Raw genomic sequence first — 214,278 nt, 5'->3', positions numbered from 1 at the left:
AGTTATTCCAGCACTATTTGTTGAAGATGCTTTCTTTTTTCAATTGTATAGTTTTAGCTTCTTTGTCAAAGATCAGGTGTTCAAAGGTGTGTGGGTTGATATCAGGATCTTCGATTTGATTCCATTGGTCCACATGTCTATTTTTGTGCCAATACCAAGTTGTTTTCAGGACTACAGCTCTATAATCGAGCTTGAAGTCAGGGATGGTGATAAGTCCAGAAGTTCCTTTATTGTACAAGCTTGTTTTGGCTATCCTGTATCTTTTTTTTTCCATATAAAGTTGAGGATTGTCCTTTTGAGGTCATGAAAAATTGTGATGGTATTTTGTTAGGGATTGCATTGAATCCGTATATTGTTTTTGTTAAGATTGCCATCTTTACTATGTTGATCCTACCTATCCAAGAGCATTAGAGATCTTTCCATTTTCTAGTGTCTTCTTTAATTTCTTTATTTAAAGACTCAAAGTTCTTGTTATGTGGGTCTTTCACCTGTTTTATTAGAGTTACTCCAAGATATTTTATGTTGTTTGTTGCTATTGTAAATGGTGTTGTTTCTCTGATTTCTTTCTCATCTCCTTTATTGTCTACATATTGGTTTTTTTTAGTTAATTTTATATCCTGCCACTTTCCTGAAGGTGTTTATCAGCAGTAGGAGTTCCCTGGTAGAATTCTTTGAGTCGCATATGTAGACCATCATATCGTCTGCAAATAGTGAAATTTTGACTTCTTCATTTCCAATTTGTATCCCCTTGATCTCCTTTGGTTGTCTTATTGCTCTAGCAAGAACTTCAAGTACGATATTGAAGAGATATGGAGAGAGTGGACATCCTTGTAATGTTCCTGATTTTAGAGGAATCGCCTTGAGTTTCTCTCCATTTAGTTTGATGTTGGCTGTTGGTTTGCTGTATATAGTTTTTATTATGTTTACATATGTTCCTGTTATCCCTGATCTTTCTAAGGCCTTTATCATGAAGGGGTGTTGGATTTTGTCAAAGGCTTTTTCAGCATCTAGTGAGATGATGATGTGTCTTCTCTTTTCCAGTATATGATGGATTACATTGATGGATTTTTGTATGTTGAATCATCCTTGCATCCCTGGAATGAAGCCTACTTGATCATGGTGTACGATTTTTCTAATGTGTTCTTGGATTCGATTTGCCAGAACTTTATTATTTTCACATCAATGTCATGAGGGAGATTAGTCTCTAATTCCCTATCTTAGTTGCGTCTTTGTATGGTTTGGGTACTAAGGTAATTGTAGCCTCATACAAAAGAGTTTGGCAGTGATCCTTCTGCTTCTATTGTGTGGAACAATTTGAAGAGTATTGGTGTTAGCTCTTCCTTGAATTTTTGGTAGAATTTTGCACTGAAGCCATCTGACCCTGGGCCTTTTTTGGTTGGAAGATTTTTTATGGCTGCTTCTATTTCTTTAGGGGTTATAGATCTGTTTAAATTGTTTATCGGTTCTTGATTTAATTTTGGTAAGTAATATCTATCCAGAAAATCATCCATTTCCTTTAGATTTTCCAATTTAGTGGAGAGGTTTTCAATGTATGGCCTGATGATTCTTTGGACTTCCCCAGTGTCTGTTTTTATGCCCCCTTTTTCATTTCTGATTTTGTTAATTAGTATGTTCTCTCTCTGTCTTTTGGTTAGATTTGATAAAGGTTTGTCTATCTTGTTAATTTTCCCAAAGAATCAAGTCTTTGTTTCATTGATTATTTGTAATGTTTTCTTTGTTTCTACTTTATTGATTTCTGCTCTCAATTTGATTATTTCTTGGGGTCTACTCCTCCTGGATGAGTTTGCTTCTTTTTGTTCTGGAGTTTTCAGGTGTTCTGTTAATTCTCTAGTGTGGTAATTCTCCAGTTTCTTCATGTGGGCACTTAGTGCTATGAATTTTCCTCTTAAAACTGCTTTCAAAGTATCCCAAAGGTTTGGGAATGTTATGCATTCATTTTCATTGAATTCTAGGAAGTCTTTTATTTCTTCCTTTACCCAGGAGTGATGCAACTGAGCATTTCAATTTCCATGAGTTTGTATGGTTTCTGCAATTTGTGTTGATGTTGAATTCTAATTTTAAGCCACGGTGGTTTGATAAGATACAGGGGGTTATTCGAATTTTTTTGTATCTGTTGAGACTTGCTTTATTGCCAAGTATGTGATCAATTTTAGAGAAGGTTCCATGTGTTGCTGAGAAGAAAGTATATTCTTTTTTATTTGGATGGAATGCTCTATAGATGCCTGTTAATCCCAATTGGGTCATAACTTCTATTAGTCCCTTTGCATCTTTGTTAAGTTTCTGTCTGGTATTCCTGGCTAGTGGTGAGAGTGGGGTGTTAAAGTCTCCCACTATAAGTGTGTGGGGCTTTATATGTAATTTGAGGTTTAGTAATGTTTCTTTTATGAACATGGATGCCTTTGTATTTGGGGCATAGATGCTCAGAATTGAGACTTCTTCCTGATGGATTTTTCCTATGAAGAATATGAAATGACCTTCTTCATCTCTTTTGATTAATTTTAGTTTAAAGTCTATTTTGTTAGATATTAGGATAGCTACACCCACTTGCTTCTTATGTCCCTTTGATTGGAAAGTCTTTTCCCAACCCTTAACCTTGAAGTAGTATCTGTCTTTGAAATTGAGGTGTGTTTCTTGTATGCAGCAGAAGAATGGATTCTGTCTTTGTGTCCATTCTGTTAGCCTGTGTCTTTTCATAGGTGAGTTAAGACCATTGATATTCAGGGATATTAATGACCTTCGATTGTTGATTCTTGTTTGCTTTGGATCAGTTTTTGGTTGTGGTTTTTTTTTGTGTGTGAGTTTTTCTCCTATTTCTGACTTCTGGTAAAGTAAGATTATCTATTGCCCATGTTATTTTGGGTGTAGTTCACTTCTTTGGGTTGGAGTTTTCCTTCTAGATCTTTCTGTAGGGCTGGATTTATGGATATGTATTGCAGAAATCTGGTTTTGTTATGGAATATCTTGTTTTCTCCATCTGTAGTGATTGAGAGTTTTGCTGGCAATAGTAGAATGTGCTGGAATCTGTGGTCTCTTAGTGTTTGTAGGGCATCTATCTAGGACCTTCTGGCTTTCATAGTTTCCATGGAGAAGTCAGATGTAATTCTGATAGGTTTGCCTTTGTATGTTACTTGGCCTTTTTCCTTTGCTGCTTTTGATATTCTTTATTTATTCTGTATGTTTGGTGTTTTGATTATTATGTGGCAAGGGGGCCTTTTTTTTGGTCTAGTCTATTTGGTGTTCTGTAAGCTTTTTGTAGTTTCATAGGCATCTCGTTCTTCAGGTTGGGAAAGTTTTATTCTATGATTTTGTTGAATATGTTTTCTGCACCATTGAGCTGAGCTTCTTCACCTTTTTCTATACCTATTATTCTTAGGTTTGGTCTTTTCACAGTGCCCCATATTTCCTGGATATTTTGTGTTAAGGATTTGTTAGATTTAAGACTTTCTTTTGTCGATGAATCTATTTCCTCTAGTTTACATCAATGTATGAGATTCTGTCTTCCATCTCTTGTATTCTGTTAGTTATGCTTCTGTAGTTCCTTATTGTTTATTCAGCCTTTTTATTTACAGCATTACCTCAGTTTATGAGTTTTTTTATTGTCTCCATTTTGGTTTTCTGGTCTAGGACTGTTTGAATTGTTTCCTTCATCTGTTTGGTTGTTTTTTTTTTCTTGGCTTTCCTTGCTTTCTTTAAGAAATTTGTTGATTTCTTTCATGTTTTGGTTTGTGTTTTCTTCCATTTCTTTAAGGAATTTTCTCATATGCTCTTTAAGGGCCTCTATCATTTTCAGGAGGTTGTTTTGAAGGTCATTCTTTTCTGTTTCATCTGTGTTGGTATGTTCAGGTCTTGCTGGTATAGAGTTTCTAGACTCTGATGGTGTCATACTGGTTCTTCTGTTGTTGGCTGTGTTTTTATATTGCCTTCTTCCCCGTCCCTTCTTTCAGTGGGAGCTCGTGGGGTCTCTTCCTCTCCTGGTTGGTTTGGGTCTAAGTATGCTCAAGCAGGTCCAATACTCCCATGGGTGCAGGTGGGTCTGAGATACTCTCAAGCACAGGGCAGAGACCAGAGGGGACTGACAACTCAAGCCCAGTGCAGAAGCTCAAGCACAGGGCAGAGAATGGAGGGCACTGAAGACTGAGGTGTGGCCAGACTCAAGATGATCCGTCTAGATGGGGCAGTTCCTCTCTCAGGTAAGAAAACACCCAGGGAGATAGAAGCAGGGGGATGTAGGAAGTTGGGGCTCAGAGCAGGGCCCCCACTCACCTCAAGCATGAGGCAGGGACCAGAGGGCACTGAGCTTGACTCAATTGTTAAAGACAGACAAGTACCCAGAGGCATACATGGTAGCCACAGAAGTGTATACAGAACCTCTCACACCTATTGTAATGAGTCTGAAAGATGTCTTGCCAGTGAGGCATCTTGTGCATTGGAATGAAGCCTGGATAGCTGTGGGGGTAATAAATTGCTCTTTGTGTTCTTTGTCACTAACACAGGACCTAGAAGGAATGTTTTTTGATTATCACATACTAGGTATGTTGATACATGGAACCAAAACTGAATTGTATTTTGATTGATATTGGCAAAAAGATGCTTTTAAAATGAAATAAAAATGTTTCTTGGAATCAACCTATGAGATTAAAGAAATAATTTGTATTGTAATATAAAGAAATGTATCTTGTTTTATTAAAAAAAACTGCTATTTTCCATATCATCTCTCAAATTTCCCTTAAGTGCAGCTATCTCTTCTCACATTCTGTAATGTAAAGAAATATATATCGTTCCATCAAAATAAAGAAGTAATGCATGTGGCCACAACTCATTTAGCCTAAGTTCTGTAAACTAAAAGCAAGACAATTTTTCCAGCCATCTCTCTTCATTTTTTTTTGTATTCGGAGGGGCAGTTACCAGCAGCTTATTAATATACTGTAAGCATGTGACATGGGCAAATTTGTAATCAAATGCAATCCACATAAAAAATAAATTCCTTCTATCTTCTTTCTCCATGAAGATAGAAGGTCTGAGCCATGAGAGAAATCCCTTAAAGCAAGTCCAAGATGCCTCTTCTATTGTTTTACATAGTGTTTTCATGTAAAGCTTTTATTCCTTGAAATTTTTGAATATCTGCCAGAGTAGACAGAGTGTAATAAGGTTCATGTTCTTCCAAAGAGCTTTAGCGTTATCAATGCTTGAACAATACGTTTTCTCATAGCCACTTATTATTTTATTTGGGGAAAAAAAATCTAAAGCCATAGCATCAGCTGTAATAAATTTAACAGAAGAAGGAAGGTACCTGGGCGGGTTGTAGCCAAGGTGCACCACAAAGTTGCACCATGCAATAGAGCCCACAGGAGGTTTATCGGTGGGTGGTGCTGAGGCAGCCTCTGAGCTAGTGTGGAAAGAAGAGAGAGCATGCCCCGGGAGAGTGCTGTACTCAATGCGGCCATATGGCTGCTGCTGCTGACTTGCCCTGTTATGTCCCCAGGGCAGTGTAAATGCCTGGATGATAACATTAGCATGTGTTTCAAGGCATTCTTTCTGACTTTTAGAAAGCATAGCCACATCAGCACCACCAAGAAACAAAAGTCTTTAATATTCTTAAATACTCACACACTGTATAAATGTCAGAGTATGGGGAATTTTCACTTTTCACAGGACTTATAAAAGTGAGTGTGCAAGATAAATAATTGGTGAGAAAATTTATTGCTGTTCTATGATCTTTGAAACTGTTAGGCATTTGCTTAACATTGCTGCTTTATTCATTATAGCAAAAAATTGGAATCAACCTAGTTGCCCATCAACAGATGAGCAGATAATTAAAGCTTGGTGTATACACACACACACACACACACACACACACACACACGCATAATGGAATACTACTCACCTCTAAAGAGCTATTCAACTAAAAGTGTTGTGAGAAAATGGATAGGTCTGGAATGTAAAATGTTAAATGAGTTCACATAGTCTCAGAAAAAAATGCATGCTCTCTTGTATCTAGTCAATAATGTACACATTTACACACACACACACACACGCACATATATATATATATATATATATATATATATAACTGTAGTTACATTAGTTAGATTTTTTTCTTACTCTTTGTTCTTTGGGACCTGCCTCCCAGCCCTCAAATAAATACACAAAACTTATTCTGGCTTAAGAATGCCTGGCCTTAGCTTGACTTGTTTCTAGCCAGAAATTCTAACTTAAATTATCCCATCTATCTTTTGCCTCTGGGCTTATACCTTTCTCTTTCTATATACCCTTCTTTCCTTCCTACTCCATTGCTGGTTGTGTGGCTAGGTAGTGGACTCCTGGCATCCTCCTCTCCTCCTTTTCTCATTCTTATTTATTCTTTCTGCCTGGCAGTCCCGCCTAGCTATTGGCAGCCCAGCTCTTTATTAGACCAGGTGTTTTAGACAGGCAGCACAACATAGCCTCACAGAGTTAAACAAATGTAACATAGAAGAATGCGTTAATCTCTGCATCATTAAGCAAATATTCCACAGCATAAAAGAATGTAATACAACTTTAACAATATTCCACTATAGTAAAAAAAAAAGTACATGTGAATATAACATGAGAAAAAGAGAGCAAGAAAGGCTAAATTTAAGGGGACTGGGGATGGCCATAGGTAGAGAAAATGATTTCTAATTCAGTGTAGCCAATAACAGTCCTAAGGCACATGAAATTTCTCCACAGACACTACCAACTGAACAGAACTAAAAAGATAGTTCTGAGAGTGGCCTTAGGCCCTTGACATCAGGCAGCACCTGTGAACTTGTTAGAAATTTGTGGTCTCCTTTTCTCTCCCACCAAGTTAATTGGAATCTCTGGATTTATGCTCAGGAATCTTGTTCTGAAAAATTCTCCAGGTGATTTTCTTCAGGTGCTTAGGATCAAGCCCAGGACCTCATTCATGCTAGACTAGATCTCTGTGAGGAAGCTACACCCTGGCCCTCCAGGCACTTCTAAAATTTAAAACCCGTTGAACTAGACTGTGGGATATTCCTTTACAATGTATGATTATATGCCACTGTGATTGTTTAGAAAAAACTGGCCAGTAGGTAGTCAGGATTTTCAGGGTAGAGAGAATGCTGGGAAGGAGGAAGGTGGAGTCTGAGGAGACATTAGCCAGCTGCAGAGGAAACAACCTGTAGAAAATGAGGTAACAAGCTACAAGGCACGGGGCAGCAAGTGAAACAATAGAAATGGGTTGATTTAAAATGTAAAAGCTAGTTAGTAACAAGCCTAAACTTTCAGCTGAGCATTTACAATTAATAAAATGTCTCTGTGTGGTTACTTGGGAGCTGGCAGCCCTAACGAAAAACTCCACTTATACTAGACTGTTGTTCTGAAGCTGAGGAGATAATGCCCAAAGCAGTGTTTCTAAAGCCTGGAAGAATTTTTAGGAAAACCTGGACATGTTGAGCAAGTGCTGATGTAAGACCCCACTCAAAACCAGTTAAGGAATTCTTTGGTGGATGGACTTGATGTGACTGAGCTACTTACTGACTGAAGAAAACCCTCCCAGGAGAGTCTAAAAGTCATGTGAGAAGCCTGGTCTTGCCAGTGGCTGGGTTACAGTGGAGATGGCCTGAAAGAGCTATGGTGCTCCCCAGTCCATGGTTTTGCTGGAGAGAATGGAGCTGGGGAGCCAGACACTGACAATGAAGGTATGCTGGTTCCTTGTTGTGGAAGGTGCTTCAAGGATGTCCCTTTAGTAGGTGGTGGTGATTTGAAGTAGGAATCATGAGCCAAACAGTGAATAATGGTTGCCATCTCTGTCACTAGGTGTTGGAATGGAGTAGCAAGATGAAAAGGCTGAGTCCTTGAGTTTAAGGAGCTCACATTCCAGTGGGTGGAGGAAAAAGTATATGTTCTGTAGCACAGCAGAGGAAAAGAAAGTGAGGCAACTGAATTATTTGACACAAGTCAGTCAAACTACGCTTATTGATGATTGAAGTCAGTCAAGTGTTGGATGCTGAGTAGAGGGAGTGTCATGAAGAATGCCCCATACAAAGGCTGGGTATAGTAAGGAGTAGCAAGGAGGTGCCATAGCCAGATCAGAAGGTAAACAGCGTGGGAGGACATGGCCTTCTGTAAGAGCACTAGCTTTACTCTGGAGCAACTTGAGTGGAGAGTGAAGACATCGGGGCACATTTAGCTGCCCCATTCCGAAGATGAGAGCAAGCTGACACCGGTGGAGTATGGAAGCAGGGAGAACACTTAGGAGTCTGCTGTAGTACTGCAGAGACAGCAGTCTCCAGCCATAGCATTGAAATAACCCTATCTCAGCTAAGCAGGGAAACTAAGCAGGGCCTGGCCATTCTTGGGTCTGATGGAACACAGGAGCTAGCACCAAAATAACAGCAAGGATAAAACAACAAAATCTGCCAATGGGTTATAGTGTAGAAAGGAAAGGGCATAAGGATGATGCTGAAGATTCTGGTCTGAAGTTATAAGGGTGGAATATTTTCAGATTGTGAAGAATAGAGAAAATAGTGCTGGAGTTCAAGGTTCTGGGATGTTTTAAACATATTAGGTTTGAGAGTTCAAAGTAGAATGACAGACAGTTGATATATGAACCTGAAGTTGAGAGAAATTCGGAGAGGACAGAAGCACCAATCATGAAAATACAGGTCTACAGATTGTGTTTGACGCCAGAGTCGTGGAACAGATTCCTGTCATTTTTGCCATTATCATCACCTGGAAGCTATGAGAGCTGTAGAAACTCAGGTGCTTGTTCTTGAATATTGACTCGATACTGACAGTTTTGTTTCTCAGTTTTTGAGACTTCTCTCTCTGCAGCTCAGGTTGACCTGGCAAAACCAGCTGTGGGTGCATGGATACACAGGTATGGGGTGCTGAGGGTTGAACCTGATAACTCATGTACACTAGAAAGTGCTTTTCCATTGGTCTACAGCCCCAGCCCTCAGCACCGATATTTTTATCATGATCCTGGAGCCATCTGTAGGCTCCTAACATTTCTAGATAGCCTAGCTAGATTAGACAATGAAGGCTTTGAGTAAATGTGGTGGGGAAGGTGGGAAACAGTGTAGCTTGCAAAGGAATGGAATCTGAGGTGATGTGGAAAGGAGAACTCAGAAGGTGTTCAAACCAGGTAGGGATGTGTTTTAAGAAGGGAGAAGGGATCAATTTAAATGTTGTAGGTCAATTAAATGAACTGAGAAGTGTTGACTGCACCTAGCAATATGAGAGACATCCCTTATTCTATAAGAACATCTTAATGAGATTCAAGATACTTAGGGAAAATACCCTAAAGACTATAAAAACAGGTGTTCATAAATTTTGTCTGGAAGAAAGGAGAGAAACAGGTGGAATGACTTATTTGTTTTAAGGTGGGATAAATAGCATTGTAGTTGTCTAATGGGTACGAGAACAGTCAAATACAGGAAGAAAGAGCTGATGTAGTTGGAGAGACTAAAAATGGTTCAGAATAACTGTAATAGGTTATTCTGTGAATATAATTGATTTTTATTAGTGAAACAAGTAAATGTCATCAGTTGAGAATGAGAATGGAAAGAAAGAAGAGAAATTAAAAAGAAGGAAATAGGATCTGCTATGTATAATAGTTTCTCCCAACCTTTGAGAACCATTAATAACACACACACACAAAATGATTCATTGACAGTTATAAGGGAGCTTGTAGCTGGGTATAAGAGTGCATGACTTTAATACTAGCACTGAAAAGCAGAGGCAGACAGATCTCTGTAAATTCAAGCCCAGCCTGATCTACATAGTGAGTTCCAGGGCAGCCAGAGCTACACAGAGAGTTTCTGTCTCAAAAAGATGTGTGTGTGTGTGTGTGTGTGTGTGTGTGTGATGTATGTATGTATGTATGTATGTATGTATATATGTATGTATATGTAGGGGAGCTGCTATTGTACTGGCAACTGGCACAGGGTGGTAGTTGACATAGGCCCTGTCTATGTGCATTTGGAGATGAAGAAAGCAGTATCATCTGGCATCCTAGTTCTGCCTGGCACATGATTTAGGGAAATTTGGAATAAGAAATACCCTGAATGAAGCAGAGATAGGCAGACAGAGAAAAGGACCCATGCCCATAGAGCTAATATAACTAAGATGAGATTGGACAGAATGGTTGGTTGTTTAACTATTATAGTTATTTAAGAAGTACAGTGGGTTTGACTGGGTTTGGTGCTGTGCTTAGAAACTGTAACAGGAAGAAAGGTAGGGTGATGAAGTTAAAGATGCCTAGAAGCCTATCATTTTGACCATTCACTACTTGTTTGTTTAATGGGCTTCTTTTCCACTGAGAGTATCAGAATGAGATGATCAGAGAATAAAATGCTTCACATGAAGGTTATGGATAGGATGCAGGCACTAGGAATAGCAAACTCAACAGATTGTGACATGGGAATCTAGGTTATCACAAACAGGTTGATGAGAGAAGAAGGAAGTTTATTGAAGGCATTATTATCATTCATTTTAACATCACCAAAAATAATATTATTGAAGGGTTGTCCATGAACTTTGGAAGTGAAAATTTTAACACATGAATGGGAATGGATGACCTTGCAAATCTGTAGAGTACATGGCTACGGAAAGGAGTAGGTGCCAGCAGAATGTGAGGATAGAGTGTGATGTAAGAACTTTGAAGGGCATTTTTGAGGGAGCTTGAATTTGTGGAAATGATGCTGAGGAGCATGGAAACTGTTTTCCTCCACCTCCAGGTTTCGGTGGTTCAGGATGTGTGGGAAGGAAGCAGCCCACTTGAGAAGGCCCCAGGAAGAAAATGTCCTCATGGGAGTAAGATTTCATTAGCAGGATGTAACAGAGGAAGGAGTCAGCCTTTATTGATGTTCTTACAGTTAATGGTGCATGCATAACTCCAGACAAACCTGGGGGCTACCAGACACCAGTTTTCAAGGAACCCATTTCTCTGGAAAAAAGTACTTTCTCAATAATCTAGCCAAGAAACTTCTCAATGTCTCCTTATCTATTTTTTAAAACTTTCTACAAAACAATCACATCAAGAAATGAAATGAGAGACTCTGGTTTTAATCCTCTGGGTTGAGAAACTTTATTTTAGTGAAATGATTGATTTTTTCCTGCAAGACATTCCCATCAAAAGCAGTCCATCAAAGATCATTCTGATCATAACATTGATCTAAATAACAAACAGCCCTCATTTCATCTTAATCTTTCATGTCAGGACATGAGCTTTAGGTATGGGTATAGGTATTTTCAACTGCATATGTGTGAGGGAAGGGGCTGGCTGCCTCCTAAGTGCTCTTTCAATGTCTTTGGCTTTTTTTTTCTTTTTAAATTTAAATTAGAAACAAGGTTGCTTCATATGTCAATCCCAGGTCCTTCTCCCTTCCCCTCCCCTCCTCCCAAACCCTCCCACCACCATCCCCAGTTCCCCCTTCTCCAATCCCCACTCCTTTCCCCAGGGAGGGTGAGGTGAGGCCCTCCATGGGGGTTTCCATAGTCTGTCATTTCATCCAGGGCAGGGCCTAGACCCTCCCCTAAGAGTCCAGGGTGAGACTGAATCTCTCATTGTGGGATGGGCACCCAAAGTCCATTTATATGCCAGAGATAAATACTGATCTACTACCCAAGGCCCAATAGATTGCCTAGGCCTCCTCACTGATGCCCACATTCAGGGGGTCTTGATCAGTCCCATGCTGGATTCCCAGCCATCAGTCTGGGATTCAAGAGCTAACCCTAGTCAGGTCAGCTGTTTCTGGGGGTTAAACCAGCACAGTCTTACCCCTTTGCTCATCAGCCCTCCCTCTCTGTCACTGGATTTCTTGAGTTCAGTTCAGTGTTTGTCTGTGGGTGTCTGCCTCTGCTTCCATCAGTCATTGGATGAAGGTTCTGTTTCGCATACTCTCTGGCCATGGGATTGTAGGCTGGCACTCCCCAGATCTATGTCTAAAATACATATGTGAGTGAGAACATACCATGTTTGTCTTTTTGTGACTGGGTTAACTCACTCAGGATGACTTCTTCTAGTGCCATCCATTTGCCTGCAAATTTCAGGATTCCATTGTTTTTTTTTTTCCTGTGCGTAGTACTCTATTGTGTAAATGTACCACATTTTCTCTATCCACTCTTCAGTTGAGGGGCATTTAGGTTGCTTCCAAGTTCTGACTATTACAAATAATGCTGCTATGAACATAGTGGAACAGATGTCCTTGTTGTATGAATGTGCATCTTTTGGACATATGCCTAAGAGTGGAATTGCTGGGTCTTGTGGTAGACTGGTTCCCATTTTTCTGAGGAATCTCCATACTGATTTCCAAAGTGGCTGTACGAGTTACCACTCACGATTTCATTTGTAATTCCTCTTGACAATTTTTTTTACAAAAACACTGAGGGCCATAGAACAGCTAAAAATGTTCAGGATTCTACCAAAGTTCTACTTGAGGTCAGATTTTAATGATCTCTATTAGTGTTATGTCTTGTTTTTTAGTGTCTCATGTATCTAAGGCCTGCCTCATCCTATTTACCCAACAATTACCTTCATCCTTTTATCTCCTCCCAAATGGTAGAATTACAAGCATTCACCATCATGCCTGGTATATGTGATACTTGGGACTTCATGTATACTAGGCAAGTACTCTGTCAACATAGATGAATTCCATTCCCTTCACCAGGTTTCTCATTGCTCCCAAGGGTTCTAATCAACAGCAGAATTACAAAGGAACACCAACTCTGATAAGATTTCCATTCTCTAAAGTAAAATAGGGGACATGAATGTATTTTACTTATTAAAAGTTAATCTAAATCAAACCCCTGGCTTTTCTAAATATATCAATGCCCTTCATAACTCGAGGGATACCTGGGTCTTAAGTTGCTGAGCTAGAGAAAACAATGGAGGTTGATGGGCTGTTTGTAATATGAGTTCAAATTGAACCCGATGCTACTAATGGTGTAATGGAACTAAATGCAATACAATACACAAATCAACAGGTAGGGAAATAGCTTTTATTATTTAGTTAACAAAGAGAAGCTTCAGGGACACTTTGATGAACATATATTATAAGAGACTTTTAAGAACAGAGATGATCATTGTTCAAGTCCATTGGAATCTAGAGCTATTTCTAATATTCCTAGATCCTAGCTCATGCTAAGAGCAATGTGATTTGTAAGACACTATCTGATTCCTCTAGAAAGCCAAACTCTTTAAAAATTTTTTATTCTTTTCTCTTTAAACTGAGAAGGCCTATAGGATATTTATTTGCATTGTCGGCATTTCTAGGATCCAAATCTTATAATACAAATTTTTTAATCCTTTGAAGTTAAAAGAAGTAAATATCCTATAACATGCTGATATAAATCTTAACATTCTCATATAAACATGGACTAGAATTCAGTAAAGGCACATAATGCCTGGTGATTACACTTCACTGTGGGGTTGGAAGAGGCTCGAATGATGTGTAAATTGAAACAAGATGAGATGAATGGTATGAAGGGAGTTAGTCAAACACAACTAGCTGGCATAACAACTTTTAAAGAGACTCTGGCTCTTCTTTAGGTCTTGCCTTTTAGATTGCTATCCATTTTGTTCTCAGAGAGACTTGGCTCTGCTATTTTATTTGAATATACATCCTATATTGATTAAAGAGTTTCCATTAAATTGTTTTGTTACAACTTATGTTGTTTTTCTGCGGCTCTTGATTCATGAAAGATCATTACCCTGGGTAGAGTGAATCTTTGCCTTAGGAAAGACCTTATCAAAGAGTAGACCGATTGGCCCATGTAAGGTCCTTCAGAATGACTTGTATTTTCTTTAGAGGACAGTGGACAGTAGCTCAAGGTTTGGGAAATATTAGGTTAAGGAGTCACCAGAGTATCATTAACAAATGTGAATGAGAAAACCACCTCTGCTGTGTGGCTGTTTCCCAGATGTTTGTTATCCGTATGGTTGTCATCCACACATCCCTGTGGGATGTGGGAAGTTGCCTTCTTTCTCCCTTGCATCAAATAGGTCACTGCTATCAATACTTCTTGGATATGTAGACAAGAGTGAATCACAACAACAAAAGCTATGTCAGCCACATATTATTTCCACATCAAGTTTTCACTCTTCTAGTGAACATAACCAATGCGACTTTGCCTTGCTAGATGAGGGAAGTGTGGGTTAACTAGATGTATGAAACAATGGGATTTCTTATGTAAGCTGTCCACCTATGAAGCACTGGGCCAGGTAGATGGGGGCATCTGTTTGTATTTACTTTAGTGGAAGAAGAGTTTGAGGAGAAAAAAACTATTATGCTCCTAAGATTGCAAATGCCATCTTAATAAAAATGATACAGTAAACTAACAATTGCATTAAAAACAAAATCATAGGGGACTGGAGTGGTGACTCAGTGATTAAGAGCACTGGCTGCTATACCTTTCCAACATCCATTCCCAATGTCCACTTGTCAGCTCATAGTCATGTGTTGCTCCAGTTCAAGGTGACCGCATGCATTCTCCACAGGTACTGTGTGCTTGTGGTGCACAGGCATATATGCAGACAAAACACACGCATAAAATAAAAATAAAGACTTAAAGCACCTTCCAAGAAAGACAAAGTCATATAACCTGTTATGTTAACACCCTTTTGACACTGTATCTGATATAACCTAAGGTAGGAGGACTCTGCATTGGTCCATGGCTCTAGAACTTTCAGTCCATAGTACTCTATTGTGCTGATGCTAGTTTTTAGTAAGCGAGGCAGAATATCCTGGCAGTGGGAGCATGTAACAGAGGTCACTTACCTTATGTCAGAGAGGGAGCTGTGTGTGTGTGTGTGTGTGTGTGTCTGTCTGTCTGTCTGTCTGTCTGTGTGTCTGTGTGTGTAGCTAGATATAGATCACAAAGGCATGTTTACAGTGACCTGCTTTCTTCAGTGAGGCTCACCTTCCAAAGTTTCCAGAACTTCTAAAAGTAGTGCCATCATTTTGGAGGGATGCATCATATCAACTGTAATATGAGTTAGAGAAAACAAATGTAGTTACACCTTAGTTTGGTGTAACTGTTACCTAGTCACACTAATATGCCCCTGACCAAGGACACTATGGAAAGGGGCAAGGGTTAACCCCATTCGAAAACTAAGGCTCTTATTAAATAGTGCTTAGCATACTAAGAAAACCCTCCTCTTGTGTTTAATATGGAAGTTAGTTCTTCTGTCAGAAAAGGAACACAGAAGAAAGCCACTTCCTCCAAAATTTCAAGAAGACTGTGTAACGCTGAATACAACACTGATAATTGAGCATTGTTGCTAGACAAAGACATTTATTTCATTCTACATGTGTAAACCAATTTTTCACAGTCTTGAGGTAGTTAATTCTCGATTCTTTACTTACAGTGCCTTGAACTGAAGAACTCCTTCAGGTATTTTAGTGATACCTATGTTTTCAGCTGATTATTGCAGTGAAGATTTGGCAATGGGTGTGAGCCAAGTAAGCATCCTCTCTCAGAGAAAGCTATGTATGTGTTAATAAGCATCCTCTCTCAGAGAAAGCTATGTATGTGTTAATAAACATCCTCTCTCAGAGAAAGCTATGTATGTGTTATGCCTGTGTGGGTATGTTTTGTGTCACCCTAACATAAATGCTGACTCTTAAAGCCTGCCTCTCAGTATGTAGCTCAACTGCTTGCAGACAATTGGGTTCCTGTCAGTTGAGGTAATAACAGGATGCTTTCTCACTTATTTACTCTTAAAATAACCTCTTACTCCTTGAAGTGGGAAATGACGTCTAATTTCTTCAGGCAAAAGCCCAAGAAGCCAGACCAGGTCAGGTTAGTTCCTTACCCTGAACCATCTTGTCTCTTATGAAATCCCCAACATTCCCAATGGAGGATGAATTTTCAGATCACATTGATATGCTTTTAATGTCTTTTTTTACAGTGATACAATTGTATCTTTGTGTGCAACTATACATGTATGTTTGTGTGTAGGTGCTTATTGGTGTAGGTGCACCTATGTGTGTATGTGTGTATGTGTGTAAGCCTAGTGGTGTTTCTTAGGAGCCTTGAATTTTGACACAGGGTTTCTTGATGCCCTGTGTGTGGGCTAGGCTGACTGGCCAGCAAGCTCCAGGTAATGGGCCTGTCTCCATCTCACCAGCACTGGGCTTACAAAGTTGTGTAACTATACCCATATTTCCCCCCCCCCCGTGGGTTCTTAAGAGTAAATTCTGGTCCCTATGCTTGCCCAATGTAGGTACTTCATTCCTGAACTGTTTTCCTAGCGTTAACCAATCAAGAGAAGTTTTTAGTTTTCTAGTGTTAGTAATATTAGAAGCATAGTACACCACTTGAGAAACATGCCCAAGGTCATGGGGTTAGTCCTCAGGTTAAAAATGACTTGTTGTTGTTGTTGTTGTTTAAGATTGTCAGCATAGTGCCTCACACATTCTAAATATTTGTCCTTATACACACATAGCCCTCACCCTCCTCAAGAAAACTTCCCTTTGCCACAGAGAGAGACACTTCCAGAAAACCATGACCAATCAAAATGCAGAGTTGTGGATCGCAGTTCCAACTGATACATCTATGGCATGACTCCTGCTCAGGGATCATTTCAGAAAAGGGGGATGGAATGTTGTAAGGGCCAGAGGAATAGGGAAGCTGCTGGGATTGGGTCTGCTACTAATGATAGAAGCTATATTCAAAAAGTCTCTCTTGACTGCCTAAACATGAGCTGAACAAAAAGGACACCAATGGGCATGCTAAGACCGATGGGGGAAAGGCCATAAAAGAATGGTGTGCTTCTTTCCTAGGGGTCGTTCTCAACCTTCCTAATGCTGTGACCGTTTAGTACAATTCCTCATGTTGTGGGGATCCCCAACCTTAAAATTGCTATAGTTATTCATCATAATGCAGATATTGCTATGCAGGATATCTGCTATGTGACCCCAATGAAAGGGTCAATTTACCCCCCAAAGGGGGTCACAGCCCACAGGTTGAAAATCCCCGATCTAGAAAATGATCTATAATAGCTAATATTTTTGCTTGATTTTGTGTGTTTATTAAGTATATAGCACACAAAAGTAAAAGCCGAAGTGACTAGATAGCCTGAGAGCAGAAAAAAAATGAGTGCTTACAAGCGTCTTACAGGAACTGCCTGGGGATGCTTTGCTGGACTTCCTGGCATAAGAAAATAAGCCTCTCAAGACTTAACTTCTAGCTAACTCTCCTTTCCTATTGCATGCAGGCATTTTTTTTTTTTTGGTTTTATGAGACAGGGCTTCTCTGTATTGTTTTGGAGGCTGTTGGACCAGCCGAGCCTTGAACTCATAGAGATCTGCCTGCCTCTGCCTCCCGAGTGCTGGGATTAAAGGCGTGCACCACCACCGCCCGGCTACTGCAGGCATTTTTATGTCATAAACAACAGTAAGGTCTGTGGGAAATGGCCTACTGTCTAACTGTCCTCAAGGTCACTGTGCTTTTACTATTAACTGTGCTTCTCCCTCCCAGTCACTGAGTTTCAGGCTTGTGCCTCCCCCAAAGAATCCTGGAGGACGCTTTGAGACAAGTATGTTTGGAGAGGGCGTCACCCTACTTTCTGTGGCAGCTCCATAGTGAGTTCAGATAGCACATGGCAGCTTTTCACTCCTATGCACCCTACAGGCTGCTCCAACAAAGTACCACAAACTGAGTGAGTCAAAGTATCAGAAATGTGTTCCCTCGTAGATCTGAAAGTTCAAAACTAAATCAGGTACAAGCAGGACTATACATCCTTCCGTCATCACAAGGTGTTTGCATTGTGCCCTGCTCTAGGTCAAAGTTTTCCTGCTCATCTTTTGGGACTTTTGCATTTTTATCCCAAAGTACCTTCAGTGACTAACAGAAAAGCACAGTGTGCTTATTTTCAAGACTCGCCTAGTTCCCCAGCTAAACGATGTGGCATATCCACTATTCAACATTGTTGTGATTTGATAAACTTTCAAGTATTGAATCTGTTAATGACTTCAGCACACTGTCTCCAGTATCCTAGTGGAATCGCCATGTGTGATCGGATTGTGTACAATTCTTTGAGCTTTGTAAAGCCAAGTTAAAGCAGCAAGCGAGCCCTGGACCAGCAATGAAGTAGATCTTGTGTAGAAACTCATAAATGCTTGTGAATATTAGGGAGATGAGTCACCACAAATGGCCTGCCACACTGGAGACAGTGGAGTCGGTTTTCTCGGGAGACAACATTCTTTCAGGTGATGAGTGGAAAGGTTAAGTTACACTTTGACGTGTTTATGCAGATGTTGTGTTGTCACGAAACATTGAGGTGGGTCCTGTGAGAGCTGCATGGAGTGAGAAGGAGCTCTTTAAATCGTCAGTGTCCTACTGTTGCAGGCTAACCCTCATAGCAAGACATGAGCTCCCTGGCATTTACTCGCTCTCTGTGTAGCAGCCCTATTTTCCCTTCCAAACAGAGTTGTTTGGCAGCCGTGAATTAACCACTGTGGGTGGAAGCTATGGGACTCTAAATTGCAGATAAAGATACTATTTCTACACTACCCAGAGGTGAAAGAGGGCCTAGATTGCACTCCTACCTTTAAGTTTAAGCTGTGTGGAGCACATCTATGCCCTTTATTTGCCAATAGTGTACCCAAAGTACACTTCATTAATGAAGTAATAAAGGAGAGGAATAAATGACTATATGAAGTGACATGGTAAGAAACACCCTTCATAGAAGCTTGGGATCCTTTTAATTTTGTTTTCATAGAGACTTTATAAGCTTACATGAAGGCTTAATGTAAAGAATTAAAGTGAAGGGCTGAGATAGGGAAAAGTCCTACAGCAATTAAACAGATGAAAGAGAAAGTCAGATCTGTGATGATAAAGAAGGGTTTGTGCGGTTGAAACAGTATTTAGTTTTTCAAACAAGATATTTCTGTAGAGTTGACAGTGGACTGGAGTTTGATGGTGTAACCCAGCCTGACCTTGAACTCTCGATCTCTCTGTCTCATGCTCATGAAGGGATTATTAGTTGGTGCCATCAAGTCTGGCAAGTATTGAAATCTGTGAGTCTAGACACAAGATCTGACTGGATGTGTTAGAGATTTCTTGGGGAAGAGCACTTGTGAAGGACAAGGAGGAATAACAAGAGACGGTGATGATAGTGGTGTGGACCCTTTAGACCTCAGCAGAAGATAGAAACCTGTGAAGGAAACAGGGACTAAGGAAGGCTAGATACATTGTATTTGGAGGATTAATGCAGTTATAAGGAAGTTTTGGCCTGGCCCATGGGATGCTGAAGTCTGGTTAACGATGTCTCATGTGTTACTCACAGTCTGTGTAAATGTCACAATCCATGCTCAGTCACTGGCTGGTAACAGGAAGTTGAGAATCAAAGCTGACCCAGCAGGAGCAGCCAGAGTCATCAACCATGTTTGTCACATCAGGAAATTGAGTGGTACTTTTCCCCAAAATGCTCATCTAACTATAACTATATTTTGAAACCAAGGAAGAAACAGAAAGGAAAGTAAGTGTGTCTAGGGTACAGCTACCTTTATCTTGGAACTAAGAAGCACGATGGTTTAGTCTGGGTAGTGTAAGAGGACAAAAAAGACAACATAAAACAGAATAAGGAAGGACTTGATTGATGAAAGGCTAGAATGGCAAAGGCTTTGTGTTGCACTAAGTGTCCTTGAGAATAGAGGCTGTGATGGAATATAATGCGTGGTGGCAAGAGAATAATATGTTATGGCTGTCCTCCAGATGCATAATCCTAAAAGCTTCAATAAGTTGCCCTTCTTTTAATTAAACATACCTGCAGAAGACCTTTAGAGAATGTATAAAAAGAGTCACAAGGATGAGTGTCTGAGATATACCTATGCTGTAAGGGAAACTGATAGGCAGTATCAGAGATGCCTATAGGACCTCAAAGAAAGTATAGAGCACCCAAGTAGATGGAAGAGGAGACAGCCACTGAGGTCAGTGCCTTACAGGGAGGGGGTGACTGTGGCAGGTCTGATACCTCCCCTGTATAATAGACTACCAGGCAAGGCTGCTTCGTTTCCCTCTTTGTTCTCCTTGTCAAGGGTCTTCCTCTGAGCTGGATGGTGAAAACTTCTTCCCTACATTGTTAACGAGCTGATTATTTGCTTTCTGAATCTGTGTTGTCACATGCTTGATAATAAACACAGCTGAGTAAATCTCAATGTGCATAGGAGACACTTGCAGGAATCTCTCTGCTGAAGTATAACCAATACTATTGCGTTTGTTCTTTTGGTATCTCCCCAAAGTGAACACACTGGCATAACACCTACTGCAATAAGGATTTCCTTCTGATAGACTGTGCTGTCCTTATCCAGTTGTAATCTTGAGCAGAAATGTACACTTGCCTGTGCATAGCAGTGTTGGTTTATGGTGGTATTAGAGCCCTGCTGTGCTAATTAATTCTCTTTCACCAGTAAGTGATCAATCCTGAATACTGATTCTTCACTTTAAGGCCTGTATTGCTTTCCATGGAGTTATTTGAATACTTTTTTTTTTTGGTTTTATGAGACAGGGTTTCTCTGTATTGTTTTGGAGGCTGTCAGTCTAGCCCAGCCTCGAACTCACAGAGATCTGCCTCCCGAGCTGGAATTAAAGGCATGTGCCACCACCGCCCGGCTATTTGAATACTTTTACCTCTCAGTAACCTGTAATGAATTCATCTTCTATCATTGCAATAATAGGTAAAGAAAATATTCTTGGAAATATAAGGCAAACTGCATAGTCAGGGCCTCATCTCATAAAATAAAATGATTTGCTCTGTGTGTGTGTGTGTGTGTGTGTGTGTGTGTGTGTGTACATAGTATACAGATATATGTTTATGTAGAGGTCAGAGGCTCATGTCAGGTGTTTTCTATTACTGGTTTCAGCTTAATTTTTAATATTGTTTTTATATGTGTATGTGTGTATGTGTGCCTACTTGTGTGCATGTTCACCACATATATGGAGATTTCTGGGAGGCCAGAAGAAGGCCTCAGAAACCTGGAACTAGAGTTGAAGGTGGTGGTGAATTATCCAATGTGGGCACTTGGAGCAAAACTTAGGTCCTCTGCAAGAGCAAGTTCTCTTAACCACTGAGCCATCTCTCCAGTCCTCCCTTTTGTATCTAGAGCTGCTTTACAGGATCTGGAAGTTACAGACTGCCTGGACAGGCTGGCCAGTAAGTTGTAGAGACCTGCCTGTGTCTGTACCTTCAGTGCTGTAATAACAGATCTATGGGGCCATGCCCTGTTGTTTTGTTTTATGAGTGCAGAGGCTTCTAACTCACTTCTTCATGTTTACACAGTGAGTACTTTCTCTGATTTCTTACTCTAGGAAATGTGCCTATTGTGTTGTATAATGAGGTTATTCCAACAAGTCATAAGTTCTTTAGATAAATTCTACGTAGTCCATTATTTAACTGTTCCTAGTGTTGTCGTCATTGACAGTTAACAGCAAATGTCAGTCTAGATAAGGCATGTAAAACCTTCCATGGTCAACTGATTTACTTCAGGAGTTCAATGTTCTGTTCAAGATACCAATAAATGTGTGAATGAGAAGTCAAAGAACCCTTATCCAACAGTAGTAAGTGTTGCTGGGCGACCTTTATGATAAGATTTCCTCAGCCACTACTTAGATATTTTGTAATTAATGATTTTCCTTCTTTTCTGGTTTCTATCTAGAAGTAATTTGGGGTAACAGGAACACCAACACCAACCCTTGCTTGAGGCTCTTATATTGGTCTATTAAGGGAACTCTTTTAAAGGAGAAGGTATCGTCTTTTAGGAAACCTTCTCAAGGTGAATAGAATGGGACAGATTTACTTTAGTGTAATCCTTTTGTATTAATAATATTTATCTTTAGGATTATGAAGATGTATCTATCCTTAGCAGGTTAGAATGTTGCCACTTGAAAAACAAGTACATGGTGTGTTAGGGTTGTCATAAAGGAAGATTTGCAAGGACATGAAGGTGCTGAGGGAGGTGTTTTTTTTTTTAATGTTGTGGAAACTTCCAGGTGAGAATACCCATGAGAAAACTCTATTCTCCTAAGATCAAACTCAGAACATTTATTTGCTTGTCAGTTTCTCCCTGGGGGCTGGTGAAGGGAGCTTTCTGTAGAGTTAAGGCTTCAGGTTTTAAGTTTAAAATTCCCAGTCTCTGGCCATTGAATCTGTAGGTAGTAACAACTTAGACACCTATTTCATCAAGCAATTACACTTTTTATCCAATAATCCTCTAGAATGCAGATTTGGCAGTCCTTTCAAAATATTTTCCAATCAGTGCTTACAACTCTTAGGTAAGTGCCAGATGAATACACAGAAGCAGGTGCTTATCATCTGCCTTGGCAGGGAAACATTCATGACTGGAGTAATTGAATGCTCTCATGATTTAGGAGGTTCACATTGCAATCATCTCATAGGTTTGCTTGTGATCGCCAAATCAGTTGTGACATTGAGATGATGTTTTACTTTCAGGTGTAGGCTTCCATCTCAGCTACAAAAGATAGAAGGACCACTTGACTGGTGACTTGAACTCATCTGTCTGAGTCACTGAAGCATACTAGCTGCTTCATCTCCTGATTTAATTATGATCTTTCTCAAGACAAGTTCTTGGTAACTTAATTCTCCCTTCCCCTTCAATTCTGGGGAGACATTTGTAATTAAATAAATAGTTCAGTGCCCAGAGTTAGGAACCTGTCAAAGGAATTTACCATGAATCTCACATAGTTAGATAATTTAGTTCTTTTGACTCTTCTCTCAAAGGCTGTAAGAGGAGGTAGTAGTCACAGCAATATGCTAGAGAGATAGAACATCTCTCTCCATGCCCTGATGCACTGGGGTTCAGTCTTGCTCATAAAGATTTCAACTTGACCCTGGTATACCTCATATAGAATCAAGCTGTGTCTTCTAACCCAGAGAGTAAAACCTGAATGAATTAGAGTTTATGTCCACATCAAAACTACGTGATGGCTCCACCATCATGGCCAGCTGGGCTTCTTAGTCAATACCCAGAAGTACTGTGTTAGATAGACGTTTGATGATGAAATGTTAACAAAGAAGCTAAAAACATCTTTTCATTATGATCGGTAATCAAAATTTAAATACTCCTGTCAAAGGTAAGATTGTAAAATCCTGTTTACTATGAAACATTTTATCATCACCATGGTGAAAATAAAATTACTGCATAGGGTTTATTTAGAAGATACTAAGTATCTAGGTTGACTTTTTTTTATTAGTGGGTTTAGTTTTATTTTTTAAAGTAACTTATTAAAATGGTTTATTTTCATATGGGAAGAATATTTTTGAATTTGGTCAATAGTTTTTTAGTATAGTTAGAGTAATACAGCTATTTCCACAATTTTTCATTTTAATTTTAAATTGCTTGTTTTACATGTCAATCCCAGTTCCCTCTCCCTCCCCTCCTCACGCACCCCCCCACGATCTCCCCCATCCTCCCACCTATTGCCAATTCCTTCCACATAGGGGATATCTAGAGTCTATCATTTCACTCAGGGTAGGGTCCAGGAACTCCCCTAAGAGTCCAGGCTGAGAGAGCATCCCTCTTTGTGTTATGGACACACAATGTCTGTTAGTATTCGAGGGATAAACACTGATCCACTGCTCAGGACCCCATAGGTTGCCCAGGCCTCCTCACTGACTCTCACATTCAGGGGATCTGGATCAGACCCATTCTGGCCTCCCAGCTCTCAGTCTGGGGTCCAAGAGCTCTCCCCCTGTTTGGATCAGCTGTCTCTGCTGGTTTTGCCAGCCCATTCTTTTGGAGAGTATCATTTATTAAGCTGTGTTAATTTCAAACAAAATACTAGGTTTTATTATTGTATATATGTATATATATCATTATAATTTGTCCATATTTACTCCATTACTTTCTCATTTCCATTCTCCCTTCATTTTGATTCTCTTCCTATCTCCAAATAGTCCCTTCTTCTATTTTCATGTCATGTATGCAGTTAGTTTACCTATATACATACATATTCTTACCTACATATGATGTGTTATGGAATTTTGTATTCAGTGGGAAGTTTTTAAAATATTTTTTTCTAGCTTAGATTTTTCTCCTTCCTAATTCCATGGTGTGAGGAAACAGATATGGGCTTTTGTCCTCTGATTTTCATGTGAGTAAAATATCTATAATTAAACACAACTTAGGTAAAACAAACCAGAATGTCTAAAGCATTATCACATATCAAAGTACACCACAGAGAAGGAAAGTAGATTCCACCTGCAGTGTGGTTAGTGGACTTCTCTGGGCTTAAGACAGACTTTATTTTTTTCAAATCTAAGACAAATATGTCATAGGGTGATAGAGCTGTTTTCTCATTACTTCTGTTACAAGAGACAAAAGACCAACCAAATTAAAGCAAAGAGAATAGTCTGGCTCATGTGATGATCTTACAGTCTCCTTGGCACCGTTCTGTCTCAGTACTGGAATTAATAATGGTGACATTCTTCTCAGTCAGTAAGGTTACATCTTCATATTGATTTGCTTTTCCTTGTGAAACTCCATTTAAGACAGGCTTTCCCTTGAGATGACAAGATACATCAGGTTTATCAGTTATCCATTTGACATCAGCAACTGAGAAGATGCCTCTAACTGAATTAAAACTTTGTCCTAGAATTTTTTATCTTTGGCTCTAGCTGACCTGACTACATGAGCTCTTTGTATTCAGGAAATCATTGACTCTATCTGGGCCAGTTGAAGGAAAATGAAAGGAATCATTTCCTACAGGAAATCTTCATATGTTTCCAGAAGCAATTTAAAGAGTAGATGAGGAACAGGTAAAAGCACTATGTGATTTAAGAGTGGTTTGGGGGTGCTGGAGAGATGGCTCAGCATTTAAGAGCACTGACTGTTCTTCCAGAGGTCCTGAGTTCAGTTCCCATCAACCACATGGTGGCTCACAATCACCTTGAATGATATCTGGTATCCTCTGCTGGCCTGCAGGCAGAAGGCTATATGCACAATTAACAAATAAAGTATTTAAAAAAGAGTGGTTTGGTATGATATGAGCAAGGGTTTAGTTTAGTGTTGCCACCAATCAGTTTTATTACTTTAATCAAATCACTTAATCTTATTAGGTCTTAATTACTAATGTAGTGCAGTGATAGAATTGCAGATTAAGTCCTGAAAGACCTCTAGTTTAAAAGTCTAATCCATTGATGAGTTAGTTGGACATTTTGTATTAAGGAGACATTAGCATACTTTTCACCAAAGAAAACTGTCTCCTCCAGCACAATAATCTTCTTTGGAGTCTGTGAATTTGTACACTGTCTTTTAGTGAATGTTACCAACCACATAAAGGCAAGTTTTTTAATTCATTCTTGAACAACCCTAACTATACACAGATGTTTAAAGGTTTTTAATTTTTAACTTATTTTTTACAAAAATTCTGTGCTAGATATCAAGATGTTTCCAAACTTTCTTAATGCTTAATCTTGGAAACTGTCAGAGAAGCAATGGATTACTAGAATTACCAAGGACCAACAGAAAATGAGTTAGAACAACTGGCCCCTTTGACACCCTCTAAGAAAGTTATGGGGGCACACTATCATCTTGAGTTAGGAACTGCAGACTTGAACGGGAAATGAGTGAGTCCCAAATACAGGATCTGAAGGTACTTGGTTCCTGTCCTCACTAATTAACTTGCAGCTTGGTTAGCTCATGCTATTATTAAAATGACAGGGATTAACCAAGCATTTTCTAGTTTTTATGCCACATGAGCTGCTTTGGGTACAGTTGTATGCTTTGGTCACTAAAAGCCTTTGGTCTTCTAAGTTTGCAATAAAAATTCAAATACATGAGTGCCTCACAAATTATGGAGACAAATAGTCATCTGAAATCAAGAGTTTCAACTGCTTTATAAATCCCACCCAAACTCATATTTAAGATTTTGGCAACACAAACTAGACTTTTGATTTGGAGCTTTCTTTGATGTAGGTGAATCACTCATGTAGGGGTTTAAAACCATGTCTCTTAAATTTATGGCATGCTCTATCAGTTTGGATTTGAATTACAGATACCTTGGGAAGGCAGGAGTTTTTACCCAACACAAAGCAAATACCAGTCATGTCCAATTCTGTGTAAGTGGTGACTCTTGAAGCATACACCTGTCAATATCTATTCAAAAAAAAGCTGCTGTTTATACTCTACTATACATTACTGTGCTAATTCTCAATGGAAGGTGTATCTTGATTAAAAATTAGATGGTAGACAGTCAAATTACTAATTGCAGGCCTTCTCTCAAAGATCTAAAAGAGGTGATGAAGTGTATCTGTCAAGTTAAGCATGAGAAACAACAGGATAATAATGGATCTCGGTCACCAAAGTTCTGATAGATAGGGGAGCTGGTGGATTTGAGTTGAGCAGGGAGTAGGCTTATCCAGAAATAAATAACACAAACCACAAGACTTCTGTGACTGACTTGACTTTCCAGTCATGAACATTGAGAAAAAATTAGTTGGTACAGCAATGCTCAAGTACCTTGGGGAAATAATTAAGTTTAAAGACAAAGATACTTAATAAGTGTTTGTAGGATTAAGTGAGATATAGATTAATATTTAGCACCTCAGATTATGGAAAAGGAGATAGCATTGTAATTTCACAGAGGAGCCTAGAACTTTTCACCCAAAATTCAGTTCAGATATCAAAACTGATGAACATAGACACATATACCAAGAAGGTATGAAAAAGGTTTACTTAAGTTTTATAAGGTCTTCTGAGGGGAACAGGACAGAATCCAAATGTAGAATGGAATAACACAGATGGAAATTGTGGTTTTAGGTTTCTAATTCCTCTTTTTTTTTTTGTTTTACGAGACAGGGTTTCTCTGTATTGTTTTGGAGGCTGTTGGTCCAGCATGGCCTCGAGATCCGCCTGCCTCTGCCTCCCGAGTGCTGGGATTAAAGGCGTGTGCCACCACCACCCAGCCTGGTTTCTAATTCCTAAATGTGGGTTTGGGTCTCATAACCTATATGACTATTCACAACACTTGTAACTCCAGTCCTAGGGGATCTGATGCCATCTTTTGAACTCTGTAGGTACTACATGCATGTATGTGGCACACATAAACACAGATAAAAACACACATTAAAAAATAGAGTTATGTTTTCTGGACCATATATGCTCTTTCCTTTTAAATTAATACAAGGGTTTTGATTCTGTCCCCTAATACTTTAAGAAAGGAAAAAAGAAATGTTGTCTACTTGAGGTATCTGGTGAAAAGATAGACACAAAGATCATATTAAAAACCTAAGCCCAAGAAGGTTAAGTGTCTGTCACATGATCAATGACAGAACACTGAAGGGGAAGCAAGGAGTTTAGTTACACCAGTTGCTACGCTCTATTTACTGTATCACAGAATACCACAACATATCACATTTTATTAAGATGATTCAGAAATAAGGAAGAGAAAGACACTGGGGCCAGAACATCTCACTTCTCAAGTTACACCACACAGGTGCTACGGTATGCTCATTCCTGTTTCATTACTTACAAGGTCAGTCTTGAAAATTCCAGAAGAAGTTGTCAGAAGCACAGTTTAGATCTGAACAGCAAACTGGCTTGACCAGTGCACACTACTTTCACATAAAAAGTATTTAGTGAGAATGGTAATGTATTTGCACTTAAGCACCCAAAGAAGATTTGTCATCGAGAAAATGTCTCAGTCCTGCCTCAGACAGCTAAGAATTAAATGAAGTTAGTCTGTATTCTCGAAAGAGGAGGAGGGGAGGAAGAGGAGGAGGAGAAGAGGAAGGAGAAGCAGAAGCAGAAGCAGTAAAAACCCATTGAAAGTACAGAAATCAGTGGAAGATAAGGACAGAAATAAAAATTCAATTCTAAATAAAAGAGGAGCGCCTGCTGTCTCTAGTTCATGGTCAAGCAGATGCTCCATTGTTTCCCACTTAAAGAGAGAAATCATGTGTTTGTGAAGTTGTTGGTTTCTTTTTTTTTAAGAATGTGATTTGACTTAGATTTTGGCTAGGACTTCTTTAAATTCAAGATCTGAGGATTTTTCAGTAATAGAATTCATTAGTACTACCTACTGACACCATGTTATACAAAAAGTCTCCTGAACTAACTCTTCCTAACTGAAATGTTTCAACCCTTCAACCAGCCTCTTCCCATAAAAGCCTCTCTACTTTTATGAGCCCCCTTATTTGTTTTATAACATTCCAGTCCACATAGAGCTGTGCACATATAATGCATTTATCTTCTTGGGTTTGGCTTTGTTCCACTTAACATAATGTCCTCTAGGTTTGTCCACATTGTTACCAGTGACAAGATCTCCTTTTCTTTAAAGACTGGCTCAGCTGCCATTGTATAATTGTACCATGTTTTCTTTATCCACTTATTAGTTGATTTCAGATTTTATTTAATAACAAGTAATGCTACAGTGAGCAAATTGTTTCTTCAGAAGATGTATGCCATTTCCTTGGAGTAGCATTAATGGATAATGTGTGATCTGTATTTTCAAATTTTGTGGGATGCCTGTGTGCACATGCAGAGGTCAAAAGACTACACCAAGTATCTTCCTCTATCACTATCTTAGTTTTGGAGGCTCTCACTGAACCTGGTTTTCAGTGGAATGCACCTTCAACAGTGTGCAAGAATTCTTCCCTGTGATCTTTCTCTTCAATATTTGATATTGTTTGCCTTCTTGATAACAGCTGTTCTAAACAGTGTAAGTTAATATTTCATTGTGGTTTTATTTGCGTTTCACTAAAGAGTAGTGGTACTGAGTACTTTCCCCCATATGTACACTTTCTTTTTGAAAACCCTTATTTGGGCCCTTTCCCACATTTTTAATTTGGCTACTTCTTTTCTTCCTATTGAGTTCCTAATGTATTTTGGATATCATTAAATATATGATTCGTGAAAATTCTCTTCCAGTCCACAAGTTATGTCTTCACTCTGTTGATTTAGTCTTTTGCTATGAAGTAGCTTTTAAATTTAATGGAAGCTCATTTGTCTTTGCATATGAACAACAGTTGATATTGTAACTTCTGTTACCACAAATGTGCCTTGATATATTGCATCCTCCAGATGTCAGAATAAGTGTCAGGTCCCTGGAGACATTCCTACCCTAAATTCCCTCTCCATGATCTTTACTGTGCTCCATTACATAGCTCTGATTTCCTCATATATAATGAGAAATAATCTTTACTCACTGCTCTGCTCTAGTAGGCTGTAAAGTCAAGATTGGAGGAGACTGATGAGTCTTAATGTTTGTTCTCAGCTCCAGGTACAATAGTGCTTTAATGCGTGAACAATAAGGCTTGAAGCCACTTGGCATAGATGTAAGCATCTGAATTACCTCAAGAGAAATACATTCTTGATTACTCTTAAATACAACCTAAATAAACTTTTCTGTTTGTCTAGGTGATTGCCTTCATATCACTAGGATTAAGGAATAGAGCAACTGCCAGAGTTTTCTTCTGTTAGCCCAGGAGAACCGTGAGTTGTTAGAAGTCATTGTGTTAGATTAGTGGTAAGAGTCTGAATTCACAATTTCTCATCATTAAAAGCAGGTTACATATGTCATGTAGCTGAAGATTCCCTCTCTGCATTCTGTACGAAGTCTTCTCAGAATTCAGCAAGCATCTTGTGCCCATAGCTCACATTTATTTGATTTAATCAAAATTAGATTATCAGAGAGTATCTATTCACTAATTAAGTCTTTTGGAACCAGTCAGATATTTTTTTATTTTTTGAGGAAAAACTGACCTTGCAGTGGAATACAAATCACAAATGACTGTGTGACTTCAAGTCGCACTTTTCTGTGACTGATCATTGTCCTAAAGAATAAATGACTAAATAAAGACTAGGGCTAGTCAACTGAATTTGGTTTCCTCACGGATCAACTTCAGAGAAATTTGTGTAAAACTGACCATCCAAATTAGCAACTTTCACTAGTAAACAGGTATGGTAAAATCTATTTCCTTATTTACATAACCAACTACAAAATGTATTGACCTATTCTGGAGAAACTTGTCTTTAAGTTAAAATGAAAGTGAAAAATCGCAAGTGTGTTTTGTAGTCACTGATTTCTGGTTGTCCCAGAGAACTGAAGTTTAAAGATGTAAGACTTGCAATGTAGCTGTCAGTACTTATATCTGAATTGTTACAGTTGGGGAAAATGTAGGAACTCTGTGAAGTTGCTTTTTAAGTACCTGCTCTGATCATTATTGTGTTTTCTTCATTCTGTCCTACTAAATCTGGATTTAAGTTTGTGGAAAACTTGTTCTACTGTCTTTCTGAATGGTTTCATTGTTTCCCACATCTTGATATATTGTTTTTATTGTCATTTGTCTCATATTTTCCCACTTCTCTTTTTAGTTTCATTAGTCCATTGATTGTTCCGGGATGTTAATTAGTATGGATTTCTGAGGCTTGTTCTTTTTAATTTTCTTCTGTTACTGATTTCTCATTTCATTTCATTTGGGTTGCAACAATATTTGAGATATTTAAACTTTTTCCCATAATGACTTGTGATCCATCCTTGAGAATGTTTTGTTAGGTGGGATATTCACTTTATGTATATTTGGCCTAAAGAAGAGCTTTAGTCTGGTGTCTTTGTGCATTTTCTGTCTTGATGATCTGTCCATTATTGAAAATGAGACAGAGCTCCCCAATTTCAATATCCAGCCTTCCCTTTTCCTTCATATTGTTTGCTTTGTACATATATATAATGCCACAAACAGTTCTGAAGAAAAATTTGAGATCATCACTCTGTAGCCCAAACTGCCCTCAAATTCATTATCTGTCTTAGCCTCCACTGTGCTGAAATTCTGTAAACAGTAGTTACAAAATCCAACTAAGTCCCAAGAACATTGACTCAATTTGTTTTATGAATGAGGCCACAAAAAATGCTTTACTGTGCTTTGATGTAATGTTCACACATAATCTTTATGGGTGTTGTGATCCTCATTTTGCTATAGGTTATACAACTTGTTGCCTACTACAGCAGCAGCTTTTAATGAACTGCAGTGCTGAATTCAGCCATAAGGTCATAAGTCTGTAAGCCGATTACAGACACTCCCTTAAATATAGGTTACACCTTGTTCCATTATATCCTGTTAACATTTAAAGATTTAGGACCATGACCCACAGTTATAATTTAATTAAGATGGATATGCATTCATAATCCATGTACTGGAGAAATGCTTCACAGTTCTTTTATTGTGATGACCTTGACATTTTCAATTCCATCATGTTCTGTTTTTTTAATGAGTTATGATTTATTAAATATCATGACCTATCAGTAGGTTTCTACTTGTACTTTGAAAGCACTTGATTTCAATGCTCTTTTTAGACATTATGCTGTAAGCTATGCAATTACAAAAAGCAAACCCTGAATTTGACAAAACAAAGCATCATGGATCAGTTGCTCCAGGTCACCTCAGTGTTTCTCAAATTTGATTTTGTTTTCTCACCTTTGGTCTTTGATTATGTTCTCTTCCACCTTTTTATGAAAACACTTGTGAGTATCAAATACTACCTGGCATGCAGAGCTTAAGTCCGGTTCAACATAGTTATTCTGTTCAAGTCTAGGCTACTTTCCAGTCTCTTTCCTCCAAGTTTTTGATCGTTACTCTAATTCTCTCAGTACACTGCACCTTTTTAGGTACTCAAGATTGACACTGTATACCCCCAAAATTGCCTGGTGGAGAGAAAGTCCAAAAATAATACTGACACTCATTGAACTCTAATTTCTAATGAAAGGTCTTCTACTTCACCCATGTGATGCAACTGTCACAACATTGTCTGCTATCATTTGTAGATATTTTTGTAAAGTTCAAAAAACTATCCACATATGTGTGTTTAATATAAATACCTACCCTGACCCCTCAAAGGCCTTTCAATACCCACAGATGAATAAATGATGCTGCATTTGAAAATTGTACTTTTTTGATAGTTGGAGCTCTAGGATAAGCTACTGTGCAGATATGTAGTGAAATAGCAGCATGAAGGATAAATTTTATGGATATTCCTAACAGGAACACAAACCTGTTGTATAAGTAAGTAACCAAGTACAGCTACAGATAGGAAAATACAACAAAATAGTTTCACTAATTCAAAGTTTTATTTGGTGTCAAAGTATCTTATTGTAAATTGGATAATTAATTTCATCATTATTTTTAGAAGACACACTTCTACAAAATATTAGTATTTTTTAATCAGTGTGCTATTAGAAATATATTGAAGAAGTTAACTCCAAATTCATTTATTGACATCTTTATGCATGTAAGTTTTATATCCACTTAGGTACAAAAGTTTTGTAAGAAAGATAACACTTTTATTGCATCATAATTTCATATTTTACAAGTAATAATGCAAACTCAGAAGCATAAATATATATACATGATGCAACCAGATGGCAATGTAACCACTAAAAGACCCAAAATGTAAAACTAGAATTTTAACAGGCAAAATACGTCATATGGCTTTTAATGGAAAATAACTTTAGAAATGTTTCGTTATTGCCCCATTTGAGTCATTCCTATCAGGTGAACATAAAATTACCATCTCCATTCAAAATGGTACATTTTATCTAAGCCAATCTTGCACATGTGTATGTAACTTCTATAAATACACATATATGTACATATGTACAAATAGCAATATACATTACACAGACATTTCTGTTTTAATACCCCTGAACATCTTCATTACAACAAAAGCAATGTTTCTATTATAAAACTACTTGGAAAGTTACTATAACTTCATGGTATTGAAGTTTGGTCCTACAGAATTAACAGAAAAATGTTAGGTTATAAATACATTCTTTACAAAAAATTGAATAGTGGTCCCGCACTCATCCTTTATATTACAGGAAAATGTTTTTGTTCGTTGGAAGGTATTTACATTTTCTTATCCTTGGTTTCTGCATGAAATATACAAAAGAAGTTAAGGTGATCATGTTGTAGGCAGGCCTATTGGTTAGGTTTTTCTACTTGTTTGTGTTTGTCTAAGTTCCAATTCTCTTCTTTGGAGTTGTTATTGATTTCTAGTTGCCTTGTATTACTGCTGCTGCTGCTTCTCTTGGTGTTCTGGGAACACTGGGCGACTTTACTTCTAGGAACAGGAAGAAAAGATTTAACTCTTGAGACACCCAACTCAGTCTTTGATTTACTGTTGCTGCATTCGGTGCTTTGATGGCTGCTGAGAGGACTGGCTTCCTGCAAGAGAGGAGAAACCAACGGGTTTAGCAGCATTGTCCACTTGAGGTGTTAGTCCCTAATTCCTCTCCCAGCTTCTCCCAGTGTGGGCAGAAGCTACCAACTGCCTGGTGTAGACTTCCTGCTTCATTTTCATGGAACTCGCTTCTTAGTATCACTGCACTCTTGACTAAATGCAGGCATCGGGGAGGCAAGTGCTGAAGAATCTAAGTGTCATTCATACCAATAGAAATTGCATAGAACTTTAGGACTGAGAACGTCAAACTGGACAAGCTCAATTGTCATAGTCTAGATATTATAGTTTCCCCTCCAAAGTCTCATGTGTTGAAGGCTTCGTTCCCAGCGGATGGAGCCAATCACTGATGGGCACTGAATCACAAGCATTCTGACTTAATCAGTACACTGGGTTTTGCAGTTTGGTGGAATTATTAGGAAGTGATACGAACTGTCAGTGGAGCCTCACTGGAGGAAGTAGGCAGTTGAATGTGTGTCTTTAATATTTTTATTTATATGTGTGTGTGTATGTGCGTATACCATAGCATGTGAGTGGAGATCAGAGGACAACTTGTTTTCTTTTACCATGTAGGTTCTAGGTATATTAGGACCCGTCTCTTCCTCTACTTCTTGACTACCATTGTGTTATGATTCACCACAGGTCCAGAAACAACAGAACCAGCTAACCCCTGGACTATACACACTGAAATCATAAGCCAAAATATATCTTTCACCATTTTCAATAATTTCTCTTAATTATCTGTCATAGTAACAAAAAGCTAACACACTAACTACGCACTCTCTAGGCAGATCTTCATATTATGTTAGCTTGGCTAAGTCATGTTTTTTATATTAAAAAAATAGGATTTAACCCTTTACTAGAAGATACATTGTCCTAGTTTGTCACATAACAAAGAACATAAGAAAACCACCCTGCTCTACTGGTGTGTACATTCTATTAAAGTAAAGCTCCTGCTTTGCATTTCTGTGACCAGGTCACTCAAAATCTACACATGGTCACACTCTGTTCTAATTTGTTAGTGCTGCTGAGCCACTGTAATCACCTGGCTAACATTTCCCACTTTCCCCATAAGGAATATGACAGCTAGATGGCTGAGAGTATCTGTATAGTCAGCACAAGGAAGTTGGAAATTCCCCAATGTTTCCCCACTTTTACCCAAGGTCCTTTGGCCCATATTATATGAAATTGTGCAAAGCTCTGAGACGATGAATATCATTTTGCTAGTAATAACAGCACTGCAATCACTGAAAGATTTAAAACTAGGATTTAACAGGATGACTTGGAATGGAAAGTGACAATTTGTCTTTAACCGGTCTGAAGTCAGAGGTTCTTCATGTTGGCCATAATGCTGCAATTGGCTGGGCGGTGCTGACAGGCTGATTGCCCAAAAGTCAGATTTGATTTGACTTGGGTGGGGCATGGTACATGGCTTTGAAACATCCCCTACATGCGTAAAGTGCATTCAAAGTTAAACACATCAACTCTTCAAGATCCTTTTTCTGCATTGAGCTACTCAGTGGTGGCACTGAGCTGAGCCTTCTCTGTTCACACAGTTGGTGATCCCTTCTTACTGCCCATTCTGTTTGCATTGTCGCTAATTAGTTAGCTCCCACCTATGCTTTGAGGACTGCATTTCCACACAACAAGTCAATATAACTAACCTTGCTCTTTAATCTTCATTTTTAATTTAATCTTTCTAAGGTTTCTCCTACAACAGATCCATACTGTTCTTTAAGCTGGGTAGGAGTCAGTTATCAGTTATTTTTTTGTATCTGCTTTTCTGTCTTCTACCTAATGCAAGGTTTCCTGCAAAATCAGTAAATAATTATTATGGCAGTGTTGGTGGAGAAAAAACATGTGTGTCCTGTGTGTGTGTGGGGGGCGACTGATTAAATTCTTAGGTATGTCACTAAAGGCCCTTTCTTGAGTCCATCTCTAATCTCCCTTTCCTACCATTTTGGCTCTATTACACAGTCCTAATAATTCCCCCTATATGACCAGAACCACTTCTAAATCACTGAAGTGAAATCTACTTGTGCCAGAATTTCAGAGACAGCTAACTGTTGAAAGCTCTGACATACCTTTGTCTGGAGCTTTCAACACTTTGCTAATGAATGAAAAGCAGCGAGGGAGCCCTATGAGGTCTAAAGCATATGAATCTTTAGGGGAAAGAAGGCTAGGCTGCATGTGGCCTGGGAAAGAAAGATTTATTTCAGACATAGTTGCTCTTTAGGAGATCATTAAACATTTGCATTATGTTGTTTTAGGACTAATGGCCTGGGAAGAAGAATGGTCACACACACACTCCAATCTGTGCTCTCGTGCAGCTAATGATATGCTAACAGTACAACAGAAAACGGAAGACAACCACCATTTTTTTAGCATGGTTGGTTTTCTTTGAAAAACTGTTAATGCTGATATAAGAATTTATATTATTGTTTTAATATGAGGCATCTTTCCATAAGCTTATGAGTTTAATGCTTGGTTATGTACTGTTTGGGAAACTCATAGGAACTTCAAGATGTAGGATTTGGGCAGCAAAACTTAGGTAATTAGGAGTGAATCCTTAGAGTTTCTTGTCTTTGGCAACCTTCTGTTTCCATCTTTCCTTCCTGTTTACAAAGGAAGTAAATATTTCTCCTTAGCCACACACTTCCCCAAACATGATGCTCTGCTTAAGTGAACTTGAACTAAAACCACTCAAGCCATGAGACAAATAATTTCCTCCCTTTCATTATTCTGGTTAGAGATTTGGTCAGAGTTATGAAAAAAAGAACTAATACAGCTCAGCTTGGGTATTGGATGGTGAGAATCATGTGCTGAGACATGACTGTAAGATCACAGTAAAGACACAATAACTTCATGGGGCTCTTAATCATTGTCCTAGTAAGGTGCATTGCTAGGATAAATTCCAAGCAAATTTGTTGTGGGATCTCATTCCACCAATAGCCTTTGGGTACCAGGCTTAGGGAGTGGCTTCTGGTTTGTGGATAAGTGACTGCTTAAGAGTAGAGAGAGACAGAGGCCATGGCACTATTTTGGGTTGTGAAGACTGGGTCAGGCAGTATCAAGTGACATGTGGTCATTTCCCAGCTTCCTTGGGAAAAGCAGAAGGACTGCAGCAGGATATATCTTGTCCTGTATCTCTGAGTCTGCTGCCCCTAACCACCCCCCTTAATAAACTGGTGTGTGTGTATAACCATACACACCTTTGTGGTTTGCATTATTGGTGGCGCCCAATGAGACCCTGAGTTGAAGAGATGTAGGGTCAGGATGTAGAGAGAGGTGAATATAGTTCTGTACTCACCCTCTATATTTTATTCAGGCCAGATCCTCAGTCTGCTGGATGGTAATTATCCCCTCCTATGTGTGTCTTCACACAGATAAACCTCCTAGAACACCCTCACAGACACAACAGAGGAGTGTCTCCATGTTGATGCTAAACTCAGTGAAGACAAGAAGATTATAAGTTGGGGACTAGATTTATGTGATAATTTGGCCTAAAACACAGTAGACTACTTACGCTACTTAGTGGTACACCACTGTCTAGCATGGTGGAGGGTTGGGATTCCCTCCCTGACATAACGAAAAGAGCAGACTATGATAGCATCTAGCTATAATACAGAATGAAGCCTGTAATCTCACCATTTTGCTGATTTATCTCTGGTGAAACACTGAGTTAATACCAAGACCCAAAACAGGAAAGGAGACAATGTGGTGTGTTTTTAAGTCTGCCCTTTGGTCTGCATCATGAAGACAAGCAGAATGGCTACACAAATTACTAAAAATTCTCCCAGTAACAGCTAAAATATATGTTTGGGGTGTTCAGGCTGAGTCAGTTTCTGGAGGTATGAGGCTCACTTAGCCTTAGTGTGGGTCATAGAAATTCATGATTGAAGTGTGCAAAACAGAAAGCATGCCTATGGACAGTAAAGGATGATGTTCCCAACACCCTCCCAGCCAAGCATAGGTTTTAAGGTATTTTTCTCAAAGATCTTCAAGCAGGAGCCTTAAGAACTGTTCAATCCCTCTTGACCTAAAACTTTGAAATTCCCTCATTTAGCCCTCTAACAAAAACTCTATTTCCTATACTTGTTTTAAACATTTAACCCTAGCAAACTATTTTTAAATCAGAGCAAGCTATTCATCCAATACTAAGCATTTTCTACACACTAAGAAGATATGGTGATCTCTCTAGACATCACAGGTGGGAAGAAGAGGAAACTGTGGGAAGATGTGTTGCCTCCAGCATACAGGACTGTATCCAGGGTAAGGGGAAGAAGGAAGAGGGAAAGGCCATCAGGGAGGGGAATACAATTCATATGTATAAAAGTTGTATGAAGGTATATTAGCCTCTCAAAAAATCTATTTGGGAATAAAGAGAGTAGACAGTAAAGACAGAAGAGAGCTACATTTCAGATCACTGGATGTTATGCCTGGCTACACATGAGAATCCAGGATCTCATTTATTATTCAGTTTAGTCACATGTAGAGGGCAGAGTTCCGGAAGTAAAAATTAATCAAAACCATCAAGTAGATGTCATTATGCCAACAAAGACTTTTGCGTTGGAAAGGTTAGTCTGCATTTACATCATTTAGGTATGAGGAAAGCATTTACTATATTTGTCTTTTCTGTTGATGATTGACTTGCTTTTCTGTTTCGATTAAGAAACAGTTACAGTCCCTCACTGTCAGGGCAGAAAGGAGTTACACTAGGGCAAGAGAAGGTTCTTGACGGAGTATGCCTTCTGGCCATGAAGGAGAAAGTAATTTCAGTTAATCCAGAACCCTCTCACCTCTCAAGGGAGTTATTTCCTGATAAGAGGAGAAACTGGGCACGGAACCAAGAAATGCTAGGTGAGTTGTAATTATGATAGAACAGGAAGGACTCTGCCAGCTTGCAGACAGCTGTGGTGCTTTGCCCTCTGCTGGCAGCTGCTGAGAAAAGCATCTTCTATACCGGGAGAGTCCCTCCAAGTGCTTACATACATACACACCAAGCAAAACAAAGAGACCCAATGCAGCTACCCTAACACCCACAGCCAAGGCACATTTAAGCCATCATCTAGCTCTGAAGAGGTCAGGCAGGATAAAGGACACCTTTGTCTCTTAAGGCTCCCTTCTAACACAAAGCTGTCCTGTCTGCCTGTGGTTTAGATCATTCTTAGTACGGTTCTCTTAAGGGCTTATTGGGAATAGCACAGTATTATTGTCTAATAAAAAATAATGGTTCTCTATCAAAGATTTAAACAAAAACATTCTCTGGCAAATAATTTGTTTCAGTGCAGAATTTTGAATCGAAAGACTTAAATGTGCTAGAAAAGGATTCTACCACTGAGCTATAACCCCAACTATCAGATAATAATAATTTCATACAAAAATGACCTGGTACCAGGGGGAAATTTCTCATTCTACTTCAAGATCTTTACAGCCCCTTCCTCTATGCCACTCAAGGAATCCTAAGGGATGGTTCTAGGGGATCAACCAAAGCTCAGAGAAGCCATCACACATAGACAGTGAGTTAAGGATTTCAAGGCGGCAGAAGGACAACCTATGAACAATATGCTTTCAAACTCCAATGGCCAGTAATGACACAAGGACTGTGCCACACATCTAGACTGCTCCTAGTAGCATGCTATGCATTTTGGCTTCTTTAACTACTTTCAATACAGACACCACACTAGCCAGAACTAGAATCCAATGAAACAATGGAGGCAGAAGAAGCTGTGAACCCAGGTCTGCCAGGTAAATAGTTAAAGAGCAGTTATTTAATACTTGCGCCACGGAAACTTTGCAATTCTGCTCTCTATACTCCACCTATCCTCACATACACAGGTCTTTGTAAGCCATTGTGAGAGTAGATGTGGACAGAATGGGAATGGCAATTAGACAGGGCTTGTTGAACAAACCACATGTTACTAAGCACTTCTAGGTCCTATGCATGCTCACAAAGTAATGGATGGGCGGGACTGAACCCTTTGTTCCTGTTCCCCAGAAGACCAAGCTGTACTGTCTCTTGCATGGGTTAAAAGAATCTGTATGAAGCTTGGTTCTTCTGTTTGCCTTTGTGACTTGCTTTTGAATGACTATCTCTCACTAGAACTCAAAAGAAATGAGTCACTTTTAAGTGCCTAGATCTTTTAGGTTATCATTCAGCCCTTGCTATATTTAACTCAAGGTTCACCAAATGCAAGGAATCTTATGCCATGTGTCGAACAAAAAAGAAAACAGAGACCTTAAAAGAAGAACTATTTTGAAATATCAAATAGAAAGAAAAACACTTAGGTCAGTGCGTGACACGGACATTTTAAAATCTTAATTGATTTGTGTATATTTCTTCCCACCTCTCCTTTCAAAATTAACTCCAGAGTTGAGTTGAGAAACAGGTTCTACAATAAGCGCTTTCCCCTCTCATTTTGGGGGGAAAAACATTTACCTTCTGTGGCACTGGCATTCTCAGCTCCACAGGCGCTGAAGATCCAGGGTTGGTTCTTGAACTATCAAACTTCCTTAAATCATCCCCGGAGTCAGCAATCTGCAAAACACACAAAGTAGCACATCAGATCCCCACTGTCCCATCACAGCTCACCAGCAGCACAGCTCCATGCCACCACAGAAAAGCCACCCAGTCCCCTCACCTTGAAAAGATGCCTCCAAGCTTTGTCCTGCTCAAAGGACAGACTTTATATCACAAACCTACTAAAAACATCTCTTACATGAAGAGAACAACAACTTTCTCGAAAAAAAATAGTCACTTGGCAAGTTTTTTAAAAGGGAAGAAAAATTTAATATTTGAACCATTACCTCATTTTTCCAGTAGATAAGAATTTCAGTTCATTTCCAGCAAGGTCAAAAAGGGCAGTGGCTTCTCCTTTTTCCTAGAGAGTTTAACTGTTCAACTAAATAGTTCAGTCTTTCACTGGATCCTGGGCATGTTGTGACTATCTTTGCTCCCTTCCAAGTAAACGTGTTAATAGAGGAGGCATGTTCAAATGCACTGCAGATACTTGAGTGCCAAAACTGGTTCAACTTGATGCTATTAATGTTTTCCTTGACATTTCGGGAAACTGGTTTCTATAGCTGGTTCTCAAGTTTCACAGCTTAAAGACCATGACAATGCATATTATACAGGACCATTCCTTTACTTATTTGAAAAGAATGTTGTAACTATGTCTGTAACCCAAATCTGCTAAGAAGCTTGTCTCTTCCCAGTAGCCTCTGTGCAAAAATTGGCAATAATAATCTCTTAGAAATTTAAATTCAGTTTTTTTTGTATAAAGCTACTTACAGTGAGACAGACACTGAGTTCAAGGGTACCCTAAGCTACCATAGCCACAGGCAATCTGCATCAAAAAATCAGGGCAGGGGTGTATCTCAGTGGTAAGACACTTATCCAGCATGCAAAGCCATAGGTTTCATCCCCAATATCAAACACAAACCCTCCCCAAATCAAAATACTGGTCAAATATTTATGTGTCATATATGTATGTGTGTGTGTGTGTGTGGCTTGATTTGTGCTGATATGATTAACATACAATTTTAAGTCCAGGTGTTTCAGAGGAGAACAACAACCCCTACTACCCAATGGCTTGGGGACAATAGATTTTCTGATCAAAGGATGACTTGATTTTTCAGCATCAGCCATGACACACAACATGAAATTTCACCAAGGGGACGAGTTTCAGGATGTGGCTCCCAGATTCTGTTGTAAAGGTGGGTTTACTGGACAGAGGCAAGGATCTAGCCCTGGGGACCACTTACCTTGCTTATATCAGACTCAGATTTGCTGGAGCACATACTCTGGAGTTCTTTGACAAGATCTGCTTCATCATCTGAACCCAAAGAGAGTCTGTGGTCCAAAGTCAATGTCAGTGAGAGATCGTTCTCTAAGGGCCTGTTACAAAGACCAGAGAAGAGTTTTTCAGAATGAGAACAAACCAGCTACCAAATATGGAAATCTAGACACTATACCTTCTAAACTTTCTTTGAGATGGAGAAGAGTTTTCCATATCCTTCCAAGTATTTCATAAATGTTATCCAAAGCAACAACAACTCCATACCAAGAGACAATATGTCATTAACTTACAGTCAAGTAACTTTGTAGAATAACATTTGGTTTTCACAAAGAGAGCTACATAGGTGCAAACTATTCTAATCTCCTTTCTCTCACCCTTTCTTTCAGGCCAGACAAAATCTTTAAAGGTTCACCAACATGACTGCCCAAATGTGAGCTGAACAAAGACGATACCAACAGACATGCCAAAGTGCACAGAGAAAGCCCCTCCTACAGTAAGAACTGCAGGCACCTAACAATGTCCCCAGGAAAGAAAGCACCAATTGGTCATCCAATACCAGTGTCACCCATGAAACACACATATGAGTAACATTATACAGACTTAGCAGGTTATATTTAGGAATATTTTAAATTTGAAGGACAGTGGTAAAGGAGTATATGGGAAAGTTTACAACAGTGACTCTCAACCTTCCTAATGCTGTGACCCTTTAATACAGTTCCTCATGTTGTGGTGACCTCCAACCAGAAAATCATTTGTTACTTCATAACTGTAATTTTGCTACAGTTACGAATTGTAATGTAAATATCTGATATGCACTCTCCAAAAGGGCCATGACCAACATGTTGAGAACCACTGGTTTAGAGGGAAGGGAAGGGAGGAATGACATATTGTATGAATCTCCAAAAATTATAAAATTTTTAAAAAGCAGGATTTTGTTTGGTGGGTTTGGCACACATGTCCGTATGATACACTGGCATAAAAATTCATTTCAATCTGCCCTGCACTAGCAATGCAGCCAAGGCCAGCCAGATTATTTCCGCCTATGAGCTCAGACCCTGAATTCTCTTTGAAAAACAATCCTTAGAACTCCTCTTTAGGGATACAGGGCAAGTTATACAAGCTTTGGTATTTGCGTGGAAAGACAAAGATGCAGTTTCCCTACTTCTCCTCTGTAGAGAGTATCAAGAGAGTACATGATATATTTTATTTCAAACTGCCCAAATATTCCTATCCCATGACTAGCTAAATCTTTATAGTTCAAAATATGTGTAGCTGAAATAATCAACAATATCATAAGGGCAATATAGTGAAATGATCACTATAAATACAGTAGTGTATACAGGTCATGCTGTTTGCATCAAAAAGTCATCCACAGATTGTCTAAACCTTCACAAATATAAGACTTGCCTATAGATTTGATAAATGACCAAGTTTGATTTTTAGAAGTGAAACCTATTTCTCTAGCTTTATTCAACAAACTAAAAGCAAAATGGGTTTTATTATAAGCTTATGGAACTGAATGCAAATTTTCATTTAAAGGTTTTATTAACACACTGTCTTCAGTTAATATCTATTACTCCAAAATCAAACTAATGGTATAACAGCTGCACAATATAATGTTAACAGTATATGGAATACTTTAAAATAATTAAAGTTAATTATTAAACTTGTTTTCTTTGATGCAAGTGAAACTTAAAAGGGAACTTACTGTTGCTTTGACAGTGAGGTGTTCCTGCTACAATTCAAATGTGGTATAGTCTTATTTTTCAGACCTGTGAAAAACAGTCATTTTCAATAGAGTGCATCATTATCCTGTGCATTAAGAACTTAGTGTTTAAAAAAAATAAACAGGTTCTGGACTCTGTGGCAGGGGGCATGGATTAGCATCCACCTTGAGTGGGAATATTCTTGGGACAGTGATGCTGGTGTTGTTTCTAACACAGGGGTGGTTGGAAGGTTGGGGAATAACTGATTTCCTTATGGAAGTACATGCTGGGGTCAATTAAATTAAAACAACCTGAAGCTCAGCTTAGGAAACTTGACATTTGTTTTTATCTATGGCTCTTCTACTCAGTAGCTGGCATATTGATTTATTTAGGTTTGTGCTCCCAAAGTACCAAAAGAGGGTCTCAGTACCTGCCATTTCATGATGCTAATCTATAACCACATGCAGATTTTGTTGCATTAAAATGTCAATATGACATCAGCAATACACTTGTAAAATATTAATTTTTAGTAACTTATGCATCATTCAGAAATTAGGAATAACATATAAAGAGGCATGGCAATCAAACAAACATTTTCCAATTTGTAAATCATGGTCCACTCAAGAAAAAAATATCAGACTGGATGTATTCTTACATAAGAATTATTTGTATGAGGTATACATTGGGTATATAATGGTTATGATGTGAGGTATTTCCTACTAGAAATGTCCAAAAAACACCACTAAGCCTTTTCCTACAACTTTTATAAACACACTAAAATGCTTAGCTACTTCTGAGTGAAATCTAAAATTGTGTGAATGTTGCAGACCCAAATTTTCTATTAAAAAATGGTTTTAGGCTGGATTGTAACTTAATGATATAGTGCTTGCCTAGGATGCTCTGAACCCCGGGTCTGAATGCTACAGTAACAAGGAAAACGATAAACTAAATTGAAAGTAGTAGGTCGCCAAAGGTCACTGCACTAGTTTTCATTCATCTTGTTCTCTGACTGGTGGCAGCTTCTATTGGCATTGCCCTGGTCACTGCCTAAGTACAATGGTGGGCACTGTTGAATGGAAGCCTGCGATCACTGATCTTCCTGTTAGATCTAGAGAGAAATGGACAGTCTTTACGTATCTTATGAACTTCCATAGTGATCTGGGAGGTCCTTTTATTTTTCTTTCTGTTATGGGCCACTTGTACACAGTAGGCAAGATCTTTCCCAACACGTACCATGTTTGTCAAAAATCAAGATCAATTACAATTGGATCATTGTAATTATCCAATGTAATTACTTGAGAAAAATCATTGTTATAAAAATAAAATATCCAAAGTACTTATCAATGAGTTATGTGCTTTGCAAAATTTGTTTTTAGATACTGTGCTGAAATCAGTGCAAATACAATATTAAAACACTGTTTATTAATCTTTCACAAAAATGTTCATGTTTTGAAGTATACATTTGATATCACAAAGCATTCTAAATCAACAAAATTATCCAATTGACATTTTTAATTGGCTTAAAAATTTTGGAGATGGGGTCTTACTGTGCATCTGGCTGGCCTGGAGCTCACTATGTACACCAGGTTGGACTCAGAGTCACAGAGCTGCTGGGCTCTGACCCACGGCATTGGAATTGAAGACAGATGCCACTACACATGGTTTAATGTCCTAACAGCAGAGCTGAGCTTTCTGTGTTGCTTATTTCCTCAGTGTTGCTTCCCTATTTCTTGTGCTGATTCTGGTTGTCAACACTACAGCACATGGTGACAATGCTTATGGTTCAGGTAATTATTTACTTCAAGCTATTAATTTCTTTTAAAGTCTGTGAGGAGTTTCTGGCTGTTTTCCCGCTCCATACCCAGTACCTAAAATTTCACATGGCCCTGTACACACTGCCATGCAGGAAACCAATACTTACTAGAACTGATTCACTCATAAATGCCTTACATTGACATCAAAGATACCTAATGTATTCTTTTAAGGTAAGATCAACTAAGGAATGGCATATAGTAAGGCTGATGAATTTAATTTTGGACACCAAGGAAACAAATTAACTTTTAAAATGTCACTTAGCAAACTGAAGATGGATTTTCTGTTTCTAGTATGAATGTGGTATTTTTCAGATAGAAGGCTCCCAGTTATGTTTGGAAAACTACTACATGGTTCACGGCATGCAAGTGAACTGAACACCTCAGAGCTTTGGCAGAATTCAGTTTGAAGGACGAACGCCCACTTGCATTCAGGAACTGGGTCATACACACCGCCCACCTCCTACCTTCTTGCTTTCGGTCTGGCTTGCTCCACGTGGGTGAGGAAAAGTGGCCAGGCTTCTTGCGAGGACTGGTGTTCACCTTTCTCCAGGCCCCACTGTCTCCTTTCTTCTTGCTGTAGCTTGAAACTATGGACAAAGGAAAACTTCCCCCTTTGAAGTCTGCTATATGCTGGTCTAGCTCTGAAACAACACAAACCACAGGGTTTTTTTTTTCCTAAGAAGAAGGGGAGATAGCACTGTTTCATAATGTAACCTGAATTACCTGGCCACCTCTTAAATCATAAGCTTGTAAACAGTAACCACGCTGGAATTGTCTGGACCAGCACAAACTCTACTTGGAGGTCTAGCATTCAAATACGTGCTAGTAATTAATAACAGAAAGAGTTCTGGTACAATACTATGAGCAGTACATTCATTTCCCTAGTTACAAGAAGACAAAAGAATACTCCATAAAAACAAATTCCAAACAGTGACAGCCCTATATACCTGCCCTGGGAAGGGGACAGCCATGCAGAACGGCTTTATTGAGCAGGATGCTGAGAGCAGCCTTCACCACAGCCTGCTGTCCTTGGCTAGGGTGCTTCTTCGAAGCTGTCTGCCCAACACCAGGCTGTCTGTTCATGGAGGCTCTTGACAATATTGCTTCTTGAACTCTGGGAGCGATGACGGCATTCCACAGCTTAGACATCCACCTTACAAGAGAGGGAGAAGGGGCCCTTTATGCAAGTTCACAAAAAACTTGAGCAAAATTAAATGGCATGATTTTGTTGGTTGGCTACTTTTGGGGGGGTACTTGTATAATATAATTATCCAATACCAAATAATCTAATACCAAAACAGTTTGAATTTTTCTGAAGAACAATGTATTTCAAATGAAACTGATTATTTAAATGCCTGCCTTAATCCTAGAATCAGTAGTATCTACACAATTAATTAATGCATGATAAAGATGTAAAGATGAAGGCAAACTAGAAGGCATTTATCCAAAAATCATATTTCTATAAAACCGTGTCTCGATATCTTACATTTGTTTGACACATTTCATTAATAAGACACAAATATATTTTAATATTTGAGTTGGGCTATATCACTGACCAATTAAATGTCTGCCCCAATGCAGGGCCTCCTCACTACCCATGTACACATACATGGCTCAGCCCTGCAGAGAACTTGGCCATTCAGCTGTAGCTTCAGGCACGCCTCTTATACTTTAGCTGTAAACTCTGGGGACTGTGGCTGAAATTGGAGCGATCAGTGCTAGTGACAACGTTTTTTGCAGCACTAAAAGCTACAAGTGCAGGAAAACTTGCCTAGAATGTTTGAATATCTAGTTTGATATCTAGTATCAAAAGGAACAAAAACCAGTTAAGACATTTTTTAGTATGTAGAAGCAAAACAATGTCTCTAAGACTAGAGACATTTTCAAAGCTATCAGATATTGGCATAAAATTTCAGATATTCTTAAAAGCTGTTAAAACTCTGGTTTATTGCAAGAATCTGCTAGTGCTTAGTTACAGATAATTCAGGAAAAATAATGAAACAATAGAGCATACAGACAAACCCTAGGTTTTCTAGGCAAGCATTCCCTTCTCAGACTCTGAGCCTTGAATACGCTAGGCAAATATCCTACCTAAACAGCACCCTCAGCCTCTACAATTCTATAATTCCAAATTATAGCTGTTTTCAAGAGTGCTGAATATATAAAGAAAGGTTTGAAGACAGGCAGGCTGACAATCATTTTAGGCCTTTCTGTACATCTCATATCATCTTTAGTTCTGTACTGTCCCCCATGACTTGAAAAATCTAGATAATGTCTCTTTCAGAGCAGCAGGCAAGAGCAGGAGAGATTGTAATGTTTGCTTTCCAAGAAAAAGAGTGGACATATTGCCCAGCATTGCTCTTTGGAAGAGGAATGTTCAAAGCTATAAAGCATGGTTTCGGTTACCACTACATGACACTCAGGGGACTGGAGGGAAATCTATGTAGTCATATAGCCCACTCTGCATACTGGCTGTGGGTGACAACATCCCTCTCACCTAATATCCTAACCATAGTGAGCTGACATAGTGTCAGATGGCTAAGGAGATGAGATTTCCATGTCTACACAGTTCTTGTGCAAAGACTACACTCCACATGGCCAAATTGGTTGCTAAGAATCCTGAGGCTCTAGATGTCAACACAAAATAAAACAACAAAAAACCCAGCTGTGTTTAACTGTGATGATGGAATGATTTTCACCTATATAAACATAGGTTTAATCAAAAGAATACTGTGTCTGTTTTAATATCTCCCTCCTTCCCCTCAACTACTCATTTCATTGGTGGCTTTTTCTATAACAGGGTTTTTCCATGTAGACCTCGCTGTCCTAGAACTTCCTCTGAGGTAGGCCAAGCTGGCCTGGAACTTAGATATCCACCTGCCTTTGCCTCCTGAGTACTGGGATTAAAGGCATGTGCCATGACTGCTTGGCCGATATTTTATTTGTATCTTATGCTTTTCAAAACAGATTTTTTTTGCTCAGCACGCTAGACTACTCAGCCTATTCAGAAGCAAACACACTACCAAGCTGAGCTGAATAGTGACCATTTACTTCCTCTTTTCCATCTCTTCTTTTTCTAATTCATTAGGCTTATTTATTTATTTATTTATTTGTTTGTTTGTTTGTTTTTGAGACAGGGTTTCTCTGTATTGTTTTGGAGGCTGTCCTGGAACTCACTCTGTAGACTAGGCTGGCCTCGAACTCAGAGATCTGCCTGCCTCTGCCTCCCGAGTGCTGGGATTAAAGGCATGTGCCACCAACGCCCGGCAAGGCTTATTTTATACATGTATAGCTCTTGTATGTTCTATGTTAATGGAAGACACAGAAAATGCCAATCAATGAAAGAGGGAGTTTGTCAATGCCTCCTCTAATTGCTGGTTTGGGGGATGCTGAGATGACCCAGGGATTACAAGCACTGTCTATTCTTCCAGAGGTCCTGAGTTCAATTCCTATCAACCACATGGTAGCTAAGTCTGTTGCCCTTTTCTGGCCTGGAGGTATACATGCAGGAATAACAGTACACTAAATAAATCAATCAGTCTTTAAAAAGAAAACAAAATGTTGGTTTTGCTTGCTTGATGGAAAGGGATGCTTAAAGTATTTGAGGTTTCTTATATGAGACTTCACCATAAGGATAAATAGCAAGCTATACATGTAAGCATGTGTTGTGTATCAGTAAATACTCACAGAGAATAGCTGCTGTTATCTTAGCAAAAACTATGTAACAGACAAGTTATAGTCACTCTGTGACAGGAAATAGCCAAAGCAGTCTTGTCAATGGTCTCTGTCTAAAGCACGCTAAATTTGCCACATGTCCTACTTTTTCCCATTGCTAGGATAAACACCATGAACAAAGCAACTTAGGAGAGAAAAGGGTTTACTTAAACTTCTAGGTCACATCATTAAGTGAAGTCAGGGCAGGAAACTGAAGCAGGAACTACAGAGAAATGCTGCTTGCCCACTGTCTCCTCCTCAGCTACCTTTCTTAAGATTTATTTTATTTTTATGTATGTGGGTGTTATGCTTGCATGTATCTCTGTGTATCATGTGTGCATCATGCCCTTGGAGACCAGGCATTGGGTCCCTGGGAATTCAGAATTACTGATCGCTGGAGTTGCCATGTGGGTGCTGGGAATCAAACACAGGTCTGGAAGACCAGTCAATGCTCTTAACTGCTGAGCTGCCTCTTCACCCCCTCTTAGCTAGTTTTCTTATACTGGTCAAGACCACGTGCCTAGGGATGGTAACACCCATAGTGAATTGGGTACTCATCCTCCTGCAATGGTTAATAATCAAGATAATCCCACAAACATGCCCACAGGCCTATCTAATCTAGGCAATTCTTCCATCATGGGTTTCGTCAGATGACCCTAGGCTGTGTCAAGTTGACTTAACAAGCATTGTATGTAAATAAAAATTGGCACTTACTTCACTGTTGCTTGGGCGTGTCCTGGAACTACTGGACAAGACAGGAAATACTTGGGTCCAAGAAGTGCTTCTGGTGTACCCAAGCGGGACAGGCAGGAGTTGAGCTGCCTCCAGACAGACAGAGCCCAGCCCACGATCTTACACACAGGATCACAAGGCGAGGGCGGCTGACCCCTGAACTAGAGACAGGGGGAACACAGAGTTGTGGCTTAGAAAAACAGTGCTTTTATTTTGAATTTAAAGTTCAAAATTAAAATATAAACCATAAAATCCAAATTTAGTGGAGTCTGACTTTGCCTTTGCTTGGGGTAGACGGATGTTACAAAAGCAAATATTGTCCATTATGTAACTAACATGTTCACCCTACATGTGTTCACATACCAGTATCTTAAGTGTTTTTACAAGATTTTCCACTACATGCCTTATTAATCAGGAGAATGAAGCACAAAGACCTAATACCTTACACAAGTTACAGAGCTACCAGGGGGCAAAGCCAAGGCTAAGGCTTATTTACAATTTTATGTTAAGACATAATTGAAAAATAATTCTACTTATGCTATAATGTGATGTTTTGAACATGTATGCATTGTGAGATGAATAGTTCAGACTGTTTACAATATGCACTATCTCATGTACATGAAATACTTTTAATGGTGAATACATTAATGATGTAGTCTTAGCAAATTTCAAGTATATATTAACTATACATGTCTATTCCTAATAAAGAGGAAAATGGTATTAGGACACAATATTTAGTAATATGTAATATTAAAAGGGTATATCATACTTAAAAGATGTTGTGCTGGAGAGAAGGCTCAATGGTTATGAGCACTGACTGTTCTCACAGAAGACCTGGGTTTCATTGCTGGCACCCACATGGCCAACTCACAATTGTCTGTAATTTCAGTCTCAGGGGATCCCTCTTTGGGCCTCCTCAGGCACTGCATTCATGTGGTACATTAACATATATGCAGCCAAAACACCCACACACAGAAGATTTTTGTTTTACGAGACAGGGTTTCTCTGTATTGTTTTGGAGGCTCACAGAGATCCGCCTGCCTCTGCCTCCCGAGTGCTGGGATTAAATGGGATTAAAGGCGTGCACCACCACTGCCCAGAAGATATTTTTTTTTTTGGTTTTTCGAGACAGGGTTTCTCTGTAGCTTTGGAGGCTGTCCTGGCTCTCACTCTGTAGACCAGGCTGGCCTCGAACTCACAGAGATCCGCCTGCCTCTGCCTCCCGAGTGCTGGGATTAAAGGCGTGCGCCACCAACGCCCGGCTCAGAAGATATTTTTAATGTTACTGATAATCATTAAAGTACAGGCAGACCTTTTTCCTCCCAAAGTTAGCACTGATGCTGACCTCTGCTCAAGCTATGCTCCCTGTGTTCAACCATGGGAAAGCAATAAGGGACCAGACTTAGCTGTGTGAGAGGAGGAGGGGAACCAGCAGCTAGCAAGTGAAAGGGTCCCTTAGCAGCCTCCTCAGGACCACACGCCAGCAAGAGGGAGGAGGGCAGAGTCTCTGTGGCAACACACTCCACCATCACTCACACAGGGAGAATGAATTTTTGTTTGTGTTAATATCTTTTCAATGAACTGCTTCCCGAGATCCCACTGTTATACCTCTCATAAAGAAGCATCATTTCCAAAACGAGAATGGAATTTGCCGACTCCTAAGAGCTGAGTAAACAGGTGTGCACCTCTTTCTCCAAAGTATAGATGTTGCTTATAAAAATGTTTCACTTTGCAAAAATAACTGTTATGGGAACAGATTATCACTTGATAGTACATTAAAGTCTGGTGTCTCCTTCAGTCGTCTTTCTGATAAACTGGTCTTACAGTTATTATATATTTTATTTCCTTAATGCATATTCATTTAGCATAAATACAACTTTGTAGGGATGCTTAGGAACTTAGATGTCATAATATGGTATGCCTTCTGTTTATAAGTACTAATTACCAACTCTAAGGAAAACAAAGCATTATAAAGTTAGGTTTCATTGCTTTTGGTGCTAGGAACCCAAGCCTCTACACACACACAAACTACACACTTTCCCACTGAGCTACACCTAGTGTACCTTGCTGGGAACATCAGAGCAGAACAAAGAAAAGGCTGTCCTGGGCTAATGGGGAGTCAGCCCTCAGTTCCAAGGACTGGGAGGTCTGAGGATAGCTAGCCACACAGCACACTCCAAATACCTTCCCTCATCTGGGACAGGCTCATTAACCCAAGCCCCTTCCTGACTGCAATCTTTAAGTACAGATTCAAGCTTCATGTATTGTTATTCAACAGAATCGCTGCAGAATGGCGCAGTTAGGAAACCTAGGAAATGGGTGGAACTTAATTCAATCTCTCACAAGACACAGAGGATATGTGTTAGCTAGGAGAGGCCGAATTAATATTCTATAGGGAACAGAGATGTGGGAGAATGATTACTGATATTCGCAAACAGCAAGACGGATGAAGGGCCTGGGTGATGCCAGTAAAGTGCTTTCCATGCAAGCAGGAAGACCTCAGTTCAATCCCCAGACCCACATAAACAGGCCAAGTGTGGTGGTGTGTCCTCATAATCCCAGCACTGGCGAGCTGTGGCCAGATGGCTTCCTGGGGCTTGCTGTCCAGATAGCTTAACTTACTGGGAGGGCTCAGGTCACTAAGGCCTCTAGATCTGTCTCAAAAAATGAAGTGAACACAGACCCGTAGAACACTAGCAAGTTTGATTTCTGGTTTTCACATGTGCACATGCACATGTATGCGCACACAAATGGGTGAAAAAGTGATGATCTTTCACAATCTACCTGTTTGTTATTAATTCAAGCTGGCAGATCTGATGCGTCTACCCAGCATGTCGCCAAGGAAACTCTCTTCTGTTATAGTTGCTTCAAGCCCCCACCACATCAGTTCGTCCTTGTGTTCAAGATCTGCTGCAACTACTGTTCCTTTGTCTGAAGCCCTGCCTCTCTAGTCTTAGCTGTGGCTTCCTTGGTTACAGCACAGATTAGAATATCCCAAAAACCTTACATGTGACCAGAGAGAGGACTTACCATGCTAGTACCTCTTATGTTTCTACAACCACCTGTTTGCTGTGATGGATATCTTAGCGCTGTGCCCACCGGTCACGGAAAATCAGAACTGAGCCCAAAGTCTTACATAGTACTGTTCATCAGATTCATAGCCCTGCCTTTCAGGAAGTGTGACATCTTCATCTGCTGGCCGAGTTCAGGGTGAAGTGCCAAGAGTCAGGGTTATACACCCAGATTGAATATGACAGTCAGGTAAGCTCACTTCACACGAATATGTTTAGAAAAGCTATGCACACAGCCACACCTGAAGGGGCTCTCCTGGTTCCCATTTTATCTAGGAAAATTTGCGTTCAGATCATAGACCCTCACCATGCTCTCTGACTGAAATGCAGGCTGCCAATTTGCAGTAGCAACTTTAGCTTTTGGTGTGTGGCTAAAATAGAACTTTACTGCCTATTAAGATAAAGAGGTAGAGTACAAGAATTGGGAAAACATTGGAATCACAGGATTTGTGATCTTAATTTTCTGCTTTTTAAAATAAGACTTACTTGAGTATTTAGGAAGATTGATTTGCAAGGTAGCAAAAGTTCTTAAAGTTTTAAAGGCCAACTAAATTATTTAAGAAAATTTAATTAATTTATAAAACATCCTTTAAAACAACTGTGAAATCTTGCTTCCCTTATACACAGAAAGACAGAGTTTGGTCAGTTAGACCCAAAGCCATCTTGGTAGGTGGGGATCCCATGCACTGAGTATGTTTTTAAATATATTATTTGATATTTACATTTAAAATATATTTAAAAATCTCTCTTGAATAAAAACTACCCATCATAGTTCCATCACCTGGTGAGGGTGGTGACTTGGTAAGGCCCTTCTTAGGGTAGTTGAAGGAGTGTCACTCTGCTTTGGGAAGGTGGCTACTGGTAATTGTCCCTGCCCAAGTGGATGGTCCTCCCCCCAACCCCCGAACATGTGGACAGCACTGATTGTGTTATTAACAATAAAAGGGAGGACTTCAAGTTGGGAAGGGAGGCATGGTGGGAAATATTAGAGGGAGTGGTGGATGGATAAGGTCAAAATACATTGCTTAAATGTATAATTTTTAAGAACAAACAAATATTATTTACAAAAGGATAAGTGCAAACATTAGTACATGTTTGTATGGGCTACACGAAGGGGATGATTTGATCAAGGAAAAAAAAAAACTAAAAAACCCTCAAAAACCCTCTCATTTTCTCTAATATTCTTCCAGCAAGAACTCTCATAGCAGTGTTATAATTAGAGCTAAATGTTGCTTTCTCTCTAAAATATAATTATTTGTTTAGCATCTTTAAAGATATATTTCACAGCATCGCTGAAAGATTTGTGAGAAGAGGTTATTACCAAGCACAAACATGCCTCTAAATGCCTATAAGAGTTCAGCTTCCTGTGCTACAAGATTCCTGGTGTTTTGTAGTGATCACTTGCTCCCATTGTGTGCTCACTCCAGGGAGCCTATTTTATTAGCTTTGGAAGTGATTCCTGGGAAATGAGAGGCATCAATCTGCTGCCTCCATCCTCTGTGTGCCAGATCCCAGGCTCAAATGCTAGGAACCAGAGCAGCAAGAGCTCCTTTGCTGCCATGTTTACAGGAGAGCTGCTGGGGGCGGGGGTCAAGTCTGGAGAATTAAAGCACTTATTAAAACTAACTTTAGTAGTTATTAATCATAAACATTAGCCAAATTAATTATTTTAATTAATAGCGTATGCAAATATTAATATAGCTAAAAATTAATGGAAGGATTAGTAACTTGAAAAAGTTCTGATTGACATTTTTTTACCTCACATTTCTTTCGTCTTCCTGAGGTCACATAATAACTTTGCTTTGGTTAAGAGAATGTATTTATGCCTGGGCAGTAGATAGCTCTAACTAGGATTTTCAGATGCTAATTCTAATCGCTGGTGACAGACTACCTACTGAATTATGACAGGCAATTCTTATCCACATTGCTCTTCTCATCTGCCCGTCCACCCAGTCACTCACGCTCCACACATAGACAGCATTGTGCTAAGTGCTTGACAGAGAGTCTTGGTCTTGCACAGGTGCTCTAGTTATGGTCTAGCACTATGGGGTAGACAGTTATTCTCACTGGAATATTAAGAAGAAACTTATTATGATTCTGCAAGTCTCTAGAAAAGAAGCTTTTTTTCTCCATGGTAATCAAAGGTTGACACTACATGTTACTATCTCCTAGTATCTTCCTCTATATGCCTTGAAGTAAGGGCATGGTGTCAAGCATTTTCTGTAGTTGTGAATGGACAGCCAAAAGTCCACCAGGATAAGGAGAGCTGTTTGGTTATCAGTGGGTTTGAATATGATATTGTTAAAATGATGCTGTTCTCTAAACGCTGCCTGTGCACAGGACTGAGACAACTTTACCAAAGTTCTGTTGTACTAAATCTACTCTGATGCTCAGACTAATCAGCCTAATCCCAGACTACTAAATAATAATAATCTTACATTTGGTCAACACAGCATTATTCTCCTAAATTAGAGACTACAAAATAAATATTGTTATTCTTTAAATGAGCACACTAAACCATTTCCCTTCATAGTGTAAAAGGTGTCTATTAAGATGGCATAAACAGTAGGGTGATATCCTCAGGCTCTAAGACATTACTGAGTTTCCCTTAACAACAGTGATTAAATTTCAAATCCAACTTTTTACAACTTTTAGAGCTTGGTGAGATTCCTTGAGGACCATTGATAACGCCAGTAGAATCTGCTAACATTTTCTTGTTCATAATATTATCCCAAAACAGTTACGACTTCTACATGCATTCTCTCATAATGAAACTGTAAAACCCATCCCCATGTTCTTGTCCTTGCTTCCGTGCAGAAGGTGTTGAGAGTCCCACATCCTCCGCTCTTATTCAGCTCTGGGATGCTCACAGATTATCCTAGCCCGGGGTCACATGGTAAGTGGCACTCAAGCCCAGGTAGAAGCTCCCCGTCCCAGCTTCTTCTTGTTACCTTGTTTACTACTTTCCTTCTCAAGAACCTCTGCAGCAGTCCCTGAATGGGCTCGCAATCCCACCGCAGCTGAACCCAGCGGAAGTGCTGCTGCACCAGCAGGTCAGAACCCTGGAGACATGCCTTGGCAATGGTTCCCACCAGAAAGCAGTTCTCGTGGAAGTAATAGCATTCGGACGTTCCATTTCCTAAAACAAAGCAAGCCATGATTCAGGCTCCGCTATTTGTGTTTGGTGTAAATGCAAATTAAGAACATGGGGTATATAGCTTGTGCTTTGAGGACACAAAGACTAGAAGCATACCAAGACATGTATGCATAAGGACACTTAGCAGCCTGGGACTCCCTTTGGCTTGGGCTAGATACACAATTCTCTGTGAGCAATGTGTCTGGCAACCTAGAACTCACACCTGCCTTGAGCTGTATACCTGCTTTAAACAGTGGAAACAACTTAGTCTGCTTAGCAACACCCTTTATAAGGCTCCTTTTCTATTCAAAAGCATCCTAGAACACAACCTGAGAACTGTGAGCAATGCCAGATTCAGCCTAGACTGGTTTTGAGTGTTTGTACAGTATGAAAAAATGTGTCAGGTGAACTTTGAGGGAAAATCCCCTATTTACTCTTTTGCACCTATGCATAATTGGACCTGTAGTAAAACCAGATCTTTGGGACGAAGAGGCAGGCAGATCCCAGTGAGTTTGAGGTCAGCCTGGTCTACAAAGTGAGTTCCAGGATAACCAAGACTGTTACGCAGAGAAACCCTGTCTCAAAAAAACAAAAGCAAACAAACAAAAAAAATTAAATGCATTGTGGGAAGGTGCCTGCAGAATGAGAAAAGGCTTATATAATCCAAAACTTTTCATCAAAGTAGAGAACTACCCATGCTACCCCTCTTAGCAACCGAACTCATTCTTCCTTTGGACTTTGTAAAAATAAATCTCAAACAAGAATCAGAACCCCTGAGCTTCACTCATGTGGCCCACCAGAAACCTTGAAAATGCATCCTTTCTAATCTGTACTACTTCTCCTGAGTAAAGTTTCCTTGCAATTCTGTGAGCCATGTGGGCTTTTGTTCCATTCCTGAACAATGAGCTAAGAACCTCCAAAGGAAGCCTAGTCCCAACTGCTGGCGACAACACCCCAGCTGGCTTATTAGCGTGTTCTCTCTATCCTTTACCTTTTTGGAAAGTGCACGGGCTTTCAGTGCTGCGATTTTCCAAAGGTGCCAAAAAGTCCCCCAGTAACTCAGACAGTGAAGACTTTTCCAAGTTTTCTAAGATGACGATTATTTTCTTCTTAATAGGGGACTGTTTCACTGGGATCAGACAAGCTGTGGTCAGAAACAATAAGAGAGGTTAGTACTTGTGCACAGCCTACACCAACTGGCCCAACATGCAAAACTAAGGCGACAAAGTATTCACGAAAAAAGTTGTGTGGTGGGCATACTCTGAAAATACATCTATCGGCAAGAACTCAGGCAACAATAAATAAATAAATATAAATTAGTCTATTTCCACACCGGAAATGACAACACTGAGACCATAGGAAGCTCTCACAGATAATACATTAAGCAAGTTACCAAGGAATATGTACAATATGATTCCATCTTATATAAAACATGAAAAAATGATAATATTTAATCTGTGAATTTATAAACAGGTAACCATAGAAACACATTAAGAGCTCGAGAGGGGCTCTACAGTCAAATGCTTGCCTGGTGAATGTGAGGCCGTTGATTCATCCCATAACACCTCCAAAAAACACTTAGAAATTATTATTACAAATGATAGAGTTGTGGCTGCAAGAAAGGTTTTCTGAGCAAGAGGAGGCATGTGGGTAGATTCTGGAAGCTGAAGACACTTAAATTCTTGACTTGCTCAGTGGTTAAATGGCAAATTTAGTTAAAAAACATTCTTTGATATGCATGTGGTATTTTATGTATGTTTCATAATATGAGAGGTTAAGAGCATTAAATGACCTTTAAATCACACAAGCATAAGATGCTCAAAGCATTAATAGACAAGGCATTGAGAAATGTAAGCACATCCTGGCCCTGAGAAGTGATTGGATTAAGTTTTCAGAAACAGCGAGGAAGGAGTCAAATCCAGTGTCCCCATTCTTACCATTCCTCCCACTCTGGGTGGGCAGAAATGACTGCATATCAACACAAACAAAAAGATGTGAGCTAAATGGGAAATTTCTACCAACAGTGAACAAATAAGCCAGTGTATAAAACATGCTCAATACAATGAATGCATGGCAACTACCAGGCACTCACTTGCCATTACTGCTTTAGTTAAAACATGAACATAGCAATTCCTATATGGCAATTAATAAGGAATTATTGTGTTAACTTCTTAGAAGACTGCAGAAGTTTCAGTCATAGTCAAATTAACCCTCAATGAAGAACAATCAATTAAAAGTACTCATGGAAAACTTGTATAGATACTCATGAGAGAAATGCCTGTATTTTCTTCTCATTGCTATAGATACATTGGATTTTCAATCTCAAAGGATGTCTTGAACAATGTAAGTGAACCTCTTCAGCTAACATCCTTAAAAACTAGGACAGAAATAAGAGCTATCTTTCAATTTCCTGGTACTAGGGGCGGGTCATTACACTATCGTCTGATGTGACCCTCTGTACAGCAATCTGGTAACAGTGAGAACTTACGCTTCTCTTAGTAAGCAAAGTCTCAGAAATACATGTATGTGACCAGCACAGGAGGCCCAGGCAGAGTTTGAAGCAAGCCAGAGGGCTGCACAGTGAGAGCCTTTCTTAGATAAATAAATATATAATACATGTACACATATACATGTATATAATATAGAAGTATAAGAAACTGTAATTGGGCTGGGTGGTGGTGGCCCATGCCTAATCCCAGCTCCTGGGCGGCAGAGGCAGGAGGATCTCTGTGAGTTTGAGGACAATCTGATCTACAGGGGAGAGCCCAGGATTCACAAAGAAACTCTGTCTCAAAAATCAAAAAGAAGAAGAAATTATAATTGGTTAAAATAGTGACAACAAATAAGCCTCTTCTATTTAGTGATAAAAACCAAAAACAGCACAACCTATCTATCCAGTGGTTTACATTTCTTTCCTGTAACTTAGGACTGAAGAAGTCCAGATTTTCTCTGATTTGTGTTAGGTATATGGCTAGGTCAAGTGGCTGTGCTAAGAAAACTGAACTGCATTTCAACAAATGTTTATCCAAGTGTTGCCTTGCTATGGGTGCTATGTGCCTAATGCTGCTTATGTCTTGGGGGAGGGGAAGAAGGAAGGCATTCCGGATGAGGGCTAGTGTAAGGAGTGGCGTTTTCCCAGATGCAAGAAGGCCATCTAAATTTAAGAAAGGGCAGACATAGAACTATGGAGGCTGGTTACCACTGGGTCCCAGAAGGGACCGGTGCGCTGCATCAACATTGGGAGGCTGTAAGAGAAAGTAGCTGGGTGGTGAATTCAGAGCTAATGGTGTCACTAATTCAATGGGCTAAAGCAGTCCTTCACCCCCATGCTGAGCAGCCACAGGGCAGCAGCTGTATCTCCATTTCATGCTCAGGGTAAAATCACCTGTGCTCCATCCCTTATATTATCTGTGATTTTGATGATTAGACATGTACTCAGCACTGGCACTTCCTAAAAATTCCCTGCCAGGGTGCAGATCTGCTGCACTGCCCACCAGGGACAGAAATGAGACACGGAAGGCAGAGACTGTGAGGAAATCCATCCCCACTGCTGATGAAGAATGGAAATTTCTAAGAATGGGGATAATGAAATGCTTCATATGGGAGTAAAGAGGATTTTACTCCTGCTCTCAGGTCTCATTCAGAGTAAGGAGATTTGCAGGAAAAAAATGAAGAGAAAAGAAACAGGAGGTCTCACTGCTTTGCTGCAGTCAAGAGGTGAGGGGGGCCTCTACCAAGGTCCCCAAAAGGAGACTGGCATCATGAGACAAACAGTAAGTCTACATGCCACCTGCAGAGATGGGGCAGAGGGAAAAAAAAACAGCCAAAGGTAACCTTGAACTTCCCACTAAAGAAGAGGCTGCAAAGTTAATGGAAGCAGTGAGCATGTGACCACCCTGTGATGATGGTGTGTAAGGCCTGATGCTTCCCGAACGGGGGGATCAGAGTCGTGTAAGGGAGATAAAGAGGGGATAAGGAGGTGGGATTCCACTGATGATAAGATGAACTGAACTGATGGATGAGCAAGACCACAGGACGACTCATGGGAGCAGATGGGCTCATTTTCTCGATCCACTGGAAGAGATTGCATTTTGATTTAGTTTACAGCAGACTCTGAGTGTTGCTGTCCATAGGTGTCTTCCTCATCTGTGCTCATCTTGGTTTGTCATGAGGTACCAATGAAGGGAGTGTGGATATCATTGGTGAAAAGTCTCTTTATCACTGCTGGCCTGACAGCCTCCATCTTTCTTTCAGTATCACTCACTGTTCTCTGCGACCACGTTCCTTAGTCCAGTGTGTGCAAAGGTTAAGTTGGTCTCTTGGAGAGACAGCGTGTGTCTAGTTCAGGTTATCTGGAGCAGTATCATATCTAAATGTTAATAAATCACAGAAGTGAGTGAAAACTCATCACCAAATTTTGAGTTTTTCCAGTGAGGCAGATTTCTGGACATATGAATGAAAGCCACTCACCCATTTTATTTCTGTCTGTGGACTCCTTTTATCCTGTAGCTTGAAACTCGACCCTATGAGACCCCTTCGCTCTATGCTACTTCAAAGCTCATTTCTGAAACTATTCTTTATTTCTTCCAAATGCAGAGTGCACTGGCCTTGTTCCTCTCCTGCAGAGATTGGCAATCTTAATTGGACACCGGGTTTAGATATAAATCTCCGCTCTGGATAGCCTTCATTTAAAATCCTACATGGTTGATTCAACAGCAACAATCCTTGGTCTGAAAATAGTTAACATACCACAATTGAAACTCAACCCCAAGTTTATAATCACCCCTTTGGGGACTGAAAAGAATCCCGTATTAACTGCCTAACTGTCTATAGGGGCAATGCTCTGGACGTGACAAAATGGTGACTTCAGGGAAGGCATTCAAAAAGTCTTCAGTGACGCAGGGCCCAACGAGGTAAATTCATTTATGGAGACTCTCATTAGCATATTCATCTATCATTACTACATTAATTTTTTATTTCTAAACTGGAAAGTTCTCCAGGGAATTAAAAGTGTTATTTGAAAATATTGATCTAGTGTTTCAATTTTTCTTTTTTTCTCCACATTGTGTCACATGTAATTTAAAATACCATCTGTCTCGATGATCCAGCTTCATACCTTGTATTGCAGAGGAACTTGAGCCAATTGCAATGTGTATTCAAACCCTCCTAGCCAAACAAGAGTCCTGTAGTGTGACTCTCCCAAACGGTAAAATGAGAAGGAAAAGGTCATCTTGAACCACACGAATACAAAGTGATTTATGCTACTCTACAATTCCCTCCATGCTTCCTGGAGTTCTTTGTTCTTACTCCTTTTTTCAATGACTCCATTTTATTCTCCATGTAAGCTTTGGATTCTTAAAGCCCAGTGTAGTCAGCTTCTGTCCCTCTTCCTTAATGTGCCGTTTTGCTCTTTTATTCGTTCTCTGTGGCTCTCTTCACATCTTTGCCCCCTCAGACGTGTAGACAAGAACAACCAGTGTGCATTGCTTGGTGGAAGACAGCTAAAAGTCACCATTCCAATGCTGGTCAAAGCCAAGGGACAGGTTACGACCCATTAACACCCAGAACGCCTGTGTGGAATCAGCGTGCCCCTCCATACTGCCATCTGCTCATAACCACTTCATTGTAAGAAGACAATAGTTCAGTTGACAGCCTTAGACCTCATTATTCTGAAAGCTACAGTACAACAAGGCTAGGGAGCCTTTTTGACTGCAGGGATCTGCCCTCCCTTCCCCTGAGGCTCTCTATCACCTCTTCACCAAAGGATGGTTCCCGACTATCTCCTTCTGCATGAAGAAAGCAGATACCCACAGACCCACGTTGTCCCTTCGTTGGGGCTCAGTGGACATGCCTTGCAGTGCTCACAAGCCATGGTATCCTCTGAGGTACTATCCATACCAGCTCTTTACTGGCTACTAGTCAAAAATCAGTGGGTCCTACTGAAAGGATGAGATGGGGAAGAGAATTGAGGCATCTAAAGTAGTAGGCCCAAGACGACAAGGTAGACCACCATGTTCTTGCCATAGCATTCTAAGAACTTCTGGAGCCTTCAGAGTGTAACACCAGGGACACCTTGTGAAATCTTTTGTCTCCTAGAGTGATCCTTCAAGAATCACTGAGGAGGACTGGCTAAAGAAGCAACAGCAGGGAAAATAAGGAGGGTTGATGGGGCCTCAGAGCCACTTGAACAAGAGATGATGGAGAAGAGAGGAGCACGTATAGAGCAGCAGCAGCAGCAGCAGCAGGGAGCAGATTCAGCAGAACTTAGAGCCACTGAGGGAACCAAAGCGCTCAGGCTGCTGACAGGTCTCTAGTCAAGGGCAGCACACAAACGCTATTAAAAACTGAAGGAAACGGTTGATCCTTATAAATCACTAAGCCAAATACAGATTTCCTTCTGTATTTAGCAATGACACAACCTTTCCTACTTTTTCCTCTTTGAATTAAGAGTGCAGATTTCTCTCTCTCCTTATTGATTTACTCAAGTATATTGTTCAAAGTCTTCACCTTGGCCCGTGGCAGAGCTCTTACCTAGCAGTACAAGGCACTAGGTTTGATCCCAAATGCTACAAAACAAACAAAAACCTCTAAGCACTGCACTTTCCAAAGTCAAGTTACTCTCTCTCTAGTGGCTTATCACTTCCTCTCCAATCTGGTCTTAGATCTACCTCTATTCAAGCAAATACTCCTGAATAGGAAAACCAATTACTTTCTATACTTCCTTTTTTTCTTACCAGTGCTACATCCTGCAAGAGGATATCTATTCAGTCAATCAAGTAAATAAAAGAGTAGAAGCAGCAGGGTGGTGGTCATGTACATCACTAGTCCCAGTACTCTAGAGATAGAGGCAGGTGGATCTCTGAGATTGAGGCCAGCATGGTTTACAAGAGTGAGTTTTGGGGAAGCAAGTACTACCCAGGGAAGCCATGTTTTAGGAAAATAAACAGAGAAAGAAAGAAAAAGAAAAAAGAATAGAATCCACAGAAGTAGCTTCCAAGATGCTCATGAACTGTCATGGAATGGCACTCAAGGCCTAAGTCTCCAGAATTCTCCTACTGCTTACTCTATAGTTAAGCGAGACCTCGAGCTAAAAATAAACTCTGTGGATGTTTCCTACCAGAGCATCTCACCTTAGAAAGGTCAGAGAAGCCCTCCAGGGGGGGCTGAGTGTTAAGACAAGGGGCCCCCTCCATGTTCCAAGCTTAGAGAGTTCTAGAATGTAAGAAACCGTCAGGCATCAGCTCTTCAGTGCTGGGCTGGTCCCCTTTGGGCCCTCCATGCCTTACTTCACCGCTTCCCAGCTTTCATAGGCGTCGACATTTACAGCAGAGTTCAGTCTGTACTTGACCATCTAGCAGAGTTCAGTCTGTACTTGACCATCTACCCCGACAGGTCAAGAATACCACTTTTTACATTCTTAACCTTGAGATGGCACGACCCTGAAAGCTGAAGAATTATAGGGGGCCTTTGTTACATCATGAAGAGAAAAATAACCACTAAGCACAGGGACATTTTCAAGAGCCATGGTTGAGACTGGTGGAGGCCCAGCTCCTGACAGACTGCTTGGGCAGGAGTGAGTCCTAGTCTATGTTCTTGTTGTGGTATTCCTGGGTAGAACCTGCAACATTACCTCAGGTGCTTTCAAGATTATCAACGAGGGACACTGAATGGTCTGTCACAGAGCTGTCAGTTACAAAGACAGCTTAAGAATGGGGCATGCAAGAGAAGACACTAACAAATGTTATCTATGATTGAAACTGCATGAAAGAAAATAGTGTTCTGCATCTATTTCCTGGCTTCTGGTCAAAGACTAGCCCGTGCAGCAGCCAGACACTAAGATTCTAGGAGATTTTTCTACTTCCAAAGGGTACTTCAAGGCTCAAAGAATCCTCAATTGTTCTCCAAACTTAATTTACATTTATTTATGACTTAAAAATCGAAGGTGATTGAAGCAGAAGCAGAGATCCACAGCTAAGTACTGAGCTGCACTCCTGAAGTCCAGTTGTAGAGAGGGAGGAGTGATGAGCAAGGGGGTCAAGATCATGCTGGGGAAACCCACAGAAACAGCTGACCTGAGCAAGTGGGAGTTCACTGACCCAAGACTGACTGGTGGGGAACCAGCATAAGACTCAACTAGGCCCTCTAAACATGGGTGTCAATTGGGGGACTTGGGCAGTCTATGGGGCCTCTGGCAATGGAACTAGTATTTATCCTTAGTGCATGAGCTGGCTTTTGGAGCCAATTTCCTATGGAGAGTTACCTTGCTCAGCCTAGGCACTGGGAGGAGGGCCTCACTCCTGTCCCAAATGATGTGACAGACTTGAATGATTCTCCATGTGAGGCCTCACCCTCTCTGAGGAGTGGATGGGGGATAGGATGGGAGGTAAAGGGAACTAGGATTGGTATGTAAAGTAAGATTGTTTTTAATTTAAAAACTTTATAATAAAAAAGAAGGTGATTTTTATGTCCTAGACTAAGTTAGTCTATAACTGAGCCTGGAGTCACAAGGTAAACTCATCACAGCTCCAAAGACAAGGTATACCCCTCTCTATTCATAGGCAGTATGTCTCAACTCATCCTCTTTGAATCTATCTGTGGCTAGACCCTCTTGGCACTAAAGTTGAACCCCTTTCAGCTTTGTGTCACAGCTGTGCCATGCAGGGTTATGTCGATTGCATCTGTGGTGAAACTTAGGGTGTCAAGCTGTAAAAGGCCTCATGAGCAATTTATGTTTATAAATGTTTACATGTGGTTCTGCTACCCTATTTGTGGGAAGAGATCCAACAACAGCCACTTGCTGAGGACTGTAGTAGAGATCATATGAGCTAATGGGTGCATGGAACGCATTTGCCAAAATGCTAACCAATGGCACACTAATGGTCACCTGAAGACAGAAGTTTGCTCCAGGTACAGGAATAATGACAGCATCATTACAGGAAAGTGTGGATGGCAAAATTTACTACACATCAATCTGTTTACCTTTATCACCATGCAGTAGCAATTCTAGGCATGTCAAAAATGCAATATGTAGTCCTACTAAGAAGAGCTGCTTCTATTACCTCTTCTCTTGCTATCCTACTGTGGACAGTCAAATTGTATGCCAGAACAATGAGTGGTTCACAAAAAAAAAAGAAAAGAAAACTCAAGATGACCAAATAACACAGTGGCATTGACAGAACTGTTGTTTAAGTGTTTACTTAGACTTCCAATTTTCAGTTTCATCAATGGGAAGAAAAGCTACATAGCTATAAAGATTTCCCTGGAATGGCCTCAGTGAAGAACACGCCTTTGAGTTATCAAAAGCCGGTTCTCTGACAGGTCTTACCGCTACTGATGAACATGTCTACTAGCTGCTCCTTGGAGAAACCTGTATCCACCTCAGCTCTCACTATTTCGCAGGGGAATCCTGCAGCCATCTGTCTGTGCTGTGATAACAAAACAGGGACATTAGCTTTACCGTCTTCCCAGTTTTCAAGTCAAATGAAAATGCTGTGAAAATACACAATACCTTCATGCAGAGGGCAAGCTGGTGTGCTATATAGTCTTGCAAGCTTCCATCTGGGCCATGGAAAATGACATTATGGTATTGCTCAACCTGTGCAAACCAAGAACAAGCCTGGGTGAAGATGCTAGTTTGACGAGGGAAAGGTGGTGTCGAAGGACAGAATTCCCAATTATCCTCGGGAACCCGAAAGAATAAAGCTATTTGAGATTAGCAGCATTTACTAGACATGTGAAGTCTTCAGAAACTTGAACTATGCCTCCCCTCCCCCAGGAAACTGGGGTATGTTTAACAGAGGCTAAGGAAGATGTTTAGGATAGAGGGATGTACAAGGGTTTCCCGTCAGCTGTTACACTATGAGCTAGAGGGTCATTCTTTAGGGGGTCCATTGAGGGTAAGCTTGGGACTGTGTGTCAGGGTATGAAAGACAATGTTTCTGAGAGTCATGAGTGAATTTTCTCAGAAGTTAAATACTATTCTGTTATTGGTAAGCCTTCAGTAAGAACTCACTAATGCCTACATAAGGTACAATAATGGCTATAGCTGCTGAGGGAAGGTGAGGATCTAAAAACCACAGGATGAACATAGCAGTGGCAAGGCTGATTTCCATGGTACTGGTGGCCAATCAAGCCAACGGCAGATGTGCAGGCAAAGACCAAGACTGAAGCAGAGACTTCTCCAGAAACACAAGAGAATATGCTGGAAAGTACGGGTGAGGTTCATTTTTCAGACTGAGGTGTTACAGTGTCATAAGAATCCTGTGAAAAGCTATAATCAAAGAATATTACTGAGGTATAATTGTTCTGACTTGCATTATGAATAGGAATCCTGAAGAATATATGGGATTATATTTAGAATGGTGATAAGATTTGCTTAGTTATGACTCTCTTTTCCTCAGTCTTAAATAGAATCTATGCCATTTGAACCTTTTTATTTTTTGGCTGGCTTAGGAAAATTTTCTTCCATTATGTTTTTGGTAATATCTACTGGTTTTCTATATTCCTAAGGAAAACCTACAACACTTGTCTCTGTTGTTTGTGAGGAAATCTGCCATCATGTCCCGTCACATACCTCTAACCTTTTGGTTGACATATTGAGAGCGCTCCTTGAGTTAGTCTCTATAACACTGTATATTCACTATCTCAGTCTCGCTCTTTGCTGGCTTGAGCACAGCCTTACTACACAACAGCATTTCTCTCACTTGTCCAGTCCCTTACTCCTTTCCAACACTCTTCTTTTTCATCCTACGTCAGATTTCACTGCAGCTTTCTTGAGCCGATTTCACAGTTTGATTCTCTTTGCATTCTAGAGAACTGGCCATATTTTTGGACTGATTTTTCTGTTGCTACGATCTTGTACTCTCATATTCCTATGTAGAAATGCTAACTGGACCGAAGGTGATAGAATTAGGAAGGGGTGCCTTTAAGAGGTGGGCTAGTTAATTTTTATGTCAATTTGACACAAGCTAGAGTCATCTGAGGGGAGGAAACTTCAATTGAGAAAATGCCTCCTATAGGCAACCCTATAGGGCATTTTCTTAATAATTGAATAATTGTGGGTGGTACTATCCCTGGGCTGGTTGTCTTGGGTTTTATAAGAAAGCAGAGTGAAAAAGCCATAATGAACAAGCCAGTAAGCAGCATTCTTCCATGGCCTCTGCATCAACACCTGGCTCTAGGTTCCTGCCCTGTGTTAGGTTTTCCCCTGACTTCTTTCAGTGATGAACAGGGTCATGAAGTGTAAGCAAAATAAACCCTATCCTCCTAAATTTGTTTCAGTCATGACTTCATCAGAGCAATAGTCACCCTGACTAAGACGAGAGGTATCAGTGCTGTTGTGAAAGCAGCAAAGCAAACCCCCTGCCCCTTCTGCCATATTAGGACACAGTAAGAAGACACTATCAGGGACCAGGAAACAGACTCTCACCCACTGTATCTGCTGGTGTCCTAGTCTTGAACATTCTGGCCTCCAGAGTGTGACTATCAACCTCTATTTTAAGTCACCAAGTCTATGACATTTGTCAAAGCAGCATATCCCGAATGATAGCCTCCTAATACAGATATAGCATTAACATTTTAGTGTTGTCTGAATGCTGTAAAACCACGGGGAAAATTGTTACAATAAGGCAAGAAGTGGGCACCACTACTGGCTTCACTTTCCTAGCTGAAGCCCCTTAAATAACTGGGTGGATGACAATCTTGTAGCTCTAAGTCACTGATTAAACTATAGGAAGCAACAAGGGTGGCAGGATCTGCTGCCTAACAAGACAGACACGCACATGAGGACCAACCGCAGCCCGTGCTATACATCTCCAGCTCAACAAAAGTGCTCCCGAGTGGCACACCTCTCAGGACTCAGCACAGTCTCACCAATCTTCATCAACATGTTCTTCAGGTGTCTCCACGTTTTCTAATTGCTATGAAAGGATTCACACTGCATCATGTATCAAAGGCTGAGACTAACTGCTCAGTTTTTCACTGGTGCCAATCTTGTAGTTTTATATCACTGGGAGCATGGCAAGGAAGGGATGACAGTTTTTCCTGATTTCAGGGATGCGTCAAATAGCAAGGCTAATACTCTAAAGGCAGTAAGGAAGTCTCAGGTGCGTGTTAATGACATATTGTGCAATATTTATGTAAAGATGTGTTACATTTGTTTATGCTGCAGAGAATTACTTTAGCTGTGAAATCGTGTGTTAGGCTTTACACATAAAGGTTTTTGTTTATGCTGCATTTGTTTAATTATGTTAAGATGTGTTGTATTTGCTCCTCCTTACCTACTTAAGGTACTTGATTGGTCTAAAGGCTAAAACCAAACCAAACAAACAAACAAAAAATAAGAGAAAAGCTGAGAAGAGGGAGAAGAAAGGCTTGCCCGGGGCCAGAAGCCAGGTAACCTACTAGTCAGACTGACAAGAGAAACAGTGAAAGTAAGATGCACAGAAATCAAGAAAAGTACAAAGGCAGATAAAGAGAAACAGGTTAATTTAAGTTAAAACGGTTAGCCAAAACAAGCCTAATCTAAGCTGAACATTCATAACTAATAAGAAGTCTCTATGTCATGATTTGGGAACTGGTTGGTCCAGAAGAAAGAGAAAGCCTGGTATAATAGACATCAGCTCTGTTTTTGTGATGTTTTGTCACTTTTCAAAAAGCACCTTGGTGAAAAACTGTGGACTAGATATTGCTAGCCAGGTGCAATTCTAAACCAGATTTCTCCAGCTCTCCAAATTAATCCCAAACTGCAATGCATTGCTGAACAGCAATTCGTTCACAAAGAATGGATTGTTTCCCACAATTGAAATGGGATACAGATTTCTAGGATTTGCTGAACATTCTATCCCTGAGATTTTCAACTGGCCTTGCAATTTAATCTTGTTTTAACTTCTGAAAACAAGAATGCTCTATTCATTACAACTCTCCCATCAAGCTGTCTACATTTCCTGAAGGCGGATTCTGAAATCATATAACAGCAAAAGATCCAGCTTCAGAGATAAGCTATCTTCAACATCAGCACCTCATCTGTTCTCACACATTCATTTCTAGGGAGCAACGGGACAGGAAACACTTTAAAACATACTGAATGTGCCTTTTACTTGCAACGAACTCCTATGTTTAACCTTGATAACATCCCCCTTGAAGCACAACAGAATATAAACAAACACGTTTACTGTGTAGGTAAAGAGAAAACACACACACACAATTCCCAAGTGTCAGTATTTTAACACACACACTCCAGTGATAATCTCGTCTCATTTCAGGTTTTATCAGTTCTTTTGCTGATTCTTTTCTTTGATCCAATGATGTATAGGTAGATTATCATTTACAATCTTAACCAGAAATCAATTACTGAAGCAAACTATAGCAAGACAGTTGAGACTGCTATACATATGAGAAGCTTGATCAAAGGAAAAAAACTATTCATCCATTTTAATTACCATATCTAGTTTCTCCAAATGTCAATCTCTGAGGTATAATGGAAGTCATGTCTCATGCTCCCTGTTTCCAGCAGAGGGCTCTGCAGCTAGGAAGACTGAGAGTAAGCTAATACTGCTTTGGATGGGACTGGTGGGAGAAAGGTTTTTGTGCTGACAGGAAATCTGTTTGAAAATGCAATAAAATTCAACTTGTAAAATTATAGCCTGAGCCACAGTCACTAGAAGTATTCTGATACAGTGTGACACTTTTGCTTATTAGTAAAGGGACACTGGCCTCATTGTAACAATTGCTAGTTAACCCATTTTATTCTTGTTTTATCTTCATATCCTGTTGGAGTAGCACTTAACACGTCAGTCAGTCAGGGCTCTGTTTCAGTGAGGCACATTGATTCTAGAAACAAGCAATCTCCGCAATGGTTCATCCATTCTGTCATTTTTCCTCCCTGTACAATGTTTTTCCACAGAATGGAGGTTAATTCAAGAGCTGTGGTCTCTATTACTGTCTCTGTGGTAACTGAGATGTGTCTTCAGATTTGTGGTATTTTAAAGCAATAAAACCACAACTTTTGTTCGGTGTTCCACTTGTTATACTTATTCAGAGTCAGAATTGCTGCCCAGTGGCAGTTTCAGGCCAGCTATGTTGAGACATTAAACACACAAAAAAGAAGAGGAGAATAAAAGGACTTTACTGTGCCAATAAAATTGGGATAGCTGTCACTTAAAGTTACCTGTTTTACAGCTAGAAATTTCAGTTTGACCTTTCCTGACACACAACTTCTAAGGCATTATTTACTGCTTTACAGGCACAAATGGCTGTTACTGTCAACTTAGTCACATAAATGTCCCCTGAACTTCTACCACAGGCATCAGAAGTCACTCTCAGGTATGTGGTGCGCAGATTTGAAACAGTAGGCATGCAATGATACATTATTTGATGAAAAAGTTTAAAAACTAGTGATAATAATTGGTAAGAATTGAAATGTGAGAAGACCTACCAAAGGGGTTAGAATGTATGGAATGATCTAGAAGTCTGTACAACTGGCATTTGGGATATTAAAGAGAAAAACAAAGTTGAATTTCTTTGTGTTTTATGACCATTTGCTGCTGTCCCATTTTATAGAATAGATACAAAGATGTAAAAGGAACACAAGAGAAATTATAGTTTATATATGCAAAGTATATATATATATATATATTTACTATGTATGTATGTATGCATTTACTGAAACTACAAAAACCAGTATTATATTTGGTCAGAAAGATCAAATAAAAATTGGCCTTCCGTTTTTGTGTTTTGTTTTTTTGCGGTTTTGAAAGAGGGCCTCACTTTTGTACCAAGGCTGCCCTTGAATTTACAGCAATCTGCTTGCAAAGCTGTACTCTCCTATCATCTCCCTGGGGTGTTTATCTATTTGATGGATTGAAGTATGCTGGCTAGTTTTATGACAATGTAACACAAGCTAGAGTAGTCATTTGAGAGGAGGGAACCTCAATTAAGAAAATGTTCCCATGATAAGAGAGGTTTGTAGGCAAGTCTGTAGGACATTTTCTTAATTAGTGATTCTTGGGGAAGGGCCCAGCCTATTGTGGGTGGGGCCATTCCTGGGCTGATATCTGGGGTTCTAAAGGAAAGCAGGCTGAGCAAGCCAGTCAGCAGCATCCTCCATGGCCTCTGCACGGCTCCTACGTTCAGGTTTCTGCTTTTGATGATGAACTGTTATATGAAACTGTGAGCAAAATAAACCCTTTCCTCCCTAAACTGTTCCTGGTCACAGTTTTCATCACAGTAACAGTAGCCCTAAACTTGTCAGAGTTTTAGATGAAACCAACCGGCCTTGGTCAAAACTGTGCTTAATATAGAGATGTTGGAAGGGGGGAAGGAAGTGGCTATACTCATAGCCTGAGACTCATATTCCTAACATCAGGGGTCTACACCCTCATCTTTCTTTTAAGAAAAGGAATAAGCTGGAGTTCTTCCTCTTGGGTATACTTCATGCTTTTTTTGGGGGGGGGAGGGAAACAAAAGCAGAGAGAGAAAAATAAGTGTCCCCCGACAGGAGTGTTTAAACCTGCTGGTACAAGGTAGGTCCAGACTCTGAGGCCAGCTTTATTAGTGTACGGCTTTTCAAAAGCAGACTTACATCCGATGGAAACAATTAGTATAAAGAGTACAGTGAGACTATTTTTAAGTAGTGGAGCTTTTGTTACAGTCTTATGCTATTCATATTCGTTTTAGTAGACCTCACTCAGACACAGGGTACCTCAGGCATCCATAATTTGGGTTCTGTCATTGACTGCATGTATTGCTTTGATCATAAGATCTGTTTAACCTCTCTTTGTCATACTCCTTTAAAAGAGAGGTAACATTATCAATCTTGTAGGGATATTATGAATAAATAAGTAAAAACATTTGGCGTACTACCTATATCTGTGAAGTATGTAATAGATGCAACATGCTTGTCTGTTTTCCTTGATGATCATATTGCCCTTCCTCCTGTTAGTAACACACTGCCTACTTGTGGCAGGGAACAAGATTACACACAACAGGACACATTTGCCAGCTTAATAAGTCATGACCTAAAATTCTGGTAACCTGAGGACACGAAGCTTGAACCCTGGAGCTGTTATCTTGAATGTTCTGCCTCCCTAGGCCTCTCACCTGTGTGGCAAGTTAGTTATGTGAAAAAAAAATTAAACTTCAGTCTTGTCTGAAACCAGTCTAGTCTGGAAACCAATTGTTTGGTTTCCAGAAAAGAGGTAAAATCAATATTCTTACTGATGTGAACTTATTTATTCAATGTTAAATTATAAAAGCTCACAGTAAGCCATCTTGATATACGTGTTTACTCCTTTCTATGTCTATGGTTGGTGGCACATCCTCGTTAAGGGGTATGTAATATGTGTAATATGTTCCCACCCAAGTTAGTAATCATTCATAGTCTCTCTGGGTCAGAGAAATGGACACCTGTATCATAGTGGCAGTTATGGACAGCCTACTGGGGAAAACAACACCATAACCCAGAATGCAGGGTGGGCGGGTCCACATGGACCACCTGATGGATGCTGCAATAGTGATGATGGCAGTGCCAACCTACCAGTCTGAGGTAGTTCTGCAGCATCTGGAGTGGGATCATGGATGCATAAGTCACACTACTGAGACAGCCTTCTTGAGGACCTGTGAGAAATATACACAGAGAAGGGAAATTCGCCTTTCCTTGTCAAATAGGAAGATAAACATATCACACAAGCTACCGTGACAGAAACAGGACACTTGTGGACTTATAGGAGCTGACATTTGGTCAAGAAGCATCAGAGTGACTTTGATACCTGTTAACTGGTTACTAAACAGCTAGTGCTCCTGGAAGCCTGAAAGCTCCTCAGTTGATTCTTGTCTCTCCCAAGAAAGCCCACTGACCATTTTAGCAATTATAGCCAGGACTTCGAGAGTCCAGGTGCAATCCAGGAGCTGTGCCTGCTGGCTCCTGGGTTGTGTGTTTCACTGCTTATTAACAATAGTTGTCACAGATAGCCAGTCTTTGGAAATCTTCAGCCTTGCCTAATATTAATGTACAAGGCCAGGGTCTCCCTTTAGGTTTTGTTCCCATGCCAGCTTCTGCCACTCTCTCAACACACTGGGTGAATGGAAATAAGTTTTTTAGAGTGGACACGCGACTCTTAAAAATTGTCATAAATATAACTCATACAACAACACTTTAAGTCAACACTTATTGTTTGAAAGTTCATCCTACATGTGGAAAATACGTGAAGAAATCAGCAGCCTTTTAGAATCCAGGGCTGAGAAACAGTAAATACACTACATACCAATAACGAGAAGTCATATAAGAAAATCAGTCTGACTATGGACTCCCCCATGGAGGGCCTCACCCTCCCTGGGGAAATGAGGGGATAATGGGGGGGTTTGGGGGAGGGCACGGGAGGAGAGGCGGGAAAGGGAGAGGGACCTGGAACTGACTTGTGAAGCAACCTTGTTTCTTATCTAAATTTAAACTGAAAAATAAAAAAATAATAAAAAAATAAAATACCAAAAAAAAAAAAAAAGAAAATCAGTCTGAGACTTAGTACTGTATATAAATTAGAAGTAAGCAGAAATGCCACTTAGTGGACTGCTAGGACCATTAGTGACATTATACCTGTAACATGTCATAAATACAAACACAGCTTAAGAATAGTAGATACTTTCTCAATATTAATGTATACCATTATAATACTCAGACCAGACATACACCATAGTTGATGGTAACAACAGACATTTCTCTTTTTTAACCTAGTCTGTCACTCCTAGCCGCATGCCAGTTTGCCTGTAGGCTGTTTCTAATGAGGGACACAATGAGAGCAGCAGGAATCTACGAGCTGGGCAGACATAACTGAGGGTGACAGAAACATGACTTCTAAGTCCCCCCTTCCCTTATGCAGAGACTGCTAGAAGCAAGAGGACAGCATCACCGAGGACTGGAAACCGGCCTCCCGAGAGGACAGCATCACTGAGGACTGGAAACCAGCCTCCCGAGAGCCAGTTGGGAGGCCCACACTCCTTAAGCATCACCCTGGTGTGCAATCTCATTTATTACCTGACAAAAGCACGGTGACCTGATCTACCTTCTTCTTCTTCATGAAGTCCCACGGGGACTGGGGGAAGCTCTGGCCAGCTGACCATGGCATAGTTCCTAGTTGAATAAAGGGAAATAGAATGTCAAGGAGAGCCCAGATGATGCTTTCATAAGGGCAAATACATTCTCCTCTGTGAGATGCTAAAGAATCTAGTGCTTCTGAGGTCAAAGGTGATCCAAAGGGCAATTAACTCCCCAAGGACATTTTTGTTGAAGGCCAAAGGGAAAGATGTTAACTCTATAGACTTCTCAAAAAAAAAAACAATATTTCATGGAAAATCTGAAGAACAAAAATATATCCAGATTATTTCCAAGGTTAAGTTCTCAAAAACCTCATATCCTAAACCTACCTCTTGCTTCGCTAAGTCCCAACACTTTGGAGAACATCTGACTTGTCACCATCTGGTCTCCAGAGAATGTGACCCAGTCACTTTCCAGCAAAATTTCCAGAACTGTTTTGGAAGTTTCAAAGTCTCAGACAATTTATTTCAGATTCTCTACCTCAGCGTGACCCCAACAGTTGTACTGACTTGTCTCCTAACCCCTGCATCTCAGTTGACCTGAAGTTCCTTGAATCATGGACTCTGAAAATTCACATGTCAACATTAAAAATAATATCATACCCTCAATTATTAACTGGCTAAGAAAGGCACTAATCTAAGCCCTTTGGCCACAGAACTTGATGACTTTTAGACTAAAAGTCTGCTTGGGTATACTACAGCTATGATAAGGGTGAATCTTCAGCCCCCTGGTATCCACTGTTCAGAGGCACGCTCATTGGCTGTTGGGAGTATCCATTCACTGCCACCAGGTTCCAGATTAGCTGGAGACAGCAGGTACAGGGCTACTTCTTTCAGAACGCCTCTTTCTTGTCTTCATCTACAAGACTTGAGCACAGACTCAGGATCTGCACAACACTGTACTAGGTGGGCGAAATGTGTCCCTGACAATCGCTCATGCTTACTTTCTTCATTCAGTTTTTAAATTTTATAATGATGGCTCCATAACAACATTTTAACTATCATGCCAAAGTTGTCATAAATAACTTTCTCTCAAGCTAGTGGGAATATATTTTAATGTAAACCTACATTTATGAGCAAGCTTCAAAAATAACACCATGTTTTAAATGAATACATAAAAGCAACAGTAAAAATATGCCCTTCCTTCACCTTGACCATTCTTTTTAAACGTGGTACTGTTGGATGTGTGTTTGTTCCCCTCAGAGAGCCTGCGATCTGAATTCTGGCTGCTTTGCTCATTAGTCTTGTACCTTTGGGCAAGTCCTCTCATACCTAGTGAGTTGTACAGTGTGGACTTTGGTGTGGACTCTTCATAAAGTACTGAGCACAAATCTTGCAAGAGAGGATTTCTCACAGATGTTAATTTGGATCTAAGAAGAAAGAAGCCAGCCAGAGGCAGGAAATATTTGTGAGCACTAACTGTGCACACCAGACAACCGACCTCATCTCTTTACGTTCTTTGATCTGTCAAGAAGGAATAACTAGTTAACACTCTGACCCATCCCATGTGGGAGCTTTGAAAATATCTTCATTAAAAGATCTTTCAGTTCTAGACTGCACTGGACCCCCGTCATGTGGTAAGGCATTAATATAGCATAACACATCTGCCACAGTCTGAGAACAAATCTGGAGTTATGTTCAGAAACTATTCAAAAGCAAGCATCTGTAGTGTGCTTAGTTTCTTGCATTTACCTCAAACACAAGGGTAATAACAAGACCTCATCAAAGGCTTTCAAGTTATTTACTCTCTAACATTACTTGAGGCATAAAAGCATTTTTATATCAACAGGCTACATTATGTAATGGCTCACTGTAGGCTCAAGGCTTCCAGTACTGGCAGCTGCCACAAGTCAAGCCTTGAATGTATTTCATCAGTGAACTATCAGGCTATGAAGCCCACAAGCATAAATAAACCCAGACGTTTAACTTTCTTTTCACTTCAAGGCTGCTTATACCTAGCATGATGGATTGTATATTGCTGGTGCCGAGACCGATGCAGGAGTCGGTAACGTTATTAAATGTCCCATCTTCCAGACTCCACCATCCATCAGAAGAGATGGCTTGGAAATGATTTGTCAGAGCTTGACTCACTGCTTTTGAAAAATCATCCCATGATGTCTGTTTGCGGATATTTAAAACACATATTGTGTGTTCACATTCAAAGTCGTCGGAACAATTGTTGCTTGGTGGAATTTCACCCACGGAAATCCTTAAGGGTATTTTAAGAGCATCTATTAGAAGAACAAAGAGATAGAAGTTTAGAAACAGCCTTGGTAGAAAAATAAACAAGCCAGCTATTAAATCAAATAAGCAGATATGAAGGTTTTAAAGGTAAATCAAAGGATAGCAGCTATCTTAGTCAACATTAAACTGAGCCTTCTTGTACTGGAGCAAATGCTGGTTTCCCAGACTCACCACAGTTTCTTTGGGAGCATACAGGGTGAACTATTTATCATTTCTTGTATCTCAGCCTTTTCTAATTTGTTGATTTTTTTTCTCTTCAGAAAGAGTCTCAGGCTGTTTAAAAAAAAAAAAACGTAGGGAAGACCAGAGACCTTTCATTGAAAGTTCTCTAATTTTCCTTATCTTCATGAACAAGTTAGGGTACAGCTCCAAAGGTTAGTATGGCTAGAAGAGTTCCCTAAGAGCTACACAGACCTGGGTCTGAGCCTCAGAGTCAGCTTTCTCCTATATGTGAACTTGGTACATGATCCTGGTTCTTGCTGTCTCTCAATTTCTTCCACAAAAATGCTGAAATTATACAAAGAATCAGCATGGGGAGTAAATTAATTTTTTTAGTAAGGGATGTGATAAATTCAACCCGGTAGGTATTACATGACAAGTACTAGTGAGTGTTTGGTAAGGGTTCAGGGTTGCAGCAGGAACTCTGACTCAGTGCTCAGTTCTACTCTAGCCTCAACGGCAGAAGCTTCACATGACCTTCCTTCCAGTCTATATAATCCCAAATGCCTGGAGTTGGCACCCATGCACTTCTGTTCTCAAGAACTCAATTACATTTACTAGAAAATAACTAGTGTTTGTTCCTGAATCTTCTATAGCTGATAAAAAATGTTTACCTACTATGGGACAAATATAACAATTGTATAAAATTATATAAATGTAATAGTGTTTCCACAGACACTACTTTGAGTTCACTTCCTTAGTATGCTCAGCTGCTCAGGTAGTAAAGTCATAGAAGATATGGCAAAGCTGTATTTTGTTTTATTAGGAATTCATGCAATTCAACGAGCAGAAGCTTATTAAAGACTTTCTCACATGGTGAAAGAACTATGTAGCATGCTGGAGTAGTAAAATAAAATGCTTTTATGGAATGACCAAATACCCATGTCTATATGGTCAGTACTTACTAGATTCAGTGTGTTACCCCCCCCCAAAAGAGGAAATGAAGTTGGGAGGGGAACAGGAGAAAGGTTACCCAGCATGAGTCTGGAGTGGTGGTGAGTATGATCAGAATACATTGTAGGCATGTGTGAAACTCTCAATAAGAAATTAAAACTTATCTAACAAGAAAAAATGTAATTTTAATAACTAAAATATAAAATCAAATGTGTCATTTGAGGAAATGGCTTTTCCACTCATTTATCATTACTTTATTTTTCAGTTGTCAGCTGTGTGACCTTGTTACCAGCTTATTAATGTTACCATTTCTAACGTTAGTGGCCTCTGTTCCCTCCATGCCCCTCTGCCCTTCTCCCTTCAATATTCTTCCTCTGTCCCTGTGCTTTGTCAAGACTTTTTAATGACAGACTGTCTCAGAACTGTCTTCTGTTTTTAGTGTCATTCCTGCAGTGACCTCCACTCATTTCAGTCCGGTAACTTTAAATGAGTCTGACAGACTGCTGACTGCCAAACTTACATATCCAGTTCATACTTATCCCAAGAGAGAGTTCTGCTGACTTGACAGAGATATCTCAAATTCATGCATCCAAACAACTCCTGGCCTTTACTAGCTAAGCCTGCTTCACCCTTGATAGCCTTCCCTGAAATGGGTGGTGACAACTGCATCCTGGCAGATCCTGGCAGATCCTGGCAGATCTGAGCAACAGGCAGATCCCTGCGAATGAGTCTCGATTTCCCTCTTTTGTACTCTACATTTTGTTCATCATGGAGTTCTGCCCCTTCATTCTGTAACTTTGGGACCCATGTTCTTTCTCATGGGCCATCTGTTGTAATCCTCAATACGACCCACCATTTTTACCATTCTCCTGGAAGATTTATGTTTTCACAGCTGTCCTTGATTTTGTACATGACTTTTTCCAATCTATTCTCAACAAGGTAGCTGGTGAAAGCTAAAATTCACATCATCTGCTATTGTCTAGCTACACTAAGTCCTTATGATGAGTGTCTAGTTTCATTTCTGTTGCTGTCATAAGACAGGGGAGGAAGGTTTTTGTGGCTTACAATTCCATATTACAGTTCTTCATTTCTGCTAAGTCAAGGCAGGAGATTATACACTAATATTCACAGTCAAGAGCAAAAAGTAAAGAATAAATTCACAGATCCTTACTTGTTTTCTTCTTTGCTCTAGCTAGAGTTTTCTTTTCTTATATTGTGCAGGGCCTTCTATTTAGGGAATAATGATGCCTACAGTGGGCTGGGTCATCTTAGATCAATTAACAGTTAAGACAATCTCTCACAGGTATGCACATAGGTCAACTTGAGCTAGATAATTCCTCATATAGACTCTTTTCTGAAATTTGCTAGCTACAATCATGACCAAAATGAGAAGATAGGCTTATTGAGTACAAACAATAGAGGCAATGATTGATTTGAATGCACTAGTGAATTCAGTCACTGTGGTTGTCTAGGTAAGACCTTCACAAGAGCAAGCCAGACAATAGTCCATCATCTATGGAGGAAGGGTTTTATGGGCACTTACCTCTAGCTGAGGAGCTTTGGTATCAAATTACTTTGTGACATAAAGCCCACTCCACAGGAGAAAATACATGGTTGGTGCTGTAAATCTGACCAAGAATTCTTATGAAACTCATAGGCTCCAGGAGTGAACCTATTATTTTGCTAAATGGGCCTTGAAATTATTATCTCCATACTCACAAATTAGTGTGTATCTCAGACCACACTGGAGAATTTTCTTCTTGCGGAGGTCAGCACCAGTAAGTGCAGAACTCACTACTAGTCAAAGTTAAAAGAACGACTGTCTATTCAGTGCTTAGTCATAAATGGGGCATTTTCTGTCACACTCCTTTCCAGAACTATAGACTCAGGAAACATCATGGAATAAAGAAGTAAAATATAAGATCCAGAGGCCAAGGAGGACCAAGGCCAAACAGTCTTCTGGACATGACAGGATTACTGTACTCATGAATTCATAGTCACTGTGGTTGCTTAGGTAAGACCTGCATAAGAGCAAGCCAGTTAACAGTCTGTTGTCTATGGAGGAGGGGCTCATGGACACCTACCCCCTAGCTGAGGAGTTTTGGACAGTTGAAGATTGCTCAAGGAGGGAAAGTCAGTTTTCTTTAAGGATGAGGTTGGTCTTTGATAGGTCAAACATGGCCCAGTCACATGCCCATGCATATACAGGCAGCACAAATTGCAAATTACACCACCCAGGTTATTAAGTTGGGAGAAGGGTTTGGGAGTAGGGAGTGGATCTGGGATATATGTCTAACATAGCTCCGGTGGCTCACACCTATTGTCACTCTGGAGGTTGTGGCAGGAAGATCAATGAGTTTAAAGGCAGTCTGTTATACATACTGAGTTTCAGGTGATGAAATGCTACAGAGAGAAGTTCTGGAATGAAAGAAGAAAAGAAGGAAGGAAGAGCAGGAGGGATGGATGGAAGGAGGGACAGAGGAAGAGCAGAAAAGCCAGGGAGGGAATGGATTCATATTTGAGTGTATAATTAGAGGTTAAAGCATTATGTTAGGTGTTAAAATTTTGCTTATCCTATAGAGCATTTATTCAATGCGCATTATTCAATGTCATATCATTTTTTATGATCTTGCATGCTGTATTCATAAGCCTACAAGGGAACTTTCCATAAAATATACTTGGGAGTATGTACTTGTGGAGCTGGAGGGGACCCATGAGATCATCAATTAACTGCAAAGACTGGTAGGTAACCAAGTGTTAGGAGGCAACCCTCTTGCCAGGCCCACAGGACCAGCTGATGTAGAGCACACAGCTGGGATTTCCCCCCTGGCAGTCTAATGTCTCCAGAGAAAGGTAGGGGTGGGGTGGGGTGGGGTGGGGTGGGGGTAGGGGCAATCATTTAGATTGTTCTCTTGGGTTAGTCAGTAAAATCTAAGAAAGAGCAAACACTATTTGTATGGCAAAGGACTTCTGCAAACTCATTTTACTTGGGGAAAAGTGATGACATAATCAAAAGTATTTTTGCTATAACTAAGGCTGAAAAGAAATTAAGAGGGTGAGTCCATGAGGGCTGCACTGATATCGTTCCCAGTGCTCCGGAGGTCCCAGTGGTGAGGAAGGATGAGTAGGCTGAAACGTCACTCACTCAGATTCTCCAGCAAATGCTTGCAGTCATCAGTGGCAACATCATGCACAGTCCGATTGCACTTGTCTCTCCTCTCCGGCTCCAGCCCTCCATGCCTACACAAGATTTCTAGGCAATTCTGTAAAGACAAGAGCACTATTATATCCATGTCCAAATCAACAAACTTGAGTGCAAAGCCCAAGAAAGAAAGTCAGTTATCTGTGACTAGCTGATCAAGAACTCATAGTCAGAGACTGGGCATGGTGGCACATCCCTATAATACCCACACTTTGGAGGCAAAGGCAGGAACACTAGGAGTTTGTGGCCTGTCTGGAATATATATGGCTTGACATGGTCTTACCCTTACCTATCATGACAGAATCCATCCTCAGCTATACAGAGAGACAGTCAGAGAGAATAGAAGAAAAAAAAACAAACAAAGCAAAAATGGAAGATGGCTCAGCCAGCTGAGGCGTCAGTTGCTAAGCCTGATGACATGAGTTTTGTCCTTGAGACTTAAATTGTGGAAGCAGAGAACCAAGTCCCAAAAGCTATCCTCTGACCTCCACTTACATATGTGCACACACCATATAGTTGTTTCACAGAGCAAAATAAAGAATGAAATGAGTTCAGCAGACTATATTCCTTTCATGTTACCTTGACAATACAAACCAGGAAGACTTTTGTTTAACTGGCTGCTTCTTGTTGCCTCCTGGTAAGTACTTTTTTTTTTTCAAGAATAATGGGAACATTGAATAGGCCAGAAACAATAAAAGGTACTGGATGTCAAACTAGGCATTGTCCTTCCTAGTATTCTCGCCAAACACAGGCAGACAGAAAAGTCAACACACACACACGCACGCACGCACGCACGCACGCACGCACACACACACACACACATTCATTTAGATCTACCTGGGATGAATCTGTATATTTGAGTTGCTGGAACTGAAATACCTGTACCCATGAAATCTTTCCTTCTTTCTGTTCCTTCTGTAGTCCTGAGGATGGAACTCTTGGGGTTTGTGTATGCCAGCTAGTGTCTTCATGAGCCCCTACCCCTGCTACTCCCTGCCCTTGGATTTCATAGACAGGCAGGCAGTGTGCATCCAGGCACTCTGCAGCATAGTCAAGCATACATTCAGCAAAGCCTTCTCTACTCTTGGTGTAGAACCTAATTTTTTGTTTTATAAAAACATTTTCCCTTCCTAATAGTAGTAAAATAGTCTACGTGCAGTGTGTATAATATCCCCATGAAGAACACGCTGCTTTGCATCATGGAAACATGGCCAAAAGGTAAATCTAATTTGAAAGGAACCTTTTGCTCCCAACCTTTACCAGCCCCCGCCTCCATAACTATTTTCTGATTTTCAACATTAGTGATGGCTCCAGCTTATCTTTAAACTTGGCATAAATGGAAGTATACTGCAGGTTTCAACTCACACTCCCAGGAGAAGCATTCGTGAGTTCCAGCTGCTTCCTATTGCCTCCAAAATTTACTTTTAAATATAACAATGAGTTCACAAGTTCAGGGGATTTTTAGGAACCAGAAAGAAAAGCAAAAACGAAGTTGGAACTACCAATTAAAATGAAATGTGACAAGAAGTCTTGCTGATCTGAGGGCATAGGTGATATGGAGGGCTCTTTTGAGTATTCACGGGATGCAAGACTAGATGTACAAACTGGGGGAACTCTGTTAGGAGACCTCTAACTGAAGAAATTCTACTTGCCTTCAAAGAAACACACTGGGAATATTGTTTCTCTCTGCTGGCTTTTGCTTAGGTTGGAGGGGGCATGTCATCAAAGGTCTGTGGTCTGTGGCTCAGACTTAGAAAATCTCTAAGCTAAAGAGTTAACTGAAGGCAACACCTATTTTATAAACTAGTTATCGAGCTGTTATTTCTGAAATTACTATAGCGCCAATTAAGTGACTACGATAGCCAATAAGAAACTTGGATAATATGAACTGACACAGTACTCAAATAGGCTTCAATAGAATACAATATGGGAACAACATTTTGCAAATTCCAGGATCACAATAGGATTCTTAAAAGTCACAATGATTTTTTTTATTAGTACTTGTGGCAAAGATCATAAAAGTTGAAGCAGGCCTGAATTCAAATCATGTTAGTGGATACAGTCATATTTAAAGATATGGCATGGCTCTTTATAACATTTCTGCTTTAGTTTCTTTCTATGTGTTTCAAATAATGTCTCTCATAGGACTGCCATGTGACTTAAAAGCTTCAGAGTTCTTTGATGCTTGGCATGAACTAAACTCCCAGTATTTATCAGCAGCAGCATTTTATTATAACCAAGTCATTGCCCATTAGAAAACATCCTAGTTAGTTAACTGATAAGGTATCAGTGCACACAGCAAATACTTGTCTTAAGATAATTTATATGATGTAGCTTTTAATTACTTTTTTGGGATAGAAAGGTACAACACAAATTTTCAAGTCTCTCAAATTAAGATTCTTTGATTCTTGACCTTCAAAGTGGTTGCTTCTAGGTAGGGCAGTGGGACCTAATATGACAAGTACTGCCTTTTTCTTGAAGGAAGCATGGGAGATGTGTTCACATGGATAATGGCATTCAAAGACTGCTACAAGTCCAATGCTATGGTGTTGTGCAGATCTCATGGGAAACACAAACTACATGAAGACTCTGACTCAGAAGGTTCTTCCTGACAACTACAGCTACTACATAACATTTGAATACACGCTGATGTCCAGGCACAATTTCTGACACTTTTCAAGAATCATGAATCATGTAATTTTCTGAGAAATGTATTTTTAGGCCGTTCATGCTACTTAAACATCACAGACTGCATTTCCACATACTGAGATGGCTGACTGTCACTAGGCAGTATAATCTTATTGCCATCAATGAACCATTGACTGAAATACTGTCACGTGGTACAAGACTGACATAGTACTATCAGAACACACACATGTAAAGTGCTATACCCGGGCACTATGTTAAGGCTGCAGGTTCTAAGGATAAATAAGGGACCACTTCCATGTATCATGGAGAAGGGTAAAGAGCCATGAAGAGTTTGATATGTGTCTGGGAAATAGCTCAGCAATAAAGGGCTTGCCTAGCAAGTGTGACGACCTAAGGTTAGATCTCTAAGGCCCATCTGAAACTGGACATGGAAGTATGCATCCCAGCACCCCTTAACAAGAACAGAGGCAGAGCCAGGTACTCACTGGCATCTCAGTCAAACTCGTGTAGGTAGTGACTAATAAGAGTATCTCTAAGAAGGTAAAAGGCTAGGCCCAACACCTGAAGTTGTCCTTTGATGCCTACATGCATGAATGACACGTATGGATCCACACTCATACACATGAACATACACGTACACATAATACACATACACAGAAAATGTCTTCTATGCTCCATATGAGGGAAAGTATGAAGAAGAGAGGGCTGGCATGCTAGGTTACTGTAATGAGCAGCCAACATAAACACTTAAAAAGACAAAAGGTTATTTGCAGGCAGTTTCAGATTCCCATTCTTAGTTGCTTGTGTCGCCGTGGGCTTTACATTAGTGACAGATAATGGCAGGGGCATAGGGAAGAGCAAAGCAGAGAACCTTTTGGTCATTGGGAAGGAAGGGAAAGAAACACGAGGGTCAGGGTCCCAATGTCCCCTTCAAAATAATGATCCTAGATGACCAGAAGATTCCTAACTAGGTTCCACTTCCTAAAGCTTCCACCGCCTTTGGGAAACATTTCTTTAAACCATGGCAAGAGAGCTATAGATGCAACAGCAGGGAATTTTTGCTTTACAGAAATGTAGGAAGAAAGAAAACTACAACTACCTTTTCCACCTTCCATGAGGACATGGTGACAAGTGTATGTGGAAGAGAGAGTGAGCCTGAGTGAGCAGCGTGTCCTACAGGTACCCAGATGGATGGTCCAAGTCTTATGGGGATACATCTGCTAACACGGAGACCTAAAACCTGGTGTCTTGGGTTTCACTTTTCACTCACATTCGTTTTGTCAGAATGCAATCTTCTTTTCTGACCACGAGCCCAGAGCAAAATGTAGGGACTCATGATCACAGAGAGAGAACAGAAGAGATATTGCGGGAAGATGAGAAGTCTCCTCCGCCATTGCCATCACTTAGTCAGGGAGAGCTCAGAATCAAGAAACCAGGGCCAAGGAGATAAGAGTACAAACATCCCAAGTTCAAAGTGCTAGAGATAATATCAAATTCCAGGCAGAGAGGCGGAACTTGCGATTGGCCAGAGGGTGAGAAAGAAAGAAAACCCCAAGTTTGAAAATGCACATAAAATGTCCAGCTGAGAACTGAGAACAGCCTCTGGGTGTGGGTGTGCCCACTGCCCTGCAGGCAGGGGAGGCAGAACCTATTAAGACAGACACACTGCCATAAGCAAGTGGGTAGACTGGGTAGACGTAGTTGTGAATTGGTCCAAACAGAATTGTCAGAGGGCAGCTGTAACGGTGCACGCTGAGCAGCGTGGGTGCTCTGCTGTAGACAATGAGGCTGTGTGCAGGAAGGAAAACACTATCATCAGCTCTGTTTTAGAAGCTGACGGATGCATTGGAAACATATACCGGAAAGGAAGAGAGTGAGGAAACAGCGCTCTGAAAGGACCATACTGTCCATTCACCCATTGGTTCGAGAGACTACTTCTGAACCAGGGTCTCTGCTCGGAACAGAAGTGGGGACGTACATGCCAACAATTACAGTAAAGTACAAGCTATGTAAGTGAAGTGTGGAGAGGTGCCCTGGAAACACGCAACTCGTACCCAGAAACGTCTACCAAGATATTTTCTAGGCAAACAGGGTCAGGGCAGGCTAAGAAGCTATTTGAGACTTTGGGGACGGTAGATGTGAAGCCAGGGGGAGGTCAGTCCGGCATGTGGGTTACACACAGCACACCCTAGGAAAGGTGACATATGCTTGTTGTCTGAGGCCATCGAGGAGGGTCTTGACCATTATATCCAGCAAACCCTATTCTGAGGGTGAGAGGGTCATAAAAGGATATGAAATAGCTAAGTTATATTTAACTGTTAGATAGGTCCCACCCAGGGCTGCACCAACAAAATAAAACAAAGGGATGGAAAAAAAACTGAATAAACAAGATATGTCTGGGAACATAAGCTCAAATTCAATTTCCTCATTTCTTTGGCAAGACCTCAACTTCTCACAACAGGAGCAAGAGCTTAGTAAGGTTCTTTTATTGGGCTCCATATCCCCTGTTACTAGGAGTCAATCCCAGTGTCATCTCCATAGATTCCTGACTTTCCATTGTACTAGGTTTCCATCTCATCCCTGAGATGCCCCCCAATTCAGAGCCTGAACCATCTATCTCCTGTAACCAGGCAAGACTTTGAGAGGAAGGGGCTGTGACACCAACCCAGTCACATCACCTTCGACCTATAATTTGTCCTGCCTACAAGATGTGCTGTGTTAAAGATGGCACAGAAATTCTAGGGGGCAACCAATGACTGGTTCAGCTTGAAACCCATGCCATGAGAAGGAGCCCATCCCTGACACTGGCTAGGGTGTCAGGACCCAGAGGATGGAAGACCCAGAAACCTAGGATAGAACCAAACATGATTGACATAAAAAATAGTCAATGAAATGACTCCTGATGATATTCACCTAGCCCAGTTGTTATCAGAGAGACTTCATCCAGCAACTGATAGAATAAGATGGAGAGACCAACAGCCAAATATTAGGCAGAGCTGGAAGCAGGCAATCCTGAGGAAGGAGGAGGGGGAAAGGTTGTAGGGGCCAGGGGGTCAAGGACACAAGGAAACCCACAGAACCAACTAATCTGGGCTCAGAGAAGCTCACAAAGACTGAACCAACACCAGGGAGTCTACATGGGACTGACGACCTAGGTCCTCTGCATATATATTACAGTTGTGTAGCTTTATGCTCTTATGGGACTCCTAACATTGGGAACAGGGTCTGTCTTTGACTCTTTTGCTGGCTTTTTGGACCCTTTCCCATATACTAGGTAACTCTGTCCAGCCTTAATATGAGGGGAGGTGCCTAGTTTTACCATAACTTGATGTTCCATGGTTGGTAGATATCCATGGGAAGTCTATACTTTTCTGTAGATAATGTGGAAATATTAAGCTACAAAAATAGGGATGTCCTATGATATTTTATTGAGGAAGAAATCACTTATACCAAAAACCAAAAGTTTGTACGCTGCCCTCCAGGCCAAAACCGGAACCCAAAGAGAAAGCCTCTCCTCCCCCTAGCTTCCCCCCCCCCATGTTCTATGTAACTGTGAACACACCCAAATGGGCGTGGTCAGCGCTATGGGTACACAGTTCTCTTTCTACATGAAGAGAACTGGAGGAGTGAATAGGGGCAGGGGGGAGGTGCGGATAGCTACTAGGAGGAGGGGAGACTAAGAACAGGATATAAATAATAGTAATAAGGGATACATGCAAAAAGAAGTTTCTAAAATCTATTTTCAGGAAGCAAGGAAGACAAAGTTTGACCTTCTCTGTGGCGCATTCAGAAGCCAGTCTGGAAGATCTCCTGTGATAAGGCAGTAGTGCCTATCTGAACGAGCTCACCCACGGGAAAAAATCCAGAACTGTGAAGATGCAAGCACTGATGTAACGGGCTCTCTATGAGCCTCCTTTGAAAAAAAGTAACTTCACCGTTTCCCAAGACTTCATTTCTTCATATACAATGCACAGGGGCTGGAATGAGTTAACTCTATCCCTTCAAGCTCTAAAGTCCCATAATTCTCCATCGAAATCTGAGCAAAGTTTCATTATGGTGTTTTCACGTATACGTTGTTTTATTGATCTTCACTACCCTACCCAATTTTTTTGCTTTTAATTCCTCTCAGCTTAAGTTCCCACTTTCCCCTCTTACTCTAGTTTGATATTCTGTTGATGTGATAAAACATCATGACAAAAAGCAGCATGGGGAAGAAAGGTTTATTTAAGCTAACAAGCTGCAATCTATTAAGGAGGAAAATTGGGAAGGAACTCCAGGCAAGAACCTGGAGGCAGACGAGAGGCTGTGGAAGAAATTGATTTACTGGCTTGATCTTCAGGGCTTGCTCAACTTGTTTTCTTATAAAAATCCAGGACCATTTGCCAAGGGGTGGAATGGGGGATGGGAGTAGGTAACCACCCACAGTGGGTGGGTATTCCTATATCAATCATAAATCAAGACAATGCCCTACAGTTACTCCACAGGTTCATAGCCCAATCTGGTGGAAGCAATTTCTCAGTTAAGATTCCCTCTTCCTAGGTGACTAATTCCTGTGTTGACAAAACTAACCTGTTTCCTAATCTAGTAGTTCCCTCTGGTGTTTGATTCCATGCTGGCTTCACACTAGTAATTCCCAGGCTCCGTTGTCTCCTGTTTTTAAAAAGCTCTTCAAGTTTTCAGCTTTAACTGTGGCTTCTGAAGTGACAAGCCCCAAATGCATAGCCTCACATCTGCCTTTTGAACCTGCCTTTTGTAGAGTTGTGTTTCCAACTGCATAACCTATACCCACATTCACATTGATATTCACATATCAATAGGAATCTAGGATCTGTAAGAGAAAATGTGGCATGCATGTTTGAGTTTCGTGGGCAACATCACCAGCTTTATACAGACTAAAAAAGCATATGTGACCAACTGAGTTCATTTTTAAGGTCCTGTTGTGGATAGAGTAGAATGACTCTCTGATGGCTGTGATTTACTGTTTCTGAAAACTGGCCTCAGCAGTTTGTTATAAATGAATAATCTGGGAAAGATATTTTAGACAGAATGGACACGCTGTTTCAGGCAAGCGATACAGATAGTTTTGACTAGAAAGGAAGGATGTAGAGTGAAAAAGAATAACAGAATCAGGAAATCTGGGCTTCATTCCCAATGGCTATTAAACCCTCTCAGGCTTAGATGTCCTAATCATAAAATAAAGAGGTCAAAATGGAAGATTAAATGCCCACTCCAGAGCTAAAAAAAAAAAATCTATTATTTAAACAGCTTAGCAGTGTGTGTTGTCAATCATTCCCTAAAATCTCACATCAAAAATTGATCTTATGCTTTTAAAACTAAGAGGATACAGAAGAGTCCTATTCTGAGATAAGGAGGTCATATTGTCTGTTACACAACAATGAAGGAGTGTTTACTGCTGTCAGGGTCGAGGGGATCAATGGGAAACAGCATCATCAAAACTCTGGGACTAAGAAGAGTGCGTATTGAAGAGGCCACACAGCAGTCCCATCCTTCACTGAAGGCTAGCTTCTCAGGGGAGGAGGTTCCTTTTGGCCCAGTAAAAGAGGTGCAGAGGTATGGTAGGCAAACATCTTAGGACAGAGATGATCTGTTTTTCCCTGTATTGTACCTGCAGGCTGAATATATTCATTAGCCACATCTCCCATTACAGAGTTTTGTTGTTGTTGTTGAAGGGTTGTGAGCAACAAACTGACTTTCCATGAACCTTCTGTCAATGAAACTGCCAGTCTTTGAGTAGCTGCATTTTCAAATTTAAATGACTTACACTTCCCACTTATGTCTCCTAAAATCTTTTATGCTATATACATTCTGTTAAAATGAAACATACATATTGAGCTCTTGGAATTTTTATTTCTTTTGTGTCAAGGAGTAAAGTGGGGGAAACCATAAGGCTAACAAGCACTGAACACAATCATGCTTTTTTCTTTCCCTACTCATTTTAGAAATCAAACTGTGAAGTACATGGTGTCTGCAGTATATTTAACAGTCCCACACAGGTATTTCCTTTGGTCTGAGGTAGAGGGAAGGCTAGTAGCTGGCTGATTTGCTTCTCTGATCTTCAGCTTTAACACTAACATCTGCCTCTGAGTTTTTATTATTAAGACCAACTAGAATTGGTGTGACAGGTGTACATATGTGTGCATACACTCTTCGTGTGTGTGTGTGTGCATGTGAAGGTCAAAAATTGACTTTGGGGGCAGTGGTGGCGTACGCCTTTAATCCCAGCACTCGGGAGGCAGAGGAAGGCAGATCTCGGTGAGTTTGAGGCCGGGCTGGACTGATAGCCTCCCTATACAATACAGAGAAACCCTGTCTCGTAAAAACAAAAACAAAACAACAAAACAAAACAAAACAAAAAACCAAAACAAAATGGAAAAAAAACAACAAAAAATTGACTTTGGGTGTCTTCTTCTGTTTTTCTCCAACTTACTTTTTGAGGCAGAATCTCTCTGTGAGCATGACAGTCAATGTTTCGACTAGCCTGACTGATCAGAAAGTCCCTGGGATGTGTCTGTTTCCACACCCTCAGTACTGGAGTTGCAAAAGCACGCTGCCACACCCAGCTTTCATGTAGGTGCTGTTCATCCAAGATCAGTTCCTCATGTTTGTGCAAAAAGCACTTTACCCAATAAGCCGTCTTCAGTCTCATCCTTGAACACTGCTATCTGTAATAATTCTCATTATTACCATTGTTCTCGCCACCTTCTTTCTGCTACCATTTTGTTCAATATCCCAAATGGTCTAAGTAGTATTGCTAAATTAAATAATTTATACTGGGTAACCACTTATCTTATTTTTCTAAAGCCTTCCGCTGTAGTGAGCGATCCACCCAGCCTCAACCGCGGCGCTGACCAAGCCAGTTTGGGCGTGGTCACAGGTGTGGGTGTGAGTGTATGGTATTTGGTCTGGGTCTGGGACTGGCTTGCTTGCTCCTGGTTCTGGTTGGGTCACTGAGAGCAGCCTGGGTGTGGTTCCTTGGAGCTGGAACTTGAGGGTCATTAGTTCCTTATGTAAGTGACTTCTTCCCTAATACAATTAACCTATATTTAACGAAGTTCCATGTATCTTAATCTGTGCAGGCTGGGTAGATCTCTCACTACAATCCACTGCTGTGTATTCATCGGTAATTTCAGGTCAAGCCCATTACTCAATGTTCCTACAGGCCCGCATGCCAACAATGTCACTCCTAGTGTCACTTTATTTCTATTTCACCTTAGCACAGTTGGGATTGTTAGCCGCTGCTTCTATGTCTATTCTATTTCTCCCTTCATTTGAATACTTCTCTCCAGTGGTCTTCAGGATCTCCCACGTAATTTCTGCCTCCTTTAGAACGAACAGACCCTGAAGCGAATATTCCTAAAATCCCTACTCTTTGAAGTGCATAATCTCTGTTTTCCCGTATCACTGATTGAGGGGCTGACCTGATGACTATTCATCACTCTGAACTTGACTTTGTCTCCTTTCCCTACATTATAACTTGTACCCGTGCCACTGGTCTAAGAGCAAATTGTTTCTTCAGATATCAGCACACATAGTGCTCTGCACTGGAGAGTCCTAATACTTTATTATTGGCAAAGCCTACTGTTACTAACGGAAAGAGCCCAAGAAAATAGCCTACAATCTGAGACTCCCTCTAGATATTGGAGCTTTAGCTGGTATGTGGCCTTTGTTTGTAAACTACCTGTGAATTACATTAATACTAATCTTTCCTTTCTACCACAGATGGAGTAAAACATTTGCAATTACTCTCGTGTTTCTTGCGGAAAGACTCCAAATAAGAGAGTGTTTTTTTACAAAATGAAAATTCTCCTATTCCCTAACCATAAACATCTGCTGGAGAGAAATGAATGTCAATTCGTACCAGCAGCAGCCCATCATCTTCTGCAATGATATTGCTCCGTGTCCAATTACTCAGTCTAAACACACCAGATCAATTGCAGATGGCTACGCCACTCATCAAATTTACAACTGGGCGATGAGGCCAGCTGCTAGCAGACACACCTTGAAGCCTTTGGAGGCAGCGATATGTGCAGCAGTCCAGCCTTCTTTGTCAGCGTGGTTAATGAGTTCTGCAGGAACCACTGGCTTGGATGTACCTGTAGGGCTCTCTTCTCCATTCAAGGTGAACAAGCCTGACTTGGGCTCTTCTGCACTCAAAGAGTTTCCAGGAGCTGGCACTCTATGGTACATTAGGAGCTTGAGGCTGTCCACATTACCAGTGTCCACAGCTGCGTGAATTGGTGTCCAGCCATCCTGAAAATAAAATGACCAGGGGGGAATTGATAACAGCATTAATGATAGAACAGTGCTGTTTTAAAGTTCACCTCTAAATATTCTTCGTCACGAATCACTGTACCAAAGAATGGAGGTGGTCCCCCCCTGAAAATTCCTGATGAACATAAGTCCTCTTGCCTTTTACTGGTCCTTATTTTCCACAACTGTGATTCATGTTTGCTGTTAAATCACCATTTCCACCTAACATCCACCATCTGGAATGAGTATTATGCTTGACCAACCAGAATCTCAATTCAGTATTAAAACATGGAGTGAACTTTATCCTAATGAGATTTTTAAAATTATATGCAATAACAGTGGTGTTAGTAAATTAGTCACACACAGAAGGAGACTGCTGCAAATGACTTCTACTTCAAGGCCAGTGACCTAACTCGAGGGATCTGAACATTTTTCTGCCAACTATTCCAGAAGGAAAGATTCTAGTAACAGGGAAAAGGTAGCAATGTAGAAAAAAACAAAAACAAAAAACCAAAGCCAGATTGTTTCCCTGGACCTCCATACTTCCTTAGAAAACGTTGCACCTAGATACTCATTTCCTGGAATGAATTTTTTTTGTTTGTTTGTTTTTCGAGACAGGGTTTCTCTGTATTGTTTTGGAGGCTGTCGGTCCAGTCCGGCCTTGAACTCACAGAGGTCTGCCTGCCTCTGCCTCCTGAGGGCTGGGATTAAAGGCGTGCACCACCACCGCCCAGCTTCCTGGAATGAATATTGCTGTCCCCGCCCTTCCCTGTCCTACCCCGCCACTTAGCTGGTTTTGAGTATACTCAGTCTCAGGGCAGGGGTCCTCAGTCCCACAGCCTCAGTATCCTCTGGGACATTGTTAAAAATGGAGGTCTCCAAGCCTCTCTCCAGACAAGCGGATCCTAGCAGGAAAAGTCCATGAGTTTATCAGGCATGTCCAGGAGTGAATGGGAAGCATTTAAACGAGTGCTGTTTTAGGGTGAGTCTCTGTTAGCCTCCCATCCTGACACACAGCAGGACTGCCCACTGACTACACAGGAATTCTTGTCTGTCTTCAGAGATTTTGTCAAAGAATTGACTTGCTTTGGGGCTTTATTTTTTTCTACCTGAAAAAATTCCATATGAAATTTGTACCATCATTTTCTACCTGAAAAATGTAACATCATTTTCATATAGAATTCCATATTGGTAGGATTTGATGAAGGAGGTGGAGGCAGGAAGATCATTATTTTGAGGCCAGCCTGGGCTACATATTTAAAAAAATTAAAAAAAGAATTCCATATTGTTATATTAAATGTTTGAATAAGCTACAATACTTTCTGTTTTTTTTTTTTTTAATGTGTGTTTTGAGAAAGGTTCTCACTAGGCAGCCCTTGCTGGCCTGAAAGTTGATATAGTCCCCTTGCCTCTGACTCCTGAGTGCAATAAATATGCACCACAATAGTACAATTTTTTTAAACTAATGATGTAGAAGCTTAGAAAATTAGCCAGTAAGTAGGAACCACCTCAATGTACACTAAGTATTGCAATCCTTTCCCAAAGCTCACTCTTGAGGACGTGCCCTTTTCTGTTTCTGACTCTCATGACAGTAAATTCAGTTGACTCAGATAAGACCACACAGGTAGTAACTAGAGCTGGGTATGGTCTGCATTCCAGTCAGGTAAACCAGATCCCTGCTTTCTTCTGCAGTGTTAGAACACCAACCTTATGCAGGCCACAGAGGGCAAGTGCTGATTACCTTCCTATTTAACTGAGTCCAAACAGGCCTTCTAGGAAAAAAACAAGACAAGGCAAAAACCTTTCAACTTTCCACTTTCTCTTGCTACTTTACCGTTAAAAGGCATAAGACATCATTATTCCCTCGACCACCTATGAATTACACTGTGTACTTCTGTGTTTAAAAAGGTTCTGTTTTGACCAACAAATCTAGCTAGAGAGCATGGATCTTTATTCTCACCAGGATGTGGCTTAACCTTCCCTGTTGCACTTCTTACTCAGCTGGATGATGCAAAATTCATTTCTCTTACATCAATAAGGGAGGATTTTGTAGTGAAGATGTACAACCACCATCTATTTCTTGGGTGAAATACATAAAATAACAAGGAAATGTGAAACTAAACTACTTCTTTCAGATTAAAAACAAACAGGATCTGGAAAGATAGCCCCATGGCCAAGAACACTGACTGCTCTTTTAGAGGACCTGGGTTTAATGTCCAGAACCCACATGCCCCCTCACAACCATCTGTAACTCAAGTTCCATGGGGCCTGCTGATTTCTTCTGGACTCTATGGGAACTAGGCATGTAAGTAGTTCAGACATACCTGCATTTTTTTCTTTGCTTATACTGGCAGTTAATGATTGGTTCTTGTCAGTGAAATTAAGTAATAACATCAAAGGTCCAAGAAAAGTATTTGTTCAATGACTAAAACTTACACTTTCACTGTTTCTAATCCTGAAATACTAATAGCACTAGTATTCTTTTTTTGCCATTGTTGGTTCTAGTCTCAGAATTTGAATGACTGATGAGGTAAAGTGGACATAAGTTTTAATTGGCAAGTTAGAGACTCAAAGTTTCCAATTCAATATCCTTAAAGTAGAGCACAGTTAAGGAGTCTGTTTCAGTGTGCAGTTGTCCTTTAGCATTTATAGGAAAATAGTTTCATTGCTACATCCTACCCCAGCCTGTCCTCTGCATTCCTAGAGATGCACAAATCCCTCATGAAAAATACTGTAGCTTTTTTTTTTTTTTTTTTTTTTTTTTTTTGGTTTTTACGAGACAGGGTTTCTCTGTATTGTTTTGGAGGCTGTCGGTGTAGCCCAGCCTCGAACTCACAGAGATATGCCTGCCTCTGCCTCCCGAGTGCTGGGATTAAAGGCGTGCACCACCACCGCCAGGCTAAAATACTGTAGCATTAACATAGCGCTTACACACATCTTTCCACATTCTTAAGTCCTCTCCACATTACTTACAATGTCATCCAATGTGCAAATACTATGTAGCCAGCTGTTATACTGCCTTATTTAGGGAATAATGACAAAGAAAAATGTCTGCACATGTCATATATGCACACCCATATTAGAAAAGCACGAGTACATGATTTTTGAACCTATACAACTAGTTTTCAGACACAGTGTGTCTGTGAGAACCATCCCAAATGGGTACTTACTCTAGTTTGTATACTCCGGTCAGTGCCAGCTTCCAGCAGGAGTTTGATACAGTCTTTATTTCCATTTTTACAGGCCAGGTACAGAGGTGTCTGTCCTCCAGCAGCAGCATGATTAATGTTGGCATCGTATGCAGTTAGTAATTCTATACATCTGCACATAGGATTGTGATTAGTTACACAGAAATGAGACGTCAGCTTTGAAATGCTCCCTGGTCAGTTCCAAATCTAGATGACATGCCTCAGCAAGCCCATACTGACATGTATCATTTATCTTTATTTACACCAAATCGGTTATTATGAACCTTATTGCATTGCTACCACTTTCATAAGACTAAAAACAACACTTTGGTCGCAAAAATTATGAAAATTAAGCAAATCATTCTTTTACGGATGCTCACACATAGTTCATGATACACATTACCAACTTTTATAGGCATTGTCCTTGGAACAGGTTTTAGTTATTAGGTTAGATGATTTAATCGCGCTTGGTATACATATTATTTGCAATTCAAAATAGTTTGGGCCTCGAAACAAACATGGGGCTGCTGATTCATTCTGTGATTTTTCTTTCACTCCAGAAACTGATTATAAATAGCATAGACAGCCGGGCACCATGTGTCTCCGCTATAAAAAGTAGCAGGGGGCTGGGGAAAGGGCGGCCTTGGGAGAAAGATGGACGAGGCTGTCTCTTTGGGTGATAGCTGGCTTCTGAGGACACAGAGCTGCACAGAAAAAGGAAAGGAGGGAAGACAAGACTGTGACTTAGTGACTAGCTCAACACATAGAGATAGAATTTGAATTAGGGAAAGTCAGGTTTTGTTTTGTTTTTTTCCAGTATTTGGCTTACATACGTTTTAAAATAAGTCACATGTTGACATATTTGTGTAACAATGTTCTTTACATTGACCGATTCCTGAATTTCCACAGGGTTTCTCCTTCAAAAGCTATCCACGCTTCTGATCTGTGACAGTTATATCCTTCACATATGGCCTAGTAACATGGAGCAGACAAAGGCAGAAGGAGACCAGGAGGACAGATGTGCTTTGTAGGGCATAGAACACAACCGAAAGAAACAGCAGAAGCAGCGCCTGTGGTTTCCAAAACTCATCAGGCTGATGAGACGCACGTTAGATACGCAAGGGAAAATGACACTAGGCACAGAAGGCCGCGTTTGGAATATTATAGAATACATTTGTAATTAATAACACTGATGTGAATTCTAAAACAACTTATTTTAAGAACTGTATAGTTTGAGTTGGAAAAAAACAGCTCAGCTGTTGAAGACTTGGGCTCAAAACCAAAATGCCAAGGATTCTGTAATTTGTTCAAGGATATTTCTCTCAGGACAGATGGGTTTCAGAGGTGGCAGTGGTATATATTCCTCACAATCTGCCAGCTCAGCACAGGCAGCACAGCAATCGGGCTACATTCTATTATTAACATACGACTTTCCGTTGTGAAAAGTAATCCCTATATTTAATGACGTCCAACTGCTGTCGAAATCATCGTTACGGCCAATTGCATATTAATTGACCTCTTCCTTTTGCATTTGAATGACTTTCAGTCTGCAAAAGCCCTGCTTTGATCTTTCTCTTAATTGTGAATGAAGCAAGATGAGGATGTGGGCCTAACTGTCACATAACTTAATAGTAGGACAATGGGATTATGATAACTAGTATAACCCTCTGTCTTAATTTCAATGGTAGCACCAACAAAAGCTTTTGTAGGGAAGAGGAAACAATGATGTGCTCTGCATTCCTTACTTCATCCGGTAGCATGCTGTAGTTGACCATCTCCAGAGAAGTTCACTGATGTGCGGTGCAGACATGGACGTATGCACACTTGCTTCAGATCCAACACTTAACCTTTGTTACGAAGAACAAATCTAGGGTCCTGCTTTGCATTTGAGCCTTCAAATGTGTTTGGTGAGTTACTTTGTCAATGAAGGTTAAGCTCTCGTTTACATACTTAGCAGGAGTGAAATATGTGCAGGAATATAAAAAGGGGTCATTTTTACAGGAAAACAAAAACCAAGGAAGTGCATCACTTACTCAAAATGTCCCTGAGCAGCTGCGGCGCACAAGGGTGTGAAGCCATTTTTATCAGCAGCATCGACTCTGGCTTCTGCATTCAGCAGCAATCGCACACAGTCTACGGGTTTTAAAGAGAGTCACTTTAATTCCCCACTTAGTGCTATGATGAACCAAGTTCCCTAGAAGCTGTGGAGAGATTCTAACGGCTCAAGGCCCTTCCCACTACGCAGATGGTCTGACAGCTCTGTTCTCCTGGATGTGACCTGTCATGGACTTTCAGATGGAAAGCCATCTCTTTTCCTGGAGACACGCTACCTTCAAAGCCACCTAGGCATGATTTAAAAAAAATATTTCCAGTAGAGTTGTTGGTAGCTAAAAAGGAATACCATATACCAGAAAAGTACTTTGCTAGACTCTCCACCAGATTTTCCAAAAATAATGTTTTGCGGCGGAAAGCTGGATCCATTTACCAAATTTTATCATCAAAGTGCCTCTTTGTGCATCATTGTACACCCCTGAAGATCAAGTAAAACCCACAGAAAGTCACCCGAGACGTAAGCATCACTAACAGAAAAGTATCATAAATAATATTGTATGGTCTAAATCTAAATTCTCTACAATAAAGAAAATTCCCCAGTGTTTCTGAATTCTGAAGTGCAACCTACAGCATCTATCTGAACCGACCAGTAGTGTGTGGCTCACATACACTGTTAACTTAGGACTTACAGTGAAGCCACTGCAAGCTATCACTATTCCTGTGCTACCACACGTTTTAGTATATTTAGCTACAGGATTTGCATTTTAAAGAGTAAAAAGAATTTAGCTTCCGCTGACAGATCTTTTATAGTGCCATAACTTCCCAGTTCTCAAAAAAAAATCCTAAATAACAGTAAATTATTCCAAGACCATCCTTCCTAACTAGTAAAACTTACTTGTACCCTAGTCCTAACAGCCCGGATGCTCTGCTCTTTTTCCATAGCATAAATCAGGTTTATTCTGCCCTAACAAGAGTGAGCCCAGGTAGACAGTTTGATCCTAAAGTGTGATTTGTAACTGTTATGTGGACAATATACTTTGGTGTGTACAAATGAAAATTTACTTTGTTACTAGCTCTACATTTTATATTAAGTAACTACATAATTAGGCCATTAAGTAGCCATAAGACTTTAAAACTCATGTACAAGGATGGAGAGATGGTTCAGAGGTTAAAAGCACTGGCTGCTCTTCCAGACGTCATGAGTTCAATACCTAGCACCCACATGGTGGCTCACAACCATCTATACGAGATCTGGTGCCCTCTTCTGACACGCAGGCACACATGCAGGCAGAACACTGTATACATAATAAATACATCTTAAAAAAAAAATCTCACCGGGCGGTAGTGGCACACACCTTGCCTTTAATTCCAGCACTCGGGAGGCAGAGGCAGGCGGATCTCTGTGAGTTCGAGGCTGGGCTGGACTGACAGCCTTGAAGACAATACAGAGAAACCCTGGCTCATAAAAACCAAAAAAAAAAAAAAAAAAAAAAAAAAACTCATGTAAAAAAAGATTTACCTGATCCTCCTTTTACTCCTTTTAAAAGAAAAGTGAGATTCAAAATTCAAGTGGATTTTTTTACTCACAACAGTGGATCAATCATCTTTGGCTTGTGTCATTTTGCAAGTGTGGAGTGTGGAAAGGTTGGACCTTGTGTGGTGTGTGGTGTGTGTTTGTTTTTACCTGTATGTCCATTCTTAGCAGCAGAATACAAGGCAGAATGGCCGTCTTCACGGGAGTAATTTATGTCCAGTCCTTCTTCATTAAGCAGCATTGATAATAAAGTGACATTCCCCTGGGCAGCAGCTTGCTGAAGAAGGGTGGGCCTGCCAGCCAGGGGGGCAGGACCACCACTCATTAGCAAAGGGGTTAGGGAGGGTGACCAGCCTGTAGGTTAAAGTGACCCTAGTTAGAGAGTAGGAAGGACAAGAGATGACAGACACTACCACTCCTTTTTGAATCACACACAGAGACATGAACAAGTATCCCTAGAAGATTAATTACATGGTTTCTAACATTATCGATCTGTTAATACTCTTAGCACAAATCCATACTGTTATTTTAGACTTTATATCTTCTGCTAATTAACATTCGTGGTGACAAGTTATTTTTAGTTGTCAGTCTGGCACAAATAAGAGTTAAATGATTGGTTTTAGTTAAATGGTCAGCAACCAAGATGGCTGCCCCACATTACAGATTTAAATTTCTATTTGTAATTTAAAAGCATTTTGAATTTTAAAGTTATGTAAAGGTTTACTCAATTTCAATACTTACATGGAAACAAAAATCAAATAGATATAAGATAGCACAATAGTTAGAAACAGTTTCTTCAACAATGTTTCCAAGATTATTTTATATAAGCTAGAAAGTGAATGTCACTCTATCAAGGAATTTATTATGTCCCTTGAATTTCCTTATTTGGGAAAAAATAGACTTTAAGAGCTAACAGAATACACCAAATATATTTGGCTGTATTATGCAATAGTACATGGAGCAATAACAGCTTTGAAAACAACCACCTCTTGCCATCTTCAGAGGAGGACTAATGAATATTTAACTGGACAACAAGGCAGGACACGCTACCATATAGCTTTAACAAAAACTGCAAGAGTTATCATGGTTAGATAGTTTTTATCAGTATTTAGCAGCTTTAGAAGACAATCTGTTAAAAGTGAGAAGTCGGCTGCATATAGCCTGGAAAATTTTCTGAATCCTTCCTTGATCAAAAGGCTGTAAAAACAGTAAAATACAAATGTTTATTTAGTTGGTATTTGTGTCTTTTGGGCTTAAATATACAAGAAAGTCACAGTACTTTTAAGTAGTGCTTCATATAGGTATGCATACACCCCCCCCCCAGGGCAGACTTTCCATGGGTAAATGTAACTTTCCCTTCAGCAAGACCCAATGGATGGACATTTTCCCTTCCCTATACCAAGTTACACTAATTTGAACATAATAATTAATGCCAAGTTTTTGGCCTCAAATTCTTTCAGGATATACCAAAAGAATAACATAGCAAAGAAATTTCTCATAATATTTAAAATTCTTTATAAAAATTAAATCAAAGAGAGGCCATTTATGCGACTGAAACTATACTGAATATTAAAATCTTGAAATTATATTTCATAACCAAGTATCTGAATCCATGGATAATTTATTGTTTCATCATAGCAGGACAAGCAATGACAGACAAGATTAAAAATTTTATAAATTCAGTATTTCTCAGATCTGTATAATATTTCCCCATCGATATTGATAAGGTCTTCTTAGAAAAGTAGTATTTTTACTTCATACTTACAAGAAGGCTCCTCTCTGGTACATTTTACCTTTTGTATTTTCTTAAAAACAAACAAACAAAAAAAACAGGCCCACAAAAATTAAATCAGTACTTATTAGAAATGGATGATAGATAGAAAACTATAAATACCAAGGTTGGACACCTTGACCATAAAGCAAACACAAGCAATAGAAAGGCATCACACTACTCTCCCCAGAGGCATGGGGTGGGGGGGTCTGCTTCATGCTTTCTACACACATACACACACACGCACCACACACGCACACGAGCACACACACAACACACACACATGCACGCACACACACACACACACACAACACACACATGCGCACGCACACACACACACACGTGCATACATGCACACAGTCATTCTCTCATCTCTAGATCTCATTCAAGGAATCTTGGTTCTGGATACTCTTGCATGAATACCAATGTGCACATACTAAATTTTGCTATTCTTTAAAAGTTTGTTTTCAGTTTTCTTTTTTTAACCACAGTTCTAGACTTTAGACAAGACAATACAAACTCATATTTCTTCTTGTTTTATATGGAAACATTCAATAATGTATATATAATTTTCGGGAAGACCCCACTAATGTGAAAAGGAAAATTTTTTTATTCAGAAATGTTCTTAATCTTTGGTCATGAAGTGTCATCATTCCCCTTGTTATATTCAGAAGAAGCTCTCTCAGCTTCCTTAGAGAACTGAAAAATATACTTTTTAAATCTTCACAAAAGAAATGTGCTTTGTAAATATCACATACTCTTAAACTTCAAATAAATGCTCTGTTTTTAGCTGTTGCTTCCAATTCTTTTTCTAGCACAGTTTATCTTAATAAATCCTGTTACAAATATGGGGGAAGTAAAATAACAACCTCATCACAACACTAGTATTCATCTGAAACTCTCAACAATGAGAGACATGGTAATATCTGGTTAACTGATTAGTAATGACAGAATAGACCCGAATCCATACAGCTACTCTACGGATGTTAGAAAGTCATTCAGTTGTGCAGCACCATAGGCAAACATTAGTAGAGGTGAGGGCTTTGCATAGCAGGCCACGAGACAGAGGGGACATGCAGTGGCAGAGGAGGAGGAGCGGAGGACAGCTTCTGGCACCAGCTTCAGAGGTGGAGAGGGTTAAGGTCACAGCCCAGACCATTCTCGTTTTTTGGAATTAGCTTTCAAGCCAATCATACATGGGGATACTTTAAAGAATATATTTAAGGGGGGAAAAAGTCTGAACCAAATGAAAAAAATTTATAAAATAAATAATGGTAACAAGGAAAAGAACAATGAAAAAGAAACAGAGTTGAAAATGTGCAAGGGTTTGGGGACTCGGTTGCCCGGAGTAAAGCCTGCTTTAAGCTTCTTCATCTAATCGCTGACTACGTATGTTCATTTGACAAGTTCATGGGGGGCAAAAACTTCTAATTCACTTAAAACTTAAAACACGATTTTAAAAGTCCATGGTTTGACATGAAGTTGCCGCTGGTTAGCGCAAGTCACAATGCAACCCACTAAAATGGGAACCTTCTGTCATTCTAGCTTTCTTCTGGACTTTCTGGTCACTTAACTATTAGAGACAGAAGATGACAGGGACACAGGTGATCTCAAGAGAAAGATCATGGGTTCCAGGGCAAGGAGGGACAGATAGTAAACAGTCTTACTCATCAGGATAAGTCAGGACACCCTTCAGTTGGGAAATAATCTTAATCTCTGCACCCGAGAGATTAAGTTTTAGATGTCAAAGCTAATAGCATAGAAATAATATCTCTCCAGGATCAGAACTACAAAAGGGCAAAAATTTGTCGTTTGAAATTCAGTTCAGTGCTTGCCCACGTGATCACAGAAAAGGGGATCCGATATCTGCCAGACACCCAGCAGGTACATGCTGTCCCTGGGCCTTGTTCCTAGTCACTGCAATGGGGTCAGTGGAAAGTTACTGACTTCCTATGGGCTAATGACCTGGAGAGGGGCAAGCCCACCTAGGCACAGGCAGGTTAAGAAGCTGGATGGAGGGAGCTCTGGTGCTCTCTAGCTGAGATGGGTGTGTTTTGGCAAAACCTGTAGTGGAGCTCAGAAGTGAAGTGCTCACTTAGCATGCACCAGGCCTGGATGTGAGCCCCAGCACCACCCAAATAATCTTCACAACTGAAGAACTGACACAAACTAAGTGCATTGCAGTTGAAACGCCATCACATTTGGGAAGTTTAGGATGGCCTACACTTGCAGTTGAATTCTATAATTACACCAGCGTGCATCAGTCTGACACTTTTGCCCTCGGAGCGCATGAGGAGGTTCTTACTAAACACCTGCTGAAGGACTAAATCCTCTGGTGCCACCCTGCTGCCCTAAAGAGGCACACCTTATAATCAAAGCGACAGAACCCTGCTATCCCACCAAAGGTCTTCCTGCAGCTCTGAGATGACTATGTCCAAATCAAAAGACTGGATAACAGAAAACAAGAAACTGATTGAACGTATCTTCCATGATGGCTGTCTCGTCACAAAAGGCATTTTATTTTAGGGTCCTAGCTTTATCTAGAATTCCACTGAACACAAAATAGGTTGTTTGGGCAAATATATGATAGAGTAGGGATTTACCATCTTTAAAACTTCTCTCAAAACCCAGTAGCTAGACTGCTCTGTAGTCACACATGCTGCCTCTGGAGCTTCTCTTGAAATCTAAAGGATGTCTGCAGCTGGGATTGGGGTCAGTGCCTACCAGGCAGCAGCCATCAGAGCCAAGGTATAAAGAACAGATGGCTCTGTAACTATAAACAAAACCAGCTGATGACATCCACGTGGCCCGGGGAAGTGCTGTCTACCATGGAGTCTTTATGTTACACCAGAGCACTCTCGGGGCTCCAAATGACTTTGGAGTCGATGCTTTCCAGCATCCTGTAGGTCATATGGTCCATGTTTAGAGTCTTCTGGGTGGTACCAAATCTCTTCCTTCTTAGGGCACGTTTAACTAGTGGGAAAGTCAACATAATTCTGAGATACAACCATTTGGACATGGATAAAAGGGAATCTCAAATGCCTATAAAGATGGTGCAAAAATGACACTAAGATCAATGTAAGGCCATTTCTCCAGAGATCTATAGGAACACTATTATTTATTAGGCTGTGAGTGCTCATGCTGCCCCAAGTCAGTGCCATGCCTTGATACATCATGGTCTCTGAGACTCCCTCCAGCTACCCTCCCTCTGAGCAGTATACACTCCGATTTAAGGAACCTGCTCATCATCAAAAACACAGTGACACATCACAAAGCCTCAACACTAACACTGATTTACAGCTCCAAAGTCCATGACGTTTCTGGCTCTCTGTTTTGCCCTCAGAAATGAAAACAACCTCCCCCAATGCTGAGCTTCAATAGGGACAGCTTGTTCTACAAGCATGCCATCTGCAGCACTTAGCCCCTCAAGGACAGGGATACATGCTTTTTAAGTTATAAATGTGATGCTCTTGAAATTTTCTTTTCCTTTTTAAACCCTTCCTCCTTAGAGCCCAACAGATCTGCCAACCCCAACATGTGATGACAGCATGCTCTGGGTGTTAACAGAGCTTTGACACCAAGCATGTCACTTTAGCCTCCCTAAAAAAAGCAATGCTTGCATTGAACCATATACACCGAAAAGAAAAACATCTAGTACTTTTGCAGCCCCCAATCCAGCAACTTCAGGATGTCCCTGATGCAATGGGAACTTTAACATGACACGTGGGGGCACAGAAGCCATCCGTGTGCTCAAGACTCTGAGGACACTACCTTATCGAACAGGGTACGTGGCATTCACTCATGGCCCTGTTGAGAGTAAGAAGGGCACGTTCATACCAAACCAATATTCACCTCCAGTCCATTACCTACAAAACAAACCCCCATCAGCCTGCTAACCCTGAGTGGTGGGAACACTGACTTGAAAGGATGCTTTTTATGTCATCCTAGAAGGAACACATTGAACGCACACTAAGGATGATCCATTAATATTGAAGTCTCCTGAGGTAAATATTTGATAAGAAGGGATACTCTATCCTCCCCTGGAAATGCTTCAGCCTCTCTAAATTAATGGTCTTTGTGTGCTTCAAACCACGATTTTCAGGTTATTTTCAAGAAAAGGCACTTAGCATGTTGGAACCACAATTCATAGAGCAAGGTGAATCACCATCACCCCAGAGTCTTAAAGAAAATTAAAAAGGAAAAAGAAAAACCAGAGGAAATAAATGGGGAAACGGGGAATGGTATATTAAAAATGCTTCCAGACAATATGAGAGAAAATAGGACAGATGAGAGAATAGGCCACATTCTTTTAAAAGGGTATAAGATTTCAATCCCTTTACCTGATGCTGTTACCAGGAGGCTGTCTGAGGCACCGGGGCTATGGGATGAGGCACTAACAGGGTTTATGGAAGAGCAAAGGGCAATGGTGGTGGGAATGTCAAGGGAGCTGTCTGAACATGCAGGTTGGTTCAGTCCAGGGGTTTCCGCAGGCCAGGCACCCACCTGAGACGCAGCCAGGGCCGAGACGGGACAGCCCGCAGGTGCCACAGTTAAATCAATGGATGGTTTTGGTGGCAGCTGAGGGGAGGATGACTTAGGGGCGTTCTCCTCATTTACTACCTTGGTCCCTTGTGGCAAAGTGGAGGGAGGTGAAGCCACAATTTTGTTATCAACTTTGGCCCCTGCATTGGAGGCCCTCAGCTGGGGGTGTGGCGGAGAAGGAGTTTGGGAGAGCCCTGGCTTTTTGGGAGGGATAGGAGGAGGATTTCCTCTGTCAACTCGTGCTGCCCCAGGAGTCTTTAAACCCGTTCGACTGGCTGGAGGGCAGGTGCCAGCATCCCCTCCTGGAGATGTTCCCAGCCTTGGAGAAGCACCTGCTTGAGGGCTGGTGAATCTTGACAGCGCCTGGGTCACAGTATTCCGGGCTAGCTGCTTGGCCACTAGGTTGTCACGACTTGTAGGAGAGACATCTCTCGAGGGAGGACTTTGGGTGGTGTTTCCATTCTGGTCTGGGTCATTTGCATTGCCCTGAAATCTAAATCTGGCTGCTTGGATTCGTGGGTTGAGACCCGGATGCAAAGGTGTGTTGGCACACGGTGAATGTAAACTCTGCACAGGGGGAGCCTGCGAGAGGTTCTGAGGAGCTGTGCCTGGTGTCTGGGCAGTGGCAGGGGTAGAGCCACTGGGGGTTGTGGGTGTGCTATTTGGTAGATCTGGGACGGTGCCGGTGCTTGGTCCATTTTCCTCGATTCTATTTGCACTTGCCGGCAGGGCGGTAGTAGGTAGAGCGGCACCCAAGTCACTGTGGGAAGCCTGCCTGTCAATACCTGGTCTAATCAGTAGGGCACCTGGGCCCACATTCCCTTTTGTGTTCGCGGGAACTTGGGGGCTCCCTGTGGAAGGCTTTATGGGTACAGTCAAAGGCAACTTCTTCACAGGGTCAGTGCTCTCTGTCACTGCATCTGTCTGGCAAGCAACAGGCTTTGTCACCGGCCCCTCTGTCGCCACAGATACAGAAGCCAGGCGCCTATCTTTTGTCTTCCGCGGGAGGGAGAGGCCTGGCTTGCTGTCATTCCCCTTTTTCATTTGCTCCATCATCTTCTTCATCTTGTCTACCTCCTCTCTGAGGTCAGTGGTGTGTGCCTCCTCTCGGCTGAGCTTGGCACGCAGCTGCTCCCGTTCTGTATCGAACTCGGAGAGCTGCTTCTCCAGCTGAGCTTCCAATCCGGAGCTCCTTTGTTTCTCTGCGGAGAGCTGGTCTTCTAACTCACTCGTCCTTTTCTTTTCCTCCTCCAGTTTCACCATGACTTCCTCCAGCTTCTGGGCCTCCTCCACCACTTTGCCCGAGAGCTGCTTACACTCCTTCACCAGCATCAGGACCACATGCTTGTTCTTGCCCCTCTCCTCCTCCAGGTGGGCAGCCAGCTTCTTGTGCTCTTGTTCAAGGGCCTGGAGCTGAAGCTTTTCCATCTCCAACTGGAAGACATTCAAAGGGAAGCCTGGATTAATAGACACAATAGTCTTTGTATCACAGAAGGGCTTTTTGTTAATTTCTGAACAAAGGCATGATTTGGGTTAGCAAAAGTGCCCCATTTTATGTTATGATTTTCAAAAGGATGATGTTTAAAGACTCATTAAGATGAGAAGATTGCCGTAAATGGCTTTATGAAAAACACCTACATTGCAACAAAAGGGAATTGTTTTAATCTAATAAAGGTAACTACAGTGTGAGAGAGTAATAGTGGGAAGCTTCAATTCACAGCGCAGAGTTCACAGGGAGCTGTTGTGATTAGCAGAGATCAGTGAGAGAATGCGTGCTACTGAATGAAGGTTCAATGGCTGGAAATTATGAACTGATCTTTGAGCTACACAATCAGAGTACTTAAATTCCAAGCCCCATATTTGCTAATGGTATTCTACTGCTAAGTTATTTAACCTCTCTGAGTGTCTTTTGGTGGGTTGGAAGTCATATGCAATCATATGTAAAGGGATTTTTAAAATAAAACTATAAAGAGATAGCAGATCATTTCATTAGAACTACAGACAATGCTGGTGAGCCTAGAGACCAACCCTCAGCCTTTACTTGGATCCCGTCTTCCAATTCAGCTACTTCGTCCTTCCTGGCATTTCTTGAACTAGGCCCTACCTCTTGTCTCAGGGTCTTTGACTTGTGTCCTGTCTTCCTACACTCCCATCACACACCTTCAGGAGGCTCTCCTTCCTAAAGAATGCTATGTGCTTCACAGCAGGAACTAGCAAGCAAAACCTCTAGCTCCCCTGCTCATCAAACTTCTTATGTGTGGGGCTGATCCACCTTTCTTCAGCTACATGTATTGGCAGCTCATGAAGCCACAGGACCCAAATACTTTACCAAATGGTTGACACTGAGAGTTAGCTTATAAAACCCAGATATGAGGGAGGGCACTGAACCCAGGGTTGTATGCATGATAAAAGTGCCCTACCATTGGGCTACACTTGCACCTTGAAGTGAGATTCCTTCCTAGTCACAAAATCATCCAGCAGAAGAGGTTGGGCTCCTCTCTTTCCTTCAGGCTCCTGTTCAACTGTAACCCTTACAGCTTTACGTCAACTTGATACAGGCCAGAATCATCTGGAAAGTACCCCCCATAATGCTGGCCCACAGACTGTGGGGCATTTTCTAGATTGATGGTTGATGTTGGAGGGTCCAGCTTGCTGTGGGCAGTGACAGCCCTGGACCATGGGACTGAGAAAGGCAAGAAGAGCAAAATCAGTAAGCAGCACTCTTCCGTGGCCTCTGCATCAACTTCTGCCTCCAGGTTCCTCCCCTGAATTCCTACACGGACTTCTTTTGATGGTGGACTTTGATATGGAAGTGCAAGCAAAATAAACCCTTTCCTTTCCAAACTGCTTTTTGGTCATGGTGTTTCACTAAAGCAGTAAAGACCATAAGATACCCTCTTTCATCTCCATAAAAAAGTCCCTTTCCTGTTGTCCATGCCGTTTTTGTTTAGTATCTGTCTTCTCTACAATGTGACTTCAGGAGTGTGAAGACTGAGAACCATCTGCTATGTCCCCCAGACCTACAACACATGGTTGTTCTTGATAAATTATTTAAGGAATGAATGAAGCTAGCATTGCTGCTCTATAGTAATTTACTGAAACAGGTTTTGGAGCACATGAGCAACATTTATAACTGCATTTTTTATTAATGGCTATATAGTATACAAATCTTTTGTAATTACTGTTCTTCCATCAGTAGCACCTCTACCTAGACAGCAGGACAGCAACTCAACAGGCCCCTAAGGTTACCATCACTCACTCTTCCCCGCTGTCTTCAGCTCCCTTGACCACTCACAATAGATATTTCAAATCTTCACCTCTGTTGATGAAATGTTACTGATGGCTACTAAGAGCACGCTTGGTACACCCTCACAGATTCCTTCACCAAGAAAATTCACTCACTCAAGAGAATGGTTTCCATCTGTCCAACATTAGACTTTCCTTTAGTAATTCGCTTGATTCTTTCCAGTCACCTCTTGGACTTGTTCCATTGCTTATCACATTTCTCCTTGCAAACATCAAACATGTGCTCTATAAATCTTCCCACTGGGACAGAACACACTCCCATGCTTTGTGTGTGTTTCAGAGATGAGGAGATGTAGTGTGCCAAGTCTGATCCCAAGCTTCTTAACTCCTGTGACCTTGCTACGTTATAACTAGGAAGACTGGCTCTGTATGGTTTCCTAATTTGCACAATAGAGCACAATATCATACATATATTAGTCAGGAATCACATGAGATCAGTGATTTAAGAGCCTGTACTACAATGGAGACACAGTATAATTCCTTATCACCAAACAGAAAACTGACCTGTTGAGCTCGCCTTCCAAAAATACAGGCTCAAAGAAACAAAAGCCAAAGGTTCAGTGGAAGAATACATGCCTAGCATGCAACAGACCCAATGCCCATTAGGGAGGGAGAGAGGCAGAGGGTCTGACTCAGAGTATTATTGTCTTCCTGTCCTCACCTTCCAAGGAAAGGTAACTTTATAGTCAACTGGCTTCTGTTCCCTTGCTTCTGCTATCTTTACTTTTTCTCTGCCCATGAAACAACATTCATCTATTTATCCATCCATCACTCATTCTATTCTTATAGAATAAACTAGAATTGAAAACAAAATTAAGACTGGGCAGTGGTGGTGCATACTTTTAATCCCAGTACTCCGGATGCAGAGGCAGGTGGATCTCTGAGTTTAAAACCAGCTTGGTCTACAGAGCAAGTTACAGAGCTATACCCAGAGCTGCATAGAGAAAACCTGTCTCGAAACACCAAAATCAAAAAAATTAAGAATTTTAAATAAATCAGTTTAATTTCATTTTTCCACACAGGCAAGCACTGTGCATAGTGCTGGTGGTTTAAAAACAATGTTTCCAATGTTTCCAAATCATAATGTAATAGCTAGTTGTATTGTTTAGGAATATGTGACTGTGCATAGTTTTCTTTTTACTTAGACTACACGTTAGAGAACTGACCACATTAAAAATATAGATATATCTAAAGAAATATACTGGACAGAATATATTTTGACAATCACAGAATATGTCACAGGAAGTTTTACCATCAATAATGGAGAAGGAATGCTTGTTCAGATAGCTCTTCTACAGAAATTAATAATAAATCCTTGAAAAAAATTATGGCTTGAGGGTTCCTGAGAGGAATGAAGAATATAGGCAGGGAGACAACAAAGTCCCACCAAAAAGAGCCACTAGCACTAGATGTCACTTCACCTTTGTGCATACCCTCTCTAGGGCCACTCCCTACCTGCTTCCACTGGAGGTACTAAACTGGGGTCACCATCATGCTTGGGTTCAATTCCTAGCTAGAAAAATTTTTTAAAAAGCTATGTCTTTTCAATCTTAAACCCTAAGAAATGTCAGCTTAATCAAAGAAAAGCATTGAGTTATGAAGGCCTTTTTCTTTTACTAGCATCAAAAAGGAGTTCAGTAAACTGAGAATACACAAGTCTCAGGACCAGGAGATACCTAGTTGTCTGTGAGGCCTCGAGATAGAAGAAAGTCCAGAGGTGACTGAGTAGTGTGCCCTCTGGAAGCAGACACTTGATGGTACCTAAGCCAATAGGCAGAAGTCTTTGGGTGCTCTGTGGTGTCACTTTGCTTACGTCTAATGAGAAGTGACAGACAGCGTCATGACGTCACACTATGCTGTAATGCTATCCTCAGTTGTCAACTTGACTCTTTCTGGAATGAATGGAAACCCAAGCAGCTGGTACACCTGTTGGGGGAGCGTTTGACCACATCATTTGAATTAGGAAGGCCCCTTTAAAATCCCCTTTGAGCTGGGAAGATCCACCTTTCATCTGGGCCATACCTGCTAGCAACCTATATCAAGGGCAGAGCAATGGACTCTTGCTCTCTTTCCCCGTTTGCTCTCACTCTCACTGGAAAGCCCTTTATTGTCATTAGAGTCTACTTCTTTGGGATTCTGGCACGTAATGAAGACCATCTGAGAAGTCCTGCCTCATCAGCTCATGGACTCAACTTCTGGATCTGGGTCCTTCTGTTGGTAGACAGCTATTGTTGAACGAGTTGTACTACAGCCTGTAAGTCACTCTAACAAGTCCCCACATATGTATGCGTATGTATATATATGTATGTCTATTCCTCTAGAGATCCCTGACCTACACATATGTGAAGATCAAATGAGCTAATGACACTGGAACCAGCAAATACTAAATAAACGCTGCCTTGGCATATTGTATCTTGGAAGAGTCCTTTAAACCTTTTGGAGTCCATCACAGAATCCTGAAACCGTTTCATCCTCTCCAGGGATACCTTGGTTCTGCCCTATACTAGTTTTTCATCTCATCAACAAAATAGCCTCGTTTAAATATATTTTCAGTGGTGCATTTGTATTGGCTTAAATGTGCATGATCTGTGATGTCCCCACACTTCAATGCAAACAGCAAACAATCCATTTAACTGTCTATGACATCCAAAGACTAGCTACTTCTAAGAAAATAAAAACTTCTGGACTCCATTAATGTTACTATCAGATAGAATAAAATTTTCTATATGATTCAGACATTGGAACCATATGCTAAACTAAAAAGTAAGTGATTTTGTATCATCCTCTCAGGAGCTGAGGAGATCCACACAGTAGCGTCACCAGGTTCTTTAGCAGCAGTCAGTGCAGCAGGAAGAGCCTGGAGGGCTCAGTGAGAAAGTTGGTGATGGTTCCACCAAGAGCACCCAGACTGGAGCCAAGAATGAAGCATGCGCATTCATAGGAGGAATGGGAAACTCCGTAGGTGTGAGAAACTCTGTAGGTGTGAGCTCAATGGCCACAGACAGGCGATCATCTCTAATTCACAGTGGAGAACCGAGGGGGGGATTAATTGTGTCCATTTATAAAGTGAGAAAGCTATGTGTTTTTGCCTTACTGCTAGCTAAATCTTCCAACCCTCATTGTATCCTAGTGTTCATTACTGTATTAGCCCACCTATCTGCTCAGTTCTGATAAACAAATATGTTACTCTACATGTTAAAAGGTCTCTGTTTTCCCTCTGCTAGCTCATTGAGCCTATAGCTGCCAGGGCGGAGTTTTTTAGAAGCTCCTTTTTCGTAAACCTATCACAAGAGGGAAAACATGTAGTGGAAGCCAGGGTTTTGCTGCTTTCATGGACGAAGCAAAAGCACCTCATATAAAAATATCAGTTCAAAGCCACAGATCTGAGTCTCCCGGGTCCCCTTCAAAGTTGCCTTGCAATGTTCCTGGGGCATCAAAGTCTATTTTAAAATGCAGTAAGACATTATACAAAAGGACCCTGGAATGAGCTACAATTATCATTCATGTGCAAAGTATGGTAAATACTCTTCCTAAAAATGGTGTTATGGATGACTGTCTCCCATGTCAGTAATGGATAAACATCTAGAAAGCAATTTAAAAGAGAGTTATATGTGATAAGCTGGCCATTTCACAATGAAACAACATTGAATACAAATGGCAAGATAAAATACAATTATGCAAAACAGTAAGAAAGGGCGCACAAAAGAAAGTAACCAGAATAATTTGGTTTTGGGTGGGGGACTTACTTGTTATTTGTCTAGAATTAGAAATCACTTCTTATAGAAAATTCTCTGCCTTAGGATTCCAGTCTACAGGGTCTGAACATGTCTACCAATCACTTTCCTGATCTTCCATGAGGCTGAGGAGAGGTTATGTGGCCAAGTTTGAGCATCACATATATTTGTTGTCGGATTCCAAGAAGAAGTAAGTGAAATGAAGAAATCGGGGCCAGGAGGCATATTCAGAACCTTATGCAATGAATACCATGTGCCTTTCAGCATCAGCAGGGCAGAGGAGCAAGCCCTAGTACCAGCAAGAACCAATGATTGCCATCTAGCTCTGCAGAGAACATTTGTCCATGATTCTGGCTAGTTAGAGCCCATCCCCTAACATCCCGACCATACTGAGCCATGCTGTGAAATGACTAATATGTTTGTAAACCAGGTAATCATGCAACTACCCTTTGTGCCTAAGTCAAGGCCTACTGATGTCACGTGCTTAAAACTAAGGCCTCTATAATGCACACTTAATGCTATGCAATTGACCTAATGGTGCACAGATGCCACCCTGAAGAAACTACTACAGAAACTAATATAGAACTAAATTTTCGCTGGCCAAAGCATCACTTCTTTGAATTTCCTAAGATATGATTTTGGCTCGTTTTTAAAGGCTTTGCTCCAACTTTGTATTCCAGTGATAGAAGTCAGACTTGCAAAGTATAAATAATATATTTGAAAATACATAGATTTATTTTTTAGTGTCCAAATACATTAGAATGAAAGAGCTATTAAAAGATGAAGAACAAGATGAAAAAAAAAACAGTCCCAAATTTCATTTCACCCCGTGTTCCTGGCTCAGGACAAGTAGATTACCCCAGGCAAAATTCCCCATGCTGGCTACTCATTAGCTTATTCAAAGTGGTTTTAAAGGCTCAGCCTATTTGCCAAATTGACTCCTGCCCAAATTTCTCTGGCACACAAATTACCAAACAGTTAACTCTCCTATTAGTAGCCTCAGCAGGAGCCAGCACATGAGTGAGCATAGAGCCTCTTCTGGGCCTTGCTGGCCCAGCCACAACAGCACATGGGCCAAATGTCTCAGAATTACCAAAGCGATGTGCCAATGTCCGATAATAAACACTTGAATCGCAGAGCTTGAGTCCGTTGCCGTCACGGACTTCCACAGCGACTGCAAAGCTAAGAAGGAGATTTCACATACAGAGGAAGTTGAAGGCATTTGGTTAAAATATTTACTAGTTACTTTCCATACTAAAGGTGACATAATTTTCTTGTTCAAAAAAAAAAAAGATGACTGGGGTTTCTGGTTTTGTCAGTACTTTCTTTATAGCACACAGGGTAGAATACGAAATATAAGTCTTTTCACACATTGCAATCCTACTGGAACAGAGGATTCTTTAAACAAAAAAGCAGCACTGTCCACCCGAATGCCCTTCACTGAGACTTCACAGCCAATGAATCTGACCATAAAAGGACTCCTGTATACCGTTATGCAGAGGAGGCAGACCCACGGGCTTGTTTTATATGAGACTCTCTGGGCCCATAGGACAGAAACTATTTCCTTTCACTCCCAGCCAGGTTGGAAATGAACCAGTCATTCAGAAAAAACAGGATGTACATTGATTAAAGAAAAGAAAAAAAAAACCAGTCAGCTAGATAATAAAATCTTTGATTCAACTACAAATGGGTCCTTTATTATCTCCTAAAAGCGAAATGTTAAAATCCAGGATATAAGTAGAATTTTGAAAATTACACATTTCATATAATAAATGAAAACAAAATATTTTCTTAAGTTATGATAATGAAGCATAAAATCCAGCAGAAATCATTTATTATTATCCAGCTCATTGGCCATGTGAAGAACATAATTGAAATGTATCCTCTCCAAGAAATATAGATGAGTTTCAGTGACATCAGTTGCAATGCACTGGCTTTTGCCTGGGCGGTTTGTGGGGAGTTTTGAAACCCTCCGGAGACCTCGGTGATTATCTGAGGGACTGGCAGAAGGCGTTTGAAGTCCACAGGAAAAGTGAGCACTCTGCTCTCCTCTACTCCTTTCTTTTTTTGCCAGGTGCTTTTGTTTCTTGCCATGTAACATATTGATAAAAAGATCTGCTTTTATTCCACACCTATAGGAGCGTGCTGGAGTTCATATGTTATGAAACATAGAACTACAGCAAAAACACACCGCTAAATTATAATGCCATAAATATTTACAGTAAGGCACATTCAGACCATCGTCTACCAGGTGTTAAATGTGGATGTAAGGAATTCTTTGAGAAGGGCAGGTGGAGGAAACACTGCTGTATGCTTTAATGACAGCAGGGAAGGAACTGCCCATTTTCATTCCAATTACAGCAGAGAGCAGCAGGTCCTCAGACTTCCCCAATGTACTCATAAACAGAACAAATAGAAACGTCTATTTCTTTAAGGCTGAGCTCAGTGTGTGTGTGTGTGTGTGTGTGTGTGTGTGTGTGTGTGTGTGTGTGTCTGTGATAAATTAGCCTCTTTGAAGCAAATGCTCAAGTGTAAGAAGTGTGGGTTTGCTGGTGGGGGAGGGGAAGACTAGTTTAAGTGAAGACATGTGGTAGCCAGAGCTCTGCGGTCATCAAATTCCAGAGGTGAGTTTGCCACAAGCCTGGACTTTATGAGGACATTTGGTGACAACCATGCAAGCTCTCATTTCTTTAGCTACTTTCCGTTTTGTTCAGAAATACTAGAAAATAATAGAATGTCCTATTAAAAACATCTTTAACTCTGATTTTGTTTTAGATGATAGTCTCATGTATTACTCAGGATTGTTTCATCTTCCCATCCTCCTGCCTCAGCTTTCCAAGGACCTGGGACTGCAGGTACGACCCACCACGCCTGCCTGCAAAGAAGTGTTTTAAATAGATTCTAGATGACGTAAGTTGGGGTTGCTTGCATATGACTGGAGGATCCTGGTTTACCTGGAGAATGAAGGCACTCTATGGTTAAGTGCATTTTACTACACTAGGGAAATGAGGCCCACTTTCACCAAATCCACACTTTAAAGAAAGTATTAAGCATTCCATGAAAATATCCATTTGTCATACTTCTCTGTTTAATTACTTTTAGTTACATTTTGTCCTGATAGGAACTTAAACGAATCATTATAAAAATGTGATATTCAGTAGCCAGTCACCACTGAGATGGTTTTGTTGTTTCATACTGCTACAGGAAAAACAACTCAAGGCCTCAGTACCTTTTTCTGCCTGCTCTCAGCAGCAGCCAGCTGGGTGGACATCCTTTCTTGCATTTTTCTGCAGTGGGCCATGACAGCTTCAAGGATGGAGAGTGGGTTGGTGCAGACTGGCTTCTCTTTGTCACCAGCACCTGCTTCATAGTCTCTCTGCAGTGCCAGGAAGGGGTCGTTTAGATTAAATCTCCCATACCGTTCCTGGATAAACACCTCCTTCCTGCGAGCCTACAACAGAGTTGGAGAAAGGCATTAAAGGAATAAATGAATATAACAGAAAGAAACTTTTCCAGAAGTGTTGCGATGTCTTTTCCAAATGGTACTCAGGGCTACTCTAAAGGTTGACAGACAGTGTCATCAGGTGGTAAGCCCAAGGCCAGAAGGACCCCAAGCCTGACAAGCTTGGCAAGCCATTTGGCCCGTTCCCAAAGTTTCTTCCTACTGTTATCCAGATCTTGGGTGTCCCCAAAGACCCACATGTGGAAAGCTAGGGGAACAGGGTTTGGTGTTTCTGGGATAATCTTTAAAACACTGGCTATCAACCTATGGGTTGCCATCCCTCTTTTCCATCATGATTCATAAGAGTAGCAAAATTATAAACCAGAAACAAAAATAACCTTATGGTTGGGGGTTATGCCACACGAACTGCACTAAAGGGTCCTATCATTAGGAAGGTTGAGAACCACTGCCTTAGGAGGTGGAAGGGAGTATGTGTTTGAGAGTGGTGTTAGGACCAAGACTGTCCCTCCCCTTTCCACTTCACTGGCTGATCTCCTGTGGCAACCAAGTTTCCTGCATAGCAGAGTCCCACCTTGATGTACCACACATGGGACCTCGGACTGACACCTCTGAAACTGTGATCCACAGCAAGCCTCCGCTCTTTTAAAGATAACTGCCTAAGGCATTTTGTCATGGTTGCGGAAGGTGTTAGCACTTTAGAACCATGTTTTCAGTGGTTGGAAGAGTGCTCCGTGGGTTAACCATGCTTGTCCCACAAGCAGGAGGACCTGAGCTCAATCCTTAACCCCCACATTAGGAGCCATGGGTGCAGCACACCAACCATAAGTCCACCACTGTCAGGCACTGGGACAGCTGGATACCTGCTTTTTTTTTTTTTCAAACAACCTAGCCCAAAGGGCAAGCCTCAAGTTTAGGCAGAGACCTTGGAAATAAGGGAATAAGGGAGACAGCAGTAGAACAGGGTATCCGTTCTCCTCCTCCAGCCTCTGCATATGCACACATGAACACACACACATACATGTGCACACACACACACACACACACACACACACACGGGTGAGGAGAAAGGGAGAAAGGGGGAAGAGACACACAGAGGGTGAGGAAGAAAGAGGGAGTGAATATGAATATCTTTTACACTAAAATGGATATAAATAAATCTTTTCAATAATGCTTTATTCCTTCAAGGATCTGAATTATAGGTGTAGTCTTTTTCAGTTTAACATAAAATCCATGAGGCTCGGGGAATGACTCAGTGTTTAAGAGCACTGGCTGCTCTTCCAGAAGACCCATTTTTAATTCCCAGCATTCACAAGGCAACTCATAGTCATCTCAAACTTGAGTTCCTTCCTGAGGATCCAATGCCTTCTTCTGGCCTCCTGAGACAACAGGCAGTCATGTGGTACACAGATATACATGCAGACAAGCCACCCATATATTAAATACATAGATATAGATAGACAGACAGACAGATAAATAGGTAGATATATAGATAGATAAATTATAGATAGATACATAGATAAAATGCTTAGAGTGTTTCTAAAAGATAAAGTAAAATTCATGATCATTGCCAACTATACTCATGTATCAAATTATTACGCTGTCTCCCATAAATTCCTATTAAAACAGTTTTAGACTAAGTAAAATTAGAAGTTTTAATAACAAAAAACCCTTGGGAAAAATTATCTTTATACTCATAGAATTTATATTTTAAATATTAATCAAGATGTGGTACAGTCACAAATATATTTGATTTTTTTCCTAGCCAGAAGGCATTGTAAGGATGTTTGATGGAAAATGAAATAAACTGTAAAATTCTTTATATAAGAAAATGTATTCATGCTTTGTAAAAATATATCCAACTCCAAAGCCTACAGGAAAGTTGAGAAAACAAAGCATCCTTATTGTTGAAGGGCATTAACATATATAGTTCACAGAATCCTAGGAAAGAATGCAACCTCGTTTTACTCCAAATGTCAGCCCTTCAGTGACAAAATTAATTTCACACTTATGTAATGAACACCAAATGCAATTTTCTATAAATAATCTACAATGGTCTTTGCATGAAATGGAAAACAGCAGCAGAAATATATCAAAGACTGCCTACATCCCTGATTCAGGCCATGCTGAAATGGCTACTAAAAACATTTACTGACACTGAAAAATAATACATTACAACAAATCAAGAATCATTTTCTAAAATGTCAAATGTTTTCTCAAGAAATACTGCACACAGGTCCCTTCTTTAGTACAGCTGCACAAAACTAAGATTTTTCCATTTTTAGGTGACTGTCAGCAAGTCAAAACCAGATAAATACAAGTGCCTTGACATGGGGAAATGTAACATGTTGTTTTCTATTACCAAATAAGATTAAAAGGTACAAAAACAGCATAAAAAGTTCTGCTTCCTTAAACTGCCTTTCAGTAGCTTTCAGAAAATAATTTTAAATTTAAAAAATAACAAGGTTTGGAAGTTAAAAGCATTTCATGCTTCTAGGTTCTTCAAAGTCAATTATATAATCAATGTGCAGGTTAAGTATTACTTCAGAGATTTGAGTTCAAAAATCAAAGCCATTTTGTACGTCACTTTCCCCTTACTATTTATGTGATGCATCACCCCTAGATAAACCTGGATAACACTGTTGTTTTCCTAATTGCTATTATTTAACAGAAGTTGTATAGTCATTTTTATGTCATACAACAAGCCAACTGCCATTATATGGGAAGGAGGCCCTATGGCAGTCTCTCTCCTTTTATCCAAGCTGTCCCCTCTCCATTTTGCCCTCTCTAAGTAGAGAGCATTGGAAGTGGGTGTCCTTGGGAGATGAGGGAGCTATGGGTAACATGACTGGTTCCTTACCATCTGAGCATGGAAACTGTGCCTAGCTTTCTTCACAAAGTACTCGGTGACTCTAAATTATCCTTCCTTTCCCATGTTGGGACCATTCCACCTAGTTTCCTCAATGTATGACTTACGACATGCTACCCCATCTCCAGGACTCATTAAGAAAAGAAAATTTCAAGGTGGCAATGTCATAGCATTCAACTAAGTGTGGGTAGGGCTCTTCTAAGTGTGGGGACTGCAAGACAGAATGCTAGCCCTGCCTGTGCTCCTTATGATGCAGCATTTGAGATGCAGCTTCTATGACTGGGGCCCATGCTTTCTCCATGCCATCATGGCAAAGAGAACCAGTTTTGCCCTCAAGCTGTCATGCCCACCTGGTCTCTGTGAAAAACTCACTCATCTTTATTTAAATAAAAGATCATAGTTTCTATAAGATGACCTCACTAGCCAACTTTCCACCTCCACAAAAACAGCTGCTGACTCAACCATACCTCCACCTGGCCCACCAGACCTCCAGTGTCTGCAGTGAGTTATTAAGTTGTGTGGTGATGTCTTGCTCATACACTAACAAATAAAGCTCGCCTGAAGGACAGAGGGTGGAGCTAGTCACTAGCTAACCATAGAGATCTGGAGATCTGTACAGATGGACAGGAAGTGAGATGGCTGGGCAGAGAGAGGAATAGGTGGGAAATGTAGGGAGAGATCTTAGATACTTGGCTGCTGACCACGCATGCTTTGGGCGTGGCTACAGGTGCATAGGGACACTGGAAATAAAAGGCTGTTCAGGAGAGCATTGGCTCTCTCTTGTAGACCAGGTTGGTCTTGAACTCACAGAGATCCACCTGCCGCTGCCTCCCGAGTGCTGGAATTAAAGGCTTGCACCACCACCACCTAGCCTGGTGTACAAGAGAGAGGCAGCATTCTCCTGCACAGCCCTTTATTTCCCAAGTCCTTCTGCACCTGTAGCCACACCCAAAGCGGGCGTGGTCGGCGGCACAGGTATCTTAGATCTCTCCTTACAGGGAGGAGACAGGAACTTGGCCTTTCTTCAGTCTGAGGATTTCACAGAGCTCTAGTGGCTGGCTGCTCTGCTTCTCTGATCTTTCAGCTTTCACCCCCTAATATCTCACTCTGGGTTTTATTATTAAGACCAATTAGAACTTGTTTTACAAAGTTGAAATGTTTTATATGTTACTGGAGGCTGAATCCAGGGCCTTGAACACACTAGGCAAGTACTCTACTATCTTAAATTCCCAGCCCTAAAAAAAAAAAAAAAAAAAAAAAAAAAAAAGAAAGAAAGAAAAGTTCTCAGTAAATTGTCTAGGCTGGCCTTGAACTTGTAACCCTTCTAGTTCTCCCAAGTACTAGTCCTATTCCATCATAACCAGCTAAATTGTTGTCTTGAAAGTCAGGTTCACGTTATTTCTCTTTCATAAATTTGAGTCAAACTTTCTTTCTTCTCTCCCTTCCCACACTTCCCAAGATCTGATGGGTTTTGGTTTCCTTCAGTGGTTTCTATCTGCTGCAAAGAGAGCTTCACTTGATGAACGGTGAGAACAGCATCTTATACCAAGCAAGAAGCAACTAAATGAGGCAAGAACATGAGGAGTACAATTCTCTGAAGAGAAATGATTCTGTGATTAGAACCTTACTCTAGGGGTTAACAGTCAGTCCCACAGCACAGTGCCTGCCTGGCATGTGTGAGATCCTGGATTTAACTTTGTATGACCAAAACCAAACCATAAAAAAACCTTTCCTTTTTAATCTCTAGCAACTACATTGTATAATAGTCTTAAAGCAAATAAAATTTAAAAATCAAACCAAGATGTCAAATTTTTCTTCTGAATATGTGCATCCTGTTCATCACTTCTGTATTTAATATTTATTGTGAACCTGCTGCTCAAATTATTCACAATTTTAGTATATCCATTGGCCTATGTGGGAAGGAGCACATGGGCTGTATCTGTTGGAGAACAAGTTATAGGAGTTGGTTCTTTCTTTCTACCATATAGATCTCTGGGAATAGAACCCCTGTCCTCAGGCTTACTTGGCAAACATCTTTACCACCAAGGCATCTTGCTGCCCCCCCAGATTACATTTTAACAATCTATTTTTTACTATTGGACATTTATTTTTTGATTATTATATATTACTCATAATAGTAGCTTAAGTAATTTCTGAACACATAACCTGTTTTTAAATCTGCGTTACCTTTGGATTATCGAACTAAAATTAATTTTTAAATTCTATAAAATAGATGAGAATACATTTCCAGTTTTCCCAATACCTTTTATATTGTGAAAATATTTAACACTTTTTTTTTTGCTACTGTGAAATAATTTGGTGTCTTTGTTGTATTTAGCTTTTTCTTAAAAATGTTAGCTTATTCTTCTGTAGCAAGATATAGAATCTACTAGGGCATCTCTGAAATAAATAATAGGAATAAAGAAAATGTGATTTATACATATGCATACAAAATATATTATTCTGCTGTAAAAATGAAAAAATTGACATTTGTGGTAACATGGCTGGAACTGGAAGATATTACATGAAGTGAAATGAGCTGGATGTAGAGAAGCGTTCCATATTCTCACTCACATGCTGAAATAGAAATGGATTAGAATAGTGGCCACTGAATGCTAGGAAACATGGGGCAGAGAAAAGCTGATACCAATGAGTACAAAGGAGGGAGAGGCAGACAGAACATCTCTCATGTTCTGTAGACTGGCTGAACACAGTTTGTAGGAAATACGCATCCCCAAATGACTAGTAGACAGAAGTTCAAAGATTCTCCCGGTACAAAGAAGTGATAAATATGTAAGAGCTGAAAACATAAACAATTACCCAGATTTGAATGTTACATGATATGTTGAGGCATCAAATAAAAAAAGGTCCCATAACGATGCACAATAATTTGCAACAAATAAAAATGTAAAGATTTAGCAGCTTTAATGACCTAATTGTGCCATTCATTTCCTTCTGAAAATGTTGTGTAATTATTTATTAGAAAATCATAAGATAAAAATGCTAATTATTTTGCTTTATAAATATGGATAGACACTAGCCTTTACAATGTAGTGTAAAGCACGTACATTAGATTCCTTTGAGGAATGGAAAAGGCAGTTGTATCATGTTGCTAAATATCTCCATATTCCTGACATCTATCGATTTTTAAAATGAGAGAAATCAAGGAAGATTCATTTGTTACCTAAGAAATTTGCCTGTAGGCACCAAACTTTATCAGATTTTCCATGTTCCTAAAATCATGGACACACCAGGTATCTTAGGGTTTTTATTGCTGTGAAGAGACACACTGGTCACATAAACTCTTTTAAGAAACATTTCATTGGTTTGGCTCACACAGTTGCAGAGGTTTAGTCCATTGTTATCATGGTGGGGAGCGTGGCAGCCTTCAGACAGACATGGCACTAGAGAGGTAAGTGAAGAAATCTACATCTTATAGGCAACAGGAAGTAGCTTGAGCAACGGAGACCTCAAAGAGCACCCTCACAGTGACACACTTCCTCCAACAAGCCACACTTCCTGCAACAAGGCCACACCTCCTAATAGTACCATGTCCTGTGAAATTATGAGGGCCAATTACATTTAAACTACTACACCAGGTTTCCATGAATGAACATAAAAGAACATGTATTCTCTGAACTAACCACTGAGCTCCTCCTGGTATTATTAGTTTTCAGGTAATAACTTCAATCTATGAACATACAAAAATGTCTTTGTATGCTATATATTCTCCGCATTTCTTATATCCATGTCCTATCTTTGTAAGCAGTGTTTTTGGAAGTAGGTAATTTTTTCATTTAAAGGCACTTCTGAGTCTGGGCTGATTAAGAAAGTCACAGACTAAATAAGAGCATGAACTGAAGAGAATAGGCTGCAAGGTCTGCTACGCTTGATCTTAACCAAAAGACAGAGAGGATTGATGTCAACTCTTAGTGCATGCTTCCAATGACATATCACAAATTATCTACACTATAACTGATTTTAAAAACATCTTCATACATTTAATACTGGAGTGCTGTGTTAGGTTTTGGGGGCTATGAAGAAATAACCTGACAAAAATAAGTAAATGAAGGGAAGGTTTATTCGGGTTCATAATTTCAGCCATAGGCTTCCTGCTCTGCTCATTTTGCACTCATGGGGAGACAGAACATCATGGTGGCACAAGCATATGGCAGAGGCTGATCATCTTTGGCAGACAGGAGAGAGGAAGGATGACCCAGGAAAAGATAAATCCCTGAAGGACTTGCTCTAGTGACCTACTTACTTCCTCCAGTGAAGCCTCAGAACTCACAAAAATAGTACAACCGGCTGGGGATGAACTCTTTAGTATACAACCTCTGTCCAGACAAATGTCTTTCTTTTTTGCATTGGTTATATAAGAGAAATGGTAAAAATGTATTTTGATATCCACATGTCCTATCAAAAATGGGTGAGCTTCTTTTTTTCTAGATGTTGTTAGAAAATGGTTGATCCAACTAGAAACCTGGGAAGGTCTGATAACCTTGAAACTTTGGGGTCTCACTACTAGGTTGTAGGTACTCAAATGTCTAACAAGGTAAGCAGCAAACTTGCTGTAATTTGGTATGCATGCTATTGACCAGTGTGGAATGGCAGACTTCTGGAAAATTACTATTGACAAAGGTGCTTAAGTCTACAAAACAAACAAACACAAGGAGGTGTGGTTCATTTTGCGGCATCACACACATAATTCACCTGGTTTGGTCATCAGGACACTAAAGCCTGTAATGTCTAATTTCCACAAAGAAATTAGAGGCTTACCCACTGTAAGTCTCACTGGGCTATGCCTCCCTCTAGCATTTTTCTTGGAGCTCTTCTCAAATGGATTACTTTTATTGAACTGACCAAGTTAACCCAGCGTAAGGAAAACAACACATTCATAATGCATGCTTGTTGCATGGCTAAAAGTAGCACTTAGCCAACGTAAGCAAACAGAATATGTAGCCCAAAGCCTCCGGAGGAAAGAGCTAATGAAACAGGGTCAAAGTCAGAATCTTCAACACAGAACTATTTCTAGAAGGTGGCAAGTGAGGACATGTTTACCACTTGGCTAAGACAGAGCCAGGGGGTTGCAGGAAGGATGCAGCCCTTTGATCTAATTTTGATCTGACGTGAGATAAAAACAGTTTCAGGAACACCACAGGGGGGCTGAAGCATCTGTTCCCTGTGTCACTTTTTTTGTGTGTGATGACTGTTCTTTGTACTCCCAAAGAGGATCCAATGTAATGGGTACTCTTTCAGTACAACCTTTCTACAATAGAGTATTTAGTCACTCTGCTTTAAGCCTTCAACACAGCATATCCATGATCACCCTTATTCCCTAAGCAGCTTGGGACAGCTCCCCACACCCAAGTATCTCCACTTTCACAAATCTCAAAAAGTTCAGGGTTTGGCTTTAGATTCATACAACCATTTGCAGCTATTATGTTCAAGCCCTTTAAAAATTGGTAACCTACTTTTCAACAAACATGCTTCTCCACTTGAACATTCTTACACAAAGTTTAGCTTTCTTAAGACACAGAGTATTTTTTTTTTTTTGGTTTTTCGAGAAAGGTATTTTTAATGCCTGTCTTGTTTGAGCCATAACCTAAGCTGCCCTTGAACTCGTTGCATAGCGGAGGGATTCCAGGTGCACACCACCAGAGCCAGGTTTTCAGGATCGAGATCAAACTCAGGACTTTGTGATTGGTAAACAAGCACTCTACCATCTGAGCTGCATTCCTAGCCCACATTGCATTATTTCCAATAACGGTAGATTAACAGCTGGGTGCAGTGGCGTGACACTGACTTCCAGTATTCAAGAGACTCAGGCTGAACTGATTGAGCTCAGGAGTTTGATCCCAGCTGTGGTAACATAAAAGGATCCCATTTCTTAAAAAGAAGAGTTAATAAGTGTATGTCAGCAATAAATAATATTAAACATGCACAACAATACTGAATATATGTTTTATGTATGAAGAGACCAAGTGACAAAAAAAAATTACCTGAAGGGGATTTTTGCATTGGGTTGAGGATGCCTTTTTCTTAATAGGAACAGCTAATGTACAGGTCCTTGGATTATGCCTCATAATTACTTGAGTGTGAAATGCATTTCAAGAAAATGAGTCATTAAGAAGACAAAGACTAATTAGTTACATGCTTAGTCTCTTAAGGAGCTCTTTTTTCCTTTTTTTAAAATTTAAATTAGAAATAATCTTGTTTTACATGTCAATCCCAGTTCCTTCTCCCTCCCACCCTCCCTCACCCCTCATTGACTCCCCCATCCCATCCCTTTCTGCTCCCCAGGGAGGCCTTCCATAGGGGATCTTCAAAGTCTGCCATATCATTTGGAGCAGGGCTTAGGCCTTTCCCCACGTGTCTAGGCTGAGAGAGTATCTCTCTATCTGGAATGGGCTCCCAAGTCCATTTGTACACTAGGGATAAATACTGATCCACTACCAGAGGCCACATAGATTGCCCAGGCCTCCTAACTGACACCCATGTTCAGGGGTCTGGAACAATTTTATGTTAGTTTCCTAGCTATCAGTCTGGGGTCCATAAGCTCCCCCTTGTTCAGGTCAGCTGTTTCTGTGGGTTTCTCTAGTCTTGTCTTGACCCTTTTGCACATCACTCCTCCCTCTCTGCAACTGGATTCTAGGATTTTGGCTCAGTGCTTAGCTGTGGGTGTCTGCTTCTGCTTCCATCAGCTACTGGATAAAGGCTCTAGGATGGCATATAAGGTAGCCATCAATCTCATTATAGGGGAAGTGCATTTAAGATAGCCTCTCCCCTATTGGTTAGAAATGGGCAAATATTTCAGTACAGCACCAGAAAGCTGATGTGCCTATAATCCACCTGGGAAAACAAACTAAAAGTTACTATGTGAGTTGTATTTATAATGTTATTAAAGATATCACTGATCCATACAAAAGCATAAACAACTTCAATTTATCTTATGAAAATCTGGAATTACACACATGCATACATGAATAAAACAATAATTTAAAAATAATAGAAGATAATCTTTTTGAGAGCTTAATATTCACTGTTTCTTAATATAATTAATTTCCCCCTGACACATGGCCTAGGTGACAGCCAATATTTTAGTTCACATTTTATAAAAAGCAGACTAAGGCTTAGCATAATTCATCTCGGCAGTTTTAGTCAAAGCCTATACTCCTGGACCACTGGATGATAATTCTGACAAGAATATTTTGGAAGACAAAAAATGGCACCAAAAATAAATGTTATACAGAACTCTACTCAAACCACTAAAACAAACAAACAAAAAAACAAGGTTTGAAAGGCAGAAACCAGCCAGTGTTGAAGAGGTTACAACATTGTATGTACTGTATGTACTGTATATAAAGCTGCTCATCTAACCACTTGGTAACAGATTTAATCAGACTTCACCAGTTCTCTTAAGACTCGTACAGAATATATGCATGTTCTTATATATTGAATAAAACTTGACACTTCAATTGTTTATAGATGTCTTCCCCTCCCCCAAAGCCCTGATAACTTCAAAACTAAAACCACCAGACACCAGCTTTAATATGCATCATATAGCTTGAAGACTGCAGAGAAAATCTGTCCTGAAGTCTGGATAACCCAACATGGCTGTCACTGCCTTGGGTACCAATGTTTAGCAGGTCAGGGGTGATGTCAGAAATGATGAGTCCAACCTGAGAAGATAGACTTTCAGAGTCAGAAATATGAGAAAGTTTATAATAAATAAAAACCAAATGTGAGCAATGATTTTAATTAAGATTAAACTCAACGTATGAACAACGAAATGGTACTGTCACCCCATGTACAACAATACCCTCCCACTCAACTCTGGACTCTATTAATAAAGATTGTCTCAACTGGACACCACTTGTCCTCCTCGACTCACTTTTCACTGAAGTATATAAGGAATGATCAACAGACTGAAGCAAGAGTGGAGGAACCCGGGATGCCTCAAAGAGATGATGGACAGAGGCATGGTTATGCTCTTTCAATATCTGAAGGCACTTCATATTTAAAGTGATATTTCATGGATCACCACAGGACACCCCAAAACCATGTACAGTGTTTTGATTTTCTTTATCAGTTTAAAATTTAAAGACATTTTTATCATTTGTACATGCTGCCTAATGAAATGAATTATGGTCGATATGATAAAGGATTCAAGAGCTAATACTATTTTCCCAGATATAATGAGTTGCACAAAATTGGCGTCAGATTTTCATCGCTGGCTGTGCTTCAAATACAGGCTGAGAAAACACGCATAAGAAATGTAACACGGGGATTAACAAGTCAGAGAGGCTCTTGGCTTTTAAATGATTTCATTCTCAAACCCTGAGCTATTATGATTCAAAACTGAGACGGGGAAACATAGCTGTTTTTTCTGAACAACTAACATCAAAATTAAATTCATGTAGCCCTAAATCTGTCTTAGCAGCAAGCAGTTCAAGCACAGAAAAATCAAACAAAAACAAGCTCTTGAGAGAAGAAAGCAATGAAAATCTTAGTTGAAAATGCAAGAGAAAAAAAATCAGAGATAAACTGTGGTCCATGGAAATTATTCCGAGAGGAGGGGAGCAGCCCAGGAGTTGCTTTCCTCCCTCATACTGGCATGTGCAGAGGGGTTGGTCTTGGTAGACAGTCGAAGAGCAATGTAAACGTCACGCCATTTTCTAGAAAAGGGTAAGTACCAGCCTCCACTGGTCAAAAACACTTTAAAATTCACCAGGTAGGAATAGAAATTAAATTCTGGAGTTATGAATAAAATGTCAATTTCCCTGAGGAATTCCTTCCCATGATTCCATTTGGAGACAATGCTTCCATGAATGAAGATGAAGAGGAGATACAGAAATAAAGGGGGAAGGGAAGGGTTGTCATGCATCACATTATCTTCCCTGCAATGCTGGGTTATGCTAGGGAAGAGGCAAAGTTTTAACTGTGGCCTCTGAGCTCCTTCCTTTGCCACATAGCCTTTCTGCCACCTGCTCATAGACATCATTGTGTGTGTGCATAGACAGAAATTGTTATGGAATAAATAGCAGACAGCACATTATAAATCAGAAATCAACACTGACTTACATTTAGTTGGTTTCTAAGGCTAAACTCTGGAAGGCATGCTTCAATGAGCCATATCCCATTTTAACAGAACTCATATCTTAGATTGTTTTAACAGACACAATCTCCTCTTTTGACTTCTCCCAAGGCTTTCCTTTTGCCATTGCAGCATCTGGTACACATTTCCCAAGGTCTGCTCATCTGTAGAAGCAATGATATCCCCTCTCTCCAAACTCGGCCATGAAAGGCCTACACGTAAAATACTCTTTTGCTTTCCTACCAAGGGTCAGCATTACCAAGTTAGCAAGCTGAACTCAGGAACTGGCCCACATTCTGTCTAAATAAATCACACTAGGCAGCTACTTCTCACTCATCAGACCTGGGATGTGGGTGAGCAGATCTGCTCCTCCATGAGCACTGAATCCTTATGTTAACTAAAGGTTTACTTCCTTCACAACTTCAAGGGAAACTAGCAGGGTATTCTCCACAAAGAAGTTATTTATAAGGATGGTGGAAGAATCACTCATTACCTAAAATTAATCTAAATGAATATTTAATATTAGAGAACAAATCTTAAATATATCTGGAACTATTACTTGGTATTAACAAAAGAAACCTAGTCTGTACTGTTTTAAAAAGCTACCTTAGTGGAGGGGGCCATTATAGGTTTAAAGAGAAATCTGGCACTAGGGAAATGTCCAGAGATCTACAAGGATGGCACCAACTAAGAATCTAAGCAATAGTGGGGAGGCTACCTTAAATGCTCTTCCCCTATAAGGAGACTGATGACTACCTTATATGCCATCCTTAAACTTTCATTCAATAGCTGATGGAAGCAGAAACAGAGATCCACAGCTAAGCACTGAGCTGAATTCTTGGAATCCAGTTGTAGAGAAGGAGGAGTGATGAGCAAAGGGGTCAAGACCAGGCTGGAGAAACCCACAGAAACAGCTGACCTGAGATAAAGTGGGAGCTCATGGACCCCAGCCAGACAGTTGGTGAAACAACATAGGACCAAACTAGGACCCCTGAACGTGGGTGACAGGAGGCCTGGGCAATCTATGGGGTCTCTAGTGGTGGAACCAGCATTTATCCCTAGTGCATGAATGGACTTTGGGAGCCCGTTCCCTATGGAGGGATACTCTCTCAGCCTAGATAGAAGGGGGAGGGCCTAGGTCCTGCCCAAATGATGTGACAGACTTTGATGATCCCCCCATTGGAGGTATCACTCTCCCTGGGGATTGGATGTGAGGATGGTGGGGGGGGGGGACTGGGATTGATATGTAAAATAAGATTGCTTCTAATTTAAACAAAAAATATTGAAAATACAAGAAAAAACTTTAAAATGTCCTTGTTTAAAATAATGTTTACTGAACAAATTGGGAAAACATTAATAACATGAAAACAAAATCATCGTATTTTGATAAACAATTATGGATGAAAAAAATAGCTTGAGGAATACAAGGGAATATTAAAAGCCATTATTGAGGACATGTTATGTAAGTATGACTCATTTAAAAATTAATCTATTTCAATGTTTTAAATAGAAATTACTAACATTCTAACATATTACATTCTTATATATTATTTACCATTTAGGTTGTTTTCAAACTACTTTAACAAATCTGTGTGTAAACACATTATTAATAGATATCCATGGAAGAGATATGACTGGAAAGAAGACTCAAAATATTTTCAAGCCTTTTGAGATGTATTACTAAGTGACTCAGGGAATGATTCCATACTCACCCAGTTTGTCTGAGCATGTGCTAGTTTATTAAATGTCTTACAGAGATTGCTAGTTTATCCAGTGACTTTCAGAGACTGCTAGCTTATCAGCTTGCTGCATATGTGACATTGAGTAAGCCTTCACCCTTCAGCCATTATCCCTTTACCTGGTTTGTTGCTGTCAGTGATGGTAGTGATGGTTGTTATGGGGTTATCGACTTTGTCAGTATTCCTCTATAACCCACAACAGCCTCAAACTCATGATCCTCCTGCCTCAGCCTCTTAAGAGCCGGGACTGGAGCCTACACTGCCACATATGGCTCACCTCATCTTTGGCTGTCCTTGGTGAGGTATACACTCTGCTCTTTCTAACAGGGGAACCAAGTGACTATTAATCTCTAAGAACCATCTATGTATTCTGGACATATATCATTTTGCATGTGTGTCATGGATATTTGCTTCAATTCTAGAGATAGAGTGTTCATTTTCTTAGACTCAACTTTTCCATCTAAGTTTAATATTCTTAAATTTCATTAATTTTTGTGTCCTAAGAAACTGTTACTTTATTGGACATCTGAGTATTTTCTTCTAAAAGTTTTATAGGTTTAGGTTTTATACTCACCCATTGAAAAAATTATAAATTTTTTGAAATTAAAACATAAATTGCTTTCTCCTTTCCCTTTCTTCCCAAACCCTTCTCTGAAGGCTCCCTTGCTCTCTCAAATCCATGACCTCCGTTTCTTTGTTATTTTATGTATGTATAAGTGTATACATGTATATGTATACACACACATGTGTATGGATATACATATATACACACATACACACATCCTGCTCAATCTATATAAAGCAACTTGAATGTGTATGATTCCATACTCACCCAGTTTGATTGAACATGTGCTTATAGTACTGGGGGTGGCAGGTCCTCAGAGGTGGTTCAGTGGCAGAGCATGGGCTTAGCATGCACAAGGCCCTGGGTCCCACCTCACATCTGGGCAAACAAATCAACAAGAAGGGGGCCTTGATATCTGATTTCTCCACACAGAGGTCTAGTTTTCAGTCATTTGCCGAAGAGGGATATCTTTTCCTTAATGATGTTTTTTGTTGAAAATGCATGTGTAGATCAATTTCTAGATTCTTTATTCATTCTTCTGATACAATGTGAATATATACTTGATTTATAATAAATCTTGCAATCAGAAGAGGTAAGTCCTTCCTTAAAAATTCTTTCAGGAATGCCTTTCTTATCCCAGGACTATTTCTATTCTATTCTAATTAAATACATCAATTTGCATTTAAAAGTCTCCTATAATATTTATTTGCTGGAGAGCTGGAGAGATGGCTCAGAGGTTAAGAGCACTGGCTACTCTTCCAAAGATCCTGAGTTCAATTCCCAGCAACCACATGGTGGCTCACAGCCATCTGTAATGAGATCTGGTGCCCTCTTCCGGTGTGCAAGCATACCTGCAGGCAGAGCAATGTCTACATAATAAATAAATAAATATTTATTTGCTTTGGCAATGCCTTTATATTCTTCTTTTTTTCAATAAAACAGCTCTGTGTCAGCAATCTTTCATTAGGCTAATTCCTATGTATTGTGTGATTTATATCTCTACTGTAAATAGGAATGTTCCCATGTTTATTTATCTACTCTTTACTAATATAGAAAAACACAACTAAGTTTTTTTGTGTTTTGGTTTTTTGTTTGTTTGGTTGGTTTTTTGTTTGTTTGTTTTTCGAGACAGGGATTTTCTGTGCATTTGGAGTCTATCCCGGAACTAGCTCTTGTAGACCAGGCTGGTCTCAAACTCAGAGAGATCTGCCTGCCTTTGCCTCCTGAGTGTTTGGATTAAAGGTGTGTGCCACCACTGCCCAGCCACAACAAAGTTTTTAAAATGTGTTATGTGTTTTTAAGGTTTTGCTAACTGTGAAATTTCAAGAACACACAAAAGTAAAGATAATCAATATCTATGTACCCATTACTTAGCTTCCGTGTATTTAAACATTAGATTTGGTACATCCCTCTAATATCAGTACTCAGGAAGTTGGGATCCGGCAAGAGGATCACAAATTTGAGGGCAATCTAGACTGTATAATGAATATCTGCATAAATAAACTTTCTATTCTGTCCATTTGACACTTGACTTACTAATTTTAGCCATTGCTTTTGCATAATTCCTTCATAGTTTCACATATCCAAATGTGTCATGCATCCTTCTATCTTAGATTTCTCATTACTCCCACATTGAAATGAGGGTGACATCCAGCATATTGTTTAACAGATCTGGCATAAGCTGGCACCCTTGTCTTACTCTGCACCTCAAGAATAAAACACTAAATTACACAGCTCAAGTATCACGTCGTCAGCGTACAGCTGGCCTGTGCTCAGCTGGCTAGTCTATAATGGCTTGAAGTCTTTCCATGTCCTAGTCAAGAAGAGCCACCACTACTTATGAAGATGTAATCAGTTCGCCCATGGACAGACATAACCTCATAGCCTAACACTTAAGAGAAGTATGCACAAATATGATACTGTGGTTAGAGAAAAATGAACAAGAAATTTATTATGAGACAATCTTGAGGAAATTAGTGGGACCAAGAGAAGACACTTGGAGCAAATAGCAACAGAATTCTATTTATATAGCAGCCCCTAATTCATGAAATCAGCTCAAACGTGGGTAAACAATGAGTTCTAAAGCATCACATTTAGAGAAGGGAGCTACTGTGAAGCTGCTGACATCATAAGCTTTGCCTTGGGATTGGACGTGTTTCTCAGCTTTCCGAGTAAATTTAGAGAGAGACATAGAAGTACTGATTGTAGTCTTAAAATAACAGTGGAAGATAAGCTGTTATAGTGGAGGCTCTAAACCATACTCTGGGTTTTCTACAGTTTTTAGATGCTGGGAAAATTGGGACAATTTTCTCACAAATGATCCTATCATAAAAGTTAGAAAAAAAATCTTGTCATTTACTGAGAAAGTAAAATAGTACTTCTTATAAAGAAATGATTTAATACAGCCAGAAAAGTGGGTAGGCAAGGATTAAAATGAGGGCCAAATCTCTGAGTGCTCTTTGAATTCACAGTCAGTGCTGGGAAAATAAGACTTCTGAAGAGTGTGAAATTGTTTAAAGAAATAATCGCCCCCTTTGGGGGACTGAATAGCCCTGAATGGAGCATTCAGGAAGTTGGTGGGTTTTGCTGGACCAAATTCTGTTCTGAACATTTCCACACAGTTTCTTTGCATGTTCTTCCCATTATGTCACTCCACAGAAGCATTTGTTTTTGTTTTATTATGTTTTTAGCATCTAGGGCATTTTCACTAATAACAACAATAACAAATGTCTTGCCCATACGAATAATCCACAGGTATCAACATAAACAAGCAAACAAAAAGGCCCAAGTGAATGCAAAGCATAGTCCTTAAAATATCTCATTATTTTAGAAATGACACAGATAATTCTGGAAACTCCTAATTATTATGGATTTGGAAAAAAAAGTATGGAGATAGTGTTGGGTGTAGGAACAATGTTAGGTTAAACATCCCCACATGAAAAATGTTCTGAAAGTGAAAAATTCAAATAAGGGAAGCTCTATTTCTACTAGAGATAATACATAGACGATCTCTGTGGGCAGACCTTATGACTACAAATTTAAAAACTGGGGCTCAGGAAACAAGTGGTCTTTGATTAAAAATGGCATTCTCTAGGAAACAAAGAAGATAGCAGTGGGCATCTTGTTATCACTGTGGTACCCAGCTCCCAAGTCCTGAGAGAACCAGTCTGACCTACCAAGCAGGAACTCACCAGTCAGAAAACTGCTAAGCATCTGGAAAAAATAGACAGAAGGCAGTCTGCTTCCCCACCATGGACCAGTCGAAGATGAGTCACCACATTAAAAACAATCAAGGGAGAAGAGGAATGTCAACGGTTTGGATGTACTCTTTATTCAAAGTCTGCCAGTAATTTTACCACCATCAAATGGTCCCCAGTCCTTGAGAGAATGAACTTCTCCTGCTGCTCCCCAGGGTAAACCAGAAGGCTTCTCAGGCTGCTGGAAGTGATGCGCTACACAAACGGGCAAAACAGAAGTCTTTGCAAGTAACTCGATCCCATGCCTGCGATGAATCCAGTGTGTGGCTTTCAGACAGTGTCAAATGTGTAGGCTTGAGTACGACACTACCTTCAGGTCAGAGGCACATGGACTTGGACCGAGGGTGAGGCCCTGATCTAGTTTGAGACATAGACAGATCTCAGCAGGGCAAGAGTCATTGGCAGGAACCACCAAGAATCCATTTTGGTTCATGTAGTTTGTCTCACTTCGTGGTTTGTGATATATTACCAGCTATGAAAAAAGCGCATCATGAACCAAGTGCACTGAACAAGCTCGGCACATTATTCATATTAACGCGAACGAGTCAGTTGTCACTGGACTGTTTGCTTGTTCTTGTCATTGGAAACTAGTCGACTTCTGCTAGGCTTTTTGCTTTACATTAGCTCATCTGTTTATCAAGCAATGGCTGTATCAAGTAATGTCTACACTGCTCCTTCTCTCCAGCATCCAGCTCCCCTTGCCTTTCTTATTCTGTTGGGCATTTGAGAGCAGAACAGCAAGGGGGTGGCAGAACTTAAATCATCTGTGATTGTTGAATAAGCTAGAGAATGCTGCAAATATAGGCTCCACATGGCAAAATGGTAATGATGCAGCATCTCCCTCAGAAGAGCACAGACCCAGATGGAAGGGGACCATTTTCTAAGTCTCAGATATGATTTATGACTGCCTGCAACTGGGTTTTGAACAGAGGAAACCTGAACTTAAAATAAAGTCTAGTCTTGTAAGAATCTGCTTTCCCATCTTAGTTACATCACCCACTTTCCCACTGAATGTGGAGCTCAAGCCCGTAAGGTTGGTGGCGAGATGGGAGATGACATCACTCTTCTGTGTGGGAGGTTTATTGTAGCAGCTGCTGAATTTCACTGCGGGAGGAGAAAGGGTTCTGAGTATCTGTCCCTGCTCCATGCTGGGCACTAACTGAAAGTGTCTGCCTCTGCTCTATGGTAGCCTTAGTCTCCCATTAATATTCCTGAAGAACACATGGATCGTAAGAACAAGTTAGCATGGGACCAAGGAAAACAACATCTGCCCCAAACCTGCTAGTTCTTAAAATTTTCCTGATTACACAGGAGTGGACAGTCCACACAGGCAGCACAACTGGTTCATACTGAAAGTCCTCGTTCCACTGGAGAATATTTGTTTTGTATCAGTGAGATGATGCTATGGAACTTTTCATAATAGAGCAGGACTATGAAGGAAGTAGCCCACTTGCTCTTACCCCATTTCTACAGATCCTTGTCTCTTAGTATGGCTGGCTGACAGAAGAGACAAGGATACCATTTAACTATCCTCCAGCTACAGCTGAGTACCCCAGATAGAAAACACATCCCGGGCAGTGGTCACACAATCCTATACTCAAACTGTCACATCCAATTGCACAAGTGAACTGTCAGAGCACACAAGAAAGACATCCTAATCGATGCCTGAGCTGACAGGACACAGACACACACTTAGAAGATCCTGTTATCCTGATATTCTGCCAAGATTGCTTTTGCCTCTGTGGACTGTTGTTAAAAACTGGTAATAGGCACATGGTACTGTAGCTGGGTCTGACTAGCAAAGGGAAAACTGTACCTGGAACAGTGCCTGACCTGCATAGAAAAAAACCCCTACAAATTCCATATAAATAACAATACAGTTCGCCAAAATAACAAAACAAGCAGACAAAATCAATGTACACAACTATCTGAATGGCTTATTTCAGAAATAATTAGTTTTGAAACTAATTTAGCATTATCAATAGTCTGAAGTAGTTTGTTTCTAACAACAGCTTGCTAAGTAGCCCAGGCTTGCCTAGAACTCATTACATAGACCAGACTAATCTGAAACTACTTCTGTCTGCAAGTGCTGGGATTACCTGCTTTACAGTGTTGAAATAACATTCCCTAATGTACATGTATGTGTACAGAGTATACAACAAGCAACCAGAGTCTCTCAAAATTGAAGATAAGTACTGAATGCCTGTTTCTTTGAGGTGTTTTGTGTTACAGTGGTTTTATTACCTATGTACAAAGTCAGTCTCATCATGAAGTCAATAGCAAGGGCTCCATGGAGATACAGGGTTGAGAAATTAAACATCATCCATCCATCCATCCATCCATCCATCCATCCATCCATCCATCCATCCATCCATCCCAGAATCAACAAATCTGTTAGTTCATGTCTGTGTGAGCAAGCAGACCAGTCAGTAGTGGATCCCAAAAAAGTATCCGGTGTTCCCATTCTTTGCCCCTTGCTCTCTGAATATAAAGGACACTGAAAATGTCCTGCTTCCCAAAGTCACACCAGGTATTTCTATTTAAACTGCCTCTTGGGGATGAATTGCCTAGAATACCAGTGGTCAAAAACATCCCACTAGCTAAGAAAAACACTGATGATATTTGTTTTTTTAAGGTAAATAAATATTTGAATGAGGGAAACTGTAACTCACATTGTAACTGAAAAACTATTAGCTTCTTATTTAAGATCCAGTTTACAGACGGTGAACACAAATAGCTGAGTCTGCAAACTCACTGAGAACAATGGCATTACCCAGGAGACTCTGGACCTGGTGGGCAAGTGGAAAAATCAAGAGTCCACAGTTTCTTAACAACCTTCACTGGAACTGGCTCTCAGAACCCTTGTGTCTCTGGGCTTTATGGTCATCACAAAAGGGTCAGTGATTTTTTTTTTACACTGGCTCATCTTCCACTACCTACTTTCTCCATCCACTGTAGAACTCATGTTTCTGAAGATGATTTCAACTTTCAGCCACTGTTTTAGCCTTACTGACTACGTATGCTCCATGCAAAGCACCGAGCAACACATCAGAAGAGACCATGCATCTGAGGTCTCCAAAGTTCCTTAGCACAAGCAGTCAAGACCAGTATACCCTCATTAATTGTATCTGTCAGAGGGAGGCCCATCCCTATTTGCAGGTTCCTGGTTTCATGACATTACAGTGGTTGAGAGGAAAGCCAGCCCTTTCTGTCTGTAGCCTCTATTCCTAGGTATCAATCTCCCTTGGGTTGAAAAGGAAAAGATTCAGGCTCTTTTACTTGTCATGGTTTTCTTAGCAGCCCAGAACAGTATTTTCTACCATATTAGGTACATACCCCTGATATGATTTAACTTACAGAAATGATTTAATGCTTAGACAAAAGTATATATAGATTATATTTAAATATCATGTGAACACCAGACGTTTTTGCTATCCACAGGGAGTTTTAGAATCCGTTCTCTTCAGAGGCCACCACCCACTCCTGACATTAACCTTGCTTTCCTCCTCTTACTGGAAATCAGTTTATATATACCACTCAGAACCAGTTTATATATTACTCACCACTCTGTTCCTTTCATTAGCATCTTTCATGCCCCCCTCTGTTATTAATTACATCTGTGCTCTGCCATTCTTCTTCCCTTCTCTTTGTTTCTAAAAGCAATACCTTGTATTCAAGTGCAAGTACCAGAACCTTAAAGTCAACTAAATATCTTGCCTGGAATGTTTTACCTTGATCCTGAACAAGTGATCCTAACTGAATCTGTCACTGTTTTTACTACACACCCTTTACCCCACCTATTCTGTGATCTGATTGTGACTCTGTCTGTAACTCACCTGCAGTATGGGCATCAATCAGTGAGACAGTCCACTCTGACTCACAGTCAACCAGACAAGGCATATTTAAATAGATCTGTACCTATCCTTTCCTCCCTACCCCACTGGTCATTGTTTATGGCCCTATTCATTACCATTCCTAGCAATCCACTGCTGTCTTCACGTCTTACACTTACTGCCTCTCTAGTCAGCAATCATTGCTGCTGAAAGTGGATGCCAGCCCCACAGGACAGGACCACTCTACATTCCTCAGTTTGGGAGGGCTCCTTGAGACTCAATAAGCAAGTCCAAATATGCCTCAAGGCTTTCTAGATGACTACCCTCCCTTCAACATTTCACCTCCTAAGCTTTTTATGAACTTTATTTCTCCTTTCTGCATTCTCTAGTTCAGGCACAAGAGCGCAACTGATGAAGAGAGACTGTCCCTACAGGACTAGCCAATTCTAAGATAAAAAACAACTCTTCATCCAGCCTGTGCTCATCTGCAAGCCAATCTATGGTCTTTACACACACACACACACACACACACACACACACACACACACACACACACACACACACACACACACACACACACACTGTTTTTGGTTTTTTGAGACAGGGTTTCTCTGCAGCTTTGGGGCCTGTCCTAGAACTCACTCTATAGACCAGGCTGGCCTCAAACTCATAGAGATCTGCCTGTCTCTGCCTCTCAAGTGTGGGGTTAAAGGTGTGTGATTTTTTTTTTTTTGGTTTTTCGAGACAGGGTTTCTCTGTAGCTTTGGAGGCTGTCCTGGAACTCACTTTGTAGACCAGGCTGGCCTCGATCTCACAGAGATCCGCCTGCCTCTGCCTCCCGAGTGCTGGGATTAAAGGCGTGTGCTACCAACGCCCAGCTAAAGGTGTGTGATTTAAGCAAAGCTATTTTATTGAATTCCCAGGCGTCATTATACAATATGCTTGCCTTGAATCACTTAGGGACCAAGTATTGGACAGATAGAACAGCACCTATACAAAACCAGGGAGCCAGGTGGTTAACCCTAAGTCTGCATGCATGGCCTCACCAATTCTTTCCCATTTAACCATGATCAAGGCTCTAGCTCTCCCATTCCCAATACTTCTCCACATGGTCCCAGGGAGATGCTTCACTTTCTACATATAGGGTCCTTCATATAAAAATTTCACTCAGGATGTATCAATGTCTGCGTATTTTATCATCTATAATTAAAGCAAGCCCTATATTCCCATATATATCAAAATAATTCTCAACTACAGAACTATTTGCCTAGTATTGGAATTGCCATGGTATGTCATACCTGTATGGAGCAATGGGAAGTCGTAGTCACCCTACTAGAGCCTGTGTCTCCTCCATCTCTGTCTGTAAATTCTTTCTTTACGAGTCTGATGTTGAGTCCCTTCTCTTTGTGCCTCCATTGTACTCTGTGCCTAGCTCTTTACTGACTCATTGCTATTCTACGGCATTATTATTTTCAGTCAAGTCATTTCTCCTATGCCCTAAAGATATGCTATACACTGTAAGAGAGACCTATAGGTGTTTTTATGAACACTTGGCCTAGTGTGTCCTAAACACTTAGTGGATTCTTTATTAATTAAATGTGCATTGCTTATGGCAGTATCATTTCAGATAATCGTAATGATTAGCTTTGTTGCCTGAAATAGTTTTTAGATGGAAATTATCAGCATTTCCATCTATCAAATTTTCATAGTATTTACATCATATTAGGTGATGAAATCCAGAGATGATTTAAGTACGGGAAAGACAGCATGTATTGCTTATATGCCAATACTATGTTAGTTTATGTCAAGTAATATATAGGATGGGAACTCCCATGGCTTTGGGTATTTGTGAGTAGATCTGGAATTAATTACTGTAAGTGAAAACATGGTTTACTTTCAGTCATTTAAACCATCCAAAAAATAAATACAGGTATCCTCTCAGTGATTACTTAGTCAAACATACTCACTTTCCAATCTGTGTTCTTTGGATATTTGAAGTGGATAAATGATTTTAGTTCTTTTCTTCCATGCAGTGGGAACCAAACCTAGGTTCTCAAGTATATTATATAAGAGCTCTTGCCAAATCACGTCCCAGTCTCATTCGATGTCACTTCAAAATTTACAGTGCCATTTCCCCACTTCTCTCTTAACTAGGGCCTTACACTGATTTTCTTTACATTCCCCCACTGAAGACACTACTATAGCCCATTCTCTTTAGGAAAGACACTGTACAGCTCTAAACCAACTGAAGGCTCCATCCCTGTGAAAGACAGCTTAAGACTTAAATCTAAAGTTGTCAGAATTCCACACACAGTTTGAGAGAGAATGTTTATGTATTTCAACCTTCACAAGGGCTCTGAAAAAAAAGTGACACTTAAAAATGCTTTTTAAAGCATTCAAGTGTATTCTTCTAAATATATGAAGGGACTTTTGTCATCTGTTTCAGTTCATTAGAACCCAAGAATAGGAATGCACATACCAGCTCACATGGAGAGTACTGTGTTGGTTTATGTATGTTCTAAAACCCAAAAGGAGAAATTCAAGTACTTTGGAGACTACACAAGCAAGCAACTTTGGGCTTTGCTTGTTTATTTAGAGGTGCCTCTTGGCAGTCCACCAAAGCAGTCCTGAAGTGCTTCAATTTTCCTCCTCTCTTCAGACAGTAGCCAACATCAGTAAAAGGAAACACTGTGTACCATGTGCACATGCTCAGGTGGTGTTTTTAACTGGTGTGTGGCAGCTGCTGTGTGGATGAATGTCTAAACCCCAAGCCCAGACAGGTACACATGTTCTAAGTATCCACAGGAGTGATTATGTTTCCCAGCACCAAGGACAGCATGGAGCTACCAGTGAACCCGGCCCCCATGACTGAAATGCATAGTAACACAACCAAGGATAGCATGGAGTTACCAGTAGACCCTGTCCCCATGAAAAAATACACAGTAACTCGCAGGTTCCATCTGGCTCAAAGAGCTTTTGGGAAGATATTGGGGTCTATAATGGGGGAGGGTCTGGTTTCTAATTGGCTAGATTTCATGTTTGGCTTTACCATTTCCTAGTCCAATGATATTTGTCAAATTGCTAGCCACTATGAGCCTTGATTTCTCCTGTGCAAAACAGAGAATGACTCCCAAGGCACAAGATTGTTAAGGAATAAAGAATGTATGTACATTGCAGAGCATGTATTGTTGGACACCTTGAAAAGTGTCCATGTCTGTCACATTTCAGGTGGAAGGTCATTGACGTGTTTTTTAGGAATTGCCCAGATTGAGCTGATGGTTGGTTAGACGAGACTTCTCTACCAAGGCTTGTGTTTCCACGGTGTCATATTAGCATAATGCTGAACACAAGTCCTATCCTTAGACCAGTGGGACAGGAATGGTTGCTAACATTTCTTTTATCATTTCATGATTTCTCCAATGTTATAAAACTGAGGAAAGTGTTAAGAATATTGACTGAGAGGACAAAATACCTCATCATACAATTATCAATGTACCTTACAGAGACACAGAGTCACTATTTCAATGATAAGGGACCAAGCTTGAGAGATGGAGGGAGTTAAGATTCCACTCTTACTGAGATTTTATTTAGGGACCCTTAGTCTGGCCATATCTACAAGCTCTTCCTGAAATTTTTCAATTACACAAGCCAAAATGTTTCTTGGAATATATTAGACTGCCTCTTGTTGAGGAATATTAATTTAAGATGCATTACATTTATTTATGCGGTAGAATATCTGTTTAATGATGCAAAGATCTGTTGCATTCTTTTATGTTGCATTTGTTTAACTCTGTGATGCTGTGTTGCTTTGCCTGTCTAATTCACTTGATTGGCAGGAGAGAGAAATAGGTGGGGCCGCCAGGCAGCCCGAATAAATAGAAGGAAGGAGAAGAGTGAGAAAAAGGAGGAGAGGAGGATGCCAGGGGCCAGTCACACAGCCATGCAGCCAGCCAAGGATTAAGAAGGAAAGAAAGGTATATAGAATAGACAAAGGTAAAATCCCAGAGACAAAACAAGCCAAGCTAACAGCGGGCATTCATAAATAAAGATAAGTCTCTGTGTATTTATTTGGAAACTGGGTGGTGGGCCTCCAAAGAACAAAGAGTAAAAACAACCAACTACAGTCTCATCCAAAAAGTCCTTTACCAATAAGGTCCAAAGCCCCACATTGCCAAGGTGCTACCAGCCTCAGAAGAACAAGACAATCACTTGCTAAGCCTGCTTCTTTCTCTCCAGCTCTGACTGACAACGCCCTGCCAGATGCTGATATTTGCTCTTCTTACATCCTGGTTGCTTTCTCACTTGCATTCTTGCTGACATTTGCCCAAACCAGTCTCTCTCAAGAAAGGGAATGCAAATGTCTGATTATAAAGGATATCCTGGGAGCCCCTTAAAAGAGGCATATACCTCAAACTGTGGACTCCTACAGTGACCTGCATCTTATGGCCTCCATTTACTTCTCTGTTATGACCTGACCCAGGCCAGTCAACTAGGAGACCTACTAAGAAACCACTGTTCAACAGCTTATGGTTTTGATGGAGTTTATCCTGTGCCCATGGGCTATTTTATTCTGAAACTGTCAGTTAAGAGATGTAATTTCCTAAGGGGAGACAGACCTCACCTAGGGTAAGTACCACCCAGGGTACAGGGGAACATGGGAATGTTTCATGCTTCCACCAAACCCCTCCAAGCAGCAGTTCCCATGATTAGCAAGCATCAGGGAAAAATTGGGAAACAGTAGCAAAGCAAGAAACAGTTTACATCCAATGGCCAGATCTTTGCAGTGCTGTATTTCCCACACAAGAAACCAGTGTTCATTATAAAGAATGCCCAGTAGAAAACCTGACAACTCGGATCCATATAGCTAGTGCCATTATTATTGAGGGATGTAAGCAGCCTTGTTGAGGGTGACCTAGAAAGCTCACAAGCAGTTCTTCTTCACAAAGACTATTTGCTAAAAATAAGTAGTTAAAAAAATTCATTAGCATATAGTAGTTGTGTTAATCATAGCAAGAGTCTTTGAGACATCTTGAAATTTAAAATAGAAACAGATTGAGTCACCTTCACAAGTACATACATACATATGTTATATGTATAATTATATTTATAGTTCCTACATAGTTTTATATATAAGGGTAATTCATATATATGTATACATATATATGTATAGTTTTTCCCTTTTATATATATTAATGAAAATAGTGGCATATGAAATACAAGAAACCCACACTAAAATAGAGTTTTTAAAATTTACCATATAGTAATATAAATTTACATAGCAGTTGAATGCCCCACAATTCTTTTACAACTTTGAAGTGTGTCTTACTGTTTTGTTTAATAAAGTGAATAAATGGTCCTATTACAGCATTAAAAAAAGTCTTCAAAACTGAAATTCTACAGATTTCTAGTCACTTCCTAAAGGAACACAAATGTACAATTTAAGGCTTTCCCCCCAAATACCCTTTGTAAAGTGGTAATTTGTTATTCTCTGAACTCAAGATCACACCAGTATTCCTAGCTAATCTCCCTGCCACGCATATCATATCAGCTCCAGGTGTCAGTAATAGGGTACTGGCCACATTCAGCCATTTTTATGCCATTTGTTAGAATGGTAAATAGACTTAAGGAGAAACAAGTTTTTAAAAAGCAAAAAGTCCATCTGTATTTATTGGTCTCAACTTTATATAATAGAACCACAGAGCTGCCTTCCCATTTCATCTAACAGCTCAGCAAAATCCTGTCCTGATAGCTAAAAGGATTAGAGGAAATAAAATTCTTTGACGTGCTTATAAAACGGCAACCAATATAACAATTTAATATTGATTTCAGCCACAACATTTAGCCTTGTTACTATTGTATCATAAGCATTCTGAGCTTGTGACTAATTTAATAAAGATGCTACTACTAAGCTGGCATGATTGTGCATGGATATGCTCTCAGAAGTGGAAAGGCTGGTGAGCTCTAGGCTGGCCTGGATTCCATAGTGAGCTCAAGGCTAGGATGGGCTATATGACAAAACCTTGCCTTAAAAATAAATAAATGAATGAACTATATAAGTAAAATAAATAAATGAATGTAAGTCACATCTAAGGGAAAAAATACAGTAGTGAGTGCCCCTTTTATCTTGGTTTTGTTTTCCACAATTTCAGATACCCACAATCCAAAACTACTACATAGAAAACTCTACAAATAGCTCAATGCCTTTAAATAACGTGTATTACACATACTGTTTAATAACCTGTGTTATTTTAAGATTAGTGATCATTTTTAATCTTGCTTTATGCCTAATTTACAAATCATGTTTTATCACAGGAATGTATGCAAGGAAAAACACATGGTTCAGTTCTGTCTTGAGTTTTCAGCATCCACCAGACACCCAAGAAAGCATCAATCATGACCAGAGGGCAGGGCATGCTTTGTAAGGTTGAATGTCTGATGTCAGCAGATAGAGGAGTGGCGGGAACCTTGAGCCTTACTCTGACTATGCCTTCTGCTGTAGTGTTAAACATGTGGAGGATTCTTGTCTATATCACTCACCTCTGTATCATCTATGTTTGATGACCTCAGGGTCCCACATAGGAAAACATGTTTACTTTAAAACCTTTTCCTTCAAATGAGTTTTTAAATAAACTTTATCTGACAAATATTTTATAACAATTAACTATAACAATGATAAACTATGTAATCAAGTCTAATTAGCAAAAATATCTGAAGCTATGGCTCAAATTAGTTTCTTAATTCTTAAAAGACTTAATATTCTAGATCTATGTGGTAATGCACACATTTATATGAGCAAATATACATAAATATGTACACATTCCTTCATACAGTCTATAAGTCTCCATAGCACATTTAAAAGATTTTCAAACACTATAAACACAACTACACAAAACCATAACAGAGCATCTGACGTTAATGAATTCTGGGACTTTTCAAACTTTCCTAAATCCAGAAACAGCATCAAAAGGAACAAAGTATCTTTTGCAGGAGAGAAGGGTCTTCAGCAACTACCAACTGCTGTCAATAGGACTCAAAGGAGATACTTCTATCCCTGTGGGCAGCCACCGCATCAATTTAGGGGTAGACACAACACAGGATGTTACATTTCCTTTGCCTGGATCTTCAGCGATGTTTGCACATGTGCACTATACCTCCCCTCCAGGGAAGCACATACTGGGAACACAGTAGTCACTGGCTGTGGCACAGGACAGTGTCAGTCTGAGGAGAGTCTGGGCCTGTCCACCATTTATTCCTAGTCTCTCTAGAAATATCTGTGATCTCCAGAGGGAACACTGAATAGTGTGTGCAGATCCCAAACAGTAGGAAGCACTGCTCACCTTCTCTTCGGGCGATTGAAACACCCAGCCCAGACTCTGGAGAAACAATGGGACAAGGCAGGGCCACAGCTGAATCTGAGTGAGCTGAGTTCTACAAGCAAAGCTCTATGGACTAGAGCTTCCACAATGCTCTGCTTTCTGGAACCCTTGGTGTCCATAAGACTCATTAAAGATATGAAGGGCTATTATTTATTTGAGTCATAACAAATGGCAATCACCTTGTTAAAAAATGAAACTTTAAACTAATTCATTATTTTAAACAATAATGTAATTTGGCACATATTATTATGAAGCAAATTATTAACAACTTATTATTTCCTATCTCTAAGAACTTAATTGATAAGAGAGGCACTGTTCTGCATTCCTTAATATGTCTTTAATGCCTGTCTTAATAAGAGACATAGGCTGTTTTCTAATCCTCTAGAAAACTACAATGCTCCCTCATGCCACAGTGAAACTAGAAAGAGAAAATAATGTATCCATTGTTAAGAACACCCATTTGACATCAAAGAATTTTTATCATGTCTTGGGGATCCTTAGAACCTTGACCCACAATTTGAGGGTTGCTGGTCTAGTCTCTGATCTCCTGTATTTGTTTCCTTTCAGTCCCATCTTTTCGTCCATTAAATCTCCCAGAATTTTTCAGCTTTGAATCAGTTTTGCCATGAAAATGAGTCGCCTTTGTTTAATTTGTCCCAGAAAAACATTGAGAGAACAGCAACTTCCAAACAGTCAATGTCAATGCATGCATAGCTTCAGGACCCAAAGAAAGCCCCCTAGACCTTGTCAAAGGCAAAGTGAGCCTCAGATACAAAGCTATAAGATTTACATAGAACCCCTCCTACTCACCAGTAATTATAAGCAGAGAACTCTGAGGGAAAAAGGCTTGATGAAAACATAATTACAATGTTACACACATAAAGACACTATCAACTGGTATAATCACTTAAAAGGTCCCAGTGGAAAGATTATGGGATATTAAAAAGAAGAAAAAGTCAGGCTGAAGAGATGGCTCAGAGGTTAAGAGCACATACTAGGCTTCTAGAGAACCTGAGTTTGATTTCCAGTACCCATATCACTTGGCTAAGGACTGCCTGTAACTCCAGTTCCAGGGGAACTGACCACACTTTATGGACACTGCAATAATATGCACAAATCCATACATGTAGGTAAAACACCGATACACGCAAAATTAAAATTCTTTAAAATAAATTAAAAATTTTAATGTGAATATACACAATGAATAAGATGTTGGTGAGTACAGTGGAGCTAAACAATGCAATAAAATAGGTGTGAACAAAATTTTAATTTACAAAGAATGGTCAGAGGACTTCCTGCATAGACCTGAATAAGAGTATGGAGAGCTTCAGTCCCTCCATTGAGAAAATCTCTCTCAGCAGAGAACACAGGTGTAGAGGGACGCGCTAAGGCCAATCAGGGCAAGTGTCTATGGGGGGTACAAAAGAATAAAGACAACAGACTAGGCCATTATTCACAAACATAAGGTGGAAATTTGATGGGGGAAGTCCTTCTATGTGTATGTCTCTCTTATTGGTTAATGAATAAAACACTGTAGACCAATAGGGAAGCAAGATAGGTGGGACTAGGAGAGAAGAAGGAGTCTGGGAAATATAGTAGGGAGTTGCCATGAGATCCCAGGAAGAAGGATGCATCAGGATGGTGTCCTCAAAAATATAAGTCCATATATATATTCATGGGTTAATATTTAAGATAGAACTAGCCAATGAGAAATGGCCCTGGACATTGGCTGACAGCATTGTAACTAATAGAGTTAGGGGGTTGACACAGCTCTGGGACAAGGCTGGCGGGAAGAATGCTCATTACAGGAATTAAGGTACATAAGGGGGATATGGTACAGCCTTGAGGTCTCTAGGAAGTCCTGTGCCATGTAGTCAGGGAGAGATGGCAGCCACACACAACCTGTGACCTGAAGAGTGACACGACATGATTTATGTTTTAACAGGATCTCTGTGATCTGTGTATATATATATATATATATATATATATATATATATATATATATAGTGTAGGTGAAATTTACCCATTTGACTGACAATGTTCCTTCCAAGAGCCAGACTATCCAACACTGTGGTGGCTGTGATGTAAGTAGGTACTGTAGTGAAGAAACTAAAGGAGAGACTAGGTAGGATACTATAAAAACAATTCTGATTAGGTGGTAGAATAGGCAGAGCAATGCAGCCCAACCCCAAGATGTCTGCACCTTAATTCCGAGTTCCTATCAACGTGTCCTCTTATATGGCAAAAGAGACTTTGTAGATGTGATCAAGTCGAAGATCTTGGGATGGGAAGAGATGAAGTTAAAGATCTTGGGATGGGAAGACCATCTCATATTATTGCAGGAGAGCCAGATGTTATCACAAGGGTCCTTGAGGGAGGAAGACAAGGTGCGGGGGGGGGGGGAGAGAATGAGGGCGTGACTTTAAATATCACAATATTTGGGATAGAAGAATGGGATTAGTGCTTAAGAGCCCTTGTGGCAGACCTGGGAAGGAGGGAGGGAGAGAAGGAGGGAAACAGAAACAGAAAGAAACAGAAAGAACCAGAGACAGAGACAGAGAGAGAAACAGAAAGATAATAGAAGTCAAGGTCAGGAAGATTGGAAAGTACTTTGTTGTTGGTTTTGAGACAGAGCAAGGACCATAAGCCTGGGAACATAGAAAGCCTCTAGAATCTGAGAAAGATAGGAAATGGGAAAGCAGACATGACACCTCATTTAACGCAGTCCTTTCAACTTCATATAACAAGTCTATGGTGTCTGTTAGATGGTAGGTTCATCCTAGCTTGTTACAGTGGTAAATGAAGACTAATACAAAGTAATGTCCCTAGACAGAGTGAGGTGCAGAACATCATGGGTGTATGTGAGAATTAGAATCAACAAGATTTATAAAGATGTTGAATGGGGTGTGTAGAACAAAGAGAGAAGCCAAGTCTTATTCCACAGTTGTTTTCTCAACAAATGCAAAGATGTATTGATTCTGGCTAGAGCGGTATTGACAAAATCCTGATTAGCATAGATTCAAGTAAAATGGAAGAGATGGAATTGGCAATAGAAAATAGAAAACAATGTGGATGAGTTTCATTTTGACACAAAAGGAAACACTGCAACAGTTAGAAGGAAGGACGGCCAGTTTGAGGAAGTTTGATGGCATGGAAGAGTGCAGGAAACAGTTTGGGGAGGCTACTTAAGAGTGTGAGGAGTACAGAGTGAAGTAGCAGTGGCTAGCCCAACCCAAACTGTGAGCATGGGTGATCTGCTCAAAGCAGAAAGAAATGGGAGCATGTGAGCCAAGGTGAACGTGAACCAGTAGACTTGACAGTGGGAAAGGTTAAAGGATGAATCATCTTCTTGACTTGTATTAAGCTCAGAGAACTAAATCAACTGAGAGGAGAGCAAAGGGGAGAGGCACCAGAGAGAGAAGAAAAGTAAAATAATCTGGAAGAAAGAGATGAGCAATAGTACCAGGAAATGTCATCCAAATGCCAACTAGCATGCAAGGCCGACAAGAGGACAAGGCCGGGTATTTAAAGTGAGAGAGCGTACAGAGAGGGCAGCTCTTGTCTGTCCTTATATAACCCTGTGGCCATGGGAATAATGTAGGCAGAGTGCTTAGCAAGTACCAAGGTTGGCCTGGTGAGGACCATGAGAACTGGGGCATCTGCAAAGGAGGAACTGAAGCAATCCCTCTTGACATCCAAAGGAAGGACGAAATGTCAGATAATCATGGTTTCGTTAATGTTGGGCAGTGATTAAAAGTCCCAATCTTTTTTTTTTTTTTTTTTTTGGTTTTTTTACGAGACAGGGTTTCTCTGTTTTGGAGGCTGTTGGTCCAGCCTGGCCTTGAACTCACAGAGATCTGCCTGCCTCTGCCTCCCGAGTGCTGAGATTAAAGGCGTGCGTCACCAACGCCCGGCTCTAAAAGTCCCAATCTTAAAAAGCATCTAAAGAGCTGGGGGTTGGTGGCACATGCTTTTAATCCCAGCACTCAGGAGGCAGAGGCAGGCGGATCTCTGTGAGTTCGAGGCCAGCCTAGTCTACAGAGCAAGTTCCAGGACAGCCTCCAAAACAATACAGAGAAACCCTGTCTCGAAAAACCAAAAAAAAAAAAAAAAAAAAAAAAAAAGCATCTAAAGATAAAGACACCACAAAATATATATAGGAAAAAAGCAAGGGGCACAGTAACTACTCATCTTTTGAGAGAGGGATTATATGTGTTCATTAATGCATGGAGGGAGGTTACTTTTGAATGATAGAAATTTCCCTTGTTAGTGCCATATCAGATTATTACTTTAGTAATTCAGGTAAAACTATAGATGGTTTCTTAAACAGCACATGTGGTAAGGTTCCTGGAAAATTATGCCAATTATAATTGTACAACCACAAATTACCTCTTTCAGGTGGCCATAATGTTGAAGACAGGTGTTATCACCAGTCATTAAGATATGAGACTTTTGTATATATAAAAGTGAATGCCTCTGACTAGGCTGTGAGTTTCCATACCAAACCTTACTAACTGATAATTATCTCACAGCAACTGATACTGTGTGCACTGAGCCTGCATAAGTCTGGACTTGTCAACAGTCAATTATGGGCAGGGAAAGGGCTCACAGGGCCATATTCCTTCCTACTGAACTACTGGCTACTAATAAATTCTGATGGAGAATCAGTCTTTGTCTAAGTTCCCTATCTACCAAATCTATAACCACAGAGACAGCCCTGGTTAAACTTGGGGGAGTCACAAAACAAAAGAAAAATGAGAAATGTACTTGAAGGGAAAAGGTGGGGTCTACAGGAGTGTCAAGAAGTAACAAGAGATTCAAGGTAAATTGACTGGAATGCATTATATGTTATGAATGGAACTTTCTAAGATGAAATTTAATTTAGGAAAGAAAAGATAGCCGTAGAAAGTGTGTTGCTCATCAGCTCTGATTCTGGGGGTACTGACACAAGTAGATGCAACTGATCCTGGTTACTTAGGCATCCTTTCTGATTTGCTGATGGTTGTGTGGGGTTTGTTATTAAATACTTTGAGTATACTCACAGCTAACAGACAAAAATGATGAGACAATGTGGGAATTAGTAGGGTTGACTCTTAAGTCACAGATTGTGAATCTGATCAAAATACATTTCATGAAATTCTCAGAGAATTGATATAGATACTAACTTTGTAACAGAGGAAATGTTTTTAAATGCTTGATTGAAAAACAAAACAAAAAATTTTAAATTGTGTTAGTTAAGCTGCAATGGTAGTCAAGTGTACTGAAGAATTTTGAAGTCACCAATTAAGCAATCTCACAGAGAGACAGAGAGACAGAGACAGAGACACTCACACACAAAGAAATAGACAGAGAGAGAAAGAGAGAGAGAGAGACAGAATGAGGGCATGACTTTAAAATATCACAATACTTGGGATAGAAGAATGGGCTTAGTGCTTAGGAGCCCTTGTTCCTCTTGTGGCAGACCTGGGTTTGGTTTCCAGCAACCACATGGTAGCTCACAAATGCCTTTAGCTCCAGGGGATCTTATAGACTCTTCTGACTTTCACAGGCACGAGGCAAGCATATGGTACACATACATATACAAAGACAAAACGTTCATAAGGCAAAAGCAAATAAATCTTTTAAAACCATTACACTAACTTTTTCTCTCCAATTAACTAACAAGAACCATTTAAATAGCTGGTAGAACATGTTGTTACAATTTTCAAAGCAAATATAAATGTTTCCTTATCATAAATATTTTTGTTAATAAAAATATTAAAAGCTCTTAATCATTGTTGTTGTCTGGCAATCTTCATCCCTCAGTTAAATTAATCATAATTTGAAGGGGAGCTTCTTGAAGACTATGATCTTTTCTATGACAAATATTTGTGAAATTTAATATCTTTTATGAACATGCTCCCATCTTAAAGGAGTAGCTTTATTTTTTATGGAAAAAATGGTTTTCAAAGTTCACCAAAAGTTATACTTACTTACAGTTTGAAAACAAAGTTACTTGCAGAAAATTTGAGACTGTTGAAGACATGCAGAAATGTATAAACAAGGACCTACATAAGGCACATACAATTCTGTAGAAGACACAGAGATGAATAACGAACTTCCAGATGACAGAGTTAACAAAGAGCTAATCACATTTTTCTATTATTTGAAGAGTGCCTAGATAAATGCACCACCGACTGTTTGTGAGAGCCAAGAAAAGTAGAAACATACAGGGAGCTTACAAGTATGAAGATGAGTGCATGGAAAACTGCTAAGTTGCGAACCCAGAAACTTCCAAACCGAAGTCAGGTGATTGGAGGAAATACCTAGAAATACCACTTCGCTGCTATAGGAAACTGTACTGATGCCAAGCATTAAAGCTTAAACTCTAAATATATCCATCAATTCACAACATAGAAGAAACATTTGCATCACAGGCAGCCATCATTCATCCTGGGGAAAGCTATTAGAAGCTGAAGTCATTGACATCAACTCTCATTTTCTTTGAGATACATTTCACATTAACTGTTCCCACGGTTTTGCTCCATGTTCAAATTATTATAGATTTGCCTAACTGTATTTGAATATAAACGATATACTTGTTCCTTGGAAAGAGAAACAGCAAATGAGATGGTATCGCACTGGCCAAAGATTAAAAGGTCATACAGCCTATCTGCTTTCTTAGATGACTTACTGCTGACCCAGGTCAACGTAGACCATGTAGACCATGGAGAATGCTGGTTAAATGCTCCCCATTTAACCCTCACCCACTGCCTTTTCTGTCCAGGCACCCTGCCTCTCACACCCATATACAACATGCAAAAGCACCCACTCATCCTTAGATGTGACATTTTTACCTGGCCACGCCTTCATTTTGAGGAGGAATAGAAAAAAAATGTGATTGGAGTCTGCCTTGGCTAAAGAAATAGATTTATTTTTCATGTTAAAAAACAACACAGGTCATTAACTGACCTGTTCCAGTTTTCTTTGCCCTGACAGGAAGCCTAAAGCCCCAATCCTCTGCTTCCATGTAGCAGCTCGACTTCCAGTTTTTGTCCTGAGCCTCAAGTAAGATGTTTTTAAAGGAAAAGGACAGCCCTCTAAGAGATTTCTAATGTCTGTTCTAGTCCCTAATTTTATAATATATATATAATTTTATAATATATACTATATACAATATAGATGCTATATAACAATATAATAATGCAGTTTTTAATTCTTACATTACTTCAGCTCTTCTGTGGAACAGTCTGGACACAGTAAATAAAAAAGCATGACATCCTATACACTTATGTTTTACTTTAGCCAAGCGAGTTAAGAGCACTCCTCTCCAGCACTACTTCCACAAGCTTCCTCCAGAATGAAGCTAGGATGTGCCACTTCAGGAGGGAGCTAATGGCTTCTGGAAGAGCAGACCTGAGATTGTTAGGGGCCACCAGCTGTCCTTTTCACTCAGACCCCCTTCAGAGCTGTTCTGCACCTCTAGCCATCAACTGCTGGCCCTCCTGCTTCCTGGGCTGAGAGCTTTAGCGGTTGGGCTCCTCCCAGCACAGTGTCTTTCCACAGCATCCAGCCCTCATCTCAATGGTTTTCAGGGCAGCATGTATGGGAGACACAGGGAAGGGCTTGTAAAAACAATACATTTTCCACTCTCAGTCTCCAGGTGGTGGTGGTCTAGGGTGGAGCTGTCTAAGGATTTGCATTTCTAACAAGTTCCCAGGCAAGGCACCTACCTGCTGGTGGTGAGGAAGCCATCCTGGAAAATGAATGCCTTAGATCATTCCATTGCCCTAGTTCATAATCTCCAAACACATTTCCTGCCCCATCATACTTCGTACATAGAAGTTTCAACATGACGTTTAATATCCTCTCTTTTCATACAGTATTTTAGAAACTCTTTGGGAATTTCATACATCCAAACGATGTATTTTGGTCACATTCATCTCTACCAGCCCCAGACCCCCTTCTCTTTTGAGATACAGTCTTATTACACAGCCCAGGATCCATTTATAATCCTCTTGACTAAGCCCAGGGATGCCAGTGGTCCAGCTCTGTACCACTACAGCCAGGTTGCTGAATCAATCAACCCCCTGCTCTGCTCAGTTCAGTTACTTTTTCTTCGACGTAGAGCACACAAGCATCCTGGATCAGGCTGTTCTGATTCAGATACAGTTCTCACTGGTCCCTAATGTACTCAGTCTCCAACAGCCTCCTGGAAGGACACCTCTTCCCAGAAGTCATTTACAATTCACCTTTGTCAGAACTCTTTAACTTGTATGTTTATATCACTTACACAAGCCTGTCTTGCATTATATTTAGTAACTCTTATCTAAATCTCTTCCACTAATTATACAGGTGAGCAGTTAAGAAGACACATCAAAGTCAACTTTATGAGACACTTTGCCGTGTGAATACAGTCCTTGACCATGAGCCTTGCAGAGATAATAGTATATCTCTCTGAAGGTACTTGTGAGATTAAATGAGCTAATTCACATAAAGTACTTAAGAGCTCGATTTAGCTGATAGGTGTCAGCAGACATGGTAGCAGTTTCCTGAAAATATGAAATACCCTCATTCCTGTGAGGTCAGGTTCCTATCTGCCTTCCACCCTATGACTGTGAAGACTTGACCAATAGAATGAGACAGAAAGTGGCCGTGGTCTAGGCTCTAAGGAATGTACCGCCTACCTTCTGCCTCCAAAGAGGCTCCATTCCTATTGGATCCTTGCCATTGTGTGATAAGAAGGCCCCCAGCTTGTTGCCTTCCCTGAGCCCCCAGCAGACAGAAAACACTTGGGGGAACTATCTTGAATGTAGGTGGTCTAACATATGCCCTTTGCCAAGTAAGGTACAGGCAGTAAACTCCCTTCACTCAGCCCAGCCAAACCTGTGCATTTCAGAGAAGAGTAAGTGACTGAAATGTCTGAAATCATGACATCCTGGAGTGCTTTATCACATAGGACTGGAAGACAAAGCAGGCAGCTGGTCACATGTCTGCACTCTTTCCTTCCTCCAGCAGAATAAGTCCCACAAGTCAGAACCCTGCAGGGAGTTCACCACAAGATCCAGACATCTCTCGAGGTGAAAGCCTGCTTGGGGATCTCATTGCATGAGGAGACGTACAATTTCCTGAGAAAGAATTTCTTTTAACTCAAGAAAAGTGCTACCTTAGTCGGGTGGACTGAAGTTCTCAGATAAAAGCCTTGTTAGCTGTTTACAGGATGGGCTGACTGGTTAGGATCTTGGAAAATTATCTTGCACTTAGGAGGGTGGAACTTGTTAATTATGGTCCTTGTCCTTTCCTAGGTAGTAATTGCCATACAAAAAGGATTGTCTACTTGGTGCCAGTTTCCTAGCGCCCAGCATAGCACAAGGTGTGGCAGTGTACCCTGAAGGAATGTTTATTAGTTGCATGTTGAATGACAATTGTGGAAAGGTGTTTGGGAGAACCACAGTAGACATGTGACTTCTTTCCCCAGGAGACACAGATAAAAAAAATCCTTAAGGAAAAACAAAAGCAAAACTTTCTGCTCTTGTATCAAGTTACTTTATGTACCATCATTTTCTGTTGGAAGTCAGGAGCCAATGCACATGGACAATGGAATAGTTATTTTTACTTACAATTTCGGGTCTATTCAAAATCTATTACCCCCACCCACAAACATATACACCCAATGTTTCAACGTCTCTTAGAGTCATCACCAAGCATTCAGAGCTTTGCAGATCCACACTTAACAAATGCCAGTTGTAATTACTGACTTAGATCCATTTTCTCCCCTTTGCTGTCAATCTGTTTCCAAAAGAGGCCAACTTAATCTCCCTTAAACACTATTTTTACCATATCCTTTTCCTAACCCAGAGCCTAAAGAGGATCTCAACTGTCAACTGGTTCGACTTGGAACTCACTGAGAATTCAACACATTAAGAGGGAGCTGGGAGAAAGAGAGGAGGGGGAATAGGAGGGGGGGAGGACATGAGGAAGCAGGAAGGATGAGTCCGGGGAAGAATAGAGAGCAGGATGAGAGATACCATATAGAGGGAGTCATTGTAGGTTTGAGGAGACATCTGGCACTAGTGAGATTACCAGAGATCTACGAGGATGACACCAACTGGCAATCTAAGCAAAAGTGGAGAGGCTAACTTAAATGCCCCCCCCCCCCCGATAATGAGATTGGCAACAATTTATATGCCATCCTAGAGCCTTCATCCAGTGGCTGATGGAAGCAGAGGCAGACACCCACAGCTAAACACTGAACTGAACTTCTGGAAACCAGTTTCAGAGAGGGAGGAGTGATGAGCAAAGGGGTCAAAATGGGGCTAAAGAAATCCACAGAAACAGCTGCCCTGATCAAGGGGGAACTCATGGATCCCAGACTGATGACTGAGAGGCCAGCATGGGACTGATCCAGACCCCCTAAATTTGGGTGTTAGTGAGGAGGCCTCGGCAATCTATGTGGACTCAGGTAGTAGATCATTATTTATCCGTGGCATACAAATGGACTTTGGGAGTCCATTCCATATGGAGATATGGTCTCTCAGCCTGGATACATGGGGGAGAGCCTAGTCCCTGCTTGGGGATGATATAACAGACTTTGGAGATCCCCCATGGAGGGCCTCACCCTCCATAGGGAGGAGAATGGGAATTGGGTGGGGGATTTATGGGGGGCAGGAGAGGGAGCTGGGATTGACATGTGAAGCAAGATTGTTGCTAATTTAAATAAAAAATAGTTTAACATATTAAAAATGCCTATTAAGGTTTTCTAAAATTCTTCCACTCATTTTCCAACCATCCTTTCCTTCACCAAATCCAAGTGATGTCCAACAGGAACAAACCCCCTTGGAACCATTGATATAGCCAGTGAGATCATATTATTTCCTCAAGACAAACCAGCAGGAAGTTCAGCACTTTTATTTATTTATTTATTTATTTATTTATTTATTTATTTATGTATTTATTTATAATCTGGACATACAGCCAAGGACTCACTATTCTCTAGCCTCAGACTCCAGTGTTAGGGTTACAGGTATGTGTCACTATGCTTACCTGATGTGTTTCAGAGTATCACTCCAGGAAGAAGGGATTGATTTACCTACTACCAGTCATCATCAACTTGATGAAAACTTTCACAGATTATTTATTAATGTAATTAAGAGCTTACTTGGCTAGGACTGGGTGGTGGGTAGGGGAGTGGGAGGGAGTCTAGAGAGAGAGAGAGAGATGGCCCAGCAGTTAGAGAAGCATTGTTTGTAGAGGGCCGGGTTCAATTCCCAGTACCTATACAGTAGCCCACAGCTGGTTCTAACTCCTGTTCCAGGCCATCTGATGCTCTTTTCTGACTCCCCCACAACCAGGCACATGAGGCAAGACATACATACAAGCAAAAATTTTTGTTTTAAAAAGTTCAAAACAAAATGAAGCATTTCTTTAGTGAGAGATAACTGCACTTTACTACTCTAATTACTTAAAACATCAACCTTTTTTTTTTCGTGGTAGTGCCTCTGTCATTACTCTTGTTCTCAAGACCCACCTTCCCTAGATATTCATAGCTGTTAAGTGAGGTGAGTGCTTTAGGGGAAACTCCTGATTTACACCTCTTAATAGAACTCTTTCATTCTGATTACACTAAAAACCATCTGGAGAAATGAAGCATGACTACAAGAGTCCAGGCTAGCAAACCCAAAGTTGTGTCTGCCATCTGTTTTTCTTGACTTTGCATTGAGCATGCTTAGGAATACTCCTCTTAAAGAAGCCCCATTCAGGACCCACCCCTAAAGTGATGTCTATGCATAGTCTTCCTACAGAAACTCCACACACATCATGAGAGAAAGCACTGCTTCAGAAAGAACTCCCATACCATCTCTTTACCTGCTGCCTGCAGTAAATTTTCTTTCCTTTTATTTTTGTGGCTGTGTATTCATGAGAAGGGAACCCATTGCATTTGGTTACATGGTTATTTCTGATTGGAAAAAAAACAAAAGATGATATAATGAAGTCAATATAGGGTGGAGGGAGGGTGGGTTTGATAAAGATGCAGTGTTAGTGCACGAAGTTCTCAGAAAAGAAAAATGAATACAATGGCCTTTTATAGAAGCAATCTAGGCCTGAATATAATAGCTCAGTGGGTTGGCTGCTGTTTGTCTGTCTGTCTCTGTCGGTCTGTCTGTCTGACTGTCTGTCTCTCCCTCCCTCCCTCTCTCGTTTGTTTTTGTTTTTCAAATTCAAATTCAAAACTAAGTGGAAAAATATGCGAAAAAGAAAAGAGAGATGAAACATAACAACAGAAAACAGGTTTAATCTAAACTGTGGGAGGAGGGTTAGCATGGACGCACTATCTGCTGGCACTCTGTGTCTGTGCACAGATACCTGTTTCCTTAAGGTACACTTGGGGAGAGTAGCATTCACAGGCATACTCATCCAAGGATGACAAGATCATTTCCTAATTACAGAAATGCACAAACTCTATAGGATAATTAATAAAGAGCAAACATTAATAGCCAGGGATTTTTTTTTTACAATATCAGAACTTCCATTCAAGGAAGGTCTCAGAAATCTTGATAATCTTGAGAATTGGTTTCTGTTTATAATTATCCACAATCTCTTGAAAGGGATCAGTGAATGACTAAACATCAGAAGACCACAATTCTTTGTAGCTACAGTTCCTGAGTCGCTTTGATATTTACAGCTGATGAATGCATGGAGGTGGGGCGGGTCCTAGAAATTTGCATCATTTAGAGTGAAATGAAGAGCCAGGTCTAGGAAAATGCTTAACTTTACTAATGCCACCCATGAGGATGTGCTTGTGACAGTGGATGGTGGAGGCAGACAGAGAAGGACTTGCTCAGTCTTGGTGGCTCCATTCCTAAAGCAGGGGTGTTAACTGTTGATCACGGGGGATTTCACAGAGATAAGAGATAATGCTTGTGAAGTGTCTGGCTTATAAACAAACCCTAAAAATGTTAAGCCCCTTTCCTTCTCCATATGCTTAAATTTCACCCAGCTGCCAATGGCAATAAAGAATGCACTGTTGTTGGATAGGAGGAAAAGGTTGTGAGAAAGAAACTGTTTTGGTTTAAAAAAACAGAATACTGCCCTCTGTGTTTTCTACTTTTAGATGGTGGTACTTACAAACAGAATTATTCATGCACACTTGAAAATAATCCCATCAAAAATCAAAAGATCTAACATAATATAGAGTGTATTCCCAACATGTAGAAATTTGGGCAACAGAGGATACAGTCTAATTTCACCATGACCAAAGGTGAACAATCTAACACAGTACAAGATCCTAGTTGTAGCCATGTGGAGAACAGTGCAGCAAGGCCAAGACAAGTATATAGAGTAATGCACTGGACTAATTTTCACTGTGTTGGTCTTCACAAGTTGCCAACTCTAGGCATTTTCAAAATTCCTAAGTCCTACTCGGAAGGGAATGGTTTTGTTTTTAAGAAATGCTGACTGACAAACTGTAACAAAAGCCATTGCTCCTCCTAAAAGCCACTCTCCTGACTGACTGATACCAGGCCTCCAGACAGCTCTGCTCCCACCCATGCAAATTATGCTGGCCCTTACTTTTTCCAACCTATGGTGAGACATTCCCTAATGCCTGTCTGAGTCTACAGAACGAGTTATCTCCCAGCTTGTCTCAGGCTTGCTATAAGGAAAGTGGATCAGGTTGATTGCTTTGTTTCTTATCTGCAACTCTGATTTGGAAAAGTGTTAATTCTCCCCAGAGGAACAGGAGCAAATACTCTCTATAGAAATCAGGAAAAGGAAGGAACCAAGATCTGTCCTACAATTTTCATGGTTCGCTGAGATGAAAGGTTTGTGGGTAGGCTGTGGGGGGGATCTTCTTACCGAAACATCTGGAAATGTAAGTATTTTTCTCAAGTACCATGGGCTCGACTACAGGTTGTGTCCTGTGGTATATGACACTGTTTAATCCTTATAGTATAGCAAGTGCATTGGGGCAGACGGGAAGTTTTGGTATTCAAACATCTCTCCATCCTGTTTATGTAAGCTTTTGAAGGCTACCTTAACTGCATATGTTACATGCAGAACTAGATTTAAAAGCCAAAATATCTAATATTGATGATAACAGTAAGCAAAAGGTAAGAAAAAGGAAGGAAGGGGCTATTTGGGAGGAAGGATACCAGTAGGTATGGGTGTTTAAGAAGGAAATCTATATGGATACATAGAAGACAGAAATAATATATTCATGAAATCATAATGAAACATGATGTTTATACTTTAACATTTATTAATAGAACTTAATTTTCTGCCCAGACTTGAATATGTAAAACCAAGTCTGATTTATACTGCATTAACATTATTATCCACAGAAATGTAACCATTAAAACTCAGTGCCAAGCTGGGTTTGACAGCATATGCCTATATTCCTCCTGTACATGTAGAACTGAGCAGGAGGCTAACCTGATCCTGGGTAAATGAAGACGACTTAAAAACATAATGAGGTCTCCTCTCTGAAACAAAGGAGTGAAATGAAGTAAAGACAAGATTCTTGAAGAAAACAAAATGAGCATATGAGATGCAGTCCCATGTGGATACAGATAAAATACTTGGGTCAAGGCCTGTCACTGAGTGTGCCTCCACTCCTGTTTCCCAGAGGGATTTACCAGGATTCTGGGCTGATGAAATGCTTGCCTATTCTAATGTGTATTGCTTGTGTGGGGGCTCTTAAGTGATAACACACTTCAGGAGTCTACTCAAATTAGCCTGGATGGATGCTGGAGGTCAGAATGAACTCAGACACAGCTGCAAGATCCCTTCCACTCTGTCAGGTTCCTTCTAGAACCATGTAAACCCCACCTTCTGCCATTTAGCCCTAACCTACACAATGGAGTTTAAGGGAATTTGAATACAGCAAGCATGTTCTGGAATATATAGTTGCCTTACATTCTTTAGGTAGAAGGCATCAAAAAAATATCCACATGATTTAAAAATCTAAAGTGAACTGAGGTTAAACTAGATTTGGAGAAAATTAAATTGAAGGCAGAACTTTGTCTTTCAAAAAATGCCTGGTGGGGAACTTTCCATATCAATCTTAATTTAAACCAATTTCTAATCACACTCACAATCAGCTAAATCTTAATGTTCTGAAGAAAAGCACTTTGTTGCTAAGCAATAAGAGTGATGGAGAAGACCATGGTTTGGACGTCTTGGGAAAGGACACAAGAACTTTTGATTCTCATGTGACCCCTGAGGATTTGCTGTGTAAGCACTCCGGCTCTCCTAAATCCCTCCAGCAGTTTGGGATTGGTGATGTAGTTAAATTATTTACATCTGAAAAATTAAAACCTCTATTGCACAATTCAATGCATTATGATTTTTAAGTTATCATTTAGAAAGTGCACATCACTCCCCCATAGTTGAACATTCCTGTGGCCTCTCACATGACCAGGAGGATACACTGTAAACACAATGCCTGCCATTGTCTCACCTCAGCCTGACTCCTCATATGATTACAGTCAGTCTCCCTCTGACCTTCTGCAGCTCATCTAAACAGCCACTGTCCTTCCTCTGTGAACGTTTGTCCACCTTCGTCTAGACCTTTTCTTCCCACTGGGTTCACAATATGTCAGGTCTAGGGGTATCTCCTTCTCTCCTCTTCCCTTCACTCTTTCTCATAGCATTTGCTCTTTTCCCTACAACACAAGTCATTTGGATTTTAATAGTTTATTTTACTTTTCAAAACAAGTCAGTTGCTATTGCTACCAGCATGAGGTTATTTCCAGACATTGATTTCCTATGCAAGGAACCACAGTCAAACAGCATATATAAACACACTGAAAACCTAATTTATTTGAAGAAGAAAAACAACCGAGTGTCAGCCAATTCTGAACAATCAAGCCTCAGCCAACCACTAGTCGCCAACTGGTCAACCACTTTCAAATAAAAAAAGGACTAACTGAAACCAATTAGGCTATTTCTGTATTTTTCTTTCTTGTTCTATCAATAAAGACCCAATGTCCACACTGCCCAGTAGCTGCCCTGAATCTTTTCTGCTTGCCCATTTCATAAGCCATCATTTTGCTCAAATAAACACTCAAGAATCACCATTTTTCTCTTGTCAGTTAAATGCCCATCTCTTCCACTGGAGTCTAAGACCCAAGAGGCAGAAATCAGGCCCTTGTGTTTCTGCTGTGCTCTTGATGTCTGGGACAAGAGAAGAACATTAAAAAGATAGAAAATATCTGTTGAATGAGTGAATGCATGTATCTTCTGATTTTGTTTCTGCACTCTTTTGAATTATCACTTGAAATATAAGCTATTGCTATCCTAATTTTATTTGATCAAAAAACTATTGCAACAAATGGTGACACAGGCCTAAGGTTTTAGCTACTTAGGAGGCTGGGACAGGAAGATCACAAGTTCACAGACATTCTTGGAACAAATCGAGACCCTGACTCAAAAGCACACAGAAATACTGCTGGGGATATACTTTGGTGCTCACATAGCATGCTGGTTACTTTTTTCTCAACAAATTAGGGGCATCTGAGGAAAACGAACCTTAACTGAGAAAATGTGCCTACTAGTATGGCCTGGAGGCAAGTCTATCGGGCATTTTCTTGATTAATGATTGATGTAGCAATGGCCAGTGCCTCTCCTAGGCAGGTGGTCCTACTCTGAACCAGAAAGCAGGTTGAGCCAATAAACAGCACTCCTCAGTGGCCTCTGCTTTAGTTTTTGCCTCTGGGTTCCTGACTTGAGTTCTGTGGTGGTTTGAAAAAAAAAGCCTCCATAGGCTCACAAAGAGTGGCACTATTGGGAGGTGTGGCCCTTGCTGGAGTAGGTGTGGCTTTGTTGAAGGAGGTGTGTGATGGGGGAAGTCCTTCTGTGTATATGTAAATAAAGCACTGTTGGCCAATAGGGAAGCAAGATAGGTGGGACTAAGAGTCTAGGAGGATTCTGGGAAATGTAGTGAAGAGAGTCATTGCCATGTGATCCCTGGAGGAAAGAACGCAAGTCTGGCATTCTCAGAAAGATATATATTAGCAATTATGGGTTAGTAATTAATTCAGAGCTAACCAATATATAACCAAGAAAACAGCTAACAGCTTCATAATTAATATAGTGTCCTGTGTGTTATTTGGGAGCTAAAGCAGCAACAGGACCCAAGCGGGGCCCAAGCTGGACCCTAGCTGCTGGGGGGAAGAGTACGCATACAGGTGTGTCACTGGGGACTGGCTTTGAGGTGGCAGAATCTCAAGCCTAGTGGCTTCACTGCTTCCTCCTGCTGCCTATGGATCCAGATGTAGAACTCCCAGAGCCTTCTCTAGCACCGTGTGTCTGCATGCCCTCATGCCTCATGCCATGATGATAATGAACTAAACCTCTGAACTATATAAGCCAGCCCCAATTAAACGTTTCCTCTATAAGAATTGACATGGTCATGGTGTCTTTTCACAGTGGTAAAACCCTAAGACCAGTTCCTATGCTGAATTCCCTTCATGACGGACTGTAAGATGAAATAAACCATTTTCTTTCCAAGTTGCTTTTGGACATAGTCCTTACTTAAGCAACTGAAAATGAACTAGAACAATATGCTAGGGTCTGGGTTCAATCCCAGTACTACACACAAACAAACAAAAAAACCTACTTATAGTTTGACTCAGAAACCAGAAGCCTCTGATATTTTTCCCCTAAGTATTATAACTAAAAGAAAAATACTTATTATCCTTTTCTAATCAAGATACAGAATTAATCATAAATACGATAAGGATAAATCTTACACAAATCCCAATGTTATTCCTTAGCCTTTGGGCATTGAGACAATAAAGCTAAAATGTAAGCAGAATGCCAGAAGGAACATCTCACTTTTTTCAGGTCATGCTGGTGGATGGTCCCTGTAACTGCAATATCTTCAAATTGCAGAAGATCCCACATTCTTCCTATGTATAACTGTGCATTACACTCAGTTTGAAGAGATATATCACTGAGTTCCACAAACCTCGAGGTTTGTTTTTCTCGTGAATATTTTCATAATTCAGGAAGGAAGTATCACCCAGCTAATTCTGTGGCTCAGAAAATCAGGGCCGGGACTGGTAACATTATCACCACCATGGTAGAAGAGTCAGGGGTGGGGAGAACAGCAATTTACTTGACATATGACAAAAGAGACTAGAACCTCTTGTTCACCTGGGCGATGCACAAAAACCCAGCAGATGCAAGAAAAAACCCATGATACAGAAATGAGAAAGTGGATGCTATGTGACTGACCTATAAAAGTCATGCATGAGCCCGGGGGTTCAGCACTTTTTTTGAGTGGATACCTTTTCCCTGCTCACCATCCTATTCCCATTCTTTTCTAAATAAATCATCTCTATCTTTTACTACATCATCACAATTCTTTACTGCAGTGGTTCTCAACCTGTGGATCGTGATCCCTTTGGCAAACCTCTATTTCTAAAAATATCTATATTATTGTCCATAACAGCAGCAAAATCACAGCTATGAAGTAGCAACAAAAATGACTGTACATGTGGAAGTCACCACAACATGAGGAACTGTATTAAAGGGTCAAAGCATTAGGAAGGTTGAGAACCACTGCTTTACTGGGACACAAGGGGCAGGAAACTTCAGTAGGTGGCCAGTGCACTCAGACCTGTACTCATAATCATAACACCAACTCCATTTCTTAGACCACAGAACAGAACTTTCCCTCTTGTATTCTACTTTTTAGAACTAATGCTAACAATTCACTAAAGAAAATAAAATTTCACAGGAAGAAAATTGTTAGTTTCTGTTTTTGTCTTACTGGACAAAATACAATAGTATTTTTAAGTTAATTGCTGTATGTACTTCATGAAAATGGATTTTGCTGTAGAGATGACATAACACCAGATCAATCCTTCTCTCTTTTCTCTGGACATGGAAAAGTCATATATCCATGGACAGAAAAGGAAAGGGATAAATTTCTATTTTTGTGAATTCGGCCATGCTTATCAAATCCATTCACTAAAATGAACAACACACACTCACACAATACTCTTCGGTTAATCAACTGCCAGTCATCACAGGAGAATTTTGAAAGACAATTATGTTTTACTTAATTGACACCAGTGGAAAGCCAGAGTAGTATTTGTTTACCAACATTTAGCCCACATGCTGTACAAGGCATGATCACACTAAGTTGCCATTCACCGAGAACTCATTTGAAAACGAAGTGGAGCACATTATTCTGTATAATACTCAGGGGCCTCGGTCAGTGGAGGGTGGGTGCCTGCTTATTCTGTGAGAGGCTCTGGACTGATTCCACAGCACCATATGCTCTATATCAAGATTCAGGCTCTGAGCGTTACCATCATAAGCATATTTCACTTTGAAAAGCAAAGCACTTAAGCTCTGGAAAAGAAACTGTACTGCAATTTTAAATAGTAAAACATGTGGCATGTTTGGAAAGGGGTCATAAAATTTGTTAAAATGGGCATTTTCAGATTAACCTTTAGCTTTGAAGTGGCAGTATTTCACATGTAAAAGACTGCGTCACAATGGGTTCAAATCATTTAAGTTTTTACATTCATTTTGTTCAAATACATATTTTTTAAAGTGACATTTCTAGTGGTGAACACAACTTCTTCAGAGTGGTGTTGATCCCTTAGGAGCAATTGTGTCCCTCATAAGAGACTTTCCTTGAGAGAGAAAACGGAGGAGGAAGGAGAACATGAGGGATCAGGAAGGTCGAGTTGGGGGAACAGAGAAGGAGAGCAAGGAAAAAGGATACCTTGTTAGAGGGAGCCATGATGGGGTTAATGAGAAACCTGGAACTAGGGAAAATTCCAGGAATTCACAAGGATGAGCCCAACTAAGAATCTAAGCAGCAGTGGAGAGGCTACCTTAAATGCCCTTCCCCTATAATGAGAATGATGACTATCTCATATGCCATCATAGAGCCTTCATCCAGTGGCTGATGGAAGCAGAAGCAGACACCCACAGCTAAACACTGAGCTGAACTCTTGGAATCCAGTTGAAGAGGGAGGAGTGATGAGCAAAGGGGTCAAGACTATGCTGGGGAAGCCCACAGAAACAGCTGATCTGAGCAAAGGGGGAGCTCACAGACACCAGACTGACAACTGGGGATACCTGAGTAAGATATAACCAGGCCCCCTGAACTTGGATGTCAGTTGCAAGGCTTGGGCAGTCTATGGGGCTTCTGGCAATGGCATCAATATTTATTGCTTGTGCATGAATGGGTTTTTGAAGCCCATTCCCTATGGAGGGATACTCTCTCAGCCTAGATACAGGGGAGAGGGCCTAGGCCCTGCCCCAAATGATATGACAGATTTTGATGTTTCTCCATGGGAGGCCTCACCCTCCTTGGGGAGTGGATGGAGGCTGGGATGGAGGTTGGTGGGGGGAATGGAAGGGTTGGAGGGAGAGGGAACTCATATTGGTATGTAAAATAAGGTTGTTTTTAGATTAAATAAAAATTAATTTAAAAAAAAAGAAACCTTCCATGGTCATCACAGCTAGATTTGCTGTTGACAAGGATGAGTTGGAGGGAGGGAGGTCAATGTGGGAGGCTGCTGACCACCTGGTAGGATACTGGATACTCTCTCCTCCCTACAGAGGAATCTAGGCCCAAATACCAACAGTCCTGAGGGTGAGAAAACCAGCTTCCATTCATACTTAAAAGCCTTAAATTCCTCTGCATTTTGACCCCAATGAGTATATCAGGCTTTTGTTTTGCCTTATTATAAAATGAAGATGAATCTAGGAAGACTCTGAATGCACTCAGTGACAGTTTGCAAAAAGTAAAGTCTGGCCTCAATGGCGCTACTGGGAAGAGCTGATTTTAAAATACGCAGGTTCAGGATACAGCGTGTTTCTGGATGTCTGGTAATAGTATGTCTCTCTTTATAGGCACCTCTATTTCACTCTGCTGCCTGGCATCCAGCGGGTCTTCAATGAATGCATTTTTGTTCTATCTTTGACAAGGACTGTACTATGCAGCTGGCCTCAAGCTCTCAATCCTCCTGCCTCAGCCTCCTAGGTTGCAATTACAAGTATTTGCTACCCTGTGGAGCTCCACAGACTCTTGAGCAGGATGTGAAGACAGCTGCATGCTGAAAGCTTGTGGTTTACCTTTCCTTTTACTGTGCATTGGCATGAGGGGCTACCCAAAATCAGGCTCCCACCAAGCAGAGGAATTCAACTCCCACAGGAGAGGCGGAACACAAAAATAATCCTGGCAGTCAACTGAGGACTTGGCCGCCTCTCCAGCTCCCATCACTCATCATCACAACGTTGAGAGAGAGAGAAAAAATCCACTGTAATTTAGGTCTCTTTTATGCAGCCGTTTACACAATCCCTTCTATAGGGTGTTCTGTCATCTGATAGTCCCTGAAGGCTACCAGCGCTGGAACTGCATTCTATGTAAAGTAATGCTAAAAGGGTCAAGTTTTGAAAATTCCAGTGCAAATAACTGAAAATCTGACTCCTACGGTTAGCCTATTTATGAAGTTTAAGAGGGGGATTATCTGTCCTTCATATGGTCAATTTCATTCATCTCGTGTAAAAAGGGGGAAGAGAGACATACGGAAAATCTGCTCCTTTTAAAATATAAATTTCTTCTTAACAAAAATGCATGTTCTTAGAAACGAACATGGTGGTACACCGCTTGCAATCCTAGCACCCAGGAGGCTGGGGCGAGGGGAATGCAAGTTCATAGCCATCCTGGACTAAAGGGCAAGACCACATCTAAAAATATTTTAAGAATTCTTAAAGTGAATACTGTTACAAAGCTATGGACTTTTTATATTAGAGGGTTTTTTTATCTTTAAAAAAGGAAAGCAGCAGGCTGGAGATAGGGCTCAAAGGTTAAGAGCACTGGATGTTCCTTTCAGAGGTTCTGAGTTCAATTCCCAACAACCACATGGTGGCTCAAAACTATCTTCAGGCACACAGGCAGACAGAACATTGTATATACAATAAATAAATAAGTCCTTTTTTAAAGGAAAACAGCAAAAATGCCCAGACATACATTGTAATCTGTTTTACCCCCTCCAATTTATATTTATTGACTCTTTCCAAAGTCAACTGCCACCTATTCAATGATCAATGAAATCTTTATGACTTGAAACTCAAAACCACCAGGATCATGTGGTTTAGAAAGTGAAACAGCTTGGTCTGAAACACATTTTTAAAATGTAAAGAATTTGGACACATCCCAATATAACCATTTCCAAATCTAATACAGTTGAGGGTACAAATTAGTTATCCCTATTTCAATTACTAAGCTCATGTAGCAAATACGTTTTTCTTTACTTAAAAAGACAAGATGTACTTCACTTGCAGATACATAGTATACTAGTTACTGATTAAAGGCAGTTTGGTTCTTAATTTATAGATAAGTTTATCTGTTAATATGAGATACACATTTTCACATCCTTTCCCGTTCTTATTTTTTTCTGGGGCATTAATCAGTCAGCAAGGCACATTCTGCTGCACGGTGAAGGAAAAGGCAGCTTAATGACACATTTGGGCCCAGGTAAATATTTGACTAGTTCCCATCAAAAGCACAGGGAACAATAATCCTGGCATTCGAGTCTATTCCAGGTTCCACAGTTATGTGAAGATTCCATTACTACCCACTCTTCAAACCAGATCATCTAAATATTTAAATAAATCATAAACATCATTTTTTAAAAAGCTTTTAGGAAGATCTCACACACACTGAATTCCACAGAGGGTCTGTGTAACAAAAGAAGTGGGGGGCTCCTGTGTGAGCCCATGTGTGGTCCTGGCTGGACCGTCTTCTCTCGGCTTCCCTTGTTTGATTTCACCCTCTAAACACAGGAGACTGGTCTCAGTCAGCTCTTCTCCACAGGCTATGTTGAAGCAGGACAGAACATTTTTGTTTTCTTGCTAATTGGCCTTAGAGGGCAGGGAGGCGAGTTTGCCACGCATCTAGAAACTTTTATTTACTTCTTTTCTGTTTTGGTTTTTCAAGACAGGGTTTCTCTTTGTAGCTCTGGCTGTGTTGAACTCACTCTAGACTGGCCATGGACTCAGAAATCAACCTCCAGGAATATTTTTCAAGTCCTCGCCAAGCTTTTAAATGCCCCTCAGTTTATTCCTCTCATTAGAAGTTTCAGTATGACCATTATGAGGAAAGAGAGGAGTTCCTTTTTTATCAATAAACAACTTATTTAAATTATTCTAATGAACTGAATTTTCTAGGGATTGATTTCCCACGTGAACATACTTTCCCTCTTTCTTCATTCATTCATTCCTGTTTGTTTTGTTTGACACTGAGTCTCCCTATGTAGACCACACTTGCTTTGAACTTAGGGTGATCTCATTACCCCTGCCTCTCCAGGACTGATATCCATCACAGGCACACGCCAGGGCTGATATCCCTCACAGGCACACACCGCCAGACCTGGCTAAGCATGTGCTTTTGTTTGGAACTTTACCAGAAGTGATTCACCTTTCAGTAAAGTCACCTCACTGTATCTGAGTCACACTATGGTAGGCTTGGGACAGGATTCTCTTGCAACTGCATTTAAGACAATGCTATGAATAAGGGCAATCAGACATCACGTTCATCATATCTTCCAGTAAATATACATAAATGGAAATTCGTATTTTCTCTATTTTTCTTTTACTGAAAATAGATTTTTTTCATTCAATATATTCTGATTACAGTCTCCCATGCACTAATTCCTCAACCGTCTTCTCCACTTACTGTAACTTACTTTTCTATTCTATATTAGGAAATATATGCCATAACTGGTTGACATTTTTACTTTTTTAACTTTAATATAGTATACTTAAAAACCCAACTATACATAATGTCCCTGGCAGGTTAGCCAAGCACAGCAGAAATGCTTTATGAGCATGAGAAAAAGGATTTGATTAAAGTTTAAACCAGTGACTGTGCTGAGTAAGTTTCCTCATAATTGAAACTCCAATCCTTATAGAAGATATCCATTTGATCATTAGGGAAATTCAATTAAAGAAAATGAATATGCTTTCTAAAACATATAAACAAAGAATCCGCTAAGTGTTCAAACATGTATGTGAGCAGTGGGAGGTTGCACAGGATGGACACATTTTGCATGCTAATACAGAACAGAAAAACAGAAGGCCAGCTGGAGCCCTGAATTTCCATTTGGTTTTAAGAGGTGACTGCATTCTGGAACAGTGGCTCACATGGTTGCACTATATTCTCAATGGGGAACAGGACAAACCACCCTCACAACCAAACTATGTGGACAGCTGGTTAGCAAAGCTTCGTATCCAAAGAGCTGTGGCTCCACTTCAATGCAGATGACACACCAGACTCCCAGCTTATGAGGGAATTGTTCTAGGTCACTGGACGGATGGTAAATAGTACACTGACTGCACCAATTTCCAGGATGTGGAGTTCAGGAACTGTTTCCACTCCCACTCAGGACCAAGGTCTCATCCCTGCACAGCTGGATGCACCCCTGTACATCCTATGTGACCACTCCTACCTCCCTTCATCACCGTGAAAGCTCTTGTCACGGGCAACAATCGGCTGAATTTTTACATCTTCATAGATTTTCAAAGTTCAAGGAAATAAAACTTTATATGTAATAATTGCAGTCATCATTTCCAAATAACTGAGAACCAAGATATACCTGATTTCATACAAATGACTACAAAAGAGGGGAGAAAACAAAACCAAACTGAAGCTTAACGGCTGACTGATACACCAAATCAAGATGTGGAATTTCCAATCAGAAAAAAAAACTGAATCAATACAGTTGAACAGCACTGTAACCGAGGCATCTGATATGTTCTTTGTAAGCTACTATAGAAAAATGTTTAAGCTACTGATGAAAATAATTTGAAGATATGAACATTTTCATTTTAACCGACTTTCTGAAAATGAAGAACACCATTCATGACCTATATAGGAAGTGAAAAGATATATTGTCACCAACATTTTTATGAATGGTTCTCTTAATTCCCTCCCACAGCTATCGTACACATGCAAGACATCAAAGCACTAATTTTCTAAGACTGTATGTCTGAGGTCAACCAGATAGGTGATACATGCAAGGGACTACTGATTTTCAGTCTCCCATTTTCAGTGGTTTATTTTCAGTCTCTATCCACTCAACACCCACATGACTTATGTGTCTCGTGTAGATTCTAGGTTCTGAATGAGGAACACACAACAGCCTAAGGTAACATTTTAAATGCAACTGATTGAAAAACTAAGGAACAGTGCCTCTGCCACTGGCCTTCCGAGAAATGGTAAGGACACACCTCCAGAAAGTTCTTACCCGCAGGGCCTCAATGACCAAGTCTCTGGCTTCTAGTTCTCCTTCCATCACACTGAGGAGCATGCGAAGTTCCGATTTGCTGAGGTTATCCACATCAAACTCTTTTTTCTGTAATGTAAATTGAAAAATGGAATCAATTCAAAACCATCCCTGAAAAAGCGAGACATATTCTTGAAGCCAAACATGGCCGATACATGATGTCCATCTCAATACTGGATAGAGGAAGCCAGAAGTTCCTAGGAGCCCCCTGGCCAGCCAGTCTAGCCTTGACAAACTTTAGGTCAAGAAAAGACCACATCTTTACAATGGGAAGGATTGTAATACGTGAAGAATGATACCCAAGATTGTCCTCTGGTCACCATATGCAATGTATTATACAGGTACACTCACACTCTTACCCGTAAATGTACACACATATATAGACATACAAAAGAGAACAGTAAGAATAGACATGGACCATTTCTATCCAGTGCCTTAGTATTCAGACTGATGCTTGACCTCCTCGATAGAGAAAATCGTGTAATGCCATTTCTGCAGATCTCCCCCTCAAAAGAAATGTAGTTGCCTGTCTTGTCTGCCTAAACATCTGGACTTAGAATCCCTCCAAATTATGCAGCACAAATTTAAAAGTCCCTGGAGTCTATGTCAAAACAGGCCTGGCCTTGGGATAGGGGGCTGGTTTTGAGGGTAATAAGAAAACACAGATGTATTCCTTGGAGAATCCCTGACATAGTGGCTCCTGGGAGGCTATTATAAATTCCAGGTCGTCCAATAATAACAGGTCTTGTTTACAGAACACTCTACAGCAGAGACCACAAGCTGGCAGTCTATGCCCAAATCTGGCCTACAGATGTGTTAGGGCCATGATTGAAAAGCTTCACCTTCCATTTAGCCAACATTAGAAAACCTGGGACTATTACTAAAATTTGAGAACTCTGTCTTCTCTTTAAGTCAGATGTCTGGGCATTCTCAGATTTACATTGTCATACACAAGAATTCACAGTCAAGTAACAATTGCCCCTTTCTAGTGACTACACTCTTCATATTGTCAACGCTTCCTCATTCACACATACACACACAGATATGCTTTCAAAAAGCCTGAACCATCACCCATACATAGTTATCTTGGCCTGTGGTCAGGTGATATTGTAATCATGCTACAGAGATAAATGAACTATGTAACTTCTTGCTCTTCTATAAGGAAGGTTAAGATATGGCTCAAGGTCTAGAAAATGAGGCTTCTTAGAGACTCGGGTACACTACTAGGCTGAGGTACTCTTATTCTATACCCCATGCTTTTCAGTCCCATCACTTCCTCCTACACAACCTTCCCTGGTGACTACACCCTAGCTCTCAGCTAGGCTTACACAGATAACCACTGATTCCACATTTTTGTCCTTAACGTGCCTCTTTCCTTATGACTTCTACATGGATGTATTCTGACACCCATTTTATGGCTGGATCTGAGAAAGGATCAGTCAGAAAGTTAACAGTCAGGACTGGGTTAGTGCAGAGTCTGAGGTCCTCTGCAAAACACTCAGTGATCTCTCCATTCTGTGCAGATATTCCTGATAAACCCACTCACTCCCTAGCTCATGAAGACAACCAAGTTCATCACCAAACGTGTCATGACACCTAAGCTCAGAAGTTGTTCTTCAAAACATTCCAGAATTCAACAGCGCATTTGTGTAGCACTCAGTGTTTTCCAAAGTATTCTCAAAGAACCGAGTTTAAAACATAGGATGCTATCACCTGTTTTCACTTGAAGAAACAACTCAGGAGTCTGAAAACATACACAGATCTTGCAACTAGTAAACACTAAATCAGGATGCCCCAGCAGTGCCTGTACCTGGCTTGTCTGTCAATGTGGTACACAGCACCAACATTCCAGAATGAACTGTGTGAGCATCAGATAAAATGGGTGCATTCTATTGATCAGCCAATGAGAAATGGTTTTGCATTTAAGTATCTAACACCAGACTTTCTATGAATACACAGGGGCTGTGACAAGATATGACCAAACCAGTCATATTACAGCCCCAAGAAAACTTTAGGAATGAGATTTACAGCAGAAAGGGATCAGACCCAGGTGGCTCTCCAAAGAAAAGATTTTTTAAATGTTCCTCCTGGTTAAATGGCTTCTTTTTACACACACACATGAAAAAGAGCAGTTACTGGCAAGACAGAGCCTGCAGATGGGGAGAGAGAAATAAACCTATAGCAGACCCAGGACTTTGTAAGAAAACCACTGCCCAGCAGGCAACTACAGAGATGTTCCTTCCCAGTAAGTCGTAAAGTTCAATATACCATCTGAAATCCTGTTTCCACTAACAGAGCATTATCACACATGGTTATATAATCCAATGGTTCTCAAACTTCAGCATGAGGAGGGAACATGTGAGACTTGTTCTTAAAACACAGCAGGGCTCCACTCCTAAAAGTCTGATTCAGGGAAGGTGGGGGTGGGCATGAATTTGCCTAACAAGTTCCTGCTGAGGCTGAAGGATGGGGCTCACGTTGTGAAGCATTTCATCAAGTGATCTGTTTTCTCAGCCACACACTGAAAACCCTAACACCTGTACAGTTCTTCTGAGGACTGCGCAAGAACATATGTGTGAAATTAAGCACAGAGTATAAATGAGCAACTGCTATTAATAACCGAGATGTTTTGTACAGAGAGGAGCCAGGTACTGCTTCAATGTCTACTTCCATTTTGAACTCTACCAACCCAAGTTCAATAAACTCAGTTTACTGACTATGATGAAAGACTTTTAACCCGGCTTCCCCCCACTGAGACTGCAATTCCTGTGTGCTTTGGAGGATAATGTTTTATTAATGCTGCTGCCACTAGTTCTAAGGATTTTAATTAATTGTGTGTTTTATTGTTCTTGTTTCTCCGAAGCTTCATGAGCAAAGCACTCTGCTTTAAGGCTAATAAATTATAAAAGGCAGTGCCAAGAATCTGATTCATGTTAAGACTTAGGAGGGCTCACCCTGATTCCATCATCAGATCTTGACATGTGACCTGCAACTGGTTCTTCTATTTTTCTATGCCTCACGTCAATAAAGAGGAAATTCATTAAAGGGGGAAAAGACCGCTACAAGTGTTCTTGCTGAGCCACAAATGTATCATACAGAATGCTAAGAAATTGTCTTCTACCACCAAGTATTAAGTGATATATTGTTTTGAGCATAACAATGCATCTGCCTTCTCTTCCTGACTATATCTAGCTCCACCCCTGCTTCCTCAGTAAAGCATTACTAAACGCTTGCTTCTAGCAATAAAATTCCATGACTGTTTTCGGGTTGCTAATTTCTAGTACCTGATTCTTTCGTCCTTATTCTAGTGAAACTGGAGGAAAGAAAGTACATGAAAATATGGTGGCACTCTGAATGGGAATGATTTTATAAGTAAAAGCACTCTGGAACTTCTTACTAAAAAATAAAATAAAAAGGCGAGCAAGGCCATAAGCCAACACAGGGGAAGAAAGTGTAGGAGGGTTGGCTATGGGGTAATAAAACCAAATTATGTACAAGAAAACTGTGTTACTGTACCAGCTGATCAAATTATATTCATGCATATGCACACATACACCCATACACGTATATAAAATGAATTAAGGGTCTTCTCTAAAGTGAAAAGAGAAGTGGGAAGCAGTTTTACTCCTGAGGTGAACCCCAGGCTCTATGTATGCAAGCCAGTGCTTTCCCACTGAGATACATCCAAGCCTTCCTTTTGCTTCTTATTTTGAAACAATGTCTCACTGAGTTGGCCACGTTGGCCTTGCACTCACTGTGAAGCCCACGAACACCTTGAACTTGCAATCTTCCTGCCTGGATCTCCTAAATAGCTGAGATTAGAAGCACGGCCATGTGGTGGTTTGAATAGGAATAGTCCCCACAGACTTATGTGCTTGGATGCTTGCTCATAGGGAGTGACACTTTAGGAGGTGTGGCCTTGTTGGAGGAGGTGTGTCACTGCAGAGGTGGGCTTTGGGGTCTTATATGCTCAAGCCATGCCAAGTGTGACAGTTCATTTTCCTGTCATCTGTGGAACTCTCGGCCCCTTCTCCAGCACCATGTCAATCTGTATACTGCCATGCTCTCTACTATAATGATAACGGACTAAACCTCTGAAACTGTAAGCCAGCCCAATGAGTTTTCCTTCATAAGAGTTGCCATAATCATTGTCTCTTCCAGCAATAGAAACCCTAAGCCAACCTATTAGCCCTGGGAGTTGAGAGAGGGGTGAGAAACAAAGAAAGTCCTCTGGTGTGTTCTCACCTGAAGTGGTTTAGATCTCATATACCTATAGCACAAAGACCTTAGATACAAAAAAAAAATCATCAATGCAGCTTAGTTTAAGACTAAAATGAATTGACATTTATGATCTTCATTTGAAAACTATCATAATAATTTAATCTTCAAAAGAATACTGATGTCAGAAAATATTGCTATCCACATAAGATCTTCAGAGCACTGATGAAAACAAGGAAACTGCCTCCAAAATACCAAGAGAAAGATGTTCAGATTATGCTTTATTACTGAACTCCATTTTACCAATGGAAAAAAAATGGGACTGGAGAGATGGTTCAGGGGTTAAGAGAACCAACTGCTCTTCCAGAGGACCTGGGTTCAAGTCCCAGCACCCACAAGAGCAGCTCATAACTGTCTGTAACCCCAGGATCCAGCACCCTCACATAGACACACACACAGGCAAAACACCAACAAAAATAAAAATAAAAGAATGAATAAAAAGCAGGTGCTTTAAAAAAAACAAACAACAAATCCAGATCACATTCTTTCAATGACACAAAGGAAATAATAATAATGAAATCAATAATATAATGAAACTGGTCTGTTATACTGAGTTCATTTTTTCAGAAAATCATACATACAGGAAACTCAGTGTTCTCAACACCTACTGTATTTTCGAAAAATTGACAGATTCCAGTCAAGGAGAGAAGGCATTTGCCTTGGGATATAACAAGTCACGTATATTAGCTCATGGTACTCTGATATCTGTTTCTCATGAAGAAGAGTTGTTTCCTGGCTTGCTCTCAGGCTCACAATTAGCTACCTTTCTTATACAGTCTACATCCACATGCCTATGGGTTGTACCTCCCACAGTGACCTGTGTCCTTCTACATCAATTATCACTTAAGAAAATACCTCACAGATTAGATATGGCCACAGCCCAACCTGATCAGGCCAGTTTCTCAACCGAAGTTCCCTTTCCCAGGTTTGTGTCAAGTCGTCAGCTGAAGCTAACCATAACACTTGCCAAAAAATCTTGCAAGGGATATTCTGAGCTACAGGGGCTGGAGTGTCCCTCAGACATTTGTCCAAACACATCACTCATATTAGATATCCCTAATGAAAATGTAATCAAACATGCAGCCAGTCATTTTGTGGCTCTTCCCTTTGACACCAAGTTCCCCCTTTCCAGTTAAAACCCACGTGATCAATGTCTTTGTCAACACAGCTAGGAAGATACCTGAAAAGGAAGAGGGCTTGAACAGGCCAGAGATGGGGACACAGGTGTGGGGAAGGCCAAGGAACAATCACTAAAGAAGGGAAAGTTGCTTCACCTGGTTGGTTCTCAGCTTCTCCTAAGTAAGAAGAGGCTGTTGGACTCAGGAATCTCTAGACCGGGGAATTAGACGAAGTGGTCTCTAGAATCTCCTCAAATGTCTTGATTTCATGTGCCATGAAGGTAACTGGATAACTGGATTGAAGAAATTCTTGGTTTCTGCCCCCACCTCGGGACTGAAAGCATTTGAGAAGTACTTGAGGGAAAGGGATTTTGCCTCTTTGCTTCAAAGTTAGAAAAGTGTGTTTTTCCTGGTTTAATAATTATGCTAATAACTAATTGTATTTAGTACTCTGTAAGCAAGTAAACGTTTCTCTGAAGACCAGTAGAGGCTTAACAGAAGGGGAATCAATGAAATATCCTAAAACTTCAAAATCCTAAAGTCAACATGAATGAAAAAATAAGCACAACTTTCGAAATACTTAGAGTGTTGAGTTGGCCAATTACAAGAATTTTCAAGGGAAAAAAAGTATATGGTTCTCAGGACTTCGACTTTTACATTTTTAAATCTCTGCACAGGTGTGTTAGCTCATTCCTTGGTCTAAACACTTGGGAAGTTGAAGCCAGATTGCTAAATGTTTGAAGAAAACTTGGCCTGGGGTAGAGTGAGATCCTGTCAGAACACCACCAGAAGGAAAGACAAGAAGAGCAGGGGCCAGAGTGGGATGAGGGAGTGCAAGTGTTATCACAGAGGAGGGGAGGGGAGGAGAGGGGAGGGGAGGGAAGGGGAGGGGAGGGGAGGGGAGGGAAGGGAAGGGAGGGGACGGAAGGGGAAGGGAGGGGAGGGAAGGGAAGGGAAGGGGAGGGGAGGGAAGGGGAAGGGAAGGGGAGGGGAAGGGAGGAGAGGAGGGAGGGGGAGGGGGAGGGTGGAGTAAGGGGAGAGACCTCTCTTGCTGTCTCCAACCTTCCCTTCTCATACCTCTCATTTGGTTCCTGACTTTCTTCAACAATCATGGTTACCTTCATGTTTGTATGCTCCTGAAGACTCCAGAAATGCCCCCCCCCAGTTCAGTTTAAGAGTCAGCTACATTTTCTCATGTGGCAATTAGTCACATCCAGCCTCGTGTATTTCCCCCAAAGTTTTAAACTCATCCCTAGAAAATCTATTTCCTCACCCTTACCAGCTGTCAAGACAGCAAAAAAAATATTGCATCTTTACATGCTTTTATATAATATGCCTCCCTCCATGACATATAAAAAAGAAGGACTATCCGGGCAGTGTTGGTACACACCTTTAATCCCAGCACTGGGGGTGGGGTGGGGGGCAGAGATAGGTGAATCTCTGTGAGTTCAAGGCCAGTCTGGTCTCAGAGCTAGTTCCAGGATAGCTAGGACTGTTATATAGAGAAACCTGTCTCAGAAAACCAGAGAGAGAGAGAGAGGAAAAGTGAGAGAGAGAGAGAGAGAGAGAGAGAGAGAGACAGAGACAGAGACAGAGACAGAGACAGAGACAGAGACAGAGAGACAGAGAGACAGAGAGAGACAGAGAGAGAGTATGTTATGGTATCAGGTGCAACATTACAGCGACTCTAGGGGCAACTCAGACATACTTCTACTCCAGGGGCTACAAAGTAGATTCACCTTCAATTGCCACTTGGAGTAACCCATACCAGACAAGCAACTAAGGAAGTCTTAAGACTTGCTGAGAGCTCAGGGACCACCATGTACCTCAAGGCAGGCAGCATCACCTGGATACTTTCACAGAAGACAAGCAGCTTTGTCTTGGAGGATATAATGGTATGAGAAAAGAATGGCAGGAAGGAAACCTGGTGATGGGTCTAGCTAATTTTAACTCGGAGAAAGTTGGAAGGAAAACAAAAGTGGCTGAGGCAGGGGGATTAAATTCATTCTTTTCCTCCTCTTAGATTTCCTCTTCTTCCATTTCCTCTTCCGGGAGGAAGAACCACCATTTGAGAAAAACAAAAATAATAATAAACAAGTATATTTCTGTAAGAACTCAGATTTCCATGCAGCCCAACACGAGACTTGAATCAGTCCCTCAGTGAGAAACCTTCTACATCTAACAAGTGCCATTAGCAAGTTTGTACACAGCACAGAATGCTATCTTGATTATCTGCAGGTGGTAAATGCCGGCATGATGATTTTTCAGATAAACCAGGGCATAGAAGGCAAAAAAATGATAGTCTCTCAGTTACCAAACCCCTTTAAAAGAGAACTTTTATCTTTGCCATCATCTTGCTGCCTTTTGGGGGGGGATACAGAAATGCCAAAACACAAACACTTGCAACTGGGTACCCACTTCACAGACACCGCAGTTACTACAGCCTTCCAATAGATCCCCAATGTACTTACTTATTAAAAGTGAACACTTTTCCATTCAAAGCAAGGTTCCTACATGGACCACAATGTGCTACACACAGCATTAGTAGCATTTAGATAAGTTATTTACAACCGATGCAACTAAAATCTTGGTAATCGGTCACCATTAATACTACTGTCACCATTACCCTCAATAACTCCTAAACAGAAAGAGAGAGAGAGACAGAGACAGACAGACAGAGACAGAGAAAGACAGAGACAGAGAGAGAAGGCTAGCTGTTTGGAGATCAAAGGCCAACTGTGGGTGTCACTCCTTGGCTCCTTGTTTGTAGAGACAAGTGTAGCACTGGTCTGATGCTGGGCTTTCTTGAGCAATTTTCAAGCACATCATTGACTACAGTATCACTCAAGCCCAAGACATGATTCTTCTTTTTTTTTATGTTATGTAAGCCTTGTAACCTGGAATCAGTAGAGAGATCTAATCATGCATCTTCAAATAACGTCTCTTTTTCAAATGAGCTGAGTTAGCAGGACCGACCTATGAGTCCTGAGCAGAGAAATGGCTCCACCCCAGGGAAGCACTTTTAAAGCTGAACTCTAATCCCATGTCCATGTTCACTATTCCAAAGCCTTGTCTGATCTCCTCCTTTCAGCCCAATCTTTTCCTGTGCCCAAACCTTTCAGAATTTTTCTCAGATCCTGTCAAGCATCCCCTCCTCCACATCCTAACGAGTGACATGGCTTTGACTTTAATGTTGGAAACTTTCTGGAAGGGAGTTGCATGGTCGCCATCTTGTGACACTTCCATCTCTGGTCTCAGTCATCAGAGTGAGATAGGGAGCTGAAAAGAAGACTAACAATGTTGAAGATCAAATTCTGAAAACAGAAATCTGGAAAGCATTGATATGTCACTGAGGAAAGCAGTTTAGAAAAGGGAAACACAGAAATGAAAACTGGGTTTGGCAGATAGAGGCACTCGCCTCAGAAGCTTGATGGCATGTCTTTGATCCCCAGATTCCACACAGAGATGGAAGGAGAGAGCCAACTCCACAGGATCGTCCTATGACCTCCACACCTGAGCTGTGGCATGTGTACCATTCTTCCACCATATAGTAAGAAACAGATGTTTAAAAATGGAACTTCAAAGGGTAAGGGTGCAACTCAGTGATAGAGCGCTTGTCCACCATGTCCAAACCTCAGCACCTACCAAGAAGCATGGAAGAAAGGCAGTCTGTTGATTCAAGGCTTGAAATGTCTGCAGTGTTAAGTTACAAACCACAGACCAACAGCTGCGTTATAATCTTGTAACGCAGAGTGTATTTTCCAATCAGCTGATTAATATTAAGTGTTCTAACAGCTTCTAATGAGCCTCGTTTAACAAATCTGTTCATACAACTCTCCTTGATGGGTTCTGCTCTCTCCAGGCTTCAACCTTGATGGTCACATGATCAACAGCTGATATCGGTTGCTGCTGATGCAGAACTGATGCTGTAAAAAATGCTTTCTCAATGTTTAAACTTATGGGAAACATGTGATAATAGAACCAAGTGGTTATTTAGCTTTGGTATGGATTAAACCACAAATGGGGAAAAAGCTTTTCTTAACACAAAAATTGCTCCTATGACAAATTTGACAAGAGCAGCCGATAGCAATAAAAATAAACACAACAGGTACAAACAGAAACATGCAAGCAGTCGTTTACAAAGAGTGTGCAAAACACCCCTATTCTAATCTTTCAAAGATCGAGAAAAATCTAATGTATTTTCTAAAAATTATAACCAAGATGGTGTCATTGCATCTTTGAGAATCATTGACATAGGACATCTGTGAAGGAGCCTCAAGAACCAGCTGTGGGTGCATACCATTTCCTGCCATGTCTGTTCATAACCTCTTTCTGAAGGCCCAGTGCAAATGTCCTCCACTATGGAATATTTCTAGCCCCTTCCGGAAAACATTTCCAGAACCTTCCACTAGGAACCCTCTCTCTGACTGTTCTTCCCACAACTTTTCTCCACATTATTTGTGCCTGTCATGACTTGACTCCTCAGTGTCCTGCAGAGTCTACTATAGTCATGCTTTAAGGGGTTAAGGGCAGTAAAGATGCTACCCATGACGCTAGCATCTTCAAACTGATGGATGATGTGGGTTGAGACAATGTTACTCCCTCTTAAAATTATTCTATCAAACCTTAAATATTCCACAGCTACTATATCACTACAATTTCATTTTGTTCAGTATCAAAACCAAAATGGGCTAAGAACCTTTTTTTATTGTGTTTACATTCAATACTGTTACCTAGAAAATAAAATTTTCCAGGTGCCAGTTATCAAATTTAACAGCAATGTACAATTTTTAATGGAAACAAAGGTTTACACGCTCACAGCCAAATCTATACCTACACTTTGCATATTAGCAAATCCCAAAAGCCCAGAGTGAACACAATGCTAGTTGCCTCCCCAAATACAACTCTAGGTGGATCTCCATTTTCTTCTCACTCCCAAATTCCAGTGAAAATAAAAAGCAGATTTCTGTTTTCCATACTGCCTACCATAAGAGTTGTATTCTGAGCAGAAATAGCAATAAGGCCTATAAAAGTCATCCCATTTGGCTAAGCACTGAAAATAACCCAGGCTCCCGGCATGGATCACAGAGTAGACTATTAATATGATCCTATTGAATAATGTAGCTGTTAGCCAGCTTTATACTCGAGGTGCTTTCAGGATTTAAACAGTGAAGAACAAAGATAACAAACTAAATTTAAAACACTCCACTGGAAATTATATTAAACTGCAAACTATAAATTAAACCAGTTCCTAAGCAACAATCTAAATAGAATTAAAAAAAAAAGACCTCTACAAATATGCACGTTCAAAAATAGCCAACTGCTTTGGAGGCTTCACTAGTGTGATTCTGCCAAATGTATATATAAAATTCCACAAGATGTAAACCAATTTGAAATGAAATAAATCTCTACAAGGCAAAAAGAGAATTCCTCACTATAATTAAAAATATATATTAAGTCTTTTGTTGGCAAACCATAGCTTTAATTTTTAACCATTAGATGAAAAACAAGTATGGCAAACAGGGTTTCCCTAACAAGCTCTTTTCTTTAATAATAATAAGTCAAAGCCAGGCAGGGTGGTGGTAAGGGCCACGAACCCCAGCCTTCAGGAGGCAGAGAGATAGGAAACCATGAGTTTGTGATAAACTTTAGCTACATGTGATCCTCAAAATAATAAACAAACAAACAAATAAATGCCAGTTTACTCAAGTAGCTAATGTAAAGTCCCCTTTTCAAGTCCAACTACTTGTAAAAAAATAAAGTCCAGCTTTACTGAATAAAAAGAGAGAGTTACTTTAAATACCTTAGCACTGCTACTGCAGGTTTGAAGCCTAAGGGATCCCTTGGGACTAATGGAGGAGGTCCCAGTCCCAGAGATTTTGCCTGGCTATTCTCCCTCACCAGAGCAGAACAATCAAGCTGCCAACTTAGCAGCCTTTGAATCCGGCTCCTGACATTTTTAAACAGCCGACAGGAACACTGACCTTGTTGGCACAGAAGTATTCCTGACAATGCAATTTTGTTTACAATCCTATATATCACACATCATGAGCCGCAGGCTTGTGTTGGTTTGTCTGGTGGCCGAAACATCGTGTGGGCACAAAGCAGTGTACTAAGTAGATTAAACAAACTATTCGTCCTCCTGGGGGAGAAGAAGCGTGTACCCCCACTTTGCCCCTCATGGAGAACAGGACACTCAAGAATTTCAGCTTCCCAGGGGGACTTTTGCTTTGACAGGCACTTTCTTCGTTGTCCCCCCCTCTCCCCAGAATGAAAGTAATTCGCAAGTGGAAAGGTTTCATTTGAAATGTCTTTAAAGTTCTTATTAGCAAAAGGGAACGCAATTTCCCCAAAAGCTTTAGCCCAGAGTCTTCTATTTTCACCAATGGGAATTGGTACCTGACCCCTCCCATTCTCCTTACACAGCTCTAGCCCCTAAGTACCCTCCTCCACACCTCTTCCTTCTCCTTCCAGCAAGCCCTACCTCCAGAGGTGGGTGGAAATTAAACACCCCAGGTTGTTTACACCTAGTCCTGCCCTTTGCTGCCCGAACCCGGTCTGGGATCTGGAGATGAGAGACACGGACGGACGACGGGGGCGTCCATGCCAAGCCCAGCTCTCTCGGTCCCACTCGGAATCTTCCGAGAGAGCTGCGGGATGTGGCCAAGGCTGGGAGGCGCTCCTAGACCTGCCTTTCTTTGCAGATCTTTGCAGCTCTAGCAAAAGCTATTTCCCCAAAAGCGGTTTCCCAGACCTGCTAATGTTTGCCAACCTGGCTTTTTTTGGGTTGAGACCCCCAAGCAGGGCAGAGAGGGAGTGGAAACTACCGGGGAGTGTCTGTGCGTGCAGACACTCAGAGTACCAAAAAAGGGAGCAGGTAGGCGCCTAAGCAAGTGAGGACGCTAGGGAAGGGGAACAATGTGTTGGCACCAGGTTCAGAAACCCCAGCTCCGTGCCACTTCGCCTAGGGAAGGAGGTCCCTACCGATGACTGAGCAGCAGGCAGCTAGGACCCAAGGTGCTGGAGCTCAGTTGCAGCAGCAAGGAGCCTCTCCCACCGGCCGCCCCCAGGACACACGAACCCCCACACACAAAGAGCATCTCTACACCTGCCTGGCGACGGCTCGCCTTCCCCTCACTGCTTCCCCAGGTCTCCCAAGAGGTGTCAGGCACCCCGAGACTAGCATTTGCTCGGCGCCTGGCGGAGCTGAACAATGGGGGTTGAGATCCTCTGTGAGCACCCCAGGAGTGGGCAAAGGGGTCACCAAGGACGCAAGCGGGGAGCTCCAGAAGGACCGACCGACGGGCCCCTAGCACCTCGGGGGCGGCGGGGGTAGTGTCGCCTCACTGGAGCCCGCTTCTGGCCTTGGGGGCACCCCGGGGAAGGGGCATTCAAAGGGCACACCCCAAGGGAAGGAAGGGGTGTCCAGGGGAAGAGGCACACCAGGGAGGGGGTACCCCCGAGAAGGCAGGGGAAACCGCTGGGAAGGAACACCTCGGGGAAGGAAACGGAACCCCGAGGAAGTAAGGGGGCACTCCAGGGAAGCACCGGGCATCCCTCGGGGAGTGTCCGGCGGGGACCGGGGCACCACCCCCAGCCCGCGTCTACACCGCTCCTGGAGCCCAGGGAACTCGGTTACCGCGGCCTCCGCCGTGGCCCCCGCCGGGTCGTCCGGGCCGCGGGACAAGTCGGGCTCGCAGCTCGCGCCGTCCGTCGCCATCTTCCTGCTCTAGCGGATCCGAATGCGAGCTCGGAGCGGCGGCGGGGCTCAGCTCTCGGCGCGGGCGGGCGGACGAGCGGGCGGCGCTTAACCCGCTGCTGGCTGCGGCCGCCGCGCTCTCAGCCCCGGAGCCCGGCCGCCCCCTCCCGCCTCCCGCCTCCCCGCGCCGCCCCTGCCGCTTAACCCTCTGCGCGCTGGAGACGCCGGCGCCCCGCCCACCCGCTCGCCAGCAGCTGCAGCTCCCAGGGGGCCAAGAACCAGAAAGCGAGCCGTGTGGCCTTGCGCTGGTATTAGGGAGACAGATACCCCGGGATGAAAAATAATAATAATAATAAGCTTCCTCTCGGGAGGTGATAGGCTGACAAACTCTTGACTCAGGTCGCAGAACACAAACCGAACTGGCTGCCGGGCTCCTGGATGCTAAATCTAAGATCTAAGATCAAGGAGCCATCCCTCACTTCGACTAGCTCCATCGAGGTGCCTTTCTTAAAATTACCCAGCCCTTATCTCCTGGACATTCCTATCCTCTTGATTTATATACACGCAGCTTTTTTTTTTTTAATCGCATCTTCGATACTCATCCTCTCTAATACCATCAACTTTTGGCTGAAAGTCTGTGCCTTGCTGTTTTTAAGCACCCTTCAGCCTTTCTGTTCCATTCTCTTTTCAAGGAAGGTGGAGACCCCTGACCCCAAGCCCAAGGCCCTTCCAGAAAAACTGCCAAGTATCAGTGGATATCTTAATACTTTTGAGAGAACAGCAACTTCTCTGTGCAGGTGAGGACACAAGGCTACACACACAAATCTTTGGCAAAATGGTCTATTGGAAATGCATAGCTGGGGAGTTTGCATGAATGAGTTAGGCCAAGGCACTTAACTTCCCCATCCTGCCTCTAATTCAGTTCTTACCCTGCCCTGCCAACTCCCAGAATCTGAAAATCTATCACCTTATTGAGACCATATGGTAAAGACGTCCCCAAAGTTCCAGGTCCCTGAAGATGTGTTGAAAGCACAAAATCAAATGGAGGCATTCAAACTGTGTCTCCGTGACGTCAAATCCGTCAAATCAACTGACAGCCCAATCCCACACTCGAAATTCTGGAAGATGAATGACTGGAATGTTCAGTTCAAGTGCACAGATCAAAGCCTTAAAAAAAAAAAAAAAAAAAAAAACCGAAGCAAAACAAAACAGCTTGCTCCTAAGGAGAAGTTCTGACACCTTAACTGCTCAGCTTTCCAAACTGGACCCGAGTATGACACATCAAAGAAAACCTTTTCTATAAAGACACTGAAAGGAACTGGTCAACAAAATCTAGAAAGTTCGCTCTCAAAAGAGAGGTCAAGGAAACTTTCCCCTGGAACTCTGAGGTTGAGGGTCAGATTTTCAGAAGCAGATAGAGGTCATCCTGTTTACTCTCTGTGGATTCACTCAGGTGCTGAAGCTAGGTTTGTACTCTTGTTCAGAACACCAGTCTCCTGAAATTGCTCAATCTGAGACACTCTAGATTTCTTGTAAGATAAAAGTTTTGACAGTAAAAGATTTTGAATTCATAGTAAATAATTAAAATTACAAGCTAGGATTTTTCTTATTCTTTTTTTTTTTTTTTTTTTTTTTTTGGTTTTTCAAGACATGGTTTCTCTGTGGCTTTGGAGGCTGTCCTGGAACTAGCTCTTGTAGACCAGGCTGGCCACGAACTCACAGAGATCTGCCTGCCTCTGCCTCCCAAGTGCTGGGATTATTCTTTTTAAAACTCATTTTTGCACACTACTGGGTCATCAATTTTTTTCATACCAATGATGAATTATTGCTTGAAAAATTAGCTGGCACACTCCTAGGGAGACACACAAGGATAAAATAATATATTTAATTTAGGAATTAGGAACAAGGTGTCTAAAATCCCTTATTTCTGGGAAGCAGGTCTTATGCACTTAGACATGCAGTTCAATTTTAAATGCCTCATTTATTTGAAGGTATTTTATAATAACATTAAATTGCAACTACACCATTGGAAAGAAATAGTTTTGTTTCTAAATAAAACCCAAACAGATTCATATCAGAAAAGTAGTTATTCTTGAATGATTTTTGGCCTCTTACTTATGTGTATGTGTGCAAATGAAAAACACACAGGTATAAAAACCATAGTACAGCATGTTTTAACTGCTAAAACCCAGGACATGAGAAAGAGAATTCAAGACTTTTGCTACTGCCTTAAAATTGCCACCCCTGAGAACTGGCTGAGGATCCTAGGGCTGCTTGCAGCAGAGGAGGGGTTAACTCTCACACCAGTGGCCTGGCCTATAGCAGCCTTGTACTGGAGAACACTTGCTTTAAATTCTGTCCTGAGAATTAGCTTCCACTGCTATTGTAAATTAACTCTTTCTGCACAAAGACTGTCTCTATTGCAGTTAAAGCAAACAGATGTGAAAGGACAGTAATTTGTTGACTCTAGAACATAAGCCTTTAACATTATTATCATTAAACAGCTAAATAATAACCCTGAAGGACATCCTAGGGCCAGAATGAAAACTTCTAAAAGGCAGGGTAGAAGTAGGAAGCCGGAAGTATAAGAGAAAGAGGAAATTCCTATACTAGAAATGAATCAGATTCTTAACCCATAGGTTCTCTTCTGTGTTAAGATGGCAGGAGAGATACAGAATATATTGCAGAAAGAAAAAAGTTTACATGAAGTTTTACTTTGAATACATCATGATGATGTCTTCCTCACAAAGGAATCAGAGGCTCATTGTTTTCCAAACTGTGGGAAAGAGGTGTTTGTGTTGAGCTATAGGATACTCTCTAAAGGTCTCTTTTTAAGTTCAGAGAAATGAGTTGTTGAGGCTAGGAATGGAGACAGTGGTTGGGAAACCAAGTGATTTTTCTGATTAAACCCTGTCCCTGGCCTCACCAGATGTCTCCTCCAATCCACACAGGCAAGAAACCAGAGAGTTCCACATCATAATGCAAGGGGAGGTTTCCTTCCATGTGAAAACATAAAGAAACCTATGAATAGCATAAAGCCAGCCCCATGGAAGAGAATCCTCTACTTCAGTCAAATGACAACATTTATGATAATCCCAGAGAGCAAACCATATGCTGTCATATCTTAGCTTTGCCAAATAACAAAATTACGGAGTAACAAATCATTTCTGACTATGCACCAAAGACTATGGTTATACAATTTAAGTGGTCCCTCCTGTTTATTCCTGTCTGCATGAAGTGACCAACCTAGGGAGCCCCAAATCTTGACTTCAGGAATTCTAAGAGAAAGAATGAGGACTAGCTCCCAGCACCCTATCTAACACATGGTTTTGAAATCAAGACATTGCCAGAAATGGGCTTTCATATGACCTAACTACATTCCTTCATAGATAACTTGTCATTATCTTCATGTGCTGGAGGCTCTTCGTGGCTTTGGTTCAGGAAATTTAATTTGAATCTAGTTAGCCATTCTTGTCAACAACCTATGGATTTGCATGGATTTGGATGGCCTTCTTACCAACTGTAGTTGGTGTGTGCCAAGGGAATGCAAGCTAATTTTACCTAAGCTAAAGCAAAATTTAATTATGACATTAAATCTGCTACATAAGAAGCAAGTCAAAGCTAAATGTAAATTGCAACCACCCTTAACCTTTTTTAATACAATCTATATAAGTTAGGGTTCCCTAACGGAACCAAACTAACAGAATGAATCACACACACACACACACACACACACACACACACACACACACACACACACACACAAAGGGAATTTATTAGAGTGGTTTGCTGTAGGTTGTGGTCCACTTAGTCTAACAATGACTGTCTCCAGATTGTAAGGCAAAGGATCCGGTAGTTGTTCAGTCTATAAAAAAGGGATATCTCAACAATCCCAACCTGACTTTGAGATTCCAGAGAATTCCAAGAGAGCTGCCAGTCTTCAGTCTACATTGGAATCCCTAAAAAGTGGATCCTAATACCAGGAAAGGAATACCTCAGCAACAGGATCTTAGATGAACTTGCCAGGAAGAGAAAGAACAAGCAGGCAAAAAACAAGAGCTCCCTTCTTCCAAGTTCTTTTACCCAAGCTACAACCAGAATGTGTGACCTAGGTTTAGGGTGAGTCTTCCTATCTCAAATGATTGAATCAAGAAAGTCACCCACCAGGTGTGGTGGAGCACACATTTAATCCCAGCATTCAGGTCAAAGAGGCAGGAAGATCTCTATGATTTTGATGCCAACTTGGTCTACAAAACAAGTTCCAGGACAGTCAAGGCTCTTACACAAAGAAAGCCTGTATCAAAAAAAAAAAAAAAAAAGAAAGAAAGAAAGAAAGGAAGGAAGGAAGGGAGTTCCTTATAGGCATACCCAACTACTAGGGTTTTAGCTGATTTCAGATGTAGTTAAGCTGACAACGAAGATGAGTCATCATGCCATCTTTAACTAGGATCTATATCTAGGGATCATTCAATTGCCAAGATGGTATCCAAATACCAGGATTTATGAGGGTAGTTGTTTGTTTTTCTTTTCAGATGGGGTCTGACTGTGCTATTCAAACTGGCCTCCAACTCAGGCTGGTTTTGAACTCTCAATCCTCCTCCCTCAGTCTCCCAAGAGCCAGGATTACAGGCATAAGCTTCACATCCAGTTCAGATACTAGATTTTACAGAAATATAGCTATAAAGGAATGATAAGAACATCAAACCCTGATCCAGTCCTTTTATTAGATACTAGTTCAGAAAATCCAGATAGAAATGGCTCCATTCTGTTGAATTCTTTTCCGTCATTATTTGCTGGTTTACACTTGTACCTACAGAAATTGCTTACAAGGCCAAGTTGTGGTATGCAAGGATGTTTCAGCCCAGAGCCATTGTAGAAAAACGATTTTAACAAAAGAACCTGGCCCACGGCTGCCCCTCGACCATCTGAATTGGAAATGGATCTGAGCTTTCCCACTTGTTCAGGCTATTTAGCCACCCCACACACTTGCAGTATGTAGTTACTAGGCAACCATGAAGGCAGAAGTGTTTATACCATTAGGCATTAATTATAGCAGAACTGTATTTTTCTTAGAAAGTTTTAAAACCATATAAATAGGTTGTGAGATCCGGCCCCACTGCTCTTTGATTTTAAGCACAGAACATGTTATAAAATCAAACCTTAAAATGTTCCTTTAATGCTGGGCATGTGCTATTTAATACAAAAGCAAATGCAGTGTTCAACACATGTAAAGGAAACTTAGGATGATGCTTTCCAGTAGTAACGATTATGCAGAAAGTGCTTATGCTTGACTCAATTAGGATTTCCTTAGGCTACAGATACATTGTTCTACATACAATTATGAAGTGAACCAAGACCTTTTTACTCTTAGAGTAGCACAATTTGTGTATTTGCAGTTAATGAAATTTCTAATACATCAGATTTTTGAGACATAAATTTCACTTCACATTACCCTACATCTCAATTTATGGCAATAGTTGCTTTTGTCCTTCAAGATACAAACAAAAACAACAACAACCACAACAACAACAGAAAATCAGTTAAACACTTCATATTAGCCGGGCTCATTTTAAAGCACTTGGGAATTTCATGACATTATTGGAGAGGAAATAACATAAATATTCACACAGAAGTTGAATAACCAATGACTAAAAATACAATTTAATTCATAATATGTATGAAACAATGTCATAGATAGAACTGAAGGCTTAATTATATTTGTGATTCAAGAATTGAAAGGAAAAACCTGATTGGTATCTCTAGATTCTGGGAAAGATGAATTCTTTTGTAGGATAATAAACTTACACCTGGGAATCCACACTTCCCTACTAAAAATGTTCTATTTTAACAATATAATACATGTATTTGTTTATGGAAATCAGAGTTAACCTCATACCAGCTATGACTAACTCTCTTTTATCATGATATCATCACCTGCTATTTATTATTTATCAGTTTCAGCATTAATGTCTTCTAAAGAATCAATTCCGTTGGAATATAAATTATTCCACTACTATTTCCTCCCTTCAGTATCTCCTCTGGGTCAATTTTCAACCTCACCCTCCTACTGATCTTTCAGTCCACATGGTCCCATTACAATGTGGCCTTGCTTGACACCTTTCTGTTTGGCTCATCTGTCTACAACTACACACTGTGGCCATAGATGGCCACTGATATGTGGCAGGGAATTCCACTGCCAGATTTTTAAAACCAAGTTGGCAGGGAAGGAGTCTAACTACACTGGATCCAGATCCCTAAGTTTGAGCAGTGGGTAAAGGCATCTCATATATGAACCATACTGCATTGTTCTGCTTTGACTATAGAATCCAAAAGAATTTTTAAGACAACAGTAAAACCACAGATTCAGACATGAGTTGTAAAACAATCATAAAGCTAGAAGGAAGCTATTTTTATAAGTTTGTAAATCAGGGCAAAATTTGATCTTAATGGAACATAATTTATTGATCTCTTTCACACACACACACACACACACACACACACACACACACACACACACACATATATATATAAATTTTCTGTGTGTCCTATTGTCTTAGTTAGGATTTTTATTGTTGTTAAGAGACACCATGACCACAGAAACTCTTATAAGGAAAACATTCATTTTGGGTAGCTTGCTTACAGTTTCAGAGATTCAGTCCATTATCATCATGGTGGGAAGCATGACATCACACAGGCACACATGGTACATAAGAGTCCTACATCTTAAAGGCAACAGGAAATCGACTGACATACTTGGCAGCATCCTTGTGGGGAGCCGCCCCCACATTCTCCGTTACAAGATGGCGCTGACACCCGTTGTCAGTTGGAGTAAACAACCTTGGTGCGCATGTGCCTGCTACTTTTCTATCCCTTACTCTCTGCCTCTCCTGTGGCGTCATATGGGCTGACGAGCAGGAGCCAGTCAGGAGATGACACATCCGAGGCGGGGACTGCTGAGCTATATAAGGGTTGGGCTTTCCGCTCCCTGGGTCTCCCTCTCAGAAGCTGATCATCTATCTCTCAAGATGTATTAAAGCTTTACTGCAGAAGGATCCGAGTGTCCTGCGTCGTTCTTGCTGGCGAGACGGTAGCGCGGGACACATCCTAAGCATGGAAAACCTCAAAGCCCACCCCCACAGTGACACACTTCCTCCAACAAGGCCATACTCAGTCCAACAAAGTCACTCCTCCTAACAGTGCCACTTCCTATGAGACTATGGAGGCCAACTACATTCAAACTACCAAACATGTTTATGATCCCTCCCCCCTCCTCTCTAGTTCCTAAGCCTTCTAGATCCTGTTGTCTTTTGACTTAAAATCCTAGAGGAAATCGAGTACTCTATATATGGATTATCTTCTCTGAACTTTCTTCCAGTCTAAAGTTCAAGTCTACAGGCAAGCTCCCAAGCCCAAGACTGCCCCCTTAGTCCAGTAAGGCATAGTCTTATTTCCTCAAACCATTCCAACCATCCCCTCAAGAATCACAGTTTCCAAAGCCCCACTTGAATTCATGTTTACTGATAGTCATTTTGTATACAGGGTCCTACTTTATTGTTGTTTTAGTAGAAGGGTTGGCTCAACACAATTTACTGTGTCATAATTGGAAATGAGAACCACATGCGCCTACTTTCAAAGAAAGTATTTGTAACAAAAATATCCTAGTTTCTCTTGCCTAATTGAATCGCATTTAGGCCTCTTGTTCTTGGATTTACATCTGGGAGTGGCATAAGCCTAGCTTAGACTCTCTTATGTCCCTTGACAAATAGAATCCAGGTGCTGATATGACCTCATCTGTAGTCAGATACAGAATGCCAAGCTGGCAATAAAGGTTAGTCTGTAATTGTGAAACATATTGCCACCAAGTACAAAGCCGTGTTGACAATTTTTAAAGAGTAATGGTGTCTCTCTTGTTTCCAGGAAGTAGCCTGTCTGTATGTATTTAAAAATTGGTATTCAGAACAAAAGAAACTAAAGGTAAATAAATGACAAAGGATTCTCAAACATGCAGATTCTAAAACATACTTTGAGTCTCTAGCAGATGTTGTATAGTTCAAGGTTAAATGAGGATTGGTGGCTTTGCAGTATCTGACACTAAACCAGCATCCAAGTCAACTATAAAACTTTATTCCAACTTGTTGAATGGTTCCAGTACTTAGGGAGATGAATCCACAATGCATATATACAAGTGAAGTGGATATTACTACTTCCTTCTTTTGTGTCATGGGCCCCTTTGGCAGTGTGATAATAGTTAGGGGCTCTCCCTAAAAGGGAACTAAATTCAAAAAATGAAATACATAGGGTAGGTTAGTGTAGCATGAGTTCTAATTTGTACTAACAACAAAAACCTGCAGTCAGATAGGAGTGAAAGCTGAAAGATTGGAGAAACAGAGCAGCCATTCACTAGAGTTCTTAGCTCTATGAAATGCTCAGACCAAGAAAAGGAGCTAACGCCTGTCTCCACCCACCTTATATTCCTCTCTCTGCCCAGTCATATCACTTCCTGTTTCCTCCTCCATAGTGCTGGGGCTAAAGGCATGTGCCTCCAAAGTACTGGGATCAAAGGCATGAGATACCAAGGGCTGGGATTAAAGGTGTATGCCCCCACTGCCTGGCCTCTATGGTTAACTAGCTCAAAACTCTGATCACCAGACAAGCTTTATTTGTTAGAGTGCAAACAAGATATCACTACAAGTTAGTAGTGGAACACTGCTCCAGCAGTTGGTTTGCTCTCCAACACTACAAACAGCAAAAATTCAAAAGGATTTTTTTAAAAAGCTAGAAATATTTAAGTTTAGTGATCAAAATTCTTCCTATGTAAAGCACAATTATGATGTAGTAATCGAGATGTTTGTTTACCAGAACAGTAAATAAGAAGATGCCATGACAATGGCAAGGTTCATAATTTATGGACGTTTTGAATTTTCATGAATATAAGGGTACCTTGAAATCTCTCCAATGATTATACTGATATTTTAAAATATCTACAATCTTTATTTTGACATCCATCATGTCAAGTGCTTCCAGGTATGTTGTGACCTGTTACTAAAGTTCTTAGTTGGAATAAATGCTAAATATGACTAAGAATTAATTCGTGTGCTCATGTGGGCCAGGTCTGTGGGGAGAGTTCTTTCTACCTCCACCTTAGGGTATGTGTCAGGGACCTAGGGTTTACTGATCAGGCTAGCCTGGCTGGCCAGCAAACCCCAGAGGTCCTCCTGTTGCCACCTTCCCAGGCAATATTTTCACGTGCATTAGGAATGAACTAGGACTCTCTTGATTCCAGACAGTGATTTATAGGCTAAGATATCGCTCCAACCTGAAACCATGCTTTTTCATTTTTTAAATGCCATGATTTTTAGATTTTTAGAATATATATTAAGCTTGCTTATTTCAAGATGATGATCAAATTCTACATTTGGGGGGCCAAGTAAGGCATCCTAAGAAGAAACAAAGAACACAAGCATATGACCTGCTGTGATGTATGTTTAGCGTTATTTATCTTAGCCGTCCTCTGACAGTTTTAACACATTTCTATTTCAGGTTCTTCCTATACTTTTTGAAGAATTAATAATCTCTGTAATTAATATACATTCAGTTTTGGAAAGAGTTTTTAAATAAAATTTAATAAAATAGTTGTACAAATGAATATACAACAGTTCTAACAAGGCTATTGGTATAAAATTTTAATTTGAAACCAAATATTACATGATACTCAAATATTAAAAACCCAGTATGAACTTGGGAAAGTCCAAATAGTGAAATTCTAGAGGATTCATTTAAATCGGAAAGGCAAATCAATTTTTGTGGCAGGCCTATTTTAATTAAATGAGGAATGTGTGTGTGTGTGTGTGTGTATGTGTGTGTGTGTGTGTGTGTGTGTGTGTGTGTTCTTCTGTGTGGTACTGTGTATGTGTGTTCATATGTGTCTATGTGGGTGTTTCTAGGGAAGTTAATCTTCTTCTGTTGCTTTTTCCCACTGGCCTAGTTAGGATTTCTGTTGCTGTGACCAAACCCTATGGCCAAAAAGCAAGTGGATGAGGAAAGGGTTTATTTGACTTACGTTTAACCGTTGTAGTCCATTATTGAAGGAAGCCTGGACAAGAACTCAAACAGGGCAGAAACCTAGAGGCAGGTGCTGATGCAGGGACCATAGAGGAATGCTGCTTACTGGCTTTCTTCTCATGGCTTGCACAACCTGCTTTCCTATAGAACCCAGGACCACCAGCCCAGGAATGGCCACACCCACAATGGGGTAGGTCCTTTCCCATTGGTGCACGGTTAAGAACATACCCTACAGGAATGTTTACAGCTAAGTATTATGGAGGCATTTTTCTCAGCTGAGGTTCCCTCCTCTCAGATGACTCTAGCTTGTGTCAAATTGATGTAAGATTGGCCAATACACGCACCTCTCAGTGGTCCTCGAGCTCAGAGATTCTGCTAGACTGACTTGAACACGAGCTCAAAGGGTGCATTTGTCTCCACTCCCCTGTGCTGAGGTTATAGCATGCCCCATGCACAGTTTTTATGTAGGTGCTGGGGATGCAAATTCAGGTCCCCATATTTGTACAGTAAGCATTTCACTGACCGAATTATCTCCCAGGCCTCCCTGGAAATGTTTTCATTGACTAGAACATGGTATTGTGCTTGTAATATTAGTAGGTTGCATGGAGCTGGTACCATAGACTTTGATCAGATCCAGGACATCAAAACCAAATGTATCGTAATCTAAACCTATGAAGTAAGTAAGCACATGTATACTGTATGTGGTTTAACTTACACATCACACAGTTAAATAGACAACTTCTACCTTATAGCCTTTCAAAAATTCAGACGACCTCTGGCTCTTTCTGAATCCCCAGGATTGAGGCAAGGTCTTTTGGCTGCCTGAACCTTCTCCCTACTCTGCAGCACTCCTCTCTCATAGTCACATTATCTGATGGTCTCTCACGGGTTTTTAATGGAAAGTACTGCAGTTAAAATGCATTCACAATATCCAAAACACGTCGTTTATTCCCAGTTTTAAAAACTTAAAGAAAGAAAATTGGATGTAAAAGTAATTCTAGCTTCCCTAGATTTGTGTAGGTCTAGGTTTGATAGTCAGCACCAAAACAAACATTTACATCTCTGTCTCATAGGTATCTTGTCCTTTGCTACCAAAAGGTATTCTAATACTTTCTAAACCAAAAAAGGATTGGTATGCTTATCAGTGCTAAAGGAACATATCTGTTCTCTGCTCTCCACTAGGTGGTAAGTGGTTGTTACAGATTTGGGGCCGTATGGAGTGTCACTAATAATAAGCCATAATAACTGTGCTTTAGGGGGTAGGACTAGGAGGTCTCTATGCAAAATGGGAGCAATTGTTTTACTCAGCTTCGGCAGATCTTACAAAAGAACATAGACTGGGTGGTTAAAAAAACAAAACAAAACAGAAATACATTTCTTAACAGCTTTGCAAGCCAGGGAGTGTAGCATCAAGATAGCCAATGTGTAGTTAAGTGCCCTGATCCTGGATTTCAGACTCAACTTCTCACTATGCCCTCACTGGTCTTTCTTAGGTGAGTTCGTGTGTGTGTGTGTGTGTGTGTGTGTGTGTGTGTGTGTGTGTGTGTGTCTGTGTACACGTGTGTGTAACAAGAGTGAGAAATAAGGGGAGGGAGAGGAGGAGAAGAAGGGAGAATTTCTTGTTTAGTTACTAAACTCATGAGTCTCTATCTTCATGATCTAGTCCAGTCCTAGTTATATCTCAATGGCTCTTTCCTCAAACAATGACACTTTCCAGGCTAGAACTTCAACACACTGATTTGGGAGGACACACTCAATCTGAGAAGATTCAAAACCATTATTTCTGTGTCATCTCCTTTACTTGATTTTCAATTATGCTTGAGTAAAGCTGAGTCTACTACAAAATATTCAGAGCTTCTATCAGGTCTCATTTGTGCCAACACTGCCACTTGCTATGCTTAGCATCCTCCATTGATGTCACAAGGCTCAAAACACCTACACTGTGTAGCTCCAGGGGGTGCCACTCCCATGGTTGTCTATGTACATGGGTTCGTCTACCTCTAGTGGGAAGCTCACTAGAAGGCTGGCCTAGGAAACCGAAAACCCTGGTCATTTAAAGTGCAGGGATTGCATTGTTTTTTTCCCACTGAGTAGTTATCCATTGTGTAAATGAACCACATCTTCTCTATCCACTCTTCAGCTGAAGGGCATCTAGGTTGCTGCTAGCTTCTGGCTATTACAAATAATGCTGCTATGAACATAGTTGAACAATCATCCTTATTGTATGAATGTGCATCTTTTGCCTAAGAGTGGAATTGCTGGGTCTTGTGGTAGACTGATTCCCATTTTCCTGAGGAATCTCCATATTGATTTCCAAAGTGGTTATATGAGTTGGCACTCTTACCAGCAGTGGAGAAGTATTCCCCTCTCTCTACATCCTCTCCAGCATAAATTGTCCTTGGTGTTTTTGATTTTAGCCATTCTGACAGGAGTGAGATAGTATCTCAGAATTGTTTTGATTTGCATTTCCTTAATGACTAAGGATGTTGAGCACTTTCTCAAGTGCCTCTCAGCCATTTTAGACTCCTCTATTGAGAATTCCCTATTTAGTTCTGTACCCCACTTTGTAATTGGATCCTTTGGTGTTTTGGAGACTTGCTTCTTGAGTTCTCTGTAAATTTTGGAGATCAGCCCTCTGTCAGATATGGGGTTAGTGATTATCTTTTCCCATTCTGTGGGCTGTTGTTTTGTCTTGTTGACTGTGTCCTTTGCCTTACAGAATATTCTTACTTTCAGGAGGTCCCATTTGTTAATTGTTGATCTCAGTGTCTGTGCTACTGGTGTTATGTTCAGGAAGTGGTCTCCTGTACCAATTCATTCAAGAGTACCTCCCACTTTCTCTTCTAAGAGGTTCAGTGTGACTGGATTTATGTTGAGGTCTTTGATCCATTTGGAATTGAGTTTTGTGCATGGCGATAAACAAGAATCTATAGCAGTCTTCTACGTGACAGCATGCAGTTATACCAGGACGTTTTGTTGCTTTATTTTTTCCATTGTATAATTTTAGCTCCTTTGTTAAAAATCTAGTGTTCCTAGTTGTGTGGGTTAAAATCAGGGTTTTCAATTCAATTCCATTGGTCTACCTGTCTATTTTTGTGCCAATACCAAGTTGTTTTTAGAACTATAGCTCTATAATAGAGCTTGAAGTCAGGGATGGTGATGCCTCTGGGAGCTTCTTTATTGTCAGGGTTGTTTTGGCTATTCTGGACCTTTTGTTTTTCCATATAAAGTTGAGTATTTTTCTTTAAATGTCTGTGAAGAATTGTGCTGGGATTTTGATGGGTATTGCATTGAATCTGTAGATTGCTTTTGGCAAGATTGCCTTTTTTTTTTTTTACTATGTTAATCCTACCAACCCAAGAGCATGGGAGATCTTTCCATTTTCTGTTATCTTCACTAATTTCTTTCTTTAGAGACTCAAAGTTATTACTATACAGGTCTTTCACTTATTTGGTTAGTGTTATCCCCAGATATGTAATGTTGATTGTGGCTATTGTAAAGGGTGATGTTTCTCTGATTTCTTTCTCAGCCCATTTATCATCTATTCTGAGTGAGGTAACCTAGTCACAAAAAGACAAACATGGTACATGGTATGTACTCACTTATATAAGGATTTCAGACATGGATCAGGGGAGTGCCAGCCTACAATGCCACTGCCAGAGAATCTGGGAAACAGGAAATGACCTAAGAGAGGTGTGCATGGTACTCCAGAGAAGGGGAATGAGGCAAGTTCTCCTGAGCTAGGAAAAAGAGAGGGGGAGAAGAGGAGGAGAGGGTAGGCCATAGGGGAGCAAGAAGGTTAAGTTGGGGGAAGAATAGGGAAGAACAGGATGGGACATACCATAATAGAGGAAGTCATAGGTTTGAGGAGAGAACTGGCACTAGTGAGATTTCCAGAGATCTATAAGGATGACACCACCTGGCAAACTAAGCAATAGTGGAGAGACTACTTTAAATGTCCATCCTTGATAATGAGTTTGATGACTACCTTATATGCCATCCTAGAACCTTTATCCAGTGACTGATGGAAGCAGAGGCAAACACCCACAGCTAAACATTGAACTGAACTCCTGGAACTCAGTGACAGTAAGGGAGGAATGATGAGCAAAGGGGTAAAGAATGGGCTGGTGAAACCCAGAGAAACAGCTGACCTGAACAAGGGAGGCCAGCATGGGACTGATCCAGACCCCCTGAATGTGAGAGTCAGTGAAGAGGCCTGGACAATCTATGGGGCCTGGGTAGTAGATCAGTGTTTATCCCTGGCATACTTTGTGTGTCCACACCACAAAGAGGGATGTTCTCTCAGCCTGGACTCTTGGGGAAGGGCCTAGGCCCTGCTCTCAATGAAATGACAGATTCTGGAGATCCCCTATGGAGAAGGGAGTGGGGATAGGGTGGGAGGCTAGAGGGGGCTGGGGGTGCAGGAGGAGGGGAGGGAGAGGGAGCTGTGATTAACATGCGAAGCAAGCTTGTTTCTAGTTTAAAAAATGTAATAAATTATAAAAAATATTTCAAAACAATAAAAAAGAAAAAATAAAGTGCAGGAAATTTTGTACTGGAAGACTTGTTCCCTTCGTGGCGATTTCTCAGGCACATCCCTGGTGTTCAGTAAGTTGGTTTCTGTCTGTACAAAATGGAAATAATGATTTGACTGCTTAGTCTACAGTTGAAGGGATTCAATGAGATGAGTATGTGCAAGTCCCTGGATACTTAAGAGCTATGCACCTACCTTGACCTGCTTTAGAATCCTGACACTCCGAAGTCTTTTGTGTAAACAGTTCCAGTGTCATTCTTATGCAATTCTGCATCCCTGAGTTGAGATAGGTTACACTCGCCCTTCTGTCCTATGTGCACACACAATTTTGAGCGCTTCATTAAGGAAATGCTTCCCAGATTGAAGCATAGAGTGTCTTTCTCCTTCATTTCCACACATTTTAAAGTGATATTTCCCCTGTCAGAACACATTAAGATACCATGGTGACAATTGCTATAGAAATACTCGATTTAGAAAGGAATGAAATTTCAGTTTTACTTCCTAATATCTATGCTCAACAACCTAAACTGAACCCATGTGAGCTACCAGGATGAAAATGACCATCTGCCCCAAAGCCCTTGACCACTCTCTGTTTCAGGATGCCAAGTGCCACATCTTCGGGCGTCTCAGAAATTATACACAGATGAAACACTGACTTAAAATGTTTCCTGTGTCACAAATAAATTGGATTGAATTTGTTGATTTTTTTTCCTTTAAAATGTAATTATCTGCTTGAATCTAGGTGAGAATTATAAAATCAGTGGTTATGTGGGATATATGAATAACAGCCAGGTTTAAGTAACTGGGAAATAACAAGGTTGTGGGCAAGGCAGATACAGAGGTTCTGTTTATGAAAGGAAAAACAAAACCAGTAAAAAAAAAAAAAAAGCAATCCCTCCACATGTTGTATGGAGAAATGCAAACCTGGTCATGTCAGAATTTCCAAATTAAGAATACAAACGTTGCCGGGCAGTGGTGGCACACGTCTTTAATTCCAGCACTCGGGAGGCAGAGGCAGGCAGATCTCTAGGCTGGACCGACAGCCTCTAAAACAATACAGAGAAACCCTGTCTCATAAAAACCAAAAAAAAAAATAGTAAGAATATGAATGTTAATAAAATCTAAATGTGATGCCAGTTTTTAAACTGTAAACATTGGATGTTTCAAATCAAAGAATTAACTCTTGAGTTGCTCAGACTGCAGCAAGCATTCATCAGTTACACATTTTAACAAGCACTGCTCAGAGCCACCTCTTGTTCACTACTTCACACACTACTGAAGAAGCAAGTCACCCATGTGTTCTTCATTCATGTCTCCTGGGCTGAGTCCATCAGCGAATGCAGACGTCTTCTGAGGTAGTGTGTCCCTCTGTATCTTCTTGCTGCATCTTAACTTAAGAAGATAGCCAGCAAAGACTGGATTAACTAACTTTCTTCTTATGGCTTCTGAGATTTAAGATCTCCACACATACACGGAAAGAAATTTGTACTGAGATAGAGCATGGGACACTAGGAGAAGGGAGCAAGTCTGGAGGAGTCAGTCAGAGTAAGGGATCTATACACAGCAACACCAAGTCTCTAAGACAGAGTAAGGGATATCCACATTCCAAAGGCTAAGACACCAGAAACTGTTTAACGGATACAAACTAATCTCAGCTGTTCCATTACAATGATACAATTTTATTTATAGTGGAAAATAACTATACTCTGAAACTGTTGCAACTGCCAATTATCTTCAAGTCTTTTCATTTGTCAAATTAAGTTATTATTTATAAGTTAAATATAAACAGTAACAGAAATTCTTCCCTGAAAATACAGTGAACATTAATATTTTAGTTGTGACTCTGGATTTTCCTATATTACTTTTCTTGCAACTCATTTATACATTCCTTTGATTAACTTTTACTCATTAAGAGTATCTGTGGGGCAATATTCCTTGTTTCTTAGAAGAGGGATAATGAATTTTTAACCAGCAACGATTTGAGGGAAACATCATAGAGGATATTTTGAAAACTTAGATTTTCCAAATTCCCTATCCTGAGGGTCAGCAATAGTTTATAAGCACCAAGAAAAAGAGTAGAAGGAAAAATACCTGGAAACACTTTTAGCACTATATTAAATATCTTCCTCTTCCTTACCATCCTCTGAGAAAACTACCTGGGATCTCCTTGTGCTGTGTGTGTGTCCTTTAAATTTCAGTGGCCGAATCTTTGTTCATCCCGTGACACTGTGCAACTATTCTAATACAAGTACTGACCAACTTTTCCCATAAGATTCTAACCAATAAATATTTCATATAGGATGGTAGATTCTTTCATGGCAATGTAAAAACATTGTGAAGTAAGTAAAGGGGTGTGGTTGCGTTTTAGTAGAATTTCATGTATAAAAGCAAGTGTTGGATTATAGTTGTCTGAAGGAACTTATTTTTCCTGGCTAGTGTCTGATATAAAATAGATCTACTTTGGGGCATTATTTATAATGATATCATGTCTTAGCAAAGAAATGATAATTTTTTTAGATAGGAAAGCCTATATTCTGTCCCCCTGGTTGTGAGGATCAGATGGTGTCAGTGGATGTTTATCCACCAATTATTAGCTAATTTATTCTCATTTCTATGGCAAGATGTCTGACAGAGACAGCTTAAGGGAGGAAGAATATTGTAGCTGGTAAATTCGGAGGACATCAGTCCATCATGGCAGGCAAGGTATGACAGTAGAAGCTTGCAGTGGGTCTGGTTGACATCTCAGATAGATTAGGAAGGAGAGGGCAGGACTGGGAGCAGTGGCTAGCAGTAACTCCCTGAAAACCCCACTGGCATATTCCCGCCATGTTTCAAAGGTTCTATAAGCTCCTTAAACAGTATGATCAGCCAGAGACCAAGGGTTCAAACACATGTGCCGGTGGGGGATATTTTACCTTCCACCTATTATAGAAGACAGTCTATGAAGATGAAAGAAGTTTTTAATGAACCAGGCTTTTCATCCACCCTCTGACTTTACAGAAGAAAGGAAGGCCCAGATGGGATTGTTATCTTGGCTCCGCAGCAGATCACATGTTCTCTCTCCAAACATAAATGCAATTCCAGTGATTCCAACATTATCAGCCTTCTGCTAACATGCAAATAAAATAATCTGCACTGCCATCCCCCATAGACGTGGTATGTTTCAGACCCTCTGTTACATCAGAAAGGCTTCCTGGGGTATTTTCAGCTGCCTAGCATTATCCTCTCATTGGCTCTGCAGATCCTCTTTCCCTTACACACTCACGTCACACTTTTCTATTTTCCTGCTCAGTGGAGGAGCTCTTCTCAGATTTCCCCCCTCAATCAAAAGCAAGCAAGCAAGCACATAAACAACATACTTCAGATACAATCACTTGCTGATTCAGAAATGGATTCTTCCATAACCCTGATAACAGTTACCAACACTTGTGCATTCCCAACTGCTAACATGGGAGAATTTTACTAGTAGGAGTTTAAATTTCAAAAGCAATTGTTTTGTAAAATATCACAACGCGTGGCTATAATAAATTTGCCTTCCCTTGCTATAAATGCCTTACACCCACTGCTCTGGCCCTCGGAGATTCTGATTCTCTACTTCAAACTCCGAAATCCTTGTCTCCTTGGTGGGAGCTGCAGCCAGAGATGCTGAATATAGCTATAAAACTGGCAGAAAACCCAAAGGAAATGTACAGAGTGAGAAGGCTCCCACCAGAGAGGAGCTAGATTATTGTAACATTCTGCTACCTCAGCAGTCATAGCCAGAGAAGGCAGACAGTCTCACATAGTTCATAAGAGGGAAGCAAAACAGCCCCAGCACCACTGACAAAGATGTGGTGCTCAAAGTCATCTCAGAACAGGAGTGTGACTGAAGATGTTAGAGGTCCTGGCAATAATAGGAAGGGCTCTCATCTAAAACAACAATACTGCACTGTAGGTTGGTAACGATGGCTAAAGTATGAGAATCTCAGCTGGTTTAGCAATACTGCGGATTAACATTGAGAATATCTGGGAACAAAGGGTAGGTTAGGAACAAAGGGTATTTATTCTCTTATCTGTGCCTAACTAAGATGACCACTAAATTCTTATATTGATTTGGTTTGCATAAATATCACTACCTGCCATGTGTCCTTTGTGGTTGGTCGTCGAGTACATGGTGTGGGAAGTGAGCTCTCATTCTACAACACACATTCTCCAATTCTCAACCAATATGATTTCTTATTTAAAAAAATATTTTGAGCCGGGCGCTGGTGGCGCACGCCTTTAATCCCAGCACTTGGGAGGCAGAGGCAGGCAGATCTCTGTGAGTTCGAGGCCAGCCTGGTCTACAAGAGCTAGTTCCAGGACAGCCTCCAAAGCCACAGAGAAACCCTGTCTCAAAAAACCAAAAAAAAAATATTTTGAGATAGTTTCTCAGTGTAGTCTTGTCCATCCTGGAACTCACTCTGTACACCAGGCCGGCCATGAACTCAGGGCTCCTCCCGCCTCTACAGTGCTGGAACTAAAGGCATGTGCTCTCTCTCCCCGCACCCTCCACTACCTAATGTGATTTCTGACATAGCTATCTAAACTGAGGGAAAACTGGGTATTAGTTTTTCCTCTTTGTTGTGTTTATCTTATGTCTTCACGTACTATTAAAGTTATGTTGAATACTTTATTTACCCTGCACCGATCCTTAGCCTCAGTCAAGTACCATGATTAAGCTCTTTATGGCCCTTTATCATGCTAAAAGGATGGGTGAGGAGATACTGTGTATTTTGTAGGTGTCATTTGATTACATGGGAAGGTGGCTCTCTCTATCTTACTGGATAGTTAAGTTTGTCTTATGTGCTTTGCTAGTTACTTGGCTATAAAGAGAACTGACACACATACTTTCTAGGCCACAGCATAGAAAGTGGCAATCATGTCTCTTCCCTTTCTCAGAGACCTATATACCAATAATTCACATGCCAAAGCTATAAAGTGGACCCTTGAGTTACTGTGCCTCAGAGAGTTGTCCCCAGGGAGATGATTGTGTTGTCTCTGAAATGTGGGCTAGTTTTAACTGCAGTATTACTGAGTCTACACTGAGAATATGGAAATTTTTATTTGAAATGAAATAAAAGTGCAGCGTGTTTATAAAAGAAGAAAGCATATGAACTTAGGAGGTAAAAGTAGTGGTAAGTTTGGGGGAGAAACTGGAGTGGAAGGAATTGAGGGTGGTTTATGTACATGGATGAAATTTTCTAACATGAAAAAAATTATAAAATAGCAAAGCCAAGTTTTAAATAAAATATAATCATAAGTTCAAGCAAGTAATGCCAGCATAGTCTGGACTTCATAGAAAAACCCTTTTTCAAAAACAGAACAAAAAAATTAATAAATTGAATTAGGGAACATTAAAATGCAATTTTATGATTCTTAATCTTCAAGTGCCTAAAAAAGTTAGCTAAGCAATGAATTTTTCAGAAGTTGAATGCAAATTTAAGAACTTTTTTCTCTTTTCTTTCTTTTGTGAGTATGTGTACATTCTAGTGCTAGGGATCAATCCAGACTCTTGAAAATACCTAGCAAATTCCCTTGAATGTAAGAAATCTTTTTGATTTAAGGTCTTTTATTTTAAAACATTACTGATCCTGTGTAGAATTACAACCACATCCACTTATATTTATTTACATGACTGGCTGAGTTTTATACTTGTGACTGTATGGCCTACAGTTCCTGAACTGTTTGCTCTTTGACTCTGTAGAAAACATTTGTTGACCTAGACTTCAGGAAAGAGAGACCACTGCAGGTAGCCAAAAGCAAATGGTAGCAGCTTAGATGCCCGAGGCATTCCTCATGGAAATTCCACCTCAATGTACTGGCACTAACTTATATCTGTGTCATGCGTGAGATGTAAAATCACATCACTTGTCCCCTCTGCTCAAATTGTGTGTCAGAGAAATGAAATGATGCTAAATTACAACATATGAGGCTTCTCTTTAACATGAGCATCTCTGCAATTCTTTTCCACCAGAGAGGTGTGGTGTCTTGTGTACCTCGAATCCTAGAAACTTAGCTGGGTGGTGAGGGAATGAAGAAAGGACAGACACAAAGACTCGCTTGCAATGAAGCTGGGATCAGGTGGATTCTCTAATGTCTACTGCACCAATACCACCACAGCTTGGAACCCCAGTGAGTTGATGAGGTCCAACATGGAGGTGGAGGGTTGGGAGTGAGCTAGTCTCAGTAGGTGAACAACCAGTAAAAGGAAGCTGTAGTTGCTAATCTTTGCAGATACTGATCAATCATTCATGTTCATACTCACTCACCTGGACTCCTGAGCAAAGTTTTGCCTTTCTCTTGAGCCTGGGTCATATGGGTATTGGCTTTGTCAATGGTTCCATGGATCTGAAGCCTTTGGTTTCCTTCACATGGCCATACCCATGTCAAAATACACATTCTCTCAAGAGTTTGCTCAATCAGGGTTTCCTCCATTCCCTACAGTGTGGCTTCCAATAAGTAGCTTTAAGAAAGTATATACAGTAGTTGGTCACAAAGGATTTTTTCCACTCCTATGCCCACCCACTCCTTAGTCTGTCATGTTCTCCTACATGTCGTAGGTACAGATATATTTTATGTATCTATGTAAAATTCAGGACTCATAAATGAGAGGAAACATGCAGTGTTTGTGTTTCTGAAATGGACTCAATTCATTTAAACGAATTATCTCCAGTGGGCTCCATTTTCCTTCAGATGAATATAAACTTTGATCTTCATGGATGAAAACAAATTCCATTGTGCATATTTATCACTTTTTATTTCTTTTATTTTTGTTTATTTTTATTTTATTGAAAAAATATTTTTGATTCAATATATTCTGATTATGATTTCCCCTTTCCCAACTCTTCCCTGAGATCTCCCTTCCCATCTAAATCCATACCCTTTCTGTTCCTCACTAGTAAACAACTAGCCATTCAAAAATAATAAAGCAAAAACAAAACAAACAAAAAACAGAATAGGACAAAACAAACAAACATAAGAAAACAAGCCAAAGAAAAGCATATAGACACAGAAATACACATTTGTGTACATAGGAATCCCTTAATAACAGAAAATGTATACACAAAGAACCTGTAAGGCTAAAAAAAATTCCTTGACAAAATATGAGAAAAAGAACCTCCAAAGATGCCATTGAGTTCATTTTATGTTGAAGAATGCGAACTCACCACCCTGAACAAAACTCCAAATGGATCAAAGACTTCAATATAAGTCCAGATACATTGAACCTGATAACAGAATAAATGGGGATAGCTTTTAACTCATTGTTTTTATCCAGTCCTCTGTTGATCCATTCCTACCTTGGTTCTGTAGCTGAACTATGAATAGAACTTTTAAGGAAGCATTCGTGTACCAGTATCTGTGTGATACATTTCCTTGAAGTTCTTCAAGGTTGTGTCTAGGAGGGGAGAGCTGGCTTATCTGGTAGGTGTATTTTTGGTTTCTGAAGAACTGCCATACTGATTTCATAGTTACTGGACTAGGGTAAAGTCCACCAGCAGTGAATGTGTCTGCTTTTGTCCACCTCCTCCCCAGCATATTTTAAAAAATTATTTATGTATTTATTTATTGACAGGGTTTTTCTGTGTAGCCCTGGCTGTCCTGGAACTTACTCTGTGGACCAGGCTACCCTTGAACTCAGAGATCTGCCTGACTATAAAGTGTTGGGATTAAAGGCATGTGCTGCCCTGCTTGGCTTGTTTTCTGTTTTCTTAACGACTATCATTCCTGATGAGATGAGATGAAATCTCAACATAGTTTTAATTTTCATTTATCCTGTGAATATTAGAGCTGAACTTTGCTTCATGTTAACTGACCATATGCATTTCATCTTTTGAGAAACTGACTGTTCCTTTCATCAGTCTATTTACTGACTGGGTTGTTTGATTTCTTGCTGTTTTGTTTCTTGAGTTCTTAATATATCTTAGATACTAATCCTTAATATATATCTAGCTAAATTTTTCTCCCATTTTGTAGACAGACTCTTTACTTGATTAACTGTTTCCTTTGCCATGCAGAAGTTTTTAATTTCATGAAATCAGTCCATTGGTTTTAAACATTTCCTAGTAACTGGGGTCCTATTCAGAAGGGACCTATGGGAGAGTGAGATGGCTCCAAATGTCGTTTGCTGCCAGGACTGGTGACCTGAGTTAGATCCCTAGAATCCAGGTGCTAGAAAGAGAGAACTCCTACAGGTTTTCTGCCATCCATACTTCCACATCTCTACACATTTGTGGCACAGGGATGCATGCACACATACAGAACAAAGGTTTTCACAAGTAAGTCTTTCCCTATGCACATATCTTGAATTATTTTCCCTACTAACAGTTTCTGATTACTGGGTCTCATATTACTATTATTAATTATTGTTATTTATTCATTTGTAGTTGATTTTTAAGCAGGACAAAAGATAAGTACCTAATTTCATTCTCTATATGTTATTCAGTTTTGCCAACACCATTCATTGAAAATGTTGTTTTTCCTTCAATGTATATTTTTGGCATATTTTTCAAAAATCATGTATTTATAGGTAAATGGATTTATATGTAGGTCCTCTACTTTTTCTTGTTGTTTATGTCTGGTTTTATACCACTAACATGAAGCCCTCAGATGAATTCCCAGCACCACGTAAACTGTGTGTACAGACAACCAGACCTGTCACCTCAGCACTGGGAGATAGAGGCAGGCTGATGGTAAATTCAAATTCATCCCGGGATACAGAACCATTTGAGGCTGATCTGGGTTAAAGACACTTTCTAAAAACAAACAAACCCAACAAAATAAACAAGAAATAAAAAATGGACTACGTTTATGTAACAGCTTAGTGGCTGTGTTTCAGGGGCTTCATGGGTTATAAAAACTGCTTTTAAAACTGCTATGTGAATTGTGACTTTACAATAATGAGACTCAACCATCAAAACAAACTCAAGTGTGACTTTGCGGTAACCTGTTATACATATGAACAATAACATTACTTACAAGGTAGAAAACATTTAATTTGAAGTGTGATATACAGTTATATCAAAGAAATTATTGACTTCATTGTGGGTTTTTTGTTGTTGTTGTTATTGTCCTATTTTTAGTCAGAATCTCAGGGTATTCTGAAACATACTATGTAGCAAAGGCTGGCCTTGATCGACTAACTGCTGGCTCCTCTTCCTCCTCCTGAGTTACAGGTGTGCACCATGTCTGACTGATATTCTTTAAAGTCTGATAGTTTCCTGGACTGCACAAACTATTAATCAGATGAACCACAGATACAGTAACCTTGCTGACATTTCTAAAACCAGCTTATTAGTCAGGACTTTCAGCAGAAGTTGAGGTCTTAAGTAACTCGAGGGCCCAGACTACTTTAGGGAAGGATAGAAGTCTATGGTTCCCGGCACTTGAGAGGCTGAAACAGAGAGGCTGGTGTGAGTTCAAGACCTGCTTGGGCTACACAGGAGAACACTGTCTCAAAAACCAAAAGCCGTAACAAAAAGCAGACAGTGCCAAGACAAGCAAAGTTCCTTTTCTAGACTGCCCCAAAGCTGAGTTGTTTTTTTTTTTAATGATCTAGCCTGTTTTTTGGTTCTCAATTCATGACAAAGTAAACCTTATTTCCCCCCAAGCTCTTCAGTACTTTATGCTTCCCCTTTACAGCAGTCACTTTCAGATTAAACTTCTCAAATGAAATATGCCTTCTCCTCACACCAGAATGATTCTGCCTCAAAAGAAACTACCAAATAACTTGAAAATGGATTTAAATGGTAGAGATTTCTGCATGGGCTGCATAACAGTGACTCGTGGATAGGTCCATGTACAGGTGCTTACAAAACTGGGAGGAGGGAATTCTTTGCTGGTTTGAGATTGGTCTGGCAACAGCCCTGTATCCTGTCTCTGCCCAAACTTCTCAGCTCCACTGGACTAACCTTTGGACCCCTATGTTCACCTCTGCATATTCTAATTTTAACAAGAATGCTGGTCTATTTAAGGAGAATCTCCCTCTACATCTGACCAACATTGATAGTCTCCATTATAACTGCCCTTCCACCCTGAGGGCTCACCCTGGCTTACCATCATTGGAAATCCTGTTAGTTCAGTTTAGCATGTACCTTCTAGGCAATTTTCTATTCGGTGACCCTCAGACTGTCCCTTGGGCATAAATCTTCATTTGTCACAGTGCTCTCTTCAACTATGACACCAGCCCCACATTGAATAGTCTTTTCTTACCATCTTCCTTAAGTGCACGAAGAATGTCTAGTCTTTGTGCAGGACAATCTGTCCCCTAAACCCAAACATGTCCTTGAAAGGATACCAAGAATCTGAAGTCAGTTAATCCCAACACTCGGGAGGCAGAGGCAGGAGGATCTCTGTGAGTTCAAGGCCAGCCTGGTCTACAGAGCAAGTGCCAGGATAGGCTCCAAGGCAATAAAGAGAAACCCTGTCTCAAAAAACAAAAACAAAAAAACAAAACAAAACAAAAAAGAATCTGAAATCAGAAGCTATAGACCTAGGGTTGTAGACATTTCACCTGGAAAGAACCAAGCCAGCAGAAGAAAAGATGAAAGATGGCCTTCATAGAGCTTCAAGGCCCCCCCACCTGCTTCTCAGGGAGTAGGTGCTTCACTCCCATTGAGAAATAAACCATGCATCTTTTGAAGTTAAGTCACATCAATCACTGGTTTGTAGACACTGATTAACTGCCTCTCTCAACAAGAAGGATAAGTTCTCTTAGCACAAACCAAACCGGTTTTTCAGGTCATGAATTAACCTGTTTATTGCCAAACATTTTTTTGTTTTTGTTTTGGTAATAAGATCAGAGAAATAATGTGTTCCAAGTGATGACTGAATGGGAAAAAACCCCACAAACACAAAAGAATGATTATCTCTTGGCTGTACCTCTGATGGAAATCCTTCAGGTCTTCACCTAACAATCTAGAATGACTGCTCAAAGCACAGAGGTGCCCAAGGATTGTAGAATTTGCTAACTCACAACCTGCACACATTTGGCAGCCATTTGACTCCATTTGAGAAATTCAAGGGATTAAGGTAGTAGGGATTGGAAGATTGGTGCATGCTTGATGCTTGGGAGAACTGTCTAATATTCCATGTGGAATTTCCCTTGTAAACTTAACATGCCTACGATTCACTGTGAGAGCTTACTAAATTATTAGAATCCTACTTCTGAGTGTATGACAGATCCTGAGATTCTTCATTTGTAACAACAATCTGGCTGATGAAGACACTACTGTTTTATGTATCATATTTTAGAGTAATATGGTACTAAATGATGCTTAGTCTCAACCTGTCAATCTGAACCCACATTCCATGAAATGTTGTCTGCACTCTCCACCATGTGATGCCTCTTCTATTTCTACAGTTTTTTAAAATTTTATTTCTTTGGGAAGGGGGACAAGCACGTGCTAATGACAACCTGAAGGATTCACTTCTCTCTTAACATCACATATGCCCAAGTTTAAGATATCAGGCTTGGGGGCAGTTACCCTTACTCCCTGAGCTGTCTCACTGGCTCCAGGCTCTCCTACTGTTAATCTAGACTTCAGCTACACAAGATCATCCATGGCTCTATCCTATGTGTACATTGTCATTAGATTACTCGTTAGTGGACTGACCATACAGGAATGTCCTTTTCGGGAACCACAGGAATTGCTTTATTAAACTTAAAACAAATTTAAAGACATTAAGCAGAACAAATGGGAAGAGGGGGAGATGACTATTCCATACGTTCAAAAGTGAAGGTAAGCATGCAAGCTTTCTCACTCCTTTGACACATGCACAACATATTTTAGGCAAAAATAGCAAGTGGAATTTACAGGCTGGAACTTATTTGTGGTGTTGCACAAATAACCTATCCAGTTCTGCCACCTGGATCCCTGCCCAAACAGGGAGCAGTAATGATAGCTTATATTTTTATAACTACAAAGTACTAACACTTGCATTATCCCTTTAATCCCCAGAGTAACCACCTGAGATGCTGGCGTTATTCCTACTTTACAGGTGAAGTAACAGAATCTTAGAGGCTAGATGCCTAATTTCCCAGACAGCATGCAGCAAACCTTTAATTGAACTCCAAGTTCTAGAACCTGCATCCTTTCCTAGCATCCTACATGGCTATGGTACTTCTCAGGCCGGGGTGAAAGCTGAACTCCCTGGGAGGGTTTATAGAATGCTGATACCCAGCTCTCTCTTTGCAAATGCTCTTAGGCAATTGGAATTGGGAGTGACCTCTGTATCAGGATTGCTAAAAGCTTCAGGATAAGCCTCTCCACAGAAAGACAGACATTAGACAGTTTGTGGTGGGGGGCAGATAGTTTTTATTTCAGGATGTCAGATCCTGTAGGATGTTGACTAGCATCTCAGGCTTCTATTTTCTAGGTTTTATAACCAATGTCTTCATACATTGCCAAATATTCCCTGCAAGAAAAAAATCACCTAGCTGAAAACATTGCTTATTTATCCCACTGATACCCTTTTCTTAATGTCATAAACATCAGGATCCATGGAGTTTTACACTACTGTGTTTATTGGATCATTAATCTTCATGAGAAGGCTTTGTTCATCTCTAAGCTTTTAACATAGTCAGCTCTTTATTGGGTGAACTATGCACAGATGTGTACCATTATTTTTTCTGATACTGCCTGGTGGGCCAACAGATTTGAAAGATGTAACCCAGAACTACACAGTCAATCTGAAGAGAGAGTAAGGTTGATCCAGACAGTTAACAAATGCCTCCAGATAGTTCTTATCATGAAGGAAGGTTAGGAAGAGCTTGAGAAGGGTAAGGAGTAAGGGCTGAATAAGCCTTAGCTATCTCAAGAAGGCAAGTCATTGGAAAGCTACATTTTTGTAATGTGAGATCACAACTACAGGTTCATAGGAACACAGAACACAGGAGGAAGGGTTTCTCAGAGCATGGCATGTATGAAAGATGGTATCTGTCCTGAGTTTGGAAACATAAACATATCTGGCTAAAGGGGTAGGGGCTAACATGTGGATTCCAACTTCCTAAGGGTAGCAGTAGTCCAAGTCCAAAGGTTCCAGTTTCTGTGGTCCTACCTATAGTCATTTACGGAGGAAGAGTTCAGTACACCACTGTCTATTACACCACTCACCATTTCTTTTAACCTTCTGCCTTATTTTCCTCATAGCTTTTGATACAATGCTTGTATGTTGCTTCATAGTCCCCTAATAGAGAATAAGTTCTACAAGTTTGGGAACAGTCTTATTCTCTGTCAGAATCCTTGCATCTAATAAAACATTTCTCATACAAAGTAGCTGCTTATTAGATGACTGCTGAACACTGAAGAGGTTATGTTTTCTGTTAGATTCCTGTTGTTTTCTCTTGTAGGCTCAATATGCTCATCATTCGTTGTCTATATTTCTTTCTGGACTGTCAGATTCATTAAGACAGGGATGGGTATGATTTATTATCTATGCCCTGGACCAAGCAGATGGCACGTGCTTAACAACCATTTAATGAATGAACGGACCAATGAGTAGATTAGGGAATCAAAGCGGAAGGCCAGCAGTAGATATAGATGGCTTTGGTCTCTTCCACTGCTGACATCAGTGTCAGCAAATTCCAGGAATAAACTGTTCTGCTGATTATAGCCATCAGCTCTTCTAGTGACAGCAGTAACAATACAACAAATGAATTTGCTAATGAGCAATAATTCTGTGACACTTTAGGCAATAGGGAAAAAGTAAAAAAAATCCATATATTAATGACAGGCAACCTTATTGACATAACTGGTCAATGAAGACCAAACTGAAGACCTTGCAAGTCAGGTAATGGGGGAAGCTAGTCAGATTTTAGCAGAGGCAACAGAGCCCCATTTAAAGAAATAGGACACTTCATAAATATGAATGGAAGTTGTCTGTGAAATACTAGCCCTGTAGTTAACATTTGTCTGCTCCCAGAAAGCGGCATCCCATTCTCTCAGTTCCAAAAATATTTTATATCAACAATGGTATTTGTGGACATGAGTACTGATACATGCTCTGTAGACCACTATATGTGTGGTTAGTAGATAGCATCCTTGATCTTCTTAAAAAAAAGAACAGAGTTTTACAGGGTAGACATTGTTTGAGACACTCCACAATGCATTGTTTCCCTCATGCCATGGGTAGAAAATGGTATTTGCCTATTATCTTTGGATAAACAGACAATGTTATTGCACTTGCGCCTCAAGAGCAGAGGCGAACAGTACATTGTTGTATGTTGTTGAAATGTACCTGGAAGGAATTTGTGACAGCCTGCAGCTTGCTCTCAGGTGTTCCAGGTAGGCATGGTTTGCAACAAACATAGAGAAGTGGAAAGTTGCTAGATTCAGTGTACATCTTAGATATAATTTGAGCACCCACTGTGTTTCAGTCACTTCTTAGAAGAAAGAACTAAATTAACAAAACAATGAACTCTGTCTCATAGAAATACGAGTCCCATAAAGATAGAGCACAATCCTACATCTAGTCCAATAACGTGATATGAATACAGCAAAATAGAGTAGCAACTGATGGTGTTGTGGCCGAGATATGCGTGATTTCAAGCAGAGAGTCGGAGAATGTCCATCAGTGTCCCATAGCTGCTGTGACAAATCCCATAAGCTCGGTAGCTTAAAGCAACAGATACTTACTCTCCTATGTCTTTGGAAATCAGAAGTGAAAAATAGACCAGCAAGGCCACATTCCTTCTGCAGTCTCTCAAACAGAATCCACTTTTCATTCCTTTTCACTCTCGGGGGCCTTTGCCCTGTTTCTCTATATTTAAAGCCAGCAAAATTACATCTTCACATACATCTCCCCCTCCCTGTCACTCATCCTACTTATAAGGGTTTTGTCAGTATGATAGGCTCACTCTAGTAATCCAGAAAGATGTCCTAATCACGATAGCAAAACAGCATTAGTTTATCCAACTCTGCAAGGTCTATTTTTGTGAAAGGCAAAATGTTCACAGGATTCAGTAGTTGAGATGTTTGCTGTATTAGTCTGCTTTTTGTTGTTGATAACATAATAACACAGACTGGGCTTATCATAAACAAGAGTGGTTTATGATAGGTTATAGTTATGGTTCAAGGGCCTGAGGCAGTGCAAAGAATCATATAGCAAGGACAATGAATTTGTGTCTGTCTTCTTGGATCTCGCCCCCTCTGCATAAGAAGTTGTGAGTATTCATTTATGGGGGCTCTGTGTTAATGACTTTGCCTATGCTAACTAGCTCCCAGCAGCTACAGGCACCATATTTGGATTAAGTTATCTCTTCCTTAATACCACACAATGAACATTTATTATAATATGAATTATGGGGGTGAGAACATATTCAAATTCTGTCACATATGGGCATCTTTGGGGGCTATTAGTCTACCTACTACAACCCAGATGCAAAAGGAAGGGTTCATAAGGGCAAGCATTATGTGTATAACCTCAGTTACTGCTTACAGTAGCCAAGTGAATTAGTGCTGTTAACCTTATGTCTGCCTTCCTTCCTTCCTTCCTTCCTTCCTTCCTCCCTTCCTCCCTTCCTTGTCTTCTTTCTTACTCTCTTCTTCCCCCTCTCCCTCTTTCCTTCACTCCTTGCCTGTTTTTTTTCAGTGAGACAAGGTCTTACTGTGTAGCCCAGGCTGGCTTCAAAGTATTCATTCTCCTGCTTTAGTCTTCCAGTTGCTAGGGTGGCAGGTGTATTCCAGTATACCTGGTTCAATTTGCTTCACTTTCAGTGTAAGAAACTGAGGCTCAGAGATGTTGAATTCAACGTGTTCCAGGTTCACATCTCCCAAGTGGAGTGACCACCATATCCTAGAGATTTCATACCAGACCCCTCCACATTGACATATCAGCCTTCTCTGAGATTTAAAGAGGAAGCAGTGAATTGACTCCACACATCCTGATTTAGAGGAACAAGAAGAGCTAGAGAGAAAACACCCATACACTTGTGAGTCACAATTGCAGTCATGACAGCACCATAGTGTGATGCAACGCACAGGGAGCAAGGCCCAGGGAGCTGCCCTCCTGCCCATTCCCCAGGGATGACCATACCCTGTAGCTTCAGGGGAAGTACCTAAAATTAACTCAGACAACTCTTGGTCCTTAATGATTACTTACTATAAAAATAGCAACACAAAGTTGCAAACACACTTTACTATTAGGAAACTAAAGAAAGAAATTCAGACTGAAGTAAAATTTCAAAACAGAAAACAAGATTTTATGCCAATAGAAGACATTCTGTATTCACAAAAAATTTTCTGAAGCTTGCTTTATAATAACCTCTCCCAATGCATTCACATATCACACATTTTCTGAAAATTGATTGACAACCTATTTTTTTAAATAAAAGTACTGCTCACCAGGAATGACTTTATTTTGCTCTTCCTAGATTAGTTCTTTAGCAGAGAGATTATACCATGCTCCCTGCTAAGGGACTGGGAGTCCTGGGGTGATTTTTGTGTGTTGTGTCCATGGACATAAAAAGGGCACAATCATGTTTCTTTTGCTGGGTTACGTGATAAGTTCCAGGGAAGAGCATAACATTTTTTGAGGCTTCTTATTCTCAAGAAGCCTCTTCCTGAGTTCTGTGCCCAATGAGTGCAGTGCAGGTCCATTTATGGGAAGAGTCAAGCCCAGTGTGGCCAGAGTTGCTTCTAGAATAGTCCAGTTGTGTGAACTATTATACAATTTTAAAGAAAGGAGGCCTTGGCAGTTTATGGGACCTCAAACAGTGGAACCAATATTTATTCCTAGTGCACAAATGGACTTTTGGAGTTAATTCCCTATGGAGGGATACTATTTCAATTCAGATACACTGAGGAAGGCCTAGGCCCTCCCCAAAATGATGTGACAGACTTGGATGAACCCCCATGGAAGGCCTCACTATCTTTGGGGAGTGGGCATGGGGTGGGTTGGTAGGGTGCATGGGAGGATGGGAGAGAGGAGGAATGGGGGGATTGATGTGTAAAATGAGTGTTTCTATATAAAAAAAAGAAAGGAAGAAAACAGGGTGCTGTAGAAGCAGAGCCGTGTGTTCTTTCCAACCACTTTCCTGGCTGTTTAGAATAGAATCGTTAGGCATGGGAGTCAATTCTTTCAATTCTTTCATTTCTTGCATTTACACTCCCACTCACAGCTTTGAAAATTCCTGTGCGGCATCTACTTACAGTAGACAAATTGCAGAAGTTAAATGATATACATTAAATCCAAATGGGCCCCCTTCACTGTTTGTGCTTTTGTCATTTTGTCAGGAGTCGGGGACCCTACAGAGACACACATTATCAGTAAAGTTCCACTCAAGCAGGAGGCGTGCACAGTATGTGTTAGAAGTCATGAAGGCTTTCTTATCACAGCTCCCTGCTCTGCCTCAGGGCTGCCTATGCCTTTCTGCCTGCCACCAGCTCGGGTCCTGTTGCTGCCTTGTCATGTGAAGCTCCCCTCCCCAGGTTTCATTTCCATGCCCCCCATCTTGCCACTGGAGATTGTTTTCTGAACTGCAGACTGTCAATGAAGAATGGCATCCAGAGAGCCAAGCCAGGATCAGGTGTGCCTGGAGAGCTTGCCCAAGGGAGGAGTTTTGCCTAAAACCCTCTGCCAGTGAAACTGAGCAATGGAGCAGAACAAAAGTACCATGGGTGTGTGTGGGTGCACAGGCTCTGGCCCTTCGTGAAGAGGAAGTAAAAGGGTGTCCAGGTATGACATTCCATGTTTGAAGTTCCTCAATGTATCCATCTGTTAAAACTGAATACATTAGAACACACTCCAATGACTTCAGGGACTTCGGTGACTTCTAGCACAGCTTATCTGGCTTCCTGGCTTTGGCAAGATTTTTCTGGTTACCTATTGGAAGAAGGCGGGGTGACAATGAGACCACTAGTAGTAACTTAGCAATGTGCAGAGGCTTTCCATTCCTGACTTGTGAACTTGTGCCTTCTGGGTGTGTTAGTATTCAGGCATCTGTACTGGCCTGCCCTTGGGGTTCTGACAGGATATGCCCTCAGCTGCAGCCACTAAGAGCACCACCTGTGCACATTCACTACCTTCCCTTTTAAAAGGGCCCTGCCCATTTCCCATCTCCCTCTCTCCCCCTCTCTCTTCTTTTCTGCCAACCTGGTTCTAGAAGACTGTCTTCCCTCTCCTCTGCTTTCCGCATTCACTTTCCACCAATAAAACCCCCTCCACCCAAGTTCTGTTGCATGGTGTCTTTCTCTCCAGTGCAGCTTTTTAAAA

The 214,278-nt window shown here is 40.6% G+C and overlaps 1 protein-coding gene and 1 long non-coding RNA gene across 5 annotated transcripts; both read right to left on the bottom strand.

The window, feature by feature from the left end:
- Positions 1 to 32,069: 32,069 nt before the first annotated feature.
- On the bottom strand, positions 32,070 to 181,560 carry Cttnbp2 (cortactin binding protein 2). Of its 4 annotated transcripts, XM_013121153.3 has the most exons (24): positions 181,392 to 181,557; positions 168,318 to 168,425; positions 114,095 to 114,316; positions 103,787 to 105,259; positions 99,278 to 99,317; positions 97,663 to 97,866; positions 95,960 to 96,059; positions 93,909 to 94,059; positions 90,487 to 90,738; positions 79,762 to 79,879; positions 75,215 to 75,490; positions 73,201 to 73,296; positions 71,707 to 71,786; positions 64,681 to 64,767; positions 64,498 to 64,597; positions 56,164 to 56,316; positions 54,988 to 55,175; positions 48,948 to 49,126; positions 45,467 to 45,672; positions 44,984 to 45,160; positions 42,708 to 42,771; positions 40,965 to 41,097; positions 39,640 to 39,738; positions 32,070 to 33,187 (listed from the first exon to the last, which is right to left on the bottom strand). In XM_013121153.3, the coding sequence occupies exons 1-24, from the start codon at positions 181,470 to 181,472 to the stop codon at positions 32,942 to 32,944; spliced, it is 4,833 nt and encodes a 1,610-aa protein (XP_012976607.1). In that variant the 5' UTR covers positions 181,473 to 181,557; the 3' UTR covers positions 32,070 to 32,941. The 4 variants fall into 4 exon arrangements, with proteins under 4 accessions (XP_012976607.1, XP_005080987.1, XP_040584431.1 ...); XM_005080930.4 differs by lacking the exon at positions 99,278 to 99,317 and having other exon boundaries at positions 103,624 to 105,259; XM_040728496.1 differs by lacking the exons at positions 32,070 to 33,187; positions 99,278 to 99,317 and adding an exon at positions 33,199 to 36,642 and having other exon boundaries at positions 103,624 to 105,259; positions 181,392 to 181,560.
- A 26,810-nt stretch (positions 181,561 to 208,370) lies between these two features.
- On the bottom strand, positions 208,371 to 211,939 carry LOC121132979. The gene is made up of 3 exons (XR_005869689.1): positions 211,673 to 211,939; positions 210,702 to 210,825; positions 208,371 to 208,482 (listed from the first exon to the last, which is right to left on the bottom strand). It is a non-coding gene; the product is annotated as an uncharacterized LOC121132979 (long non-coding RNA).
- Between the last annotated feature and the right edge of the window lie 2,339 nt (positions 211,940 to 214,278).

This window comes from Mesocricetus auratus, unplaced genomic scaffold (genome assembly GCF_017639785.1).
Source record: "Mesocricetus auratus isolate SY011 unplaced genomic scaffold, BCM_Maur_2.0 Super-Scaffold_100019, whole genome shotgun sequence".
Lineage (NCBI taxonomy): Eukaryota > Metazoa > Chordata > Mammalia > Rodentia > Cricetidae > Mesocricetus > Mesocricetus auratus.
The sequence above is the reverse complement of the archived record's forward strand: the minus strand, read 5'-3'. Positions and strand labels throughout refer to the sequence as shown.

Excerpts from the sequence above, each read along its gene's own strand:
- Cttnbp2 (XM_005080930.4), bottom strand. The coding sequence starts at position 181,472 with ATGGCGACGGACGGCGCGAGCTGCGAGCCCGACTTGTCCCGCGGCCCG. Across the intron at positions 42,772-44,983 it reads GCCAGACCGAAAGCAAGAAG|GTCTGAAAAATAAGACTATA; the intron begins GTAGGAGGTGGG and ends TGTTTTTCACAG. Across the intron at positions 33,188-39,639 it reads GAATGCCAGTGCCACAGAAG|GAAGCCAGTCCTCTCAGCAG; the intron begins GTAAATGTTTTT and ends CCTCTCTTGCAG.